Source organism: Tympanuchus pallidicinctus, unplaced genomic scaffold (genome assembly GCF_026119805.1).
Source record: "Tympanuchus pallidicinctus isolate F22 unplaced genomic scaffold, pur_lepc_1.0 scaffold5, whole genome shotgun sequence".
Classification (NCBI taxonomy): domain Eukaryota; kingdom Metazoa; phylum Chordata; class Aves; order Galliformes; family Phasianidae; genus Tympanuchus; species Tympanuchus pallidicinctus.
The window spans coordinates 51,093,049-51,381,406 of NW_026294769.1; the positions used below are offsets into that span (position 1 = coordinate 51,093,049).

At 36.1% G+C, this 288,358-nt stretch overlaps 1 protein-coding gene across 1 annotated transcript; it reads right to left on the reverse strand.

Annotated features, from left to right (window-relative positions):
• Window positions 1-15,987: 15,987 nt before the first annotated feature.
• MMP16 (matrix metallopeptidase 16) lies at window positions 15,988-195,164 on the reverse strand. Its single transcript, XM_052703354.1, has 10 exons — window positions 194,721-195,164; window positions 105,119-105,267; window positions 97,676-97,798; window positions 86,891-87,195; window positions 66,776-66,937; window positions 63,703-63,920; window positions 41,531-41,669; window positions 32,939-33,089; window positions 29,386-29,501; window positions 15,988-27,633 (listed from the first exon to the last, which is right to left on the reverse strand). The coding sequence occupies exons 1-10, from the start codon at window positions 194,850-194,852 to the stop codon at window positions 27,299-27,301; spliced, it is 1,830 nt and encodes a 609-aa protein (XP_052559314.1). The 5' UTR covers window positions 194,853-195,164; the 3' UTR covers window positions 15,988-27,298.
• Window positions 195,165-288,358: the final 93,194 nt, after the last annotated feature.

A 288,358-nucleotide genomic window follows, 5' to 3' on the forward strand; every position in this document is an offset into this window, starting at 1 on the left:
GGGGCTACTCAGCCTGGGGAAGAGAAGGCTGCAAGGTGACCTGATAGCAGCATTTCTGTATCTTAATGGGAACTACTGGAAAGAAGTGGACAGACTCTTTAGCAGGGTCTGTGGTGATAGAACAAGGGAAATGACTTCAAGGTCAAAGAAGGTAGATTTAGGTTAGATATAAAGAAAAAATCTTTTACAGTGAGAATGGTGAGGCACTGGAACAGGTTGCTTAGTGTTATGGTTGATGCCATTTGCAGGGGAGTTTTGGGGGAGTTGCACTAGATGGCTTTCAGATGTCCCTTCCAACTCTAAAGACTCCGAAAATGACAAATGACATAAAAACATAGTTTTAATACTTTTAACTTTCATTCTCTTACAGAAAAGTCAGTTAATAAATGAGGCTCTGAAATACAGACTGAGAAACTTCATTTTTAGGACAAAATTATGCATGTTAGTGCAAGAACAGTAAGATATTCACATGCACATCTGACATTTCATGTAATGATCCACTGAAAAAAAATCTGAAAAAAAAAAAAAAAAGAAAAGAAAATAAAGAGAATGTTTACTGATAATGGATCTGTTAGGATCTCTATCCTACTGCCAGGAGTCACAGGAAACAATTCTCTGGCTACTTATGTTGGCTACCGTTAGTGTTGATGGAAGAGCTGGAATGTCTTTCAATAGCACCCCAATGAAAGGAGATCTTTGTTCTGTGTTCTAGGACAGAAAGACATTCATTTTGAAACTCAAAGATGTATGCTCTAGGAAGACTTAGAAGATGTTTGTTAACTGAGGAGGCTCCAAGAGGGGAAGTTAGACTAAATGTGTCACTGTTAAATTTATGATGAGTTTCAGAGGCCCAGACACCTTCAGCTTCCAAGAAATTTCAAAGTAATGTAGAATAAGAAGGAAAATTAGTTTTGCATATTCTTCACAAAAGCAGATTCATTAGCTGCCTAATTATATTTGAATAAAATGTTTAAATTTGAAGTTTAAACTTTACTTTACAGGAACACAAAATATTTCCAAAGTATAACTTGCAAGAGATCAAAAATATATACATATGGAAAGTATTCATTATTCTATAAATCTTTAATTCATGTACTGTATAACTTGCATATTATTATTCTATACATTAATATGTACAAAACTTTCTCCTGTCTTTATTGTTTTATGCTTCATTTAAAAAATCTTAACAGAGGGAGTGGTTGAGGAAAAAAAAAAATTTGGTTTATAATCTGTTTTCATATGAGTTGTAAGCTATTGGGGTGCTCACGCTGGTGTGCACATTGCCTAAAAAGTGCAGGCAACAAGACAAAAATATAGGTATAACTGTGCACATGTCTGAGAGCATTTCACCCCAGACTGGTCATCGTAAAAAGGATGATGACAAAAAGCCAGGTTAAACAGTAACCAGGGAATTATCTTTTAAACATAAGATGAATCATCTCAAAAAGAAGTATGAGAGAAATATGAAAATTTTATGATGAGATTTTGGAGGGAAAAAATCAGCATCAGAGCTGGTGTGACATTGCCAGATCTGGCCAGTGGAACCCATGGCTCTGCCTGTACCTGACAGCACACCTTCCATAGGCCTGCACAAGAAAAATAAAAAGATGAAAAATCTGAAAACCAGACTGGTGCTTTTCAACATTTCCATCAGTGACATCAGTAATGGACTCGAGTGTATCCTCAGCAAGTTTGCTGATGATATCAAGCTGAGTGGTGCAGTTGACACATTAGAAGGAAGAGATGCCATCCAGAGGAACCTCGACAAACTTGAAAGGTGGGCCCATGTGAGCTTAATAAGGTTCAACATAGCAAAGTGAAAAGTTTTGCACTTGAATCGGAGTAATCCCAGATACGTATACAGACTGGGAGAAGAACTTCTTGAGAGTAGCCTTGTGGAATAGGACCTGAGGGTCCTGATGGATGAAAAATTGAACATGAGCCAGCAGTGTGCACTTGCAGCTCAGAAGGCCAATGGCTCCATCAGAAGAGGGATGGCCAGCAGTGACAGATAGGTGATTGTTTCTACTCTGCCCTCCTGAGGCCCCATTTGGAGTACTGCATCCGGGTCTGAGCCCCCAATACAGGAAAGATGTGGAGCTATTGAAAATAGTCCAGAGGACCGCCAAGAAGATGATCATAGGTCTGGATCACCTCCCCTACAAAGACAGACTGGGGAAGATGGGCTTGCTCAGCCTGGAGAAAAGAAGGCTGTGAGGAGACTCATCACAGCCTTGCAGTATTTAAAAGGGAAGTACAAAAAGGAGGGAAATGATTTCAAGCTCAAGGAGAGAAGGTTTATATCAGATTTCTTCTTTATGGAAGATTGGTGAGATGCTGAAACAGGCTGTCCAGAGAGGTTGTGGATGCCCCTTCCTTGTAGATGTCCAAGACCAAGGCAGCCTGGTCTAGCATAAGATCTGGAGGTTGGTGGCCTTGCCTGTGGCAGGAGGGTTGGATCTTGATGATCTTTGGTCCCTTTCATTCCAAGCCATTTTATGATTCTATAATTCTATGATAGTTTTGTATCTCAGAATAGGCAGGCCCTTCTGTGCAGAAAGCAAGAAAGCAAGAAAGCAAGAAGGATTTTTTCTACATCAATCCTTTCAGCCATAGCAGTAAAAAAAAAAAAAAAAAAAAAAAAAAAGTATCTGTCTACTCTGCTTCTAGTGAGCAATTTCCTTGTTCATCTAATGTAATATGAAGCACACCACTGAGATGAAGAGAGAAGTTGCCAGAGTAGCACAGGAATCCTTCTCTTAATTGTTCTGCTTTGCATATCTCCCAAATCAGACAAATTGCAAAGCTAGTGAAGCTAGCTTTTAGTGATGTTTACAATACATTTAACAATTTAATGTTAGGAATTTATGTATAGAGTGAGGAAAAAAGAAAACATTCTGAAAGAATTAAAGTTGCTAACATAATTATCTCAAAGGAACACCACGATAATTACTTGTGTTTGGTACAAAATATTCTCAGAAGAGGAATTTGCCTTACTTTACTTTTATGAATTTTAATTCATAAGAAATATTCTAGTAATAGATTCTGGGTGATTATGAGATTATCATTATTTTCAGTACATTGTGTATCATGGCTGTTAGTGTTGTTTTATAGTTGATCAGTCCCCTCCAATATAACTTCAGGCAAGCAGGCCAAAACTCAGCAACCTATCTCCCTCTAGGAAAGTATTTATGTATATACACAGGCATATAAGCATGATTTCCCTGCTGAACAGGACTTCAGGACTTAGTCCTTCTATTTATATGTCTTACACATTTGGAGCTAAAAGAGATTAGTGTAAGTGTGTATATTAGAAATGTATCTCCCTTCATAAGCAGATATACAGGTCTTCTTGCATAGTTATTAAAGTACATTGAACCATAAACATATTCAGTTTGAGTATATTTTAACTGATTATGGCATTTGTGATGTTCAGATGTAATCAGTGTTCTATGAATCTTTGCTGGTACTTGTGTTCACCAGCAGAACTGAAAAAGGGGAAGTTTTGCAACGGTAGTTTTTTGACACAATTTCTTTGCTAAGTTCTCCTGGAGATGTATAAACTTAATTAATATCCTCTAAATAAACTGAGCAATAAAATAAATGTGTGTAGATGTTACTGAATATATGGGATGTAAGGTTATGTGTTTTCTGAGGATATCTAACAAGTATACAAGGACACACTAACAAGCGTATACTTAGCACAAGAGACTAGGGAAAGAATCAGGAGAAGTAATAAATTAAACACCCAGAAGTACATGCCCTAATGAGCCACAGATGATAAGAGCAGTATCAAAGACCAGACCTCTGGGTGCCTGATTAATGTGCCATTGGTAGAACCTCTCAAGGCCTGGAGGAGGTTCATCCAGACATCCAGACATCCAGACATTTTATAAGTGATAAGAAGAGGGAAATAGGATTATCTCATGTCTCATGAGAAAGATCAAGCTTATTATGGGATATGTGATAGGGCTTGTGAGATTGTGAAGTTTATTATGAGATGTTCAAGGGAAGGGTCAAAGAAAATAGCTTGTAAACAAGTAAGTGTGGCCCCTTAATGAATCTTCCTGGAGAGGACTTTGTTCTGGGGCCAGACTCAGTGGAGATTGGGGGTCTGTTGGGGAACTGTTGGAGGGTTTCTGGTTCAGAAACCTACCAGAAAGTCCTACCTGTGTGTGCATGAGGATGAGCTCCGTTAGCAACCTTTGAAGCCAATTAGCCTTCAAGTGAGAACAGGATCAGGCCATTGGTATGACGCTCATTTCTGGGAATGCTGTTTCTGAGCACTGCTCTCCTGCCTATCTGTTGCTGACTGATTGTAAGAGTGCATGCATGCATGTCTGTGTCCATGCATGTCAGAGGTTTTTTGTTCAGCCTCACTACTGCCCAGACCTGGGGTCAGGAACCTCAGCAACCTGACTCTTGGAGACTGGGCCAGGACTTCTCTGGATCTTCTGCTATGGTAGGCTGGGAATTATGCTTGGGTCCTGAACTTTACCAAATTTGACACCCTCAAGGGATGCTCAAGGAAGTTCACAGTCCCATCTGAATTGCACCTAAGTGTTCAAAGCATGAAGAAGGAGGGAGCATTAATGAAGGTGCCAGATTTTGGAAACAGTCTTTTCTGTCCTCTTCCTCCCAGAAGCTTCCATGATCATAAATCCAAACCCCAAACTTATGTGGAGAACACCAACAACAGAGGATAGGTACCAGAATCAAGGTATCAAGGTCCCATTCTTGCATTAATTGGATGATACCCAGGTGAAAACTTCTTCAAAATAGTCTAGAGCGATATGTGCTACAGATAAATCTTCCAGTTGCTGGGAATTTGATCTGAAAGCAAATGCAAATCTTTCTTGATCTCCAGTTTGACAGCTGATTTGATCCGGAGCACATGTTAAAAATGCATTAAACAAACAATGAACAGACTCACTTGCACTACTAAAAGCACAAATGAATCTTTTCCCATGTCTCATACCTAGCATGAATTTTTCTGAATCTCTAAAATAAGGTGAAATATAATTCTTATATACAATTGTCCAAGTACGAAGGGAAAAATATTTCATGTCCATGAAAGTGCCCAGAGGAAACTCTAAGCATGGAATCAATATAATACTGTGAAAATGCAGTGCAATATGTTGCCTGTGATGTTTCAAAAATTCATGGCCAAATGTTATCAATAAAGAATTTATATTTCTTTCTACCTTCCAGGGTACTGAAATGGCAGAAAAGGGGGTGGAAGGAAGACAATATTAGTGCTATTTCTCTTGTCAGCTTTTTTTCCTCATTTTTATTTTTATCTTTATTTTATTGTTATTTTATTTTGTAACTGTAGAGTTAATGCATAGTCTGCTTACAAAATTGCTTTTTGTTGGCCTCATTCAAAACATTAGGAAATATATGAAACATCAGAATAAACTCTTAAGTTTTCATGAAAGGATATAATTTGCATTTGATTGACAAAATTAACTCTTTTTGGATTAAAAAGGGCCTTCACACCCAAGATCCATAATGATACTCCCTTGTCTGTTTATGAAAAATTATAAAAAAACCTGAACAGCTCTTTACTATAGAAAGCAAGTACTGTAGAAAACCTGGTGACAAAATTATGAGTCAGGATTTGCCTATGTTACCTAGCTTGTTCCCAGACAAGATAGGTCACGGTTGCTCATATGCTGGTCACTGTTTATCATAATCCATAAAGAAGTATTAAATCCATTGAAAGCAAGGGAGTCTTGCTTTTAAACTTACATATAATACGATATCTGAGAAAGTCCTCTGAGAATGTTCTCCTGAATCAGACATTTTTTCACATCTCATATCTTGAATTATTTTCTTATATCTTGGAGGAAAAAAAATTCCATTTAGAAAGTAAGAGGAATCACTCACTCATTGCAAACTGTGCATCATAGGCTTAACTTTATTGTTTGCATATGCACACCTGCATTCACACACCCATACTGAATTTCTTTCAGAGTAGGTAATTGGTTGAATGCGAAGAATTATACTGATTAATTTACTATGCTCAGGATAGGCAAGATATGTGAAAACTATTCCAAATATCAATATTTCTTTTTTAACATAAAAACATCAGCTGGCTTCACTGTGCCAAGTCAGACTTCTCATGAGTCATGCTTAGTAATAACACACACAAGGCATGTCCAATGGGAATTTTGATGATGTAAAGATCTATGTCAGGGAGACTGTCAGAATATGATATACAATAATCCTTGTCTCAGATTACACCCTTATTTACCGTTTACCACCATCCTGGCTGCTGGGCTCAGCTGTGCCCTGTAGTGAGGAAACTGGAGCCAGCTAGAACATTTGGAACGGCTGTGAATGGCACAAAGCAACCCAAGCAACCCCAGCCTCTCATCACAGAGGTGCCTTGCAGCCCCCAGTGACAACACCTTGCACTGACACCATGATGCCCACACAAAACGAGTAACCATTGGCCTGTAAGCCACCAGTGGGTCCTTGGGAAGATTTGTTCTGATAAATCAAACCTTAAAATCCTCACAGAATTTACCAGAAAGACCTGCCCTAAGTAAAGGAGACCCACGGCAAAGAGTCTTTGCACATAAATATATCCCAGCTAGTGCTTAAGCGCTTTCTGCATTTACTGGAGAGGCACTTCAGAATCAGATCCTTAGCAATTCCCATAATATTTTCTAAATTAATGCTGAGGCAAATACAATACTGAGAAATACTGAGGAAACAAAGTATTTAAAATTGTTCTTCTTTTTCAGGGTTAAGTATGTGAATGACAAATGCACTCAGAAATTAAATACATAAATTACTTCTTTGTAGACACAGAAAAGAAAGAAGGCTAAGGTGAATGAAAGCCATCTAATTCCCGAGAGGAGCCAAATCCCCCTGAGCCAAACAAGACTTTGAGTCCAGAATCCTCCACATCCCAGGGATGATACTTGAATGAGTCACTCATCTCCAAATGTGTAATTTACCCATTTTAGGAAATGAAATATTTAGCCCCAGAGTGCTAGATGTACCTAGCTCTAGGATGGTGGCTAAGGCACAAGCATTGTGGCTTCTCCCTGCACCCTAAATGTCACCTTGACTGCTATGAATTGTATTTTTAGTGCTCAGGGTATGGACATTTCACTAAATTGGCATTTCTATTCATTTAAATACAGAGTACTTCAGCAGCTAGACGATGGTGATTGTGTGATTTACCAAGACTCAAAGAATTAATCTCCGGCTGCTCTGGGAAGTTAAATCCTATTTCAGTAGGAGTAATATTGCCATCACTTGGGTTATGCTCTAGTCACAAGACTACATGAGCAGGTCCAAAAATACGTTACAGGCCATGCAGAATCAGCCTTAGAGGAACCCCAGAGATGAGTGGACTGCAGACTGGGATTTACTGCTCTAATAATCCATGAAAAGAGTATGAAACGAAAGACGTAGGGGAATAAGATTACCAATTATAAAATAATTACTTCTATGTATAAAGAGGGACTGTAAAGCTTCTGAGATAAACAGGCATGTCTGATTGTGTCAGTTTAATTTGGACAAAGGTGGGAGAGGTAAGAATAGAGCTTTTGTCCCTCAAGGAGCTGTTCCAGCAGCCCACATCAACAGAGGTTTTATGTACTACACAACCCCATGTTGTTTGGTTCATCAAAGGAATAATTTAATCTTCAGAACTTTAAATTTCTTGTCTCTCTGAACCACTTAAGTTCAATTCTTGTAATTAACATTTAAATTAGATTACTATTCCCTGTTTGCATTTTCAAAGGTCATTAGGACATTATGGAATTAGGAAATGTTCCTTTCATATCAAAGGATTTGAAAAATCATCTCACATCCTGTACTTTCCTCATAGAGTTTATCTGGATTTATTTTACTGTTTTCTCTTTACCTACTTAATGTATCAGAATTTAATAGGTAACCAAACCAGGAAAATGTACAGATTTCCCCAAAAGGTAAACAGAATTTCTAAACTAATCTGTCTAAACTAATTTCTATATCTTATAAAGCAAAACCCAAAACTATATTCCCTAAACACTCTTTTCTTTACTGCTTTTCTTGCTTCTCACAGATTCTTTATCTGTCCCCCATTTCCATTGTTGTACAACATTGGTAATATGTTCTGTATCCTCAATTTCCTGTTCCCTCTTCCTCTTGTAGACCTGAGTGAACACAGTATATCTAAATTATACCTAATATCTAAAGGTATTATAATACATATCCTATCCTATCCTATCCTATCCTATCCTATCCTATCCTATCCTATCCTATCCTATCCTATCCTATCCTATCCTATCCTATCCTATTCTATTCTATTCTATTCTATTCTATTCTATTCTATTCTATTCTATTATTATATATCTAAATATCTGAATATATTTATAGACATCTAAAGTGAGGTGGAAGGCAAATGAATGAGACCAAGCTCTTCTTGGTGGTGCACAGTGTAGTAGTAAAACTAGAACATCGGATCTTCCATAAAACCATGCAGAAGAACATCTTTATGGTAAGGGTGACAGAGCACTGGAACAGGTTGCCCAGAGAGGTTCTAGAGTCTCTTTCTGTGGAGATATTCAAAACCCATCTGGATGCCTTACCTGCGCAACTTATTGTAAGACACTTATTTTAGCAGGGGGTTTGAACTGGATGATCTGTTGAGATCCCTTCCAACCCCTGCAATTCAGTGATTTTCTGTGATTCTGTAATACTTCTCAGCAAGGTAAGGTTTGCTCTGTATGATATGATCCAGCATATGATTGCAGTTTATCATAGCATCATAACTGGTATTCTCCATCTGATTCCACCTCAAATCCCACCTTGCCATTTTAGCATAACAGTTTTCAGCATAATTTGCTACAGGGAAACACCATCAAAACCCAGGCTTAACACTGTGATGTTCACTGTGATGTTCATGTAATTTGAAGAGCTTTGATATACCTGCCTTCATATACATACATACACAAGAGCTTTTCAGGATCTTGATGGACCTTCATTTTATGTCAAAAGAAGTCAAGTTAAATTAGTTGTTGGGGAAAGAACATTTTTCCTATTGTCTCGCTCATCAAATTATCCATTTAAAATTTAATCATCTGTAGAGGAGGCCTATAGTGCAAAGAAATCAGCTAACTGACCCACTACCCCCATTCTAGAGACTTGGAAAGATAGAAGTTTATTAAACCTCCCAAAAGTCTTACTCAGAAACTCCTCTTTTTGAAAGATATTTATGTATGATCCTTGAGATCAGGGCTGAAATTCATTCTGAATTCACAGGGAAATGTAGCATGAAGAATTGGCAAGTTTCAACCGTGTTTCGTTCTCAAACATTCAAGCATCCTCCCACATCTTTTTACCTCCTGTAATCAAAAGGGTTGTTCCTCAAGCTGCAAAATGCAATGTTTATGCTAATATGATATAATTATTTCACAATAACTGAAAAACCTATATGCAAACAGTTACAAAAGCAACATGAATAAATACAGAAGTGTATTATATGCTTCACCAAGAAAATCAGCAAATTAGAAGGATAAAATATTATATTACCTCATTAGCCACCATCCTGTAAGAGTGTTTTCATGAATGGGAATCCAAATGGGTGAAAACTGTCTTGAAGCACTTGTTTGGAAAATGCATAGCAAGAAAAACTTCCTTAGATTACTTAGATTACTGCTCATTTCATATAACTTTCCTGGTAGTTGAAGCAGGTAGAGATGTGGTAAAAAAATAATAATGCATAACTTCAAGAAAAAGGATTCTTTATGCCTTATTGTAAAAATAAATAAAAGGATTCATGCATAAAAACACACAGTTTTGGGGACTTTATGTTATATGTCAGATACGTGGACAAACATCTCCTGATAATATTGTCTATGATGTCAAGAATGCCAGCAATCATGCTTGATTGAAACAGAGATTAACATGTAGAATCAGAGAGCAGTTTGGTTGGAAGGGAACTTTTAGATTATGTAGTTCCAACTCCCTGCTATAGGCAGGGACACCTCCCTCTAGACTAGGTTGCTCAAAGCCACATCCAGCCCATCCTTGAATGCTTCCAGAAAGAGGGATCCACAGCCTCACTGGGCAACCTGTTCCAGTGTCTCTCCATCCTCACAGTAAATAATTTCTTTCTAATATCTAGTGTAAATCCACCCTCTTCCAGTTTAAAACCATTTTCCCTCATTCGATTTCTACCTGCCCTTATAAAAAGTCCCTCCCCAGCTTTCCTGTAGGCCTCCCTCAGGTACTGGAAGGTCGCTATGAGGTCTCCTTGGAGCCTTCTCTTCTCCAGGCTGAAGAGCCCCAGCTCTCTCAGCCTGTCCCTCTAGTGGAGATGCTCCAGCCTTCTGAGCATCTTTGTGGCCCTCTTCTGGACCACCTTCTCTAACATCTCCACGTCCTTGTGTTGGGGCCTTAGCTCTGGACACAGTACTGTAGGCGGAGTCTCACAAGAGCAGAGCAGAGGTGCAGAATAATTTTCCTTGACTTGCTGATCAAACTTCTCTTGATGCAGTCCCGCATACGGTTGGCCTTCTGGGCTGCAAGTGCATGTTGCCAGCTCATGGGAATCTTTAATCAATCAACACTCCCAAATCCTTCTCCTCAGGTCTGCTCTCAAGTAATTCTCCACACAACCTGTATCTGTGCTTGGCATTGCCCCAACCCAGGTGAAGAATCTTCCATTTGGCTTTGTTGAACTTCATGAGGTTGGCATGGACCCACTTCTCAAATCTGTTCAGGTCCCTCTGGATGGCATCCATTCCCCCTAGCATGTCAACTGCATCACTCAACTTGGTGCCATCTGGAAACTTGCTGAGGGTGCACTTGAACCCACTGTCCATGTGACCTACAAAGTTGTTAAATAACACCTATCCCAACATCTATCCCTGAGGAATGCCACTCATCACTGGTTTCCACTTGGGTATTAAGTCATTGACCACAACTCTCTGAGTTTGACCACCCAGCAAATTCCTTATTCAGTGTGTGGTCCACCCATCAAATTTTTCTTCAATTTGATGACTAGGATGTCACTGGGAGAGTGTCAAACACTTTGCACAAGTCCAGGAAGAGGATGTCAGTTGCTTTTCCTTTATCCACTGATGCTGTAACTCAATCAGAAAAAGTCACCATGCCTATCAGGCATAACATGCTCATAGTGAAGCCATGTTGGTTGCCACCAATCACTTCATCTTTATTTTCCATGTGCCTTAGTAATACCTTTGGGAGGATCTGCTCCACGATCTAGGAAGTGCAGAGATGAGGCTGACTGGTCTGTAGTTCCCTGGATCTTCTTTATCTCCCTTCTTGAGAATAAGTTCAATTTTTTCAAGAAGAAAAAAAAAAAAAAAAAGACCCAGGGAACTGCTACCTTCAATCTAAAATAATGTGGTTTGTAGCATTCTTTTTACTACTTGCTTACTGTAAGAAATTAAACAGTTTACTGTAAAACAGGCTTCTGACTGTACTGTACTGATTTCATGAGATGGTGGAAGTAGAATCCAGTGGAAAAAAACTACATAACAATTTTTTTCAAAAATCTGATGTATGCAGGAATGTTTACAAATTCAAATATTTCTTCAAACAGAGGAGAAATGAAATTGAGCCATGATCCAAAGCTCCTAGAGAATAACAACTCTCGCAAGGACATGATAGGGCACCTGCAAGGAGTGAATCTCCTCCCTGGGGAATTTTTGTGTTGTCCTGTGTACAGCTGGGAGAGGGATTCAATGATTCTTATGGGTCTCTTCCAACTAGGAAAATTCTGTTTCCACGATAAGCAAAGCATCATACACAAAGCTGGATGTAGAAAAGAAATAGGTGGCTTTCAGCATTATAGTCAGAAGGCATAACCAACACTGCTGCCCTTAGAAGGCCTCTTTCTGCTCTCATCATATATCCTGTTCTGTTAATCAGTGACCATAAAGGATAGCTGGATAGCTCAATGAATGTTTTCTTTTCTGTGCAGTTTGTAGTATTCTCAAGGTCTGCTATCCACATAAATTTCAGCAGTGAGTCGGTGGAGGAACCTTCTCTGTGGGTAATAAAAGTTTATATCCAAATTATAGTTAATTAAAAAATAATAATGAGAAAAAGATACACCTGGAAAGAACATGACACTTGCAAATGAGAGACTCTGGTTCTGTTGTTGTCTGATTGTTGCCCACTGTATTAGTATAGTCAAGTATGCAAGTATGTCAGACATTTAAGCATGAAAAACCTTGTGTTGAGCTACTTTTCTGTAATATTTTTTTCTTTTTTTTTCTTTTTTTTCTGTACAGTAATTCCTGTCAGTCCTGATGCACCTTATTTCATTATGTGGTACCTCTGAATGTTAATTTTCAGGTTCTTCTGGCTGAGAGATGAAGGGGATACAATTTATTTATCTTGCATGCTTTATTGAAAGAAGCAATCTTAACTTCCAAATTTGGCTATCTATTCAGGAGAAAGGAACCAACTTGAGAAAGCCACCATCTAGAGCACAAATCCGTTATAATCAGCTATTGCCTCAGTGTGCTTAATTTAGGCTTAAAGACTATTATGTCTTGTAGACTCATGAGGCACATTTAGGTTCTTGTATCCTAAACTGATCTTTTGGCTTTGGTGAAAAATCTAAATTGTCTTTATCTCTCAGTTTGGTATGGTTCTAAGTTTAAACAGTGCATGACTGGATGTCAGTTGTATTCCAAAAAGGTTTGCAAACTCAATGTTTTTGTAAATAAACTGAACACAGAGTGTACTAATTCTGTTTCTTTTTTAATTTAGGTGTTTTCAGAACATACATTATTCCAGCAAATGTTATACTTTTGGGGTTCATATAGAAGAAATTGTCCATTAGGTCAAAGTGGTTCCTGGGATTACTATCTCCAAAAGAAAACAGGTTTTTGTTTTTTGTTTGTTTCTGAAAGATCTAATTGGTGAAGTTCGAAAGAAAAGGTACAATGCACATACAGAGTGAACAGTCAAGGAAGTTGAACCAGAAGACATTTGGGAACTAAATTATTTGATGCTGTAACAGAATTCAGATACCCTATGTCTTCTTTCACAATAATAAGCAAACAAACAAACAAATAAAAAAACAACCGCAGATGGAAACACTCCTTAGTGTTTGCAAGCTGAATGTATTACTTTAATGAAAATATGAGCAAAGATATGCAGGTAACAAGTTCTCAGTGTAGGGAACTAAAGGGAACTACAGCCATATGCCATGGTGAGATTGTCAGATGATGGGGAAAAAAAAAAGAAAAAAAAAAAAAAAAGCCTGTGAACCATATAACAAAAACACTGCACAGTAAATCTTTCACTTAGCAATTAGCAAAAAAGCAAGTCATGGATAACAGGGATGCCTTTACATGTCACTTCAGGGGAATATTTAAAAATAGAAGAATCCTGGAAAAGAGAAAAGAATCAATACAGTGATTAATGACAGTAATTTCACAGAAACATCTGGGCAATTAAGCATGCTCTTTAGGAGTTGTTTCTTGCAGTGACTTGTGAAGGATTAAATGAGTTACAAACCAAATTTCACATCAATATACTGAATGTTGTTAGTGTGGTAGCAATACCTATTTCAGCTTGGAAGCTTTCCAGAAATTAAATACTAATACAAAAACATATGCTTAAGATGCTTTGTTTTTGCAGCTTATTCATTCTAGTTTTCCTCAGTTATAACTTGAAAATTTCAGATCAGGACTAAAAAACATCTTTGGTGAATGAGGTACTTATGAGAAAATGACTATTTAATGCATTTAATGTGACAAACATTGAATCATAGAGTCACAGAATCATAGAAAATTTGTGTAGATGAAAGGGATCTGCGAGGCCATTTGGTCAAAACACTGGTCAAGCAGGGACATGAAGAGTCTGTCTACGACCATGAGTAGATAGATTTTGAGTATGTCCAAGATGAAAGACGCCACAAACTATCTGCAGAACATGTGCCATTGCTCAGTCACCTACACATTAAAGCCTCTTGCTTTCTGGTTTGTGCCCTTTGCCTCTTGTCCTGGCATTAGGACATCACATTGCTCAGGGCCCCATCCAACTTGGCCTTAAATATATCCAGGGACAGGGCATTCACAACCTCGCTGGACAATCTATTCCACCACCTCACCAGTCTCTCATTAAAGAACTTGCCCCTGACATCTAATTTAGAACTCCTTTCCTTTAGCTTAAAACCTTCCCCCTTGTCCTGTCACTATCTACCAATGTAAAAAATATATTTCCCTCATCTTTATAAGCTCTTTTTAAATATTGGAAGGCTGCAATGAGGTCTCCCTGTAGCCTTTTCTTTTCGAGGCTGAACAAGTTCAATTCCTTTAGGCTATCTCCATTGCAGAGGTGCTCCAGTCCTCTGATCATCATCTTGGCACTCTTCTGGACTCTTTTCAACAACTCCACATCCTTCCTGTATTGGAGACCCCAAACTTGGATGCAGTACTCCAGCTGGGGCCTCCCAAGGGCAGAAGAGAGGGGGGAAAATGATATCTTTCACCCTACTGGCCACCTCTCTTCTGATGGAACCCAACCCAGGTTACTATTGACTTTTTGGGCTGCCAGCTCACACTGCTGTCTTGTTTTTCATATATCAGAACCCCTACATTCTTCTCAGCAGGGCTACTCTCAAGGATTCCTTCTCCAAGCTTGTATACAAGGGCCCAATTTACAACTTTATCCTGGTTTCTCTGGATGGTGTCTCTTCCTTCTGCTGAATCAGCTGCAATGCTCAGCTTAGTGTCCTAAGCAAACTTGCTGAGGGTGCACTCAATCTTATCATTTATCTCACTGATAAGGATGCTAAAGAGTACCTGGCCCAAGACAGATCTCTGGGGGGATGCCACTTGTTACTGGCCTTACCTGGACATAGAACCATTGACCACAACCCTCTGGCTGCAATGTTTCAACCAGTACCTTATCGACTAAATAGTCCACTCTTCAAATCCATACCTCTCCAATTTAGAGTTAAGAATATGGTGGGGAACTATGTCAAATACCTTGCAGAAGTCCAGGTAGATGATATACCTTACAATTGCCCACCAATGTGATGACTCTGCCACAGAAGGCCACCAGATTGGTCAGGCATGACCTTCCCATGCGAAGCCATGCTTTAATCGTCTTGGTGGCCCCACATTGGGGTGTTGCCAGTCTCTCTCAGGTCTCTCTTGTACTGAGGACCCAAGAAATTGATCCAGCACTCCAAGTGTGACCTCAACATTAATGAGTGGAAGGATCATTTACCTTGAACTTCTGGAGATACTTTTCCTAATGCAGCCAGGAATTTTGTTAGATATTTTGATGCCACATTGCTGACTCCTGTTCAACTTGCTGTTGAGCAGGACCACCAGGTCTTTTTCTGCAGAACTACTTTCTATAGCTGCTTTTATCCCTGGTACCTGGGGTTGTTCCTTTCCAGGACTTCACAATACTTGTTAAACTTCATGAGGTACCTGTTGGTCCATCTAGAGGTCCAGATTCCTCTATATGGTAGCATAATTCTCTGGCATGTCAGCCACTCCTCTCACTTTTGTGTCATGTGCAAACTTGCTGTGAGTCAAGATAAATAAGAAAACTGTTGAACAGGATTGGATCCAATATTAACTCCTGGGATACTGTGCTCATTTCTGGACTGCACTAGAATTTATACCACTGACAACTGCTATCTGAGCCTCACCATTCAGCCAATTTGTGATCTTCGTCACTGCCTGTCTATTCACCTCATATATTGATGTGTTTCTTATGGGGGACAGTATCAAAGGCCTTAATGAAGACCACGTCAGCAAAACCTACTATACTCCCTGTGAGTATCTATCTACCTAGTTCATTAAAGTTCAGTCTTCAGGAGTGGTGAGCATTCAGAATTTTCCCATTTGGCTTAATAGATGATCTGTAAAATACTAATTTCCTTTATCTTTAGTTTATTTTGATTGGGAAGTCCAGATGTTTAGCTGATGTTAACTAAATTTTCTAATTTCTGCTGCATCTTCATCTATGAAGTGATTGATATAAAGTAGAAATGGATTGATTTGGATTTTTTTTTTTTTTTTAATTCTGGTGTTTCAGAAATAACACACTTTCTTGAACTTAAGACACTAAGATATTTAAGACTCTCTAAATCTTCACATTCAGAACTGCTGTTTTGTGTCAATTACCTGCAGACAAAGATAAATGGGAAATGCTTTCTAGGCTGAATGAGTAGACTCATGTTTTATTTACACTATAGTTTTCATGGTTTTCTTCACATAAGAAGTGAAGAAATACAGACTCCTGTTCATCTTTTGTTTGTAGTGACAGTGACAACAAACCCTAACGAGTGGCATTCAGACATTACAGAATTAGGTCCACTACCATTCTACCTCTTTTTCGCACAAATTAATTTTCACCATTCTATTTTTATTTGAAAAATTATCTATTATTATTATTATTATTATTATTATTATTATTATTACTTTGCTAGTATCTAGATAGTAACATTTCTCTATATTGTCAGCATCAGTTATGAATTCCTTTTCTGAAGCTAAGGTTGTCTGTAATGTTCTACTGTATCTAAAGAGCAGCAGCTATAATTCTTACAATAATTTATACAAGTAAACCACAGTGCCTTTATGAAACTTTTTTTTCTGTTCTCTTATTTATTGACAGATTTTTTTTTTTAATTACAACACAATGAAACCATGGTAAGTACATAAGATGCAATAGTATAAAAAGCCATTTTAACCCTTCCCTTGGTTAAGACACTTACAGCAGACAAGAACTGCCCCACCCCAATTCCCCCCTTCTCAAATGAAAACAAAATAAATATAAATTAATAAATATAAAACAAATCACTGCACAGCCCTTAACTCTTTGAGTGCCATGGCAAGAACCATAATGATGATTCCAGCATGTGACTTTTCTGTGGTTAAAGGTTGCCGCAGCAGTCAAAGGGTTATAGCATTGTAAACATAAGTACTTTGTTGAAAATGTTCAGTCTTGTTAATGGTCTTCAGCAATGAGATTATTCGTGACCCCTTGACCTTTAATGGTACAACGTTATAAGGAGTTAAAGAGATAATAGCTTGGTGAGATGTTATATAGACTAATTAACCCATTTTTTTCTAACAATGCAATATGAGGTCTTGATTTACTAATAAAAGACAACTTGTGTATAATAAAACACTGTTCAATGCATTGATCAATAAAAACAATGAAAAAAATCAGTCTAAGCACCACAAAATTTTGCCTGATAATATCTGACAGTCATAATACACTTTAGCACCATTTAGTCAGCCTTGCATTTGCACACAAACAAGCTTTGTGTTTGTCAGTAGAAGCTACCTGAAGGAATAACATATGTCAGTTATAAAAACGTTACTGTATAGAATGTTGTGTGAGCCAATAAAATAAAATAAAATAAAATAAAATAAAATAACAATAACAACATGAAATTTAGTTGCAGAAAAAATAAATGCTCCAGTTACTTTGTTAATAACGTACATTCTAATGAGCAAACATGGACACGAAATGTATGTGGCAATGCAGAGAAAAGGAAAACAGTTGAGGAATTTAGATCACACAGGGAAGTCACATCTCATACAATTTTTAAATTAAGTGAGCAATTGTTGGGTTGTTCAGGAAGTAGAGCTTGAAAAGAGTTGCTGTTTAACGGTGTGTGGGTTTTACCGTCATAGTATGAATAAAACCACTTTCAAAGATATCTTAGCAACTGTTCCTTGTCTTTACATGAAATTTTTGTTTCTTGTTTCTTCTTACTCAGAGGTGGAGGACAAACAAGTGTATCGTGGTGTGAGGAGTGAGAAGTGTGTCAGAGTCTCATAAATGTATTAATTACTAGCTAACATACTGGAATCAGATCAGTTACTTCTGGAATTATAGGGAATTAGGTGGAGGAAAGAATGGCAACTAGATGGAAATTTGAATCAGCTGCTACAATCACAAATAACACCCAGCAGACAAAAAGAAACAATCATGCTCTGGTAGATATAAAGTTATAGCACTTGGATGGAAAGTGAAGTGCATGTTTGGAAAGTAATGGAAACAAGAATGCGTATGTAGTATGCAAAAAATGCACTCTTTTGTACATAACCATATCAAACTCTGACTACATACAGATAAAAGCAGGCATACATGTTTGCTAACTATACTAACCACTGGACTGGCAGGGAGAACTCACTTTCTTCAAATATATTCTGCACATATAGGAGCATTAATCATGTGCATTAAACTTTTAGAAGTCAAACATTTGTACCTTTCTACGGAGCCTGCTTTATGAGAGGGGTTGGACTAGATGACCTCCAGAAGTCCCTTTCAACCCCTACAGATCTTTGATGCTATGATTCTCTGCAAATTGTGACTGAACTGTGTAATGAATCCAACTCCCAGCCAACAATACCAGATGAAAGAGAGAGTTCTTCATGAATGTGTTATTTTTTATGCCTAAAATTTAGGATGCTAATACAAGTAGGAAAACTTTCTGTCATTCATCAGTCTGTTGTGCAACAGCAATAATTTATTGATGGTTGAAGCTTGTGTATGAATTGACTTGTGGTAGAGAAAGGAGTCCAACACTACAGTTATTGTTGGAATATCCACACATAGATCATAGACTTTGGAATGAAAAGAAATAAAAAAGAGAAAAAGTTAAGTTTGAACCACTGCAAATAATACCAAAACATTAAAAAAACACAGATTTCTAGACTGCTCATCTCACACAGAAAGCATGAATGTAAATTATTGTTATATTATTGTATCAATTACCAGTGGAACAGCCATGAGATGCAAATATGGATCCTACGATGATCAGTGCTGGCTCTGTCACATCATTTTAAAAGAGTTATAGGATGGCTGTGTCAATGAATGTCAGAGAATTCAGAAATCTGAAGTAAATAACATGGAATTCAGCTATTAAGGGACTGGATAATGAACAAGATTTAGTGAAAGATACATACCAAGTTCCTCAAATGTGAAAATGACATGATTTTGAGAAGGTGCTACCATTTCACCATAGACAAAAAAGCTGCATTTCCTAATGATAGACTGTAAAAATTCACATGATTAATGAGATGTACAACTTCTTTTTTCTTTTGTCTGTAGAGTAAATAGACCATTTCTCACCTGCCTACTAAGATCAAAATACATTACAAATTGGATCAGCCAGGAAACATGTCAAGGCACAGTGGAAAAAGTAAAATAAGAAAAGAACGGGGGGAGGGATCAGAAAATTGAAGTTATTTATCAATTTAAATAAACAAACAATATATGAAAAGTCCAGAGGTTATAGATTTGTTTCTATTATATCAAATGCTTCAGGACTGAGAGATTATGGAGATACATGGCTGAATTTGGATTAATGTAAGGAAAGGCTTCTTTTTGCTTATGTCTCATCTGGCAGAGTTCTTCAAATGACAGTTAGCTAGTTGCTTCTAATTTTTGAAAAAAAAAAAAAAAAAGCTAGGAACATTTAATTGTGATAACTTTTTAATATCAATTCAGAATGCTCCTGCTTTGAGTAATCCTTTCTCAAATTATTTACAATTGCCGCAGATAAGTAGAGTGTCTTTCTGTTGTCTTTGATCAAAAGGCCTGGTTGGCTCTCCTGTGGATTTTAAAATTGGTGGTAAGACAGTTCTTCACTAATCTAAGTTTCCTCTGAGAAAGATTTCAATGGTGCGGCCCTAAAATCTGCATTTGTCATCGCTGTAAGACAAGGACAACCCTGTCCAAAGCAATGCATATTGATAGCAGAGGACGGCCTGTGCAACCTGTTCAATAAGAAGGGAGATTCATAGTCCTTAGTCTATCCTATAAAAAGGTTTTCATTCAGACACAGAAAAATAGTAATAGTGAATGACACTAAGTACAAACTCATAAGCATGAATTGGCAAGAAATGTCAATTCATTTCAGAAACATACAAAGGATGGATGTTAGTAATATACTTAGTTCACAATATTTCACCAAATGTATTACACTGCAAGAACCGAGAATAGATTATTCATCATCACACATTCCTTCAGTACTGGATTTCTGATCAAGTTTAAATTGTACTGGGTATAGGAACCTCAGGTATACCTGCAAGTTGAGTATTAACAATTAATGTCCTGATAGTTTTTTTTTAATTTTCAACTAACTCATTTTTCATGGCTTCAGTTCATAGCATGTCATTATATAAGGTAAAACACAACTATGCAAATATAAAAATGCCTTGTGGGTATGAACTGTATTTTGTAGTGATCATCTAAAACAGTTCTGTATGTTGCTGATGATGCCTTCTAAATACATTTAATCACATTTACCAATTTCCTCTGCTTATATGCGAGCAAACTACTCAGACCTGACTTGAACATAGTGATTCCATAAAATATGAAGATGATCAGTATGTGTGCACTGTCAGTTTTATGGCAATAGCCAAGCAATGCATATATAATATATGCATCTCTGTTTAGACTCAGTGCATGCCTAAATAAATATGGGGCATTTCAACTGAAATATATCAGCTGTACAGAAGAGCTTTTTTGAGCTATATATAATATAATGTAATTGTTAACACTGGCAAATAAAGAATGTTTAAAACCACCAATTTACACTACTGACCAACCTCCTTTTTTCTATTTTTGAGGCTGTGCAATTATAGTAAGGGAACCAAAGATTTTTTGCACCTTATACATGAGTCAGTACTTACTGCACGCTGACCCTAAGCACTGTCAGCTTCCACAAAACTTATAATTTTATTTACAGCCATGTAAGTCATAAAAACATACGGAGTCTGAGTTTAAAACTATCCCAGCATGCGAGAATGGAAATATAATTTAGAAACATCATTTTCTGATTTAACACACTAGTCTCTGCAAGGGGTGAACCTGTCTCAACAGGCACTGATTGGCATAGTTATGGTGTGCCATTACCACTGCGTAAGTAATATAATACTTTTCTAAAAACTCCTCAAACTCTGCTGTCATATTGTTAAGGTCTGAGCAGTTACTGCAGGAAGCTATTTTATACCAGCCTTCTGTTGTTAATCCCACTTCCCTGAAACCCAGTTCCCAGAATGATGGATGGGTAAATGGATGATCCAGAACATGTGCATGGCACAAAGTAAAAGTGATTATTTAATGTGTCAGTGCCAGATGGCAAAATGAAGAGAATGCTCAGTATATATTTTTATTGCAAAAGCAAAAAAAAATTTTTTTTCTTCTGGGGCATGGAAGACTATGAATTAAGATATGCTGAGTGCTTGCCAAGAAGATAAAGTGTGTAGCTGTAAAAAGAATGTGATGCAATTTCATAGGGTAGAGATTGCTGTTAGCTAAATGGAAAACTTTGCTTTATGTAGTGGCTATTATAACTATCAGCTGTGGACAATGTGATTTTACAGAAGCAGAGGAAACCATGCTGTGTGACTGGAAAGCTTTGTGCCATAATGAATGGCTGCACAAGTAGTGGTTAGTGTTTATGTAGTTTATGTAACAGCAAGCAGCACCATGCTGCATGCACATCCAAATGTAGAAAATTCTCTTTAATATTCTAGTTTGAATCAACATTTCTTCATTTATATCTTATCTGTCTTTAAAATTTATTTCAACTACACTGTGAGCAAACCAAAGTAATACTTAAAGCTCCATCCACAGAGCCACCATACTCTCACATCCTCCAGAATGTCATATCTCAACAACATAACAGGCAGCTACAATTACAAACTGAATATAATTTATAGATGATATGCTAAAGCTTATGAATACTGAGTAACAAAACCTGCTATATGTTCAACTCAATCTATGTACTTTGTAATTTTGAGAACAAATGCTTGCTGTGGTCACATACTGATGATCCTTCCAAAAATGAACTCATGATTGTCATTGTGTTTTCCTAGTTATATACATATATAAAATGTCATATCATACAGAACCTATGCTGTCTAACACTAGAGTCTACCTTAGATCAAATGTCAGATGGAGCCAGACTACACCAAGGGATGGTCTGCTATCAGACCATTTCAGCATTCGTGGCACTGATGACAATATTGTTCTGTACCAGTTTCTAACATCTTTGATTACAAGTCACAAGAGTGGATTAGATAGATTGAACTCACACATTATTTTTTTCATGACATCATTGGCAGACAATTCAATAATTTACACGTCAGAAATGTCAGAAACATTGATTTTATATGTTGTATGGTTCATTTACACCTGGTTGTGTAACTGACATATGTTTAAACACTTGTCTTATTTGAACCACACTATCTGCAGTCTGTGGTCTGTGAGCTAAGGAAGTATGCTTAATGTTACAGCGCTGGTTTCTCTGTGCTATAGCATTGTGTTCAGTAACAGGTTATCTGCTCCTTGACTCACACACAATATTATTTATTTATAACATAGCTGAACACTGAGCTGGCCAGTGACTTCTGATCCTTTCAGTGATAATAATGATTTTTCTTCTGGCTCATAAGGCTGCAGTCATTTATTTACACTTCCGGAAATAGAGCTTTCCAAAGACAGTCCTGGCAACAACAAATGGCGACAAGGAGCTACTTTTCTGTAATGGCTGCACCAAAGATCTTACTGCTGTAGCACATGGCTTCCTCCACCTCTGCAATTGGTAATAAAACCCTGGCCTCATTCTGAGAAGGTATGTGAGCCAGGACAGAGCAAGCCCCTGCAATCATATTGTTATTCATCTCCTTGTGCTACCTCCAGTTTAGGCTGCCAATGGTATGATAGCTTGCATTTCTACTTTCTTGAAAATGCAGTGACTGGAACATTCACCATTCAAATTGCTCTGTGTCTTTTTTAAGTGTTGCACTAGCAATGACTCAAATGAAAAACAAACAAACAAACAAACAATCAAAGAAACAAACAAAAATAGGAAATTTAGTGCTTCCACTGCTACGCACCCTACACACTTTTCTAACCAATTAGCTAGAATTCAATTATACAATCTGGTGCCAAAAACTAAATTTAACTGATGATGAGATTGTGAAATAAAACAGAAAAAAAGCTGAAAATTAAAAATTAAGTCTTATATACCGTTTTTTATCAACAGCGCTTATGAGCAAAGGAGTCTTGAGCGGTGAGGTACACTGCCAATGGAAAGCATAAGTGTACCCCTCATGTTTGAGTATATTACTTTCTGTAACTTTCATTCATAAAGTCAGCCTTTACCTATTTTTTCAGTTATTCCCTCCCTTTGCCCATATTTGAAAACAGAAAAAGAATAAAAGTTCATACAAAGATTTCAAATTTGTATTACATTTATTCAGGAGACTTGAAATGGCTCCTCTGGAGCCATTTGAGTGTCTCTCCATCTCAGCCTACCCAGTAAATACTCACTCAGTTTTTAAAATATATTTCCTGATAAAAATTAGTTTGTGTGTACAGTCAATAACCTTTTCATAGTTTTATACATCAAAAGGCCAGAGGAAATGCTGCTATCATCTACTCTGGCCTCCTTCATCACACAGACCATAGAACTCTGAAGATACACAACCCTGTATAGCCAGCTCAATAGACTGTAATGGATTAACACAATGCATATTCACTTTTGAATTGTTCCACAGTACAGACTGTTACAGTAATAATATGGAAAATTTTATTAAAAAGTTTATGAAAAAGGTAATGGCACATGAGCAGGAACCCAGATTGCAGAACTCAAGGTATTTTCACTTTGTTAGTGCACATAATTATAGGCCTTGGTAGAAAAACAACTGTTTAAAAAATAACATTGTCTTAGAACTTTTACTTGAGTTCAAAACTAAATCAGGTAACATCACTAATTTACTCTGAACTTCTATAACATAAAGTCAGCCAGTAAGTATTTTGGAAATTACACTGAACATAATTGCTCCTACATGTTTTACTTACAGCAAACCTTTATGACTAAAAATAGGAGTATACAAGAGAATTGCTGACACAGTCTTGCTCTGTATGACATGAATATACCAATATAATATTACTTCTGCCTTTCTCTGTATATAATATTTATTCATTTTAGAGCAAAACAAACCAATCAATTTATGTATTCATGTATCTATGATGTACCATATACCAAGCACTAGATTTATCACACTTACCTTCCTGCATAATTAAAATTAAGTTCTCCAAGTGCAAACATTTTTGGTTACCTTATCAAAAAACAACAGTCAACATGCTCAGCACTTCTTTACTCTCAGGGAAATAGTTGCACAAAAAGTTAAATTTGACATGAAAGATATTTCAAAGCTTAAGTGAAAGTTTCAAGTGAATAAAAAAAACAGATGTGATGCTGCTCTACTTAAAGATAATATAAAATCAGTTCCCCTGTTTAAAGGAAAACCGAATGAGGAGTAAGTAGTAGTGTTTGTATTTTTCCACCAACTATCCAAGGGACTAAATTGGAACAGGTAAGGAATCAATTTGTTCTGTCTGTAACAGAAAATAAGTATAGCAGTTTGCTGACAATAAAAAATGGGTTAATATATGCATGTACGTTTGTGTGTGCATGCATTTATAAATACACAAATGCATGCACACATATGCAGTCATATAAAATGAACAAACGGGCACAGAATCCCAAATTGACCAAATGAGCTGATGTGCAGTAAATATCCTATGTTATTTAAGTGTGAATTAATATATATTTTCACCAACAACTGAACTGGATTTACTAAATAATGCTATGGGTTGATACTGGTGCAGTTCTAACCTACAGTATGCAGTTTCTCTACAAAACATCTCCAAAATGCCATCTGCATTGCATATTTGCTGTAAAACTATATCTTTTTTTCTAATCTTCATTTTTGTTAGCCGTTACATATGTATATCTGTTTATGCTCTAAGAAATAACAATTTGCAATGCTTCATAGCATGCCACATGTTCATAAAATAAGTTCTCAAATCAATATAAAATCATGTAATTGAACAAAAAGGCATACTACTTTTCATGCTATGCTCAATATAAATATAAATTCAAGGCAGTCAAGCTATCCATTACCAAAATAATAATAACCATAATATATATGTATATATACCTACACTCTCTAAAAAATGATCCAGTTATGTGAATTAAGAAATCAGTAAGAAATTGGCTGAATGTAGTACAAAAGTCTCATTTTATGTAAAAGCCAATACTGGCCATTTCAAGTATTTTAATACTTTCCTATAACCTTTTCATTAATAGCTAGCTATTTGTAGAAATGATAATTTTATATGGAAAATTGTATTCAAGTTAAATTAAAAAATCACTTATACTGTATTTCTTTTTTAGAGTGTGCACGTATACATAGCAAAATACCCTTCTACAGATCTATTATAAATATTTTAGTTTCTGTCTTTTCTTTCCTAAGAAAACATTTCAGCATTTCTTCTCTAATTTTGGATAACGTACATCAAGCCTTTTAAGAAATTAAACCATCTTAGTTCATTAACACCAGATTCCATTCCATTTGTGCCAGTTTGCAAGTTAAAGGTCAAAGAGCAAAGACATGGGACAGTACACTTTAAGGAAATTCAGACAGTGAAGCTGTTCACAGAAGACAATGTTTAACTTGGTAATGACAGTCAACAGGTCAATAATCAAGTTCAAGGCAAGCTGTTCATTGTTGCAAAAGCTACTCCCCTCAAATTCTGGCTTTCATAAAAAACCAGATGTCTGACTTTTAGGGTGCATCATTCTGGCCATCTTTAATAAGTTCACAGCCCAGTGACTGTAAAGCCTATCACTGCAAGAAGCAGCTCCTAAAAATCAATAAAGAGGTCTGTCAGTTGCTGACTTTTCTCTAGGAAAAAAATATTGATACAAACCTGCTCTGCAGGTCACATGAAAATGACAATACTGCTGTTAGCACAAATTACACAAAATGACAAAATGCTTTGGTGGTCCCTTGGCTCTATTAATGATATCGTGTTTGGCTAAAGGCCAGAGATTTGTCTAACCCTTTGAGAACTATAGAGAACATGCAGGGGAACACCAGAAGGTACTCATGCAATATCAGAGTCATCATTTTAGTTTTCCTTTGAAACTGTAACTCTATCTCTGCAGAGGTAAACTGAATTATCATGCAACATAGTTTAAAAGAGAAATTCAAGATGCTTAGGATAAAAGGTTAGGCTATGAAACTGTAAGCAGTTCAGAAAAATCCTCCGTTTGATTCCTTTAATCAGAAAGTAGCTGATAAATATAACTTTCTCTTTATGTTACAAATGCTTTTCTATCAATAATGCAAGTAATTAAACACTCGCAGTCACAGGAAATCTGTTAAAGGAAAAAAAAAAAACATTAAAAAAAAAAAAACAACCACTGTTTTTTCCTTTTAAAATTTCTATTTCCCAAATACAATCCTGTAATTTAATGACAATCAAGATTAACATCCAACAGACTCTGAAAACTGATGCAATAGTTCTCAAAGGGTTACACCAAAGTAATACCAGTGTCAAGTTTCTCTATAGCATCACTGTTACTTTAGTTCACTGAAATCCACTTCAGAGACGCACTGCTTTTTCACCATCCATTGGTATGAGTACTCCTGACAGACCTGTGAAAGGCCTGGGGCAGTTGGCTTGGTATAGCTTGGGAAAGATTATGCAAGAAAACCAACCCAAAAATCAAACAAGCCAATAAAAAGATTCCACTTGAATATAGTGATGAATATAAATGAGTTTAAAACATTGAGGACGTAGCCCAGAGCAGCTGTATAAAACACAAAATGAATGTAATATTAAGGCTGTTACTATATTGCAGATATTTTGGCCCCTTGTTTGTTGGAAAATGGCTGTCCGAACAGTCTGAAGTCCTGCATGTTATCCGGGTCTCCCACCTGGCAAGACTGGAAGTAGGAGTATAGGACTTTATCCATTGCAGACAGAAAGCAATCCTCTTTGGAGACAAAGCTGTTTTGGGTCTTCTCACTTTCCTGAATGTTCCACTTTGAGTTGTTGTGGTTTTTTTTCTAAAAAAATTGACTTTCAGCAGAAAATTTTTCAAAGGGGAACAGGCCTTATGGGAAAAATGTAGAAACATCGGAGATTTTGTTTTTTCCTCTTCCTTACTTAATCCTGATAGTTTATCTGGCGTTTAGTGTGCAGAGGAAAGGCCTAAATTGAATGACAAAGAAAGACAAAGGACTGAAGAAACAGCAGATACTGTGTATCATGGAAGCTTCCCAGCTGAGCGAATCACCACTCATGCGCGGGACAGGCAACCTCCTGGGTTTTAAGGATCAGCTTTGTTTCAGACTGACAGATGCCCGCTCCTAGCTAGGAGACTGCAGAACAGCTCTTGTGTTGAATCTCAAGTTACCACAAACTCCTGGGAGGGAAAGAAAAAAAAAAAAACCAAAACCCTACATCACACCCACTCTTGCATAGAGCGTTTGCAGTACAGTATGTGACGGGGTGTTCCTTTCCTTTTGAACTGGAACACAGTGTAAACCAAGACAAGGAGGCACAAGGCCAGGATGCAGGGAATGACAATAGCTATGGCTTTCACAGTGCTGGCTGTGTTGTCCAATTTGATAACAATGTCAACATCATCTTGAGGGCTGTGTTGGTCTTTGTCTCTATCTGTTGGTCCATCACAACCCATAAAATCCTTGAGGATGGATCTGGGATAGCCAGGTTCCACTCTGAGCATCTGGTTGTTGAATTTCCAGTACTCTTTTCCTTTGTAGAAATATGTGAAGCCTGAAGAAGAAATTTGAAATTATTAATGGTCAAATCATGTATTCTATACTTAATGACTGGAACTGTCGTTACCAAATTATTTTATCACCAAAAGATAAAATACATGAGAAGCACACCTAACTCACAGACCTTTCAAATCTTTCCAAGTTTCATTTCTTTTCCATTTCTAGAAAATCTGTCATCCTATATCTTTTTATTGAATAAATGGGCATTTTATTTTCCCCCTATTTCTACAAACAATAACAGAATTCCAGAGAATACAGTCTTTGACAGATTAGGGTCAGTTAGTTTGTTTATTCATTGAAAACCCAGCTGGAGCTGAAATAATCATGGCCAGGTCTATTCACTTTGAAGCATCCCAAACAGTTCTGGATGAGAAATATACTGAAATAAGTTTCAAGCCAGAAATAAGATCTGTCTCTCTTCAATTCCACTTAGCTTACGGCTGTACTTCAGAAGGTGAAGAAAAGCAGCTTTGCCAAGAGAAAATGGTGTATGCAGATTTAAAATATCTGCACGGAGCTGTTATTAGATCATTCAGGTGTAAAACAATGTTATTACCAAACATACCTAACTGAAAAAAATTAAAATAATAATAATAAAAATAAAAAGCATAAAAATCTGACTCCCTGCCAAAAATCTCCATTACTTCAGTTTTTGGCATTAATATATCAAGAAACAAACCTTCAGGACTCATGAATTTCCTCCTACTATTTATAGATGAAATGCAAATCGATGGATAAGCTATATCTAGACAAATTAGAGCTGAATAATCACCAACCACATGAAGTTAACAAGAGTGAGTGCCAGATTCTGCACTTGGAACCCTGGCATACAGACTGGGGGTGAGATGGTGAAGAATATTCAACTAAAAGGGCTTTGGAAATCTTGGTTGACAGCAAGTTGAACATGAGTCAACAGTGTGCCCAGGAAGACAGGATGGCCAACCATATCCTGAGGTCCATCAAGCATGGTACTGTTAGCTGATCAAACTGATTGTCCCACTGTATGCTGCACTGGTGTGGCTTCACCTTCAGTACTGTCTGCAATTTTGGGCACCACGGTACAGAAAACATAAAACTATTACAGAATGTCCAAAGGAGGGCTATAAAGATGGTAGATAGTTTAGAGGGGAAGAAGGTGTTTGAGGAGCAGCTGAAGTTGCTTGGTTTGTTCAGCTCAGAGAAGAGGAGGCTGAGGGGAGACCTCATTGTGGCCTACAGCTTCCTCATGAAGGAGAGCAGAGGGGCAGGCACTGATCTCTCTCTAGTGACCAGTGACAGAGCCTGAGGAAATGGCATGAAGATGCGACAGGGGAGGTTTGGGCTGGATTTCAGAAAAAGGTTCTTCACCAAAAAAGTGGTCAGGCACTTGAACAGTCTTCCCAGGGTGATGGTCATGGTACCAAGCTTGCTGGAGCTGAATCAGCATCTGATCACCACTCTCAGACATATGGTCTAATTTGCAAGCCATTCTGTGAACAGTCAGGAGTTGGACTCAATTATCATTATGGGTCCCTTTCAACTCAGGATATTCTATAATTCTATGACTCCATAATTTTCATTCATGTTAAATGGTACATGCAAACATAGCTTTTTTCACAAGAGTAAGTTCTATAGAAAGATATATTTCCTTTGTTCATAATTCAAAAATACCTCCAATGCTTAATATAAATAATCAATCACTCTTTTACTACAGTATCTTACATAAACATTGTTAGCAAATTATTAAATCAAAAATGTGTTTGCATACCATTCTCTTTGTGGACAAAGGCTCCCTGAGGCGATTCTGGGATACCTTTCCAAATTGTGATTGGTTTGGGATAGCCAGGGTCCATGGATCTCATTTCTTCACTGTACCTCCAGTACCTGCAAATTTTTTAAAAAATTATTATTATTATTAACAATGGGGAAAAAAAGGTATTTATAACATAACAGATAATTAACACAGTTTACTCAGTGCATAGTTTTTTACTTCTAACACACACTATATCCAGTAGTCACAAATGGGAATACTTGAGTTCTTTTCTTTGAAAATGCTACCAGATAACAGAGAAAGTAAAATTATTTGTCAACAAGATAACTTCATGTTAGTTGAAAAAAAAGATTACTGCACTTTGACAACTGCATTAATGTGCTTCACTTAATAGTCAAGCAATTCTGATGTCTAGCACTTCTGCACAGTGAAACAGTGAGATGCAACATATATGAAAAAGGTCCAGAATATTTGAACTAACATTTTAATCACAAAACTGCCAGCATGATAAACTTGACTCCCTATGAAAACACATTCATATTTTGTTATCATATAATCATTAAATACATAGAAAATAAATTAACAAGTTTTTCTGCATCTTTGTCTGCCAGCCTTTCCCCAGTTTAAAAAGCCTCAGTATGCAAATTGTGGGTATTCTGATCTTTGGAGAAGTATTTCCAGTTGTTATTTTCCTTACAGATGATGTTGATACTTTATTTGTCCTTATGCAGCTGGCTGAATTGCTGTGCACATCTACTGGCTTGGTTCTAAGAAATATCATACTCACACGCATCTCTGTGTATTTTGATATATTTTGGTTGGCTTCAGTAACCTAGAGCATTCTAAATTTTATTGGAGATTTATGTTTCCAAATTCAGCTTTATTCAAGTGAAAAATCATCTAGAAAGGCAGCTACACTGTTTCAGGACATCCAAAAAACCAGAGTATAACTCCAGCATTGACAATTTGATCATTGCTAAAATCTAGAACCTTCTAATTTGAATAATCTCACTTCAGCTTTTAGAAATAGTTATGATATTTTCTGATATATTTAAGAGTTTTTAACTGGCTGATATTTTGTCCCTGTGAAAGTACTTAGACAATTCATCTCTTGATCTCCTTTTTGAAAAAAGCAACACGGACGAAATTCCTCTGTGTCTTTCCCTGTAGGGCATTTTTTTGGATTTAAACTTCCAATGAAATTAAAGTCTCATACATATGGCAAGTTATACAAAGAACTATTTGCATTAATTTTTCGTCTCTAATGCATACATTATTTTACAGCCTGATCTCTTAATACAGTTGCATGTGCACGAATAACCAGTCAAGAAAGCAATGCTCTGTAATTTGAATGGAACATCTTTCACAATGTACGTGGAGAAAGAGGCAATGTATCTTGCTAAGCAGCAAACAAAACAGAAAGAGAGGGAAAATAAATGAAAATGAACTGTGTGACTTTGGAAAAAAAAATTAAAACTTAGAAAATATTTACTAAAACATGTTTTTACCTGTATTTACTTTCCTCTGTCTACTTTCAACTACAAGAATACTAAAATTTAAAAGTGAAAAAATATTCAGTTAATAGTGCAAAAAATAGGCATAAACAAAGCCATGTGTCAAGAAGTGCATCAAGGCTGTTATTATGTTGTACTACACTACTCAATTTTAAAGACAGGAATAAGAGAGGGTAAAATGTTTTTCTGTAGTTTTTTGTCCCTTTTTTGCTTTCATAAAATTATTTGGAAGGATTATCTAAAGCGTTTGAATGGATCATTTCAAATCATAATAATGATCGATACATAAGTTAACTTAGCCATATGAATATAATGATATCATTTACCATTTGAACTAACTTATTTGAATCTTCTTTATATTTTATAGAAAATATTTGATGCCTGATACTTCATCGTCTAACTGTTTCTTTCGCTAACCTTAGTTTAGGTTCTTCTCTGGAGCTCTTTGAGTGAAGTTTACTGTCAAAACAAATGCACATATCCCCGAGTTGTATAAGAAAGATGATTATTTTGATTATGGCATAATATTTTGGTTCCCTTTCATTCCTACCTCCTGCCACTACTCAGCTACATTTATGCTACACTTTTTTTCAGGATCAGACCAGCCCAATTGTAGATGTATACATACTACTAAAACCAGTGAAATTAAACTCCTTATTAAGAAAAAAAAAATGCTATTTAAATTATGCAGCTTAATGTAAGCTTAATGTAACATGAGTTTTTTTCCCACTGGTCATCAATACCCTGCAATAGATCAACTGTCTTTGCAAGTTTCATGTTCTTTAACCTTCTTACATATTGTAAAGCATTTTTATCCTGTTGAGTATTATTGTGCTTGTTAGCTCTAAGAAGAGATCTTCATCAACAGATGTTTTTTTTCTAAAAGTTCATTTAGTCTTCTATTACTACCAGCAGTATTCTAAGAAAGTGTTTGTGTATGAAAGTACAAAAGGATGCTGATGAATGAAGGAAATAGAGGTCACATAAGATTCCTACTGCATATACTTTACCAAGAGCATGGAGGTGGAAAACCGTTATCTGAAAATGAACTTGCATTAAAAATATTACAAATATTCTCAACAAGAGGAAGAACATTATACAGATGTCTTCCTTCACTTTGAAAACGCCTGTTTCAAATGATACCTATTTTTCAAACACCACAAAATTTTACTTTGTTGTCTACTTTCTTTACCATGAGTGTCAGAAAACATTTTATTTCATTATTTTGTTTTTGTTTTTAAATAGCTTAACAATACAATTGGTCATGGAACTCTGTATTGCCATGACCATTGCCAATATTATAATACTGGTAAAAGATGATTAACTGTATTGTGATAAACTTATCCTATGATGTACATTAAATACATTTCTTGAGAGATTCAGTAATACTATCAATGTCTCAGAATCCTAAGCACTACACAACAATAACAGCAGCAACTGCACTATTACAAATAGTAATATAAATATTAAAGAAACTCATAAAGTTATTATGCAAATTATTTATGAGTATTCTGAACACATTAACCAATAAATATTGTAGCACTCTAAATACAGGTAAAATCCATCTTTCAAATAGCATGTAGAACTTCAAAAACTAGTGAGTTCTCTTGATATTTCTATACAGCAGAAAAAAATTCTTTCCCTCATTTTTACAGACAGGGAAATGAAGACAGAGACTAAGTGATTGTTGAAAGTCTGTCAGGACTCAGATTTTACCAAGATTTTATCTTGTACTTTGAGTGCAAGATAATTGCATTATCTGGAGTATTTAGGTTTAAATTTGCCACAACTCTGACTTGCCTGTTGACTTCTAAATTATAATTTTCTACTAGAAACAAACAACACATTCCAACATGCTAACATTAATATAGGATATAAGAAATTTGAAAATAGTATGGTCCTCAGTGCAAGAGGTACTAACTCCATCCGCAGAAAACAGTAAACTACTGAGGGGACTTTTTTTGAGAAACAGTACAAAAGATTAATGCTTAGTTGACATCCACCAAACTGCTTCCTTGAAGAATTCCTATACCAACCTATCTCCTTTGAAGAAGTAGGTTTTCCCAACGTCTTCCCACCAAATTGCAGAATCAATACCATGGGAAGGAATTCCGCTTCCAAGTGTTATCAAATCATGAGGATACCCTGGCTGGAGAGTAGTGTCCTTGAAAACCCAGAACTTGTTACCTGTACAAAAACATACATATACACATATGTATATGGGCGTTAGTCCTCAGAACTCACAGTACTGAAATGTACACATTCCAAAGAAAGACTCCCATGGGGCTACAGAGATTTTGCTAAATACACTGAAATGAAAAATGTTATATTGCTGCAGATAATACAAAATAAAATACATCTTACAGATACTCCGCATTTACTGAACATCTGTTATCTAATAGACACACATAGTATTTTAATACCACCTAAACGGGAATCAAACTCAAAGTGCTCTGTGAAAAGTGATGTAGTATATTTACAGTAATACTATGAGATAGATTTATGCTTCATGAAGAAAGTTACTTTTAAGACAAAATGAGATAAGAAAGCATACAAATAAATAAGAAATAGAAATCATTATTTTATATAGACCATATTCTACTGTTACTCCATACTCTCTTTCTCTTAAAAAAAGTTAAATTACTTATGCATAATGTACAGGGCTATTTCTGAAATAACTATAGATGTAACAGTATTTTTTCATATCATGTGTTCACAGTAATAACCTTAGTGTGGCTTAAACACTGCAGAGTGATGTTCTGATGTAAAAATCATTTCTGAAATGAATGAAGGGTTGCCTTTAGTACAGCAATGCTCACATGAATCCCTACTGTTGCCTTTACTAGTTCAATATATTGTTTACATATGGGCATGTATGTCTATAAAAGCAAAATTGGTACCAATATTTTCCAGTATAGGCTCCAGCGTACCTGCATTTGGAGAGTTTTTTTCCTGTACTCTCATCTGACTAGATAGCTTGACTCACCAGTCCACAACTCCAGTTTGTTCTGGCTTCCTAGACAAGCTTATCTTTCTCAGTGTACACTTCCATGACTCATACCACTCACTTCACAGTCTCAGATCATAAGCCTTTAACCTAATGATATTTAATAATTCTGTCATCTTCCAGATCTTTCCTAGGGTCTTTTCAACATACTTAGCCTCATGATCTATTTCTGCAATCACCCTTTCACTTTCACATTTTGCTACCTTGTAATTCTTTTTCAAAATCCACTTCTCACCTGTATCTTTAAGTAAATACTTTTCTTTCAAACATAGATATTTGGGGATGAAAAAAGGTAATATTGTTATGTTCAGACTGGATGGGTCTTTGAGCAGCAGGACCTAGAGGAAGGTGTCCCTGCCCATGGCAAGGGGATTGGATCTATGTAATCTCTTCAAACCTACATGATCCTTTCAAAGACAAACTATTCCACAATTCTCTCATTCTATGACAAAATATATTTTCCTCAGATACATTTAGAAAGAGATCCAAAGAGATAAAATCAATGTAGTTCAATGTAGTCATATTTACCTATTAGACTAGGCAGGCTGTTACACAAACTTAATATGTTAAGGCACTGTTCTGCATAAATATTTTAGAAGAAAGTGTAATATCAACCCAAGGATCTAGGATTAGATATATGCCAGTCACCAAGAGGAAAAATCCAAAAAGCTATTTTGCAGTTGGTTTTATATTTTAACTATTCCTCAGTAGTATTAAATATGAGTTTAAAGGGATCTTATTTTTCTTTAATCTCCCTGCTTGTACTGTAGGGATTTAAAGTACACTTTCATTTTATCACAGTTTTAATTAGGAGAGGGGATATAGTTTAAGGCCCTCCCATGCTGGGTTTCCAGAGTCAATTCTTTATCAACTTGTTTACAGCTGCTTGTCACCCACTTCCAAGTGCAGACACTACAGTTTGCTCAACAGATTCATCTTCTCCCCCTTGCCAGCTGAGGGAAGAAAGGGTTCAAAAAATGAATATGTGCAGAGCCATTTGAAGTACGAAAAAATGAAAGTGACACAGAGATCTAAGAACATATTTAACTGGAATTAAAGCCTGTGCTAACAAGACATTTATCTTAACTGAGATTCCCTAAAAAATTCACTTAAAAGTGATGATGATGATGGTGATCTTCAGTATTTCACTGTCCTTACTCCTATGAGGTTTAACTTTCTCCCAGTTCAGATAACTGGACACAGAAGGCTTTAGATGCTAATGGCAGTTGCAAATGCGACAATAAGAGAAGTCACGTGTCTTGGATCTTACTAGTTGGTACTTACAGCATGAACAACAGATGGCATCCAGTGAATGATACTGAGCCAGCTCATTTCTGTTTCAGAAGATCATTCGAAATGACAGCTGTTGCACATACAGGGAGGCATATGCTGTGATGTATGTAATGCCATTACCTTTCCCCGTGTTTCATAAGTAAAGCCAATTGTTAGGAACTGATCATTATCAGCCATACCCAACAAGTCAAATTCAGCTGTTAACAAGATCAGATCATAGCAAAATAAACATCAGTCGAGTACACGCCATTATAAGAGACAGCACTACTGAGTGAGGTATTTGTTTCATTCAGGTATAACAAAGTAGTATAAAGCAAATAAAGAAAGTACAGATATGAGTACACAAGACTCAAGTGAGAAATTAAATCCTTCACAATTTGTTATTAGGAAGCAAATGCTTTTTGGATAAGTAGAAAAAAATATAAATTTAAATATATAAAGTACTGTATAAAAACTGAGACAGTAGGGCACTGAGAGCTTTAATATTAGTGGGCAAGGCTTGTATTGATTCAAACTATAGGAAATTGTATTTAACATTTACATAGGAAGATATGTTTAGTCTGCTACAACTGTGTTGATTGTTAATGGGAAGGTCTGTGTATAAGAAATTGAAATGTTCCATCTGGCTGCCAGTTTTTACTTTCTTTTTGTTTGTGTAGAGGGTTTTCTTTTCTTTTCTTTTCTTTTCTTTTCTTTTCTTTTCTTTTCTTTTCTTTTCTTTTCTTTTCTTTTCTTTTCTTTTCTTTTCTTTTCTTTTCTTTTCTTTTCTTTTCTTTTCTTTTCTTTTCTTTTCTTTTCTTTTCTTTTCTTTTCTCTTTTCTTTTCTTTTCTTTTCTTTTTTTTCTTTTCTTTTCTTTTTTTCTTTCTTTTTTTTTTTTTTTTTTTTGTCTTTTTTCTCTTCTTAGCTTCTGTCCCTCTGCTGGTGGAAAGGTGGCTCTTGATCAGATAAAAATTACAGAAAAGTTTCAATAAGAATGAGAAGCATTCAAACTCTGAACCACATATTATAATGAGCTGAAATGAATTGCAAATGGTGCTTGACTACAATGAATATTAGCTTCTTTTATTTCTAAATTATATTTACATATTTTAAAATGTACTAAAAATAAATATTTAAATTAGCATGCTTTCATTTAGGTCGCATGTCACTTTCGACAAGTGAATAGTCAATGCACTTCATTAACTGTGATTATAATGGAAGTAAAGAATATATGACAAAACTAAAATAATCATAGTTTCACCTTTCTTATACATAGCTAATGCCTGGTTAGTGTCCTACATAATATCCTAGGCAGAAATTAGCACTATATTTATTCAACAAAGTTGTGGGGGTTTTTTTAGGTCTAGTTGGTAGGTTTGTTATCTTCACAGAGCTTAATAAAGCACCACATGTTTCATGAATTCTTGCCAATCTTTAGAATGTTTTATCTCTATGCAGTTATTCCCTATTGTAAGATCTAATTTAGCAACAAGCAGAATGGTAAGGTCACAGGCTGAGAATGAAGAATGGGATAAAAAAAGACAAAATGTCTTACTTTTTCAATAATGCTTTGTTAAATATCATAACTATAGGGGAACAACTGAGAAAGATGAACTGTGATTACAGTTATTTGAAGTTTCTCAGCATCTATCTTTGACATTCTCAAAAAATAATAGAAATAAAGGCTATCTGCATTGCAATGCATCTCTTAAAATATCAAATTTTAACTCCAAGTAGTCTTCAGACTATTTAGCTACCTGCTGCCAACTACAAATAATTGTGCAGATTTTAGAAACCGTATTCATTCATTTTTAGAATTCAAACGCTAAATGCTTGTGCTCCAGGGTTATCAGCATCAAGTCTCTTGTTCTTGGTATATGCAATTATGATATACGTGTAACACAAGGATACAGTGCACAACCACTACAGGTGCCATGATGAGCCAAATTCTCAAAGATTTTATGGCTTCTATTTGTCTGAAACCAGGCAGAATTTGAATATCTAATTCTGGAAAGCTTTTATCCAGTCACCCTTGCTTTTAACTTTGGTCTTTCAGGATCAAGAGTCTTCTTACTAATGTCCTCAAACTACTACTTGTTTCCTTTTTTCTTATTCTCTTTTTCCAAATTTTTCCTGTTACCACTCTGCTTCATGATCTGACAATATAGTAAGTAAACATAAAATTGCCAAGCAGTGAGATAAGTGCAGTTGAAAGTTATGATGGCAGCATTTGTACAATGAGTTTTACAGCAGCATTTCTATTGCTCCATTTGGTTTACCATAACATTCAACAGTGCAGATGGCTTGACAATTTCATTCTAAGCACCACATAAATTCCCACAGGTACACCAAATAAATTTTACTATTCACATTTCCTCTATTAAAAAAGGAAAAAAAAGAGTATCATTCTGGTGCCATCTTCTTATTAGCTTTCAGCATGAACACTAGCAATGAATAGTAACAAAAATGTAAACAGATGCTTTTTATAAGCAGCCGTCCACCAGATTGCTGTGCACTTTATGAGTATTATGAGTCATAAGGAGGCAGATCAAGTATCTTAAGCCTCCAAAAATGAGCGAGTATCACTTTATAGCTTTGCACTACAAGCATCCTACTGAAATTTTACAGTATTTTCCCTTGTATAAACAAAAATTAATTTAAAAAAAGAAAAAAAAAAAAAAGAGGATATGGAATTAGTTTAAATAGTAATGTGTGAAAAAGTATTCAAAACCAGGAAAAGAAGACATTTGATCCAATAGTCTTGAACTTGATGCAACTATATTTTCTATAGACATCTAACACATTATACATGGTCTCAGAGGCTCCTCAAGTATTCTCAGAAGAGTAATACTAACCAGATTTAAGCATACTTAAAAGAAAGAAAAAAAGGAAAGGAAAGGAAAGGAAAGGAAAGGAAAGGAAAGGAAAGGAAAGGAAAGGAAAGGAAAGGAAAGGAAAGGAAAGGAAAGGAAAGGAAAGGAAAGGAAAGGAAAGGAAAGGAAAGGAAAGGAAAGGAAAGGAAAGGAAAGGAAAGGAAAGGAAAGGAAAGGAAAGGAAAGGAAAGGAAAGGAAAGGAAAGGAAAGGAAAGGAAAGGAAAGGAAAGGAAAGGAAAGGAAAGGAAAGGAGTAATGAAGATTTAAACCTGTTTTATCATTTAAATCAACTATTTCAAATTTGATTTCTGTCATAAAAGGCAAGTATTTAAACAAATCAAATTAGAATAGAATAGCTGAGTTGAATCGAGTTGAGGCGAGTTGAGTTGGAAGAGGCCATCAAAAATTATCTAGCCCAACTGCCTGACTACTTCAGGGCTAAAAAAAGATGAAGAATATTAATGAGGATTGAGGATATTGTCTTCTTCTCTGGCTTGACTTTGGAAGTTTGAGCCTTCAGCTTAGTCTGAAGCATGATGTAGCAATCAGAGCTGATGGTTTATCCGGGTTCCAGGACTTCCAGAAGGATCACTACTTTCCTATTCCAAAAAAGAATGCACATCATTTTATCTGCTGAAAGCAGTATATTCTTTGATGGGGAATTCACAGATTGTCACACCATGGGCTGCCATTTTGACTCTGGCTTATAGAGGTGACAGCACAACTTGTAATCACTGATGATGTGATCCAGACAGCTGTTTCCTTCAGCCTGATATTGGTTCAATAGGTACTGAAAAACTTGCAAATGGTCTTTTCGTTCCTCTGTGAGCATTTGTGGGACCCACCTGGTATAAACTTTGTGGTATTCCAGTTTTCCACCTTTCCACCACTCTTTCCAACTCACTGAAGCAGATATTCAGCTCCATGTACAGTTCACTGGTTATCTGTCAGTCTGCATGGATGGAACTGATTGAAAAGCTCTTCATTTCATGGTGTTGCAGCTGTGCATGGCCACCTGAAACATGGCTTGTCTTTCACGTCACTGTTACTACTGCTGAAATGTACCACCGACCACCTCACTGTGCTACATCCTCTGTTTGGTCTCCATAAACATTCAGCAAGTCGATGAATGTCAATGAGTGTCATTTTTTCCCAATGGAAGAATTCAGTTCCACAACTTTTCTTCATATACACTTCCATCCCAGATGCCATTTTGTCAGACTGCCCCTCTTCTGCCATCTGCTACACGGCAACAAAATGTAACAAAATATTGGTGGGAGGGTTTGACCTCTACTGAAATGTGACCAACATCTGCCTCCGATTTTGTTGGCCAACATAATAAAATAGGAGGTATTACTTTCAGAGCAGCCCTTGTACATAGACTTTTGCAGGCTTGTTTCACAAATCAGTTGAGATCTTTCTTTAACAGGAATTGTCAAGAATATGCATATAAAAGTTTCAGTTGAACCTATTAACTCTGTGGTATTAGGAAAATACAAATTCCACTGATAGACAAATATCATCAGGTAGATATTGAAAATCAAAAAGATTTAGTGACAGAGAAGCAAAACTCCAGAAAAAAAAAAATTCCTACAAGGAAATGTAAGCACTTTTGACTTTTGCGAACAAAGAACAAGTACAAACATCACTGCACAAACAAAGGAACTCTGATCAAAAGCAAGTTAAAATCCAGCTATATGATATCAAAGCACAAAACTGGCTAATCTGAACACAAAGAACATAAGATGAGAATAAGCAAGAGAAAAAAGAACATAATTTTACAACTTGTAAGAAATGTTGTTTCTGCTTCCTTTAGTTAATCTTGATTATTTAATTTCCCATGTTAAAAAAAATTCCTCTTAGCCTCTCCTGTTGTCTTGTAAACTTACTATATTACATTTAATACAATCAGTCTATTTCTCTAAGGCCTAAAATGAGTCAGCCAACACTGGGTGAAGATTTAAATAATGACAGAACAAATTTTGATCTCTGGGAAAGAAATGAAAGGAAAGCAGGTATGACACTGAGCTGGATAATTTCTGTCTGAAGTTCAGGCAGTGGATCCCAGAATTATTGAGGAAGAGTTCTGGCACACACAGGATGGTTCTTTGCTCTATGTAACTTGATAAGCCAAAAAATACCTACAGAATAATCCCTCTATCCTTACATGACCCACAGACACAAAAATCAGGCAGTGGGATAGGAATTTTGAGGTACTTTCATAATGATTCCTGAACTTCCCAATTTCTCTAATTTTATGACATTAAATTTATTTTATGGTAACACAAGTTAAAGCATACATTGTTTTGATGTAATGTAAATAGAAGTGTACCGCATGGAATGTAATTTATCTTCCAATTCACAACAAAATACCTACAAGTTCCTACAATCATAGAATGGCTTTTGTTGAAAGCGACCTTAAGGATCATCAAGTTCCAAATCCCTTGCCACAGATGGAGTAACAAACTGCTAGATCAAGCACTAGATCAGATTGCCCGGGGTCCTATCCAACCTGGCATTGAACACCTCCAGCTCCTCATTAACAGAATATATGATTAATCTCTATTGCACTATGTGCTATTTCTTCATATTATTAAGTATTTTTCATTTAGTATTCAAAAGGTGATAACCTTTTCATAGTGAATGAAATATTTCTTATATTTCCTGTTCATTATTCTGCTCATAAAAAACGATTCATCTCTGACATTACAATTTAGAAACAAAGATATTTTCTACCTTTTTGTAGTGGATTAAGTGAATCACACACAACACAAATTGCAGTTTCTTATTTCTTCTCTTAAAGTATTATCTCATCAAACATATTTCATATGGCTTTCACTCTTCTATTGCTAAATGAGTATTCATTTAACATGCAGGACAATTTCTCACAAAATCGGAATTAGAATAATTTTAATGATCCACTGATGTCTAGATTGAAACTTTTATAAAAATACCAAAGATACATCTATGGAAAAGATGAAACTCTGAGCATCATAGTACTCATATTAAATAAATACAGCACAGCAGACAGTAAGATATACGTAGATGAGGTAACATTTAAAAATGCAAAGATCATTTGTAATAATAAAGGAGAACAAAGAGAAGTATATGAAAATACATTGAATGTATGCATTCTTGCATCTGATCCACATTTTCCAAAGAAAGATTGCATAGGATACAAATTCATATGATTCATAGGATCCAAAATGATCCAAAAAAGGATCACTGCATTGTAATATGTTGAATTTATACTGCCAAATTTCTATGGCATATATCAGAGTAAAAAATCTGATAATTTGAAGATAATCATAAATTAAAGCTGAGTTGACAGAATGAAAAAACAGAACTCATGTACTCTTCAGTTAGCTATGAATTTACAACATAATTTATAAACCGTTAGTAAAAATAGATAAATATATTATAAAAAAAAAAATCATCAGTCATAAGTATTACACAAATTCTGACTTTTCTTACCTTTAAAGAAGACGAAATTGCCCTCGCTGTTTTCATAAACTGCATCAATGCTGGGAGGCAGCCCTCTCCAGAAGTAGGTAATCTGCATGGGGTATCCATCCATCACCCTGTTGTTTCTGACACGCCAAAACCACTGATCCTGGAAACCAAATACACATCTCTTACTATGTTTTGAGGCACTGATACATGAGTTGATATCCTGGAAATAATGAACAACCTATCCTAGCATTTTTAGTGCAGATTCTTTTGGTGTTCACATAATTGTATTTGTGCATTCATGCTACTTCCTCTCATTCCAAATGTGTCAAAACTGCTTGTTCCCTCAGGTTAGAATAAGCTGCCCACTTGAACTGTGTGTGTGGAGCAAATAATCTTCAGCAGAATGCACTGTATAAGATGATGTAATCTTCTTAAAATCATTCCAGGAAGAGGCTCAACATTAGAAGACTACAAGTGCTTTTGAACTGAGTTGTATGTATATGTGTGATCAATTAATTCTGCAAGCCATTTCTCTGCAGTGGCTGCTAACAGTGCAGTGTCCATAAATATAACTAGAATGCTAGTACAATAGCCCCAACTTTACTGTAGTGAAGATTTGCAGTCTTTGCCGCAAAAAGTTTAATAGCCATGAAAGGGGTAGCAAATACAAAATTGTCAAAAAAATAACCAAAGTCCTTTCTTTCTAGTATCAGTTACTACCATGGCTCACTAGGCCTGCATCTTCTGTCTTGAGGCATCAGCAAATTGACAAACAAGGAAACAAAAGCAGAAAACATGCAATAACAGCTCTCTGATACACTCTCCCAGTCACCTACCACTTGTGGTTGAGAAGAACCCTAAACCAAAGGTGATAATTTAGGAATTAATGGCACTTTTCTTTTACAGATTCCTTTCTAAACATATGCAGACTCATGGCATACAGAGGCATCTGCAGAAATGTGTATGACAACATAATAGCCGCCGGTGTGAAAAGTTGTAAGCAACTAACAGAAATCGCTGCTGCTCGCTGGTGTTCAGCCTTCATTTACCTTCTTTCATTTCCTGTATCACTAACAACAGCAGCCCTTTGCAAGATCTAATCCAGGATCTTTGTTCTTCTACTTGTTTTCAGGAGGTTTTTCTATAATTTGATATGTCTGGCAAATATTATGAAGAAAGAATCTATTGCTTGAAATATGATCTTCATATGCCACTACTCCTAATGTCTAAATACTCCATTCTGAAACACAATTTGAACATAGAAAACCAAGTTCTGGCTTCAAATGTGCATTAGTATAAATTCCTTGACTTCAATAAATTCAATGGAGCAGCACTAGCATTACTAAAGAATCTTTCCCACTGACCTTCCTAAATTGTTTTAGTATTTTTCCCATCCTTAAATTGTACTAACACAGCTTTACAGTTGTCCAAGAACAGACTGGTGAAAGATTTTCACAGAAATAAAACTTTGGAAGGGTATAATTTTAGTATTTTTATATTCTTACATGAATACATAGAAACAATCACATTATTTGCCAAGAGATGTATTTTCAGAGATAGGCAGACGGATAAGATGGATAAGTATCTGGCAATGTCTGAAAACTGGACTGGAATTTTGGACCATTTAAAAGAACGGGAAAGGTAGATGCTGGTGAACACTGACAGGACAATTTGTTACAATTTGTTTATGTAAATTGAATTTTCCTGGCTGAATTTTATATGAACTTAACAGACCTAACAATTTTAGATTGCCAGAGTTCAAACTCTGGAACCCAGTTTGAGAAATTGTGGCAGTGAAACATGCCAAGGATCTTTCAGAGGTATCAAATAGAAAGGCTCTGTTTATAGAAAGAACGAATCATTTCAGCACATATGACAAAATTTACTAAATTTTTCCTTAAGAAATTTCTATTTACTAGCATTTTTATCATCTGCATTTTGATAAACAGATACAAGTACTGGAAAATGCATTTACAATGAAATTTGGCTATTACTGAAATTGGAAAGAGGCACAGTCATAAAGAAAGCTTATTCACTCCAAGAATTCACTCATTCACACTCAAAGTAAATAGTCTGAAAATGTTTCTCTGACAAAACACAACTCAGCATACTTGCCTATACTAAATAAACACATTTTTGTCTCTTTTGAGAAATACTGTGCATTGAAAAGCTGTTTCTTTCCACTATATTGGTTTAATATACTTCTAATTACTCTATTTCCCCAAAACACATTAACTCCTGCAGACAGGTTGAACTTATGACTTGTCACATGCATTGCAAACCTAAGTCTAAAAACCACACAGCTTTTAGTGCCTTTCCTTGCTGGCTAGCAAATGTTTTTTTGTAAGCATCTGCAGCCATTAACAAAATACCTGGATCATCCTGGTGCAGCTGGGATAATGTATAATAATAGATCATTAAATATTATAATCACAAGTATACTAAGTCAATTAAACTTGGACAATTATTCCCAGTTCAAAAAACAGGAACTGTAACAAACAAACAAAAAATCGAAACTGAATTCAAAAGAGAACAATATATTTAAGAATCAGAAAATGGGCATTGAGGAAGGACAGACTGTGAGCTACTTCAGAAATACTATTATGGACAAAGGAAAAAAAAAACTGAAATTTTTTTTTGTGATAGCTTTCACATCTACTTGGAAACTAAAATTATTTTGCCTTTAAGAAGAAATTAGGTCTCGTGCTAGTTTTAAAGAGAATATGAAAACATGCTGTGGGTATAGAAGGAAAGAAAAGTTGTGATGTTAAAGTATATATATAGTGCTGTTAAGGGTATTTCACCATCAAAACATGGAATGAGATGCAAAAATGAAAAACAGAGCATCTACAGCCGCTAGAGTTTTCCTATGGCTTTTCCTCAGAGATCACTGCTAGGCCAATTTAATTTTCTACAGAAAGGCAAATAGATGTAATACTTCTGCCCTAAATCAATGTTAATTAAATGCTGAATTCCAATTAATACTGTAGGTTAATAGTATTGACAAAATACATGCAGGTTTCAGCCTGGGTCATGCCTTTTCCCATAAGCCACCTTTCATCACATGCAAAAGCAAGCCTTTGTCAATAGAAGATCAAACATTCCCAGAAGCTATGCAAAGCTGGAGAGGTAAACTGAAAAAATCAGACAAATGTGCACCGTAAGCTTTTCCCATCTGAGCACTGTGAAAACAGCACATGGTAAATAATGACTATGATCTTTAGTGATTTCAAATTGTTCTCTTACAGAGAAAGAAGAGTTGTGTATAAAGAAATATCACAGAATAAAACCTCCAGAGACTATATTCCTAAAGAACATGCTACAGGGGATGATGAAGGTCCACTACTATACACCTTTATGAGAATATTTCAAAGTTCCATGAATTTTGGTTAATATTATTTATATGTATTGTATCAAAGTAGTTATAAATCAGGAATATCTTGATAATATATAATATCTTGATATAATTTCAAAAGCCACTTTTCCACACCTACTTCATCAGTTCATCTGAATTTTACCAGGAGATTCCAATGATTGCAGGATAACAGGGTTTGCTACTGGGCCTGCAACACATGGATTTAAGGTCTTTGTTCCTACTTACTTTGGGGAATTTCACTATTTCTATCATAGCATCCATTCTCAACATTCCAAATTTGAAATTTATAGCATTTAACTTAAAAGAGAAATGCACATGATAGTAAAAAAGAATAAAATGCTTTTGAGAATTTCTTTAAAACTGTTTTAATGGAGCTGAAGAAAGAGTTACAGTCCAAAAAATTTAAAAGTAGAAAAATGTATTAGTTTTGAGAATGAGTGCTGACATTATTGTTATTACTATTTTAATACATGCAGGATGTGCAAGGAAATGTATAGATTAGCCGTACTTCAGTTCCTACTTAATTACACAGAAGAAAACAATTGGTTCTAATGACACTGGAATCAGACATTAAATGGATGCTACCAATTTAGCCAATTTGCTAATGCTAATAATGCTACCAATTTTAGGAAACAGCTAAATGGGTTATTTTATATACATACTGAATACTTTAGGTCATCTTATTATTAAGCTGATTTACTTTAAGAACAAACTAGGCTCCTTTAAAACTACTGTTATCTGCCATAACTACTGTTATGGACTGTTATCTAGTTTCTAACAGATGAACGCATAATGAGTTGAAGATTTGAACTAGTAAAACCAATTCATCTCTCTTAATGAATATGTGACAACAGTATGACCATATAATGGGGTGAAAATATACCCTAAAAAACCACTGTGAGAACCCAGAAACCTTTTAACTTTGCCCAGAAAAACCTTAGCACCTCCTGTGGTGAGATCCTGGAGTGGACATAAGACCAACTCAGGAGACACAAAATCAGCATCAAATACATTTCACATTCTGATGCTTCCCTACATTTGCAAGTAAGGAATATAATTCCTTGGTACAATTTGTTAACTACTGCTAATTCCCATTATTAATCAGCTAATGAGACACTGAAGCACTCCTCCACAGAAATTATAGCCCTTGTTTGTAATGAACATACCCCTTTTCTTAACAATATGTTTATCTACCCAACACCAGGATCAGAAGAACTGCCTATGACTCAGAATAGAAGGTACGGGTACAGTCATGAATTTGTTGTTCAGGGGAAGTGATACATTTCACCTGAAATGAAGTGTTCAATTTCAGCCAAACCACTGACATGAAATCTCTGCTGGTCTAAATGCATTTTCAAGCATGAAATGTATGGAATGATTTTACCTAGGATATCTTTGCTAGAAGTAGCATGCATATTTTTCTAGTATTTCTTCTCTTATGTAAATGATGATGTAAATTAATGGCAAACAATTTATTCAGGCTGTCTTAGTTTCAGTAGGATTGAATTGTTTTCTTAAGAGTGTGTGGTACAACTCTATGTTTTTGGTTCTTTGGGAAAAACAATGTTGATAACACACCGATGTTAATAGTTACTTAAAAGCTGTATTGTACAGAGCCAATGCCATCCTCAGTGAGAGGCCGAAGGTGCTGGGAGGGATGAGAATGAGGACAGCTGACTTAAACTGGCCAGTTGACATCTAGTGGGAGGAGCTTTAAATGGGATAGGAGTTCATCTCACTCTCTTCTGATGCCTGGGGTTTACCTGGGAAAGAGTCCAGGGGGTAGTGAGCAATCACTTGTGCATCACTTGTAATATACTTAAACATATATATATATATTTATCATCTCTATTATCCTTTTCCTTTTCTCTATCTTAGTAAATAGCTTTATCTCAACCCTGAGTTTTAATTTTTTCTTTTGCTTGATTCTTTTTCTCATCCCTCTGGAAAGGGTAGGGTGAGCAAATGACTTTCTGGTGTCAGGTTAAACCAAAACACAGGGTCAAAAATGGGCTCTGTTTATGTTGAAATCTGCTCTCTTGGCTTCATTTTCTGAGGAACCTTTAGATCGAATAGCCTCTTTTCTCATTTGAGACATATGCAAAACCATTTCTCATAACTCATGCTGAAGTCTCTTGCTGTACTTTTAAAAAGAGGATCAATAATCCAATGGTTAGAGTTCAAAGATTAGAAACTAAAATATGCTAATTCTCTTTCCAAAGGAGTCAAAAGACTATGTCACTCAGTAGATAGTCTGAAAGACTGTTAGTCAAAAAAGAAAGGTTTTTTTCCCTTCAATTTTTAATACGTCGAATATATCTCCTTCATGGATGCTAAATGAAATTGCAAACTGCACTCTTGTTCATCCAACATCTACTACTGGTTTATTTACTGCTACTGCACCAGAAAGTTAGGATGTAATAAAAGAAACTACAACTGAAGATGAAGCAAAAATATTTAAAAAAAATTAAAATAGGGTCAATTAGCAAAAATGTTGGCAAATCCTCTGATACCCTTCCTAACTTTATGTTTTAATTTCGATAAAATATCACATCCCAGTTTTCCCATTTCTAGTGCTGCATGATGCTAGATCCAAGACATGTATTTTGTTCCCTATTTTACAAACTATTTTTTTAGGTGCTGGCATTAGGGGATACAAGGATCCTATGTGAGAAGAGAACAAGCTACACCATTCTATTCACAGCCTGTTCCAGTCAGTTCCAGTCAGCTGCAATAGCACCAGTGAAGGGCACAGCTGAGCTTGACAGTCAAGGTGGTGGCCTCTCAGAAAACATGTTTAAGAGAGGGTAAAAACTCCATGTCAGCCAAGGACTGAGGAAAAAAAGAACACAACAGCCTTGTGAAAAGCAAGGAGTTGAAGACAAACCAAAAGCCAGACCAGACCAGAGCAAATCAAAACAAAACAAAACCACGAAACAAAGCTAAAGGAAAACTTTAGGTCAAAAGGTCAAAAAGTAAAAACTAATGAAACTGACATTCTGTTGTGACTATTTAAATGTATAAAAAAAAATCAAGGACACATCTGTTGTGCAGCCAAGTCATCCCTTGATGTGTCTGGTCAATTTCATCCATGCTATGTGATTAAAGACATTTTCTAATTTGCTTTTTTTTTTTCTTTTGATTTTTCCTTAGAATAATAAGAAATAGTTATTTCTACACGTGGGCCTCTGTATTAATCTCTCAGAAGGATCAGATGGAAGATTAGGTGGAAGAATCATTTGTTCATCTACTATTCACATCCTTCACATCCTTTGTGACAATGTTTCATGGGATTTACATTTCATTAAATATAATAGTGGTAGGACAAGAAGTTCATCTGTTTTAGAGTGAATTGGACACAATTGAAGTATTCTTTATGTCAGTGTTTTACATTAGAAAAGGTGTAATTCTATTTTCTACAGTATGACAGCTCTGAAATGCTCAGTATGAATCCAAGTACTCTGTGCATTTCCCTCAATATTCCAAAATATGCATACATATATTAAAAAAAAAAAAAAGAAAATAAACCCTTAAAACACTGGATCTTGTGCTTTAAAAGTGCCCAAAGAGGCATTAAATTATTTGTTTGTTTCTTGTTTGCTTATTTATGTAACAGTTTTGGTGTAATTTATGTCGAAATTATGGAGAAATAACTTTGTCAAATGAATATAGTGAACATAACTTATTTTCAGAGGCATCCATAACCTTGGTTATAAATCTTTCAAAACAAATGCCTTCATGAGAGCCTTGACCCTTCCCTGTCTGTGCTCAGGTGACTGCATTATCTAACTGCAGTAACTAACTAACACAATTTTTAAGTTATATTCTCTAACTTAATGACTGCTGTTGCCGTTGGCAGTGCAGATGAAAGCAGCAGTTTTATTATTAGTTTTAATATTTTCAATATCTTCTCTACATTCACACTAACAAATTTACACTATTACATATCAACAATTTCACTCTAAATAAGACATCTCTTAAAACTGCTATTAGTATTTGGTATTCACTTAAGAACACTTTGATCACATTCACAGAACTGCATAATAGCAGTGGTTGGAAGGAACATCTGGAGATTGTCAAGTCCAATTTCTCTTCTAGTGCAGATTGCCTATAGTAGGTTGCACAGGAAATCCAGGTTTTGAATATTTCCAGAGAAAATGACCGTACAATCTCTCTGGACCGCTTGTCCCAGAGCTCTATCAACCTTACAGTAATGCATTTCTTTCTCACATTCAGATAGAACATTGCCTCTTGTTCTATCACTAGGCCCCATCAAAAATAGCTTAGCCCTGTCCCCTTGACATCCACCCTTCAGATATTTATAAGCACCGATAAGATCACTTCTAAGTCTTCTCCAGGATGACCCAGGGCTCAGTCATTCCTCATAGGGGAGATGCCTGTGGCTCTTAATCATCTCTTGTTCTGATTTCAGCTGGGACAGAGTTGATTTTCTTCATATGTAGTATGATGCTGTGTTTTGGCTTTGAAAGAAAAACCCCAGCTCTCCATTGGACTCTCTCAAGAAGTTTCCTGCCTTTATTGAACTGAAGAGCCCAGAACTGGAAACAGTACTTCAGGTATGACCTTACCAGGGCACAGTAGATGGGAAGGATAAATTCTCTTGACCTGCTGGCCATGCTCTTTCTAATGCACACCAGGATACTATTGGTCTTCTTAGCAACAAGTACACACTATTGGGTTTATGGTCATTGCTAGCTAAAATATTTGCTTAATATTAAATTTTGAAATGTGTCCTCATTTGGTTTCTGATCTACTCTCATTAGTAAATAGTGATTTCAATATATTCATTATTTTAATTCTTTCTGCCTTATTCAAATTTATATTTTATATTTTCTTCATTATCAATTTTTTCAGCTTTTTATAAAATGTTTTGATGCATATCCACCTGTCCTATTTTTCCTATGTAGACAGTAGCAATTATATTTATGCATTTCTTTGTATTTATTAACCTTCCGAGACACCCTGAAACAATCTAAAAAAATCTGTGAATATATGCAGAATTCTTTCAGTTCTAGGAAAAACTATTACGTAGAATACTTTTAAATTATGTCACTGAGTCTTTGATTATCACCAGCAGATGGATGACACTAAACATGAAATTCAGCATTCTCAGATATGTAACAACACAATGGTTTGATCTGTGCTTGTTGTGAGAGAACACCACAAACAATATCATTGTCATATACTCAGAGAGCACTTAACTCTTCCTGGAAAGTCTTCCATACCAGAACTTTTCCAGTTAACCTATTCCAACTACAAGTCTAAAAGTGCCAGATCTTGCAATATAGTGCAACTGGAGATGATAGGTTCAATGGCTTTTCTGATGTGTTCTAGAACATAGTAATGGTAACAAATCAATACAAGTCATGTCACTAATCTTGTATTATTGTCAACTTGATTATTCAGTCAAAGGAAAAAAAAAAAAAAAAGAAGAAGCAACAACAAAAACAGCCATATTTCCTTTTGGTTTCTTTGTTCCAAACTGGATTCACCATTTCAGTTCATTTTGATTTTGTCCAAAGTAAAAAAGACTTTGACTCCATGAAATGTTCCTCTGCCATATGATGATGATTCAATATGAACAAACAAACAGCCAGTCATAAAAGAAGCACAATAAAATCCTCTGAAGACATTATATCTAGGCTTGCAGCCAGGAATCCTTGGAAAGCTCCCATTCGCTCTAATGCACTGCAAGTTACAGCACATGTACATGAAGTTCTGAACAAAACTCTTCATCCAACGAACATTAGGCATTAACAGAGCTGCTATTTCCCAGTAGTGACTGCACTTGGGAGTCTAGAAAAGTCTGTAAATAGTCTTGCACCCAATTCTTTTGCTTGTACCTTTGGAGAGTTCTCATATGTCAATGAGTCTCAGGAGTTCATGGAATATTCTACACTACAGAAAGATAAGGAACTGTACATTTTTAAGTAATAAAAATAAAATTGTCATTAAAAATGCAAAAAATATCCTGGTCTTGGGGGAAAAAAAGTGTTCTGATAAAGTATATGTTATATTTAAACTGCAAATATTTTTACAGTGTTGACTCAAATGGAAATAAGTATCATGTTTACATTAAAACACATGCCTCTCCAAATAATATAATTCAAAAAATTGATAGATTCACTATTCAAAGCATGTCAGTATATATTAGTGGCTAAAGAATGAAACGGTTTAATTAATTGTTGCATATGAGGTGAGGATGTCTACTCCGTAGCTGTTGTTTCTTTACAAATCATAGTATAAAACTGAGCTGGAATGGAAATTATGTTTCTGTGAGCCCTGCATTTATATAGGCTGTGTCAACACACTACCATTTTTCTTGGAAATATAGAATACATGCTGAATATCTTGTTTAAATGAGTCACAGATTTTCTAGTTACAAACATGTACTTTTTGGTACTTCTCTTACACTGATATTTTCTCCTCATAGTGCTATGGGAAACTAAATAGCCAGCACTTACAATAACAGATTGCTAGATTAAATCCGGCAAATACTTGAGCCTCTCTTCTGTTTTAAATGTCATTGATAGTAATCTTGCAACTTCCTTCATCACCGAAGTCTGATATTGCTCATTGATTTAATCAGTCTGGAGAAGAGGAGGCTCAGGGAAGACGTTACTGTTCTCTGTAACTACCTGAAGGGAGGTTGTAGTGAGCTGGGGTTTGGCCTCTTCTCTTGTGTAACTGGTGATAGGACTAAAGGGAACGGCTTCAAGCTGTGCCAGGGGAGATTCAGGCTGGATGTTAGGAAATACTACTTCTCTGAAAGAGTGGTCAGGCACTGGAACGGGCTGCCCAGGAAGATGGTGGAGTCATCAACCCTGGAGGTGTTCAGGGAACCCTTGGACGTTGCGTTGAGGGATATGGTTAAGTGAGAACTATTGCTGATAGGTGGACAGTTGGACTGGAGGATCTTGTAGGTCTTATCCAACCTTCGAGATTCTGTGATTATGTGATTGTATGTATACTCTTCACTTTTATTCAAACTATCAAACTTCACTATTTCTTTAAGAAAAAGAATGCCAGTAGTTGTGGACTACCTCTTCCCTTTAAATAAAGTTGTAATCAGGTTTTGAAAATCTATGAATAGATAGGATATTAGCATTAAAATATTTTCAAGCTTATGTTCCCAACTGCACAATATTCCTTAGCAGTATGCTATATTGTCTTAACAACAATAGCATAGATCTAACAAAAAAATATCTGCCAGAGAAGATCAAGCATATTGTCTGTAAGCTCAGGTAGAAAATTTAAGGTTATTTTTCCACATTTATTTTCAATTTGTTTTTGCTGTTTATCTTGGGCCATAAGAAGAAAATAAGAAGTATTTGGTTTTTCTGTCCTTACATTTTTCAATGTAACTTTTATTTCTTTTTCAAAACCATATTTTACCATAGGAAATTGTTAGCTCCATATTTGCAAGGAATAGCATAAAAATAATGTAAAATGGTCCAGGACAGACTTATCTTTGCCTGGTCAAAAGAGATCAACCATTCTAATGAAATCAGGATAACTGGATTTTCTCTACCTGTCTGTCTTTATCACTTTATCATATGTAATATGATGCTTCACCATCTGCCTGAGGAGTGAGTGGATTACAGATATTTCTGAGTCATTGGGCTTTCCTCGAATATCAGAAATTCTTTAAGAGAATAAATCTTTTTTTTTTTCCCTCCAAATGCAGGGATTGATTCTTTGCGGAATTAAGGCTATGGGCCTAAATAACCAAAAGTTCACTGAGAATGCAAGAGACAACATAATCTGCTTCGTCAAAGTTTCTAGATGCTGAAAGGGAAAACACTAAAAGAAGTCAAACAGGGAAATGATCTAGCCAAACCCATGAATTACTCACTTCTATCACTCTAACTCAGCTATCTATCACTGCCAATCCAAGGAGATTGGAAAAGTCCAAACAGAACACAGAAGGATTCACTTAGTGAAAAATAATTTTCACCCACATGAGTAAGACTGTGACCAGGACATGTCTGGAGATCATCTAGCATAATTTCCAGGTGCAGTACATTGCTAGTACATTGTTCACTTTTATTTATTTTTATTGTTCCACATTTTTTCAACTACTCATGAAGACAAGGGAGCACAAAATTATATCCAACTGTTAAACAACTGTTAACCAAAGCCACCTGTCACAAACTTATTCTTGGTAGCATATGAACACAGAAATTAGCACTCCAAATATTTTTATAGATGTATTAAAAGAATATTCATTGCTTTTATGCAGTGATCTTTGTACTCTAGAATACATTTTGATACAAGATACTTGTAAACAAAGTAAGAATGCATTTTATTTTATACCTCAATCTTTCTAAATGTAAATAAGTTCTTTCTAAGCATATTTCTTTGTTCTTGTATTATTCACATTGGCCAAGGAAATCCTCTAACGAAATGCTCTAAAAGCAAAAAAAATCCCAACCTCAAAGACTAGTTATTGTAATTGAACAACTGGGGAGACAAGACTCTGAGACAGATTGAAACAAACTAGCTAATTGAATACATGGACTGAAATAACAAGTTGTTTGTAAATCATGAAATAGTTTTCAAAAGTAAGAAGTAACATCAAAACTATATGCAGGTCAAGGGACATGATTCTCCCTCTCTGCTCTGCTTTCATGAGATCCTATCTGAAGTACTGCATTCAGCTCCAGGGCCCTCAGCATAAGGACACAGTCCTGCTGGAGTGAATGTAGAGAAGGGCCACAAAGATGATGAGAGGGCCGGGGCACCACCTATGAAGAAATGCTGGAGAAGCTATGTTTAGCCTGGAGAAGGGAAGGCTTTGGGGAGACCTTGTACTAACCTTCTGCTACTTAAAGGAAACTTGCAGAAAAGATCAGGAGGGACTTTTTTTTATCAGCGAGTGTAATTATAGTATAAGGGGTACTGGCTTTAATATAAAAGAGGACAAATTAGATACTAAGAAGAAAGTATTCAACGTGAAGGTGGTAAGGCAATGGAACAGGTTGCCCAGAGGAGTTGTGGACACCCCGTCCACAGACAGTTGGTTGGGGCTTTGGGCAACCATTGTAAGACTGAGCAAAAGATTTCCCTGCCCATGGCAGGGAAGTTGGAACCAGATGAACTTTGAAGGTCTATTCCAACAGGATGCATTCTGTGAAGCTATGATTCTATGAGCTGAGACAGAGATGTCCACACAAATCACTAAAAAGGAGCAAGACACACACACCAGGCCATAACCAAATTCAGCTTTTAAAATTATATGTGGATTTAATACAGGCTTCTTTTAAGTCAGTATTTCATATTGCTTAGTAAGTGAATGAAGCACTAAGCTCTGATAAGCTGATAACTTATGAAAATAGGGGAAGACATGATTTAAGGAACTGTTTAGAGGAGTTATTTTGGATTCAAAGCACTAAACAGCTAAGACACTAATATATGCTGTTTGATCTCAGTTTAATGCTTGTGTTCTGTGAAACTGTGCTAACAACAAGAACAAAAAATATATCTTGGTACCAGAACTGGCTTTGAGTGCCATGCTGCAAGGCTAAGCAAGTCTTTTTGTCTATAGAGGTGGCAGGATTAGAAAAAGACTGCAGGGGTTTACACTGTATTCTCTGGGTGAACACATCTATTCTTGAAATGATCCAGTATTGATATTGACAGAAATGACCAAAGGGTAAAACAGACCATGGAGAGTCTCACATCCAGTGAAGATCAGCCAACAACAACATCAGCTGAGATAAAAAACAGACATAAAAATGATAGATATTTGATTGTCTTTGCATTCTCACTCAGATAGTGGAATTTGATCATAAAGAGTTGAAGGACTTTCTAACAGTGAATACGCGATGATGTAAATTAAATATGATTACAGATAAACTAGGAGTTTACAACTTAAAGCACTAAATGTCTGCAAAGGCTCTATCATGGTAAGATTGAGAAAAAACACTGCTACGGAGAAGGGGAAAGCACTGACCTCTTTTGTCAAATGCACTGTTTGATCTAATAATACAGTGTTTTCTTCAGGATGTGTTTCAAATCATTACTTTAAACTGTTCCTACCCTATTTCAATTTACAGACTGGGATGAGCAGTATGATCAAGTTTGATATTATATACCAAACCAGTTCTTGATTTCATATACTTAATATTACAAGCTAATGTGGTGCTTCTTGTGTTATTTTTCCTAATCCCCATTATTCAGTGCTCAATTTAAGTGGTGAAATCCTGATTCTATAATGATCAATAGAATTTTTTCTTGTTACTTTTAATTGGGCCAAGACTTTACTCCAAGGCAAAGAAGACCATACTTCATTGATGGCTTATAAAAAGGAAGAAAATACAGAATTTTATCTACTATAATTTTCTTATATTTCAGTAGATTTTCAAACTGTGAATAGTGCTTCACTGAATTACTGAAAAAAACAAGTATGTGGATATCACTCAATTATTTAAGACTTCAACTTCTTTATATTGCAGCACTTTGTACAAGAAACAACTAAGAACAAATCAGATTATTTTATTTTAATCTGTACTATGTGTTGTTGATCCTTAACCTCTCGAATAGGCAATAAATAGAAAAGTAAATGAATAACTAAAATATAAATACTTCTTTTAATATAAAGCCTTAGCTGTAAATCAAAATTAAGCCAATTTTTCCAAGACTGGTCAATATCTTGCTTGGAAAAGCTTACATTGCAATTTATTACAATGGTTTCCTAGAATCTTTACCTAAATTAGTTGAAAGATTACCATTTTATTCACCAAGAAATTGTAATTAATCTTTGTGCTTAGTGTTTCTGCATTTATTCCCTTTGGTTCCATTAGAGGTAACCCCAATTAAAATGTAATATTAGTATTCCAACACTTGCTGGTGGTACAAAATTGAAGATATGCCTCCATGTAATTTTAGATTTGTCCTTGCTGTGCTTGCTTTTGCAAATATTTTTTTGTCAGTGATGCTTTTTTTGCAATTCTCTTGTCAATGAAATATTTTTCATTGGTTCACTTGAACATCGAATCTCCCAAAATAGACAAATTTAAAAATTGAATACATTTTGTACTCTATTATTATTCCTTAGTGCTTTTTGTTAAGTGATTTCTGCTGTAGTAAAATAATAAGTGAAAAAGTAGTTGGGTCCCAGAATTCTCTTACTGTAATATGTAAATGCTGTGAAGAAAGTGTGGATGTTAATGGTTCATCATGAGAACAGAAGGAAACAGTTAGTCCTTTAGTAAAGTGTTCTAGACCAGAGTATGACCGTTGAGAAGGATGGCAATTTCTCCTGAAAGCTGATACAGGGAAAGGAGAAAGGAGAGGATATGCCTTGCACAATTAGAGAAGGTAGATTTTCCCCTTCCTGTAGTCCTCTCATGAGCCCCTCATGAACAGCAGCCACATATCTCTGTCTGCTGTCCCTGGCCTCTTCTCCTCACCCAAAGATATCAGTAAAAAATCAGACTCCTGACCAAATCTCACTACTTACTCCCTGTAAGGGCTGTAGCCTAAAAGAAATGATGGATCAAATGCTTCTGGAACATGGATTGTTGAAACAATCACATTTCAGTGGATTCACAGCATCACAGAATGGCTGAGGTTGGAAGGTACCTACAGAAGTTTTGGGAGGTTTTCTGAAAAAATGCTCAGTCCCTGTTTTCGAGGAGAGTGGGGAAAGTAAGTGATGAAAAGGCATTTTGTAATTCTATTCCTTAGTAATCTTCATATTTCAGTTCTACATAAAATCACAGAAGGGCTGACACTGACAGCACTTCTGGAGACCCCCTCCCTTGCTCAAAAAAGAATCAGATAAAACTGGTTGCCCAAAGTTCGGTCCAGTCAGGTTTTGAGCAGCCCCAGAGGCTCCACAGATTCTCTGTAAGGCTTTAAAACAGGAAGGAATTTTTCTATGTTTAGATTGAATTTAACTTGAGTTTAAACAAGGCATTCTGTCTTATTTTTATCTCAGGGAAAATAAAAGTTCAAGCTGATGTCTCAGGACATCTGTTAAATCTACCCCTTTGCCCTGGGCTCTACTGTGATGTACATCATCTAAACATGCAGTGAAGAGATGGTCAAACAACAGGTACCATTGTGTCACTCAAAAAATAGCTTGAGGTGAAATAATAATACATGTGTTGCAGAGCAGGGTTTATTTAAGGCAAGATGGCATGGACACTGACGTGTTAACAACATGCTAATATCATTTGCATTGAATGAAAGCATTGTGTGGTACACCATCAAGGGGCCTACAGTCAAAGACACCAGTGTCTAAGGGATGGCTGCCCTTCAGAAAAAAATCTGAACTACATTTGTAATGGAACTGTTTGGCCTGAGAGGACAGACTGCATCTAATTAAAAGCAAAGCACTTATGACAGACATGAGAGGAGCTCTCTACCATCTGCTTTGATGCAGATCAAATCCTTTCACACCATATCATTTGCCAATGAAAACAAAGCCTTCTTGGAAAAAATCATACTCTTCCATCTGGCAAATCTAAAGCCCTGCTGAAGATACTGAGTCATGCATCCTTCTAAGGTTATACTTTGCAATAGGCCAGTACATGAATAATATGAGTATTATTAGCCAGATAGTACAGACTGTTACTGTAACTGATCAAGTTGTTTATGAGTTTGAATAACATATAAATACATTACACTGTCACTTTTGTAAATAAATCCCTAATAATATATGGTTGTAATTCTTTATATCTTTCTATAGATTATATTTATATGTGTAACAATATGCATATAGGTTAGTAAGTTCTGGATAATAAGTGTTGCTATGACTGGGTTCCCATCTTTTAGAGGAACTGTGAACAAGACAATTATTGTTAAAGGAGAGAGGGAAGAGTGGGGTTTAATGGAACTATTCTAGGCTGTGAAGATTATCAAAGGGCTGGAGCACCTTTCTATGAAGAAAGGTTAAGGGAGTTGGGCTTTTCTAGCTTGGAGAAGGCTTGTTGAGACCATTCAGTACTTGAAGGGAGCTTGTATGAAAGGGGAGGACACTGAAAGGTTTAAATAATGTTTGGAAAATATTTTACCATTAGACAGTTAAAGTACCCATATATTAAAGTACATAAATTATGACTATTCAGTAGTCATTTCATAGCTGAAAGCATTCCTGTGTTTTTGTCCTTCTTGATATTCTACAATTTGCATTGTGCCATAGAGTATCCATCCTGTACATTTACAATGGGCTTCATCTACTGTAATTCATTAAAGTCCCTATTGAATATTTGCTGCTTTTCTCTCTTCTTTTCAACATGGAGTCTGACATCTGAATAAAGCTGTCCTCCTCCCATCAGATTGTTCTTTCTAACATAATGATTTAAAAAGCATGGAGAAAAGAGTCTACTCTCTGCAGTCTTAACTTCTTCTCTGCAGTCTTAACTTCTTCTGACTTCCCACTCCTAATCTTTTGCAGCTGAGATGTCAAGTATTTTATCCTCTTAGATCCTCAAGTCTTTACTTCCATAGCTTCCTCTGCTAAACTTTCCCAGGCTGCAGCTGACAGACCAGACATCCACAGCATCACATGATGAAAAACAGCTACACAAACAGTCTAGGACAGCTTTGAAAAAATATCTTTTCAAATGTGGAGTCAGGTCTCATATCACATTTACTTCTGTGTCTCTACATTCCTTCTGTCTCTTAGAAATTTTTATTAGATTATCAGTTATGATTAAGTAGTCAATGCTAAAATGCTTTAAAAAATCCTCTTGTGTTTACCACATAACAAGAAACAGGATTAGTAGTTGTTGTGGATTTTCCTTTTGTGTTTAACAGCATATTCTGTATAAATACAAATTCTGAAAGAGTTATTGAATGGCATCTATACTGTTATACGTGAAAGAAACTGTTGCCTAAACTGATGTCAAGAGGTAATGACAGCCTATTTGCCTTTGCTTGTTTGGCACATCAGAAACCTTTTGACAGTGGTTCTTAGCAAATGAAGAATTGGAAAACAATTTTCTGTAAGTTGTGGAAAAATTACTGTAAAATAGTAAAACACAGCGTGTTGAGGCCTTCCTAAAAATCGTTTTGTTATTCTACCATCTGCAACACTAACATTTGAGAAGATATTTCTCTGAGCTGTAAATGTTCCTCCTCTGATGGACAAGCTTCTTTCTTGTACACTTTACATTTCAACAAACACTCTAGCATATGGCAGTGGTTAAAGGTGCTATTCTTGAAGGAATGAGTTAACTTTTCCAACATGAATACTAAAAACATTATAGGTTATATTGGAATCGTTAATTTGTTTCTTAAAGAGTTAGCACTGAAGTAGAAAGTATCACTGCAATGTCTTCCGGGAAGCAAAATTATTTGTCAAGGAGACATATCTTGTCTTTCTAGTTTGCTTGTTTGACACATCTGGTGCTTGGACTTGTGAATAGAGGATTTTGTTACATTTAAAGATTTTGTTAAAATCAACTTAAAGGAAGCATAAAGAAGAAGTTAACAGCAGTTACACAAATGGTTGAAGCAGGATCAGAAGTAAATTTGTTGCCAAGGAACTATCAGCACGTACAGCCAAACACAAACTATACACATCTCAAAAACAACAGAATAAAGAAGCAGTGTGGCTCTGCCCTCCTGTTTTGAGAGACAAAACTTCCTGTGCAACCACTGGACCTTCAGAAACTTTTTAAAAACTGTATAAAATGTTCAGAAGTTGTTAACATAAGTACCTTTACTGATAGGATATTCATCAAAATTCTTTTTTTTCTTCTTTCTACAGAAGGCTGGAAAAACAGAACACAGGGAGAAATTGGAAATATATGTTGTAAACATCTGCATGAATGGATCTTTTCTGGTGTCCTTAAACAATGGGGTTTCTTTCATAAAGCGGTAACCCTAATGGTACTTTCAGGAGACTTCAAGCAGAAGACAGGATTGTCAGATACCACTTATTTGCTACGTACAATGGCTGAGAAGTTTTTTTCCACTAAACGCAGGCATACAGGCAGCGTCACACCACTTTGCACAACTTTCCCTACTTGTTTTTCTCCATTTTTCAGGCATTTTCTATGACCCAGGAGAGTTCTAACCAAAAAGGGGGGAGAAAATTGCTGGAGGAGGAAACGCTGGAAATGAGAGTGTCAGCTAATACTAATTGCATTCAACATAATTACAGAAGCTAAATGGAATCCCAAGATAAAAACTTAGCACTGGTGAATTTTGGCATAGAAATTCTTGTTCTGATAGCAGCTTTCACCAGTTCAAGCACATTTTAAACAGTAACATTAATTGAAAGAACATACAAACTTCATACATTTTAAAATACCACTTAAGTAATTCTTGAAGCCAATACTTAAAATACATGGACTTAAATTAATAGTTTTGGGTTTTAGCATTCTGTGTCCCTACGCTTTACTGCTAGCACAGACACTTTTAGGGCGTGTAATTTAAAGAATTCAGGAAAATAAGTAATTTTGGAACAAAATATATGGCAGTATTCTATATATATTTGATGAAAACATATTTTTTTCCTCAAGATCCAATCATTTCTTACTATCTATATCAAGATAATTGATCTGCAAAATTCTAATGTTATTTGCTGAACTTCAGGGGAATCTTTGACAGGTTGATTGCTTTTACTTTTGTATTTACCAGTAATGTTACATGAAGAAAAATTTCTATTTACTTCATTTCTCTAAAAACACACAAATTTTATCAAGTGTTACTATGATTGCCTTTTTGTCAAAGCAAAGGCAAAAAAGAAGGATGACTGTAAATTTCATTTTTCCTTCTAGAAATCCTTCTAGTCTTATAGAAATTAATATTGTTTGTCATCTACTACAAAAATCCACAGTGTATCTCTAAGTGTTATCTTCTGTGCTTCAATTTTATGTTCAAATTAGAATTTAATTATTCAGACGACTTGCATTCTTCAACTCTATGGCTAAGCTCCCAAGCAATTTCAAGGCTTATTTAAACAAATTGAGCATCTGATCTTGAGACTGGTTCATGAGATATTCACTATTTTAATTTCAAAATTCATACAGAGCACACATACCACTCAGAAAGCAGTAAAATTTGCAACTACACAGTCATTGCAAACCTGTGGATAAAGAGGAAGAAAGCAAAGGATATAATTTGATTAGCCTTCAACTTTATTAATTTTAACTCATTTGGGAACTATCCTGCAATAATTCTTCCACTGGAGGTCATAACTGTTCTTTAATTGTTTCCACCTGGTACAGTACTGCCATCAATCTCCTTTTCTTCTCCACCTCTCCTCTACCTGGCTTTTAGCTCATCTCCCGTGTCTTCCTCGACTTTCTTCATACTAGCATTAAGGGGCAAGACCAAGGAGGTTGATCTTTTCTGTTGTGTTAGAGCACAGAAATCCCAGCTTCACTTTCTCCATTGCTGGATACTTTCTCTTAATTCATTCCTTATTTCAGTTTATACCTTTTGAAAATGAATTCCTGTTATTCTACTACAGCCTGATGTGCTCAGCTTTTACTTGTAACCTGCTCTCCCTCTCCCTGACATCTGCAAAGAAAAGTAGTAAAATAAGAACCATCTCTGACTTATCCACTTTCTTCCCTTACCTGCACCCTTGATGCTCCTTGTCATGCAAAGTAAACAAACAGATAAAAAAAAAAAAAAATAAAAAAAATAAAAACAAACCAAATAAACAAACAAGAGAGCAACAGCAACAAAAAATTCCAGCAACCTACCAGATAAACCAAAACACCAGAATACACATACACAAACACACACAAAAAAAGAAAAATAAAAAAAAAAGAAAAATAAATCCACAGTTAGCTGCTTTAGTAGACCAAAATCTTCCTTAGAAAATTATTTTCTGAACCAGAAAGTTAAAGCCTACTAATGCAAGTATTCAAAGACACTCAGACTACAAAGTAAGGATTTTTATACTTAACTAAATTCTACTGCTTAGCATGAGAACCCAAGTTAAGCCTTGCCATACTACCAGATACTCTGATGTTATTTTAAGGGACTGCTGGACTCTTAAAAAAATTAACCTGGAGAAATTTTATCTTTTTCTTCTCTTCTTAACACTTTGCTTTTAAGAAAATAGCAACCTAATTTTGGAGTCAGTCTCTAAACATAAAGCTTGTACACACTCTGATTCTGGTTGTTTCTTTCTAATATTTGTCCATGTTTCCTCATTCCAGTGTGGATTATGAATGAAGTTTTAGCTGTTAGAACAAATAGGCAGTCTGCACACTAGCAAGCATATATGTGATAAAGTAAACATACAATGTTAGGTCAATAAGCAGCTAATGCTTTTTGAAGAAAGTACAGTCTTTTCAATCGGAATAGCAAAGAGTGATAAGTAATGATGGTCAATGTTATTTTTCCAGGTACACAGACTTGGCTAGACAGGAAATTTTGTGTTAGTGGGATAGCATTTCACTATTTATTGATTTATGTCTAAAATAAATGACAGTATTTTCTATTGCTCTTGAGGAGGATGATATGAGATTGAAGTAGGTAGTTTAATATCCTGCTTAACGTCAAGTTAGAAAATTAGATTCTTTCTTAACCTTTGAGTTTTAGTCATAAAAGACTGATGATTCAGGACCTCCTGGAGTTTGAAGATGAAGCAAATGAAAAGGTCTGACATTCCCAGGGATGGAAAAATCCTTAGATCTTCATGGGAAAAATAAAATTAAAAAAAAATCCTGCTCACTGAGTTGTGAAGGTAACTCAATAAGTTTGAATGAATTCATGTGAGGCTATTAGTAAATATCTTCTTGAGGTATCCTAAAGACAGTAAGAATCCAGATAGTGCTGCTAAAGAGATTAATCTGGAGCAATAACGCACATAAGAAGAAAACGTATTATGAGGGAAATGGATCCCCTCAGAAAGACCAACAACAAACGTTGAACTTGGAGCTTCCTGTTTTAGGACAAATTCATATACACTTGCAGAAGAAAAAATTGCAATCCACTCATGTTGAATCATGTCAAGATTTACAAAACAAAGGTCCTACACTTCCTATTGCTGAAGCACATCTGGCACACAAAAAGTTCAAAATAAGAGATTATACTGTTGCACGTTTCCAAAATGTTTGCACTGCAAAATCTGTCAGCAAGTTGTTTTAAGACACTGAATAATAAGGATTCTGTAATTACTCTTCAACATTGATTGCCTTCTGGATACAATATCCTAGATCATTCTCCTAAGATGGCTTTGATGTTCATGAACCCAAGCAAAGACCTTTTATCAAAAGGCTGCTCTTCATTTCTCTTCATTTCAGTTTGTTTAGTTCAGTTTGTTGCATATACTGCACATATCAGCTTAGAGATAGAATATGAATAGAAATAGACAATAACACATCTGCAGTAAATTTTTGTGTATTTTTGTGACAAAGACTTTATTTAGGTACTTCCTTTTTAAATGACTGACCTAATTGTAAATCTGATATTTTATTTCCAGTCAAAATAAAAACAAAACAGAATTAAAGACATACAGTATCTACTATATGTCTGGACGTGGCTGTTTTCCCAACAGAGTCATTCTTACCACCGCCTACTTATGAGTTATGCTTTTTTATCTCTTCATAACATGCAGAATTTATTTACCTTTACATTTTGAAGCATTACAGTTTCTGCTGACATGTGCATTTTCCCAATTTAGAACATTACAGCAGCCGTCTGCTAGATGTTTAAACCATGTGTATATTTACTTTTTAATTTCTTTCTCAAACTTTCTAACTGTGAGAAGGCTGGGAAAATGCAGTCATGGTGAATGAGATCTTGCTTTTTTTTTTTTAAAAAAAAAAGAATAAATGCAGACAGTTGAAGTAACACTGAAAAATTCACAGCCTCCTACCTTGAAAACAAACATTTCCCGGCGAAGAATAGCCAAAGTGTTGAAGTTCCCATCACAGATGTTAGGTTTGGCCCCAGGATAGGAAGGTTTGTCACCAGTGGGTGGCCGGGGAGGCTTAGGTTGTCTGTCATTTTTCCGTGGGTCTACTGGAGGGATCGAACGATGAGGTGGCACTGTTGGCAGAGGTCTTGTTGGTGGTGGGATCCTGTCAGGTGGACCTTTAAAAATGGCAGCAAGATGTAATTTATTTGCCAATCAGTGACATTTCAAGAAGGAATAGAAAAAGGAATGAAAGAAACAAACAAAAAAACTAAGCAGTGTGAAACCTCCAGTGGAAGGGAAATCAAAAAAGTGATCTGCCACTCCCATGTTGTTAAAGGGTATAATGAAGGTGTGCTACAGAACTAAGGCATTAATGAAGCAAATAATTATTTTTCACTATTCAGTATCATCTTTCCAAAAATCTGCAAAGGATGCACATTCCACTATCATTTCAGATGAGAAGTAATTCATTGCATACCAACTGAATAAGAAATTTTAAGACCAAATCATTGCCTATTTTATGAAATAATGAACCCTTTCCTAATCAAAACATCGTCAACCAATGTTTTCAAGTCATCTTTTTTCTTCTACCTATCAATTCACATATGCCTGTATATACCTATATAATTACTGCTGACCCAATTTGTAGGCATATTAGTATCTTTTTCAGGATACATTCCTAGATTTCCACAATACTCCTTGCTATGTCTAAATTTTCTTGAAACTGGAATTCAAATCACAGGCATCCACATAAACAAAGACTCTAATTCACAAATTTTCTTCAAAGTTAAATTAATTATGTCTAATTTTAAATTTCCATTTGTCAGAGATTTTAACAAAGCTAGACACCTAGTGATTAAAAGAATTTCTGAAGATAAATTGAAATGGAATAACTAAAACAAAAATTAAAAACTAAAACTAAAACTAATTGTATAATATTTTAAAACCCTTTTTCTTCTAGCAAGCACATTTTTGTTCATAATATACAAGGAATTGATGGCAAATAAGTGTCCCACTCATAATTTCTCTGTTCAAAAGTCAAAGGGCCTTCTCAGGCAAATGCTTTTTATAATTCTAATGGCATAATGCTTTACTTTCATTTCAGTTTATCTTTCCCTTTCAACGTGTATTACTACATTTACTCATGTTTTCTATGTATAAAGAGATAGGAAGCTCCCACTGGAACAGTGATATTTCTGGAAACAAGATGAATGTGCTAATTTAGCTCATTCTATTTTGCCCTGCCTTCAAATCATTTAAATACACAATCAATTTTGATTTCAAAATATAAACATAATTTGCATGACTAGGTTCAGAAAGACATTTGAACAATAAGTAAACCCTAAAACTGCATAAATGTCCTTTGAATTTCTGGTATTTATTCAAAATAAGCATAGTTTTCTGAGAAAAAATATTGACTATATAAGGAAATGGTAAACTCCGTGAATGGTTGTCATCCAATTTAATAGCATTTATTTCATTCACAGTATTAAAATTTGTGGCATTTATAATTTACAGTGAATAATGGTGTTTGGAGGAAAATTGCAGATCAAAGTAATTATTTTAATAGGTATGACATTTTTATTGTCATACGATTCCCAATCATCTTTTCATTTTAAAGGGAGCAAAGGAATCAGTGTGCAGTAGCAAATGTTGGAAAGATTGTAACCTCAAACCAAAGTTTTTGTATGCTATTTGCTAGGGATGTCAGATATTACTTCCCAGGGGTAACACACTTCTCCAAATGTATAGCCCACAGCTGTTAGAGCTTAGTGGTTAGTTTTTGGCAAAGTATTGGTGTCTAGCCTTTAAGTCTAGACTACCAACTGAGCTCATGTGAAACAACCTTCCCTTTAGCTAATCACGGAGGAAAAAACAACAAAAAACTTGCTAAGCCAATCATTTTTAAACTACTATTTAAGCTTTATGAAAACATATATCAGTGCTTGCTAATATGATATTTAAAAAGCTTGTTAATATAAAACATAAAACAGTGGTAGGAAAGTTCTAATTAGCAGTACTGTTTTTCTCTACCAACGTAGGTGGCCTTCGTAGCAGTACAGATGAGTAAGGAATGGACCTAATAATATTCAGTTTAGCTTCTAAACTGAAAGAAACCTTGAGCACAAAACTAAATCTGATACAAAATGAATTGGAGAATATTAAACAAGGTAGGTCCAAATTATACATACTGGATGCGTGGCATAAATAGACTATACAGATATCTCAATATAGATAGAGGCAGAACAGTTCTTTCATTGTAGGGAAATGTATATTAAAATAAACAAATCAAACAGCAACAACAAAAACTTCCAACTGCTTCATAAATATCTACAGAATCAGTTTTTAAAAATCAGGAATAAAATTATAGCTTTGGAAATGCCAGAAACAATAATACAGGTATTAATTTTAGATTCAGCCCATAGACAGAATAAAGGTATTGCTTTGGTTTGGTTTCATTTACAATTTTCAGTTACTTTGCCTTCTCAAGTTCATGCAGAATTCATTTCTATACTTGTTACAACGAAGGGTTTTTTTAGACCTCAAAATCGATCTATTCAGGGAACTATTTAATTATTGATTATATTTATATTATCAATTATAATTAATGATTATTCCCAATCATTTGATAACTGAGAAGTAGTCAATTCATACTACTATATGTGTTTTTAGTACTTCAGAAATAAGCTCACTATGGTTGAAACTTGCATGCCTTAATATTTTAAAAGATCAGAATCCTTTCGCAGATATTTTCCTTACGGTCTTTTAGAACTTTTAAGATTACCATTCCAGCTGAGTGCAAATTTGAATGCAAATTATGAACAGTTAGAAACCAAGTAAAACCAAGTAAAAGTAACCAAGCAAAAGAGCTACACCATAATCTTTGGCCATCACAGAAAGAAGATTTTGGGACAGCAAGTGGCAGAGGATGCCCCAACAGTTTTTTTTTTTTTAGAGATAGTGTGAACAGGAGATTCTCAACCATTCTTAAGTGAAAATGTTCAAGTTTCCTAATTAAAACGAGACATACCATATATCTTCTGGATGCCCTGTAAATCATCATTAGGTAGTTTGAAGTTGTCAGTTTCCATATACTGATAAAAAGGAGCCATAATTGCTGTGGGATCATTAGAGTGCTCCAAGCCCAGAGCATGTCCCAGTTCATGCACAGCAACTAGAAACAGATCATTTCCTATGGAGAGAAGAAAGGGAAACAGTCTTTGAATCTGTGGGTATAGTAAAATAAATAACACAAGTGGAGCACTCTTCACTTGAAAGACATTTTCATTGAATTTGATTTTACTCATTGATACTTAGCAAATCATGAAGGTAATTGTTAAAAATTGTTAATTTTTATTGTTGTTACATGTTATATATGATATGCTTATAGATACCATAAGTGTGCTTATTTATTTAGCTAATGCACATAATTAGGACAACATTCAAGTGCCATGGCTGGCATCTAATCTTGTGTATAACTTTAGATATAGGTTTATGGTGTAATTAGCCTAAGCGAAAATGACTGCATCAAGATATAGTTCCAAAAGGTAAATATCCCTGCTGTGTGTAGTTAACTTTATAAACTGAGACCTATATGGCACGGACCCTACAGGGAACTTAGTCATTCAAATGCTTGCAGTCAGGCCCCTGCTGATTATTTGCACATGTTGTCCACTTCTGAATCACCGTAATTGAAATACCAATGTGGAAAATATGGATGTCTTGCTGTCCTTCCCAAAACAGAATATATATAGATCTAAACAATCAAATGTCAGACTCATGCTATAGACTCATCTCACACTTTAGTTTTTCCCTTCCAAAAATCTACATTTAATTTTTGTTACAGACTATTGGAAAAATTAGAAATGTTAGAAGTTTTACCGTAAACTCTGAAAAAACAAATTAAAGTCAATGCAACTGTTTCTATAAAAGTTTCAGAGTTAGACCTCTATAGTATTCATTTTATTCATTATGTCTTCAGCATATCATTTCATGAGTCTTTTGTACAGATTCTGACTATAGTCAATTTGTAACAGACTTTGGAAAAAAAGTTTTTCACATCCTGGGTATTGCTCATTTTCATCACTTAGGAATAGGAGGAATCATTCCTCAGAAGTGTGTTCCTGTCTGACCGAGAATTTTTCTAGATAACCATCTTATGCTGAACTTTTAGAAGACTGGACATAGGTGAAAGGGGTAAAGGGGTCCTAACCACAGTAGGTAGTTGCTTGTTGAAATGCCATTATAAGTGTGGTGAAAAATGAAGTAGCATATTCTGTGGCCTAGTACAGAACTGTATATTAGGATGAGAAAATAAATACTCAACATTTACTCATATTCTACATTCTGTACAATCTTTGCAGGTAGATAGTTAATTCCACTGCTAGCACTGGAATTCTAAGAATTATTATAATACACTAATAATGGTAAACACTGGATTTAGGAAATATATATATATATATATGTATCAATTTATAGAACCTTGAAGTTATAGTTGACAGCATTTCAATTTTTCAAGTGTCTTCTCTTGCTGACATGAAGAAATAAACTTTCTCCCAGGTACACACGAACAGAGAAACACTTGGCAGTAGATATCTTAATGATATACGGAGACATGCTGATGTTTGAAAAATAAATGTTTGATTGAAAGCTTGGAAATAGTCATAGCTGAAACTCTGTTCTTAGTTGACAGTTTTTTCATGCCTTTCTGATTCTTAATCCAGAAATATGAAAACTAAATGCTTATGCTTTTTTATCAGTATAACTGTGAAGAAAAAAATCACATCTTTCAAAAATTAATCTGACATAATATGCATTCAGAAATGAGAAGAGTTTATCCTATCATTTATAATTATGGGTTTTCAGATTAAATACTTTCTCAATTATCTATATATATTTGATGCAGTTCTTTATATAGCAAAGAAGATTTTTAGTGCACTGTTGTAATAGGCTTGAGGAGCTTGACTGTCCCTGTCAGGAGTGTTTTTGATACCTGAATTTGCCTTTCTATATCCAGTCAAAACTGATCTTGACATCATCTCATATGAATAATCCACAGCTTCTGTAGTTAACCTTAGCATTATTAGTGACACACAGGAGCAAATCTGTAAAGGCATTAATTCACTCACAATGAAATAATTAAAATCCCTTAATAACAATAAATTGATGAAAAGACATGAAGGAAGATGTTAGTGGCCATAACCATTATATTATGACAAGGCTCACAATTCTTTTCTGAATTTTATGAAAGTTAGAGTTTCAGCATAAGTTTATTAGAATAAATAATTTATGTGGCATTAAATTGCATAAGATTGAACTTCCTTTTCCTCATCATATGTGGCAAAAAGCTAATTCCTCTTTGACCTTGGTTTCTCTCATCATAGTTAAGAATATTAACTGGTCTAAGTCTTTGTATCAATAATTAAACTAACGAGTTGTACACAGCACTTATTGAACTATTTTCACATGGTTTCAAATTGATATTTGATTCTACCACAAGGTTACACTGGTCAATATCAATAAATTAAAGAACGTTTTACACGTGGTATTCAACTCTACTATTCAACATGAGGAACTGGGAGGTGAAATTGTAACAATTTCTAAAATTTCACAAAACCACACTTAATAAAATAGCCTTGGAAGCATCTACTTCTTCACTCTAATTGTGCCACTTTTATGCAATGCATGAACGATCAATAGATTTTTAGGTTCTTAGTCAACAATGTGTCCTTATAGAGACCTCCAGAAATTCCTGTATCTTGTTTAATGCTGATCTTGAGGCCCCATGAATTACACAGCGAAAAGGAAACAAATAAACACACCGTGATCTAGTGGCATATTTTCTTTCCAGGATGATATGTAATGTTTGTACAGCAAGGTACCTCCAAATTACTTCTAAGTGATAATGGGACTATGTCAGAAAACAGGTGTTACACAAAGGGTGGCCATTTATCTTTCTTCCTACATCTTTTGGGGGGGGAGTGGTTATTAAGCAAGAATAAAATAATAAATATTCAACACCTGCTTGGCCCTCCTCTCCTCCCCAAGGAGGCCCTCCTTAGTTATATAGCCTAAACCCGAAACAGAAAAAGGGACTGTGATAATTTCCAACTTCTGTAATGCAACATGTAGACATCAGGGGAGCCATAAAACGAGGTAAACCAGAGGCAGAGCAGCCCTTGGAGGAAGCACATAAGGAGAAAAGGAAGAAGGTCACAGGAAAAAGCTGGGAGAATAATATTCTTGCCTGGGGTGACAGAGTAATTTAACAGGGAACATATTTTCTACTTATAGTCAAATAGACCCATTATTCATAATAATTTCCATCAAGAGTCATGATTGTCTCCAGGGCATCCTGAATTTAAACTGACCCAAATAACACAGTGCAGTTGAAACTGAAGTTTAAACCAGTTCAAGATGTGCTGCATGAGACCACTGCAGGTAAGACTCACTACTGCCATAGTTTCTATCCTTTGTCTCTTGTATATAATCAGATTTCTACAGTTCAGCAATAATTACTCAGACCCCCTTTGATTTTGAAAGCAGACTTGCCTTGAGCATCACAGTGTTACTATTACCGCTGAGAGCACTCTAGTACTAGTATTAGTGACTTCAAGGTAGATAAAATATATAGTTCCTTGGTCAGTGTTCAGAGAAAGATGAAGTGCACAGGCAAGTGAATATTCATATCAACTCTGTCTACCATATTGGCATTGGGTATCTTTTTTAAACACTTGCAGTCCCTGCCATTGAATGAGAGAATCACGATTCTATATATCATTATCCAAGTAAAAAACACATATTTCAGTCTACTTGTTAAAATGAAGCACTATCTCAAAAATTTAAAAAAGTCATGAGTAGCAGTTAAACTACATGCAGCCATGATGGCTTTTAAACTAAAAGCTGACACTTCAGAATTTACAGCGGTGAATATTCATTGTGATAGTCTCAGTTATATCTTGTTATATTTATCGACAAAGCAGAAGAAAAATATTTCAAAATATATTTCGTAAGTATGAAATATCTGCATCTCTGTTCTTATGTTATTAGTATAGGGATTTAGAATAGACAGGGTATAGGTTAAAACAGATTGTGATTGTTTTTCTTATTCTACTCAGGTTTGATTTCAGAAAGAAAAAAATACTGTGTGTAAGGAACTAAGGCAAAATGATTATTTTTATACTGACACTTTTCTCTGAGGCTATAAACTATTTTAGGCACTAAATCTGCCTGACTTTACAATCACTGCCCAAACTCGAGAATATAAATATGTATTAATATATCAAATATTCAACAGCCAACACTGTGGAGCATGGTGTACAGAGAAACTAATAGCTAATACACCATTTTTTCATGTCTGCAGAGAAAATAAAGCCAATAAGTTTGTCCACAGCAAGCTATAAATAAATGCAAGTTCTGGAGACATTGTTTCCTGTTTTAATTGGTATATGAGCTTAATTTAGATAAGTAATGCCTTAATGGCTTAGCAACCCTTAGATTCATGTCTTGGCCATCTTTTTGGTGTAACACTAAATGACACCCTAGGGTTTGTCACTTGGTTTTTCTTGGCATGTGACAGTACATGCTACATACTGTTACAACATATTGCGAGCTCAAAGGTTCTCAGAGGCTTAAATGTCATATAACCTAAATTCTGACAACTTCTATATCCAGAGAAATACATAAAGAATCTAGAGGCTGAATTTCAAATGAGAAACAAACTGGAAAACTACCAAAATATTTTATACACTATTTTGGTTATTTTTGCAAAGATTATTCTACTTCATTTTTCACACAATACAGATAGAAGATTTCAGATTAAATACATGTGAATATGAAACATTCATCTGTACTTCTGTTGCAATTCTATTAAGAACAAGGCAGTACCCCAAAATCAACTTTATTGTTCATCAGAAAATATTATGTTGCCCATGAACTTGTCTGAAGTTTGTACACTTCGCATTTCCAATAATCTCTTCATTCATACCACTGACTCACTAAACAAAAGTTACTAATCCAAACTTGCTGAAAATCTGCAAAATTTTGAAAATATCCTTCCTGTGCATAGCACACAGAAAAAAAATTGAAGTGGTATATCTTTGTTATTATTTCCAGAGAGTACAGAATTTTGAATGTGATATTTCAACAGTGATAAAAGAAGATTCTTTTTCTCTGTGACCTTAGCACAATACAGCACATACATTATGTATGTACTCACATAAATGCAGGATATGCATGCTATATAGAGAGTATACATGATCCTAAATATAAATCATAGGCATACTCTTACCCAAATAAAGGTGCTACATTTCCCAGCCTAAAAAATCATATGTCATTGCTTGATGTTATCTCAGACTTTTATCAGACATTGAAATTCAGTAGTTTTATGGTTGTCTGGGGAAGAATTTTTTGCGAAATGGAAGAGCTGAGATGATGTAGTATCTTTGAGAAAATAAAACTTTTTTTAAAATGCATATTATACAGTGTATTTAATTTCTATGTGGATTTAATGTACTTATTTTGTGCACACAGTGTATTTTCAACAACTCTTTGTAGCCATTTTTCCACTGTGATAAAAATGATTGATATACAAATGTATTACTTTTACTTTGTTATTATGTTACATAATATATATCACAAAGTATTTGAAAATTGATTTACTGACGTAATTTAGAAACAAGCAGTTCATTATACACAAAGAATACTTAGGGTATAATTTAGTATACTTACACCCATGTGTACATTTCTTTTAAAAATATTCTATTTTAAACAGATCAATAGATTATATTATTGTGAAATTTAAACATGCTTGTTTGTAGTTTGGCAAGGGGATATCTCCATAGGCAGGACTGTCTTAGTGACTCAATGATCATTGCTGAGATTTGCTAAGGACATGTGAGCTGTGTATGCCCGTTCAGCCAGTATTGTACTGGTTCTGCATATCGTGGGTATAATATAGTCTGGATGCTGATCAATAACATCTTTGAATGGAGCCCACATATAGGTCAGCCTCTGCTTTAGAAGGCAGAACATGCAGAAACTAAGAATTTCTGCTTTATTACTTTACTGCTTTATTACTTTATTACTAGTCTCTCGGTTGCTCTGAAAGTAATGTCCTTTATTTATTTTCATTTTGACAGATACAAAAAGCAAAAATATACTACTTGATAGAACAAATTCTCAGCTGCAAAACAGTTTTTCAACAGTCACCACCTTTAACTATGTATTTTCACCATCCACAAACAAGAGGCTGCAAACTGTGCTTGTAAAAATCTACACCAGCACAGGTGACCAACTGTTGCTGTTGCCACTGCTGAAACACAGCACCCATGACCTTACTGTGTTAACAACCACTGTTTGTTTTTTATAAATCTTCAGAAAGCATTAATAAAAGTCAATGATTGCCATTTTTTTCCACATGGAGGAATTCAATGACACACCTTTACTTTATATGCACTTTCATGTCAGATGCCATTTGGTCAGACTGACCCCCTGCTGTCATCGGTCATAGGGCAACAAAATATCATGGAATATTGGTGGGAAGGCTCAACCGCTACTGCCATACTATCAACATCCATCTCTGACATCACGGGCCTATATAAAATAGGAGGCACTACTTTCAGAGCATTCCCCATACATATTTGCATTTTGCAATTGTCTAGTAAATAGCTTGACATGAGTAGAATTACTTCACAACTTCACAAAATATTCTGAATCATGAATCAATACCAGCTTCTCCAAAAATGGAAAAATCAAGCAGCTGGAAATTATCCTGGGGGAGGTAAGAATGGCACAGGAGTATAGCATTCCCCAGAAAGGTGTCATATATGTGTGTTTTTTTCTGCAAATATGAAATTTAGGGCTTTATTTCATGCTTTGAGGAAACTGCTGTGACAGCAAGCCTAAAATACTAATAACATCTACACTTATGCTGAATCTGTATCTCCTGGGATTAATTTCCATCTGTCTCCTGCAGCTAGTTTCTTTAGCATGCAGGTACACTACTGCATTTTTATACTTTTGTCAGATGACATTTGCATTCAGATAGTAATGAAGTAATACTAGCTAGCAGACTGAAGCTCTGTTTTGCGTGTGCTCATTAGTACCTTTAGATACTAATTTTTAAAAATAATCACATTTTAATTATATTGGAATTTTGCAATTTGCAAGTAAAAAATATTTGTAAACCAATTTCATTCAAGTCCACACCAGTGAAAGTGTTTTAAAAGACAATGGTTATTTTTATGAGTACAAAAATGATGAGGTTGCTAACTAACTTTTACTCTATTTTCCCAGTAGTATCAATGCTGCTAATATTATAGAAATCTTATTTATTAATGATCTTTCCTGTCTTCTCTTTGTTGTTGTTGTTGTTGTTGTTGTTGCTGTGGGAACAGAAAACTAACTCCTTTCTGAAGGCTGTGAGACCTTATGCTAGGACCAAAGGTTTGGGTAGGCAAGAGATGTACAAGAGCATGTATCACATTTTTCAGCTTCTTCAACTGTTCTGTCCTTGAGGGTCATTCATGTGAAGGAAATGAACAATTTTCTATAGCTGGTTGGTACCACACACTGACCGGGTGAAGATAAAAATAAAGGGATTTAATTGTGGTTGAGTCCCTGTTAAAATGAAATCCTTGCCTTTAACAACAACAAATGTAGATTTTGACTTTAAGCCTCTCAGCTAAAATGATGCCATTCTAACACACTGTCTGCTTTTGTATTGAAGAGATACTCTTTTTTTCTCCATTTCCCCTAATGTCCTGTGTATTCTACTATAAAGAAAAATACATGTAATTACTAGGAGGAAGGTCAAAGTCATGCTGTCAATATTCACAATAGATGTAACTTGCCACGGGGCAGAAATCTGCAAGGGTCCTACAGATCATTGAAATCACCAGAATAGGAGGATGTAGAATGTAATTTATACATAAAGGTTGTGTTGACTCTCTGCAGAGATAATTTTTTACCCAGTTTCAGTTAAACTACTGAGAGCAATTATATTATCCTCTAATTTAATTCACACTAAAGCAATCAAAAACAGGTTATTATCCTACTCAGCTTAACACATCTATATGACCTTTAGATTTATTTTTAAGATGAAGTGACATAGCACTGCGTATTTATTTAGGAATTTTATGTGAATAGTTCATTGTTATTTTATTGTTTAAGCATATGCATTAAAAAAAAATCATGATAGGATTGTCTATATTCTTTTTCTTGGTCAGATGATGACAGAACTGGGATTTTTGAATCTTAATTGGCAAAGTGATTAGAAGAAGGAAAAAATCATTAAAATTTCTCTGATCTGAGAAGCAGATATGTTTTCTGAGAAACCCGAAGACTTCAAAGGGAAGCTTGATCCAAGTATATATATTACATTTTAAATTGAGACAACGCTAATCTGAGATCATAAAAATGGGAAAAGTGACAGAAAGACAAATCTTCTACTTTGTTAAAATTTACTTATATGAAGTGCTATGATCTACTGGATAAATCTGCTGTTATTCATGAATATATCTATATATTAGTTTGGTTTACTTTAGATAGAGGAGTAAGTGAGGCACTTGGAGAATGACGTCACTTTGGCACCAGGGAGTCTTGTCATCAACATGGAGATGCCTGAGAACCAGCTGTGCAGGGCATTCTCCAGGATTAAAGCTCACAGATGTGCTGGAGAGAGACTTGAACACAGGCGTGATAGACTGGCCAGAGCCTGACCATGGCCATCCATCCTAGCTCACTTTCCTTTCTGTTTGTAAGGAGCCCTGGTAGGCTCAAAACACTGGTCCCACAGCTAGTCTCCCACATTCTGTGCTCAGGCAAGCCTGGAACCACTACTTTCCCCCTGTGCAGCCACCATGGCCAGCCCTGTTAGTAACACAAGCGGTCATTAAGAACACAAACCAGCTAAGGACTGTCTGTTGGTACATACTGCAGCTGTTAGATCTTTCTGAAGCTTAGGCCCTAATGTTTTTATTGCTTCTAGAACTGCTAGCTGAAGTGAAAGCAGCAACATTAATCCTATGCAACATTACTTCCATAAATTCAGTTTTTTGAGTATACAGTTATTGTCTCAATTAACCTACTTTGCATCAGTTCACAAGCTGTATCAGTAGAAAGGAGCTATGTATTAATCTTACAGTAAGGGAAAGTAAATATATATACGCCTTTACATATTAAAATATTACCAGCAACACATTCAAAATGTAAGCAGGGCAATTCTTTTGTGTGTTACCAAATTTAGACTAACAGGAGAATGTTTGCTGTCCCACCACAGGAGAAAGTGCACTGGTAACCATCTTGTCTGAGTGTAATACTGAACCATTCCCAAATCAGACATCTCTCCTGAAGAGAAAGATTATGTGTACCACAACAAGTGCTATTATTTGAAATTAGTTATCACTTCAGTTCTTCTCATCTGAAATTGCATGGTTTCAGCACTGCAGGCAATATATCTCTACTCTCACTACAAAGGGATTCCATGAGATTAGCTCAGACATAAACATCAACTTCAGGTCAGATTGATTCCTCTCCACTGAAGTCTGCTGGTTTCTGACTTAGGTTTTTTCATTTAAGCCCATGGCAAAACATTAATTATAAAAGTACAATTTACAGATTTAATTATTCTGTGAACAAAATCAGGAAACATTCATCATTTACTTGAGCCAGTGACTTAAATTTGTCTGCTACAACAAAATATTTTGCACAAATCAATCTTGTTTTTTTAATTTAACTCATTCTTTTTGATCTTCCTGTTTTCACCTTTTTCCCAACCAGATATTTTAGTTGTTTTAGATGTTTATTTAGATGTTGCCAGGTACCAGTGTTAGCTGCTCAGCATTTTTTTGAAACCCAAGCCCCTCGTGAAGTCTAAATATAGATTAAGAAGGAAAAAAAAGACCTCAAGAACATACGATTTTGTGTAATTTGACATGAAGAATTGCCAAGGTAAAGCATAAGTTTTACCTAGTTTCTGGATTGGAGAACACAGACATGAGAGTCTTTCATTAGAAAATTATACACTAATTTTTATAAATGTATAATATGACATTTTTTTATATTTTAAGATTAACTTACATTCTACTTTTGCAACAGCAATCAGTTAATATTTTGCCTAATAGATAAATAAATATATGTTTATTATAAGGTTCTTGTCTTATTCTCTCAGTAAAATGTGATATTTTCCAGGGTAATCAGGAATGTGATTTTTCAAATTCCCTTTATTCCCTGAAAACATACAGAAGAGAAGGAGTCAACGCAATAATGATATCCTATAGCATACCTGTGGGGAAAAAAATCAAATTTTGTAAAGCTGCTGTCTTGGAGAAAAGGTTTCTTTAGATCACTTGAGAATTGGGGTGCCAAGACAAATGCCTCATTCAAATAACAGAACTTTCTGTTTGGTCAGAGAGTTTGAAGAGCACAGATAATTCTCCTACCTAAATTATTTCTACTACTATCTCAGAGTGATAAAAATATGATTTCAAACTTTCTTTTTATTTATTTATTTTCTATGTATGGCAATTTATTTATGATTATAAAGGTGATCTAGCACATTTAAGAATATAGATTTTTACATGCTTCACTTAGCAAGAAAGCGTTTCTTTTTTTCCCTTTTTTTTTTTTTTTTTTTCCACAGTAGTTCCAACTCAAAACCCATGTGTGAGGAGTTATGTGGCTGTGAAAACAATAATGAAGAGGCTGACCCATATTTTATATATGCACTCATTCAAAATACATTACTCTGCCTGAAAAAAACCATCCTTGACAGTGACCTTTGGTAACATACTGAAGAAAAAAATCATGATCATCATTTTGGAACTATCAGTAGCTTCAATGTATTTTTAATTTCAAAAGCTTGTTCAACTAAATTTCCCTACAATAGCTCATTATTCTTAACATAATAATACTGCTGTCTGGTCCACTGAATCCAGCTTGGGAAGACATTAGTAATGTCTAATTTTCATTATTATGTGGTCATGTATTAGAGACAAAGACCTCTTTGAAAAAAATTAAAAGCAAAAAAACAACTTGTAATAGTAATGACATGCTCAGTCCCTTTTCTTTAAATGTAGCTGCAATAGTTACAGAATTGGCTGCTAGAATTCATTCTCCCTGTCAGCTAAACATTTCCTTGGCAATGAATTTGACATAACAGACAATGTGAACTTTCATCATTTATTTCTATGCAAAGTCTGCCAACTTAATTTTAACACTTTTCATTAGTGGTTTCAGGCTGGCTGATAGCAAACAAGGCAGATGACAAATCCAAGCACTTTGTTCTACTGGCCCTGGTATGTGGGAAACAACCTCCAGTTGAAGTTTAGATGGATAACTGAATTTGCAGTTTCCCTACCTAGTCCACATAGGCTTTCAATGGTTTCTTTTTGCCTACAGCATGATGGGAGCAATATGCAAATTAGTGGATTTGGTTACACTGCCATTTTGGGTTACTGTCTGCATCATAACTCTTTTTGTCTGGCCACAGTGCAAAGACCACCTTGCATCTGTAGATAATCAAAGCATAATGTAAGATGTGCTTAACAATTCACATTTCCATTGCTTTAACTAACAATATTGCAAAGATCATCTCCTTTACACTCTCCTCAGCCTCTCTTTTATTTGACATAATTGTGCACTTGACAATTTTAGGCCAAAAAGAAAGCTGAGAGCATAATACTACAGTCTCAAAGCCCCCGGGCTATATTACAAGTAGCCAACTAAAAACATCCAGAACACTAGTCTGGATTTGTACACAAGATGCCATTCACCCACCAAGTTTTCCTTTTAATTATGTATAAATCATAGAATCATAGAAAGACCTGAATTGGAAAGGACCACAATGATCATCTAGTTTCAACCCCCCTGCTATGTGCAGGGTCTCCAAACACTAGACCAGGCTGCCAAGAGCCACATCCAGCCTGGCCTTGAATGCCTCCAGGGATGCGGCATCCACAATCGCCCAGGGAGTTTGTGGAAAGCTCTTTTCTCAAAGATGGGTGTTCTATGGAAACAAAAACAAACAAAAGAACTACCAGCAACAATAAATACATAAATTAATAACAATTTTTTAAAAAATGAGCTCATTACCTTTGCAATGATTAGTATTCTACAACATCTGGCCTCCATCAGGTACAGGGGGTCTACCAGACAGACCTGCTTAACTTGTCTGTACAGTCCTATGTCCAATGACTGGGTCCTCACATAGTACCCATGGCCACTTACAGTTGTTTTTGAAAACATTCTCCACCTCTTCAAGAACAGAAGGGGTCTTTCTGTTCCTGAGTGCAGCTCTACATTCACAGCTCTGCATACCACAGTGATACTTTTAAGTACACACAGAATGTTTCAAAGATACCATTTTATGTGAGATCTCGGACTGACATGGAATAACAGGTGAGTGTAGCACACTGAGCGCACCCAGGTAAGGCATGGGAAGCTTCAGAACAGATCAGTCCTAACAGTACAACATGACTTACAGCTGGGGAACAACTGGTTTGCTATCTCAAGCAATGGAAGCCTTTAGGGTTAGCAATAGAAAGCATTACCTGCATATGAGTTGATTCCTGGATATCAAGGGGAATGGTTGAAAAGAAAAGAACCAGCAGATATTCCACTTGCAACTTTTAAATATTATCCTGGCACTTCCACTATTGTGAAATAGTATAAATTTAATAGTTTCTTTTTTGCTTGCTAATTTATAATGCTGCTAATTCTCTCATTTTGCACTCAATTGGGCTGCTTTAACCTTACAAAAACATATAAACAAATAAATTGAGTCCTCTTTATCTTGAAAACAAGATATGACAGCGGACCAGAAAAATATTAATGACATATATAAAATGATTAGGAAACTGCTTCTTCACAGTAGATAAGTATCAGTGTACCTAAACTGAATTTGTTAATGGTAGGTTCAAAATTCAGGAAAAGATAGTTTTCCATATCTGCTTAAGCTACAGAACACTTTGCCACAGGATGTTGTGGATACTAAATGCTTACACAGGTTCAAAAACAGATTACACCAGTTCATGAAAGGAAATCCCTCAAAGCTGTTAAACACAAAAATACGGCCTCTGGCTCAGAAATTCAATGAGCCACAGATTGCTGGAAGCTAAGCATGAATATGGTAGTGTTTTGCTGCCATATGCTTACTCTGCTCTTATCCACTTCCCTAGGTATCAGCTAATAGCCACATTAACAAGTAGGATATTTTCTGCGAATCTGTGTTGTCAGTTCTGTGTTTAAAAATATACACACAAGTATGACGCAAAAAAATCAAAGAGGACAGGCAACTTTCACATATTAAACCTAGTACAGAAATGAAAAATCAGCATGCAATGACTCTGGGTCACATTGTCTGCAGATCAAATCCAATATCAATAAAAGCTTATTAAAACATATATAATCAATTAAGCAAGTGAGTTATGAAAACAGTACCAAGGTTTTAATAGAGTTTCCTTTAACCTGAAATACTCAGCTTGCTTCGTATCTAACCATTTCACATAACATGCATTGTTTGAGACATGGAGCTCTGTTAGGAGATGTGGTTTTCACAGCTCCACTGGTTCACATTTCCAGCAGCATATATCTGTTGCGCTGTGACAACCACACTGGCAGCCAAAAAAAATTTACTATGAGTTGATCTATGCAGTTTAGAGATCAGGATTTTCATAATTTTTTTTTTCTTGGCTGCAAACACAAAGCTTACAGCAACATACAGCAGAACCTGCACGCTAACAAGAGACCAAGTATCTTACACAAGATACTGTATTTGCATGACATCCCAAAAAGTCTTTTACTGGCAAAAATGAAAGAAATATCAATTGCATGGTACAAAGGGGTAGGCTTTTCTGTTTGTTTGTTTTCAAGTCTGCAAAACTTGCTACATTTGGAATACTAAAGAGTTAGCAAAAAATTACAAGATCCTTGAAAAGTGTTTTATATTTACTTCTTCTTAAAACAGATTAATGCATATAAAGTTCCCAGTATCTCACAAGGGTGTTAGCATTCAGCAAACATATTATCCTCAATATTTTAAAGGAAATGCACACCAATATCACCTATTACTTCTGTAAAAGTATTTGACTTACTGTAATGGAACTTCAACCTTTTTTTTTTTCTTGTTGTTATTTCCTTGTTTTGCTTTTTCTTTTGTTTCAATAGAAGACTGATTTCTTCAGAACTGCAAGACTGTGTAGTAGTTGCAATAGTAAATTTACCACAAAAAATCACGCATGTAACCATTTCTATTTCTCTTGTAGTTATAGAATCATTGAATCATGAGTTGGAAGGGACTTTAAAGGTCATTTAGTCCAACTCCCCTGCAATGAACAGGGACATGCGCAGCTAAATCAGGTTACCCAAGGCCTGGTCTAGTCTCACCTTGCAAGACTCTATTGACAAAGCATCCACCATATCTCTGGGCAACCTGTTTCAGTGCCTCACCACTCTCACTGTAAAAGACTTTTTCCTTATATCTAACCTAAATCTACCCTCTTTAAGCTTTAAACCACTTCCGTGGTTCTATCACCACAGGCCCTGCTGAAGAGCCTGTCTCTTTTTTTCCTGTAGCTCCCATTAAGATATCAAAATGCTGCTATCAGGTAAAGTCAGAGCCTTCTCTTCTCCAGACTTACAGCCCCAGTTCTCTCAGCCTGTCCTCACTGAAGAGGTATTCCATCTCTTGGACCATTATTGCCGCCCTCCTCTGGACATGCTCCAACAGGTCCACATCTCTCCTATACTGAGGACTCCACATTTGGCTGCAGTTTACCAGGTGAGACTCACCAGCACAAAATAGAGGAGGAGCAGGATCATCTCCCTTGCTCTGCTGGCCACGCTTCTTTTGATGCAGTCCAGGGTATAGTTGGCTTTCTGGGCCGCAAAGGCACATTGCTGGCTAATGTCCAGCTTCCCATCCACCAGTAATTCCAGGTCTTTTTCAGCAGGGAAATATCCTCATTAATGTGAGGATAAGAATATCAAACTAACTCTACTGATATACAGAGAGCTTATGCCTAGATTTTGCCAAGCATTTTCTGCCTCTGAAAGCCACATTTCTACAGTCAGCAAATGGTACATTAAGCATCACTTCTAATCTGCTTGAAGCTTAAGCTCTCAAGAACATCCTTGTTTTCCCCAAGAGCTACTTCTAAATCTTACTCTGTTTTAAAAAGCTACACATGTGTAAGTAGGTCAATCTTAAATTAATCTAGTTAGAAGTACTGTGTTCTCTATTCAAACTGGTTTAGCACTCCTTTTAAATAGGTTTAGATTCATTCAGTACTTCCCAGAAAAAAAAATAACTTCTTTAAAAAAGAGCTTAAGTGCATTTAGCAAGACAAATCTAAAATCAATTTTCATACACCAATGCAATTTTTGAAGTAGAAGCAGGAGTGTATGCCTTAAGTTAGAGCCTTTTACCTTCTGACAGATAGCAAAAATGTTTTCAAATACTCTCAGGTGAAGAAATGAAATTTCCTGTCACTACCAGCCAAATGAAAATTCTGAGCAGTTTTTAATTAGAAACCTTCCTTTGATGGGTTGGGGCTGCAAGGATTATGAGGAACTCTTATATCATACGTTGACTCATCTTTTTCTCAACAGTTTTATCATGGGATCATAAGAAACCTTCACTCATTGGAATAAGGCAATCCAATCAAATCTAGTTAGTACTATAAAATGTGCATATTTATTTTCTTTTTAATTTGCATTTTTGAAATAAATACGAGAGAACTTGCCTACAAAATTTTATCCTATTTCTATGTATTACTAACAAGGCAGAGCTGCAAGATGAGTCCTATTCATAATTGTATTGTTGAAATATGTTCTCTTTTTTTTCCCCAGTAGCAAACGGCTAAGTTCTTCAGACATTATTTAAAATTTGCTCAGATTTATAAAGAATGCTGCTTAAAATATAGCAAAATTCAAAGAATAGAAGTAGAAAAATATAGTTACTTTTTTGGGGATAGGGGAAAGCATCTTATTTATGAGACCTTAAAAATGTATATGGTCTATCATGCTGCAGTACTTTGGAGAGTAGGAGCAGAAGATGTTACTGGTTCTGAGGCTTCACAACTACACAGTGATCGTCCATAAATCTAACTAGAATCCAACACTTCAACTCCTAATTATATTGAGGTGAATAAAAAAATTTACATTCTCAATATTTAATATTGGCAATATGAAGATAACTTGGAGGACAGCGCTGTTAAAGCCAACAGGATCTACCATCAGCTTCAGGGAAACAGAGCATAGAAGAGGAACTTCTCACTAGCAGTAGAGACAGTACCATCCTCCTCCTGTCTCTATTTGTGACTTTCAATTTACATCAGTGATTTGAAACTTTTACAATTAAAAATACACTTATATGCTGTTAATGATTTTGAATATACCTTATCTCCCATATTGCAGTAAGAGGTCATTGTTCTTTTCTACATTTGGATACATTTTTCATTGAAAATAATTTTTTTTTTGTTTCAGAAATAAGGTGATGTATGTATAACTCTTAAAAGGACTGAAGTCATGAGGGCAATGTAAAGTCTCGCTTGTCTTTAAATTCATATATTAAGACGTCTTATTTTCCCTTTTGTTCCCTTTCTTTTTCTTTCCAGTGTTTCTATTCAAAATAAAAGAAAGTTTAAATTTTTTCTTAATAAATACTTCTTTCCTATCAAAAGAGATTCTGTCCTTGTTTACACTGCTTCCCTGTGGTTGCAAATTTCTCATTCTCCTTTCTGACCAGTTATTTCTGCCGTCACCAGAAGTACTATGGAAAGAAGTTCAGGAAAGAGATACTGCAGCTCAGTTGGAATTAAGGTACTGCTGTATTCAACTTATCCTGAAAGCAAAGCATTAATTTCTGTAATAGGAGTGTTTTTTCTGACCAATAACCCTATTAGACTACTCTTACAGTCTACATTTCTACACTCTTCAGAATGAGGGAGGAGTCAAAGTACAGATTCCTTTCCCACTTCCTTAGAACTTTTGATTAGAAATCTGCAAACCATACAAAAAATGACCCTAAAGAAGCAAACGAAAGTAGCACTGAGCTGCAGAGATGAAGTGTAACAGCTGAAAATGATCTCTCAGTCTGGAAAATTATTTAAGCCAAGTAATAACCAATGAAATCAAGAAAATATGATGAGGAAAACAAACAACAGCAATGATAACAGAAACAACAACAAAATACCTAGAGCATGAGCTCACTGTAATTAACTAGTCAATGTGAAGTAACTTAGGAATACTGAATTTCTGAATAGTAACTCAGAATACTGAATTTCTATATCATTCCTTATTTTATTCTTGGTTTAGTGCTCATTCAATAGAAAAAAATGCTATAAAAACTTCTGTAAAAGTTAAAACAGGTTATGGAAGCATTTCGAGGAGTTGGCTGTATTTTCTAAAGTAGACAATAGGTATTTTCATTAACAGAACAGTAAAAGGTGAAAAGTCAGGAAAGTACTTTTCAATAGGATCTACAATTTACATTTTTCTTCTAAATAACTGGGCTGATTTGAGTTTTCAAATCACTCCAGTTTAATTAGAATAGAAATTAAAAAGATAATCCAATTAAATAGAAATCTGAGAAAATCATTGCTTTTGGGTGATATTTAATTTGAAAAATAAATACAAAAATTTATTGCTAAAACTTTTTACTCTTCTGTTCAATATTTAACAACACCACATGAAGATGACTATTGGTGGACTATTGCAGCAATGAATCTTAAAAAAAAAGACACTCACCTGAGAAAAATAACTCATGGCTAAGATCAGAAATAGATTTTTCAACCTTCTGCTTATCAGTGCTCTTAGACTGAGCTCAAGATGGTAGAGAGCCTAAGAGACTTGTAAGTCTTTTCTTCCTGTCAATCCCCAATGGAATGCTTATCTTCTTTTTCCACTTGGAAATTGTTTCCAGTCACCAAGAAAAATAAAACAGTGGACGTTCCTTCAGGATTCCTAGACCTAAGCTAATGCAGTAAAATTGTCATTGGCCTACCTGATAACTGGAAGCCATGGAGAAAAAGGAACTCTGAACATACAAATCAACTACACAAATGTTGTTATTTCTAGGGTGTCAATCACACGGTGCTTTTGTTTTGACAATAGCTGTGACAAAAGATTTGTAATTCATACGATAGCAACAATGAAACCAGGATTTGCCAAATTTTTTTGGAAAACTCACATTGGTAAGATATTTACTTTAATTTTCATTTATTTTGCAGAATTTCTGCAGTCATAAACTACCTTGGGTTCTCTATTTTGACTACTGGATTCCAATAGGAATAGCTCTCCCTCATAAAAGTACATAAGAACACATCAAGGTAGAAGTTATTAAAACTGAGAAATAATTTTTTTTCTGATAACTCTTCATGACATAGACAATAAAAATTTTTCCTTATAAAAGGCCAATATCCTAAGATATCCAAAAAAACATTTTTAGTAATAGCACCATTTTGTTGTCATTTAAAGTTTTCATTCTAGATGTCTTACAGTAAATAAAATACAAGAAATAGCTTTTGACAACTGCTGTACAAAAGACAACCACAAAATATAAAATAAAAAATATGTGTCCTATGGCACTCTGAAGATTATTTAAGAAACATAAGAAGATAGCTAGAAGATCACACATTTTAGTACACTCTAAAATTATCCACATGTGGAAACGCTGCAAAAGTGTTATCACATTTTACACTGACACCTTGTCATCAAAATACAAATGCCTGTAGATTTTCCTAAGTGCTTTAAGAAATAGTTCCAGAAACAAAGAACGTTATCCGCAGCATTTGTTTCCCACTAAGCCCATAAAAACACCTTGATTTAACCTCACAATGCGAAGACCGATGATGTAATTGAACTGCACAAACAGCGGAGTCTCACTGTTGTTTCTCTGAGCTAAACATGTGGAGAGCAAATATGAGCAGTTCACTAAATTTTGCACCAAAAGAATCTAGGGTTCAGTTCACAGGAGATAAGTTTCTTGACCCATTCTTCTACCAAAGACCTTAATAGTAAAGTAAGCTGCTCTTTCCTCACTGTCCCTTGCGCTTTGGAAGTATTGCACCATCAGAACAGTCAAAACATCCCTGAAATATTCATTTCACACTTTGCTGCAAGCACCAGGCTACAAAAGCTAGTACACAGAAAACTGAATTTGACTTGGAAGATCTTAGGTGACAAACTTGTTAGATAAAAGCTCTGACTGTTCACTGGATAGGTTTAACACTCAAATACAACATTTTTGCATTTCACTGTTATCTTTATAATCTTTTGTGCATCAGTAACATCCTGATTATGTATCAGTGCATTCCATTCTGTGCAACACTGTTTGCTGAAAAGACTCTACAGCTGTGTAACTGACATGGAGAGATCTACTAGAACATATGGAGCCAAAACAGTGAACACAGAATTTCTACACAAAAATACTTTCTAGATACTCTTCTGCAGATATGCAAAAGTCAATTTTAAATTAGGCTTCTTAGATAATGGAAGTAATTTAGTCACATGAACTTGGAACTCAGCAAAAGCCAGATTGTTTGTCTAGTATATTGTGTAGTCACTTATATGACTATAAGGAATGTACAACTTATATAAGGAATCATAAGTTCCAAGTAAGATTCAAAATTCAGAAATGTTAGTTCTGTTCTTGGAATAGCACTCTTAAGAGCTAACTTAAAAATTCTGCCATTTCATCACCATTAAGAAAAGCAGATTAGGTTTCTTATACATAGGTATCCACTGTATTGGTGAGTAGTGTCAGCTCTTTTTAACCACTCTTATATTACTTCTAATGAACATTCAATTTTCCCTGAACCTAAATAAAACACTTACGGCAAAGAAGTTAGAAATGAAAGGAGTAATGTAAATATTCAACAGTACAATTGTTGAATGAACATAAATGTTTCCAATGGGAGTTTAATGTGCTTCAGGAGAAACACTTTTTCATGCTCTAAGTTACTTTTAGACAGAAACTTTTTGTTGAAGATTCCTAACAGACCAATTAACTGAAGAGAATACAAAACAACTGTGAACTTAGGAAACTAAGTAACTTTAAGAATAGGGAAGTGTGGAAATAGCTGTAAATTCATGACACATTTTAATTAATTTTATTTACTTTGTTTAAACTGAAATCTTCTCTTACCATCATGATTAGGATTTCCCAAAGTCCATGGCTCATCTGAGTCAAAATGAGTGTCTCCCCCAATTCCTGGCCCAGGGAAATATGCATGGGCCAAAAATCCTCCCTCCCCATCAAAGGGAGAACTGTCTCCATGAAAACCTGATGCAAAAATGATTGTAATATCCACGTCTCTCTTGCCATTTTCTAATTCAATATACGGAACTTCTTCAAATGTTAGAGGAGTTACATTCTGCCACACATCAAAGGCACGGCGAATGGCTTTACGGGTTTCAGCATCACCTACTTTTGGAGTGACGTTCTTAATGCTGAAAGAAACAGAAAGATTGAACAGATTAAATTTGACTGCTTGCATCCATTTTTCCTTAATTATTAAAAAAAAAAAAAAAAAAAGTGCTTTTATAGGCCAGTGTGGCATTATTTCCCTTAAGGAAATTGTTTTTAATCAAGCAGGTGAGAAATTGCATTAATCTGTGCAGTTCTTTTTGCTAAAATTTATTACATGTTACCTGGGTTATTCTCAGCAGCACAAAAATCTTATTTTTAGAACATGAATAATATTTCTTAATGAAAAAAAATTCCTAGCAGTGGGATAACCAGATTAATCAACCACTGACTGTTTACCTCCTGGATCACAATTCAAATCCATCACATCTACAGAATGGCATTCTAATCAGAAACTTAAAATGTTTCCAGTTAAATGCAATTTTTAACTTCTTAGCAGGTCCATTAACAATTTGCAGAGCTCCATGCTGTGACCACCAGCCACTATTTGCAGAGCATTGAAAATGGTGCTTGATGCATTTCCAACTGGATGGATAATTCCTTATCACAATAAAGAGCTTGATACTAATATGGCTTTTATAATCTGATTGCTTTTATTAATAATGCAGAAGACTGTAGAGTTCATCAGAAAGCTCATTTTATAGAACATAATTTTGTGTTAATTCTTAAAATATTATTGCTAAGTACAAATTACAGTCTCCACCACTTCTTCAATTACACACAAGTGAAAGGCAAAGAAAACAATGTCAGAGTTACAATTAAGGAACTAAATTTACAGTAGAAATATCTTTAAAAACGGCTTTATTTGCTTTCATTTCGCAATTCAAGAAAAGAATGCCAATAATCAGTGTTAGGCTTGTGCGTCTGTACTGAAATTGCTGCAGCTAATTCATTTGACATGTGCTTGACTAACTGGACAGCATAAGTTTAATATGTAATATTCTAGAGTGTATGTAAATTTCTATGCATCTGAGCAGCAAAATGTGTTAATGGAGAACAAAGAGAATGTCATGAATAGAATAGACCTAAGAAGAGACTATTTTTCAACATAGTCATCACCATTAGCTTTGTATTTTTGCCCACTATGAAAAATAGCCTGGAGGTTGCACTTGTAAAAATCTACACCAGTGGAGGTGACCCACGTTGAAACATACCACCCACTGTCTCACAGTGCTCACATCCACTGTTTGGTTTCCATAAACATTCAGGAAGCATCAATGGATGTCAGCAGGTGCCATTTTTTTCCCCATGGAGGAGTTTAATGACACTTCTTTGTTTCATACTCACTTCCACATCAAACACCATTTGGTCAGACTGCCTCTCTTCTGCCATCTGTTACACAGTAAAATTCGATGTAATGGAATATTAGTATGAAAGTTCAATCTCTATTGTAATACCACCAACATCCCCCTCTGATGCTGTAGGCCAGCATTATAAAATAGGACAGATCACATTCAAAGAATCCCCATACACAATGTGCATTCTGCATCTATCTAGTAATTAGCTTGAAGTGTGTAATTAAGTATTTCAGAAATTCCTAACTTTCTTTCTAAAAGAGCACGGACTTAAGGATCATTCCTCTTTGTTTCTTACAATCTCAGTCAAAAGAGATAAAAAATTTCACAAACTATTCTAACTCATGAATCAGTACCAACTTCTCCAAAAAGGGAAAAGCTAAGCAGTTGGGAATTATCCTAGGGGAGGTAAGGAAGGCACCATAAACATAGTGCTTCTCCAAAGGGTGTAAGCTATGTTTTTTTCTGCAAAAGTGAAGTTTATGGCTTTGTTTTTACTTGCATGTGTAGCTTTTCCTTTAACTTTTTTCTTTTCTTTTTCTTGTCAGCCTGTTACTTTTCTGATTCTCCAGCACATTTAGGAAAGTGAGTGAGTGGCTGGTAGAGCCAAGCTGCTCGCAAGGGTTAAAGGTCAACATTATAGTTATTTCCAGAATTTCCAGAAGATGATTGTCCTTTTAATGGGTTTAGTACAAGCCATGTTCAATCCTAAAATTCCAAATTCTAACACTTCTTTTAACAACAATGTTGAAGTTGTCTAGCTGGAAATATTGCTTAGAATATTTCGCCAGTACAAACATATAAATTCCAAAGAATTTCACATTTCTTTCATGGTCTCAGTCTCCAAAGTGCAGTAACAAAATCAGTAGCTACAATGTATCTGCTTTCAGAAATTCTACAACTCTTCTAAGAATTTTGTTTAGACATATCACTGCAGTAGCAGATAAAGTCTTAAATGATTCCTTTTCTTATTACATGGATCTCTACATCTTAAAACTATCAGTCACCTAAGATAGTGGTAACTGTCACTTGTAACATAAAAAAAGCAGCTAGGTATCTTATATTCAACATGTTCAGATAACGTGTCTCAAATAAAAGTAAGTGGGGAACATGCTGACTCAAAATCTCTCCTGCTGCATGGTGGTAGTACTGCAAGACAAAGCCCATCATAATAAGAAGATGGTATTTCCTGAGTATTGTTTTCCTGTCTTGTAATCACTTCAAGAAAAAAAGCCTGTAAAGAGAAATCTTCAGTGCTGACATTGAGCAGACCAGCAACGGAAGCTTAAAGAGTCTTTTAATAAACAAAATGTGAAGAAGATTAAATATTTACTCATGTTCTATATTTTAAAAAACAAGTACACTGACATTTTCTACAGATTTTGAAAGCTGTTATTCGTAGGCAATCACAGACATATACCCACTGCATTATTTTTAAATGCATCTCTTGTAGAAGAAAAAAAAATTTCATCCATGATATGAACTTTTCGCACTGAAGCACTACTTCTACAGATGCTTGAACAGCCTTGTATTGGAGACTATGTTTCTGAATTCTGCCTCACTTTCAGTTTAAAAAAGCTTTGGGTTTTCCTTCTCATCCTCCCCCACTTCCTTCAAAATAGCTTCCCAAAACATTCTTCATCTTTCAGTGATACATTTTGGCTGCAACAGCTTCAGGAGCCTTGTAAGGCTGTCAGGATATACCTTGCTTGGCTCTGTAGAATCACTCATCTGAAGTTTAAACAGGGAATTACATCTCGACATTATTAATTTCATTATAATATAATAAGTTCATTATTTCCTTTTTTTTACCTTTCTATCAGTGGAAGAGCTCATTGTTTATTTATTTATGTATTCTTTTCTTAAATTGGTTTACATCCTCTATATAAAATTAACACCACTTATCCAAACTAGACCCAATGCTTGATTCAGGAAATGCTAGATAAAGCTCTGAATACTTTTGCATAAAGCTTAGCATTACTGCTTATCTAGCAGTAATAGTCTCCACAAGAGTTGTAATAACTCAATGATAGAATCCTCCGTGGGCTGCAGAATTTGATACTTCTTCAATGCATATAATAAATAATATTTTAAATTGGTTTTGACAGTTTATCCAGCATACAGGATTACTACCCTGTTGTGATGATTAGAGTGGATATTAATGGGTGCTTTCAAAATTATTAGGTAATTATAATGATGAACCTTTTCTGTAACAAGAATATATCAATTAAGTATAAATTTGGAGAATAATTGAATTTCTGTAAAAAATTACTAGGCTCTCTTGATCAAAAGTTGTAAATGGGAAACCGTAAAATAAGAAGAGACACAGAAGAAAATAGAAAGAAATCCAACTGAATAGGTAAAAAGATGCAGTCACTAATCTATATGAAATAATCAACAAATTCTATATCTTTACTTGATATGAAACAGTTGAAATATAGCTTAAATTTAAATAACTGTTTGAAACATCACTGTTGTTGTCAATCAAACCTAAACTGAACCTAAGCTTTTCTTTTTCTTTTTCTTTTATGGTCCTGATCTTACTTTTATTGAAATGAATATATTACCTCTGGCCAAAGATATTTTTTATTTTGTGTCATAATTTCTCTAGAGACATTTTCTGTCAAGTTACTTCATTAATCTCTCACTTCTTTCTTCTCACTTTGCTACCTCTTGATAGCTATAACCTAAAAACCTTTTTTATATAAAATGTGATCATGATTTGTATAGCTCCTGCTCCAGCTGATTAAACTCAAGTCAGAGATATTCATTTTGATTTTCTTGTTCTGTGGTCACATTGAGAATCAACTTACTGTTGCCACAGTGGACAGAATCTATAACTCTCTTGACTCTTGTTTTATGGACAATACTATGCCTGTAAAGTTTGTTCAAAGGAGGCTGAAAAGTGACAAGAGTAAGGTTCCTAAGATACAAAACCAAGATTAGTAAATATTTTGCTTTTACAGGAATGTGATCCCATGCTGTAATTTATTAAAAATTAATTTGAATAGAATGCAAGACAAATGTACTGATGTTTAAGTATTTTATTACTTCAGGATTGTTGAAGTAAGCAATTATTAAAGAAATGAGAATTTATATTCTACTAGCGAGATAAATCTTATTTCACAGAATCACAGAATCACACAATTGTAGGGGATGGAAGGGACCTGCAGAGATCATCGAGTCCAACCCCCCTGCCAAAGCAGGTTCCCTACACCAGATCGCGCAGGTTGGCATCCAGGCAGGTCTTGAACATCTCCAGAGAAGGAGACTCCACCACCTCCCTGGGCAGCCTGTTCCAGTGCTCCGTCACCTCACTGTAAAGAAGTTCTTGTGCACTTTTGTGCAGAACTTCCTATGCTGCAGTTTCCAGCCGTTTCCCCTTGTCCTGTCTGCACTCACCACTGAAAAGAGTCCGGCCTCACCATTCTGCCCCCCACACCTTAGATATTTATAGACCTGGATCAGGTCCCCTCTCAGTCTTGTTTTCTCAAGGCTGAACAGACCCAGTTCACTCAGCCTTTCTTCATAGGAGAGATGCTCCAGGCCCTTCACCATCTTTTGAAGAAGGCTAATACTAAAACTTCATATAATAAAGAGCATTTTTACTTTAATTACATTTAATAAATTTAATAGGCTTTTAAGTTGGAATCCACTCTCAGAAATATAGATATTGGATTTTTTTATTTTATTTTTTAATCACAGAGATTTTAGAATCAATAAAGTGTAATTTAAATACTTTTTATTACATATATTTTACATTTCCTTTGCCTTCAGTTCAGAGGTTAGAAAGGCTGAGAACAGAATACTAACACTGTTATTTACGAAAAGAACAAGCAATGCCTTTATGAAAATAGATTTTCTGATAGCACTAAGGTTTGGGAGAGAAGGAGGTATACATGCTTAAATCAGCATGTAGGAACAGAAGTTCTCAATTTTCTTCCCATTCATAAACTTTGCCTATAATGTATACCTAGCAGAGCTACGTAGACACCAGAGACTTTCCCCTGTATCACAAAGTTGATTAGAAGTGAAAACGTTATAGTATTTTTGCTTGAAAGCTTGCAGGAGATGCAAGTATTATGGCTTAAGAATATTTGATATGTCATTTAAGGTCTATTTCTGCATCCATCGGTACTATAGAAAGCTAATGCATAGTGTCAGGAATTAAAGCATCCTTGTCCCAGGGATCGAGCCCTATCATAATCTAAGAGTTAACAAGAATTACATTGTAGGAAACAACTAGTCTTCCTAGTTTAAATCCCCATTTTGCTAGAGTTTGCAGCTGCAAGTCCTCAGTATTCCAGCAAAGCACATCAGTAGGAATGATAAGAACTCACAGGTGGGTAATTTTAAAAGCACTGTTTTTTCAGAGATCCCTAAGAATTTCTTCACCATGTCACTCAGCATGCTTTCTACATCTGCAAGTATCGCCTCTCAGTATAAATCTGCATGTATATTTCTGTGCTACTGTGAACTCTGTGATAAGGAGAGGAGCTACTTTAAAACTGGCTACTGACTTGAAGGTACAAGAGCACATCATCAGGGATTCCCACTGAGTTAGTCTTGTCCTCACATGTAAGCGGGGAAAAAAGGATAATGAGGTACAGCCCAGTCCTATACATTCTTCTAGCATGTTTCAAAACATATTACTTAAGTGTAAGTAAGTAGTAAATAACTGAACTAAAGCACAGAAGATTGCCTTCATATTGAAGACTGACTACCAGATATTTCAGTTGCTCACAAATTAATTAAACTTAAAACCTTCTCTGCATTTCTGAATAAATAAATAAATAAATAAATAAATAATCAGGAAGTGCTTATTTCTCCTTATTTCTGTTTTTTACTTTTAATGGAAAGGGAACTTGCATATTGATGGATGGCCACATTGTAGATCGCTGTAGGCCATCTGCAGATATATCAATTAAATTAATGTTACTCATTCCTGAACAACCAAATTGTATTTTTCTCTTCATCAAGAAGGCAGAATAAAGCTGCAGAACAGCGTTTAAAGTACTTTTTAATTGATCTTTTAAAATGCTGAGTTCCAAATGATGGTCATAACTCAAAGCAAATCTTAGATTTTTTGGATAGCATTCTTTAATTTTATTTGAAAAATGTTCTGCAGAATGAACCATCTGAACATCAGACCAGTTACTGACTCTCTTAGTGCTAGAGTTAAAATTAAGTATTGTCTACCAAGACTTCTTGTGAGGAAGACTTTGTAAGAAATAATTCTCTGTCTAATTATATGTCTACAAAAGAAATATAAACATTCATGTTCTATTTTATGAAACTGATTTCTTTATTGATTCACAATCTTGCCCTTTCTTTAAAGTACCAGTTGATTTACTTTGCTATCGAAAGAGGTGATTGCTTTCAAGAACGATTTGTGTCTTGGTAAATTTCACCTTAAAAAAAAAAAAAAAACATTAAAAAATTCCTTTATAGGTTTCATAGATTTCTACTCTGAATCTATATTATGTTCTGTCAGAGACTGTTTTGTAACTTGATGCAGTGTAAAACATAAGGAAGAGTTAAGACTCTCATTCATTTTTTCTGAATTGTTCTGTAATTGAACTGTAGGTTTCAGCACTTGCATATACGAGTTGGCAAAATGGTTCAAAGAATCACTTTATTTTACTCTTTTAGTAAAAATAATATTGAAATACAACAGCAGTGTAAATAATACATAAGTAAAAATAGCATTTAAAAGGTATACAAGCATGAACTGTACCAACCAGAAAAGATGCAGAAATTAATATTACTGTGTAGCTCCATTATAAAGAGAAGTTCTAACAACCTATTCACCGGTTCAAGTAAATGGAAAGCTGCATTCCCTGAGGGAAATACATTATAACTAAAGCAGCACAATTCCCATATTATTTCAAATAACAGAATTCTGCACAGCAACACTGCAGACATACAGTTTTTTGAAACTAATGATAATTATATGTGGCCAAAAAGTTCCATCTTGAAATTTTGAGGAGCTGCTCAATATGAAAAATTACAAATTGAAAATAGGGAAAGGTAGGAAGAAAAATGTAATAAAATTTGAATATTTGTCTGTTTTGATCCTCCTACTTATGATTATAGAGACAATCTAAAAGGGAAAACACTCTGAACAACTGCTCTTTTAACAAGTGCCAGCAGCAATACTTGGGGTAAAAATAGTAAGATAGACAGAAAATGCCAAACTAAAAAGTCAAGTAGACACAGATTAAAATGCATTTATATATGATCCCAATTCTATTTTACCATTAACAATGCTTTGATATTTTTTATAAAGTGATAGTTACATATGTAAAGCATCTGAGGATATATGGCATCTAAGATATACTCTTGCCAGACAGATTTGAAATGGTTAATGTGTAGCTGTTAAACACTTTCAAAGGGCTTTACTCAGCACTGAATTTGCACCTCTCGAGTGACAGAAGAGTCAGGAAATGGCTCCACATCTGTGAATTTCACAGAGCTCAACAAGTCTTATACATTTTACAAGTTAACATTAAATATTTTCTTGAAATAAAAGTTTGTCTTGCTGTATTCTAAAGTCTTTGGCAAAAACAAACAAACATAACAACAACAACAACAAAAATCCACGAAATACTATCAGAAAGCCTGCTATGAACTGCTGCTGCTAATATTCATCCTTTTTTTTTTTTTTTTTTTTTAAATTTAAATACAACATACTCTTTTCTTTGCAATTACTCCTCTTGTTTAGAAAAGTCAGTCAATGCAGGTCTATGTTAAGATAACCTCAGTAGACAGCATCTTTTCTTCATTGTTTATTCTGTGTTTCTATCCTGTTCTTTTCAGAGAGGTGGAAATAAGAGATAAATTTATCCTTTTTTGGAGGTTTTATTAAGTCTACTTAACAGGCACAGATCAAACTACAAGGTTTGACTAGATAGGAAGGCAGAATGCAGCTGGAAACCTGCAGGTTACAAAGAGATTGAGAAGTGGCACTGAATATAATAAAGCAGGCACAAAGCTAGAGATATGATCAAAAGTTTAGGAAACAAAGCAACTTAAAATGTCAGCCAGTTAACTGGAATTAAGCCTGTAAGAATGAAGTCATAGGGCAGGGGAAGGGAAGAAAGTATTTCTTTTTTTGATTGCTCTTAGTTGTTTCAAATTTTCTATATCCAGAAAGATTAGTATTGTATTATTTGTTCTATTTCTTTTTTTTTTTTTTTAACACTAAGCCTTATTCGAGGCTTTACTACTCTAAGTGTATTTTGGTCTGTAATTCACCAAAAATTACTATAGGTTGTAAAAAAAATCTGTAATGAAATAGAAAATCAGACTGTTTACAAAGGAGAAGGAAAAACACATACTTTTTGCTGATCCTGAATGCTTTTCATATATATGTATCACAGAATCACAGAGTGGCAGGGTTAGAAGGGACCTCATTCATGATCCTCAAGGATCATGAATCTCCAACCCAGCTCCCACATGCAGGGCTAACAACCTCCCATTTAATGCTAGATCAGGCTGCCCAGGGCCCCATCCAATCTGGCCTTGAACACCTCCAGGGACGGGGCATCCACAACCTCTCTGGGCAGCCTGTTCCAGCACCTCACCACTCTCTCTGCAAAGAATTTCCCCCTGACATCCAACCTAAATCTTCTCTCCTTCAACTTAAAACCATTTCCCTTTGTCTTGCTGTTATCTATCCTTTCAAAGAATTGATTCCCCTCCTGTTTGTAGGCTCCCTTTAGGTAATGAAAGGCTGCAATGAGGTCACCCTGCAGCCTTCTTTTCTCCAGGCCGAACAAGCCCAGCTCCCTCAGCCTGTCTTCATAGGGGAGATGCTCCTGTCCCCTAATCATCTTTGTGGCTCCTCTGGACCCTCTCCAACAGCTCCCTGTCTTCCTTGTACTGGGGGCTCCAGACCTGGACACAGTACTCCAGATATTTTTGGTCCAGGTGGGGCCTCACAAGAGCAGAGTAGAGGGGGACAATCACCTCCCTGTCCCTGCTGGCCACCTCTCTTCTGATGGAGCCCAGGATACCATTTGCTTTTCAAGCTGCAAGAGCACACTGCTAGCTCATGTTAAGTTTTTCATCCAACAGGACTGCCAGGTCCTTCTCCACAGGGCTGCTTTCAAGGACCACTCCTCCTGTTCTGTGTAAATGCCTGTATGCACACTATGTTTAAATTTTAGAATTCAGATAAAAGTGCTTTCTTATTCTGGTCAGCTATGTATTCCATCCACATTAAATTTAAAGACCATCAGCCAGCACAACGTGCTAATCACAAAGTAGTCAGTTCTCTGTCACTTGAAGTTATACCAGTGTTTAATGTCTTAAAATAAAATTCTCCAATTAAAACATAAGCCATAGCATTGATATATAATTACTAATAAAACTTTCTTCACTGTGGTATGAAGAACAGTCTATATGGCCATTAGAACTTACGGACTTAAAATTTAATATGTAAATAGGGTTATGAATAATGTTAGCAGTCAGGGAATTTAAAAGCAGTTTTGTCCCCTTGATCTCATTCTTCTTAGAACAGAAATCCCAGCTAGGCTGAGCAAATTTTCAATCAGGTCTTGTTGGAATCATTGACCTGTTGAAAAACTGTGTATCCTATGTTGCATACTTTATCCTGGAAAGATCAGTCTGACAGAATAGGCAACGTGCTGTGTAACCTATGTGCCAGACTCAGAAACTGCACAGATGTATATCTCCACATCCCAATGCCCATTACCATGTAAGCAGGAAAAAGTTAGGTTAGTGACTCACAGTAATGTAATCCAATTCATGGTTACTTCAGAACATACCTGACAGTATACCTGTAGGCCCCAGCATTTTACTGAGACTGGCTTTCTTCAATAACATATTTTACATACTTGAATTAGAGATCTCAATTTCATTAGAGTGCTCCCACTTTCAGAGAAATGCTCCCTGAGAAGCTGTTAGAGGGTTGTAAGGCAAGGTTAAGGACATATTGGGTGTTAATTTGATGCTGAAAGCTTTAGAGAATTCACTGCTTACTATATGCACCGATTTTGGTGAATTTTGATTAAAAAATTACTTAATTCTTCTGTAATTAACCAAGTGTTCAAAGCACCATTTTTATAACATATATTATCAATAAACTTTTTGAAATATTGAAATATAGTTCAAAAACTTACATTTACTTTTAAAATTCAGTGTGACTAGTGACATTTATAAGTCTGTGTTAGTATTTTGGTACCTGTAAGTGATATGTTTGTGTTGCCACTTCTGTCCTGTTAATGCATATCGTTTCCGACGGATGTTAAATTTAGAGTTGCCTCTTGTTTGGTCAGGCACACCACATCGAGGCTTCTTCATCCAGCTGCAAGAAATACCACGTAGTTGAAGCAACATGGTAGAAAAATCATAACCACTACACCCAACTAACAAAAACACTTAACTTTTTCCAAAGTGATAGTACTATCAAATTTTTGTCTACATGAAACTGGCTAAGAAGAGGAAGTTATCTTGTTACCAGACATGTATTTTCTGGAGATTCATTACTCGCATGACATTCAGAATCAAATGTATTTGCTGTTGTTTTTCCTAGTTTTCTTTTGCTATAACCACTGAACAAAAACTTCACACCTACAAGTAGTGCATAAGTAGTAATTTACTCTCATTCATCCAAGGTAATTATGACCTGCATTATTGCTTACTGGGGGTGATGTTAAAGTAAATACACACAGGTATACTCAAATCACTAGTTACTAGATCAATTTTTTGTTATATGATCCTTCTATTTTGCCTCACTGACATTTTATTTTAAAAAGCCTCAAGTTCTTCTAATCAAAGAGCCCAGACAACCGTCAGAACATTGAAACCTCTAACATCGTAATACTATTAATATTATATATACTATTGTACAATACTATTTATTAGTTATTACTGTCTTGTTACTATCTCACTGTCTTTCTACACAAGGAAGAGAATCAGCTCTGGAAATATCTAACTCAAGAATTCTGCCTGGGGAAAATTTGATGTTCTGCATAGAATGGATTTGAAAAGGTCTAATTCACAAACAAAAACAACCATTGTGGCAGCACAAGATTCCCCATAGAAATGCTTAATTCTTGCAGTGGTCTTCATACTTCAAAGTATTCCAGCATTTCAAATATCCCCAGTTTGCCAATGTTACAACGTTACAAATTATCAAAAGTAAGATGAAACATGATTTCAGCAGCAATATCACTGACAGCACTGTTTCTCCTTTGTGGTGTAAGAGCTTACTTAGCTTGATAAAAAGTAACAAAACTCAGCTGAAGCAATGTTTTTACACAAACTGAACAGCTACAGCACAATTTTCCATCAGAATAACAGTCAGATTTCAGACATTACTTGTGTAAATAAAGCACACACTCCTCTGTTACTTTTCTAGGTCACTGACTTTATTTCTATCATACAAAATAATTACTGATGTAAAAAATATAGCTCTCCTATGGTACATACCTATTCTATATTCAGGCTTGCATGAAGGACTTCCTGACCTGGCATTTAAGCAATGTTTCATAAATACATATACACAATAGCTTTACGAATGGAAGACATAGAAGTCACTTGAAATGTCATCTAATTAGAATGTAGACTCCTTTTAAAAATACATGCAGATAATAAAACCTCAAACAAACAAACAAACAACAACAACAACAAAAAGGAATCAAGTTACTTAATCTTCTCCTGTACATATTTGAAAATTATATATATACTACACAATCCAATGAAATCTTTGATTTTTCCATTCTGTACTCAAGGAATAAAATGTACATTGTAAGTTTTATAACTGCAACTAATACAGGAAAAACTATATTGCATACTGAATGAATTTTTCTAGACAGGCTAATGGAATACGGACTTCCAGTCAAATCAGCCACTCTAATTTTTATAAATGAGCCAAGCTTGTAATGTTTCATTTATAACTACGGATTGAAAAATATTGTTTAAATGTCTAAACAAAATCAGACTGTAGGAAAATATAAATTTTAGTGACTGCATGAAGTTGACTCTTAACCCCATTTGCATTGATACACATATCAATACACATACACTATAGCAGAATGTCAGTGGCAGCAAAAACTTTGATGGGTGATGCCTCCATAAAGTAGTGCAATAGGAGAAACCAAAATTTATATGCAGTAACCAACAGTTACCTAAAATTTTGATCTGTTATCAAATATGAAACAATGATTTGTTTTAATTTCTTGTCAGAATAATTATGGAGTATGTCTCCATAATCATAAAACTGTTGACTGTATGATATGTGTTTGTAAGGACTATAATGATCTTTTTCCACTGTCTGCAAAGACAACAGTGCAAAGTATATAAAATTTATCCTACCAACATTTGCTGAAATACCCTGCAATTTTATTTCAGGTTCTTCTCATTTCTTATAGAAAGTATCAATTCAGCAAAGTAGATATAAACAGTTTCTGGGATGCATTATTTAGGTTTGCTCAAATAATAAAAGAAAACTATAGAGGCCTGTATTAACTACAAACCAAAGCTGGCTCTATTCTTAGTGAAATATATTATCAAATGAGATTAAATTTTTGCTCAGACATCACAAAGCTTTTAAATGTTGCCAGTAATACATTTTCTCACTGAATCATGCATGTTAGGTCATCATGCAGTTACCATGGGTTCTTATGGCATTTATATTACACTTCTGAAACTGGACACTCAAATTGCAGAAAAAGACGCATGACAAAAAGCAAGTTGTATCACCTTAACATAACAGCAAAACAAAGTTGGAAGTAATGAGGAAAAATAAACAAATAACAAATAACAACAACAAAAAAAGCCCATTGTACTTTGTTAGTTACAAAAACATCTGTGTTTTATATAAATACATAATATACCACTTACAGTTTTATTGTTTCATGGACAATAATTTCAAATCAATGGAATTAGTTCTTCCTCTCCCACTCCTTCCTCCAAAAAAAAATTAACTTAGCTAATGGAGCCCCAAATGAATTTGTTCTTCCATTGATTCTGAAGAGCCATGTACCTATCCAGAATATTATGCTTGCTTCCTTGCCAGTTGGCATCGGCAGGGGATTTTCCATGTTGTCATGCTGTCTATCTCACTTTATGTCCTTATGGTTACATGAGAACTGGAACTGTGGCTCATACATAGCATAAATCTCAATGTAAATCAAGTGGAGGCTTTTGAATAAGTGGTTCACTAGCTTTCAGCAACTCATCTTCGAGTGACATTTCAGGAAAGATGCAGTTTTCTCTGTTTAATGCAGTGGAAGAGTTGGACTGTTAACTGATCTATTACCCAGACCCTAATTGAACTATATTTGGCAATTGGACTTTATAACAAATTATTAGTAGTAAATTTGTGTGACAGTCAAGTCCAGAAATGAGACAAAATGTTAACAATTTCCAGAAGACAATTTACATTTTCACATTTTTTAATGTTAAAAGTTCTTTGACCACTGTCAAGAACATTGACAGGCCTTATTTTCACTAGGGGGAAGGCTTCTGTTGTCAATCATTAATGCTCATGAAATTTGTGGATACTTAGTTTATAAAGTGTTCTTCCATCTGGGTTGTAATTGACATAGAAAACATTATTTTCTATTTTCTTCTCAATATAGCTTCTTGTAGCATAATAGGACTGATGTATTCCCTGTTCTTGAGTGCTTAGACTTTAATTATAAAAATAATAAAAATCTTTTTATTATTATTTTTTTTTTTTAAAGTTGCATACTAGTAATGGTTGCCTCTCTTTCATCACTGTTTCTGAACCTGTGAAACTATGTTATGCAGCAGCCCCTCAATATTAATATTTTATCAGTACTCAATAAAGAGGCTTAACTGTGACAAATGTACTCTATCTGTAGACTATGTCACGTCAAATTCTTCTTAGGTCCATTAGTTTAAGGCTTGAAGAGCTATTTATGTCAAGAGAATTAAAATAGTTTAGACTCACGGAAAAGCTGAGAAGATTAAAATAAAAATATGCAGCAAAATTATAATGTTCCTCCAGTGGGGAAAAAAAAAAAAGGCTGAAGCTAAACTTCCCATGACTCAGCCCAGATGTCTAACCATATTTTGTTCTTTGGGGAGTAAAGGAAGGATTAATTTTTCCCTCCTCACCTTAAACCTTCAGAATAAATTGTAAATACTTAAAACGTCTTTCCAGTTTAACCATAATCAAAATTGTACAATATTTATTAAAATAAATAAATATTTGTTCAGTTGGAGATTTACTGAGTGTCTGGAGGAGCATTTTAAGAAGAAAAAAGCACTAACTACCACAGAAGGAAAATAAAGGAGAGAGTGTAAAAAATTCAGCTTGACTTTATGGCTGGAAAAACTGTAGAATTTTATTTCAGTACGGTTTACCACTGAATTGCCCTGAATCTTCTTGTGAGGAGAGAGAGACATGTTTTCTAAATGTCTTTATCCTTCTCTACTGCATTCTTACTGTTATTACAGGACCTTACTGGCACTCCTCTATGTAATAGAAAGCAGTCAAAGAGTGATATATGATACTTTCAACCCTGTTACTGAAGATGCCATTTCTGCAAGGCTTCTCACTGAACATCTGCTGAGGAAACAAGACTTTATCTATATCTTTTGCACAAACCCTAACATTTACAAATAACAAAGACTGCTAAAACAATTTCTGCAGCTCAAAGTTTACCACCATTTCTTATTTTGTGACTGGTAATTAATGTAGATGCAGGAGAGATCATGGAGAAATACAATTATATTTTAATTATAACGTATGAATTAAACTTGATTAGAAGCTCTTGAGAGCACTGAAGTGACCACATTTGCCATTTATTTCTAAAGGATGATATTAAAATCAAATCAATCATTTATTAACACTGAACAGATTTCTTCAGCATCCTATATGATACCAACCAATCTGTATACCAAGAAGTTCCTAATGTACCCCTTAAAATGCAAAACACATTGTAAAAATAAAAATGTACACCAGTTTTATGAGAAGACAGCAACTGACTACCCTTTCTCTACTTAGGGGCTTTTTTACAAGGATGTGAAAGACCAGGAAGCCGACTGTGGGTTCACTTCCAGAAGTTTTGCATTGAGTCATTGACTGGGTTTGTTAATATATAAGTGAATCACATACAATAATGTTGCACTCCATGCAAATTTGAGAGAGTATTTTCAAGGGACTTGGCATTGTAATACTACTTCCATTCAGAATGTCCCTCATTTTTTACAGTATTATGATAAGATCTACTTCTACTATTCATTGTTCCACATCCCCAGCAATAAGCATATAACAGGTTTTTCAAGCCACCTGGGAAACAAATTAAAAAACATAGCAAAATTAAGTGAATTTGGGAAGGGGGAAGATTAACACTATTCACAATTATACATGTCAAAGTTGTCCATGAGGGATTAACAGTCTCTAAGAACAACAAGCTTCCTCCAGGAGACATTTGATAATGATGCTGCAGGACATTATTTCTCTGTTAATATTCTCAAACTTGATTCCTATCAAGTTACTACAATAACTTCTTTTAATTGTTCATTCTTCTGCAGACTAAGAGGCACTTTGTAATCACCTTTCAAGACATGCTAGAGAAGCAAGTATGCACAAGACGAGAACATGTTTCTGTGAGGTTCCTGCTGCAGTCTTTATTTTGAAATCCCAGTATTTTTTGTGATTGTATTAATCAGAAAGAAAGAAATGTTAAATTGTCACATGTTTCAGGCCAAAAAACGGTATGTATTCTCTCTATATATACAAAATGGAAAATGATTGCAAATATTTACAAATCACTGCCATAAATGAACAATTAGAAATATATATATCCTTTGTTACATAGCCACTTCATGTAAGAATATTCAGTTCTGTAAAATGATAGTAACTTGAGGCAAACTTGAATTTAATGAGTTGTTTTTTCTCAATGAAAATGAGACAAGTCTTTAAGAATCAGGTCTGTTTCCAGCTTGACTCAAGTTAATACAGCGCCAAATGTGAACATGTGATTCATTTGGCATAAGTTTGGCATTTGGCATACCAAAGAATTGCTGTGTGCTAGTCTATCTTCGTATGTGGAAGAAACTCGTGATTGGAAAATTCAGTTTTCAATAGCTTGTAAAATGAATGCTTTGGACTGCTGCATGGTTGTATTCCTCTTCCTCTTACATGACTGAAGAAATGAGAACAATCTTGCAAACATAAAGTACTTCCCTTTGCAATTAAATGTGTTTTTTTTGTGGTTTTTTTTTTAATTGTTTTAGCTTTTGTTTTGTTTTATCTTGCTGTCCAATGCTCTAAAGCAAGAGATGGTCTCTGCTTTACTTTTCCTTTCCTACTCTCTAGTCTCTCTTTCCTTCTACCTGTGAACAGATTATTTTCCTTTTAGTGAAACATATTGCCTCTTACAAAGCTGCCACTAATGTGTCTTTATAAGGCTACAAGCAGTGGGTGTAGTAGCATTCTCTCCTCAAGGATCAATCAGTGAAGCTGTATAAAGAGCCCAGTCTTTCCACCCTGCAGGCTTGATCATAAACATACCTCTGAGCACAGCTCCCTCGCAAGGCATTTCCTGAGCCTACTGCTATTGCACTGCCTTTTTCAAGGCCCTTTAAATTCCAAAACTGAGGGATGTTTAATTGACTCACCTCCCCTTAGGGCAGCCCTAAAATCTGCTGTGCTTTATTGCTTTTCAATGCAATAATGCATGTGCCAGTGGAATAAAATTATTTTTCCAATTCTGCCAGCATTTTAGGCAGTCTCTTTCCTAAACCGTAAATGACTGAAAAATCATTCATGTCAACTACTTTACTAGAAAAGAATTTACAAAAGATGACACATCAGATTGGGGCTGGTAAGGAATTTTTTCTCCTCCCAAAAAACACTTAAGAGAAACAGGAGGAACATACTTCAGTAAGGTAAAAGTTGGATGTATTATTTCGGTACGGTTTGCTTTTCAAGCAAAGTAACTTCTTCTAAAATCATCGATAATTCTTACTGCGTTTTAAATGGAATCACCACAACTTCAAGTCTCAGGACCTGATAAGTTTCTCTCAATACTTCTGTTACATTTCTAAAATTTGTCATAGTATAGAGTTGTTTGGAAGAGACTTTTAATCTTTCAACACAATTTGTGCACAAGATTATATGCTACCTGCCTTACATATTTCATAATTGCAAACGGCATGCAAAATTAATCTAATTTTTTCTGCATGTGAAAATGCCCACACTTGGTCTTTTGTTACTGGAAACCATGAAATGAATGGGCCATTGAAGTGTGCTGTTTTGTTTCGCAATGAGGATAAGGGAGTTTGGGGTAAAGATTTTCCACTATGAAACATTTTGTGAATTCTTGTCAGTTTGGATTAGGCTTCTCCAGTTTCACACTGGACTCTTGGCCTTTACTTTAGTTAACCCTGAAACATTTTCTTTAGAATCCCATGCTCAAATGTATTCAGCAGTGGCAGCTGACTACCTGCTATCATAAAATACAGCAGAACAAGATGAAAATAAAAAAGTCAAGGAGAAGCAGAAAGATTTTTGCTCCCTATCTGAAGATGGAATGCTATTTGGGTATTCTGGTCACCCTACTTTGCGTGTCATAAAGTTTTTCCATTTCTATTTTATTCTTCCTGAAACAGAAAAGTCAAGAGCAGTTCAGTACCAGTTACTTACTCAATCGTGTTCCTGTCCACTTTTCCTGTCATATTAATGCCATAGAACTGCTGCATGGCAGCTATAGCTGATTGCATGGTTTCTGCAGAGCGCAACACCGACATTCTGGGGTCAGTTGGTGGAAGGTAGCCATACTTTTGTAACCATACCTGCAATGACAAGTTCAGTGGCTATTAAATAGAAATTAGAGGTAAGTAAAATGCTCCCCAGTAATTAGTTATGTATGCTATATAATGAAATTTCTAATTCATCAAGCATAAAACCTGTTAGTTTGTTGGAGGCATTTTTGCAGAGAAGAAATTATTTATAGCTTTTATTTCTTCTCCTTTAGTAAAGATTCTGTTCTTTCAAGACTTATAGTGTTTTGTACCCAGGAGTCAACTCTCTTTATTATCTGAAACTACCTGCTTCAAATATTTTTAATGTATTTATTTATTTGAAGTTACAGCTTAAGCACCTATTCCCAGCTGTATGCACTTCAAAGAATTTTAAAGTAGGGGAAATATAAAATCTACAATATATGTCACAAAGGGTACATAATAATATTCATCAACTATGATAAATTCACAATAGCTCTCACACACACTGCTTCTCTATTTTCTCTCAAAGAACACAAAAAGAGAGCGAGGAGAGATTCAGTTTTCCAGGAACGTAAAAATTGCATTCTCATAAGCAAAGCAAGTGGTTGGGAGACAGGGAAGCAGCAGTCTGTGCACTTACAGGAATCTCCCTGGTAAGAGGATGCTCCTCTTCAGATCAAGACAGATTTAGTGCCAACTGTTTATGCTCTTAATTGTGTAGAAGTGAGAGGAAGAGGACATGGTCCAAATAACTGAAAGCATTATGGATTAAAGCCAATATCTTAAGTACACCTGGAAAACTCTCAGAAACATGCTGTCCTCTTGAGGCAATGTTTCACAAACAAGTAGCTGCAGTTAGCCTAATGTTTCTAAGTATTCTAAAAATCTAGCCTATACAAAAGACAGCATAAGACTTCTGAGATGATAAGAGTAATGATATATCTTTGAAAATGTCTTAGCTTTCCATCCAAGGATTGGAACACCTCCCTGTAGTGAAAAGCACACATATATTGCCACTGTATGAGCTACAGTTAGATTGCACTCCTTTCTTTTCATTGCCCACAGTAACAAATCACCTGCAATCCCGTAAGTCTGATTTTCTATTCTTAAAAATAATAATAATAATAAATAGAAAGAAAATTATATTCAGTCACCTCTCTCAAATGTGTCATACCCCAGTTCACAGATCCAGAATCATTAAAAAACTGCATCTATCTAAACTCTCCCTTTACGGTGCACTGTGAGCTATGTGAGCCTCATACACACAGTTGACACACAGTCTGACACACCAAATATTGCATTTTACAGTTTTCAACCTTATGTTTAGCTGGAAGAGTCCAGTCCAGATAGCCATATTTGTTTGGCACTCCCATTTTACACAGCTAAAAAGAATAAGCTTCCCACAGAAGTACCTCTAGTAGGTCAAGTGGATCAATTTATTGTTATAGTTAACTTTATCGTGCAGTGAAAACATATTAGAGGTAAACACTGTGAAGGATCAGACTAGCACTAGATATAGGGAAAATCTTCAGGTTACGAGCTCAGCACACAGTACATACAAAAATCTCAAAAATGTCATGTGGTTCAGACAACAGAAGAATGAAATACAGACAGGATTAAGATTTAGTCTAACCACTCTCACCCTCACCTTATCTCTAAATACAAGAGCCATTCAGAAATGAGAAAAAAAGCATATTCAACAGACAGGATGATGCTCTTATTTCCAATTAAACTGAATTGCTACAATCTCCACTACATTCAACTTTGCATACACTTGACTTGCGCTTTTCCACTTTGAGGATGAACTTGTGAACTTTAAGTTTGTATTATTTTGTGACATCACTCAGATCATTTAGCTTATCTCTCATTTCCTGTAGGAAGTCTGTTTTTCCTTCCATTATTGGAGGATGCTCTGAAAGGACAGTTAGAGGTGGAAGGCTGGCAAGAACAATTTCATATGTAGAAACAAAACATTGGAAGCAACAGATCAGTTTGACTTAGAGAGCGTGCTTTCAGGGTAACGTAGAATTCTTTTGAATTAATATTTACAAAGAGTACATTTAAAACTGGGGTTATCTTGAGACTCATCAAGTCAGTGCAGAAAAGTCAAGAGGAAGAATGTCAGCGTGATATTAAAACAAATCATGAGTTACGGAAGAAAAGTAATTCTGAACAGCGTATTACTGCTGTCTAAAACAATGCCACCTTCTCAGCATGAATTTGGTGTATAGACACTCAGCAACACTCCATGACGTTCTTTTTAAATGCTAAGGGCACAGAAAACTGCTTGGTAAGCTTGAGAGGCCCTTCACAACTCAGAAACATCCCCAGGGAAGGAGACAGGGATATAGGGTTATAAATTAGCAAGTTTACTGGTAGCTAAAGTTTTGGATATCTAAATTATAAAAGTTGTAAGGAGAGTGAGCGACAAAAGAGCTTGAGGGAGTATTGCTCATGGCAGAAAAGGAAAAGACTGGATGAAGTACAATTTAGCACGGTGCTGCTGCAGACACAGGGAAAAATTAAAAAAGAAACACAAGAATGGACACTATAGCCTATTTCCTCCTTATAATACAAGATCACTGATAATCTCTCCTTAACACTGAATAAAAGGAGCAAACTGCCTCTGTGTTCAAAATAGCAAATAGAAGTCTACATATTCAAACATTTGAGGACAGTCTGAAAGCAAGTTCATTTTTTCTGAAAATTCAGAGAAATTGGACTAAAAAGGCTAGTAACTGGTAAATACTTGGAGATCAAGTCCTGATACTATTAAAAGCTACTAGTGTTCTGTATTATTGTGCATCATGAAATGAAACAAAAGACAACAAATGTGATTCCTGTGTTATTCCTCAGACTCTCCAGACTTCTACTACCAGATTTTGAAGGTCCTTGGCTCAGTCTGCCAAATAAATGAAAAATGCTTCTAAGAGCTGTGCACAGTGCAAATGATGGGAACTATGAATGAGAAACTTAACTCCAAAATATAGAGGAGGAGAAAATGACAAAGAAGAGAAGAACAAGAATGAGGCAGCCACAGTAGGAGAATAAGTTAAAATAATTTTCTCACATCCTTGTAATTTTGAGGCAACCTATTTAAGAAACTATGGCCACAAGAATTTCCCATTCCCTCACTAATGTAATTAAATGTCTCTCTGCATTAACACACTTCAGTAATGATAGCACAGTGCCAGCTATTCATCTGTCACTCTGAGAAACTAAATTGTCTTGGTAAAAGGAAGTAGTGAAGTAGATCCATCTAAAATAGATGCTAGAAGGAAATTTTTTACTCAAATGATGATGAGGCACTGAAAAAACTTGCCCAGAGAAGCTGTGGATAACTTATCAGGCCAGTGTGAAGGGGACCCTCAACACCTGTGCCAGAGTGTGGCAACAATGCCAACAGCAAGGATTTGAAACTGGATGATCTTTAAGATCCCTTCCAACCCAAACCATCCTACAATTATGTTAACATAAAATCCAGGATGTCAACAGACACTTCACACAGACTCCAGAATCAGTGTTAACTCCCATTCTTTTATGTCGTTTAGGAAGATTAAATACTACTACTTCGAGTAGAGTTTTGGAAAAGACTTTTCTGCCCTGCAACAATCTGATAGTCAAGTAACCTCCCTCTTATGGTAAGCACAGAAAAACATAGCTGCAAGACAACAAGCTCTATCACTTCCCTCTCCATTATAGTGCTTCCCCATCCTACTGCTGTGAGGTTTGCCTCAGAGTTGAACCTCTATTGTTGCAGAACTGCTGAGAAGCCCATAGCTTCTCGTTTTACCTGCTACAGGTGAAGGGAACTGATTATTCTTTTCCACTCTGCAGCAGCCTTTTATGTATTTGAACTCTCTTATGTGAGTCACTCCAATCTTTTTAAAATAAAGATAACCCATCTGTTTAATCTCAGAGACTTTTCATTATTCACACTAACCTGTAGCAAATTAGAAACTAAAACTTCTCTTTACTAAACATCTGCTTGCCCTAGATTTGTATGTTAGTTTCCACTGCTGGCCTGTTCACAAACACTGGAATTTAAATGAACAGTGTTAGGTTCAGAAGAAACTGAATACTCAAACATATTGTTTTGGATGAATTAATGGAAACAAAATTAGCTTAAAACTACACATTTTGTTCTCATTTCTTGAAACTCATGTTTATGTCTTTTTTTTTTTTTTTTCTCAGACATTTTAAAATGATAAAACCATGCTTTTCACCATGATCTTCTTCATTAGAAAAATTCCCTCACACAATTTCAGCTTCTTATTTCAGAACTGTAGGGAAAAAAACATTAAGCAAAAATCAGAGGTGAGGAAACCTAGAGAGATGCTAGGAGTTTGTAAGAGATACACACATTCTGAAGCAGTCTACAGAACCCATGTGTTCAGCATGTGTTGTATCACCTTCCAGATTTTGGATGTCATTGCCAATATGCTTAGGCTACTTCATTTGTTTGTTTGTTGGTGTGTGCATTTCCAGCCATGACAGAAAGATCTTTTTTATATTCACTTGAATCTGATACGAATGTTGGGTTATACCCACCGTCTGGCTACAGAATAGATACAATTTCGCCACTTGTATGTATGCTTGTTTCCTCTAAAAGATAAAGTATGGGTTAACTTAAAGTGTATGGAATACATCAATGAATTTCAGGCATTCAAGTCTTTACTAGTTAAGGAAAGAAGAGTGCTCTTTAAAGCAGTATGTTGACACTAAAGTGTTACTGAGAACAAAGAAATCTCATATGTAATAATTAAAGACGAAGCAAGATTATTATGATGATAATCAGAGTATCTGAAAACTCAGTAATTTCTATGATAGAAGAGAATTTATCAATGTATCATTAGTGTTACTAAATGACAGTGCATAGCATAAACTCCAGTGTATTTATGTTCTAAAAACCTGAAAGCTTAATAAATCAAACAAGCTAAGAAAGCATGGATCAAAACAATTCCACAAACATCTTCAGTAGTGCAGTTGCATATCCTTATTATTCATGTGTTCCTGTTCCTTTCTCAGATTTTATCATAAAAACCAAATTATTATAGATATTGGGTAAAAGTGTGAGGTTTCATAATTTCAAAAAGGTTTTGACTTCTGTTTTTTAAGGTGTTTCTACCAAAGACACTATAAGTGAAATTATTTAAAGTCTGTGTAATTCAGTATATATGTTTCCAAAAATACGCATTTAGGAATCTAACTTTTATTGCATACCATGGAATTTAACAGTTTAAGTGCTGATGACACCTTGAAAAGAGCTTGAAGGCTGTGATATGGGCAAATAAGCTAACTCTAGAATTTGCATTTGTATAATCAAATTACTTCTCCACATCGGCCAATTAATTATATACTCTGCTAACCTGCAATTTCTGAAGTTAATATCTGCATCAGATTTTGCATCCCATCTTGTTACTGCTACAGTGATACCACTTGAAAAACCATTATGATATTCATAAACAGCTGCTGAAGTTGATGCAATATATTAGAATCTGAAGAATAATTCATCAATGTCATTTTTTCATTTCCACAATGCTTACCTTCTAGTGATGTAGTATTGCTGCAAGTTTTTAACAGCTAATGGTATGTCTTAGTTACAGACCTAATTTCTGCATCTAATACTGACTCTTCTGTGTCTACTTGATAAGTAAAGAGCCAGACATAGCCAGATGTACATAAGTACTTGCACAGAAGAGTATAGGAATTTTCTGCTGTTTTTTTCTACCTCTTAATTCTGTATCCACCAGTTCTTTATTGATGACGTTTCCTTTCTGTAACAGCAGACATCAATGTGTTTTACAGAATATAGAACATTGTGTACACAGTGTACATTGTATATGATACCTATCTGGTGAGAAAAAATCCATTCCTACGTAATTCTCCCTTCAAGCAAAAATAAACATGCAGACCAGCAGCATTTTGTGAGAATCTAACTTAGTCTACAAAAAAGACTGACAAATTATAGAACAGAACTGTAGAATCATTAAGATTGGAGATCTCTGAGATCATCTAGTCCAACCATCAACTCACCATTATGTCCCCTAAACCATGTCTCTCAGTGTCACATCTACATGTCTCCTGAACACCTTCAGGGACAGTGACTCCACGACCTCCCTGGGCAGCCTGTTCCAATGTATTACCTCTCTTTTAGAGAAGCAGTTTTTCCTGATATCCAACCTGAACTTACCCTGTTAAAACTTGAGGCCATTCTGTCTTGTCCTGTCACTGTTACCTAGGAGAAGAGGATGACCCTCCTTTCAGGCTGTTGTAAGGGGAGGCAAAAATTTGTCCCCTGAGCCTCCTTCAGACATAACAATCCCAAAACAAAACACAGTACTTGAGTTGCTGCCTCACCAGAGCTGAGTACGGAGGGATGATCACCTCCCTGGTCCTGATATTTCTGATATAAGCCAGGATGCCATTGGCCTTGGTCACCTGGGCACACTGCTGGCTCATGTTCAGCCAGCTGCCAACAAGCACCCCTGATCCTTTTTTACCACAAAGCCTTCCAGTCTTTCTGCTTCAAGTCTGATGTTCAGCAGGCAGTGCAACTGCTCCAACTCCCAGGACAGATCTTGTAGCAACTCCAAGTCCCACAGCAGGCCCTGTTGTTGTTCCAACCCTCACTATGATCCCTGTGTCTGCTCCAATCCTTCTGATGGATCCTGTGGTTGCTGTAACCTCCTGATGAGCCCCCTGTGGTTGCCCTGACCCTCATGACAAGCCATGTGGTCACTCCAATCCTGTGATAAGCCCTGTGGTACAACCAGAGAGCAAAACAGTGACTGTATCAGCTGTGGCAACAACTGTCTTCTTGCCAAAGAAAAGACAATGCACAAGCATATAACATTTAGTTTTCATATGACCTAGCTCTTCCTCATGTAGAAATGTGCCTACTTCTTTTCTTCTATGACAAAAAACTCAAAAAAGCAATTCACATATTATTTTGGCATGATCTCAGATACATTACTATCTACAATTTCAACATGGATTCAAAAATTCATAATAAGGTCTTAAATAGAAGAAGGCTGCAGGATATGTATATGTTGCAGACTGCACTACAGTAAATACTGAGATGTAGTCCTAAAACCTGCAGAGCTGAGCTCACAGTGAGCCAGAGGACAAATTATGCTTCACTGACTTCACTGTTGCTGCAGCTATATTAAATCTACATTACACTTTAGTTAAGGAATTTCCACTCTTTTAGTATGTATATTTTTACATTTTTTCCCGCGTTCTTTCTACAAAACAAACAGGAAACTGAATATCCATATTATATAAGTCTTAATAAGAAACCAGATTTGCCAGTATATGTTCATGTATATCTCATCCCATATGAAAACATGAGAGAGATTAGAGTGTGGAATTTCCTCATGAAGTATCTGGTGAATTGTAATTCCACTGCAAGACTGCAAAAGGTTAGTCCTACTAACCAGGTCTTCCTGGTTAGTAACCTAAAACAAAGAAGTGGTGCAAGCAGGACGGCAAAATATATTAAAAAGTGATGCTTTTCCCCAATATTTATGAATATTATTATTTTAGTTTAGATGTGTTAAATCTTTTGCTTTACTGTCATGGTTGTGCATGGGAAAAAAAAAAAAAAAAAAAAAAAAAAAAAGTAACTTGAGAGAATTGGAATGAAAGAAATAACCAGTAAATAGAAGAAGTAGGATCTGCATGTAATGCTGTGCTTGAGAGACTCTGAATTACACTTGGAACAGGGGTCTGATATTGCTCAGTTCCAAAAGCAGAAGTTACATTCTTTATTCACTACTGAGTGTCTGTACAGGGAGGCGTTAGTGTTACAACAGACTATGACACAAATTTTTGCCCTGGAAAAAAACTCTCTGTACCTTGACCATTACTCATAATAGTATATATACATTTTTATTGCTGACTGCAGAAAATAAACTTACTCAATAGTTTCTCAGGGAAATTTTCTCAAGTCACTAATAGAAATCTCTGGAGAAGTCTGGCATGGACCCAAACCAGTGGAAACACTTCCATAAGTAAAACTAACAGTTCTGGTAGATGTAAACACTCCCTCATACAGTGTATGTCTGGAAACACTGTCCATACATCTTACTAGAATTTCTATAGCCTCTTTGAAAACATGAAATGCTCTGGATGCTGTGTTGAATAATCTGGCTGGGTAAGTCATGATTGCTTCAGAGAAAAATCTGAAGCTTCAGGGGCATGAAAAAGATGAAGGCGCTAAAGCACATCTCTTAGAGGAAAGACTGAGATAGCTGGGATATCTGGAATAGAGGAGGTTTAGAGAGGATCTCAATAAAAAAATGAAGGGAGGGTGCAAAGTGGATGGAGCCAGGCTCTATTCAGTGTTGCCCAGTGAAAAGAGGCAATAGGCATGAAATGGAACACTGGAAGTTCCAGGAATCACTTTTTTACTATGTAGGTGAGACTGAGGAGACTCCCACCTTGGAAATGTTAAAAACAATCTGGACATAGTACTGGACATACTTCTCTAGGTGGCCCTACTTGAGCAGGGGTTGGGCCAGATGGCTCCAGAGGTCCCTGCCAACCTCATCCATTCTGCAATTCTGCAGTTCTGTGATTTTTAACTGAAGAATCCTGAAGACTTGCAGAATCCTGTTTATACTGGTTGAAATGATGGAAAAATCTCCGAGGGATCAGAAATCCATATAAGTAATTACTAATATTTTTACTGCTTTTTGTTTGTTTATTTCTTTTGTTTCCTCCCTCTCCCTCTGAAATCTGTTGTAGTAACTAAAATAATTCCAGACTCTTTCTCATATGATCAAAGAAAAAGATGATACATTCTTTTACAGTATATAGTACTCCTCATTTGAAACAAATGTATTGTTTAGGTCACAGAAAGAAGAGCATATAGATGCAAGCACAAATGTCCCCTAAGTCTGATTCAAAACAGCAATTCTTACAGACACTGATCACGTGACTTCACAGCAAAACTTTGTTTTTCTATGCCCTCTATGTCCATAAGGCACACACACTACTCCTAACATGAGGACAAAAAAAAGGATCAACACTAATCATTAGTGTTCATGCAGTAGCAAGTAGATAGTTTGCTATAAGAAGCTAGAGATTCCTATGATGCTACTCTGGACAAACTAAGAATGAGAGTAAATTCCTTCATCAGAAACAGATTCTCTCTAGATTAATGCAAAATGAAGAAATAACTTAGAGGAAGGAGAGAATGCAAGGTCACATGAAAAGGATAATACCTAGTGTAGAAGAAACACAGGCAAATGTTATAGGAGGACTGCTTGAAAAGTAATGCCTCCGATTTTATTACCATGGCCCATGATGCTGGAGGTAAATGGTGGTATGGCAATAGAGGTTGAACTTTTCTACCAATATTCCATTACATGTTGTTGCTGTATGACAGACAGAAGCAGAGACAGTCTGACAAAATGGCATCTGACATAAAGCAAAGGTGTGGAACTGAATTTCTACACTGGGAAAAAATGGCGCTCACTGACATACACTAATGTTCCCTGAACATTTATGGAGATTGAACAGTGGATTTATAGTACAGTGAGGTGGAGGATGATGTATTTCAGCAGTGGTAGTGCAGATCTTTGTGTGTGGAGCTGTACGGAGGGTTTTTTTTCATCACTGGTGAAAATGCATAGCTAATGGCAGTGACTATGTTGAAAAATAATGTCTTGTAGCTGAGAATTTTCTCTATCAAATAGTGTTGTTGTGCTCTTTATATCTGTTGTAGTTTCCATGGAAATAAATAGGGAGCATTAATTTTGAAGCAACCCAAATATGTACAATGGATGCTGAGTCATTAAATCTATTATGGTTTAACCTGGCAGGTAGCTGGCAACCTCACAGTTGTTTGCTCAGTCCCTCCTTCCCAGTGGGATGGAGCTGAGATCTGGGGATAAAAACAACAAAGTTGAACTTGTCAGTTGAGACAAGACTATTTACTAAGATAAAGAAAAGGATAATAGTTATGACTATATATATATGTTCATATGAATGAGGAATTGTTCACTAACCCCCAAATGATGTCCAGCTCATCTCCTCAGCAGAAAAGACAGAGATGAAATCTCACCCCCTTCAAAACTCCTTCAACATGATGTCACGAGATATGGAATATTCCTTTGACCAGTTTAAATCAGATGTCCTAATTCTGTTCCGCCCCCCCTTCCCTTCCCAATTCTCCATAAAGCTTTCTTTCTACATTATCTGTTCTATAGCAAATTTTATTTATGAATCTGAAACAAAAGAAGCACTTGGTTGCAACTTTGCTACGTTTTTGCCTAACAGCTAAGCAATCTGTTTTCTAGAATACATTTTGCAAGAATTGTAGTCTACTCTTAAAACCATCAGACGGTTTTTGTGGCATGGAGAATGCCCACAGGATCCCATAAACTCCAGTCCATAAACTCCAGTTCTTTTATTTGTCCCTCCCAACCTTTTCTCTCTCTTCTTTTTTGCCTCCTTCTCTTTTCTCTGGGAGGTTCACACCTGGAACATTCTTGATCTTTTCTCAATTGATTTTTTTCTTTTTTACTGATTTCTAAGGCTTGTCATTTGTAACTGCTTGGTTCATTGAGATAGCTGGGTTCCAGAACGCCAAGGGACAGGCTAAGGTGACTAGCATATATCAAATGATGAGTGGTGTCAGAACAGTTCTGGTTGAGCCACAGGCCTGTTACGTGTTCCTGGGAAAATCAGTTGAATTTCTTGGCAGCAAAAATAAGTACAGGTAATTCTTTCAAACTTTTCTCATCACGGCACTGCAAGAATCCAGACAGGTCTTGGAATGCATAAAATGCTATCTAAATTCAACTGTCAATTTGTGGTATCTCAAGGACAGCAAGAGTTCAAAGTGATTCTCTCATCACGCTCCTGAAGATTACGCAAAGTTGAAGAATAAACCCCACCTTGTCATTTATTTGGTATTAGCATCTTTGATCCCTGTACTTTGCAATTACTCACCTGCAAGCTGATTATTTTAGGCTAATCCATCTATGCATTGCCAGCATTATTTTGAGTTGTTTTGACAATATTTTAATGTAGTTATTTCTTCCATTTTGCTATTTTTAAAAGTTAGCAGGGAACTAAACACCAATCAAAGAAACAATGAGCTACATATCTCCTACAGCTTTGTAACTGCCTGTACTTTTGCTTTTCCTGTTTTAGAAACCATGAGATTATAGAAAAGCCCTCACAGATATGTAGTAACCAACAAAGGAAATGCATTTCACGATTTCTTTACAAGCAACAAACACTCAAATTGTTGGAAATGATCAGAGATCATTTTACGCCCTGTGAATATCATTACATTCAGTCACACACTTCCAAAGAGTCATTTGTATCAGTAAGATTCAACAGTAATAGGGAGTTTTTTCCTTACAGTCTTTAAATCATTATCACCATCAGCAACATCAGACAAATAGAAAATGTATACTATTATAAAAGAAAGGTGAAAAATCATCATTATTTGGAATATCTTCAAGGTTACAACTTTAGGTTATATAATTTTATATAGATACATATAAACATACACACATGAGAAAATTAGGTAAAAATGCTTGGAAGCCTACATGGATGAAGAAGGAGCTCCTGGACAAACTACAAACTCAAGCACAAAAAGGAAGCTTACCAAGGGTGGAAGCAAATACAAGTAGTCTGTAGGGAATATAGAGACATTATCTCAGTCTCCAGGGTTTAGATTAAGAGCTAAAGCCCTGATAGAGTTTATCCTGTCCAGGTAATGTAAAGAGCAACAAGAAAAGTTTCAATAGATATTTTGGTGATAAAAGGAATACTAGGGAAAACATGAACCCATTCCAGAAGGAAGCGGGAGATTTGGTTACCTAATTATATGATGAAGGCAGAGGTACTCAATGAATTTTTTGTTCTGGTATTCACTTACAATTTCTCTATCCACACCACTGAAGTTGCAGAAGCCAAAGGCAAAGACAGGGAGAATGGAGGGCCACACACTATAGGAGAAGAGTAGCTTTGAGACCTTCTAAGGAACGTGGAGGTGCACAAGTCCATGGGACCTGATAAGATACACCCGTGGGTCCTGAGTGAACTAGTAGATGAAGTTGTTAAGTCACAATCCATAATATTTAAGAAGTTGTAGCAATCTGGTGAAGTTGCCAGTAACTGGGAAAGGGAAAACATAGCCCTCATTTTCAAAAATCGTAAGAAGGAAAGCAGGACAATTAGTCTCATCTCTGTGCTTAATATGATCACATAGCAGTTCCTTCTGGAAATTATGCTAAAGAATATGGAAAATAAATAAATGATTGGTGGCAACAAACATGACTTCATTAAGGACAAACCATACCTGACAAACTTGGTGGCCTTCTACAAAGTATTAAAGTGTGGATAAGGGAAGAGCAACTGATGTCATCTACTTGAACTTGTACAAAGCATGTGACATTGTCTCAAATGACACCCTCGTCTCTAAATTGCAGAGGCATTAATTTGATGGATGGACCATTTAGTGGGTAAGGAATTGGCTGGATAGTCACATTCGAATTGTCACCAAGGGCTTAATATGCACTTGCAGACCAGTGATGAGTCATGTCCCTCAGACATCTGAGATGCCTGTGTTGCATTGAAAGAAGTGTGACCAGCAGGTCAAGGGAGATGACAAACCCCAACAGGTCTCATGAGACCACTTATGGAATCCTGTGTTCAGCACTGATGCCCATTGTACAAGACAGATGTGGAGCTGTTAGAGTGAGTCCAGAAGAAGGTAATAAGGATGATCAGAGAGTTGGAGCAACTCTGCTACCAGGAAAGGCTGAGAGAGGTGGGGTTGTTCAGCTTGGAGAAGAAAAGGCTCTAGGGAAACCTTATATCAGCCTTTCAGTACTTAAAGGGAGTCTGCTGGAAAGCTGAGGGGGAACATTTACAAAGAAATGTAATGATAGGACAAGGGGTAATGACTTTAAACTGAAAGAGGTTTGATTTAGATTAGATATAAAGATGTAACTATTTACAATGATGGCGGTGAGGCATGGGAACAGGTTAACCAAAGAAGCTGTGGATGTCCCATCCCTGGAAGTGCTCGAGGCCATGTTAGATGGTGCTTAAGGCAACCATATCTAGAGGAAGGTGCCTCTGCGCATGGCAGGAATGTTAGAACAAGATGATCTTTGGGATTTCAAATTATCTGAATAAAAGTATTAAAACTTTATTCTAAGACATTTGCATAGGAAATAAATAAATACATAATATACCAACAGATGGTGTTGTGCTACTTTATAAAGGCTCATGGGAAGGTAGTCCATTGTAATAAAATCAAAAGGTCAAGTTGCAAAGTTCCTTCGAGGAAATTATTATTCAAACCATATCTGACACTTGGTATCTGAATCCATTAGATAAAACTGTATTATTATAGTTTATGAAGTTTTAAGTTTACATTAGTGAAACAGGAGTAATAGAAGTTAAACATTTATAGGAAATGCGACTTGGCAAAACCTTTTTTCTCAATATTACATATTTAATTTTCTTCATTACCAAATTTACTTTTACATATTACACACATAGGAAAAACAGTATTTTAATCATTTAAGTATACATGAAATGTCTATTCAAATCTTTCCCATATATATACTTATGTTCTTAATAATATGAGAATATTGTGGATTCAACTCAAACTGCATGGATGCAAAAGAGAAGAAATATAATAACATACTGCTTATACTTCATAGGCTTTTTTTTGGCAGGTAAGACTGCATGTAAATCACAGAGTATTGTAGCCATTTTTGAATGCTTGTGTCTTTAAAAAAATTGGTTTCACTAAAGACAAAAGTAAAGCTGCCTTTAGTGGAAATTTATTCAATTGATTCAGCACATTCTTTATTTTATTGAATGTTACTCTTCCTTCCTTCCCTTCTATGCCTTTTCAGCAACTACTGATGTCACTACTTGCACCATGAGCTTTTATGAAACAGTGTCTGTTTCCTATATTTAAAAGACTTTTTAAATATAAGCCGATAATAAAACTACTAAATTCAAAATATTTGTCTTCTGTTTTCCAAAGTCAGCTGTTCAAGATGTAGATTTTAAAGAATTTGTGCTAAATATTGTTCCTTTTAAAAAACTGATTCATGTTTTCCTACAGAAATTCTAAATAGAAGTTGAATATGGATTTTATAAGGCACATCGCTATTTATAGATAACATCAGGCTGTCCCCTTCCAGAAGAAAACAGGAAGAAAATGCAGTGAACAGAAAAGGTAATGCTGTGGTTTCCCAAATGACTTAATTCAATCCACATGGCATAATAAATAATAGTGAAAAGTAAGTACTACAACATGTCATTCAAAAGAAAAATATCTTGTTCCTTCTACCAGGGAGCAGAAAGGAAATATATTCCCTGAAATCTAAAATTTCTTAGGAACAGCTGGGAGGAAGGAGGACAACTTTTAACTTCTGCCACTCTCTTCCTGTTTTGCAATGAAGACAATCCGCTTAACTGATAGTAACTCTGCCTGATCTGAATCTGTACGAATGAAAAGGAAAGGCCAGTACATAAATAGGCTAGTTCTCTGTCCCAGCTTCTTTCTGCTTTTTTTTTAAACACTAGTTTTGAAGATGTCATTTCAGTAAAGGAATTTTCATGGGATGTGAATCTGTAATGAATGTTCCGCACTTTCATTTCCAGATCTCCAGAAAACACCCATGGGAGAAGCTGACTCTGTTACAGGGATGCTAGGGAAAAATCAAAGTCCAGCACATTTTTGCATGCTTGCTTCTACTAATTCTCTTTGATAATTTATTTAAATAACACCTGTCACATTTTCCTCTTGTACATGTAGTTTGAGTGGCACCACACAGTGCGCTACAGCTGCAGAGGTAACAAGAATTCTGGTTAAATAGTTTTACACTTAAAAAAAAAAATCACTTTCAGCAACGATCACATATCTTTTATAAATTCTTATCTAGCATGGATCAACACGGTAGTTTTTCTATCTAGAGTTCAAATCTTAAATAGCAGGAAGGTGAATTAAGTGTGAGTGAGACATTACCTTTCCTTCAAAATCACTGCAGAATCTCACGATTGACTCCTGCTGTAGATGTTAAGGTAGGGAAAAAGACAGAAAGTAGAGAAAGCTACCTGCTACAGCAAAGACCATATCAAATCTGAAGTTAAACATTCCCTTTCCCTGAAAACAGTGTAGATTAATGACAGAATATGACCAATTCAGACTAGCCTTCTACTTCATAAAAAAGTTCTCATACTTCATTTGACAAGTAAGTCTATTTTGCTTGCAGTACACTAACTTACCAGCTGTCTCTGACGCTTCAGCAAGTAGCAGAAAGACTGCATATATTTCAGTACATCTGCAATTCTGCTTTTTATGTCATCCTCTAAACTCTATTTTTGTTAAAGGGCAAGATAACAAAAATAGAATGGGGGAAGGGGAAGTGGTAGATTGATGCAAGTGAGGGATGTGACAAGGTGATTCCTGCAGGCAGAAAGGGACACACAGTAATTGCTTCAAAGCAAACCACGGTATTATCTTTTATTAGCTCCCCTATGGGCTATGGTCATGTGCATTGCAATTTAAAAATGTAATAGAACAATTTTAGCTTTGCTTAATTAGGATGTGATGCTGTGAATTCCTGAGTACCCTCAATAGCCAGAGTTTCCAGTGGATACTTAGAGTGGTCAGTACGTGGCAGAAATGTCTCTATCAACCAACAGCAAGATTAGGATTTATTTATACTTTTATATATTAAAAAAAGTTTTTACAAGAAAACAATTTCCTTACACTTATCACAAATACCATTTATAAGATTGCAGGTATATATATATGCTTTTTGTATAAGTACATTATTTTTCTTGCTCAAATGGAATCATAACAGCATAAAAAGACACAGTAAACTATATTTGCATGGTGGTTTGTTTTTTCTTTTCCTGCATGACTTCTATTCAGTGAAGAAGACATGCTAAACAAGTAACTCACTACATTTCAGATATTTAATTTCTAATTAATGAGCATAATAGGTCCTGTATTCTCATATGTCATTAGCAAATGTGTGGTGCAAACATACCCTATTTAATATTCATATACTTTCAGTTTATTATAAATTATCTAGACTTAATCTACACCAAAATATTGGCAAAATCTGAGCTGGGATAACCCAATTGAGTAATAAAGCCTGAATTTCCCCCAGAAAAGTGTACATATTTGAACAGATTCAGGCAGCAAATAACAGTGACAACAAAAAATACAGTGACTGAGTTAGCAATCATTAATGCACAAATGGAATATTTCATTTCTCAGGTTCTACTAATGAAAAGGAACAGAGTAATTTCTGCTTTGGGGAAAAAAAAAAAAAAAAAAAAAAAAAAGGATAAAAAAGTCCTCAGGCTTGACATTCATATATAATCATAGAATGGCTTGGGTTGGAAGGGACCTTAAAGACAATCCAAATTCAATTCCTGGCCATGGGCAGGGCTGACGTGCACTATGGATGGGCATCCACAGATTCTCTGGGCAGCTGTGCCAGGACCTCATCACCCCCGGAGTTAAAATAGGGAACAAACAAACACAAATTATGACTGAGACCTTATGAACCTGTTAGGATTCACTGTTCAAGTCCATCCAACGCCAAAACACAACAGACTTGCAAACTATATCTATCTGAGACCTTGAAATGTGGTGGACATTACAGATGCAGTACATTCATTTTTTTCCTATATGACAGATAAACTATAGCATATTTTAGATCCTGGGTAATATGCTGATATCTTTTCTAATTCCAGTGTATAAAAACTAACATTAGGCTTCTGTATTCAGTTTGAAGATTCAAATCTGCATAAAAAATGTCATCACAAAATTTCATTGTTATCAAGCACCTTCTGCTTCATTCATCTTAAAATTCTGTAACAAACATTCACTGTACCTATTGTAAGGTTCAATTTTTTAATAAATATTTGACTTTTTTTTTTTTAAGAATTTTTTCACCCACAAAAGTAGTAATCTTACTTCCTTCTCCCAAGCAAAGAAGTATCCAATTTCAGAAAAGCGATAAAGTTACAGTCTTCTTTAAATGAGAATTTCATGTTACTAACAAAAAGAAATTCCTGGCCTTTTCTTCCAGTTTTTAAGTACTGTATGAGATCAGCTTTTAAAATAATAATAGCATTTTAAATGTATGATTAGGACTCAAGACTTTTTTTACTTTAATAATGGATTTAATAATGCAGCCATTATGTGAACAGAAACTGGTGCAAAGGCGACTTCCTGATTCTGCAGAATGTACTCAGAGTGCTCATGCTGGTCTTTAATTGCATTATAAGGAGGAGCACGGCTATGAATAAAACTTTAAAGAAGTTCCTACATAGTAAAAGCTGTGCAATCATATTGCTGAAAAAGTAACCTGTAGCAGTCAAACACTGGGATGTGAATGAAGGCTCAGAAAGTGGCAGGGACCTTTATTTGCTTTCTCTTCATGTCAGAAAGTCTGAAGAAGTAGGTCGAGACCAAGTTTGCAACTAGATGGAAAATTCTAACTTACAACAACTGAAGGATAGAACTTCAAAGTCATTAAGCAGAGTATGAGGTTTAGTTTTGAAGACCCTAGGCCCCCTTTAGAAAACGATTTCCCTTTCTCAGATCTTTCCTCCTCCTTTTCTAAAACACTGTCTTGACCAACCATTTCCTGAGATGGAGTCATCAGAACCTAATAAACATGTAAGAAAACAGTAAAAGATTAGCTTAATGACACTATTTCAGAATTTTAAGACTTCTGCTTTTTAAATATCCTAGCATTTCCTTTTTCCTGCACAGTGTTTTTGCTGAACTGTCCAAAACATTGCCCAAGTCACTTACCTCAGTGTTTAAAATTAACACGGAAATCTGAAACATGAGTGGTAAATTCAAATTATCCCCTCTAGTGTGCATTACCTTATCAACAGTGAATTTTACTTGCCACCTTCAATAAATCAATAACCATTTACTCCAATGCACACATTCTGAGAACTGTAATATGGCACTCAGCAAATAATATCTCTCTGAAAATAAATTCATAATCTTAGCATAAACTCACTTCTCAAATAAAACTGGTGTGGAAAAAAATGTATTTCAAGGATAAGTAGCTACTGGAGTAATTTTCACAGTTTTATGAGATATCTTTCTCACCGGCGATTTGGATATCAGTATGATTTTTATTTTTATTTTTTACCTTAATGAATGTTCTTTATTTCAAAATCCAATTGCTTCTGGGAATTATGACCTTTGCTGCAGCAGCAAAATTATCAACAGCCTTCTATGATAACAGGCCTTGTTTTATTTTCCTCCTTGAGGTAACAATCTTCTCAGAGGCTATGATTCCTTATAAAGCGGAGGATGTGATGGGATATTTGAACCATCACCATAACAGTAACTATCAGACTTGAAACTTTTCCATGTCATGATCTCAAAACGCTAGTCAGAGAAAACATTTTCATGCCTGCCCACTTCATCTCAGCCCCACAAAACACATGGTTGTGACAGCAAAGATGTAATGCTTATTGTAACAGAAAGTTGTATGTATAAGAGATATACATCACAAGAGTTCAAGAGGTCTGGTATTTGATGCCTCTAGGGAACAGAGCACAAATCCTAATTAAAAAAAAAAAGCAAAGCAGCAGAGACTGACAAATAGCAGGAGTTGGACCTGCAGTGGCTCTAATATGGACCAGTCATGGCTGGAAGGGACTGGAAAATATTTATTTGGTTTTAATGAGTGCTGAACTGAAAGAAAAAAGAAATCTGAGAGACATGTATCAAAAGTCTGCTACTGAAGTCTGGGAGAGTGAATTGGCTCAAGGGTTGTTTATATAAACACTTCATTTGCACACATAAGGTCCAGACAGGTGGAAGACACATATGCATCCCTTCAAACTTTACCTCAGCCAGTATTCTGTCATGCAATTAAAAAAAATCTGCTTGCAATGTCAGAATGAGCTATTTATTCTGTTTGTTTCAGTAGGGTACATAGGGCATCTGACACACCAAGTTCTGTATGTGTCTCTTTCCATAATGGAACACTTGAACACTTGAATTAAATGTAAAATCCTTACAAATAATTACCTTCATTTCTCTTCCTGTAAAATTCTGCCCTCATTAGGAAATAACAGGAAACCTTATCTTTTAAAGCTATTTTTAACAAATATCCAGGTAATCTTGATATTAAAAAATAATTAAAAAATCCCAGATTGCGGGATGGGGCAATCTGGTCTAGCTGTGGGTGTCCCTGTTCACTGTAAGGGACTTGGATGATGTTTAATGGTACAGAAGAACAGAATAGCCAGGGTTGGAAGGGACCTCAAAGATCACGAATCTCCAACTCCCCTGCCACATGCAGGGCCATCAAGCCCCACATTTAATACTAGACCAGGTTGCCCACGGTCCCATCCAACCTGACTTAGAACTGACTTAGAAGTCCTCCAGGGATGGGTCATCCACAATCTCTCTGGGTAGCCTGTTCCAACACCTCACCACTCTCTCTGTAAAAAACTTCCCTCTGACATCCAATCTAAATCAACTTCAAACCATTTCCCCACGTCCAGCAGTTATCAACCCTTTCAAAGAGATGATTCCCCTCCTGTTTGTAGGCTCCCTTTAGGTAATGAAAGGCTGCAATGAGGTCACTCTGCAGCCTTCTTTTCTCCAGGCCAAACAAGCCCAGCTCCCTTAGCCTGTCTTTGTAGGGGAGGCGCTCCAATCCCCTGATCATCTCTGTGGCTCTCCTCTGGACCCTCTCCAACAGCTCTGTCTTTCTTGTACTGGGGGTGAAACCTGGACACAGTACTCCAGTTGGGGCCTCACAAGAGCAGAGTAGAGGGGGACAATCACCTCCCTGTCCCTGCTGGTCACCTCTCTTCTGATGGAGCCCAGGATACCATTTGCTTTGCAAGAGCACACTGCTGGCTCATGTTAAGCTTTTCATCCCCCAGGTTCTTCTCGACAGGGCTGCTCTCAAGGACTGCTCCTTCCAGTCTGTATGGATGCCCGAGATTCCTCTGGCCCAAGTGCATAACCTTGCACTTTGCTGTGTTGAACCTCATTAGGTTCACCCAGGCCCACCTTTCAAGCCTGCTAAGGCCCCTCTGAATGGCATCCCTTCCTTCCACTGTGTCAACCACACCACTCAGCTTGGTGTCCCAAGCTGTACCTTCCAACACAAATGATTTGAATTATTTTGAATTATATGAATTATTTTTCCAGCATGTTGGCATAGTTATTTTAAAACAAAAATTCATGCAGCCTTAATTGGTCAGTGGTATCCCTGATCGTGGCTGTGGAGCTGGAACTGGATGGTCCTTAAAGTTCCTTCCAAGTCAAAACATTCTATGATTCTATGATACTTGTCCATGGAAGCTGAAGGAATGTGATCTGTTACCAGCTTTTGCCCTTGTAACAGTCTGCTTTGTCACATTACATCTCCCAATTTCTTCAGAAGTGATTGTATACAATACATACCACAGTGAATGTGAATAAGAATAGCTTAAAAGGCATAGACTCAGACAAATTAAGGAAAAGAACACAAGGAAAATAAGATGAAATCCTAAACAGAATAGCAGGCAAGCAAAGGAAGCATTCACCCCTGAGATACAAATCAGCAAATCTTTAAATCACTGTGACCTCCTTTGAACAGAACACTTTGCTTTTCAAAGTGGTAGACTTGTAGATGTCACAGAGAGAAGAATAACACAGAAAGCACACAGAACAACAGATCTTGAGATGTCCTCAAACAGTAGCTTAAGCTATTTAAGGCCAGAGAAGTATATCAAATACTTCTGATATATACATACATTTCTCAAATAGATATATTTTGCGAAATCAAATAGTGGACTTGAACATATATTCAGTATCAAGCAAAAAATTATAATCTGGAAATCAGCTAAAATCAAAGGCCTGAAAAATCACATCAAGGCCTCTTCAGGAGGATAGCTCAGTAGGTCAGGTGGAACTGTATACGAGCAAAGTACTGTGAGCATTTCTTCATTAAATATTTTTAACTCAAGAGGATAGTTATGTCATGAAGGATTGTTTTCTATGTTTTGTTTTGCTGAGGGTTTTTTTTGAGAGTGATTTTTTTTTTAAATGATGATCATATTTTCATAGTGCACATAATTCATGACTTCTTTGAAGTATAAAATATGTATGAAGGTCTATAAAATATATATATTCACAGACAGTTGCACATGACCAAACATTACAGCGACGCAAATATGAACTGCTTATTTTTTTTTTTCTCCAATTATGTTAATCAGTTGATAAAAGGAAAAAGCGTGAATTTTCCAACTGGAATTGCAGATGGACTCTACAGGTACTTGTCTGATTAAGTTAAAATATTACATGTCTTCACTGTGTTTGCAGCCAAATAGAAATGAGCTATTAATGTCACAGTGCAATTACAATTCATTTTAACTAAAGCTACATTAATTTCCTCATTATTTCAAAATGTTTCAAAATGACTATCTCTTGGCTTTGCTTGCTGTCCTTTACAGGTACTTGTCCCCCTTTCTATTGTTTAAAATAATTTTAATTTGATAAAACATACTTGCGCTTCAGTTTACTCTGGCATCAAGTTTTATTATGGTATATCCTTGGTAGGTTTTTCACTACATTAAAAAATGTCACAAATCGGCAGCTAGGTAGGAGCTTTAAATTTAGCTAGGGAGTCTCACACAGCACAGTTTTTAACAGATATTTTTTATGCCTTATTATCAGTGACAGAGCCTATAGATCCATATGATGCCTTAAATACTATCACTCTACTGTAACTCATTCCAGCAATAATAGCTTGACTTTCATTTCAGCATTTTCCATCTTTACAACAAAATCTGTAAAGACTAAGCTTGTTTTACAGGACTTTAATGCAGCTAAGTAATGCTTTTAATGTTGCTTGTAACACCCAAGGTCTCGTAGACACCAATGATTCAATTAATAACATGAACTGTAAACACACTGGTTTTCACAGAGTATTGAGTGTATGTTTTTTCAACACTTGGTTGTGGAAATTTAGAATTAAATCCAGACCCAGATGTCCTCTTTTGCGTGTGACAAACGCAGGCAGACTTGCATATGAGGAAAGGCTGAGCTTGAAGCACAGGAAAGTCAGAAGTTTATTATCTAAATGGGATATTATTAAAATTGGGATTAAAGTGGCCTCACCAGATGTTTGCTCTTGCAAAATGCTTAAGAGTAACACTGAGAAACTGTGTCAACTGCTTGCTGCCATTTTGATGAAAAATTGATAAACTCTGCTTTTTGAAATATTTTCAGTATTTAAATAAACTATGAACTGTTGGATTTGGAAAAACAGTTCTCATTTTACTTTATTTTTCTGGCAAAACTTTTATAAACTTTCTAATACGTAATAGTATGATAGATGATTCTGAGAGTTACATTTTCAGTTAATGCACAGATTAAGATAAGACTGATAAGAACTCATGTTCTTATCAGTCTCAATTGTACTGACACAAAATTCAAACGCAGTCTCAGTGACAGGGGATCTGACAAAGAACCTCTAAGCAATGCCATCTTTGATGAAAATCTGACATGTTCAGCTTTAGAAAGGTCAATGCAGAAGGACAATCTTACTTGCAGCCTCCATCACAATGGTATTTAACAGTCTGGATGAAGAAAATGCTTTTGTTTAGTCTGATCAATCACAATATCGGACTGGTTTCTCAAAATACAACAAACAAGCACTAACATGTTTGTAAATCTTAATTTTTCTTTGATGTCATCACTCTAGCATTTATGTAATACCCCATCCTAGGTGACTATGACAAACCATTTGACAGAGAAGAAAAAAATGAATTAGAAAAGCTGTCAGAAAAGAATACTTCAGAAATAGTGTTTTTCTTAAATCATAATTTTTGTAATGCCTTGGAGTGTTTGTAAAAGATGTCTAAATTCTGATTACCTAGTTACAATTTTGTTCAATTCAACAACCTCCAGGCCATGAAACTACTACTTTAATTGGTTTATTCCCTCATGGATTACTCAATCCTGTCTATGCAGGCAATGTCCTTCATCAACCCTTCAGTGCTTCTGGTATGCAGGAACACTGACCTTTTGTATGCCTCTTCAAAATGTGACAGCAAGGTAGAATTACATTCTGCTTTTCTAAGAGTTCACCTTTCTCAATGGACATCTGAAAAATAGTAACCATGAAATGCTGGACTCTCCAAGGAAGTTTGGTGCTACTTTTTGGTGGTGCCAGCTTTGTAGCTATGTTGATAACTACAAAAAATGCATCCAAAGAAAACAGCAAAGCATTGATGGATGCAGTGATCTTTGTTCAGAATTAAAGAAAATAATGTAGAAACAAAAATAGGACTAACCTTAGTGAAAGCTGCGGAATAACAGTCTGCAACTTGCTGCCACTGAAATGACTGTCAAACACTGTTTGGTCTCCATGATACTACAGAGTAACTGCAGTCTGCTTTCCAACCAGATAACACTAACTGTATCTGATCAGTCAGAAGTCTAGAAAAGACACATAGCCCCACTCGGTTTTTACTTTCCATGGTTGAGATAATAAAAAATAACAAATTACTTATGATGATACGGAACACTCAGTAGTACTGAATTCAGGACATATTTATTTCTTTACATAGTTCATGATATCTCTTTTTATTACCATTTGCAATTTATCTTAAACAGTTTCTATCTGAAAGCATCACTTGGATTACTTCTTACATAAATGGTAGTTGTTCCTCCTCTTATTAACACTAAAACAACAGCCCAGCCCAACTGAAAATTCGTTAACAGCCATATTTAGTATCCTGGCCAGGAACTCCCTGGAAAGTACATTAGTGTAGCAGTCTTCAGTTAGAAGTAGAAAGAAAACAAACAAACAAACAAACAAAACCAAAACACTCGGATTGTGAAGAAGATCCTCAGACCTATTACAGTCATAGAAATACATATGCTGGTGTTAGTTAATATAATAACGAAGAATTATTTAAAGGTTATCACATCTCTTAGATGCTCTAGTGCCAATTAACAAGCATAACCTGCAAAAGTCACTCCAGATTCCACTATTTGTTGTAATTTCATTTCAAGGAATGCTTCCAAATGAGTCTTCCACACAAAATGTGGAGATGTGGACACAAATGTGGACAGAGCAATGCCACTCTATCATGCATGTTGGTTTAATACCCGCAGGTCCTAGTGGATGGTAGGCAGAAGGATGTCACCTAAGGCTGTGCTTTACTTCATTGCTTGTGACGTGAGCTTCTTTAACCGAAACTAAGCATGTGAAAACAAGTCAGTTGCTGATAAAATACACAGAAATGCCTCATAGCCCTCTGCCTACTACATCTTGATTATTATGTTTTCTAATTTGCCATTATTTTCACACAGGTTCCCCTGTATAATGAGCAGCAACTCCTGCAGAGTCAGTGCTGGGCCACAGACACGTTTAGTAAGTCTTCTGTCTCATCTCTTCTTCTTATCTGATGATGGTGGTGGCAGCTGGCACATCCCTGTGCCGTTTACTGGCTACCCAACAGCTACCATTCATTCTCTCTGTGAATACAGCAGTAGAATATCTAATGGTTTTATTATTATTATTTCACCTGCTGCTTTGAAATAGATACTGTATGAGTTGTGAAAAATGTATACCACTGTTTGGAGGAGAACAACAGCTAGCAAAATATTAAGTGACACTGAAGGTAAATTCAGACTTGACAGCAGCCCATTGAAGGGTGGGGTGCAGCTCTACACCATTAACAAAAAAGTCCATCTATGACATTTGTACTATTTTGCCTCTATATCTATTAAGTAATGATAATACTGCAAACAACTCACACTTCCGTTTAGGCTCAGTGCTTTCCAGGCAGTTAGGATCAACAGTAATTTTCATCCAATTTTAGATCATGAAATGTATTCAACCTTCCAATTCTGACAGCTTGCACCAAGCTCTTCGCAGCTCCAGCTAGCAAACATATATCAAGCAGAAATGCCAGGCAAAAGAAAGCAAAACTGCTGTTGTCCTAAAAGCCCCTGGCACCTTAAGCAACTAGTACAAGTCAGAGCACGGACCTTACAGTCTTTCACCTATGCTGAGAGACTGGCTCTGTGAGAAACCAACCTGCCTTGAAGTCATTTTTGCACCATCCACCACTTAATATGTGCCAAGTACCGCTTGGTCACAGCTGCAGATCCAAATCAAAATATCTCTTATTTGAAAACACAAACACATCTTTCACTTTCAAAAGGTAAGAGCTTCCAGATGGTACAACTGTCAAGGCAGATCAGTTTCTGATCCAGTTCCAGCCACCTTGACAGTGCTGTCCTTAGTACAGATGCATACAAAAAAGTCAAGAAATGCAATAGGACAGATGAGATTTGAATTTAAATTGCAATGCATACTCTTCTAATTCCATGATGACAGTACTTAAAATAAAGTAACATTTTGCTATTGCTTCTGAGACAAAATATGCAGTTGTACATTGCAGATGCAATTCAAAAGCCCACCACTGAAAACAACATGATGTCAAAACAATTGTATTTTACAATACAGCCCAGGCAATACTATTCAATATCATTTCAAAAGCAAAGCAGAAATGATAAAACTGAAGTGCCTAGGAAAACTGACAACTCTGAGATGTAAGAATATGTAAATCAGAGAAAGTGCACACTATGCAGAGAAAATTGGTGTTGATATTTGTGGAGGAATGTGACTGAGATAACATAGGTTTAAAATGACACACAATTCTAACAAAGGAAGTTATCAAGTCCCAGGTGGTAGATTTAACTCTTGGAGGCTTCTGCTGTACAACATAAAATACTGAATGTCAGGAAAAAACACTAAAGAAACAGATCATAGAGAAGAAAGGAGGGAGAGGGGCAGAGAGGGACAAAGAGAAGTGGGATATGAGTATGATATTAGACACAAAAATAATGAATAGCAAAATATCACGTGCTTAAATTTATGCAAGATCTACATAAGCAAAGGTATTTCTAAGCCAAAAATTTAATTTTTCTCTAAATATGATCCAAGCCTGCAGTACATGTTACAGTTCACATTATTTGTGTGAAGTATTTTATTTCTTAACCTGCGTCAAGCAAGACATGAGGGGTGCCTGCCTCATTCCTAGTTATTTTTCTATACATTATTCTAACATTTATAAATAATTCTCAAATCATTGTCAAACATTTTTCTAAATTTGAGGAAGGAGAAAGAAAAGTTTTTTTCTTGTGTGTTGTTTGTTTTGTTTTTTAAAGAAAAGAGGGGTCTTTTTTGGTTTGTTTTATTTTGTTTTGTTTTTTCTAAAAGCAGCTGGTGGATTGGCATTAGGAGGCTGATCATAACTTTGTGGAGTATAAGGAACATATATGCACTTCGCTGTTTGCACTACAAAACAAATATGAAATTGAGCTACCTATTGCTTAGCCTAGAGCATCATGAAAGTCTGAACTGTATTTTATGGGCAGATCTGTCTCAGATCAGAAAAGGACATTTGTGTCATTGGTTATCATAAATACATCATGTGTTATCATGAACTTGGTATATTTACTCAATCACATCAAAAAATTATGTGAATCACAACATCCGCGTCCCCATCACCTCTTGAGCTTGTAAAGGGCTCTACATTTTCATTATGAAAGACCAAAAGTCTCACAAATGATAATGCTGAAGTATAGCATCTGTTCTTCAGAGGTATTATGAGGACATATTTGAAAATTAGGGGTTGCATCTTGCAGAAAAGAAGCTTGCAGTCAGAGTGAAAACTTGAGGTTATAATATGATTAGTTTCTTCTATTGAGTTCTCATGTCTGCACCTGGTGGTGCCATTTATAGCTGCTTGCCATCATAAACATGCTAACCTTAGATGAAAATAGGAACTATTACTGAATGACATGCATAAGCTCTTTAAAAAAAAAAGCACGGGCAACCGTCAGAACTAAATTGATATGATCAACCTGAAGTATGTTCTAAAGCAGCTGTGTGGTGATTACACTGTAAAAGGAGAAACTGCAGCTGGAAAAATCTTCAGCAACTAGATATATTTGCCCTTTGATTGCATAGAATTAGGAATATACAAATAGCTGATACCAACTGCACCTTGCCTCACCACAGCTTGTTTGTGAATTAAATAAATTGCAGTAAATCGCAATACATTCTGAGTTTAGAAGAATCAGACATTCTTATATGAACCAGCTATTTAAACAGTCATCCTTCTTAAAAAATATGTATTTTATAGTCTTTCATGTGATCGTATAGTTTACTTCCATTTATGTGCCCACTTGTCTCTGAAATCCTGATTGATATTCTTCCTGAGGCTTTCCCTTCAGTCATCCACCTGCCTTCACTCCTTTTTCACAAGTCTATTGTACTCATAAACTTTCACATGTGAGTCAAGATTACTCCTACTTAGACCCCTTCTGGCCTCTCTAAAAGCTGTAAGAAAATCTTGCCTCTTCTCTTTCACTACCTTTCCTGGGAATTCAAAGCGCTAAAACTGAGTGCAGCACTTCTTCACTTCAGCTTTGCCCTAGCCTCCTTCCTTGTCTTTACCATGTCGAGAGTTTCCATGCCACATTACAGTCCTCCTGGCAACAACCCACGTGAGTCTGCCCAGTGCAGGAAATGAGGAATTTATCTGTACAAGCCAAACAAAATGTACATGTTTTACATGGAGCTACACCTAAATTAACAAGGTCCACTAGAGATAAAAAGTACACCTGTTCAAACTCAGCAGCACGTCGGTATGGGCACACATCTTTTGGACTCAATCCAACTCATAATGCACTTTCTCTGAGTGCCTGAGACATCCTAAGTACACCTACAGAACATCTAGGAGATATTTGCTCACTCTCCAAAACTGCACATGCATTCACATGAATGTGTGCAAAGCATTCCTGGTCAGAGAAAAAAAGACAAGTCCTAAGGAGAACTGTTTTGTTTATTCTTGCTATTCCCTTTTTAAATTTGTTTGCTTCCCATGAAGCCATCCAAGCCAGCTCTCCTTAGGCCCATCATACAAAGTCTTACTAGTCCAGGCCTCATCTAAATTCTGGACAGTTGTCCTGCTTCTGATGCTGCCTTTTTTATGGGATTCCTTTTTCCACTTCTGTAGTATATTTCCTATCATCTTATCAGTACGGTCCAGAGACCATGCTGTTTCCAGTTCCGGACTCCCCAAGGCAAGAAGAGATGCCTTTCAATCATCAGCCACTCTGTGATTTCTACTCTAACAACTTTGTGCCTTTCATTCATTTTCCTGTTTTTGACAAAATTTTCTCTTCTTTCTTCTCCTTGACACTTTGTGTTTCCCTTTTTCAAAGGCTCATTAATGCCATCAAGCTGCAGAGTCAGCAGAAATCAAGAGACACCACCTCCACAGGGCTGCTGGAGTCTGAGTCTTACCACAGCTGCAAAGGCCAGAGCAGAGTTAACAGTGCTGACTGAAATTATACCTTGGCCTACATAATCTTCTTGTTGATAACAGAAAGTTGATTTTGTTCCTGTTTTCTCAGTTCCTCCTCATCCTTGCCACCTTTATTTACATTTGTAGCTTTTTTTTTTTTCTTTTTTTTTTAACCAGGTAAGAGTGTAGTTTATTTGTTCAGAATACAAGTGCCCTATCCCCCTTCTGCTGTTTTAAACATTGAATTTAGTTACTGTTGTAAGACTGGCTCATAATAAGCTTCAAACAGGGTTAAACATTAGCTGTCATTTTCTGCTATTGTTGTTTCCACATATGCAAGCTGACATAAAGAAAAATTACAAAGAGCACTCTTTGTCCAACTGAGATGTTCTAAATTAAATTGAAGAAAACAAAAAGGCAAAACAGTAAATTACTTAATCAGTGGCATGTCTGCTTTACTTGAGGCTGCAGTATAATAAAACTTCCTCTAATAAGAACTTGCTATAACTTAAAAGCATGCAAATAAATTAAAACCTCATCTTTTTTCATGAAAAAAAAAAGAAAAAAAAAGAAAGCAAACTGTTGATGCTATTAAAAAATATTATTTTCCTCATTCTGTTACATACACTGGTACTGCTAGAAGTTACACAGTGCTTAAAATAGGTAATTGTACTGAATAACAGGGCCAAAGCCCTGAGGAGTATTAAAGTCATGCATGAAACCAGCATAATAGAAACAGCTCTCCAGATGGGAGGCTGTGTGACAGTAGAGCTGTGTGACATTCACCACGAAAAGGAGATCAACAAATCCAGTTCTAGATATAGCAGATAAAGATGCAAGTTGAAATGATAGAAGTGTTTATCTGGAACAGAAAGGAAGGAGAGCCTGCTGGATAATGTGGTCCTACTTTAGTTCACTACTTATAGGGCCTGAAGATGCTCTGACAGTGACCTCTCATACTCCTTCAAAAACAAAACCACCACAGCAGTAATGTCAGGACAAGGAACCAAGCTCAAGTGGATATTCCCATAAATGGGTACTTCTAGAATCCCTCTACTACAACCCCATCTAAGGTTTTCTGCCCAAGGTCTACTGAGGAAAGGAAGGAAAAACATATAAAGCTAGGAAATGCTTATCAGAACATCTAACTATGTACTGTTAAGTAAACTGAATATAAGATTGATTTGGGAATTCCCCCATACCTCCAAATAAGTGAAATATCTGGAAATATTTCAAACAGAAGTGAAACACAAAACTAATCAATGAAGATAAATAAATAATGAAAACTATATTTGTTGTTCTTTGGACCAGAAACAAAAACATTGCAATGGATGAGGAAACATGGTTACTGTTGTCGTTTAAATTGTCAGAATTTTTGCTGAGATTTCTTTCATTATCCACAAAACTACTTATAATACTATAAGTTGTATAAATACATATATTAAATACTTAAATGTTTTCAAGGAACTCTACAGCTTTAGTAAAAACAGACTGGAAAACAAAGATCTACTATTTATTTTTCAGAAAAAAATAAACTATTACAAAGAGAGTATAATGGACTAAAGTTAAAATATGGCTGTTTTACCAGAAGTAAGAGCAAATAAACATGCTTTTCACATAACCATTTCAACTTCAAAAAAAAATAGAAAAAAAAAAAAAATTAAAAATTGCAGGCCTGTTAGTACTGTCTATCAGTTGTACAGAGCAAATTAAACAAAATATTACATTACTGCAGCTCCTCATTGTCTTTTCTATTCTTTTTTTTTCCCCCTTTTTCCCTTTATTGAAGCAACTCAGATTAGCATGGCTATAGAAATGCATTTAGTCATCAATCAAAACAAAACATCAACCTGTGTTTCATATAAACCTTTCAGCTTTTAAAGGAAAATAGAAAATATTTTTGCTAAAGAAATATTAACAGTTATGATATAAAGCTCTGTTTTCCCACTGAATCACACAGCTTGATGCTTATAGTTCTTTTGCTAACACAGACACAAATCAAGAATAATCTCAGAACTTATATACTTATTCCAAAACGAAAGTCATGCAAGTAAATAGAATATCCAGTGCTATTTGCTGTCAGTCAGTCGTGAAATACCTGTTATATCTTTGATAAAGAACTGCTGTCTAACCTAAATGAAACCAATGTGACAGAGGGATCCGATCTAGTGAGGAAGACAGATAGAAAACAAATGTCACAGTACTGGAATTGCCTGTGGGACAAAATCTGTGATTTCAGCTAGCTCTGATGTGATATGTTCAGATACAGCAGCTGCCATTTCCATCAAATAGTCCCAAAATAACCAAATAGAAGCCTGGAGAGGTGATTTTCTCAGTCCACAACAGAGAGACTCTTTTGCTCCATATGCACATCTGGAGCATCTGCAAGACAGAAGTGTTCATGCAGAACTGCTGAGAGAGTATCTGTAGTAGAATAAATAGCAGCAGTCTGGAAAGTGACTCTTCCTGAGCCAATTCAGGAGCTCCCTGTCTCTCTGTGTTTAAACCTATTTGGAAAAATAGATTAATTTGGAAAACAACACATTGAAGGTAACTTGTCCGATTCCCAAATATAAAGATCAAATTGAAGAACACTGAAATAATGGAAATTAGTATTTTGCAAAGGATTATAGAAAAGGAAGGTTGGTTGAGAGTTTAGTCCACAGTTTACTGATTACAGCTTTCCTGCATTTCATTCACAATTTTTTTTTTCTAGTAACAAATCTGAATTACTGGGCTTTGGTTGGCTGGTTGGTTGCATTGGTTTTGTTGTTGTTGTTTTTTGTTTGTTTGCTTGTTCTCTTACAAGTAGCTAATAATTTGCTCTTTACCCACATGATATCTTTCTTTTTTTCTATAGTAATATTTTACAAAATGGAAGCCTTTTTTACATAATGGAAGTTATCATGTGTTCCACCATTCAGACAAAATCAAATAACGTCTTCCACTCAAAAGTGAATTTACATGGAATCATAGAATCGTTAAGGTTACAAAGGACCCTTAAAATCAAATCTAATCATCATCTAAGACTAAACAAGTCCAGCAATTAAGCACGTCCATGATTTCTGCATCAAGACATATCTTAAATTCCACCAGAGATGTAGACTCTACCATTTTCCTGGCAGCTGCTACAATACCTAATCATCCTTTCCATTATTCTTCCTGATATGTAATCTAACCTTCCCCTGGAACAATGGTAACCCATTCTTATCCTTCTTGTAAATTTGAAGCTCTCCTCTGATCATAGTGTAATTTTACATAATCACAGAATCACAGAATAGCCAGGGTCGGAAGGAACCTCAAGGATCATGAATCTCCAACCCTCCTTCTACAAGCAGGGCATCAACCTCCACATTTAATACTAGACCAGGTTGCCCAAGGCCCCATCCAACCTGGCTTTGAACACCTCCAGGGATGGGGCATCCACAACCTCTCTGGGCAGCCTGTTCCAGCACCTCACCACTCTCTGGGTAAAGAACTTCCCCCTGACATCCAACCTAAATCTTCCCTCCCTCACCTTCAAACCGTTTCCCCTTGTCCTGCTGTTATCTACCCTTTCAAAGAGTTGATTCCCCTACTGTTTGTAGGCTCTGTATTTTTTTTAATTTTAAGGTCTTTTAAAGTGTTCAGGGAAACAGTAGACACATTACTTCATAGCCAAGCCCTCACCAACTCCATATAAATTAAAACTATTAACTTATCAACACCGCTTATGGCATTCTAGTTAAAACAGCTGAAATAATATCTGATATTTCTTTTTTAAAGCCATTGTATTTTAGCTTTCAAAAAGTCTGTGGTCCTCTGCGACATTCAGACATTGTTCTTCTAAATAAACACCTAGTTTATTTCCTACACTTTTTATTCATGAATTTCAGCTTTCTGTCCACATTTTGTACTCTTTTATCAATGAATTTCTGCACAGTGATACAAACAATCTCAAATCTCCAATTTCTGCACAGGTCATGCGGGAATGGCACAGTACAAGGGGGAGATACAGAATAGAAATTAGGAAAAGTTAAGGCAGTGAAACATTGGAACAGGTTTTGTGGCAAGCTGGTTGATACCTCATGCCTGTCACAGTCCAAGAAGCATTTGGACAACACTCTCATTAATATGCTTTGATTTTTGGTTAGTGCTGAAGTGGTCAGGAAGTTGGGCTATATGATCTTCACAGATCCCTTCCAAATGCTCTGCTCTGCTCTACTGCGCTCTATTCTGTTCTACTCCATTCTATTCCATTCCATTCAATATAATAATCTACTTCACAATGATCTTTCTTTATCATTGTTCAAAATGTTTCCAAAATCTCAGCTTTCATATGTAATTTTATAAATTATAATTTTTACTCTGTTTCTCATTTGTGAAAATGTTGAACAAAACCAGGACTAGCAGCCACTGATAACTCAGCTTCCAATAAGTTTCTCAGTACAGTTTTCAACTAGTTATGTACCCTGTTTAAATTTCATCCAGATCATGTTTTGCTTAGAGGAAAGTGTAAAAAACCTTACTTGAAGCCAAAATTAATCCTATCTTTTCCCATATCTAACTAACCCTTTTTCTAAAACAGCAATTAGAATATCTTGATGGGACTGCTATTGACAAAAACATATCTGTTGGTTTTATTATTTATCTTCTAGGTACCAACATATCGAACACCTAATAATTTGTTCCAATAATTTTCCAGATGTAGATGTTATACAGATTCATCCATAATTCCACAAGTTATTCTTCCATTTAATTATGCTTGTTTATTTATTTAAGTTACATTCTATGTTTGTTAGTGGGTCAGGGATCAACTTTGCTAGATTTTCTAAATCTTTCAGGGAAATTGAACTAGAACCTGTCAAAATGAATACATCATGTTACAGTAATATTATTGTAAATTCTTCCTTCCAAATTCTGTTTCTGTTCCTCTAGGTAATGTTATTTTGTTAAATATTTGCCTGCAGAACTGAAGAGAATTTTTTAACCTGTTTTTTTCTTATTCTTTCCTGCTAAGCAATGGATTAACACACAACTCTATTATCCTATCATTCTAGTATAATTTTCTAATACCCTCAGATTTTTTTTCCCCAATGATTTCATGTGCCCTATTTCTGAAGCCTGACTCATCCATTTCTGTCTCTGAGTGTATTTCCTGCTATACCTTCCCAAAGTAATTGTTTGTCAATCTGCTGTTAACGTATTCTCTTTCAGTAACTGCGAACTACCCTTCATTCATTTATTTTTTAGATTATCTTCCCAGGAGACCTTTTCTACCAGGCCCAGAAGTGCATAAAATTATGCTTTTTTGAAAATTATTGTCTATCTGTTGGTACTACTGTTGCTTCTTCCTAAAACCACAAACTTTGCCATTTTACAGTCACTTACATGAACTCGGCTTCCAAGTATAGATAGATCATCATCCATTTTTAGAAATCACTTAATCATATCTAGGAAATACTATCAGTAATATCTTCCTCTATATTTTAAAGTTGTTCATATGTCAAACCTGCTCTATTCTTCCATGCTATTTTTGGCACTGATTCACTGATGCTTTTGTTGTCTCTGTTTACTGATCAAACTAGCTTCAGTAGATTCTAGGAATCAGACTCTTTTCTTTTCACCTCTCCTCTTTATGCAAGCTGGTAAAGGTGTGTTTTCAAGATATCTGCTTCTCAATTCCTGCCTGGATGTCAGAGTGCTAAAAAGATATTTTTTTATTAAGGTATAACTGTTTTGTTTTTGTTTTGCCTTGACTTATCTCTTCTAAACAAAACATACTTTTCTATCCAGAAGTCAGTCTCTGACTTAAATCATGACATCTCTATGATCCACACAAAGTAATTGTTATAACAAGTGCTCAAATTAAGATCTTCTAGATTATCCTTCAGACATTTCTGTAAAGAATTCTCAATATCTGGCACTGCTTGCTGCTGTCCTGCAGTTTCCAGGTTCTCACCTCAGCTTTCAGCTGTGGAAAGACTTCAACTTCTCAATGATAATTTTAGTCACAAATTATAAGTAAATTGTCATTCAAACTTAGGTTAAAAAAATTCTTCAAACCTCTGTGATTCAGCAAGCTAACAGTGCAGCATATTCCCTTCCTATAAATCACATCAGAAGATTTTTATTAATTGCATGTATCTATCTACATTTATGTGCATATTAATAAAAGCAAAAATGAAGGAAAAATAATTGTTTATGAAACATAAAACACCATAATAAATGCTACTGAACAACCAGTTCTCTCAATATTAATGCTTAAAATAAAACAAACCCATTCTATTTCTTACAGCTGCATTTTTTTAGGATTTGAACTTGTTTTTGTTGTTGTTTGTATGCTTTAGGCAGGACTAACAGAATCCTATCTGCTTTCATACTTTCTGAAGAATCAGGTATGATGTGGAAACCTATCAGTCATGTCCCTTGATCTAATTATGACTGGAACTTTCATTAAATTATATTCACAACTGGGAGGAAATTCTGTATTGTAGACATTATGGAAAAAAGTGTGAACTTAAAAATAAGTTAATAAGATTACAATAAAATGATCACTGGATGTAGGTACTGAACATCTGGTGTAAGTAGCTACGGTTACATTCAGTAAAATCACAGCATGGAGATAACTGTAGAACAAGGTTATATCTGCAATAGAAAGTTCTACCAGTGATGTTACAACACCTGAGTTCTAATGCAACTTCTACAAATCCTTCATTATGCAAGAGAATTTGTCACAGAATCATAGAATTTCTCAGGTTGGAAAAGATCTTAAAGATCATCAGGTCCAACCACAACCTAACCATATTATCCTAACAACCTTCCGCTAAATCATGTCCCTGAGCACCACATCCAAACAGTTTTTAAACATCCAGGGATGATGACTCAACCACCTCCCTAGGGAGCCTATTCCAGTGCTTAACACCCGTTCTATAAAGAAGTTTATCCTTATATCCAACTGAAACCTCCCCTGACAGAACTTCAAGCCATTTCTCCTCATCCTGTTACCTGTCACCATTGAGAAGTGACCAGCCCCGCTCTCACTGTAAGTATCTTTCAGGTGTTTGAAATAAGGTCTCTGCACAGCCTCCTCTTCCCCAGACTAAACAGTCCCAGTTCCTTCAGTCTGTCCTCAAAGGACATATTCTGCAAGCCCTTCACAAGCCTTGTTGCCTTTCTTCGGACCTACTCCAGCACCTCAATGTTCTTTCTGTACTGAGGTGCCCAAAACTGAACACAGTTCTCAAGGTGAAACCTCACCAATGCTGAGTACAGGGGCAGGATTAGTTCCCTAGTACTGCTCACCACACCACTCCTGATACAAGCCAGGATGAGAACACTGGTCTTGTTTTTCATAAAAGCAGACTAATTAAGAATGATTAATTCCTCCATGAGTTTCCTTTGGAGATAACAGGGAAACTGTGATCAATTTGCTAATCATCACTGTAAAAAAATATCCAAAAATGACACTGCGGTAGTGTGACTCCTACTATCACAAGCTTTTCTTTGAAAGGTGAGCAATTGGTAACATACAGAATCATAAAACCATCAAGGTTGGAAAAGAGCACTAAGGTCATCTGATCCAACTGTCAGCGCATCACCACCAAGCCTCCGCTAAACCACGGCCTCAAGTGTAACACCTACCTACTTCTTGAAAACCTCCAGGGATGGAGATTCACCAGTTCCTTGGACAGTCTGACCCCCACCTCACTACAACTACCTTTCAGGCAGCTGTAGAGAGTGATAAGGTCTCATCTGGGTCTCCTCCAAATTGTAAAATCCCAGTTCTTAGCTTTTTTTTTTATTTTTTTTTTTCCAGATATACATATTTATCAAAACACTGAATCTTTAAATACTTTCCACACAAAAAATAAATACAATAATCATATGCATCATTTTATAATTATATATACTGACAAACATATATCCACACCTGCAAACATTTAAACAGTAATATAAACTGGAAAATAATGACATCATTTGCATTATTGAAATGGATATAATTAAATTTATAAAATCACTGAATGTTTTGTATTATGTATGTATTATAAAAATGCAATGAACATTTAAAAGAATCTATTTAGAAATTAAAACCATTGCTCATATAAAACTGATTTATTTAATCAGATAAAAAATATGTTAAAAGACTGAGCATTTGAGTCAGAAATGTAGCACTCCATTGTCCTAAAATAAAAATGATTAAAGAATTCCAATAAAAAGCAAATTCCAATAAAATGAAATATTTTCATAATATTTTCCTTATGCTATGTGTACATCGCTGTAAAACAGACAGACAGAAACACTGACTTTGTAACTATCAACTAGTACAATGACATTATTTACATTGGATTAATCGTTCAATTTACAGTTAATTAAATTATTGATGCATTCTGGTGAGGTTATCTCAGTGTATAATTGATTTTATATACAATTCTGATGAGTTAAAACATTTTAACCTTTCTGCAGTATAACTTAAGGTTTAAGAGAGAGCTTTTTTGTCACTAAAAGATGCAAGGCAATTTAACAATCTCTTTACAGTATAAACATTTATAAAAATGCCAATCATTATGGCTTCCATGTGCTTAAAGATATTTAAATTTCCCCAGAGGGTGGTAATCTCAGTTCCCTGCACTGTTCTTCATTCAATTATAGGCCGTTATCAAAAGTCCACCCATGCTTTCTGTGGTTTACGATTGGACCTAAATAGGGCAAGATTAAGGCATTCTCTAATGTCTTTTGAAAAGCTTCTTGAAAATGATCTAATCTCCAGCTCCTTTGAGTTTATTCTTACATTCTTGTAAGATGTAGGAGATGGTTTCTGTTTGTTTTTTTTTTTATTATTTGTTTTTGTTTGTTTTTTAAGGTTATGAAAGCCTAATTAAAACCACTTCAGATACAAAAGTATTTACCAGAACAAGATAACAAAAACAGTTATCAGATATAGCAAAAAAGAATATAAAGTATTCTGTGATTTACGAATTTGCCTCAGTCAGGTTCTACTTCACAAGTTCTGTACACCATGTTGAACAGAGTATAAGAAAAAATTTACAGTTTAGCTCATTGCAATACTTTCATGATGATTTGAATTATGGCAGATAAATTTGAGTATTGTGCTCTGGTGCACAGAATAAACAAAAATTTCAGAGGAAGAGAAACTGCAAAGATCCATAGACAATGAGAGAACATCTCTTCACTAGAAAACCACTGAATCTACAACAAAATAATCTTAAGAATTACAAAACGTGCCTGGCAAAGCCCTAAAGCCAAGGACAAACATTATAGCTTTCTAAAAGTTAGGAGAACAAAAATCAACAGAAGTTCTCCTAGCATCAACATGATCCAGATTTCTCATCACTCCACTGCCCCTATTTGCAAAGAAAATTTCAAGCAGAAATGAAATTGCAGTGGAAGAATAATGATAAGAAACTCTGATATAGTCTTTGAAGTGGCTGGAAATGTACATCTAATAGGAATTTCAAGGGAAATTCAAGAATTCAAGAATATCAAGATTAAAAAAAAGGGTCAAATGTTAGGTTGAATGTTAGATAGACGGCGTTACAAAGAAATCTATTAATCCTTGATGTTAAAATACTAATTTAACTCTGATCTTTTCTGCAGTAGTGTGAACCAAGTGTGAGTAAAACTGTTCTCTTATTAGCAAAAATTCGATAACACCTTCCCAAAGTTCACTCTCCAAGCTGATGAAATTCTTGTACACAGAATTACACTGAGCTGCAAAGAAAAATGTAAAATAAAACCACTAAAATAATGGCCAAGTCTGTTCCAACTTATATGAGCATTGTCAGAAATGGTAAACATTTTAGCTGAGAATCAGGCCTGTGAGTATCAAAGAGATCAGCTGGCTAGAGGGATGTGTAATTCTTACTGTGATGACTTGTAGACATTCAAACAAGTAATATGCTTTAAATTAAATGTATTGGAATCAGATCCTTGCTACCATACTGTGTATACAACTACAGATCTATCACTGAGCTAAATGTCACAATGCAATGTGTAAAATTTTACCAAAGCAGTTGGGTACAAGAATCAGAGCTACGATAAGAGTTAAAAAGTTGGACTGTATTGGAAACTCCAGACCAAAGTAGAATTCTATCAACTTTCTCTACAATTTTGAACTTTATAATAAAGCTGAATGAATTATCCGTTGCAGGAATTTAGGAAAAAAGACTGCTTTCCAAATGAACATGAATCATGTCACAATTCTTTTGTCTATAGCAAGGAATCCAAACTTTTAGATGAGCTATTTTCAAGTAGATCTTACCTTTCTCACACACAAGCTTTTTAGAAGTTTTAACTTAAAAAATAAAAATAAAAATCTACCATTTATTGTTTCTTAAGGTCCTGAAAATTTTTAGAGTCACTTCCAGAATACATGCAAGAATCTGTAGCCTGCAGAGTAGAAACAGCACAGAAAGGGAGGCAACCACCTCACAGCTGCAATTTATTCCTGGCGACTTTTTGTTGCACTGGAGACTAAACACTCACATGAGAAGTCTGTGATTATAAATTCTAAAATACTTTTTCCCCGAGAACTAAATCCTGAAAAGTGAATTTGAAATTGGCAGTGTAAAATTTTATTTTATTATTTATTAACACAACAAAACAACACTGAAACCATATTTAACAGATCATGGCAGTGACCAAAGATTAGATTTCCAGTTGTATGAACAGCTACGATGTATTCAACTTTCTATGGCATTATGTTAGGAACTTGTAGTAGTTTGCAGGATTAAATCCCAGGAAATTTAAATACGCATAATAAGTTCATGGTACAAATTGGCTTATAGAACTTTATTTCCTTGAAGTGACTGGGCTTGAGGCATGAGTTTAATGAAGGAAACATATGTGGCTACCAATTCCAGCTTTTAGTCATTTCTTTGCTTTCAGAATTCATAAACTTTATATTTGTTTAATTATCAGACTAATTTACACCTTTCTATTCCTGTCATGGCAAAGATTTTATATTTACTAATTCTAAATAGCCTTTCTCATACTGTCAAATAAATGAGTAGGAAGATGCCTTCAGAACTCTAAGGAGAAAAGATCTGCCCCTAATCCAGAATTTGTCACTTTTCAATAGAGAACATTACAGAAGACTGAACAGGTAATATTTATAGATACATTTTAAACCCTGATTTATTTTAATTTTAGAAGAATTAGAGTAAAATAAGATATCATTATGTGTAAAGACAAAAACACTAAACCTTTGATGACAAACAGGTGTCAAAGTCAAGCGATATCCATATCTCTTTGCAAAGATCTAGCAGTTAGTTATACTAATTTCACACACAAATGGCTATGCACTGAACCTTAAAAAAGCCTAAAGCCACTTTATGAAAGAAAAAGAGAAAAATGTTTAAAACTTCTGTTTGTAGCTCTTGCTACTGCTAAGTTTTATTTAAATCCTTACTCATTACATGTGCTACTGGCAGTTTTCTGCCTTAGCTTTAGGTCTTGGTTTTAGATCAAATAAATGAGTTCCATATAGCTATGTAGACACAAGCAGTTCTCATTCTCTGAATGGAAAACACCCACTGTGAGCATAATTTTAGATCCATCTGCAACTTATCAGAACCACAGTAATAAAACTTGTATCTCTATCCTAATCTATATTCTACCTCTAAACTGATTTTTTTTTCCTGATATACTATGATATCGATTTGTATCATTTGTTGTTACAACTGTGCTAATTAACTTTCAGATAAAAACATGCTATCATCCAAACGCTTCTCCATCACAGATGTTTCCTCTGCTGTCTTTGAAGGTAGTTTGCCTCCAACTTTGAGACTGCCGTGTTATTATAACATTTAAAAGCACATTTTACCGTTCCAATTCATATTGCTGTAGTAAAGTACAGACCTGCCAACCATCTTCTCTTTATCTGCGATGAATTATATAGGGCACAGACAGCTAATTTTGAATAAATGTTAAATTTCGGTTCAGGATATGCAATAATCATTAAGCAGGTGCTAAATTCTCCCAATTTTTTTGTATGTAGGGTTCAGACAACGCTTCACCAATGTTTATTGGATTGCCATGATAACTGTCACATTAATTTCCAGTCTCCCAGGCTTTTGCTAGCTCCCTCTAGGTGATTCTCAGCAACTCTGAGACAATATAGGGATATGTGATCAACAGACCAAGATGTGGGATTGATGGGCAGTAACTGATGGAAATGTTCATCCACCTCTATCTCTGGACATCTATGAAATATGATCTCATGATTCTCCTGAAATTGCTGAGCTATGTAGTCTGGATTCCTGTTTATCCTGCAGATGTCCACAGTGCTCTTATGAGAAAGAATAATTTCAATACCATTACATGAGACAAGGTTTTCAGTTTTCAGTTTATTATTTTAAAGATGACCAAGACCTGAGAATCTAACATTAAACTATCCATTTTTATGTAACTCATTTTTATGTAACTGTATAAGATAAAGTTTTAGAAAGCTATCATTTCCGTAAGCTATGCATACGTTCATGATGTTGCAATCAGTATTCTGAAAACTCACAATGGGATTTGTGGTGGGTCCTTTAATTATACACCATGAGCGTAATAGTGAAAGAAAAGTAGAAGCCAAAAGAGATGAGAAAGTACCTATACATATGTATCTCCCTTAAATATTATGGCTGGTATATCTCCTTTTCCTTTTGCCTAACAAACCTAAAGGTTTTGTAATTATTTGTTTTGGTTATTCATCATTTTGATCTTTGCAGACAAATTAAAAATGTTATAATTAGTATTTTGCATGTAAAATGAGCATCACACAATTCACTTTCTAAAGAATGATCATCGAATCATAGTTCTTAGAGCTGGAAAAAACCTCTGAGGGCCATCTAGTCCAACTTCCCTGCAATGAACAAGGACACCATAGTTAGATCAGGTTGCCCAGAGCCTTATCCAGCCTCACCTTGCAAGTCTTCAGGGACATGGCATCGACCACAGTTAAGCAACCCTGACCTTTTCTACAGCTATTTACCCTGCTTAAAGTGAATTTGTATAACATACCTATAAGAGATTTGCACAACAGCCATGTCCAATTGATTTATAGCAATATATACATATTTATTTACAATCATTTCACATAATAAGCCTCTCTGACTTTTTAATAATGGATAGTTCAAAGTCAAGAAAGTCAAGGTTCTTCTTACAGTACTGTGTCTTCTGCTGTGCCAACTTGGCACTCAATTTCTTTTCCTTGTCTCTAAGCTGTTTGTGAAACTGTGCCTAGCCAACTCACTATATTAAAGGTGTAACTTAACCAAAAGAGAATTTTATCTTTTTAACTGAAAAACACACTAGCAAGAGCCTGTCTTGCAACTGTCATGAATTAAATCTACTACAGCATCATCCTGTTTTAAATTCTGACCTTGTTCAACTATAACTGTGGGTAAATTTCCTTTGCCTGTGGTTAGCATAAAATATATATATATATGACCGACCAAAATACGAAGTCTTGTAACAAAATCTATTCTCACTTTATTTAAAAGTACTCCTGTACACACTGCCCTAAGTACTTGCAAGATTAGAAATTGCCTTTTCCTGTTGTGAAAGGAAAAAAAAAAGTACTCATATTAACTTGCACAGCACTGATTTGTGCTTAGGAAATTGAGTTTGAAATAATGTTAGTTTCCAGATACAGTGTTAAAAGCAGTTCCATGCACATTACAGGGCCAAAATCCCCATACCAATTTGTACCTCTACAATCACATTTTCTCAGTGCTAACAATGTATTTCTCTCCTCTTTTGTAGTGTAAAACACCTACACTAAGAGCGAGAATTGATTTACTAGCACTCTTTTAAAGTAGATCTAATAGACAAAGATGCATCTGGAGCATCTCTCTACTGTGAAAGAGCAAAGTAACTCTGCAACCCATTTATCTTTTTCCAAACTTAAATAAACTCATTTATGTGAGCAGTGATGTTATAGATACTGCCCCTGTCTGGGACAGGTGCTAGACTGAAGAAACAGATACTGAACACTGAAAACATCTCCTAGAAGGAGACAAACATCTCTACTTTGCTTCAACGATTACTGATGCACGACATGATAGGAAGCACTAATTCACTCATGCAGCTTCCTTACATGAAAGTATGTAAGAATACTTGACAGTAGTAGGCATCTAATTGCAGGAACCAAAAAATGATCTTCTTCTGTGACAGGGGGAGAGTAAAAAGGCACAAAAGGAAACAAGAAAATGACATGTCTGGCTGAAGTCCACACCTCTGTATTTCCCATTAATACAATATTTCTTTCCATTATGTATTTGCTATTGCAAATCAATGAAGGATGAAATTCTACAGGGATAAAATAATATTTTTTCTCATTTGCTTGTTGTGAGAGTTCTGAATTTACTTCCAAACTCAGCAATTACTTGATTCATATTTAATTGAAGGACACGATGCTCTGAGAGGAAGACATTGCCACAGTACCCATGATATATATAAGAAACAGATCCCTTTCTCCATGCCATCCAGTTTTCATTACAAGAATTCTATATTTCTCTTCAATCTCTCTTTATGTGTTAAAGAAATACGATCATCTATTGCCACATAACAAATCCCTAGAAATAATATCAGTAACCAAATATTATTCCTTTTTGAAGTGCCCTCAAAAATGTTAGGCTGCCTGTGAACTCAATGGACTAACTAAGTAGTAATTACTGTCTCTTTCACGTTAGATTTAGAAACACTCCTTTCAGTCCACTTTCTCCTAAGCAAATGGTAAAATGAAAAGCTTATTATAATTGGTTCCCTCTTTAATTTACTGAAAATCTACAATATAGTCTTTCTCTTCCAGTGTTTGTCCAATAAGCACATATCTCAAATCAGTTTATCCTTGATGAAAATGTGAAAATTAGCCTTCTGTGATAGAAGTACATATCTAACTTGCTATAAAACTCCGTTTGGAGCAGTGGTGATTACCTCATTTAGTTCAGCTATCTCAAGTGCACCTTCTAATGCGACACAATTCCATATGAGCAGGATGCTCAAATTCAGCCACCTCAACTCTGGAATTAGCTCTTCAAGCCTTTTAAATGTCACAGTTAATTAGGTACTCTAGAAAACACACTAATATAACAAAGATTTTGGATTACTATCCAGGTAACAATATGCTGAATGTAACTTTACTTGTGAAACTTCTAATGAAAGTTGTGCTTGTTTAGAAGTAACATTCACTCTCCCTTCTCATATTCCACTGGATGTAAACAGTCCTTGTCAAGACCTCTCTTCTCTTAAAACCGTCCTACCTCTGCTCTTTCAAAGTAAGTTCTCCTTGCTCTAATGCTCCTGTCGTTTGCTACTGGATTTCTTGCCAGAGAGCTGTTCAGAGTAAATGGTCCTGCCTGGAGAACATCCACACTATTCCCAAAGAGAATCAATGCTGATTGCACTTCATTTCTCTCACACATCTTCCCACACTGAGTAACAGTTTCCCTGTAGAAAAAAAATGAAAAACACCCTTCTTGAACAAATGAATGCCAGTCAAATGCAAAGGGCAGTCCAACTCCAAAATGCGTTCCAGCACCTCAGAGCTCAGTGTTTACTGTTTTAGAATGGATTTTATGTGTTTACAGTAAAAAGACCAAGGAATTCTCAGCCCTCTGTTTTCCAGCTGTCAGCATGGGATCCAGAAATCTATTTTTCTCTCTAACATCCTCCCCAGTAATCTTGACCCAACTTATATATAACAAAGGGACAACAAGGCAAGGACCTCTTTTCTGGACTACTATCCTCACTGGTAAATAAGGGTATTACTAATTGTCTTCATTAAAAATTATGACCTGGTAATATTTATAAATCCTACATATATATGAAATGCATCTTCCACATACATATCAAATGTAACTGTAATCTACCCCAAATTCTCCAAATTCTGTGCAGATATCAGATGTCTTGCTTGAAAAAAAAAAAAAGAAAAAAAAAGAAAAATCTGTTGGCACATTGTTTGAAGGTTAACAACAGCAGATGTGCTCCAAGGCTGCTGCAGAAAGTGATAGGGAATATCTCACAATTCTCCTCCCCGTAATCACTGTGAAGAAATAAGTTCTGGAGAGACTGGCCATTCTGAATTTCTAGAAACTCACCATAGATAAAGGGTAGATGTATTGTATTTGAAGGTTATGTAGCCCTAGCAATATTAAAACCTGGAAGTTTATTTCTACCTATAAAATTCATTAACTATTTGACATCCACTCTCCCTACAGATAAGGGCTGGGATTGCATTGCCATTCAGTTGATAATAAGGGATTCAGGACAGTGTTGTAAATACAGTCTGCCAGAAGCATGGAGAGGCAGTACAGTCAAGCTCCAAACTTCATTGGATTGTGTGCCCCAACTAAAGATGAAGGCTATTCAATGACCTTCATATAATGGGTAAATGCAGGCTACATGAGAATACAAATGCTATTTTTAATTTCTGATTGTCTTAGTGGTTCTATTACGGTTCCATATTTTTAAAAAGTATACAAGTGCAAAACACTACCTTATCTCTTCACCATAAATCAATGCCTTATTTGAAATATTTTAAGATAAAGCATCAGCCGTGTTAAAAAAGCGCTTAGTTTTGGCAGATAATCATTTAGAACACACAAAAAGAACCTGTACTTTTCATAGTATCTTAGGTAGTCAGAGGTTAAATTTTTGATTACCTAATCAAATATCTGTATTTTGCAGTGCTTGGCTGTGTAATTAAAGATGCAGTAGTGTCCAAGGTCAGCAACTAGAAAATCAATCATTTAAGTAATAAGCCCTGGCTGACTTTCCTAAAGCCATCCTTCACTTGCAAGCTGTCTTTAAACAGATCAACAATATGGCCAGGTTATGAAAAAAGTTGTACATCTCACTACTGGAGCATTTCAGAAGTTTAAATTAGAGGATTATCTTCAGAAACTTCAGCATAGCGTTCCTATTAAGACTCATGTAGGTATAATCAAGAGGACTGCTCAGTTAGAAGTGTGTTGTAAAATAATTGCTCAAAACTTATCTCCATTAAATGCATATTAATAATGCCCATTACTATGTATTGTATGTAAGTTACTCCAAAAGTAATGCCTTCCATTTATCTCCATAGAAACTACAACAGATACAAAGAGCGCAATAACACTATTTAATAGAGCAAATTCTCAGCTACAAAAAATACTTTTTAACACAATCACCACCATTAGCTATGCATTTTCACCACTGCTGAACAATAATTTGCCTACTGCACTTATTAAAATCTGACCCAGCAGAAGTGGACAACTGTCATCACTGCTGAAACACAACACCCCCACTACGCTGCGCTCACATCCACAGTTCAGTCTCCATAAATGTTCATCAAGCATTGTTGAATATCAATAGATGGCATTTTGTTTCCACATGGAGAAATTTAATGGCACACCTTTGCTTTACAAGCATTTGCAAGTCAGAATCCATTTTGCCAAAATGCCCCTCTACTGCCATCTATCACATGGCAACAAAATGTAAAGGAATATTGTCAGGAAGTTTCTGTCTGTACTGCCCCACCACCATCATCCATCTCTGATGTTGTGGGCCACCATAACAAAATAGGAGGCATTATTTGCAGGGCTGCCCTCATAAACACAGTTTATCATAGAATCATAGAATTACTTGACTTGAAAGGGACCTTTAAAGATCATTTTTAGATATGGAAAGGCCACTCTCAGGTCTCCCCGGTCTTCTCCAGGCTGAACAGCCCTAGCTCTCTCAGTCCATCCTCATAGAAGAGTTGTTGCACCCCTTGCATCATTTCTGTGGTTCTCCTCTGGTTGTGCTCCAAGAGGTCCATGTCTCTGCAGTACACCACATCTAGATGCAGTACTCCAGGTGAGGCCTCACCAGAGCAGAGTAGAGGGGCAGGATTACCTCCCTTGCTTGCTGGCCACCACACTTTTGATATGGTTAGCTTTCTGGGCTGCAAGGGCACATTGCTGGCTCATGTCCAGCTTCCCTTCCACCAAGTCCTTAATGGCAGGGCTGTATTTAATTCTTTCATCCCCCAGCTTGAATTAATAGTGGGGATTCTCAGGACCCAGGTGCAAGACTTCACATTCAGCTTTGCTGCACCTCATGAGGTTCTCCTGAGCCCATGACTCGAACCTGTCTATGTCTCTCTGGATGGCATCCTGTCCCTCCAGTGTGCTGACTGCGCCATACAGCTTGGTGTTACCCACAAACTTGCTGAAGGTGCTCTTGATCCCACATTGATGTCATTGAAGGAGACAAAACATTGGTTCCAATACTCACCCTTGAGAGACACCACTCATCACTGAACCCCATCTAGACATTGATCCATCGACCTCTACTTTCTGGGTACAATCTTGCAACAAGCTCCTTGTCCATCAAACGGTTCACTGATCAAATCCATTTCTCTCAAATGTAGAGAGAAGGATGTAGTGGAGGACCATGTCCTCCAAAGAAATCCAAATAGATGACACATGCCTTTTTCAGAGACACTGGGGATTCATCTGACTATCATGCCTTTTCAAATATCATGTTTTATAAGGTTACAATTTAGACAGATATTTAAATAATGATAATAGTAGAGTTTACGTTATCTGAGTCAAAGGATCTATTTAAGCAGCAGAATGCTGAGAATTGTTATGGAAATTTTGAAGGTCAGCAACAGCACATACAACACACAAGCAGTTGTGTTCCAAGGCTGGCACAGGTCCTAAGAAGGTTCAAAATTTGCTTGTGGTAGGCTCTTGTGGAGTCTGATAAAGAAGGAAATAGTTACACTCTTGTACCTTGCCAAGAGTCAGACTGCAGTACTCTCTCTAATGCAAGACTTCAGCTCAATGTAGCAGACTTTGTATCCAAGTAACCAAGCAAGAATGAAGTGTTTGTTTCAAACTACCATTCAGAATTTTGCGATTCAACATAATATAGAAAAGCAAACATTGTATATAGCCTCAGAGGAGTAAAATATGTTTCAATTTAACTGTTTACAAAGTGGAAGAACATCAACTATGAATACTGTTGATAGGATAATTGGAAGTGTAAATATCTTTCCTAACTCTCAAGAACTAAGGTACATAAAAAACTGGAAGTAGCAAACTTGCATAATAGCTCAATGGAAATATGTTCACAGTATTTCACAAAGCTCTTTTACAAAAGGAAAAAATAACTCATTTAGATTTTCCAGAACATTCTAAATTTTGTGAATTACTTTATTAAGGGGCTTTTAAATAATTTAATTTTTTTTTTCTCAGATTCCAGCATTCCAAGAAGTAAATGCCTCTGCCCTTTTAATTCCACTTCTAAAAGCTTGTCTTTTTATTTGCCTCTCCAAAATGTAAAAAGAATAAAGAGCATAATAAAAGCAAGCATGGCTGAAAAGCTATTGCTGTGGTTCACTGTGTTTCACGAAGTGCTGAGTGGAAAGTAAATGGTAGAAAGAGGGCAAGAAGAATGCCTAAAGTGTTCAAAACAGAGACAAATGAATGCTTTGTAGTATATGTGAATCCATTCTGCAGTTACTTGCTCTGCAGAAGAAAACCTCAAGAATATTTCTTCAGGTCTAAGAAGAAATCTTATAGATTCAGCACAAATATCAGCCTCTCAAAGAAGCTATATAATATATATATAATACACTATATTATGTATGCTAGCTAATATTAATTATACACTATATATGCATAGTATTATAGTACTATAGTATATTATATGTATATAATATTAATAATATAGTATATTATATGTATATAATACTTGCTATATATTATATTTATATATTATATAAATATCACATATTTAATATTAAATGCATTATACGAAAATACACTACACTACATATATATGTATCATAATAAATGCATATGTACATGGGCTGTGTTGCAAGCGATATATACCTTTCTAAAGATCTTAACATTATCTTAAGATCTTAACACTATATATCATTCTTTTTTTCTGGAGTAAAGCATTCAAGTCTTGGGCCCTCAACACAAGAAAGATGTGGAGCTTTTGGAGAGGAGGGCTTGAGCACCACTCCTGTGAATAAAAGTTGTGTCATTTGGCCTTGTTCAGTCAGGAAAAGAGAAGTCTGTAGGGAGACCTCATTACGGCCTTACAATATTTAAAGGAAGATTATATGCAGGAGAGAAATCAACTCTTTACGCGGGTAGACAGTGATGAGACAAGTCAGGATAGTTTTAAACTAAAGGAGGGAAGATACAGATTAGATGTCAGGGGAAATTTTTCACCAAGAGGGTGGTGAGGTGCTGGAACAGGTTGCCCAAAGAGGTGGTGGATGCCCCTTCCCTGGAGGTTTTTAAAACCAGGTTGGATGGGGCCGTGGACAACCTGATCTAGCACTTGACCTAGCAGTTGGCAGCCCTACCTGAGGCAGGGAGTTAGAACCTGATGACCCCTTCCAGCTCAAGCCATTCTGTGATTCTGTGATTCTAAGAACTTCAACTCATACAGTCCTGACATTCTCACATATCTATACCACCATCATTTGAGTAATACCTGCATAGCTCTAGAAATAGTGACTGCTTTTACCCATGTCAGAATAACAGTGGAAGAAACAAAAATAATTGTTGTTTATCACAGAGAAACAGTTACTTAGAAAAGTCATAAATTGTAATACGATAAAGGAAAATGGGTTTAGATGAGGGGAGTCTGAGGACTATAACCCAGAAGAAGATAATACTCAAGAAACCTGATTTGTTGTCTGACATTTCATATTACATAATAAACACATCATTCCAGACTAATATCTGGTTGAGTTCTGGCTATACCACAGTCTAAGCATTCTGATCACATTACCTTTGAGAACCTGAATAAAAGTCTGGGTTTTGTTTTCCACACCTCTTATGCAGGAAATAACACTACTCTGCTATACAAAGGCTCAGTTAATATCTTGAAGAGTCTGATTTCTAATGAGAAAGATAAACAAAATGTAAGGAATAACTAGCAAATAAGAATTAATCGTGTCTCAATGATAAAATTAATCAGACAACAATACTGCATCCAGAAAATGTTGTAAATTGCTATTCTATGGAGCAAATTACAAGTTTCTCTACAAATACATAGTTCTAGTTACTTATGAATATGGATCTTTAAAGGGATTTGGAAAGTCAAGAATGACTGAACCGTAAGAAAGTGCCTCCAATTCTGCTGATATAGCCACCAAATGAGAAAAAAAATGCCTTTCAGGAGGCATTATTTCCAAACTCATTATCTAATTATCTCATTTACTCAATCGTGCATGGCAATATTCATTAAAAAAAAAAAAAAAAAAAAAAAAAAAAAAAAAGTTTGTCTAAAGCATCTAATGTTTTTAAGAGACGTAATAAAATCCTTCACGTAATTCAGTTGTTTCACTAGAAAACTGGATGTGATCCAGGGTATATCACTTTGATGCAGGGGAGCAGTTACTTGCACTTATGGAATTTCAGTCCATTTTTTAATTACATGTATTTGACTCAGCACTTACACATAGAAAAGTATAGTTTTTCAAATGGTAAATCTTAGAGCAACAGCTTTAGCTAGTAGGCACTGTGGGATTAAACTTCTTCAGTAGCTCATTAGCCACAGTTTAACCCAGTCAATCCAAATTAAGGTCAGAGGTTCAGGTACAGCTGCCTTTATATGACGAGTTCTGGGATAAGAAATGCAGGTTCTCTACTGCTGTAACAGACCAAGAAAAAGCATGGAGCAGCATGTTTCTTTCTGTCTATGGGTAAGCTGAGGACAATAGTTTTCTCTTCATCCCTTCTGCACAAATTGATCTCTCAGCAGAAGCTAGCCTATTCTAAATTTTTAAGCAAGTATAGGTATTCAGAATCTGTTATTGCAATAGCTTTTGCAAGACCTACCTGTGTAGGGCTTACTTTTCTTAACCATTTCTCTGCTGTGCTTTAATACTTGCTTCACCTGTTTAATACCGGTTGGGTCTGCAGATAAGCAGGGAACACTCTACAGATGCTTCATTCCATACACTCATTTGAGACATTACCAAATATCATCAAGAATAACATGCTTTTGAGAATGGAGAACAGAATAAGCTATCTAAGGGGACAGTTCAGGAAGGACAAGGAAATGGGGATACAATGAAAGGAGTGATAAATATGAGGGTAAACAAGGAATTAAAAAAAAATAAAAGGAAAAAAAACAAAGGAGGTGGAAGATTTAGCGACGCAAGACAATTATAAAACCACTGGGTATAAAAATTATGGTAAAATTCTGCAGAAAAGAGAGTAAAGAAAACAGAGATGGTGGAGGGTGGAGGAAAATGTAGAACAGAAAAGTGAAAGAGGAAGACAAAAACAATACAGGAAGCTATATTGAGATATTTAGAATTATAGAACAAGTTTACCTTAGTCAACAGTTTCTAGGTATAAGTGTAAAAATAGCTATATTTATTTTTAGAAGTTTCTTAAAATCTCTGAATATTTTTGGCATCTTTGATCTTTTAGCACTGACTTCAGCTTTTGACCCCATTCAATACATTCTGTTTCAGAGGAAGGCAGGAAAGCAGAGGAAGGAAGCATTCTTCCCTCAAACCACTTTATTTTCTTAGATGCAAAAATTTGCTCCATTCTAGGAAAAGGACCCAGGAAGCATCTCAGAACTTAGATACCACATAAAACTATGTAATACCAACTGTAAATTCAAACAACAGATGAATACAAAACTTGTTGATGAAAACCATAATGGGATTTTGCCACAGTTTTCTCCCTCTTTGAAATTTCAACATGTTTCTGTTGAAAAGAATAAAACTAAAAAAAAAAAAAAAAAAAAAAAAAAGTTTCTAGTATCAGATTTCATTAGGTAGATATTTCTTCCATTTTCAACCCCATAGCAAGCAGATATGTTTGTTAACACTGTGTAAACTATTAGAACTAAAAAACTGATCAGCAGGTAACACTGCAATGTCTTCCTGGTAAGGTATTCAAGCTGGTACAAAAGAAAAAAAAGAGAGATAAAAAGAAGAATACATATATAGCAAAACCAAAAATATGGTAAAGCAACCCATTTTGGCTCCCCAGTTATAGAAAAAAACCTGACTAGCAATCATATTCTGAGCAATCTAAAATAAACACAGATAGTTATGGAAGACTGAGACAGGGAAGTGCTATCTGACAGGATTAAATAAAATTCTGCAGCTGCAGTCTCTTACACTGAGCTAATACAAGCATTACAAGATAGAGAAACTGAAATGGAATCTACAATAACTGGTTGAACAAAAAAGCTTAATACACAAACAGCTTGTGGGATGAAAACACACAATTTGCAGAAAGACAATGCTATTTTCTTCTAGAAGATTTGATACGCATTTTAAGTTTCAGTGGACATGCAAGAACAGAAAAAGAACTGAATATCTCAGTAAGAGAGTTCAGCAAAATCAACATTCAATCCAGTCATGTGGAAGACTATAAACTTTAAATAAACTCTTACTCAGGTTTTACAAATCAGCATTTACATTCACTCACAGAAAAATGCAAAACATAGTGGGCATCAGCGTCAGCCAATTAGCTTACCACGAACCATATGGGAGGATGTCCCCATAGACTGTGCATCTTGTGCTAGCATGGCATCTGCAGTACATAGTAACACTTTATCTGATGTAATAATGCCTTCTGCTCTCAGTCATTCTAAGTTATAAAACAAGTGATTAAGTGATTTTGCCATAAAGCAGCCTCGTGAAACACTGACAAGGCATCTTGTGTGGAGGCTTTCTGGAGTTCTTTGGTTTCTTTCAGAAGACATGTCTGTGGATCAATGCATTCAATGAAAATTTAAAGAAAAGAAAAAAAAAAAAGATGAAAACCGCATATTAACAAACAGCTATCAGGTTCTGAAATTGTTCTGTTAGCTGGAATGAAATAATGTAATCAGTGTCATCCACAACAAATACAGGATACATTCATGGCTGTACATCTGCAAAAAATACTGAGAGCACAGATCTTAACAGCTTGTCAATTGCACTCACAGCAGTACACCTTCAAAAACATTAATAGAGCACAAAAATACATCAGGAACTTTTGTTATGAGAAGCTTAGAAGACCTGCAGTACTTAAAGGACTTCACATGGGGACAGGTACTCCCTATAGACAAAGATTCCCATTATGTCATTGGAATAGTTAATAAAAATGCTTCCTATGCTCCCTTATGCCATCTGCATTCAATATGACAGTTCCACTGACAGCTACTGATAAAAATTAGCCCAAGACAGGGCCATATTAGAAATTTGGTTTAGAGATTTTGGCAATGATGTTACATTCTCCAATACTAGGGATTAACTGTTGGCATTCATCTCTTGTTTTATGACAACTTCAATTTTGGCACACTGTGTCCACTTTTAAACATTATTCACTGACATGTGAAGATCACTTGAACAAACTATGTTCAGCAAGTAGTGCAAGAAAGTATTTTTCAGAATTTTAAAAGAATTATTACATAGAACACCAGGAAGCCAAATTTCACATTGCTTTTCCTTAAATATTTTATTCCCAAAAGGCCTTGACTCTCTAATCATATAACTTAACACATAACTTGCATCTCTTGCTATAGGAATCTAATCCTGTTTAGGCTAGCAAAATTCTTTTACGATGAGTCAAATTTTGGCTTCAAATAAAGATAACCCTAGGACATGATAACTTTTTTTACCCCAGGATAGTCTTTGATTGACATACTGCATAGATACCAGGATTATTTTCTCTGTAATACATAACCTAATAGACAATTTCCTATTGTCCATTTTAGAGCAAATCCTGTGTAACTGCACTGGTTGTAATTGAGTTCCCATAATTTTATACTAGTCCAAATGACAGTTGCAACAATTTGCTTACATTGTGTTGGCTGAGTGTGGCTGATGAAGAGATTTTTAAGTTTAAGGATTCCTTGTTTGTGAAGTTCCAAAATCTTCAAGTGGCTTATAGATCCTGAGCACTAGGTGCAAAAAACTGTAGGTAAGGGATTAGCCTTTCACAGCGTTTTTTCAGTTCTAGTGCTAACATTTCACTTACTTTTCCATCTGAATGCTAGAATGTATTAGAATGGAATCAAAAGGAAGATGTTTTCATGTCTGAAAGCATTGTATGTTAAGTATGTACTGCAGATTTTCTAATATGGGTAAAATATACAGTGGAGTTGTACTTGCTTCCTTCTGGAAAATAGCTATTCATGTCCTAGTTCTTCTCATACAACACCACCATTCCTTAGCTAATCATCATTAATGAAAAAGTAATAGGTCTTCTGTCAGTAGACAAACCCAATGGATATCTAAAGGAATCAAATGCAATCTTTTAATAATACGCCTTGGATTAATTTTCTCACAATCCAAGCCAAATGAAACACATCCAGGTCACAAACATGATTATCATGATATCAGCCCCTCTTTTCCCATTCCAGTCACTGACAGAGATGTCTCATCATCATGTTCAGCATGAACATAGGTCTTTCTGTTTTTTGTTTTAATCCCATTAGTAATTACACTTGATAATTCAATTCCAGGCTTGTAATTTTGGGGATTGTCTTTCGTTTTGAACAGATTTCTCCAAGTCTTTTCTCTTACTTGGACTGCTTTGATGAAATCTGTTACCTATAAATCCTATTTCCACGCATGACTGATTGATTCAAATTTTTGCTTTCAGAGAAGGATAGAAATAATTAGTGATGAGTGCTGAGAGGTAGAACACTAAGGTTTCCATACTTGCTAATCTTTTTACCATATCACTGTCACTGTTGCACGTGAGATCACAGAACCAACAGCACTTGTCTCTAGATCAAGGCAGAACAGAAATTCTTGCCTAAGAAGTAGGAAAACCAGATAAAGACAGAATGAATAAAGAAATGCTGGAGTGACGCAGAAGTAAGAAATGAATTATTCAGATTTTTCCAACAAGCAGGAACAGATAACAAGCTCCTTGTTATCTTTCCCATGTGCGTGACATTTGTTTGGATGGTTCTGCGCAAGAAGAAAGAGTCAAGAGATTCTCCTCCTATTTAATCTGCTTGCCCAAGTGAAGATGGAATACAAAGGTTCTGGGAAGGAAGCTTTGTATGAGGTAATTAATGCTGACCACAATCAATGTTCTGATTCTGCTCACAGTGGCTACTTTGGAATACTTATGTTCAAACCTCCACAGCTGGGAAGGGGGAGATTTCTACACACTACACAGGTATTGACTACATAACCTTCAAATAGCTTTCCATAATAATTCTAGACTGTATTAGAAAATGAAAGACAACACAAGCAGTGCAAGAATTACCACACTTCCTTCGAGGCTGAGGTTAAGAGTTGAGGTTGAGATTGACCAAGACCAAGGACTCAGCTATCCTGCTATGGAAAGACAGGGAGGTAAAGCATAGTGTATAAAGGAGTGGATTTCAGCAGAAAGCATGACATGCATCAATACAGGAAAGAAAATGATAACACGTTCCTATTCTTTTGGTTTAGGTATTTCTACCTAGTTACCTGAATTTGTATGCAGGGAGGCGTTAAGCAGGAATTCTCATATTCTACACAAGAAGCAAGCTGAGTTCCAAACTATGTCAGCAATATACAGTGCTGCATTTAGAGCTGCACAGGTTATCTCAACGAGTACAGGCAGCATAGTTGCATTATAGAAGTGTTCTGTCACACCTAGTTAGGCCAAGCACTATAACATGTTGTGGGAACATATCCTAGCAGAGTTACTGAAACCTGACATTAGACTTCTCCCACATTTTAATTTCCAAGGTGGTCTATCTTCTGTTGAACCCAGACTGGTTCATGACTTTTGAAATACTTTGGAATTTAAGTTTTCCCATCTGAACTCACTCAAAATCCCCAAGCCAATCCATTCATTTGCCAAGGCTCTGGCTATCACAGTCTCCTGACTTCTTACCAGATAAATTTCAGACTATTCTGTGATGCACTTCATAGCTATCAACAATTGCAACTGTCACCTCCTGTTCCAAGTTTATTTTACCCACAGTGATTTCCCACATCATCCTACTCTGTGTTTTAACATGAAATCTCTTAGCTGTTTAAAATACCCAGTAGTCCAACAGTTTCAGTTTTACAGAGTACTTGCTTTTTCTGACTCAGAACAACCAGTTGTTACTCATATCCAGGAAGCTTCCTAGGCATCCTGCACCAAATATTTCACCTTCAAAGGCTATGTTTCATCCTTTGATTTAGAAGCAGTACTCTGGGTATTCTGAGGAATACATTGCAGGGTTAACATTCTGCTAATATCTATTTTCACATTAGGCACTTCCTGGGAAATTTTTCAATAGGTCCAAAACCAGTGTTTACAAATCTGAATCTTCAACCTAGGACTGGGGTGTACTGGCAAGCTGAACATGAGCCAGCAAAGTACCCTCCCAGCCCAGAAAGCCAACCATATCCGGGGTTGCAACAGAATAAATGTGGTCAGCGGTTTGAGGGAGGTGATCTTGTCCCTCTACTCTGCACTGGTCAGATCTCACATGGAGTACTACATCCAGATGTGCAGCCCTCATCTATGGATGAGGATGTCACCTATGGAGACATAGACCTGCTGGAGAGTGTCCAGAGAAGAGATACAGAAATTATGCAAGGGATGGAACACCTCTCCTATGAGGTCAGACTCAGAGAGCTGGGGCTGTTCTGCCTGGAAAAGAGAAGGATCCAAGAACACCTAATAGCAATTTTCAGTATCTAAAGGGGGACTGTAAGAAAGAAGGGGAAAGACTCTTTCAGAGTTGATTGTGATAGAAGGGGAAATGGTTTCAAAGTTAAAGAAGGGAGATTTATCTTGTATATAAGGATTTTTTATTATTATTATTATTATTTTTTTTTTACAATAAGAGTAGTGAGGCACTATTACAGGTTGCCCAGAGAGGTGGTGGATGCCTCATCCCTCAAGACACCCAATGTCAGGCTGGATGGGCCTCTGAGCAACCTGATCAAGCTGCAGGTGTCCCTGTTCATTACAGGGAAATTGTATCTAGATGACTTTTAAGGGTCCCTTCCAAATCAGACAATTCTATGACCTACTGAATTATAGAATGAGATAAGCCTCTCTTTCATGCATGCTTTTCTCAGGTAAATTCAATTTTGTTCTTCATTTAGAAGCTTTCCTAATGTGTCAAATGTTTGGTTAGGGCATCAGCACTACAGTGTTTATGTCCATGCCTGCCTTAACTATAGTCAATCATGGATTTTCAGTTTATTTTCTGACAACTTAGTTGGCTTCTCCTCAAGATTCCCAAGCCATGGAATCTACTGCAGCAATACACAATCTCTCTTGATTGGAAATTATAAAAAATAAGGTTAAAATTTTCTAATAATCACAAGTGCAAGGTTGTGTACTTATTTCTCTTAAGAAAATCTGGACTTTTGTTACCATGTCATACCACCTTCTCAAAACATTGGTATGTTTACGTGTTGTTCTCTAGCCCTAGGAACTGCCATGCACATTCAACTTCAAAAACCTTGACGTTCAAGCAGCCTAAAACCAGGGAGATGACAACAGTTGTCAGTGCCTGAGAAGGAAGGATCACAATGCACTGACTCTTGGAAATTTGTCTTTCTCACTTAACTTGTGCTGTGTCTAACATTGGTTTAACAATACAACTGAGAGAAACAGGAGGGAAACCCTGGAAATCTTCCCTTAGCCTAAGAGGAATGGAAGACTATCCATTGCTATATAACTCCAGTTCTTTGAAGAGAAATGCTGACCTCAGTAACTTACAATCCATTCTTTCAATAGTTCACTTTTCTTTGCACTCTGTTTCTGACCAATAGCCTTCAATTTATCAGAACACTTTTTATATACTTCTTCAAACACTCCAACATTCACTATTAGCAGGATGGCAAACAGACCTGGAGAAACCTCCTTTACTACTAGTATTGATCAAGTTATGCTGAAAATTCCATATCTCTCACCATTTCTGTCTCTTTTCTGTCAGCCATACACAGCATTTCTGCTTCTACGTAGCTTTGCATTTCAGACAGATACCAGTGTTACCTGTCACACAAAACTCTAAGGAATGAAAATCTGATATTAAACTTACCATTTCCATATTTTGAACTGTAAAGGTGAACAATAATACTAATGATGCACAGTTTCAATTTAGCATACAGTAGCTGATATAATAATTCTTCTAAAAAATTTAGAGAAATAATGCATATACTAGTATTACCAGAATATTAAAATAGCCTTCCAGAAATGTTAGATAGCAAGAAAGATTGAAACTTCAGCACATGGATCACACAGATTCACATTTGTGCTAAACCTCTTTTGATAGTACTCTTTTGATAGCCTTGATTCAATTTTTTTGAACATGCCTTGTACTCATTTCTTTGGAATCTTAAAGTTTGCTTTCATTTGGAGATGCAAACCAAGCAAATCTTGCAAAACTTATAAAACCTATTTCAGAAAGAAAAGTACTCAATCTGAAAGTCAGTTATCATACCACACCAGAAGTACTTTCCTATGTTCAAGCTACACTTCTGACCAATTGTACTCTGTGAATGAATGGAATACAGATAATTTGCAGCATTTTACTGGACTCTAAATAGCTTGCCCCCAGAGGGGAGACTGACCCTTGAAAACTCTTATCATCCAAGCATACAATCACCAACTCCATAGGCTATCTGCACACATACATGCACAACCACAGTCAGACCAACATAATTGTGAACGTTCCAGTCATTGACATGTTCTCAGATACTGGGATCACTGACCTTCAGACTCTTTCCTCAGAAAAAAGTAACTCAGCCTAATATTAACAAAAATTATACATCACTCCCATTACGCATTATTTGGAGAAACATTTCTTCCTGAATATGTTCTGAAGGAACATTTAGAACAGATCTCTGCTGAAATAACTTTCTCTCTTCCTTGAAGTGCAATAGGATTGTTTTCTGAAGAAATCACAAAATTGTCTGGATACACAAGGAAATGGAAACAATTTTAAAAGCATGCAAGGGCAAAAAGAGATAAAAAGAAAGACTCTAAACAGAAGTCTGAAATTGTATGCTGCATATTCTTCATTGCAATTGCCAGTTTGCACACATGTACCTGACACTATTTTATACACAGACTATAGCATAATAAACATTTTGGTTCATGGGTGGTTTTAGCATAATAGATATATCCATACAGTGACAGCTTGTAATTTAGATATAGTTATGCCTTCTGTGCATTATATTATTCATACTGCAATATCTTTATAATTTCCTGCTTTCACATCTAGAAATAGGCAAACCAGCAAAGAACAACTGTACACACATGTCAATTCTACCAACCCATTTTGGAGAGCAGTTTGCTATTTTGCCTACCTCACCTACTGCAAGGAAATAAAATTGTACTGTGAACAAGCTGTGATGGGCAGTTCCGGTTTTTCATTCTTAAATGCAGTTATGAACACTGTTGGGATGGAACCTGCTAAAAAGGTGTGATTGCTCCTTCCATGGGATATAATCCTGAAACAAGTAAAGCAAAGGAACCTGCAGAACTGGGAGCCTGAAATTGCTTTGAAAAAGTGAAGAAACAGCTGCAAACTACCAAGTCGCACAGCTTATTTGACCCTTTTTTTCCAGGGGCCCCACAGGATGATGCTGAATCAAGAGGTCAGGGAGTAGACTAGAAGCAAGATTCAACTCTGAGAAGGTATTTGTTTATTAATCCTTCTTATTTCATTTTCCTTTCCTAAGTGACTTGAATTTTCTTAGTAAGTTAACTAATCTACTAATCTAGTTTTATGCTAAGAAAGCCAAGAGGTAATTTATTTATTTGCTTGTTTATTTTCAAAACTTCTGGTTTTCTCTGAAGTGTTCTTTGTAAAGGAAAAGTCTGCACATCTGCATCACAGCTGTGGCTGACTTGGGTTCCCCTCACACTAACAAGTAAGCTCTCAAATCAGGAAAAATTCACACACATCTGGAAAAAAAAATCACCAAGAAAAACAACCAATAACAGAATCCTGCTGTTATCTAGCACATTTATCTCACAATTTTTATGGGTTTGTTCATCTATTCAAGTATTGAAAACCTCTAACTTTTACCTCTGACTGTTGCCAGAAAATCACCTACCAGAAAAAAAAAAAAAAAAAAAAAAAAAAGAGTGCCTCATGAATAGTGAAGTTAGATTAAATCCAGCTATTTGAAATAAGGAAAGCCAGAACCGCAGCACCAATCACCTCTTTGCAGGCCCTTTAGTTTACACTGTTAATGGATTCTCAAACAGTGATACTGCTGTATAATACTCTTCAAGTATTTTTTCCCTTTTTACTGTACCTTAACTTAAATTGACTTCAACCAAAGTTCTATGAATTTATTTTTGAAATGCATGATCTTCAAGTCAGTCTGAAGTTATTCATCTTTGATTTTAATGACAGTGTCATGTACACTGATTTCAAGGTGCTGCTTGTGCTCAGTCTACTGATTAAAGTACTGCCATGCTGACAGCTGCTTTTGGACCACAACGTTGAGGGATGTGGGAGGGATCTGTCCATGAGCACAAGCTGTGCACTATGTTTTGCTTCCTTCATTTTTCCACTTCTTTTACAGCTGTGACAGCCAGACTACCCATTCCAGACATGGACTTTTGTCCAAATGCTCACCTCCTTCTTCAGTCTCTACAGAAGTTCAGATGTGTCTAGAGATTCATCCTGTGCTTTATTTATTCAAATATTCAACTCAATCTGATGAAAAATATAGAAAATTCTAGGAGAGAATTACAGTATTCAGTCTCCACAGGAGATTCAGTCCATTTCACTAATAAACAAGAGTTAAGGTGTCATTTTTAGAGTCATAATTAACAGTAGAACTTTTCCTTCCATATCCTATTCATACAGTGTTTCAAAAGCCAGATTTAGCTAATCTGCAATGCACTTCTTAAATAATGTTGGTTTTAACTGCCTAAAGACAGTGCGTTTCACACTGTTAAATTATGGATTACTACAGTCTTATACTTCAGTAGAGCTATGAGATCATACCATTCATTAAATATTAATTAGGATATTTTCTTGCAGTTTGTCTCTAAATTTAGGGACCTGGAAATGAATTCTGCAGAAAAGTGGCAAAGCTTCCTTCCCTCTTCTCTGGAGTGTGACAGATGTAGTGGTGTAGCTTTCCCCTTTGAATTTAGTAGAAGTTTTCTTTGAGACTTGAATTAAAGTTCGAGCTGACTTAGAAAAGTTTTTAGATTCAGAAAACATGTCAGGTGAAAATATACTGAGCTGGACAATGGACTTTTAACTGAGAATTTTGCTTGTGTTTATTAAATTATTTCAAAAAAGTATATATTATTTTTTCCAAAAATGCAAAATGAATTTAGTAATAAACTCCTCACAGAAAGAGAAGAACTTTGACTATGATTTGAAAATATTTAACAGACCAGCAAAGATACAAAGACTGAAATCCTTTCTGCACTCAGTGACTAACAGGCATTTCATCATGACAAAGTGACTTTTAGAGATGATACTAAGACAGTCAGCTTTACAAAAAGTAAAGCTGAATCATCTCAGCCAGGAACACACACTACACTGGTGGCAGAATGCATTTTTATATGACTTTTTTTTCTTTTCTTTTTTTTTTTTTTTTGGAAAGTCAGGGCTGGAAAAATTACGACATCACATAAATTGCTCTAATTATCAATCTACACTCAAAACTGGTGAAGGGTCCTGAATCTATTCCACGGCACTAGCAAAGCAGCCATCAACTTGGATGATCAGTGCAAAGCATCAAGATTTAGTAAAAAATACTATTCATGCTATTACTTTAAAAGAAAAAGGAATAAGAAAGTCTGTTCCCATCTTTTAGTACCTCTTTTACAAGTACAAGATCTTTGCTTAATGTTAATGAAATCAGACTAATGAGATCTTGTAATCGATTCCATCTGAAGTGTTGCAATAGTATTTAAGGGAATTTATTTAACATACAATTGTTTTCATGGATTCTACAAAGATGCTTTAAATTCTGAAGTCAGTCTTTTTGTAACTTTTTAAAGTGATACTACAGATCAGCTTACATGTTTCATTTTTCAGGAGTAAATATAATCCATGTAATAACAATACCCAGATGTTCTACCTGTCAAAAGTAATATAACTTAAAATAAAGAAATATGTAAACTCCAGATCTTAGCTATGTTACCTGTTAATAGCCCTATGTAGAGCACCACTTTCAGAATTCAGAAAAAGATCTCCCAAGAACAACAAATATTCCTATAAATGAAGAAAAACAAAGCTGATAAAAGAAACATTAATGGAAAAAAAAAAAAAAAAAAAAAAAAAGAGAGAATAGTACTTGTTGATTATTCATAGAGAATGAGGACTTTGTAATTCCTCGTAGTTTGAAATGTGCTTCCTCCCAACTGAACTATTAATGCTTCTTTACTGCAATGTTCTGTTAGCATGTCCAGCTTATTTGATTAAAAAATGATAATTCCTTTTCTAAGATCATTATCTGCCTGCCTCTGAAACATATTGTGCAGCTTTACAGTGACACTCTTAGGTCTTCAAATTCTTGTATTCTCTAGATTACAATTGAACTCTGTATTTACTAATTCATCTTTATTTGCAGCTGGCAGATGTAAAGATGTTAGCTGTACTCAAGAGACCTCAACATGTGACTTCTTGAAATGTAGAGGAGCTACAATTTTCCCTTTAGCAAATTGTTCCATGTTTTATTTCAAGAAATGTGAGTCCCAAGGCAAAATGAGGTTTTAGACTGACTTACTCTCTTTCAAAATGAGGATTTAATGACTAACATACAGCTTTTTACTTCTAATAACCTTACTAGCTAAGATTTTGATTTAGTTAATGTTATATCTGGTTAAAACAAAAGCAGGGTGTGAAGGGACAGAGGATTCTCAGCCACATGATTCTGCATCCTGCCATGGACTTGCATGCTAACAGCTATGGAGAAGGACCTCCTGACGCAGGCTGAATGGATGGAGGGAACATCCAACTTTGTGAGCAAATGGCACCATCTCAACAAGTTAGCTGTAGTCTCACCAGGCCTAACTATACACTGCAGCAGACATGGAACACAATTTCTACAGGTGTAGATTCCATTAAGAACAGATTAACTGCCATGTTGCCATGTCAAAATCAAAAGGAGCTGAGTTGAGCAACAGAATAGACCTGAATTTCAACCCACTGACCCAGACATATGTCAAATATCCTACTTACAATTCTCACTTAATGCTGTCATACAAGGAGAAGGCCTAAACTGAGTTACTCTATGGCTCAAAAATATGCAAAATATTTATTTCCAGGGGCAGGAAATAAAAATTGAAATATTTCATTTTTTCAAGAGGAATAGAAATTTGGCTATGGTAACATGAAATAACCTTCTTGCCTTAGAAAACCCCTGTGAAATCATTTGAGCATTATAAACAAATGTAATGATTTCCTGCCCTCATGCACATGCACTTCTGTAATATTCTATAGAGTAAGCACTTTAAAATCACACACACTTTTCAAATTTGTCCCAAAAGTCCAGTGTGCCGAACCAGTGTCCACTTGATATGCTATGTTTTCCTTTGCTATCAAACATTTTCTTGCAGTAAATAAACTCGCAGGAAATACTGCTAGAATTAACAATAATTTCCCTCTATTTTAATTAAACTCCTGATCTGCAAGGATGCCTCAAATTCAAAACTGTGTATATGCTTTTTGGATAGGATACATATAATCTAAGCACAGTAAAAAGGTGAAAATAGAATATAGGTCAGTTAACTTTGTCAGAAACAGTTCACAACTACCAAATGTTCTTTAACCAATAAAATCAATTACATATACAGAAACACACATCAATCTCAGGCATAAGTATTTATGAGCCTCACCATTTGGTGTATGATCTGGTCAAATTCTGGACATTTTTTCCTATGAAAATACCTTGTTAAAAATGGAAGAACAAAATTGTTCCAAGGTGTTTAAAGATTACTAAAATAAACAAACAAACAAAAAAAGCCTATCAACTTAAAGAATTATTATTCTGTTGTTTTCTATTAATACCTTTGCTAAAATGTGAGTGCCCAACATGGACAGAGATCAATAGCAAAGCCTTAAGAAAAGCAAGAGCAAACTGGCCACTCTGCTGGCAGGTGAGAGCCTTCAAGCATAACCATGTAAGCAGACTGACGGCACTTTACTCCTCTATGCTATTCACTAGGAGCCTGTTGCTGTATTTTTTTTCGTCAGCAGAACTAAATAATTCAGGGCCTGGTGTTCTGTGAGCAGGCCAGATTGCAGGCATTAGGCCAAGACTGAGGTCGCCATGGAGACCTGCATGCAGCATTATTCCTGTTCTCTTCCTCACTGGGAGAGCATCTCAAAAGCGGCATCAGCTGAGCAGCCGTCTTCATTTTAGCAATGAACAATAGGTATAACCAAAACAACAACAAAAAAAGAAGCAAAATAAGGTTATAAAAGCACCTACAGTAACTGCATTGAAAGATTTAAATGACAAATGGTTCATTAACCAGTTCCTATTTGCACTGATATAACTAATATTATACATGGGAGAAATAGCAGCTCCTCATTATTAATGAGAGCTACTGCTGCTCTTCAAACAAGCAGATTACCCTATACATTACAGATGGCAAATTATTAAAAATATATGTTCTTTAGACTTATTTTTTGTTACTAAAGCAGAGTTGTAGGGGTAAAACAAAATCGTTATACAGAAACAAGATTTATTACTCTGATTTCCTTTACCTCCTTAAATATTATTGCTGTAAAATACTGATTTATTAGAGCTCTCTCATCACACTTTAAAACCCAGTCGTATTTATTAAGTAAACGAAAAATACTACACAGAAATGCCCCAAATCACCTGAAAAAAGACAAATACTTTTACTGAAGTAATGTTTTATTTCTCAGTGAATTAATACTGTATAACATGAAAACACAACATTTTTGCATATCTTAACAATAACAAAATTGAGATCTATTCTTTAATATTTAAAGGAAATTAACTTACCAAACTGCTTTCCTGCTATATACTGTTGTTCTTTGCTCTCCAGGCATCTGTTATTAAATGACGATCAACTTTACTACCCCAAAGGCAAGAGACTGGTCACGTTTTTTTATACGTACAAAGTAAGAATCTTAATCCTATATTCTGCAACCACGTATAATAAAATTCTTGATTTTTTCTCACTTCTAAACCTGTTTATTGCAGAAAACTTTTCAAACCACTCCCTCTAACACATTCTCACATCTTCAACATTATACATTTATTGGAAAATGTGATTCTGAGGAATGCTGACATCACACTATATATACTGTATATATAACCTTTGCAAGCCACAGTGTACCCTGCATAGGTGATAATGGGAAAACCTACAATCTGAGACCATAAGCACATAGATCAGAGAATGACATGACTTCTGTGCAGTAACTCTGAAACAGGAAAGGAGCATCTCTTACTACTTGTCCTTGAAGATCTTTGTAGAGTCTCTCATTCCCTCCATTAAACACACCTGTTAGGGCTCCAAAACCTTGAATCTACTATGCATAAATATTTTGAAAGCCAATGGCTATGATTGCTAATCTCAGTCTCCACTTAAGCTCAACTCTCTCTGTCAATATTCTTCTCTATCCTTTCCAGATATATCTATTTAGTAAAAATTGTACTTGAATTATATCGGGGCTGAGTAAACACAGCATACCTCTTCTGATTGCAGGTGCTCCCACAGAGGTTCTCTATTTTTTAATAAAATGTCATAAATAGAAACGCTATACCATTTTGCAGCAGTGTCCCCAATGGCTATGACATGCATATGAACAAATATTTATTTGACACTATTTCTTGCTGAATAAGGCTGATAGATGAGAACTGGAGATTAGTGCATTTCTGGATAAATCTAAGCAGATACTAAGTTCTGAACTTAGTAGTTCTGAGATAAATTGTTTTCTGACTGATCCCAATCCAACCACCAAAATTCACAACAATTATTTATTTATTTTCACTATGACTGTGAAGTAGGTAAATAAGCTCAAAAGCATACTTTTTTTTTTTTTTTTTTTTTTTTCCAGAACAATTTTTTGGCATGTAAAGAACTCAAAATCTAGGTAGGAACAGATGACTGACTCTCCCCATAACATATTTTTTGGCCAGAAGACCATGTGGGATATATTTTCACTATTTCATCACCCAGAGATTTAAAGTTCTCTTGCCTAGATAGACACCACTAAATCACACACACATGAAAAAAATCCAACCAACCAACCAACCAAACAAACAAACAAAAAAACCCACAAAAACAAACAAAAAAAACCAACTGCTGATGATCTGAAGCATTCTAAACAGAAAAATAGAGCAAGTCCCTTTGCTCATTTATGAAATGGTAAAAAAATAAAGGTAAAAATCTTGACACTCAGGTAGGGATATTGTGGTCTATTGCTGGAAGCCCAAATTCCATTACAGGAGGAGGGCAGACCTCCAGGTGGAGTTTTCATTCAAGATGATCTAACTGCAGCCTTCTCAGCCAACTGGCTGTTACATTTATTTTCCATTGGATTTGACAGGTTTGGTCTGTCTCCAGGGCTGCACACAGAACAGCCTGAGTATCATGGAGCTGACAACCTCATTACAAACGTTAAAAAATCCAGATACTGCACAAGTGTGGGACAGCTGAGGAAATGTGGTGAATGATTCTGATGCTCCTGCTGATTTTATGCAGACTAGAAGGGAACTATTTCTGAATCAGCCTTCAATCAGCAATGTCAGTCAGGTCTCTTATTCTCTCCTGAACATACATAGCATGAAAAAGTTGTTATTCCTCTGTTTATCGATCTGTTGTCTCATGAATATCGCACTTAACACTTCTGTAAATACATGTAGATATTGATGTTAATAAATCTCTTTGACTTTTACAAACTATTACTTATAAAAGAGAAATAAAATAATAATAATAAAAAAGATAAATATATAGCTTAAATTCCTTTATTTCTAAAACACAAAGAAAAGACCTAAGTAAGAGTTTGTTGACTTTTCACTTAGAACACACCATATGTGGACACGGGGAAAAGTATAAAAAGAGTAGTTGCCATGAAAAGTCAACAGAAGAACTGTTGAGCTGGACTCATATGCTCCTGTGGATACAAGGAAATAAAGATAATTAACAAAAATCACATTTCCTGATATATAATAGCTTGTCAAAATTATACAGAAGATAGAATATATCAGAAACAGGTTCGTTTGGACTTGGCTTTCAGAAACTGGCATGGTTTTTCGATCTTCTATGTACAGCAATCATATAGGGGACATTAGTGCCACTTACAGGTTTAGAGCCTTTTAACACAGAAAAGAACAAAGAAGTAGTTGTTCATATAAGTTGCACTAGATTTCACATTGTCCAAAAGCAATTTCCATTTTCTTCTATGTACTCTTAGTAGGAGGAAAAAATGGGATGGAACTGCCTTGTCATCTCCCAAAGGAAGGCAGATCTTTGAACAGAAGGAAGCAGTTTTCTCTTTTGTTTCTAGTTTCTTAGATCTCTTTCTATCTCCTGTTTCCTTTAGCACATGTATTGCTGTTAGTTATTTGATCCATCCTCTGTAACCCCATTTGGACATGGTGAGCAAAGGATTTTTAAGTTTATTATTACGAGGACACATGATATTGTGGCCTGACACTGCTTTTCCAAAGCTATGCATCTTGACAACTTATCTTTGCTCTCACAGTGAAGATACAGCACATTAATGGATGTCAGCTTCCTCATCTATATGTGTATGCCAGACTAAGAAAAACACCCTAGAAAAATCCCATTTGACAAAGTAAGAATTTATAATTTGGTCTTAAAAAGATGAAAAGTCTGTTGAAGTTTTACAAGGCTACCATTCTCCGTACTAGTACCAATTGAGACTTGCCTTTGATCACACTGATCAAATAACCAGACATTCCACCTGGGCAGATACATACGCAGAAATTTGGATCAATTCCACGACATGTTAAATGACTTTGCCACCAAAATGCAGATAACTCCTATGGCATGTGCCAAGTTCCATAGGAATCACCAGGGATGGCAAAATTTCACTGAATGGGAGGTTTAAGCAAAGAGTGAACGTGTCTAGACAGTGGAAGCAGTACAGACTGGAGACTCAAAAGAACAATAAGACTGTGGAAGAGTGACTGAAAAGTCTGTCTGGAGTGATGACTAATGTTTTCCAGTATATATGTTAAAAGGTTTCAATAAATGTCCTATAAAGTGCTACAGAAAGTGCACAGATCGTGTTTTTACATAGCATTAATATCATCATGAAAATATGTTTGCCAGTGTTTGTCAAGCATTTTTGAAAGCACTGAACAAGGACATATTTAAATGCAGAAATAATAAAATGCAGTCATATTTAGCTGCTAGGCGACTATGAAAGAATGTAAGGCTCTTCCTCCAGACTGCCATCACAACTTCATTTCATCCTGACACCCCATATTTCCTCCCGTGCACACAGTAATCTTGGACTCTCATGTTTTTGCTCTACTATTTTAAATGTTTAACAAAATGTTACTTTGACCAGAAAAGTGAAATGCAGTAAGATGTATTTCCAAGTTTAGTAAAGGACTTCCTCTACATCTCTAAACCTAGAGGAGCAAAGTCTTGATCTATACAATTTTTTTTTTTTTGGTCTTTAGATATACGGATTTCTTGGTTCAGTGTAGGACAACGGGGAATGGTTTTAAACTAAGACGGAGGAGGTTTCAGTTAGATATTAGGAGGAAGTTTTTCACTCAGAGGGCGATGATGCATGGGAACAGATTGCCTAAGGAGGTTGTGGATGCCCATCCCCGGAGGCATGCAAGGCCAGGCTGGATGTGGTTCTGGGCAGCCTGGTCTGGTGGTTGGTGACACTGCCCGTGGCAGGGAGGTTGAAACTGGATGATCATTGTAGTCTTTTTCAACCCAGGTCATTCTGATTCTTTGTTTCTATGAAGTCTCATGTATGTAGCAGTATGACTGCTATTGGGAAATTGACTCCACTACCTAGTAAGCATAGCAGATAGAATCAATGGTTTTTCGGGATATCTGTTTCGCTATGCATTGTAGGAGAGATATGTCTTGCATATCACAAAGACAATTATAGTGACATATGAGCATCTCACATATTTTAATATAAACACTTGGTCCTCAGCCAAAGACAGGAGGAGTAGCACTGCTAATGCTAATGGAGCAGCAGTGGTGTAGTATGTATCATGCTTTCCTTCTCCACTTGCAGCAAAATGCAAATAATTTGTCTCAGCATGCAGATCAAACAAAGTAGATAGGTCAAAGTAGCAACATTTACAGCTTGTACTGCTAGTGAACACTCCAGAATAATTTTGAGAGAAAATTATTTCAACTTGAGGCAGAAATGATGTACTCATTTAATACCATGATGAAAAGTAAGAAAAATGTTTCTACTGACCTTCTATACGTCCACCTGGTATATACAGGTAAGTTAAATATAATTAACAGTTCTATTTTTCTGTAAGTGGATTAAACTCAGGTGTTACCTTGAAAATTAGTTGTCCAGCATCTCACTCAAACAAGACCTAGCTAAGTCTCTTCACAGATATCTTTACAATTATCTGCACTGCCCCATTTTTTTCTATCTTATCACTTTCTAAATAAAATAAAATAAAATGCAGTAAGTCTTAATGACTTAAAGTTATTTTTTCAATCACACAAGAAACATTTCTGGAAAATTATCAGTCATTTCTATCAGCCACAAACTTATCATGAAAGCAATACTCCCCATATATTGCAGCATTCAACCACTAATGCTACCAAGAGCTAATCTCATGAATGAAGAATAGAGAGTACAAGCAACCAGAAACATGCTAGCTGGTGGCAGAGGATTCCCAAACTGCAGCCATATTCCTCTCACACTTTAAGCAATAGCTTTGTAAGAGAAGTAATCCAGGTGACCACAGACACAGAAATGTCAAATAAAAATCCCCATTCATTTCAATCAGGACACAATTTCACTGTAGGAATTTGGCTATTACTAAGATTACTAGTCTTACCCTATTTTCAGTAATTTCTCTTCTACTTTAAAGTAAAACAATAAAGTTGAAGCGGGGAGAAAGAGTCCCATACATTATGTTCTAATAACCACATTCACATAAAGAACAAGGGTGTATCTGAAGAACCACGATCCAGTAGCTCTGATTTCACTTTAGGACAGAAATTGAAAATGCTTGTTATGGTCTTACCTACAAACTTTTAAAACTGCATGTAGCATAGATAAAATAAATCAATCTCATACAACAAAGACAACCTATATACACAGCAAATTTATTGTACACGTTGCTGATATGATAGACAAGTGTGACATGATGAACATTTTGTTCACCTTGATTTGAAGCTCATTCATGATGAACCACACAGCAGTTTCAGCTACAAGGTCAGACACTAAAAAAAAAACGCTCACTCAGATTTAGAATTTGCTTATGAAAAGAGAATGGAGGGTGTCAGCTCAGGAGAAAACATTTGACTTGTACAGGAGTTATCACAACAGTTATCAATAGCTTGAAATTTACACAGTTTATGCTGAAGACAGTATTTCACAGAATATCAGAGAAGGATAATAATATCAATGATTAAAAAAAACAACTGCACTGAGCTTTCTCCTTTCAGGACACTGAACACTCTGGATTACTCTAAACACCATTCTTAAAAGCATGCTTTCCCAGACTTTTTCCAGTCTTATTCTATACACCAGGACAAACTATAAAAAAAAAGTGTAAGGGGAAAAAATGGAGGAAGACTCATTTTTTCCCAACTGAATACTACTTTCAATGTAATCTTAAGGGCATTAGCAATACTGGATGCCTGCTAATACAGGAGTTCAGAGGGCTGCTGCTAGATAACACAAGCTGATCATCCTAGCTCAGCTCCAAAAAATATGGTTCAAATAATTTCTCACTGGCTTTTTTTAGAGTTTCAAGAAGCACCAACAAAGAATGATCTTTTCGAAGTTCCTTTGACTTATGCCCATCAGCACAGGAGAATTCAACCACAGGCTACTCCCAAATCACATCCCAAATAAGTGCAACGTAATTCTCCACATCCAACTAAGGGGCTAAAGCCTTTTATTTGCCCTTAGGAAACAGGTTTTCCACCAAGATTTCATTAATTCTGGGACTTTTCCAGGAGGTACAGACCTGAATGTGAGGCAAGATCATAGCATTTACACTATCCACAACATGCAACCTTAATAGAAAGCTTGTAATCTGGTATGGCAGGCATATAAATTGCAGGGAATTATTTCATAGAATCACAGAATCATTTCAGTTGGAATGAACCTTCAAAGTTCATCTAGTCTAACTCCCTTGCAGTGAGCAGGAACATCTTTAGCTTGGTCAGGTTGCTCAGAACCCCATCCAGCCTGACCTTGAATGACTCCAGGGATGGGACATCCACCACATCTCTGGGCATCCTGTTCCTGTGCTTCATTGCCGTTAGTGTGAAAAAAAACTTTTTTTCTTTCTTATAGTTCCTCTTCAGATACTGAAAGGCTGCTATTAGGTGTTCCCAGAGCCTCCTCTTTTCCAGGCTGAACAGCCCCAGCTCTCAGTTTCTCCTCATAAGAGAGGTGTTCCATCCCTTGAATCATTATTGTGGCCCTCCTCTGTACGTGCTCCAACTGGTCCATATCTCTCCTGTACCAAGGACTCCATATCCAGACACAGTACTCCAGATGAGGTCTCACCAGGGCAAAGTAGAGGGGCAGGATCACCTCCCTTGACCTGCTGACCACATTTCTTCAGATGCAGTTCAGGATATGACTGGCTTCCTGGGCTGTGAGGGCATGTTGCTGGCTCATACCCAGCTTCCCATCCACCAGTACCTACAAGTTCTTTTCAGCAGTCTGTGCTCAAATACTTTCGCCCCCTAGCTTGTATTGACAATGGGGATTACTGTGACCCAGGTAAAAGACTAAAAGAACTTGCAATTGGCTTTGTTGAATCTCATGAGGTTCTCCTGGGCATACTGCTCAAGCCTGTCTAGGTTTCTTCAGATGGCAAGGTTTCTCTAGATCTCTCTAGATTTCATGAGAGCTGATGCAGAGGTGATATTCAGAGTTAACAATTAATGTTTCCACCTCTGTTGATTCCATTCTCACATTCTATTTCTGGTTTGATCAGCTTTGGTGCAGTGTCGGGTAACTTGCACTGTCACTAACTTTTCTACAGACAATGACAGGAAAAAGCATGTCCATCTCCCTTGTAATCAGCACCTTCTCTTTCAAACCTAAACTTGCATCCAAGGAAAACATGCTCATTAGAAAGCAGAAATTCTAAGGAAATATAATGCAGGGCAGACAACAATGTGCAGACTCTCGACCTAATTTATGCAATGATTTCAGACATTTGATGGCATAGTTTCAAAATCACATGTAAAATATGACTAAGCCCTTTCCCAATAGATCACTATGACTCTACTGCAGACTAATACTAAAGTCTTGTTTCTCAAGTCTTCAAATCTGGTTAAGCTCCCCATCTACCACAAAGGTGTCTGAAGCTAACTCTTCACTGTGATGCCTGGATAATGTGAGTCCTAAGAAAATACTGTTATGCAAAACAAATAAACAGTGAAAGAATCTGTTTTCCAACACAGCCTCAGACATTAGTATTTTCTGACAGAAGCTACAGCGAGCATAGACGTTCTGGACTCTTCCCCTTCACATATCATCTGAGAAGAGTGAATCACCAAACGGAACAACTCAAAAATCAGTTCATGTAAGAACACTCATAGAAAAGACCAGACATGCTTAAATTAAATGTGCCCGTGACCATTTTTGAGCACACACACAAATAACTAGCACAATAACTCACCTCTATCCTGTTAAACACAAAGCATGCCTGAACTCAAATCCCTCAGAGGGTTGTCCTGAAGACTTCTGTAGCATTCATTAGCTTACCAGTAGAGTTATTCTGTCTGATAGTGAATTTTATACTTTTTGAAACATGACCTGTTATTTTGAAACTTAACTCCTGCAAGTTAATTTGCCATGAGCGCTGTATCTTGAGTCAAGAAAACTGATTGAAAGAAATGTTCTATGATACAAAAGTTTATCCAAAGCTTTTCAGTTTATTATCCACTCTTGAAATCTTTAAACTCATTTAATATACTACAGAATTATATTAATCAGTTAGGTCTACTGTAATTTAAACTAGATCAGCATTTTTACAAAGAACTCTCCAGAAAACCCTCAAAAATAGTTGTATTATTAAATATATTATATATAAACAGATCTCTTTCAAAAATCTTCCAATAACATGTTCTTTCAGAATAAATCCACAGAGTATAAATTGAAGCTCATAGTGAACACAGAAATAATATCTTGTAAGGGATCTGCTTCACATTATGTAAGACTGGTTTTACAGCCATCTGGGACTGCATTTCCAATGCTTTTTTGTCTTCAACATTTGTGATCAGGGCTTTACATCTAAGCTGAACATAATGAGTTAAATTCATTCCACTAGTCTAGAGATTCTTTGAGTGAATATAACCAAATCTGAGTCTATTGGTACAAGCAAAGAGCAATGTTCCTGCTCTCTTCTTTCAAAACAGACAGCCACACCATCCACTGCATTTATCTGACAGGTAACAGTGTATTTCTGTTAAGCTCTTACTTTAAAATTAAAGACTTGCTGCTTCCTTTCTACCCAAGTAACATTTTCTGAATCTTAGGAAAGAGATGCAGTAGCTGATTTAAAATTATAGGTAGACATAGTTAAAATAATGCTGAACTTCCCATTTCTTGAACAAGCAGAATCCCTATTGCAAGGTCTTCCAAAGGTCATCCCTTGATTTTCAACTTCTGACTCATGCATGAATCACTGAGGGAATTCTGAAGTTTAAATTTGTATTTTAAAGCAGTCAAATGTTTGTTCCCTGCTTCTCCCTCCCTCAAAATCAATATCCATTGAATGTGCATCACTGGCATTTTTCTCATGAAAATATTTTCTAAACAGTCAGCTACTTTTTCTGTCTCCTTAAGTTTCACATTTTTCAATTAAGGTAAACCAAAATAAAGCAGCAAAATAAAATAATTTTAAAAGATTCCAATTATATATGAAGAAGGAGGAATTTTATTATCTAAATACTGGTATCTAAATTAACCTACCCATTTACAAGTGATTTTTGGTATGTTACTAAAAGTACATGTCATTACTGACACTGGTACTGTAATGTACTGCCTTTGGATGTCTGCTCTCTAGAATGCCACTTTGCAATTCCATTTGTCTCCCATAGATGCTACAAAATACTGAGTTAGAGAATAAAATCACAATCTTAGTTTAGAAGCTGTAGAACCTGTGCTTTCCTCCTCCAATGTAATAAATTATAGATTCTGTACAAAAAAAAAGTTCAGTCTCTGCTGCTGCAAACAGTTAGCATTCAAGACAAAAGTTAGGCTAATCATAGTTAGGCTTCTTCCATGGTCAAGCATACACTGCTGTACCAGGCCTGTCAGCCAACCACTTTTAGACAGTTTAACAGTATTAGGTAAAATGTAAAATGTTGATGCCCTTCACAACAACTCTTTGAAAAAAGTCTTTGGCAGCAGCTAGAAGCACTTTGACCTTTTGAAGTGGCAAGTTTTAACAGTAGAAAAAAAAATAACAAGCAAATGGTGTTTTGAAAGACAATCCAAACTGAAAAGTACTGTGAGGTGAGTATTGTGACTGGAATTTTAGATAAGTGATACCTTAACCATTTGGTATCTTTCTCGAAGGTTTAGTTTATTGGCTATAATGAAAATATTTTGTTCCTTCTTTAACTGAAGTTCCTGTCATTAATTCAGGAAAATAAAAAATTATCTTGAAAATGCTCACAAAAAAGCTCAAAAATCAGAAGGCAAACAAAAATATTTCAAAAGCTATTTTATGACTTTCAAACCACACAGGGTCACAATTGGCAGCACTGAATTAAATATTATTGGAAAAAGACACTTTCATATATGGTGGTTGAATAGTATTAAGTGACAAAAGCAATGAAGCGGAGAAGTCAATTGATGCAATACAATACAAAATTTTGTTCTAATGAGATAGTTATTGAGTTCTTAAAGTAGACAGACTAATATGAAAGAATAAACATTATAGTTAATAGCTGTCAGTAGAGACATCAGCTTCACTGAAGAAGGAAAATTACAGTTAGACTGAGAGTATAGGGCAAGGAAAGAATCCAGTCCACTATGGCTGATGACATAAGTTAGACTATATAAGCTCTTTCATTAAATGCTTAGAATTAATTTTCCTTTCCCCCCTAGTATTCTTTCTGGGATTCTTACATAGTGGTCTCTCTCTAAGTGGTATCACACTTTCTTCTAATGACAAGATTCAGTTCACACACACAGATATTTTATCTCCACTTCTTTTTGTACCAATTTTAACCTGTATGTATTGGCTGAGATTATGGGATTAAGTAACAACGTTCATCTTAGGCATTCAGTGTAAACCATTCACTGACACCATTAAAATGTTGGGTGATTCAAGGCTTTTCAAACAGCTTGGAGTAAATACTGGATCCAATAAAATTAATGGCAAAATCTGATGGATTCTGTTAAGTTTGAATCTCATCAATGCTTTCCAGTTGAGACCATTTGACATAGTATCCATATCCATATCCAATTAGGATAATAAGTAAATAAGCAAAAAAGTAGCACAAGTAAAAGTAGTACAAGTAAAAGAAAATAGAGAAAATATGAGTAGATTCCCTTCTTTCTGTTTTTCAACTGTTTCTCTTTATCATTGAAACACGGATAATATATGAGCTCTATAAAAGGAAACCATGTAGCAAAAGCATATTAAGCATATTCATACTCTTCTACATAAATTTGAAGGCTGTTCACTTCTTTCAATGGCTCTATTAATTCTTTGTTACAAAGGAAAAAAATCATTTTTAATTATTTTATTTGTATTTCACTAAACACCATCAAACAATTTTCAGCCACACATGTAGCTATTTGATGTCTAAAAACAAGATTAAATCTACAAAGTATATTCTTTGTAGGACATTTTAAAGTTAAAAGTCTCGATCTCTCCTTTTCTGGCTATCCCATTAAGACTAATGTGCATGACAAATTCTTTCATTTGAACACTAGAGAAGCTACAGTTACTTAAGACTCTCCTGCCCTCAGCCACTCATAACTTTTATTAAATATCACCAAACACAGTGCTTTAACATTGTTAAAGCTTGCTTTCACCTTAAGGATCATTTCCTGGGCTGCTGAAAATTCATAGAGGGAAGGGAATATTCATAAAATACAAACTCAAAAACAAACAATAACAACAACAACAACAACAAAATCAAACTCTTACATGAAACACAGGTTTTGCTTTGTTTTAATCAAAACTAAAGAAAGAATATATGTCCACAGAATCTAAATTCTTTTGGTCCAATTTAAACTGACATCAGCTCCTTAGAAAGATCATGCATGCAGAGAAAAATTCTCTAATATCTCAATGGAAAATACATCTAAGCAATTAATCCATGAAGAACAATGACTCTATCTTTATCTGACAGCTGGGACAAAAAGTGAATTCTCCTAGCAGCCAGGAAAAATGATGGATTATTCACAAAGGAATGAAAATACTGTTTTTTCTCTAAATGAGCCTGTCAGCGCAAAACAATAGAGTAGAACTAAATATTACAGTGGAAGATCTTCAGGAATAGAAGATTGCAGATATAATCACTCTTCCTTCCCAAATGCAAACCTAAGAATCAACAGTGGAACTACTATCTCTATAATTACATTTTAGCAGAAAATTCAGTGAAATTGTACATCAGGTAGCACACTCGGGTATTAGGAGTTTTGAATGTACAAAGAAGTAAACAAGCAAACGTATAAACTGGCCAACAACTCTCTTATTATGACCCAGTTACTTTCACAGTTCTGGACGCCTACAGCAAATAGCATAAACAAATCAACGAATTAATGTATCCAACTATGATGAGATGCAAAGTCTAACATTAACACAAAAATGCAAATTTCCATTAAATCAGTCCATTAAATTAACAGAAGTACTTGTAATCAGCTAATTATTCTTTAGGACTCAAGACTCTTACACAGATAAATTAATAAAATGTCATTTTCATTTTTTAATTTTTGGAAGATTGTCTATCAGGCTATAGACATTGAGGAAGTTTATTCTTCTAAAATATATTTTCTAATTACTCTGTAAAAAACCATTCTGTTCTCTTCCTTTAACGGCAAAAAATAGCTGTTTACAGGTTTGTGTATTTCAGAAGGAAAGACAGCCTTTAAAATCACTTAGGGAAAGGCATCAAAAAACTGTCATGAGCACTGTTTGTAAAATGTGCCTCTGTAGATTAGCATGTTGCACACTGATTTAAACAGGCTCAGGACTGGCCTCATTAAGGTTGAAGGCAAAACTGCCTTGATGTCATTAGAGCAATGCTTTGTTCTTCACATCTGTAAATATTTAAAATACATGAAATCTGAAGAGGTAAGTGTTATCCTCTGGCATTATGTGATAAATGTATTTAATGATGTGTGGGGCATGAGCGAGAGAGAGTACTCTCCAGCAGTGCAGTTCTGTTCTTAGCTTTGTCTTGACATACAGTTTCCAGTGTGACTTGAGAGGATCTGATTTACCAGAGAACAGCAAATACATCCCTAGCTGTGCTATTCTGGAACATTATCTAAAGGTCAAGCAAGACAGACAACACAATGTGAACAGCACCAGGTACTTAGACACTTAATGAAAAGCACCCATGAAGAGAGAAGGAGTTAACTCCAAATCAAGACATTAAAATTACAGCATCTACCTTAGAGAGCCCCATACCTACAAGTGCCTTGACAATCTCCACCTTCATTAAAATCTGGAATAGAATTAAGTTACCGAAACAGAAGAGCCTAGTGCTATCTGAAATGACTTAGGACACATAGCCTGGCTTCTAGTTGTTAACCTAAAAAGACGAAGCTTCTATAGGTTCTGTGGTATTCCTAACTGGAGTCAACTTTGAACTATTGTTGCCAGTAGCCCAAAGAGAAGTCTACAGAAAGGAACACTTCCAGTTTAGCTTTCCCTAATGTACATTTACCAGAGTCTTTTCAAGTTCAATTTTGAAAGTTCCATCGCTGTAGATTTTAAAACTTGAATTTACAAAATGCCAGCAAATATACAATAGTAAGTGATCCAGCACTGGCAGAGAAATAGGCTCTTTAAAAGTCATTCTCCATCTCTAATATCAATGATTTTATGGTTTAGTAAAGACAGATGTTTTTCCTTGGCAGCAGGCTGTACAAAGGCAAGCTGAAGAAAACAAATGAAAAACAAGCAAGCAAACAAACAAAAATGAGATAAGAAAGAAAGAAGCAAGGAAAAGTTATGAGAAAAGTGGCAGAAAATAAGTTCATAACTTGAGGTGCAGGTGGCTTAAAGATTCAGCTTCCAATTCTAAACTTAACACTTCAATATAGCAAATTTTTTATTCCCTCAGTGCCTCATGTTGCACAATTAGCTATTTAATAACAGAAGTATGTGAGCAGCAAGTCTGCCTATTTGGTGTGTGGATGGGAACTGCTAAATCACAGCCCGAACCTCTGACTGATCACCTGAGACAAGCATTGAGTCAGCCACGGGAACACAGGTGAAGGCAATTCACCTGTGCTAGCAGAAGGGGCAGAGCCTGGCTCCACTTCTCCTAGACCCATTTAAGAGGTAACTACCAGCTGACTACTACTGCTCTGCTCTGCTGGAGTTTCATAAGTGAGCCCAGGATATGGGTAAGCTCCTATCTTTTCTGCTTTGGTGTAATAACTATGTAGCCAAGCTCTCTGGTATACCTCATAACTATAATGTGTACATCCATTGATTGTAAAGTGGTGTCTAATAAAAACATTAATACACAGCAAGTCTAATCTTTTATTACATTTCATGAGAGCCTATGTGTATTAAACAAAAAAGGTTAGATACTGTGGTAACAAAATAACGTGAATGTTTGTTTAAAAAAAAAAGTAATTATTTAATATCTCATTTGCTTAAAAAATAGAACTCTTTAACTTTGCATTGTGGAACGTTCACAGTTTGATCTGAAATCCATTTCATTATTCAAATACACTTTGAACCAGACTAACTGATTTCATATTTGGGTACCAAGAGTTTTCTTATTCAAACTTTCCTTCTGAAATACAGTATGATACACTGTATTCTTTAGCTGTCTGATTGCATCTTCCGTGTAATCCTGCTAACTGTCAAGTTGTAGTACTTACATTAAGAAAAAAAAAAACAGGGAAACTAAAACGGAAGCAAAAAAAGATTTCACATGTTACTATGGACACATTTGTTTTACCTTTTCTGCTCTTTTTTTCTTGAACATCCTCATTACTTCATTATTACACTGATAACCAAACTGAAATACTGTATGTATTTTTTAGGTTATTTCATTACTGTTTCTTTGTTGCTTGTTTGTTTATTTATTTCATTAAAAAAAAAAAAAATAAAATACTGCTCTAAGACAAATGAATGATGAAGAAGCATTTATGTCTCTTTAGCATCACTTAGCTCGTGGAAGTCACGCAATCACCAGCACTTATTCTCACAGGGGACTTCAATTTCCCTGATGTATGTTGGAAATATAATACAGCACAGAGGAAGATGTCCAGGAGGTTTCTAGACTGTGTGGAAGGTAGCTTCCTTATGCAACTGGTAGGAGAGCCTACTGGGTTGGTGCCCTGCTAGACCTGGTCTTTGCTAACAGAGAAGGACTGGTGGGAGAAGTGAAGCTTGGGGACTGTCTTGGGCAGAGTGACCATGGAATTGTAGAATTCTCCATTCTTGAAGATGTCAAAAGAGTGACCAGCAAAACTACTTTCTTGAACTTCCAGAGAGCAGATTTTGATCTGTTCAGGGCACTTGTACCACGGGTCACTTGGGAGTACTTCTCAAAGGTAAAGGGGCCCAGGAAGCCTGGATGCTCCTCAAGATGGAAATCTTAAAGGCACAAGAACAGGCTGTCCCTGAGTGCTGTAAGGCAAGCTGTAGAGGAAGATGACTGGTGTGGATCAGCCAGGAATTACTGTTGAGACTCAGGGAGAAAAAGAGAGTCTACATCTCTGGAAGAAGGGACAGGCTACTTGGGGAGATCACAGGAAGTAGCTAAGATATGCAGGGAGGAAGTTAGGAAGGCAAAAGCCCAACCTGAAGTCAGATTGGCCACTGCAGTAGAAGACAATAAAAAAATCCTTTTATAAATATATCAATGGCAAAAGAAGAACCAAGGATAATTCTCATCCTATACTTGCCGCAGCAGGGAATGTGGCCACTGAGGACAAGGAGAAGGCTGGGGTCCTCAATGCCTTCTTTACATCTGCCTTTAATAGCTGGATCAGTTATCCTCTAGGCATTTTATGCCCTGATCTGGAAGTCTGGGATGCTACTCAGAATATACCCCCAGTGATTCAGGTGGAGACAGTCAGAGAGCTCCTCCTCCATCTAGACTGTCACAAGGCCATGGGACTGGATAGGCTACACCCTTGGGTGCTGAGGGAGCTTGTGGGGGTAATTGCCAAGCCACTCTCGGCCATCTATCAGCACTCCTGATTAACTGGAGAGGTCCCAGAAGATTGGAGGCTTGCTGATGTGACTCCTATCTTCAAGAAGGACTGTAATGAGGATCTGGGGAACTATAGGCCTGTTAGCCTGACCTCGATACCAGGGAAAGTAATGGAGCAAATCATCTTGGGTGAGATCGCATGGCATGTGTGTGGTGTCCAGAGAATCAGGCCTAGCCAGCATGGGTTTGTGAAAGGCAGGTCGTGCTTGACCAACCATATCCCCTTCTATGACTGGGTGACCAGTCTGATAGATGAGGAAAGGGCTGTTGATGTAGTCTACCTAGACTTCAGCAAAGCCTTTGACACAGTCTCTCACAGGTTTCCTCTGGGGAAACTTTTTGCCTGTGGTCTGGACAGGTCTACCCTTCTTTGGGTAAGGAACTGGCTAGAGGGCCATGCCCAACAGGTAGTGGTTAATGGAGTTAAGTCCAGCCTGTGATCCATTTCAAGTGGTGTCCCCCAGGGGTCAGTACTGGGGCCAATCTTGTTTAATATCTTTATTGATGGCCTAGATGAGGGGATTGAGTGCACCCTCAGCAAGTTTGCAGATGACACCAAGTTGGGAGGTGGTGTCAATCTGCCTGAGGGTAGGGCGGCCCTTCAGAGGGATCTAGATAAGCTGGATCACTGGGCTGAGGTGAATGGGATGAGGTTCAACAAGGCCAAGTGTCGGGTTCTGCACTTTGGGCACAACAACCCCATGCAGCATTACAGGCTTGGGAATGAGTGGCTGGATGAGTGTGAAGAATAAAGGGACCTCAGGGTGTTGGTTGATGCTCGGCTGAACATGAGCCGACAGTGTGCTCATGTGGCCAAGAGGGCCAACAGCATCCTGGCGTGCACTAGAAATAGTGTGGCCAGCAGGAGCAGGGAGGTGATCATCCCCCTCTACTCAGCACTGGTGAGGCCACACCTTGAGTATTGTGTTCAGTTTTGGTCTCCTCACTACAGGAAAGACATTGAGGCCCTGGAGTGTGTCCAGAGAAGGGCAATGAAAGTGGTGAAGGGTCTGGAGCACAAGTCTTATGGGGAGCGGCTGAAGGAGCTGGGATTCTTTAGCCTGGAGAAAAGGAGGCTCAGGGGAGACCTCATTGCACTCTACAACTTCCTGAAGGGAGGTTGTGATGAAGACGGGTTTGGTCTCTTCTCCCAGGCAACGAGCAGGACCCAGGGAAATGGCTGCAAGTTGTACCAGAGGGGGTTTAGGTTAGACATGAGGAAAATCTTTTTCTCTCAGACAGTGGTCAGGCACTGGAATGGCTGCCCAGAGATGTGGTGGAGTCGCTGTCCCTGGCAGTGTTCAAGAGGCGCCTGGATGAGGTGCGAGATATGATTTAGTGCTTGTGGTAGCAATGGTAATGAGAAGATGGTTGGACTAGATGATCTCATAGGTCGTTTCCAACCTTGTGTTTCTATGATTCTATGACTTCTATTCTATTGTTTTTGCTATGTATTGGAAACGACAGGAATTACTCTTCAATTACTTTAATGCAAATTTGTAGAAGCTAAGTTAAAAAGATGATAGCTCTTGCTATCAATATTGACAATCTTGTTATCAATATGCGAAGTCATAATTGAACTGGACACACAACTCAGATCTCCAGCCTCCCAATACAGTGCCTTAATCACTAACATCATATTTTTCCTACATATTAGAAATTACAACACAGATAGAGATAATGAAAACATTTTCAAGGATGACATACTGTACAAGTAGGGAAGGATAGAAGTGTCAGAAGCCAGCACTTCATGATTAAGTAATTTTTTTAAAAATGTAGTACAGTTCTGGTTTTTTTATTTTTATTTTTATATGTAGAATATCTAAGCATATATATGATTATTTATATGTAGAACAAATAAGAAAAAAAGTCTCATTTGCCAAGATCAAAATCATGCTGTAAATTAAGCTATATAAATCTATTATTGCTAGCAATAATAATTAACTTTATTATGTGGAAGACAGATCATCTATTTCATTTGTAATTAAATACATTGCTACTATTCTGCACAGCGTGTAAAACACAGTACATAGACAAACAGAATATGTCAGTTGCTCTGTCAAGACAGTGGGTCAAAGCAATTTCCTAGAAGGACATCACACAACCAAAGTCTGAGGTAAGAACAAAAAACTCTGACAGGATCATCACCTCCACATCCAGATACAACACAAGAAGGAAGCAATTTCCTCTTTGGTATTTCATTTCATAAAAATCTATTGTCACATTTAAAGGAAGCATGCTCCTTCCCATTGAAAAGGATGTTTGTTCTTATGTTTTGCTATCTATTTTTCCTCTGCCTTTGAGCTGATAACTTTCTGAATAAGGAAGTCTCCCTCCTTGCTAGCCTATATTTCACACACGTAAGTGGAGACTTGTCAGCAAAAACAAATGGATCAATGAAATAGAAGAACTGTGTCTCTACAAGATCATGTGGAAAAATACAATAAAAAAGATTCTGAGCTTAGCATTTCTTTCCAAGTGATCGACACAACTACACAAACAGTTCAATTGTTTCTCAAATGTAAAAATGCTGAACATCAGTTTCATGTAATACAGATGTTACGTGAGCAGGAAAAGCTGATGAAAATCCATACCGATTTGTCTTACAGCAGTTACTTTGTCCCCCATAAGCACAGTCTGGTATGAACAGTACTGGTGAGTCAATACAATTAGATACTCAAAGTGGAATGCACCAGTCCCAGAGGGAGAAGCAAAGCCACTTCCAGACCAAGCAGTAGCAACAGAGAGACTAATCACCTTCTATCCTAGCCCTAGAACGACACACATTCTCTCAAGATGCAGCCATAGGGAAATTGTCCCAGTATTGCTTTCAAAGAGACATCTTCTTTGAATAAACTACAGCATGGCTGCTCCTTTCTGCAAAGCTATTCCGCACAAGGGTCAGTCAAAATATGATCAATCAAGAACTAACAAAAAAGGCAAAATATTTGTCATCTAGAGTCACAAAACAATTGTCAAATCATATGCTTTATGAATGTGTTTCCACACAGTGTAATAAAAACTGTTGTTTTCTATAGAGAGAAAGCAGGAAGTGACTTTAATGTTCTATAGAATTGTTGGGGCTTATTGCTTCAGCATGCCCCCCTCGTATATTTTAATCTCTGATTTTTCAACCCCTTTTCAACTGCTGGGTTCAAGCCTCAACGCTTTGGTTTAGACTGCCTGTGCAGTAGAATTAAGAGGAGATAAATTTCCTCATAGCCTGAAGTCCTGATCCTGAAATTAATAGATTTTAAGCATGACAAAAACACATGTCCAAGCCCCTAAGTCAATTATGTGCTGTAATACCTCAGAAGGTATGCTAGGAGTATTATAATCACAGCTGAAGTGCAGATAACTCTTCAACTGGTATAAAACAGTTGTTAATATATAAACATTATAACAGCAGTTGCAGTTAATAATTAAGACAACAGAAATATTATTTTTCTTTTTCTGTAATTTCTGTCAGTTTTAATTCATCACAGAAATAAGTTGTTACCACTTAATTGCTCTTACTGTACAACAAAGATGCTTATAATGAATGATGATAAGCAGGAACATGAATGAACAGTTGCCAGGTAACCAACAAATAAAGGTTCCAAATAGCGTGACCTCTCTTTAAAAGATAAAGCTCTAATCATAATTATTTTTCAAATCCCTTTCTGTGCCAAGTAAAATCATGCTTGCAGCACTAATCCTGGTCCTCCTCACACAGAATGAAGCTAAATCTGTCATTTGACATATCACAGTTAACAAATTAAACAGATTCAACCTGCTCCTTCGGATTATGGTCAGTAGTGTGGTTTGAGGACAGCAAACAGGTTAGACAATAAACAGAAATCTGGAACAGGAAGGTGAGAAGCCTCAAACAATTTAGTGAGTGTAATTTAAAACTTTCATTGTTTTTTTAAGGATCTTCAGAAAGTATCAACATCAGCCCTTTAGGTTTTAGTTCCACAGTCATGCAGGAAAGCAGAAGGATGAGACAGACTTTAAAATACTGAGACCAAATGCAGTTTGAAATTTTTTTTTTAATCCATATGATACCACATTCTCTCTTTACAAATTGTTACAATTCAGTCTTGCTGAGTGCAGAAGGAGAGGTGCCTATAGCATGCACTGACCTTTTAGATGAATTCAAATAAAACTGACAAAGAACAATGTAAATCTTAAATCAGTTAAAGAAGATGGTGTATCCACTCTGAAGAAACAATGAATGGGAAGGCAAATTTACACTGTTCTACTGTAAGACGTCTTCTAAGTAATGAAAGAGCAAAATGGATTTTTCAGGGCTTTCTGGTGGGCTAATGAAGTCCGTCTTTATTTTAGTATGATCTCATGTCAGGAACCATTAGGAATACATGTTTTGGTAGGTTTACTTTGCACTGCATAAGGCAATTACATAAATCTGTTTATCTGTGTTATTTCTTTAGTAAAATTGAGAATCACTAATAGCTGTGATGCTCAAACACTAAGAAGTCAGAAATCTGCAATAGGAATATAAGAGGAACAAGAGTTATAAAAAAAAAATCTACCTTGCATCTAAGGTATAACATACAAGGTCATTGGTGAACTCTTTGGAATGGGGACCATTTTTTCAAACTGTATTTGAAGAAAACACAGGCTAAAGAATTTGTAATGTTCCCTGTAACCTTCTGAACATAAAATACCTCATATTTCATAGCAGAACATTGACCTACTGCAATTTTTGTGACAATAAATTGTTTAAATTATAGTAGAGAATGTATTCTGCTAATTAATAGTCTCCACATATATTTCTGAATTAAATGAGAGTCTACTTTTCATACAGTAGCTATTGACTTTTGTAGTAGAAAAGCACTCAATGGCAAGACTCAGAACTTAACTGAAAATCACGCATATTGTTTGCATGTAAAAAGAATGCAGAAGATGTTTTTTAGGACAGATGGCACTATTTAAATCAAACTACCTTAATTTCTTCTCCATATTAATTCTTGAGCTTGCATTTTAACAGATTTTGTAACCTGTGTTGTGTTTGCAAACCTGTTAACCAAGGCCACTAGCTGACAAGTGTGTCAAGGTGATATTTGAAGTTTATTCCTTTTCAATTTCCAGCTGAAGAACTGTACTGTTTTCAAGCTTAAAAGACCAGAGCTTATGGAAGAAAAGGTCATGCTTTACCACTCAAGAGGAGCTGGATGCTAAATGTGAAGTTTATTAATAATGAAAACAATGAGGTTCTCAGCTACTTACTTACGGCAATGGAGGAAATTAGCAGTATTTTCCTGAAGTTTTGATTCTACTGTACTTTGTTTCACAATATGTAATTTATTTGTCACAACTCTGAAAATGGGAGGAAGTAAAAGAGTTCATAGCTTTAAATAACTTCATAACTAAATAAGATTCACTTTAAATCTCCCCTATGGATTCAGCTCTATATATTCTGCATTAGAAGAAAAAACATAGTTTAACTGTCTACTTAAGAAGAGAGATGATGAAACATGCTTTGTAGTGTTTATCAAATCACAGACACGGTGAATGAAATTTGTTCTGATTCTAAAAACACTTCTTTACACAACAGGCTTTGTGAACACACCCATCTGATACAGTTGCTCTCAGGAATAAGAACACCCAGTATTATAATCCAATATGAATCTTATTCTAGATTCATAATAACTTATGACCAAGACATTATTGTTTCAGTAACCATTTTTCCCTTTATTTATGGTAACACTGCTTTCTAACTTTTGTATTAGATATTTAATAGTCAGAAGATGAACTCTTAGGTTAATACCAGCTCAAACAGTACAACAATGTTGGCTTTAGGAAAACATAAAAATATCTATACAGTGAAAGATCATATGTTGACACTCCCACTATCACACAAAGGCATTATCTCTCAACAGCACGACTTATTAATACTACAGAGAGAAACTCAGAGAAAAAAAAAATCCTCTGCTGGCTCAGAATATCACCATCTATCAGATGACAGCAATAAACTATCTTGTGTTCACTTGTTTCAACTTTATGATTTAAATGTTTGTTTTAATAACTATTATTCCATTCACTATTTCATTGATGGATATTTTCTCCTGTTAGTGTATGGAAATAGTTTAACGAAGCAGACAAAAGAAACGACTTTACATCCACAGACATATTCTTCCATTACTGTGATTACTCACTGTTGTTATGGTTTTGGAGTAATAGTTCAGCACTGAGGATAGGGAGCTAACAATATACTCATTTTTTATCATGACATCAAATGACAGGTTTCATCAACTTGCTAATGGCAAACAGTGAACTCTGAAAAATAATCCCAAAATCCTTCAACAAATAAGAGTATGCAAATCTTAAGCTTCATCATGATCACTTGAGCTATCCATTCACAATCACCTCTCATTCAGCTTTACCACAGTCTCTCATTGTAGGTGTTCCCCTCCCAAGTTCTGTACTCCATGGCCCGATTCCTACTCAGCCATGTCTATCACATTTATTAATACTACATACATGAATGCATTTCAGAATTGATAATGCAGCTATCAGTGAAAGCTTGAGGACTTCATCCATGTAGGTGTTTGGTTAAAAGAAATTGTACAGAGACAATAAAATTACAAAGAAAAATTAGCAATGTTCACACAAATGTGTAAACTTGAGCTTTGTGCTTTTCTTTTAAAAGACATTTTTATGCAATATCTTTGAGCAGCAGTAAAATCTCTTAAGAATTGTTCTGGCTCATAGCCCAACAAGTCTGCACTGAAATAAAAACTCAAAAGTGCTCCACAAATGTTACTTTTCAATCAGGAATACGGATTAACTGAGACAGAAAAGAAAGAGGAAATAAAGGATTCTGCATTTTATAATGTTCAACAGGTATTGTTTGTACTGTATTTAGAAACAGGAAATAATAATAATATCTCCTTTCCAACGATTGTAAGTATTTGTTCAGCAACATTTAATTCATCTAAATATACATCACTTCTGTCATGAGCTCTACTTTGTGTGTTTATTCTTGTTGCCATAAGAAACATTTGTCATACATTTACACAGTGTACTATCAAATAATATTGCACTTGTGCTGACAGAGAGCATTGTACAATACACACATCACCACTGCCAACACTTTTGCCTCAAATTTCCCATGTATTTTAGTAGATTTTCTGTTCTCAACAAAAGGAAGTTGCATTTTCACTGCTATCCAAATAGTTTAAACATGAGAATGGTTGTTCCGGGGCAAATCTCACGACTGTCTAGACAGGATTATGTCACAGAGAGTGGTCAAAAACAGTGGCCTAGGGAAGAGTCCCACATTAGGATGACTCTTGAATACTAGAGAGATTCCCCAGAACCAGAACACTTTTCTGGCTACCAACAATCTGTGGATCAAAGACTGTAATATGAAGAAAAAAAAAAAAAAAAAAAAAACAGGAAAACTGGCATATGAAGCAAGAGGCATACTTTAAACAGAAGAAATATATGCTCTCATTACACAGAATACTTCATTCTACTCAACAATGTTTCTTAGTCTTGGTATTGTCTTTCACCCTCAAAATGTGCTGTTTTCCATATGGAAGAGGTGGCAAAAATGAAACCGTTTCCCTTCTCTCCTCACAAAACCTCCCTCCGACTGGAGTTGGCCTCCTGTTCCTATTCCACTTGACTAAACCAATCTTTTTCTCCTCCCACACTAGCTCCATCTGCTGCCCGTCTCTCCAGCAGAGCCAGATGCCAGCAAAGCAGACTACTGTGGGAGGAGAAAGTTCTGTTGCTGGAATTTCTTCCCAACACCCTGCAGGGGGCCAGCCTGTGAAGCCTGGGGAAGCTACAGGGAGCAACTTCCTCTCTTCCACGCGGCTTCCCTCTGCCCATCAGTAAAGAAGGCAGCTGAGGACAGGAGCAATAGGATAAAACCTTACCGTGCACTATGAAATTTGCAACTTCCATATTTATATCGTAACAGTCTTGCAACTGGACTTCAGACCCAACCCAGCACACTACATATTTCATAAACATACAAGAAGTCCTTCCCTGAAGAGCTTACAATGAAACAGAAGCAGAGATGTGCATTTATTTGTGATAAGGAATGAGAAAGAGTGACTAGAGTGTAGATGACAGGCTAAAAAAGGGCAGGATTTATGATCAGGAGAGATCTTAATGATGGAGTAAGTGACTATAGTTTCCAGAGACAAGCTGAGGTTGTGTGTTATTAAGCAGGAGGGTTGTACGTGGCACAGGAAAGTATCTGCATAGAGGGAAAGTCTGGAACGAAAGAAGAGAGGGAAAGTCTGGAACGAAAGAAGAGAAGGAAAGAAAAAGCAATTTTTGTTATGTTTGAGGTGATTGTATATGAGGCAGTGAGAGAAGTAAGGACTTCAGACTGAAAGGGATAGAGAAGCATCTGCAGATGCAGTCTTGCCACAGTAGCAAGAATGAGTGTCACTGAGTGAGAAAAGAGCTCAACATAAAGCAAACCAGTGTGCATACGTGTGAGACATTAAAAAAAGGCACAGGCTTCATTCTGGGAGAGAAAGCATTGTGAAAACATCAGACAAGAGAGATGAGAAACAGGAATGGGTGAGGGTGATGTATGGACACAGCAGAAAGTTTGGAGTGGGGTTAGCAGAACAGAAAAAAGAGAAGGAAAACAGATCTACCAGAAAAGTGATAAAACACAAGTGAAGTTGAAAGAGCACATGTAGAAACACATAACAAAAAAGATGAAACAGAATAGCTGGAGAAAGAGAGAAACACATCACATTGAGAAAGATGAGGGAGAAGGGCTCACAACAGAATGAGTGACAGAAAGGAAATAAAAAGGGAAAGAAGATGTGCTGGTAAGATAAAGACAGCAAAAGATCATTACTTAATGGGTCCAATTATGTAAAAAAAATACCAAATTGGAAAACTGGGACTGTACAGAAGAGTGACTGGAAACGGATGTTCACTGAACTCAAACTGTGTCTGTAAACTCTCATGGTCTGCCCCATCTAGGTTCCCTATGTTCTCATCTGCTTTTTTGCTTAGAAAGCAATGTATTTCCTGGTCCTCCATACCCTCAAACTTTTGTGTTATAGTTGCACCTTTATGCCATTTGTTTCACCGTTTCTAGTGGCAACTCTTTGTGTTAGATTTAAACGGGAAATACTCTTATTTTGCCGAATACTTGACCACAAAGAAACATGCCCACAATTTCAAGTTTCTTTACTCCTGTCCCCATAACGCTCTTTTTCATTCATTCTTCTGAAAGAGAGAGAGAAAGAGAGAAAGAGAGAAAGAGAGAAAGAGAGAAAGAGAGAAAGAGAGAAAGAGAGAAAGAGAGAAAGACGTGGGGAAAACTGCACTACAACGGTATCCTGCGTCCCTGAGACTTCCCCGAGCTGCTCCCAGTTCCTCCCAGTGCCCAGGCTGAGGCTTCCCGTCTCCCACGGGAGAGAGCAGGGAGGCAGGGCAGGGAGGGATCTCCCTCCGAAACGCATCCCTCGGGCGGGGAGGGAGCGCGCTGTCGGCTGCAGGAAGGGAAGCCAAGCACGGCCGTGTGCCCTGGATGCTGACTGACATGGCTGGCTGCTTTATTTCATTTAGGGGATACGGAAAAGGGATGAGGGAAAGGGAGAGGAGGAAGCGCACGCTCGCACACACGCACACGGCTTCTCTTACCTCCACATTGAAATACTGCTCCGCTTTGCACACTGTAGCACATAAAATCCAAAGGCAGGTTTGCAAGAATAACACCCTGGATTGAGATACGAAATCCAACCGGCTTCCAGTGCTGAGTGCGAGTACGACCATAGTGAACTGTGCTTCAATGGATGGAAGGTCTCTCTCTCTCTCTTTTCCTTAAACAGACACGCAAACAAACCAGCCCCCTCCCGTGTCCGTGAGGAGCCTGTAGCGCAGGTTCACCCACAACAGGCGAGGAGGAGGAGGAGGACCAGACACTTCCCAGATCGGGCGGCGACAGCGGGCTCAGCTCTCGCTCATCCTCACCGCCAGTCCCGTCAGGAGGGAATGTGGCGTCCGAGTGCAGCCGCAGCTCCTACACGGCTCCTCTGCCCAGCAGCAGCAACCGCCTCCCGTGCCCTCCCTCCTCCTCCTCCTCCTCCTTCTGCTCCTCCTCCTCCTCCTCCTCCTCCTCCTCTTCAGCCTCCTCCCACTGTGCTTCCTCACGGGGAAGGCCGGGCTGGCAGGCTGGCTGGCTGGCCAGTCGCCGGCTCGGCGCGGTGCGGTGCGGTGCGGTGCGGCGCGGCGCGGCGCTGCGCGGCTCTCCCCTCGGCTCTCCCCTCGCCTCTCCCCTCCTCTCCAGAACGTTCAGCCGCCATCTCCGTGGTTCCTCCCTGCCGGCCTCCTGGCAGGCACCTTAAAGTCAGTGGGTCCGCCAGGCGGCCCTGCCGGGCTGCCTGTACGCGGCTTCGCTCGCTCGGTCGTTCCTCGTCGCTGCCGGCGTCCCAGGAGGAGCGCTCGATTCTTCCTCGCGGAGCGCACCGAAGCAGGAGCTCGAACGGCTTCCAGGTGCCCCTGAGCCCGCCTCAAGGAGCGGGGCAGCGCTGGGCCCGGTGTGATTTGTGCTCTCCGTGGCTTGGAGAAACGTACAGAATCTCTACTTGCAAAGTTTGGGGAAGGTGGAATAATGATGGTGCGCTTAAAGTGGTACAAGCGAGACAGTCAAAGCAATCTGTGCATTGAGTTAACTGGAAATCTATTTTAATGTGCACAGATAGAGAATCTTGTATGTAAGGGGAAACAAAAATGCTTTGTGCTCCAAGTAGATAAATATCTCTTGTGATTTTTATGGTTAACGGCACATTTTGTAGAGCCCTTAGTTCAATAACGGGGCTTTCCTGTCAAAAAAGGTGGAATAGTGTTCAGTATTAGCGAGACAAACTATTTCAGTAACACATCTTGTTCACATATATGTTGACAGATTTAAAAAAAAAAAAAAAAGAAAGAAAAAAAAAAGTTTAAAAGATTCCAAGATTTGAAAATCTACAATAATTATCAAAACAGTTACAAAAATACTTACTAAGTCATGATATGAAACAACTCAGAGATAGAAGATATCACGACAGACAAATGTTTCTTTTACAGATAGTTGAGGTTAATGGCAGAATTCAACCACATGCAAGTTAAATGTATAGAATGTTGATAACACCCAGTAGCAGGATGTGGGGACATAGTAGTTTCTCCATATTTTAGTATCTTGAAATGCCAGTTATCTTTGAAGAAGTCATGTTCTGCCTAGCCAAAAGTAGTGAGATTTAAGTTAAATTCCTTAAGGGGTATACTTTTTTCATGTTAATTACTTGATCACAGATACATAAAATGGCTTAGTTTGGAAGGGACCTTAAAGACTATCCAGCTCCAACCCTATATCATGAGTTACTATTATACAACCCTATATCAGAGTTACTATTCACCAGATCAGGCTGCTCAGGACTTCATCACCCTCTGGGGATGAGGCATCTGTAACATCTCTGAGCAGCCTCTGCTCATGCCTTACCACCCTCTAAGTAAATAATTTCTTCAAACATCCAACCTAGATTTCCTCCCTTTTAGTTTACTTTACTTTTATTTAAAAGCCATTTCCCCTTGTCCTGTCACTATTAGACCATGTCAAAAATTGGTCCTCCTCCTGCTCATAAGTTCTTTTCTAGTACTGGAAAACTGCAAGGTCTCCCTGGAGCCTTCTCCAGACTGAACAAGCTCAACTCCCTCAACCTTTCTTTATACAAGAGAAGTCATCTTTGAGAAGTTATCTAGTCATCTCTGTGGCCCTCCTCTGGACCCTCTCCAACAACTTTGTGCCGTTCTTGTATGGGAGGGTGTAGACCTGCCAACAGCACTCCAGATGGGGCCTCATAAGGAGAGTAAATCACCACCCGCTCCGTGCTGGCCACCTCTCTTTTGATGCAGCTCAGGATACAGTTGGCCTTCCAGGCTGCAAACGCACACTGCTGGCTCATGTCCAGCTTTTCATCCACCAGAACCTGATCTGAAAGATGTTGTCTGTTCTTCAGATTATCAGTGAAGTGGGTGATGAAATCATGAAACAGAAAACTGGAAATGAGCTGGAAGGACCTCTTGGCACTTAGTGGCCAGTATCGGAAATCGAAATGATCCTGACAAATTAATGTCTTGAACTCATCAGGAAGAAACTTCATACTGACAAATGCAAATTAAGTTTGGGAAGAAAAATCAAAGAGTATGATACTGGTAAAACTGAATCACATCAGAAAAGAATCTGAAGGATGTAATGGACCATAAATATGAGTCAGCAGCATGCTACAATTGGGGAAAAAAAAAAAAAAAAAAAAAAAAAAAAAAAAAAAAAGACAATACAGCTGCCTCATTGTGGAGCATATTATTAAGTGCCCTGACCAGGGGATTTTTCTGCTAGGGATTGTTGAAACCAGTTGTGGTTGATGTCAAACAAGAGAGAGGCCAAGGAAAGTAACATTTGGAAAGTACGATGTGGAATATTTGAAATAACACCATTTTTTTAGTCTGAGAAAACCTAGCATAAAGAGTCTATCTGTATGGAAAGTCTTGCTGTGAGAAGGACAAAAATTTTAATTATTTTTATATTTAGGATGAAGGGAAAAAAAATGAAGCAACTAAATTATCCTGGAAGTTAATTCAGTGTTAGACAAAACTTTCTAAAATACGTAGGTAGTAGAATTTGGAACTAGAAACCCAGTGGTACGAATGTGAAATATTTGTAATTCAGAGGTCTGACAAGCAAGAATATTATATCTGTATCTTCTATTCTCAGTGCAGTGGATTTGTAATATATTGAATTATGTGATGTAGTGATTTTTTCTTTTGTTCTAGTATACAAGTAATTTCTTTTCTTTTCTTACTCTGTGAATTAATAATTGTTTATTCCTCAGGTATTACTGTATGAATCAATAACTGATAATTATTTACTCTATGAATTAGTAACTAGTTAAAAAGAGATGCTTATACTGTCTGTTTTGTTTTCCCTCTTCTCCTAAGGGACCTTCTCACTTGCACTTTCAGCAAGCACTAGCTCTGTATTTGTTGCTATATTTTCAAGGGTTTGTTGTTAGCATAATATGAAGAATTGGAAATTGAAATAGAAATAGATATGTTCTTTTCACTGGTATTTCATTCATCTTCCCTGTCAGTACTGCTGTGATTGTTTGTTGTGAAAAGCATGGGGCCTTGAATATGACTACCTCCTTCCTTTACGCTGTATCCATTTGAAGAGGAAAGAAACAATGTTATGAATAGAACAACAGAGAGCAAAACCACACAAGTGTTTGCGTGTGTGTGCGTGTGAGAAAGACAAAGGAGCCACAGAGGTAAAGAAAGACATTGACCAGGAACAAGAGCAGTAAGGTGTGGATTTGAGTGCCACAGAAAGAGGTGTATGAAGGACAAAGAATATCTTCGAAGTGAAAAATATCACTCAGGAAGGAGGAAACAGCAGCAGTGACAGGAAAGAACTCTGAATATTTATAAGAAAGCTGTGGGCAAGAATATACAGGAGTAGTGTCAGCCTCTTGGTCATTCAAGAAGGTTGAGAGAGATAACAATATTTTAAAAAAACATATGGAGATCTTGTTTATAGATCTCTGTATATAGGAGAATGAGAAATTGAAGAAAAGGCAGAAAAGAGCAACAAAGATGAAAGAAAAAAAAAAAAAAAAAAAGAAAGGATGGAGAAAAATGCAACTGTAAGGAAATTTGAGCTATTTGTTGAAATATTCAGCAGAACTAAAAAAAATTGAAAACAGTTCTAACTGATAGTTCATTTAGTTATATAAATTTTAGCCATTTTGAAAGACAAGATCTTTTTCCTCTGCTCCCAGCCAGCTCATTTACTAGCTCAGTTTCTTTGACTCTGTAGATTTTGTCTTTTATGGATAACTATAGTCACAGCTTCACAATGGACAGAGTGATTACTAGAAGCAGGCATAGGCATCATTAGACACTCTCATATCCAACCCTGAACACAGGGCAAAAATCTTTTGCTTTATTGTATCTGCAATTCTGAATAGCAATTCATATGATAACTTAACAAAAAAATCAAGTAATACATGTCAACCTTTCTGCATTTTGTGGTGCTTAGCTACTGGTAGTACAAACTGGAATTTTTTTAAATAGTAGATTCATTGCAACATATAATGAACTGCAACAACTGAGGTAGACATCACATATCTTGCATATCTATAGACTGTTATATCTAGCGCTAGATTATCATAGAATGGTCATAGAATCATAGAATGGCCTGGGTTGAAAAGGACCTCGAAGATCATCTTTTTTCAGCCCCCCTGCAATGTGTAGGGTTGCCAACTGCCAGACCAGGCTGCCCAGGGTTGCATCCAGCCTGGCTTTGAATGCCTGCAGGACAACTTGTTCCAGTGTGTCACCACCCTCTGAGTGAAAAACTTCCTCCTAATATCTAACCTAAACATCCCCATTTTGGTTTAGAACTGTTCCCCCTTCTCCTATGACTATCCACCCTCATGTATAAGATTGGAAAAGATTTTCTAAACCCCTGGCCTTTTTTGTATGGAATAAGCTATTCATAGATCTTGACTATTCGCAAGATCCCACAGCACATGAAGGCAACAATCTTACTGCATTTAATATGTATTGCTGCATGGACCATGCTTGCATTGCCTTGTGTTCAGATTGCTATGGTTCTTCATATGCACAAGTTTCATTGTAGGCATAAGCTTGCATAATCAGAAAGTAGAACTGTCTTTCATTGCCAGTTCACTTTGCTGTGTTGTCTTACAGATTCGCTCATGGCTTTTATGAAGAAGTTGAGTAAAAACAGGAGAAAACAAAATTGTGAAATTTCATGCATAATTGCTATATAATCAAAAGGAAAATTCCTAAAATCGTAAAATTCAGTAGTAATTCAGGATATTTTGGCTGCAAGTTTCCACCAAGAGCAGTGAAGTCAGAGAGGAAAGAAGTCTGCAAGTAGAAAAATAGTATAACCATAAGTTGGAATTCTAATTTTAATAGGATCATAATGTAATAGAATAATTTAGGTTTAAATTAGGTAATTTAGGCCTCTGTAAGCAATCAGGTCCAACTGTCTGCGCAAAGCAGTCAACTCAGTTCAGGGAGTTACAAAGCAAGTTAATCTCAGCTAAGCATCGTAACCTAGTCTGCAACGTGGTTTCACTGTGTCAGGGAGCTATTTTAAGTGTAAAGTCTCTTTTGTGAGGCATTTGTCAGGCCTTCAGTTATTTTGCTCTGTGTGGTGACATCAATTTCAGCAACTAAAGCAGCATCTCCTAATCTCTTGAAAGTAGAAGAGATCTCCAGAGAAATAGGTATAGAACATATAATTCTGCAGCTGAAGACTGAAAGGAAGACATTTTAAAGACAAAGAAGGCAGTGTTAAAGAAAAATGACTCTTCTAAGAAAAGCATCATGAACTATACAATAGCAATAAAAGTAACCTTTTTTTTTTCAATAATAAAATCTTCATAAAAGCATTTTTAGTAATGTGAGTTACTGTGGGGTTTGTGAACAATGTATCTGAAAAATGCACCAAAGCAGCCAGCTCCTCACTTATTTGCTTTATGTAAGTTTTCGTGTCAAACTTTATTTTCTGTACTTTATAACAGCTTTCATGCTGCTGTTTTCCATCACACTCCTAATGCATTTTCTCCATGCTTTCTGATTTTTGGCTCTGTCTCCAGGGCAAGGAAGGCCTGTTTAAGCATCAAGTCAGTCAGCAATTTCCCAATATATTTCATCCTAAAAGGCATATGAGTGGCCCAGCTATCTTTTGGTCTGTTCTGCTGATTACTCAGCAAGTTTACAGTAATGTCAGAGTGGCAGTCTGGTGATTGTTCCTAGATCCGAACAATTTATATTGAGTATTATCTATTTCATTTCTTACCTGTGTAGAATACTGATACTTATAAAAGCTAAGGAAGGAACATGACAAACACAACAGAAATAAATAATGCAGAGTAGCTATAGGTGAGTCAGACAAACTGGAGATGAAAGGTGCAAGGAGTTCTTATAGATTACCCTGCTTTAGCCAATGGCTTGTGGAGACTTCTGGACTTACTGAAGAATTAGGTCAAGAAAGAAACCAATGTTTCAGGTGTATCTAAAGGTCTAGTTACCAGGTGGCTTCTATAACTTAAACACAAGGGCATAGGTACATATTAAATTGGATCTTAAAAGGAAAATTTTCCCTTTTTTTTTTTTTTTTTATTTTTTACTGCTTTAGCTGGCTGGAAATTCAACATCAACCTGGGTTAAAATAGACACACATGACCCCTTAAAGGTTATTTTAGTCTATAGTATTACTATATGACATTTTGGATCAGAAAGAGCTGTTTGTGGAAAAGAAGATTGCACTCTGCTTGTCAAGAGAAAACAGTATTTACAATAGAAAATGTATTTTTAAAGAGCTCACTTGAAAACATAGGAGACCAGCCTGCAAGAAACAAGAGGTTTCACACAAGGTTAAACTTATTTATTACACCATTCTGCAATATCTGTCATCTGAAGTGGCAGGTGTCTGTCAGATACAGACGGAGCTAGGAAAAGTCATACAGATGATTCAGTTTCCGTGTGTGTGTGTATTTTCCCAGTTACATGATTTGCACCCCTTTGTGTTACCAACCATGTTAGGTTTATATTAGCATCTTTTTTCTATAACTGGTTAATTTTTCCTCACTTGGTCGGATCAACAGAGTCTATAAAATAATGCGTATTCTCTTGAGACTAGTATTAAAGTCCTGTGTGCAAATTAAACTTTGCAGTTTGAATGCTCATGGGCTAATCAGCAACATCTAAGAATCAGCATCTAACATCTAACAATTATATAAATGCTGCTTTTAAGAGTGGAAATGATGAGTCGTAGGTGTTGTTTTACAAGCCCACTAAACACAAAGTGAAAAAGTGGGAAAGGCAAAGGGAAGGTAAGAATCAGAAAATGAATTCTTCAGAATGGAAGGACAGACATAGTATAAGAAAATGCTTTTACGGAATAATCTAGTTGCTCTATACCATATGGTTTTACCTATCTATTGGGGAATATAAGTTTGAACATTTTCTTTTGCCCCAAATCCTCTGATTAAACAATGTTCAATTCCTCTGTTTTTAACACAGTGCACTTCTCAATGCTAACAGTTTCTTTTTATGCTTCCTGTTGGTTTATAATTTATATTTGTCTTGGAAGGAGGATAGGGAATTATTTTAAAGCAATTAAACATAAATTGAATTTTACCTGTTAACGTTTTTCATCTTTTACCTGTTAACATTTTTCATCAGCCTGGTTTCATGGCTTTTCCTGTTCTTTGCTATTCACATCAGTCATGTCCTTAGATTCCTCTCAGAAAGAGAAATTTTCAATTTGAAAAATTGCATAAAATGTGATATTGTAAGGGTGAAGATGCTGTTAGAGATTTGGCTACCAGGGAGAAGAGTAGGAAGTTCCTTCAAATCTGATGTCCTCCTGCTGCAATGTTATTGTAGTGTTTTCAAAGGGGAGGTACAGTTCAAACATGCCTGAATATATGATTGAATTATACATTTGTGCAGAATAGAGCTAGAAAAATAGATTTAATTTCATTGTCTTTCTAGTGCTATATCAAGGCAAAATTATGATAAAGGAAAAAGATGGAGAGATAAAGTGGGGGAACACACTTGAAGGTTACTAGCCTTGAAACGTCTGCTTATACATGGCTGCTGGTAAAGGTGAAGTTGGCAGTGGTTGCATGTATTGTGGTCTTTTGTAGAATCTCATTGATTCAATTTGATGTGGCCTGTGTAACTTCTAAATCAGGTACAGAAAAGTCACAAGAAAATTACTGAAGATTTCTATAACACCACTTCTCTCCAGTTTTGCTCTGTATCATATGTGATCCCAAACACAATCCTAGAACTTGTAGTTCCTTATACTGTCTTAAAGAAATCTACTAGATTTACATATTTTAATTTATATATATTTTTAGTCTTACTTAGTCTAAGACGTAAAGTTATTTATATCTTTCCATTGTCTTCCTTTTGGGATTTTTCTGATCTTCTCAATTTTATTTTCTGCTAACTTCTGTATAGCAAGACACTTCATAAAAGCACAAATGCTGTCACAATGCCATTTCGTTGAGGGGAGTCCCCGTAGAGATCCCAAGCATATGTTCTTACTCATGCATAACTGAAGAAAAGGCAGAATTATACTTAGATCTTTAGCTTAAGAGAGTCTTCCAAATAGTGGTCATACATTCAGGTTGAAATTTCAAGGTCATCTAACAGATTTGAACACCTGAATCTCATAACATTTTATGGGAACTAGACAAGTCTGTATGCTGATAGGCATATATGAAAATGCCAGGCTTACACTTCATCTGTTTCATTGCTCTGTAGTGAAAAGTGAAGTAAAAGTGAAAGGAAAGCAAAACAAACAAACAAAAAATTACTGAGGTTTACTAATATGGGTAGTTATTTTTTTAAAAGTGCATTTGTTGCTATTTATTTAGTTACTCAGTCATCACCTGAGGTTTCCTGTGCTTACCTGAAATTGACTGATGTTACAGTTGCCCAGCATATTAACTGCTCTAAAAGCCTGCTACTATCCTGTTCCTACTATTTAGTATTATTACCACTGTTATTGTATTCAGACACTTATAGTGAAAAGCCACCTTCTTCATGAAGTGAGTGTATTTTTATGAGGTGTGGGGCCTTTAGCAGTCTTTTTATCCATCAGCTTTCAGTGACCCAAAGGCAACTGGAAACATATCATTTAGAAAGTTTATCACATTTTGTTCGGACATTTCCTTGTCTGTTAGAATGGATAACATTTCTGGAGGATAGAGGATGACAACAGCATCATTAGGAATGTGTTGGGGTTTTTTTCCTAGTGACATTCACACTGAGGGTATTCTGTGAGAATGTGTATGTGTGTAAGAGACAAAGTGAGCAAGGCAGAATTCCAAATTCTTTATTGTAGAGGATATTATCTCTAATTTTTCATTGTTGCCATCAAGAAAGCTGCCAGAAATCAGAGTGAAGAAGCAGCCCTTAGAGATACTTGTATTCACGCACATGATGTTTATACATATTTAGAATGTTTAAAAAAATGAGTATAAATAGATGTGCACTGTGCTTATGAAAGCATGTATATGCATATGGACTAATATTTTATGGATGTTAGATCACATAAAAGAAATTTTCTTGCTAATCATTTGAACAAGTTCCAGTGTACCAAAACTATTCCATCTGGAGCAACAAATCTGTAAATTTACCATTTTTTTATTAAACAAAGAAGTGAGCTAGTTTGTTCTTTATTTGTTTCTACAACTTGGAGACTAGAGTTCATAAAACTATTCAGTTGGTATTTTCTGAATTCATCTTTAGCCTACTCATGCTTAATATTTTCTTCACTGATTTTCAGATACATCCACTTGTTTTTCTTTTCAGTGTTTTAAATTTAAGCTTCATAGTATAAGTTAGATACAATTCTGAGTAAAGGTTGTCATAGGAACATTTCAAAAGTAAAACGTGTTACATTATAAATATATACAGAGATTTATATTCATATCACATAAGTGATCAATAGTCAAATGAACATAGCTAATTTTGCATTAAGATGAGAAATTCAAATACATCTGTAAGTATATGTTCATAGTGAATATAAATGATTATCAGACAACTTATGAAGCTAGGATCACACAAAACTTTTCAGTTTTCTGCAAATAAATGTGAATTAAGAAAGATATCCTTCAGAATTTAGCTCTGAAAATGTGTAGATAGAAGCAATTCCCACATTCAGGTGGGCATTTATGCTGTGCACTGATACTTTCAATATTTTCAAAGGAACTGACAAATTTTATCACTGACGCATCAGTCTCAGGAAATCTATATTTGACCTAAATATTTTTTTGTATGACCAAAATCTTTACTAGCATATAACAGATTAATGTATGTGTGATGAATGAAACACTAATAACTTTGAAAATTACATGTTGCTTTGGCTTTTATTTATATGTATTTATTTATATGTATTTTATTTATGTGTAGGTAAATGTAAAATCTATGGAACTTAGATCTTCAGTCCAATATGATTCTTCTGTATCCAAAATTGTTCTGGTATGAATTAAAGACACTTTTTATTATAGAATTTTACATATACATAATAAAGTTTAAGTCTTTTTCCTAATCACACTATATAGTTCCTTTTCCCCTTTTAAATTGTAATGGTCACATGGTTTGCCATGTAACGCATTCTACATATTCTTAACTTTTCTACATATTCTTGACATATTCTTAACTTTTTTTCCTTTTCCAAGCTTCAGGAATTTTCTCCAGTTAGTGCAATGAAATTCTGTGTTAGAGACTAGAGCTTCTTCTTCCTCTTTTTTTTTCCTTTTTTTTTTTCCCCTTGGAAAAATCCTCACTTTATGGGAAGTTTTGTGAGCTGTTGTGGAACATATTAGTGTGCTGACTAATGGGACTTCTCTTTGAAACACTACTGTTCTCTCCTCTTTTTTTTGCTGATGATAAATTTTTCTTTTGCTCTCAGAACTAAAAGCATTTTTTTCTAACGATTAAAATTCTACTTGCTTCTACATGCTTTGTTATGAGCTTGCAATTCTGAGAAGATGATGACAATAATATGATTGTGAAGTAATTGCAACATATACAGGTTTGGGAAGTGATCTCATTTGCTGAAACCATAGCTTACCATAATAGTTACCAGTACACTCTCAAGACTTTCCTCTACAGATGGGAAAAGGATGATGTTTCTAGACCCTATGCAGATGATAGTAATCAGACTGTAGTAATTTTTAAGTCATCTTAGTACCTTTCTGAAGATAGAAATTGAAGAAGTTGAATTGTTAAAAAACACTGACTCTAAAAGCTAGATTAAAAACATTTTCTAGATCGTTTTCCCTGCACTGCAAGATGAATAACATAAGTAGTTAAAATAAAGTGTTTCTCATACAAGAAAAGGCTAGCCCCCTTCTAGCCTTTATTTTCTTCTTTTTTTTTTCTTTTCTTTTTTCCCTCAATAATAGTTGTCTCGTCTGAGCTGGAAGAGGAAAAGGATAGACTTTCAAGCTTTGATTCACATTACTGAAGACCACCCTGCTATTACTGCAGCTACAAATGGCTCGTTTCAAAATGAGTGGTGACACTGCTCACCATGTTACTATTCTACTTGCCCTTTGTTTTAAGAAGTTATTTCTTATTGAGTGTAAAGGTCCACAGCCAAGACAACCATTTAGTTTCAGTAATGAAGACAGGGAAGAGGAATTAACACCTCTGTGCATGTAGTGCCTTGTGAAGAAACCTGTAGCTTGAGTAGAGCAATAGTCAGTAAGGTGTAGAAAAACAAAGAATGAGACCAGTACTGTTTAGAACAACAAACAAAGTGAGGTATGCAAGGACGTGACCTTGTGTTGAGTAACCTGCTCTTTATGCAAGCAATTTTCATTAAGATAAGCTAATGAATGCAGGGAATTATTTCTGTAAATATTCATTTAATTTTTTTAATGAATTCACTTCAGCATTGTATTTCTTGATTTTGTTTGTCTATGAATATTCTAACAATCTAGAATTAGTGTGCAGGATCATATTTATTTGTTTAGTTAGATATTTAAAAAAAAAAAAATAGTTTGTTCAGAGTAAATGCTGGATAATGTTTCAGGAAGATGAGTCTTGCACCTGTAAACAAAAACTACTTTAGACTATTCTAGTACGTTGCAACTGTAAACTTCATCAGCTTCAGGTAAATAGAAAATGAGAAAAAATATCCGAGGCTGTTTTTTCCCTTTTAAAATGTCTGAGGATACTAATACCATTCTTTAGTATTGCCTCTCCTCCTTTGAGCTGCATTAAGCTGAAGCAGCTTCAGAAACTTTATTCCTGGGGTCCCAAAATCCCTACAATTGTGTTGAAGAGAGAGGGAATATAGTATTCTTTCTCATGTCTCTGTTCTCTTCCTATTGTATTCCTCAATTTTGTTTGAAGAATCTGCAATTGTTCCCTTTTCCAGTTGAGGAACAACCCTCTGATGAGTGCATGTGTAGGAGAAGAATCTTTGGATCTTCTTTCCATTTGCATAGTCCTATTCTAAAAGCACATATAACATTTTGCCTGACAATGGAAAGGAATTTGCTCTCTGATTTTTAAGACATGAAGAATAAGTTAAACTTGCTGTGGTATTCTTTCATCTCTCATATCTGGCTACCAACAGTAAGTTTTGCAAGCTGTGCACAGAGCAGCAGTCTTAGCTCATGAATAAAATTAAGTCTACTTACCCTTTGTAAAATAAGAGGCAAAAGAGGAGCAGATTAGATTAAAATTTGGTACATCCTATAAGAATTTTCATCTTTTTAGACATAATTTCTTTCATCATTTCCTGTTAATGATTCTGCCTGATCCCTTGTTGTTTTTTGTTGTTGTTGTTGATGATGGTTTTTAAGGAATTTCTACCTTTTGTGTCAATAGAAGAAGCAGTCTCTTCTCTTCATTGTGGCAGGTTGTGCTTGTGACATCCACTTGAAGATCACTTTCATATCACTCCATAACAAAGAAAAAACAGAGCAGAGAAATAAAAAAAAAAAAAAAAAAAAGAGAAAAGAGAAAATTAGTGATAAAAAAATTATGAGCTAAGCTAAATCAGGGAATATTCTTTTCAGTTGTTGACAAGAGATTGATTGTATGCACTAGGGATGAGATATTGTTGCATCTTAGAGAAAGGGGGAAAAATGATATTGTGTTGAGAGCATCATGATTGTCACAGTTGGAGCAAGAAGCAATGAAGTAATAGGATGAGATAAAGAAATGTAACTCTGTGGCTTCGTTACTACTTGACTGAATCTGGAGAACAGATTTTTAATTTGCAGATTGACAGGAGTATGTTGAAGCAATGAAAAAAAAATGCCTAGTAAACTGTTAAATAAAACAAAGGGAAGGGATATCTTTGGATCAAGTTGTATCCCTTTCCTCCTCAAAATGAACTGTTGTTTCTTTCCAAGCCCAACATGCAGATGAGGAAAATAGTGTCGTTATTTGGCCTGGAATATAGTTAATTTTCCTTTCAGAGTCTCATAAGATGTTGTGTTTTGGATTTTTTGTAAGATCACACCAAGGTTTTGATGGCTCCAGAGTAGTGCCCACACAGAGCAAACAAATTCTTTGCTTCTTGTGCTACCCTACCGGTGAGAAGCCTGGGAATGCACAAGAAGCTAGGAGAGGACACAGCCAGGGCAGTGACCCAGACTGGCCCAAGGGAGATCCCATATGGCATCATGCTCAGCCATGAGAGCTGCAGCATAGAAGGAGGGAGTATAGAAGGAGGAAGGGGAAAATGCTCAGGGTGACTGCATTTATCTTTCCAAGTCACTGTTAAGTGTTATGGGCACTGCTTTCCTGGAAGTGGCTGAACAGCTGCCTTCCAATGAGAGTAGCAAATTAATTCCCTGTTTTGCTTAGCCAGCACAGACTGCTTTTGCTTTCTTAAGCAGTCTTTATCTCAACCCATGAGTTTATACCTTTTCAATTCTTTCCTCCATCCCACCTGGGGAGAGGGAGCAAGTGGTCATACAGTGCTGAGCTGCATTTGGGGGTTAAACCATAACAGGCAGAAAACGTTTTTTTGTCTCCTGAGAAAAAGTCAAATCCTGGGTCTAATGAATTTCAAAGGGATGTCTGTAATTTAATTATAGCCCAGAAGTATGAGTTCACTCAGTATATTGAATATTTACCTTTATACTTCACTGTATTTCCAAGTTTATCTTCTGTACCTCTTCTATTAGGAGAGATTTCTTGGACAATTTCTTGAGCAGCACGTCTTTTTATTCTTCATGGTATCTATTATGTAGCAGCTTTGAGCTAATAATGAGGATACTTTGAAAGACAGGGCAAAGAGCAGGATTGTAAGAGTAACAAGGTGTAGAAAAGGTAGCAGTGTGCAGAGAAACATCACAGAATCATGTTACTTTTGTAACATTAAGTAATCATGTTACTTTGTAACATTAAGCATGTTACTTTTGTATTAGAAGAATATATATAGTTTTATGTAACATGGCAAACTTCATATACATTTTTGGGGGATGTCAGCTAGGGAAAAATGTTTTTCTTTTGCATTAGTATACCAATGATACTGAGAAAAAAGCTGTGTTAATGTAGCCCACTGAAATGAAGCATGTCCTACAGCAGTATTACTTGACACCAAATACATCGATTTTGCTTCTTGTGCTGGAAATATTTAAAATGCTTGATTACAAAAAAAAAGTGGAATATTGTTATGAAATAGATGAATATATTTCTTCTTAGTTAAACATCAGGTTAATTAGTATAAAACCTTGCAATTGCATTAGCACTGGACTGATTTTTTCATCTCTCTAAATGTGTAGAGAACTTGCTTGCAAGATGAGTTGGAGTAATACATGCATTAATACATACGTTTATGGAGTCTGACTCCTTGGAGATACTCTGAAAACATCTGTATATGATCCTGTTTAACCTCTTCTGGGTTCCCCTGCTCGACCTGAGTTTGGACAAGAGGAGCACGAGAGAAGTCTCTTCTAACCTCAGCTTGTCTGTGATTCTGTGAAAGTCGTAGATCTAACAGGAAGAGCCTGCAATATATTTATAGTTAAAATGAGTTATCTCAAGATCTCTTAAAACAGGAACTGCATTCCTATTCAAAGATACTCGTGTAAATTTGAATTGTTAAGAGTTAATCCTAAAATTTCATAGAATTATATGAAACTCTCAAGCACAATTCAGAGTTAGTGAGAATGACAAATTGATACCCGAATATAAGGAGTCCACCTTAGTGGCATTTTTGGACATGATGTTCTAGATCACAATTAAATATGACCAATTCAATGCTCACTTGCTTTCAGTAGCTGCATGTGAAGTGTTTTATTGTCTGCCCCAGAAATAGTATAGGGATGGACCTGCATGTATGGCTAACAGATCTCACAATTCACTTTGCTCACCTTCCCCAGTGTAAGAAAATATGTACAGGATGTTTAATCTCTAGTATGGTGATACCTGCATGGTCAGTCTTTTATTATGGCACATTATGCTGCTGTGATGCAAGGTCTGTTCTTGAACCCCATAAAGTAGGACAGCAGGAGATACATCTAAACTCACGGTCAGCTACAGCATAACTCAGGGCAGGTCTAGATGTCTAGGAATGAGCTTAAATGAAACTGCCATGCACATAGACAGAGAAGGTATGTGAAGCTCCATATGAGGCTGCTTAGGGTAGTTAGAACTGTTAGTATAGAATCATAGAATCATAGAATCACCAAGGTTGGAAAAGACCTAAAAGATCACCCAGTCCAACTGTTCACCTATTCCCAATAGCTCCCACTAAACCATGTCCCTCAACACAACATCCAGTCTTTCCTTGAACACCCCCAGGGTCGGTGACTCCACCACCTCCCTGGGCAGTCCATTCCAGTGCCTGACCACCCTTTCTGAAAAGTAATACTTCCTCATGTCCAGCCTGCATCTCCCCTGCTGTAGCTTGAAGCCATTCCCCCTGGTCCTATCACTAATGACACGAGAGAAGAGGCCGACTCCCAGCTCACTACAACCTCCCTTCACGAAGTTATAGAGAGCAATGAGGTCTCCCCTGAGCCTCCTCTTCTCCAGGCTGAACATTCCCTTAGTACACTAAGGGACCAGCAGTGTAAATCCAAAGTAATCCCATTCACTTTACAATATAAGCAGTGGAATTTACAGTAATCAGTCTCTCTCAGTCAAGCTTTCAGCCCCACTATGTGTTAAGAAATGGTTTAGACAAATAATGAGCCATTTAATAAATATTTATGTTAGCCCTTATTGTACGAAATAAGTCTTCCTCGTGGAGTCTGAATATGAAAACAACACCGACTAGATGTTTAAAACAGATTAAACAAGCACATTTTGTTAATATTATAAGTGGTACTTGTATTTTGTATTTGTGATATTTGTTTAACCATATCTTACTCACATTAGTCTGTATTTCATTAAAAAATCAGACACATCACAAAAAGCCATTCACTGATTCCTGTTCCAAATTAAAAGATATAAAATATTATTCACTTTGGGTATAAAGGCCTCATTTATACCCATTCAAGAGGGCCTCAGTGGAATTCATACGGACAAGTGAGGTTTATTAAGTGATGCTCTTAGAAGTCCATGAGTTAAGTATTTAATCTAGTGGGTTCTTTTTAAAGTCTATCTACTTTTAATTTTCCTTCACTATCGTTTGTAGATCAGTCCTTTAAATGTTAGTCTTTATACTGTGATTCAAAAAACTGTTGTGTTTTTTGCATGCTTCCTGATGATTCTGTAATCTCCTTCTGACAATATTTTCTTTTTGCTTACTCTTAGTTTGGATTCTGTGTGCCCCCAACAATTTTGACATGCTACCAATTTTCAGAAATTTAACAAATTGTTGATGCTACAATGAAACATGAATAAAGACTGGGAATTATTAAGATTGATTAGTACACATACTGCATGATTATATGGTCTAGGCCTTCTGAAATAACATTGCTTGCTTGACTAATGCCACTGTTAGGCATATTTTGAACCTTTGTTGCAATAGGTAATATTCATTTAATGCAACAGAAAAAATTTTGCCTTAAAAATATGCTTTATACTTTATAATCATCTACACATAACTACCAAAAACTAATTCAAGGGATATTTTTCAATCAAATGGTATTTTCTAGTTCCATTACTGAGCCAACTCTTCAAATTATATTCAGGATTTTTTTGTACAACTGCAAATAAATATATCCACTAGAGGGCAATAACATTGCTAACCTAACTGAAAAGACAATATTCCGGTTGATTAAAATATTTACGTGAGTAAGGAAGGATATAGGCAATAAGTGGCTGGGTATTTTTATTTGCTCTAGGCTGGAATAACACTCATCAAGAGTTAGGGAACTCCAGGGAGCTTTTTTTGTTGCCCATATGACTATGTTTTCTTCTCTACAGAAAGCAAATTGTTAAAAAAGAAATCTTAACTCGTTTCATCTTAATCTCTTCATGAGTACTTCGAAGACCCTCCTGATTTAGAAACTCCGTTTGACAACTCTCTTGTAGATTTAATCCAAACAGGGCATTTTGTTATGGATAACGAAAAACTGCTCGCTCCTATGAAAACAATTCAAACATGTTTAACAGAGGCAAACAAAACTAAATCTGGATAATAAATAGAGATTATGCATCATTTTGTCAAATTGCTGCTCTGCTCAGTATTATTACAAAATTACTTCCATGATGTGCTTAGCTACAAAGGAAAAATTTCCCACTATGTTTGTATTCTGGGAACAGTGGCTGAGAAAAGTTAAGGAATATTACTCAGCAAAATTTTGTCATCAGGTAGGTCTCTCAGAGGTCCTGGCCTTTCACTCAAAGGAATTTTGTATAGGAAGTAAGTACGAAGAAAATAAGACAACATTAATAAAATGCACATGTTGTAATACTCTTCTGAAAAAAATTGTGCGTAATTATTAGGAAACACAATAAATTTGGTTACTCAACAGTTAGCTAAAGCTAAATTTATGTAGTTATTTTAAGTTAGAATAGAAATAAAGATCTCTCTTTAAGTTTAGTCTCAATATTAATGAAGTTTTTAATGGTATCTCTAGTTACTATATGCACACATACTTACGTGCTAAGTTTGAAATGGAATAAGGAAATAATAAGCATACATATGAAATTATAGGTAAATCAGTTTAAATGGAAATATGTTCCAGATCCCAAAGAAGATGGTAAAATGCCTGGGATGTGACGTCAAAGATGATGAGTAAATAAGGTTTAGTAGTAGCATTGAATTAATCCTCAAGATAAAGTAGCATTGATGTATGCTCCAGGAGGAATTCACACAGGAAACTGAAAACTAGAAAATTGTAGCTGTTGCTTTAGATGAATAGAAGGGACATGTTCTGCTTGAGCCTCCTCTCTGGCACAACACAGGTGCCCTGTCATGCCATGGCTGCTGAATATACAGCACATTCTGATATATATCTGATATATACCTGGAAGCAAGAGAAATGGAATTTGAAATAATCTTTTCCTTTACTCAGGGTGAATGTTTAGATAAGTCCGTAGCCTCTCTCTTTGTTTTCACAGAATGTACTCTCCTGGTCCTGCAAGAACACAGTTTCCACATTAATTCTGATTTATGCTGATGTCCTCAGGTGGTAGGTATGCAAAAAAAAAAAAAAAAAAAAAAAAAAAAAAAAAAGCCCTCTAAACATTAATTCTTAGGCTAGAAACCAAGAAGGTTTTTATCTCCAGAGCTTTAAGTGAAGTTCTAATGCAGAATCCTGCAGTAAGATCATCTGTTCTACCAAGTGTATGGAATATTGCTGCCACAGTACTGAGGGCACCACCCTGTAGCCTGTCCACCTCTGGGGCTCCCCCAAACTTGCCATAGCCTGAGACCTCATGACAGGCCTAAGGACCATCATTGCTCCAGCAGTGCCACAGCTGGGATGGTTACCAATAGGCAAGGCAAGTCTACCCATCCTTAGGCAATACCAGGCCTCAAGGATATGCCTCAGACTGAGAGGAGGCCTTGTGATTGCCTACAACTTACATAACAGTGGAGCTGAGGGGCAGGTACTTATATCTTTTCTCTAGTAAGAGCAACAGGACCTGAGAGAACAGAATGGAGCTGTGATGGGAAGGCAAAGTAGGGGTTAGGAAAAGTCCTTCACCAGAGGGCAGTGAGCATGAGACTGGCTCCCCAGGGCACAGCCCCAAGCTGCCAGAGTTCGAGAAGTTTTTGGACAAACAGATATAGTTTGAATTTTGGGTGGTGCTGCGGGGTGCCAGGAGTTGGACTCTGTCATCACTGTGTGTTCTTTTCCACTCGGGATCTTGTATGAATCTATAAAGACAAGAATCTCACCTTAGTGTTTTACTGACAGTAATACTATGAATTACTCCAGTATACTTTTTCTGTAAAATTGTCATGCTAACAACAGAAATTGATGTTCACTCACATGAAAGCATAGGACTCTTTAATGTAAACCTCAATTATTGTGAACTTTAATATCCGTCAATTCTTTAAATAAGGAAATTTCTCGAATTAATCTTTTCACATCTCAGAAGAAATGGGTTTTTGCTCCATGTTTTGAAAGGAACTGTTAATACTCATTTAGCTAATTCACCAGGATTAGAATCCAAGTGACAGAAATTATGTTTGATCTGCATTTTTTTTTTTTTTGGTAAGAAAACAGATGTCCATTATAAGTCTATTTCAAATTGGTTCATGAGGTTTCTTCTTTGGAGTTACTTACACTTGGCAGGAAGTGAAGTAGAAAAAGAATTATCTCCATAACTTTCTTAGTCACTGAAAGACACAGCGTCCTTCTAAACAAAACTGTCTTTAACTTAGCATGCATTTAACTTAGCATTCCTCCATCCTCTGGAGGAATCTTTCTATACGTATTATTCAAGAAGCCAAGCACAGATACACAGATACAATGACATAGTAAGATATATTTAGAATAATTGTTTATTTCTGCAAATAAGTCTGAGTTTGAACGCTCACTCTACCAAGTACATGACACTTTGGTTTCTTGAGATTGTGTCATTATGATGCTAGTGGTGGCTAGATCACTGTGTGACATATATAAAAAAATCTAGAACTGAGAACCTGTGAATCTGAGGCAGGATGTTCGTGATACAGTTTTGTGCTTAAATCATATTTTCTACTTATTATCTATGCCTGAAAATTCGTAAATAAGTTTTTCCCAAGAGTCTAAGCTAACCACTGTCAATGGTTTTCTGGGCTGGATTGGCCCAGTTTCTTGACTAACTGGGAGCGGAGGGATGCATGAACCCACACCCCAGGAGAGAGGGAAGAAGGGAAGGGAAGATGTAGGGTGATGAGCCTAAAAACAAAGCAGCTGCAGTGAGCTAAGGGAGAAAACTAATTTACTAAATATGTTATCAGAATGCAAGATAACACAATATAATACAAAATAATTGGAATTGAAGCTAATATATAAAATGAGAGATAGAGTGTCCAAAACTGAAGGCCTCACTCTAATGCTGAGGGCAAGATGGCTAAGGAGCACACACCACAGAGATGAGCAGTAAAAGAAGTGACTTTTATCTTTCCCTCTAAACAGAAAACAGAAATGGGACAGTGAAAGTCTTCTGGGTTACGTAGTTGCTCTTCTCTTCTGAGAAGTAGATATTCAGAAATATTGACGATCCTCGGAACTGGAGCATTAACTCTTTAACTCACAGTGCACTACATGAGGTTATGATGTGGAATACTGAAAACAAAAATCATAAAACCACGACACCCATTGAAATGAATTCTAGTGAAAAGGTATTAGGAAAGTTATTATTCTATAATCTAAAACAATCCCTTTAAGAACATTTGGTTTTGTTTCAATGTTTTCTACCTGTGCATAAGAGTTGCCAATTAGCTCATCTCAGCAAATTAAGGCAAGAAATGCCATTGGGAAAGTTAGGTAATTCCTCCCTTAGATTTAAACATCACGAAACAGACTCCATGGTGAGATGACTCAGGAATACAAAAAAAGAGGAGATTGTGTCAAGAATTCTCAATGCGTAATAGTTAATGCTCCTCAAAGATGATATGATTTCTTGGTCTCATAAATATGAGAGGTTACTGATGCCATTATTATTTCCAGCCTCTTTTGTCTAAGGCACAAGTTGGTAGATAACTGAAGGAAGAAACACAGAAGAAAATTCTTTAATTCAGACAAACTACAGAATGTTAGTTTCTCTGCCCAGCTCTCACATAGCTCTGCTTTTACTTTGCAACTCTGCTTTTAATTTGTTTTTAATGTATTCCACTTTTATTCTGCAGCCCTCTAAATCTCTAGTCAGTTACATAGAAAACCTAGATCCATCAGTGTGATTTGGCTTTCTGCTCTGAAAGCCATAAAAACTATCAGTGCAGCTTTACTGGGGTCTGAATTGATTTGGGATGGTAAGAAATCTAATCTCAAGGGTTAAAATAATTTTGGTATTTAAAGTTGATATTTCATATTTTCATGTCAATAAATGTTATTGATAGAATATTTTGTGGCAGCTTCTTATTTCAGAGTTCTAGTAGGAATGGGCTGGTAATTCTTCAAGTGTAAAAATATGTAGAAAGGTATTCTGTAAAGCTAAAACAATGTAAGTTTGCTAGCAGCGACATGCTATTTACTCTTCCTTTACCAACAAACACTATTAATACTATTCTATATTAAGATATTTTTGTTCTATGGATTATATGCTACATATCCAAGTGCACATTCAGTGGTGACAATGAGTTATTGACAGACACCTTCATGAACAAGCAGTTTTTTGTATGAGTGATCTAATCAGAAATTTGGGCAAAGTTCATGGTGATTTAAATGACATTTCACTGCATCCTATATCATGGAAGATGCTCTATATTGTGATACCTTATGGAGGAAAGGAAAAATATGAAATACTTATGCAAAACAAAAATACACAAGAGCTCTTTCCTCAGCTTTAATAATGAGAAGTTTTAAATGCAAAAGAATTTTTTAAAGTTTTTCTGTCTGCTGACAGGGCCCACTCCGTAATAACATTCAGGTATGTAATTCCTGAAGCCATATAAAGCAAAGAAGTGAGTAAAAGAACTAAAATAATCACTACATTTCTTTCTTGATGTGTCTTTACTGTTACTTCCTGAAAGAATGACACAAATGGTTTTGATATATCTAAAGTATATTCTCATTCAGATATTGAATTATGCAGCAAATATACTTGGGCCATTATACTGAAAAGTGCCCTGGATACACTATAAAGAACCATTATTAGTCTAAACTGCTTGCAGAGCAATGTCAAAATGATATCAAAAACAGTATTTCTGAGCAAGCTTTCCCGAGTTAGAGCTACTGGCTCTATCTCTTTTTAAATCAAGTGACTTTGACGATTCTCCTTGAAAAGAATTTTGTGTCTTTATGTTAAAAGAAACGCTAATTTCACTTTAAAATACAGATTCATTTATAAAGTTGAAAGCAGCTGTGTAACACTAGTGAAATTAAACTGATTTTAATATTTCATTTATATTTTCATAAATATACTCTGTTATAAGTGAATTATCACAGAATCACATAATCATAGAAACATAGAATGGCTTGGGTTGGAAGAGACCTTTAAGATCATGTAGTTCCACCCCCCTGCTATAGGCAGGGACACTTCCCTCTAGACCAGATTGCTCAAACCCCCATCCAGCCTGGCCTTGAGCACCTCCAGGGTGGGGGCAAGCACAATCTCGCTGAGTAACCTGTTCCAGTGTCTCACCACCCTCACTGTAAAAAATTTGTTCCTATTATCTAGTCTAAATCTACCTTCTTCAGTTTAAAGTCATTTCCCCTGGTGTTACATGTCCTTATAAAAAATCCTTCTCCAGCTTTGCTGTGGACCCCCTTCAGGCACTGGAAGGCTGCTACAAGGTTCCCTTGGCACCTTCTCTTCTCTAGGCTGAATAGCCCCAGCTCTCTCAGCCTATCTTCATAGGGTGCTGCTCCAGACCTCGGATCTTCTTCATGGCCCTCCTCTGCACCCACTCCAAAAGCTCCACTTCCTTCTTGTGTTTGGTGCCCCAGAACTGGACTCAGTACCCCGCATGGGGTATCATGAGAGCATAGCGGAGGGGCAAATCACTTCCCTTGATCGGCTGGTTCATGCTTCTCTTGATGCAGCCCAGCACACGGTTGGCCTTCTGGACTGCGAGTGTGCATTGCCAACTTATGTTGAGTTTTTATCAGTCTGTACACCCAACCTCTCCTCAGGGCTGCTCTCAAGACATGTTCTATCCAGCCTGTATCTGCTTGAGATTGCCCCAACCCAGGTGCAGACCTTGTGTTTGGCCCTGAAGTTCATGAGATTGGCATGGGCTTGCTTGTTCAGGTTTCTTTCTTTCTTCCTTTTTCTTCTTTTTATTCTCTGAACTGTGCTGTTCAGCAAAAAGGATAAAACATTTGACGGAAATAATATTAGAACAGTAGAGTATGTGTATACACTCGAAGTAAGACTGAAAAAAATACTCTTTTTACTCAAAATCAAGATAATTTATGGATACAAATAAACACATTCTTCCATCTTGTTATTATTCGAGGATACAACTGAAAAAAAAAAAGTCACACAAAACAGTGTTTAAGAGAAACTGCAAAATTCACAAGAATTTCAGAAAATATCTCCAGAATCATTTCTAGAGTACACTGTAGCATGAATACATGTCTCCAAAAGCAGCTTGTGAGATAGAATAGTAGCAGAGAATAGAATGACTACAAATTCATCATTATCTTTTATAAAGAAAACAACAAAGTCTTTAAAAAGTTTGAAGTCTAGCATTATCCAAAACCATTTTGGATAGCATTGAAAATAAGTAAGTAATATTAGCAACAGTTTCACCAGAAAAATAATGCACACTTTCTGTGATTTGAAAAATTAATTCCATCATGAGCCAGATGAAAAATTGAGCCACTGACTATATATTTTGTCAGACCAAATATGCCCATGGGCACAATATTACCAGAAAACAGGGACACACAGATCTACCAACTTTACAGCCAATACAATCGTTCATTGGGTGGGCAAAAATGACATCAAGAAAATAGAATTTCACATGCAGATTCAAAGAAAAAATAGCAGACAGAATGTAGATAAATTGAATATTGAAATGGAATTGCTCCATTGCTCCTTTCTTCCTATCTTGACAGATGGTTTTCTGCAGATCTGACAGCAACTTTGAGAACAAGCAAAGGAATGCAAAATACTGAATGAGAAATGACCCCAGCAAGTTATAGAGGTGGTTAATTATCTTAAGTTCTTTAGCTTCCAAATACTATACACACTTGAGAAACTTCTGTATATATAGCAACATAAAAAATGAAATCAAATGACTACATTTGAGAAAAATAATATGAGGGTTACTAGTCCTACAGAATCTTACCTCTTCAGAAACTAGACCAGCAAGGCACAATTTTTAAATGATGCTTCAGGCAACACTGACATAAAGCAGTGCCTACTAGCAAAAGGGGCTATATTTTAAGACATGATTCATAAAGGAACTTTCTGTTGTGAATATATTTCAAGAAGTCATTTTAAAGACAAATAGAACATATGTAGTCACATTATCAGTGTTAAGAAAATTACATAAAGATGGTACAATGGAGATAATATGCAATGAATGCTATTAAATACTTGTGTTCTGGAAAGTGCAATACCATATTTGCCATAAATGGTTCTATTGTTATACTGGTCACAGTGATTGACTGATTTTGGAAGAAGCCACAAACGGCCCTGAGCCTGTCACAGTCAGTTAAAGCTGGCTCTGACACCAGTGTGAGCACCTTGATCAAAATCACAGCCAGCCAGAGGAGCCCAGGTTCTGATGTGCTTGAGAGAGAGCAGCAGCTACTGTGGAGGGAACAAGAAGAGGTAGATGTTGTTGGGGACATGAATGAAATAGTTTCAGAAGAAAATGCTCTGCGTCAATCTATGTTCCTGAGTCATTTCGGCCTATGGATAGCTATGGTAAGGGTTAGGACACAGACCTCTCTGAGGAAATGTAGCCATGACTGAACCCCGCACTGAGATATGAACAGCCTAAGGAATCATGGCCATAGACAATGCATACTTGGCCAGGGACACCCTTGAGGGGCTGCAGAGCTGGGTGGCTGACGCTGACAGAGGAAAACAAATAAGATGCAGGAAGTGATGAAAAAATCATAAGTGCTAGTTTCTGGTCCTGCTTGTCATGCCAAAAGAGGAATTGGGGTAGACTGAGCATTACCCATGAGCTAAGACTAGGAAGGGAGTACAAAAAGTGTTTAACTGAAACTGAGATTGGCGAAAGGGGATGAAAGTTGTTGCCTGTTGAATTGTTCATGTGTTGTTGTTTTTCTCTTTTCTCTTTCCCTGAATCAGTAATCAAAATTCTGCGTTAGTTGGCAACAAGTTAAAATGTATCCTCCAAGCTGAGATTGTTTCCACCAAAACAGATTTTGGTTACAATAACTTGGAAACAGAGAGCAATAGGAAATCCTACAGAGAGTCCAGCAAAGAGTCACAGATTTTGGTTATAACAACTTGGAAACAGAGAGAGATAGGAAATCCTGTAGAGAGTCCAGCAAAGAGTCACAGCAATGATTAAAGGACTGGAGAAAAAGTTGAGAAGGCTAGAATCCCAGATTGGAGAGAAGAAGGCTCAGGAGAGATCTCATCAGTGCATACAAATACCGAAAGGGAGGGTAAAATAAGAACAGACCCAGGCCCTGTTCAGTGTTGCCCAATGCCAGGACAGGAGGCAATGGGCACAAATTGTAGTACAGGAGGTTCCCCCTAAACACCAGGCAGCACTGATGTGCTGTTCAGTGCTAGAGCACTGGCACAGGTTGCCCAGAGGCTGTGGGGTCTCCTCCTTGGAGATTAATTGATTTGCTGGAAAAAAAACAAAGACTCATTCACCTTAAAACTGTCCCATTTGTCAGGCACAGAAACCTGCTGAAGCATGATGGTTACCAACAGGTTTTAGCTTTGAAGGAAATCACAGATTTTGGGCAAGATCAAGCAGGAGGTAGCCTGTGCAATGGCATTATTTCTTATCCAGAAATATAGCAACCCAGAAATTTTTTTATATACCAGTGCAGTAAAGTATGTCAGTTTCTGATAACAAGAGCAGTGTTTTGTGTCAATTAGCTCCTCAGGAGATTAGAGGGAAGCTGTTGGGATTGTGGAGCTGGGGCTAGAATGGAGCAGAAAACGATTACACTCCTGTGGTGGAAGAGGCTTAAGCTGTAGATGAAGGCGTTCTGAATGTCACTGAAGTGTAAGGCACAGAGCGGCCAGTGTGGTTACACATTACACTACCTGTCCTGATTTTTTTGTTCAAGAATTCAAAACCTGTTGATGAATGAGCAACGAGAATTATGTGGCAAAAATGGGCTCTTACCCATAGTCAGTAGGCAAGAACCATTTCAAGATCCAGCTGGGGTTTTAGCTGAATTTATTAGTCAGTAATCCTGCAAATCAATACTGTGAGGAAAGCAAATTTCTCAGCCTGTAGAAGCTCCAGCATATGATGAAATAAGCGCTGAAAACAAACAGTAGAATTTGTTTACAGGTGGATCTTTTTAAATTACAACAGGGATCAGGAGGTGGTGAGCTGCTGGTTTGGAATCCCTCTACAGGAGAAACTGCCACCTACAAAGGGACTGGAGATTCTAGTCATTTTACAAAAGTAATGGTCTTGAAAATAGCTTTGGAACATGTTCAGAACCATCAGTGGCCCCAGTATATGCATATACAGACATGTACATACACACTCTCTGGGAGGAGGGTGGCAAATGCAATGTGGAAATAGCTTGAAGAGTGGAATCATGTTAACTGTTGAAAGTGAACAACTGAGGCTAGGAATGTGGGAAGAAAGTGAGAGGGATACATTTAATGGTTTATAGGTTTTTTTGTTTGTTTATTTCTGTTTCTTTTTCTAATAGTACTTGAATTGTTAATTGGCAATAAAAGTTACGTAAAATTCTTCAAATTGGAAATGTTTTACCTCTGAGAACTGTTGGCAAGAGGGCACAAGGAAGAGAATTTCTCATGGGTAGTTTTAAAAAATAAAAAGGTTGATTACTTCTGCTTGCAACCATGCCCTTTCTTCATGAAAGTAAGGAAAACTACAGATGGGAAGATTATAAGGAGCAAGCATGCTCTGTTGCTGAGGAGACTGTGCAGTAAAACCCTACAGATGTAGGAGACATAAGAAAAATCTGTATTTCACACCGGAGATAAATACTGGCTGAGAAAAGAGCAAATACAAAAGAGGATATAAGGATACAAAACTAACCCAGAAAAAAATGGATTAGGATTTAGAAAATACGTGGATGACAGAAGGTTAATTTTCAGATTTCTGAAAGTCTGTCTTAAGGGCAAAAAATGTGATGAGAAAACTTAAGATAGATTTTACAATTTCTGACGTATCTGACTTTGACTCAGGAAATGAGCAGCACATCATAGGAGAATTCAAGTGATTCAGTGGCATCTGGGAATCTGAAAACATAATGGATAACAGTAGGTATGTCTAATGCCCTGAAAAGATATCCAAGAAACTGATGGCAAGGGCAAAGAAATAGAACAGAATCGTTACCTTCTGGTGTTGGATCCAGAACAACATCTTCACAGGGAACAAAGCACATTCTGATGAATTAGAAAAACACTTTTATCTCTTGAAGTCATCTGGACATCACTAGAAAAAGGACAGATCATACCACAGTTATGATAGTGCCAAGAGCAGTTGGCAGCCTTCTGTAGGAAAGCAGTCAGTGGCCTGGGTTGAAGACGTACAGCCCAACATGCTTGGGTCGAGCCATTTAATCAATCATACAGAACAGTGGCAAAAGGCAATAATCCATTTTGCCTTGGGAAACAGTGCATGTAAGGTAAACACAGACTGGGAAAACAATGGAGAGAGGACCATGGGCAATTGCATGGAGCTGGTATTCATTCAGCATAGACATTCTAAGACCGGTAAGGTTTTAGCATATGTTATTGATAGGAATTTTGGATAGATTGTTTCCTACTATGATACAGAAAAATATTCAGAATTTACATAAAAGGGTGTACTTAGTGAACTGCACAACAAATCTGTTTTAAACTGATAGCAAGATCTTTCATTATTCCACATCTCATATATGACTCTTTTTTTAATGTCTTAACCATTATAATATATAAATTTTCTGAAAAGAAACAAAATAAGCTTCTAAAATCCAAAATATGAGTAGTTAAATATAATTTAGTGTAGCTTCTTTAAGCAGTTAATGCATACACAAAGGGATGATATACTGTTTTGTTAAATATAGAGTAAGTTCATTACTGCAATTTCAGATTTTCCTCTGATTTGATTTTTAGGTGAGAAATATTGCATTTAGCCTGTGTTATCCCATTTAAGAATGCATATGAAATGTTCTTCAGTATATAAACAGCACAGTTTGTTCTAAATAGATTATCTTTTTTGGGGATTCTAATTTTAATCTAGGTTATATTTTATCAAACATATAAGTCATGTAGAAACTTCTATCTTTGAAATTTTAAAAAGTTTATCTTCACAATATCAGGGAAGAATTTACTAGCTAGCAATGCCTTTAGATTTCATTTTATACTAAATTTATGTGGAACTGAAAGCAGATTCTTAGTGTTATCTCCACAGCCCTAGCAACAACAGAACTTCAACAATATAAATGGAAATTATAATGGGAATGTGAAGACAACGAGAGTGCATTTAGAAGGGCAGTATCTTCTCTAAATTTCTCTTAGCAAAGTTGGAGGACATCTGACAATGTGGCAGTGCTTATTTCACAATTTATCCTTACTTTTCAGGAAGACTTACTGAATAGAATACTGTCACTTAAATGAAAAGCATAATTGATTCATTGTAATCTCGCATGATGGATGAAAATTGAGGTGCCAAGTACTATAGAAATAGACCAAATACATATTTTAGTGTTAAGCATGGGATGTGCTAAATGTGAAATATAAAACAATTTTGCAGTATTTTCAAGTGCAATCCCAGAGAATAATAGTACTTAGGCTTCAGACCAAATATTGACATAACTAGCTGTAAAGTATCTGTAGTAAAATGGAGATCACCCTTTTTGGCATACTTGGGCATGAAATATCTTGAGATTTGTTTTATTTTGTGTTAAAGTAGGCAGTGCTCCTGGAGATAAATGGTACATATATTGATTATTTTATCTTCTACATAAACATTAAATAAAAAATTAAATATTTTCAAAGCTTACTTTATTTCTGGATATTCATTCAAAAGTTAAATCCACTAAGAGAAATATGCAGTTTTATTCTATTTGTAGAAAGATATGAGACCAAAATTTAATCCCAAACACCATTAGAAGTAATATTTTTTAAAAATAGTTCACAGATTATCATTTAATATAATTTCCACACTTCATATGAAACATCAAAACTGAAGGTAGGAAGGTAAAGAGATAGTTCAGAGCACCCAGAAACGTAATTTTTGCTTACACCATAATTCAAAATAAGACAGTTGATGAAGATGGCTAGTAACTGATTCTGACAAGAACTGTGGTAGACATTCAACTAAAAAATGAATTTCTCCCTAAAAGACATACTTTAATTAATAAACGAATTCAAGGTCATCACATTATGATTTCCTATTCCTGTGATGTACAGAAGAAGTAATTATGATGATACTTCTCACCTTTTTAGAGTACCTTAAGTACTGTAAAAAGAAGTCTTGACTAACAGCATGCCTGTGACATCTTATCACAGTGGGAATTAACATACCTCCATCCTAAAGGAAAAATTAAACATCTGTTGGTTCTCATTGCTTTCTGCAGTGTGAGAACATTTATGTGATACCTATTGCTTCCATTCTTATTTTTCCAAGTACAACATTTGGATCATAAAATTTGAAGTTCAGGGAAAAGTGTCCCCAGATTTAACATACCAAATGTTAAATTCCAGAAAACAGTTTTGGACGTTATAACAAATTGCAGTTTCATCTTAAATGTATGTAGAGTAAACTTAGATGAGTATGCTCATACATTGACAGATGTAATATGATAGGAAGTAAGGAAGGATAAGGAAGGAAGAGTTACTAACTTTGCAATCTGACTCTACCACCATGTTTTTATTGCATTGAGCTAGCCATATCACTGTTTCATTTCAGTGATGATTTAAAGCCTTAAAAAGTAATACATTACTATTTTCCAAGGGGGAAAAAAAAAGTGAGAGTTATCTGCAAGGGTGGAAGAAGATTAGAAAGAAGAAAGAAGTTATGTATGGTAATATTTTCTTTAAATTTCTTTTTAAATAATTAAAAATTTTTTTTAATAAATAAATTCTTTAAAATTCTGCAAATTTTAAAATGTTAGAAATAACTTTAATTGCTCTGATGTAGCATAGGTATTGGATTAATCATTAATTCAAGCTGGCAGCATGTTTATTCCAGGTTTGCAATGTGGATAAACAGATCATTTTAATGAATTTTAGAGCCTCAAGACCCATCTAATACTGGCAAGCTTCAGTGTAAAACTTGCAGAACTTCACTGACTTCATAATTTTATTCAAAACTGTCTGAATGGGATTCATATGTCATTTAGAGACCCTGTTGTAGGTGAATGCGGGAACCCCCATGGGATGTTACGCGACAGGCCCTCCCAGCTCTATGATTGATGTGTGGCACATGCTCTAGGGGCGTAGATGAAGCACACAGTATATAAACTAGAGTTCACATGTAATAAAGGCCATTTTGCTGTTCATCGTATTGGTGTATACGTGCAATTATTTGGTCCTGGCCTGGTTAAGGTCAGTAGCATAAGAGGCAATGCAACAAGACCCCTCACAAAAAACAGGTCTAGTTTACAGAATGGCAGCAATGAAAAGTTTAGTCACATTTGTGCTTTGTCTTCCCTGCTTTCTTTATGTCTAGCTTTAAGGTTGGAGTCTGAGAGTGGCACATGTAGAAATTTTTTAGATTTTCACCTTTCCATGTAGATTCCCCAGCTACCTCAAAAAGAGCTGATACATTGGTAGAGCTATGTCAGATTGCTCACCCAGGTTCTGGGAAGGTAGAAGTTTTTTAGCCACAAGCCAAGAGATCAAAATACCTGGGAAAGTGCAGCACCACACATGAATGCACAACTGTATCCTGGCTTATCGAAGCGCGCAGAAAATCCTTACCTGCTGCAAGCATCCTGAACACTTTTGCACTGCACAGATTTTTTTTTTACAGATTTTTTGACTAATAAATCCATGAACACCTCAGTATTTATTTATTTTTTTTTTTAAAAAAGCAATCAAATCAACATTGTTTTTAATTATTCTGGGCAGTTCTTACTGGAGTTCCATCCTAACAAAAATTAAAGCACTACCAAAGTCCTTTTACAACGTTTCAACATTAATAACCATCAATAAACCTTTCAAACTTACAGGAAAAATATAACAAACAATTAAAGGACATGAAACACATAACCAGTGAGAATAAGTAAACAAAACGTTTCTAAAATTTCATGTTATTGACTTTTTATTTTTTTTTATTTAATTGCACTGATTCTTACAGAGGAAAAGCTGCTCTTCACAGCATTTGAGAAACATTAGTGAACGCATTACACAGGCTTTTTGTGGCAAAAGAGATACTTGCTTGGGTGGTTTATATTGGTAGTTATTGTTACAGCGGAAATTCAGACATTTTTCTTTCACTACTCACAAAGGCAGGAAAAAGATAAAAAGTTGGAGAGATTGAGTATCAATAGCGACTCTAAGATAAGGAAATGACAAGTATAGTGTGCAGTCTTATCTGTCGTTTTCAGACTTGATAAACTTCTACCAAATCCCATGTGTAAAGGAAGAGTCAGATGTAAGAAAATTTAAATTTCCTGGCTTATACAAGTTTTTAGAAGCAAGCTGTATGTTTAAAACAATCAATAGCAGGTCTTTCAGGCTACCTTAAAATGTTCTGTGTTTATTCTTTATCTGAGCCTATCCTGGCCCAAGTGTGATTAGCTGGACAAATGTCACTCTTCACCAATCTTCATGGACAGTTTTTAGGACCAGTATTATTTAACATTTTAGTGGGCAAAATGGATGGTGGGACCAAGTACAGCTTCAGCAAGTTTGCAGATGACACCAAGCTGAGTGTTACAGCTAGAGGGAAGGTGGTGCTATCCAGAGGGACTGGGATAGGCTTGAGAGATGGGCCCATGCCAATCTCATGAACTTCAGGGCCAAACACAAGGTCTGCACCTGGGTTGGGGCAATCTCAAGCAGATACAGGCTGGATAGAAAATGTCTTGAGAGCAGCCCTGAGGAAAGGTTGGGTGTGCAGACTGATAAAAACTCAACATAAGTTGGCAATGCACACTCACAGTCCAGAAGGCCAACCGTGTGCTGGGCTGCATCAAGAAAAGCATGAACCAGCCGATCAAGGGAAGTGATTTGCCCCTCCGCTATGCTCTCATGATACCCCATGCGGGGTACTGAGTCCAGTTCTGGGGCACCAAACACAAGAAGGAAGTGGAGCTTTTGGAGTGGGTGCAGAGGAGGGCCATGAAGAAGATCCGAGGTCTGGAGCAGCACCCTATGAAGATAGGCTGAGAGAGGTGGGGCTATTCAGCCTAGAGAAGAGAAGGTGCCAAGGGAACCTTGTAGCAGCCTTCCAGTGCCTGAAGGGGGTCCACAGCAAAGCTGGAGAAGGATTTTTTATAAGGACATGTAACATCAGGGGAAATGACTTTAAACTGAAGAAGGTAGATTTAGACTAGATAATAGGAACAAATTTTTTACAGTGAGGGTGGTGAGACACTGGAACAGGTTACTCAGCGAGATTGTGCTTGCCCCCACCCTGGAGGTGCTCAAGGCCAAGCTGGATGGGGGTTTGAGCAATCTGGTCTAGAGGGAAGTGTCCCTGCCTATAGCAGGGGGGTGGAACTACATGATCTAAAATTTCCCTTCCAGCCAAAATCATTCTATGATTCTGTGATTCTATGGTTCTCACTCAACAACGTCATCTCAGGATTGTCTGTTATATCATGCATGCTGTGAAGAATCAAAGTTCTTAATTCCGTGGCTTTGGTTCTAGTCTAGCAGGTTTCATGTATCTACCCCTTTGCCCCTAGGGACTAATCCAGTCCATTTAATTTAGGTAACTGACTTAGAAATTCATATTAGGTTTTAATGAACTAGAAAGATTTACCTCCAAGGAAAAAAAGATGCATTTGTCCAAGGTTTAGCACCTAAATTAGGCAGATATTATCTAATTCATGAAGACTTCAAAGTCACTTTCTTCTCTTCATTGACAGATAGGAGACGTAAGTCTTACCTTTAGAAGACTGTCTGTTTTCATACAACTAAATGGAAGGTAAACAGATTATGCACTACCCTAATAATCATTTTGGATCTAGCCTGCATGGTCTGGTCTTTCATTCTGAATTTTGAATTTTGTACCATTTATTTTATTGCAGTCCTAAGAATCATTCAATCATACCCACATGGTACTCTGTATTTGAAAGATGTTTTCTGTATCATCAGTAAATTTCCTTGTCACATTGACACTTGTGCTAAGTCCCTAATGAAATATTTAAATAACCTAAATCCCAAAACTAACCTTTTAGAATTGCACCACCATTACCATTTCCTCAATGAAGACAAATTTAATTCTGTTCTTTTCCACATTTCATTGGTCATTTTCCTACCTATCACACAGTTTCTCTATTTGTTCCCGTTTTCTACAGTTTAATGAATATCCCATGTGACACTGCATCAATTTCCTTTAGTGAAGAGCAGATTAAATCTGCTGCATTTCTCTAAATGGCTTAGGAACAAAAGAAACACGATCCATTATGTCAGAACAGCGCAGAAATTACATCTCAGCAAAGTTTAGTATATAGAGAGAATAATTTTAAGATATTAATCAAAAAAGAGAAGTAATATTCTCTGAATTTACCCAAAACCCAAACTGAAAATCTCTTTATTAAAATAGGTGAAGACAAATTAAAAAATAAATAAGTAAATAAATAAATAAGCACCATCTAGAAAAATTGCACTAAAAGTAATCTTTTTAAATAACAGTTACTAACTGAACTATTATAAATTATCTGATGTTTAAGCATCAATCAGCTGGGGATATTCTGTTCCCTTAGAAGCAGCAAATACTAGTTCTACAATATAACACGAAGTTTCATTTCCCTCCACCCTTGTTCTTTCTTTCTGACAATGTGATGAATGATATTGGTGTTGCAAGTTATTGGGTCACTAAAGTTAGAGCACAAACTCATTTCTGCGGCAGCACTAAGATATTACTCTGCCCTGTTCCTTGAAAATGAAAAGAGTCTTTTTGAAGTTGCAATTTTTTTCTACATGCCCCAAGAATGATTTTTGTGGTCTCTTTAAAGAGAAATTACTTTGCAATACACATTACATCTATGTGTCACATCTGACAACAATAAACCATGATATGTTTCTTGCTAGGTGTTAATGCTAATGCCTGAAATACAGCAGTACTCTGGAGAAAAGGAATAACCTGGAAAATAGAGATGCGCTGAGGTCTCTTGATGCTCACTAGCATCAAAATGTCTTATTGGATAAAGTTATGAATATATTATATATACTTCTTCCCTGCCAAGACAGACTATATTTTTCTTCTTCTTTAAGCAAAAAAGCTGGAAAGACTATTTCAGTGACTTTTGATTATAGTATCAGGCAGTAAAACCAAAAGTGGACAAGATAAAGGCTAAATTCACAAAATACAGGATTGTAATTTAGAGTTGACTTATGAGAAGGATTATTTTAGAAATAGCAGATGAAATCTCAGCAGTACCAAAATCAGTGAAATTTTACTCTGAATGTTGAACAGAGGTGAAATTCCAGCTTCTTGTTTTAATCCTGTTCACATGTATCAATTTTTTGTTCTCTGAATACTTAATATTTAATATGCATTGCAATTTGTTTCATCTTTCAGCTTGGGCCAGGGAAAAAATTGCATATCTGTATGTCCAAAGCATTACTCATCTAGCTTTTTTGATGGATTGCTTGTATATGCAAATTTACTCTTGAATATATGTATTGAATTATATTCATAGGAAGGATTGCCATGTCTATGGCAAAGGTGAACAGCTGACTTGCAATTACATAGATTTCACACAAGTTCATTGAAAAGCAAATATGGCTCTATTTTGTCTCTATTTCTAAAGAAAATTGATATTCTTAACAGAATGATGGATATTTACCAGGATGCTGAGGGATCTTCTTTGTACAGTCAGAGAGAACATTAAGGGACAGTAACATATTTGAAGTGTAATTACAAACAGTGGAGCAGAAATTTTCTCAGCATGTGATAAAATAAGAAGTAAAAGGATAATTCAGGTTGAGAGGGACCTCAAGAGGTCTCTAAGCCTAACCACTACTCAAAGCAAAGTCATCTGTGCGCTTGGACAAGTGCATTAATGGTTTAGAATTGTAGAATAGTTTGACATGGAAGGGACTTTAAACACCATCAAGTTCCAATGAACAGGTTCACATTCCACTTGGCCAGACCTGGACTTGAACTGTTCCAAGGATCCATAGCTTCTCTGGGCAACGTGTTCCAGTGCCTCACCACTCTCAGTGGTGAATAATTTCTTCCTGATATCTAATCGACCATTTTTTAAATTTAAAATTGTTAGCCCTTGTCCCTTCGCTACGTTCTCTGATAATATGTCCCTGATAAAAAGTCTGATAAGAGAAGACTCCAGAGAGACCTGATAGCAGCCTCCTTTCCATTATCTAAATGGAGACTATAAGAAAGAAGGGGACTTTCTAGCAGAATCTGTTATGATAAGACAAAAGGAAAAGACTTCAAACTAAAAAGGGAGATTTAGATTGTATATAAGGAAAGGCTTTTTACAAGAAGAATGGTGAGGAACTGGAACAGGTTGCCCAGAGATGTTGTAGATGCCCCATCCTTGGAGGCATTCAAGGTCAGGCTGGGATGGGCAGTCCAGCAACCTGATCTAGCTGTAGATGTCCCTGTTCATTTCAGGGGAGTGGGATTAGATGACCTAAGAGGATGTCTTCGAACTCAAATTATCCTTTGATTTCTATGACTTCTATGATCTTTGGTGTAAGTCTTGTTTAAATATTGGAAGGCTGTTATAAGGTCTCTCTGGAGCCCTCTCTTCTCAAGGCTAAGTAATTCCAACTTTCTTAGACTTTTTATTCATAGGAGAAGTGTTTCAGCCCTCTGATCATTTCTGTAAACCCTTTGGAACTCCTCTACCAGGTCTATGACCTTCTTATGCTGGAGATCCCAGAGCTGAACACATTACGACAGCTGGAGTCTCAAGAGAACAGAATAGAGGGGAAATTACACAATCACAGAATTGTAGGGGCTGCAAGGGACCTCAAGAGTTCACTGAGTCCAACACCCTGCAGAACAGGCTACCTATAGCAGGTTTCACAGATAGGTGTCCAGGTGGGTCCTGGACATCTCCAGAGAAGGAGACTCCACAACCTCCCTGAGCAGCCTGTTCCAGTTCTCTGTCACCCTTATTGTGAAGAAGTTCCTTTGCATATTGGTCCAGAACTTCCTATGCTCAAGTTTATGGCCATCTCCCATTGTCCTGTCCCCAAAGACAACTGAAAGGAGCTTGACCATGTCTCTAACTCCCACACTTAAGACACTTATAAACATTAATAAGATCCCCTGTGAGTCTTCTTTTCATAAGGCTGAACAGACCCAGTTCGATCAGCCTTTCCTCATAAAAGAGATGCTCTAGGCTCTTTATCATCTTTGTGGCCATCCACTGGACTCTCTACAGTAGATCCCGGTCTTTTTTCTATCAGGGGACCCAGAACCAGATACAGTACTCCACGTGAAGCCTGACCAGCGCAGAGTAGAGGGGGAAGATCACCTCCCTTGACTTTCTGGCCACATTTGTCAGTGGTTTACGGGCTGGTTCAGCCGTGGTTTCGTGACCAGCGGGGCAGAGAAAAGGGAAACAGGGGACCCCAAAATAATTAAAAACAGCGGCACTGATCTGAGGAGAAACAAACTAATTTACTAAATACATTATCAGAATGCAAGATAACACACTATAATACAATATAATCAGAATTGAAGCTAATAAATCAAATACAATGAGAGAGAGAATGTCCGAAAGGTGGATAGGCCTCACCACAATGCTGAGGTGAGATGCGCAGTCCAGTTGTGCAGCAGGGAGACTGGAGCAGGACCCACGATGAAGAGCAAGCGAAAAAGAGCACATCAGGTGACCTTGCCAAGAGTTAAACCTCCTCTCCCTGACCGCAAAATCCCCTGGGGAATGTAGTTCTCCTTATAATGCACCCCAGGATCCCATTGGCCTTTATAGCCACCAGGATGCACTACTGGCTCATGGCCAACATGTATCCACCAGGACCCCCAGGCACCTTCCCTGCAGAGCTCCTCTCCAGCAGGTCATCCCCCAGCTGTACTGATACTTGCAGTTATTCCTTCCCAGGTGTAAGACACTTCACTTGCTTTTATTAAATCTCATCTGGTTTATTGTTGCCCAGCTCTTCAGTCTGTCTAGGTCTTGCTGAATGGCAGCACAGCCTTCCAGTGGGTCAGCCACTCCTCACAGTTTTGTATCAGCGGTGTACTTACTGAGGATGGACACTATCCCCCAAATTGTAATCACCTCCTTCAATCTGCTCACTACATTTCTTTCCATGGAGTCCAGTGTATGTTTGGCTCTCCTGGCTTGTGTCAAGCTTTTCATACACCGAGTTCTTCTTTGCAGAGATGCTCTCAATCAACTCACTGCCCAGACTCTTTTCATGTTTGGGATTATCCAGATCCAAATGCAGAAACTTGCACTTGTCCTTGTTGGACCACATGTTGACACATGGCTCAGTTCTTAAGCCTGTCAAGGTTACTCTGGATAGCATCTCTTCCCTCCAGCACATCATCTGCATCACATAACTTGCTGATGCATCCACAAACTTGCTGATTCAATCCCACTGTCCATGTTAATAGCAAAGACGTTAAATAGTACCCACTACTGACTTCTAAGGAACATTACAGAATCAAAGAATTCAGATTCATAGGGATTGGTAGGGACCTCTAGAGATAATCAAGACCACCCCCCCTGCAAAACAGGCTACCTACTGCAGGTTGCTCAGGCATGCTCCCAGGCAGGTCTTATTGCTACAACACACTGCTGACTCATGCTCAGCCTGTTGTTTATGAAGCCTGATCACCCAAAAATCTTTTTACACATCCACTATGCACCTATCCAGTTTATAATGTCATAATTTGGATTGAAGAATACTTTAGAAGACAGTATTAATAGTCTTGCAAAGGTCAAAGTAAATGATTTCCACTGCTCTCATTGAATCCACAAAACAAATAGTTCTTATCATAGAAAACAATCAAGTTGGTCAGGCAGGATTTGCATTTGGTAACTGTTTCCAGATATTTGATTCACCTTTTTGTGCCCAGAAATGTGTGACGAAAGTGTTTCTGCCATTTTTCCCCAGGGAGTAAATAGGCAGAAGAAGATAAAGGTGTTATCAATCAACACTTGAAGTGCTGTTGAGAGAGCTTTAGAAAACATTATGGAGAAAACACAGACATTTAAAGACTACAATAGTTTGAACTTTACAACTATTCTTATTATTAGGAACAGAAGAGTTGTCCCCCCTCAGCTACTCTATGCCTCACACAAGAACTGATGGACCTTTTTAGGATCTACTGAGCAATCTGAAAAATTTATTTTCAAACTTCTTTATATCCAAAGAAGATCTATGTGCCTTAGAAAAAGTGCTGTTCAATCATACCGGCTGTAGCATATAAATTAAGCAATTAAGGAAATTCAAGTCTTTATCTTTCAAGTCCCACAACGGAGGGACTTGCGGAGAAGCTGGCTGCCCATGGTTTGGATGGGCGTACGCTCCAATGGGTGAAACACTGGCTGGATGGCTGGGTCCAAAGAGTTGTGGTCAATGGAATTAAATCCAGTTGGCAGTTGGTCACGAGTGGTGTCCCCCAGGGCTCGGTCCTGGAGCCACTTCTATTTAACATCTTTATTAATGATCTCGATGAGGGGACTGAGTGCACCCTCAGTAAGTTTGCAGATGACACAAAGTTGGGAGGGAGTGTAGATCTGCCTGAGGGGAGAAGGTCGCAATGGAGGGACCTGGATAGACTGGACTGATGGGCCAAGGTTAACGGTATGAGTTTCAATAGAACCAAGTATCAGGTCTTGCATTTCAGTCACAACAACCCCAGGCAACTCTATGGGCTTGGGGAGGAGTGGCTGGAAAGCTGCCTGATGGAAAGGGATCTTGGTGTACTGATAGACAGTCAGCTAGCTGAATATGAGCTAGCAGCATGTCCAGGTGGCCAAGAAGGCCAATGGCATCCTGGCTTGTATCAGGAATTGTGTGGTGAGCAGGACTAGGGAAGTAATTCTGCCCCTGTACTGGGCATTGGTGAGGCCTCATCTTGAGTACTGTGTTCAGTTTTGGGCACTTCAGAACAGAAAGGACATCAAGGTGTTGGAGCAGGTTCAAAGAAGGGCAATAAAGCTTGTGAATGGCTTGCAGAATATGCCCTACAAGGAGAGACTGAAGGAACTGGGACTGCTTAGTCTGCGGAAAAGGAGGCTGAGGGGAGACCTCATTGCTCACTTTCAATATCTGAGAAGTGCTTACAGCGAGAGCAGGGCTGGTCTCTTCTCACTGGTGACGGGTGACAGGATGAGAGGAAACAGCCTCAAGTTGTGCCTGGGTAAGTTTAGGTTATCAGGAAACTCTTCTTTACAGAAAGGGTTGTTAAGCACTGGAACATGTTCCCCAGAGAGGTGGTTGAGGTACCATTCCTGGATGTGTTTAGAAGCTGTTTGGATGTGTTGCTCAGGAACATGATTTAGCAGTGGGTTGTTAGAGTTAGGGTAGTGTGGTTAGGTTGTGGTTGGACCTGATGATCTTTAAGGTCTTTTCCAACCTGAGTGATTCTATGACTCAATTTCCAGGGGAGCATTTAATTTTACTGGTGTTATGAGCACTCAGCATTTTGCAGAATTGTGCTTAAGAAGTTCCATTGAAGAAAACTCTGTTGAACTATGTGAGGGTGGTAACAAGCAGGATGCTGCTCCAACAAAACTCAATTCTCCATCTTCTTGAGTTATCATAGTGTTCAGTAAGGCCAGGGTGCTAGTGACTTTTCTTTTTTAAATGTCAGTAAAGGATTTTATATTTAGACACTGTATTTTTTTAGCAGCAGGTATTTGCAAAGCTTTTAGATCCATTCAGATCTGATATTAATGAAGGATTGCATTGTTTTTCCCTGAAGAAGTGCTCAGTGAGAGCTTTGTTTACCACTTTTTAAACCCACTCATTACCCCAGGTTTTTTGTTATTATCTAGAGACAGGCTGTAAACTGAATGATGAGCAACACCCCTGCATTAAGAAACACTGGTAGAAGTTGACACTTCTTTTTGTTAACATCCATGCCTTTACAGGCGGGTCAGAAAGGAACTGCAAGGAAGCTGCTCTTCTGGCTCATACCCAAAGTATTTTCCCTGGCTAAGTCAGAACTGTTGCTCACCTGCTGTTGGGTGCCAGACAATGGCAGGTGCTGATCCTGCCATCCCTCATGAGATGCCAAAGGGAGGCAGATGTAGATGGTTGCCAGTCTCAGCAGGGCTGTGCTGAAAGCTGACTCATATCTCTCTCCAGATTACAGTCCTATTGAGTGGGTTATCGAGTCAATCCTCACTGCTGTAATAGTTATCTCTAAGCAAAGGATTTCCACAAAATTGACTTAAAACAGCTTTTGAAAGATCTAAGCTTTCCATATCATCTGCTTACCTGCTATGAGATGAGATATATAAACATCCTGCAGTCCCACGGGAAAGGCAGATAAGTGGCCCTTGAAATAATGGAATATTATTCAGCAGCAAACAAACATTTTCTCATGTGAAAGCTGCTCTGTGAAAGCAGCCTATACCTCGTTGTACAAAAATAAACACATTAGTGGCCATGCAACTGATGCTTTGTACAGTCTGGGCATTGACATGGCAAGCTTATAAAGTTGGGGCCAGGCCAGTTTTGATTCCAGGAACACAGCATGAGATTGATTAAAGTGAGCTTTATACCATCTGTGGTCAGGTTACGTTTGGGATAGTTCATATATCTGCAGGAGCAGCAATAAATATGCCAGCAGAAACAACAGCTTTTCATGAACTGAGAAAAGAAGTAGGAGACAATCAGGGAGATTATTTCTGCTTATCAGTAAGGATTCAAGGAGAATGAGTGGTTTCCTGTCACCTGTGAGAAAAGATCACCTGCAATGAAAGCTGATACAGGAAGATGCAACCTCAGAGGAATTTATGATTCAAACTCAAATTCATTCCAATATTTATTCAATTAAATTTAGTATAGGCATTTTGGCAGAAATTCAAAGTCTACATTAGCAAGACAGTAACAAAATATATATCTGTTAAGAATAACTGGCTGTCAACTGCTTTACTCTATTAATGATATTGAAAGTAAAAGCCAAATTATAGCCAGGGCATAAACAGGCACAATTTAATTCACTTCAATGGTATGGTACACATTTATGCCAGATACATGTTTTGCCATAAGATGGTCAGGGAGAGCAAAGTAGACCTTTCTCCTCCACTCCTTCAGCTAACACTAAGTAGCTGTCATCCCCACCAAAAGAATTACTGACACCATATATATGCCATTTCTGATCCATCCACAGCTTAGGCCTTCTGCCAGCTCCTGTGGGTGGCTCGGCAAGGAGCTCCATTAAGATCTGAATTACCAGCATACATAATCACCAATGTCAGTCATTAAACATGAGGCAGTTGTGTTAAAGGAGAAAGCAGACAATATATTTTGCGATTAATCTCTTACTTAATGTTTTGTTATCTTGAGCATCTAGTTGGACTCAGGAGCAATTTGCCAGTACCTATAAGCATTGTAGCACTGATCTCAGAAAAAGTGGAAAACTACAGGAAACGCTTTCCATGTTTATGGAAAGGCAAGGTGTAGGTAGCTGAAAACTATAAAGAACACGATTTGAACAGGAAAAGTGATACTTTGTTCTCAGATTTATTTGTATTGTAGTAATTCCGTTTTTTTTTTAATTATTATTATTATGTTTTAAATCTTTATGTTTCCACATTGGGTTATGACTTAAAGTAGTAAAAACATAAGGCATATTTCTGATAGTAGTATATTTTCTTGTGTTTGCCAAACATGCAACAATGACTGATGAATCTATTCTGGATTATCATTTTATTTTTAAAGAGTATCAAATTGTTTTGATGCCATAAATTAATGCTTTCATTTCAAACTTTCATTAGTGCTTGCATCCAATGCTGGAGTTTGGTTGGGCAGACCCTCCTGCTTCTCTCTGAATTAAAATGTTCTCATTAAATCCTGTAACAGTTTGGGATTAGGCAGTAATGTTGACAGATGAAGCACCAGTCTTGCAGTGCTAATATCATTTTCCGTCATTGTCATTTCGAAACTATTAGATTATAAACTAAGTCTAATAATAATCTCACTTTTCCTAGGAACACTTCTTTTCTTACTTAGACTTCTGGTGGAATATTTTTCAAAGTGTATAATACTAGAGGCAATCCTTCAACTCCTCAGAAAAATTCTTAGCCTGGTATGTATAGATATTCAATTATTTTTTACTTAATAATTTTAATCTTTTTAAAAAACTTTTTAATGTAATTTTTGACAGCTTGAATATCTCTAGAAATATCAACTATTCATCTGTTATTTAGGCACTAATATTCACAGTCACAGGTTCCCATTAGCTTTGCTGATATTGACCAATTCCTTCCTTTTCTCTGGATTTTGTGACTGAACTTTGCTCCTCTTTTTAGGTATAAACAAAGCCATAAACCTGATCAAGGATTATGTATTGTTTTTGATGGCTTAATATCATAAAATCTTCCTGAGACCTCTAGGCTGAAAAGAGGTCTTTGTATCAATATATGATTTTCTACTAATTTATTCATTTAGAAATGTATAAAACTTGCATTTATAAGCATTCAATTTTCCTTTGCCACGTCTTAATATCTTTGCTTTACGTCTTCTGGTTTAGATGCCAAAATTACGGTGTCCCCATAAACCCATATTTTGAACTCTGTGTAAAGCGGCAGCTCTCCAAGACAAGATCGAAACCTCTATGTCTGCTTGATTTGGCTTTAATAATGAAGTCCTTTTGAATTTTTTCAGCTCTATAGATGAAATTAAAAAAAAAAAAAAAAAAAAAAAACAAGAAAAACAACAGATTAGGGATTCACAATAAAGAGTCATTTGTGGCTTAACGTAAAAGACTGATTCTGTTCTTACCAAATGCAGGCTTTGTTACTCATTTGCCAGTATCTTTATCCAAGGTTAGCAGGACTGAAGTGTATTCTGTGTGCCTTGGACATGTGCCCCCAGTGCACAACCAACAGTGTCACTCAATGCACCAAACGTCTTGAAAATATTCATGGGAAGAGTAATGTACCAGTGGGTTTTAGAGTACTTAACAGAGTCAGTGGGAAACTGCTAAAGCCGTAAAGAAGCTAAAGTGACTGAAGAGGCAAAGTGATTGCAACTCCTACTTTTTGAGTTTCAAGTAATTATATTTTTCTTTAAGGGAATGGAACTTAGAATTTTTTCTTTTTTTTAAACATAATGGAAGTTGAAAGCACAGCAAATTTTAAATAGACATTTAGTAGTTACAAACTATCCTATGGAAGTGGGAGTCATTCTTTTCTGTTCTTTTCTACCTGGGGAGCAGAAATCACATCTTCATAGAAGTGACTATTAGAAGTATTCCGCCATATGGAGTCTTAGGTAAGAGAACTTGGACAGCCTCACACAGAAGTGTGCATAATATATGCATAGCTTTTCAGCAAATCTCTAACTAACTGCCTGAAAATGTGTGACCTATGAGCTTCCAAAGGGCTTGTATTCCTGCCAAGTGTGGATTTATTTGCACAGGGGAGATAAAGGAAAGTGCTTCACATAAAAACAAACAAACAAAAAACAACCAGCAAAATGTTATTTCTTGCTCGAACGTTTGGTGCACTCCTGAGGCTGTGAGAAATAGTCACCAGATCATTTCCAAACAGAGATAAAACATTTTTTTTTCCCACACTTCAGTTTTAGGTAGGGCTGAACTACTTCATTGCAATTTTCTCAAGTTTAGATCAAGGCACAAAGCTGGTAAGAAAAACCTTAGCTCAGTCAATGAAATTTAGGAAAATGAATTTTAAATGGAGATTGAAATATATGAAAGAATAGCATCGTCTTATTACTAAAAGAGTCTTCTGGGACTTGCATTTTAATTGTAAATAGCTCTTGAAAATTCAGTAACATAAACACAGTTGCTTAGAAGTATCTAATTAGATTATCATGATGCATTTCTTACTGAGATTATATGCTGCAATAAATGCAGTAAAAATAATCATATCTTTTATTATTTTCTAATAAATAATATCAGAAAAGGATTTGCTGAAGAAATTCAAAATCATTTTTGTTAAAATAATTACATTGGGATGAGTTTCAAAATTAGGAGAAGAGCCATTCCCTTTACCATATAAAAAGGATTAAACTGTGGTGGTAGTAGATTTAGATAGTCTTTGGCTCATCCTCAGCATGGATGAGAGTGTGTGAGTACTCACAAAATTCTTAGCTCAGCACGAATTTTCTACAGTAAGTTTTGATGTTGTTCCTTTTAATTCTTTCCTTGAGTAACATCTACTGGGGGACATTTTTCAAGTCAGACAGTTGATAGATTTTCATTCTTTATTTTTACATGACCAACTGCTGCTAAAATTGAGGAATGAAAGCCTGAGACTTAACGAAATGGGAAAAAAAGGGAACGTAGGCTGTCTATATGAAAGAATATGTAGGGAGACAAAAATCTCTTTGGCATCAGACCTGACATGAAATCTCCCTTCACTGGAGTACCTCATGACATTTAAAGCCATGGGATTGTGTATGGTATTTGTCCATCTTATTGACAACAAATCCAAACCTAAAGGATCTCATTTTACTCTTATGTAGGAGGCATTACCTTTTGTAAATGGAACTGGTCATTTTTATTCCTGAAGGAGAAGAAAAATAGGGCCAAGAAATTTTCCTTTTTTAATTTCTACCTTTCTGGAATTCGCATGTGAGGAGGCATCTTTAAGGCTGTATGGTGCAGGAAGCTAATAAAAATCCTTTATCTATAGACTATTATAATCTTCCAAGGAAAAAACAAAGCTTGTTCTTCACGGCAACTTTTTAGGTCCCACATTAAGAGAGGAAGCCCTCTAGTATCCTATTTATTCATGCCACAGGCAGAGGCACACACACCAGTGCACTGTAGTACATATGGAAGAAGTCCTAAAAGATGAATTGTGAAGCTGTAATTCCCTGCAGAATACCATATGTGAATTAGGAATGAAACTGGATTAAAATGCTCAGAAAACTGTACTTATACTGCTCTCCTGGGGAATAACTAAGATGCTGAATTTATCAGGCTTGAATTTGGAAAGAAATTCTCACAGCTAAAAGAATTATTTTGGGATAAGAGATATGGCTTCACTTATGATATTCTTGTGGTAAACTTACAGAAATCAGATAAGATAAGCTGTGCATTTATGCTGGACTGCATCCCATCTGCAGCTAACTGTTCACTTTAATTTGGAAAATCTGCTTCTGTTCTATCTCCACTTAATGAAACACATTTTATTTCTGTTTTCTAAATGTGCAATCTCAGAATATTCTAGTAACTTTGGCTAAAAAATGTCTGAAACTATTGGAAAGGCGACACGGTGAAAATCTTCCATTCTTGTATTAACTTAGTTGAAAAGCTAGATTTAAACTGTGAAGTTCTTATGTATTTCAATCCGTAAGATTTCTTATTACTATTCTGTTTTTTTAATGGTGCCTGATTCCAGCTTTAGGCTTTGTTAACTGTGAAAGTTGGTTAAACAACAACAAAGTTGCTTAACAAAGATATTTCCAAAAGTGAAATATATTTCAAATGCGGAAATACTTTCCACATAAATATCACCATGGAGATAATGAAGTGAAATACTAAGGTAAAATCACTGTACGTGATATAATATCTCTTCTGAACGTAAACGTTCTTCATATACTGCCTTCCTGAAACTCAAATACTTTAGAGATAATCAGTTTAATCAGTTCTATTACTGTAAATGGAAATAGAAAAAGCATTTCTTATCCATGTGAAGGATCACTGTTTTTTTGAAAACATACAGTAGGTGTTGACTGAACTGAAGAATGCAGACTGTAAACAAAATAAAGGTAAAATTATATCCTTTTATGCTTCTTTTGACAAAAGGAATGTATAAAATATAGATGAGAAGAAAAACTATAAAGCCCATCCACGCTTTTTGTCTAATATTTTTTCTGAAGAATATATTAAACATAACAAAAGCAGTTTTTCTTAAGAGATTCATTAATTAGAATGAAAAAGTGGATTAATTTCATTACTCTTTTTTTAGGGAAAGAAGTTGTCAGCAAAATTTGCAAGCTATGAGCCTTACGAACATCTGTAACTACTTCAGAAGAGATTTTGAAATATCCAAAAAAGTATTATGTTGCACAACTGATGATTTAGTAAGGTGAAAAACACAAAGGTCAGACAGTTTAAAAGGATAAAGGCTCTTGGGGAAAATTATGTGGTGCTCTAAAGATCAGTTAAACTTTCAATGTAAAGATTGAGCAACTGAATTAAACTGATGCATCCATTACTTTGCTGGCCATATTGAAAAATTAGTTAATTTGACAAATACACTGGAGTTTCAAAAGTTATGCTGCCTACATACTACTTCTACCTTTTCCAAAAAAATATAACCAAAGGTGTTTGTGTAATACTAATCCTAGTTCACTAATCCTAGTTGACAGCTGTCGATCAGGCAGTAAAACATAGACTAAAAAGACTCACATGGAGTCAGAAATTTAGATAGCTTGGGTAAATATAGACAACAGTTTACAGCTCTCATATTATTTCACCATAAAGACTGTTGCAAAACTATAAAAAAGTGTATCAGACAAATGACTGCCTTAGCCTCTTTCCAAGTTTCTGCTTTTCCTATAAAACTTAAACATTACATTAAAATACCATCACCTCACCCATCTGAAAGTATAAAATCTTCATGTGCTAGAGGATGGCAGATGGTCTGGCTAGTTTCACTAAAAAAGGCCAAAGAACTTTGAATTGGGTGTCCAATCGCTGAGTTCAGCGTAAGCCAAAAGAGCAATAAAAAGTTCTTTTAGTCAAGTGATGCTCCTTTAAGGGTCTCTGAAACTGTTGTGAAATATAAGCAACTGGAGTTTGGCAAGTTTTTGGAGATCCTTTGGTGGAAAATGTTATTTAAATTAAAAGTATTATATCTATGGATTTATTCATAAGACAAGCTGAAGTGGGGTTGGCTTTCTGTCAAAAACTGTCAAACAAAAATAGGGTACCTTCTGGATAGCTGTCTTGAGGATTCCTCCTGCTGTCTCAGAGATTTATGTGGAAAGATTTACAATGATATTACAGTCCTGTGTGGAGTAGAGGACTAGAAACAGGAAGTATTATAATCTACTAACACCTCTGACCTTAATTATTTTGTGATCTTTGACATGTTTTTCTATCCTACATTCTCTTTATTCCCTATCCATAGTCAAACTGGTCTTACTGGCAAATTTGCAAGCACAAAGAAAGCAAAAGGAGATTTAGGTGATCTAATACCCCACTAGCACATTTTCATACCTTCATAATCTCCTTCCACTTGCATATATCCTATTGTCAGTTATCTCCTAGTGTGATTAATTAAAAAATAAAATCTGATGATTCTGTAGTTGATACTGTAATATTACTACTGGTTTCACCATTTATAATATTAAAAATTATAGTAATGTTGTATATAAACACTTCCTAGCTGTGCATTAGTAGTTTCAGTCGTAAGTTCACTTGTGTGTATGTGGTATAGATGTATCAAAAACAGCTGACTTATTTTAGTTGAAGAAAGAAAGGCTACACAAGGCATGGAGTGTATTCTCAGAGATCTCCGGTCTGAACAATGGGATGACCAAAAAACCCAGCAATTATATGTGGGTAGTAGGTTAATTCTGTCCTGTGCGTACACTAGGCATAAATCATTTTTGTTCTCGAGAAGCACACAAAGAAATGGAGATACAGGAAAACTGTGCAGGTTCTCTTTCAGTAAACTACAAGTGCCTGTAAAATAGTCATATTTAAAACAACCAGATTATCGATTGACTTGTCCATGAAAAATTAATGCTTTGACTTTTCTTTTAAACATTATACTTTATTGATTTTTAAATGTCACGAAAAGGACATATTATTATTTAGTATAGAAAAAAATAGAAGAACCATTTTAAGAAATGGTGGTCAGTATTATTTCCTAAGTAATGAAAAAGGAAAAGGAAAGAAAATAAAAATAACTTAGTGATATATATCAGATCAAAGAAGATAATGCAAAATATTTCTTATACACATTTTTTCTTTTTCAAGATTTCCATCAGTCATATTTTTTATTTTGTTTACTTTTATTAAAGCCAGTGCAAAATAACTTGCCAAAATATTTTCAGAGGAAACACAAAAGTTACATTTGTGCAGACAACCTGCAATCTAAATGTATATTTGCATGTATGATGATTTGCACAAGAGTTGCTTAGATGTTTATCCAATTAGCAAATAGGAGCACTACCATGTGCCTTTGCTAATCAAGGCATCAAACATATGAACGGTAAGAACAACTCATATTCAGTCCATATAAATAACAAGCAACTTTTTAAAGAAGCTATTTTAATTCTGAATGTTGATTAAATCTGAAAGAACTGCAATCTGCTTGCAGATATGCCATAAGAAAAGGATTTAGACAAATTATTCATAACAAGTTATTCACTCATCTGTGTTCTAAACAATATCCATCAGTGTTCCTGGATAAGTTTATATAACAGCAAAAAGTGTAAATATAGATAAGAGAGTGGACAGCTATATATATTATGCCTGAGAAAAAGGAATGAGAACTTGTTTCTTTAACATATAATTCCCACAAAAAAAAAAAAAAAAAAAAAAAAAAAAAAACCGAAGAAAAAGAAAGAGAGAGAAATGTAAGAAATATTTAGGAAAGCAGCTTTTACAGTAAAGTTTCCAGATTTTATTGGCATCATATTATGCCACAGACTAGTTGCATAGGTAGCAATTTGGCAACTGTGCCCCAGCTTGACAGTAGTACCATTACTCTTAATACAGTTAAAATAGACAAACCAAAAAGTCAAGATGAATGAATGTTTGCTCAAAGGTACTGAAGCTACTCTGATCTACTGATGCTGCTGTAATATTACTGTACAGGAAATAAGCTGTCCTAATAGACTTTTGCACAAGAACAGACTAATATTTTCTTTAAATATCCAAAAATTAGCTACATGACAGAAGATATTATAAGACAATCATATATTTACAATTCTGTAAAAAAATGTAGAAAACTAAGCCAAATTGTAAGCAGATGGGAAACAGGGTGGGAAAAAGTATAAGACTTATACTGCAGGTGTATGACTAGATCTTGAAATCATAATTGACTGTAGGAGTGGAGAGGAATGTGGGGATCCCCATTGGAAACAATTCAGTGATCAATGTCTAGAACAACAATTTTTGTGTTTTGTTTTGTTTTTAAGTAACAAACCAAAACTTAAGCCCTAAAATGGTAAAACAGTACATGACTACATGCTCAGACACATCTAGTTCTTTTCTCCCCCACACACCAACCTGTGCCTATGACTGAATAGATGCAGCGACACAGAAAAATTCTGTGACATCTGCTGCTTTCTGTGCAATTAGGTCTGCTTTTTAGCCCTCATTTTTGGAAAAGTGGAGAACCAATGGTCCAGTATTCTACATGGAAAAGCCGTACTGTACCTATGGAAGAAAAGCAAAATACAGAAACAGTTTTATGCTGCTATGTTTGTCAAATTATATATATTTTTAGAAAACTTCCGAATTATTTCCAGGAAGTTTTTGTCAAAAAGAAGTTGTCTTTTGTCAATCCTATGTCAGGGACTATGCTATCAGTTCAACAATATATGTTGGTTGCTCCAAAAGTAATGCCTTCTATTTATTTCCATGGAAACTACATCAAAGAGCACAATAGCGCTCACTAGTTGATAGAGGAAACACTTGGCTACAAAACATTGTTTTTCAACATAGTAACCACTATTAGTTATGCATTTTCACCAGTGATAAAAAAGCCTGCATGTTGTTCTTGTAGAAATCTGTATTGCAGCCCAGAACATGGCTTGTCTTTCTCTTCACTGTCACTACTGCTGAAACACACCATCCACCGCCTCACTGTGTTCACATCCACTGTTTGTTCTCCATAAACAGTGAGCAAACTTTGATGAATGTCAGTGGACACAGTTTCTTCTGCGTGGAGGAATTCATTTACACACCTTTGTTTCAAATGCCATTGTGTCACACTTCCCCTCTGCTGCCATCTGTCACATGGCAACAAAATGTAACAGTATTGTCTGGAAGTTTCAACCTTTACTACTCTGCCACCAACACCTACCTCTAATGTCATGGGCCAACATAACATAAATAGGAGGTATTACTTGTGCAGCAGACATCAAAATTATTGCATTTCAGTGCTTGAAAATGCTGGACAGAAACAAACCTGAAGTTTAGCTCATAAATGTAGATAGAAATTCTTACCGTTTCAAGATTATTTTTTGTCTGAAATTATGTTACTGTTCTGGTGATTAATAACAGGCATGTCATCAGCAGGGCATCTGTCTTTAAATTGTGCAAAACCTCAAAGAATTTTATGAAATATTTGATCATCAGGGTTTTGTATACTGTGAAAGTACATTCACAATTTTTCAGGATAACCAGCTTTCTCTCAAGAATCTTGCCTGATATATATATATATAACTTGTTAAAGTTATGCAGTTTCTTTTTTCATTTACAATTCAAAAACCCCAATATACTTCATAGTCTCTCATGTTTTCAGGCTGTAATTAGTTACTACATCCAAAACAAAGCTTTACTGAGCACTGGAGATTGTCCAGAAAAGGGCAATGAAGCTGTGAGGGGTCTGGAGCATGAAGCAGCTGAGCAAACTGGAAAAAGTGGAGGCTCTGGGAAGACCTTATTGCTCTCCACAACTACGTGTGGGGAGGCTGTGGTGAGGCGAGGGTCTAAAATGTAGAGTGTTGGTTTGCTTAAAATTTAGTTTCATGGCACCAACAGTTTCATTTTATTAATTTATTTATTTTCTGGGAATTGCTTGCTCAGATTTTTTGTTTGAATTACTGATGCTTATTTCATTTGTTTTGTCAACACTGCATTGCATCTCTAACTTGAGGAGTAAGTTTTTACACCTCTTTTACAATCTCACCAATGCCAATATCCTGTGAGCTTTATAAATACCATCTTTAGAAGGAAGATCAGATGTTTTCCTTGAAGAATTCAATAATGTGGTACTGTTAGAAAAAAAACTTTTGCAAAGTATAAATAAAAAACTGTTTGCATTATTTTTATTTCTAAATGCTAATACCATGGCAGCAGCTCATAAATCCTTAATGATTAGCTTCTAATTATGTCAGGCATCACAGAGGAATCCGATCCAATACCAGAATTTACATATTCATGAATACACCCATACTCATGTATAACAGAAGGCACAGTAGAACAGAAATTGTGTAATAGCCCTTATATTATTCCAACTGTTCTTTGGGTGAATTTCTTCCTTTCCTAATATCCCTTTTCTAGGTATGTGCCTATGGCATATACTTTAATTGCAAACCATTTTCTTTGGACTTAGATCTTAGACTGGAGATACCTTTAGCTTGTTCAGGGGAATGTGTATAGTCTGCAGTGTTAGAAGTAATGAATATCTCTTATAATTAGTGTCCTCTCCGTTTCAACTTGCTGACATGAATTTTGAATTTAAAATATAGCTGGCATATGTTTAGTCTGAAATTAATGGGTTTTACCTATTTTTTCTCTGATGCAACTTGGCATCAACATTTTAAAAAATCTGGGTTTTTTCCCACTATATATTTAAAATTTTGTGGAACTTGGAAAGTATGTTTTGGACAGTGTAAGCAGTTCAGTAGATCAGCCAAATGCAAGTGGTAAGGATTGGTAGGAAAAGGATGGGATTTATTTGTTAAGTTTGTACACAACATGCTTTCTAGGCCCTTGTTTTGCAGGACCTAGAAAGTATCAGTTTACTGATGTGAACAACTAGCCCTTTTTCTCAGCCATGAAAGAATCTAGTACAAGTTGCTTTTGAGAAAAAATTTCATTCTTCATAATAAAACTTGAGTTAGACATCAAAACATGTTCATGTCTTCTGCAGAGCTCCATCCCTGAAGACTTGGAAGGTTTTCTCCCTTATGTTTCCCTGAGTCTGACATCCTGCTCTGTTTCTGGATCCAATGTGTCAGCTCACCTGCAGATCTCTTTCAAACTTTCTACCTCTGTTATCATTTCCACTTTTCTCACTGGATCCAAAAATTGAAAAATGTACGCTGTCTCCTGGCACCCAGTCTCATAAAAGAAGCAGCTTCTCAGACTATCTCACTGGAAGATGTAGTTTCTGCTTGGTGCTCATTGGTGCTGCTATACTTGAGAAATCATTGATTGTTGTTTTAATTGAATGTATCTCTGGCTAACTACGAGTATTTTCAGAAACTATTATTAAAGGATCACTAATAATTTTTGAAAATAAGATTTTTTGAGATTCATATCAAATCTGCACAGTATATAACAACAATAAGAAAATCACCGCTCTAGTACTGACCAATCATTTTGTTCTAGAATGCAAAACCTGTTTAAAAATAACTCACAGTTCTTATTCTCTTCCTTACTCTCCACCCCTCCATTAGCATAGACCTGTAACCCACATATGTGCAGCACAGCGACATGGACACCTTCCTGCTCCACTATCCGGATGCTGTTTGTCAGAGAACAGAGAAGTTCCTCCTCATGGAACACTGCTTCCTATCATTTTATCTGTCACACAACAAGCAGATCTCCTAACACAACACTCAGCATCACTCCAGGTGATGGATCTGCTGAGAAATGAAGTGTCTGAAGGAAACTGCACAATGATTTTTTGGAGTCATACAGAATATTGCCGTGGGAGAATTGTCAAGTTGATCCGCAGAGGTGGTTTGTTTTGTTCTATTTTCTGTCTCTGATAGTGAACAGTGTTGGATGCTTTCAAGCAATATTCTGTAAAGAAAGTAAATATAGGCTAAGGAGTAATAAAACTTACCAAAGAATTCTTTTCAGCCAACAAATGTTGAATTGTTCTTCTTTGTTCTCGCTCTCCTTAGACTATCACACAGTCTCCACCCTGGCAGAGCCTTCTCCTTTTCTCTTGGCTTGAATTTGTAGGCAGAGCCTTGTACTGTTCTCATCTACAATAAGGGTAAATGTAGACTCCTACACCTGACAAGGAATAACCATGTGCATCACTATAGGTTAGGGGCTGATCTGCTGTAAAGGAACTCTGAGAAGAAAGATCTGGGTGTTGTGGTAGAAAACAAGTTGGCCACGAGCCAGCAGTGTGTCCTTGTGGGCAAGAAGGCTAATGGTATCCTGGGGTGCATTTAAAAAGAGCATGGCCACCAGGTTGAGGGAGGTGATCCTCCCACTCTATTCAGCCGTGATGAAGCGACACCTGGAGCACTATGTCCAGTTCTGGACTCCCCTATTCAGGAAAGACAGGAAACTTCTAGAGATGTTCCAGTGCGGGGCCATAAAGATGATTAAGGGCCTGGAGCATCTCCCTCATAAGGAAAGGCTGAGCACTCGAGTACTGTGTCCAGTTTGGGGCCTCTCTGTACAAGAAAGACACTGAGGCCCTGGAGCGTGCTGAAAGAAGGCGACAAAGCTGGTGAGGGGTCTGGAGAACAGGTCTTATGAGGAGCAGCTGAAGGAGCTGGGATTGTTCAGTCTGGAGAAGAGGAGGCTCAGGAGAGACCTTATTGCTCTCTGTAACTACCTGAAGGGAGGTTGTAGTGAGCTGGGGGTCAGCCTCTTCTCTTGTGTAACTGGTGATAGGACTAGAGGAGGACTAGAGGGGTTGAAGCTGCACCAGGGGAGATTTAGGCTGGATGTTAGGAAATACTACTTTTCAGAAAGAGTGGTCAGGCACTGGAATGGGCTGCCCTGCAGGTGTTCAAGGAACATTTGGATGTTGTGTTGAGGGATATGGTTTAGTGAGAACTATTGGTGATCAGTGGATGTTTGGAGTGGATGATCTGGAAAGTCTTCTCCAACCTTGGTGTTTCTGTGATCCTGTGATTCTGTATGGGATCTTATCAATGGTTATAAATATCTAAAAGGTGGGAGTCAGGTAGATGTGGCCAGGCTCATTTTAATGTTGTGCTATGGCAGGAAAAGGGGCAACTGGCATAAACTTCAAGTTTTGCAGAATAATCTTTTTTTCTTTTCTTTTTTTCCTTTGGTTCAAAAATACTAAGAAACTTGTCTTATATCAAAATGAGATTATTATTATTAATATTATTATTTTACATAACCAGGAAGGCTAGAAGTCAAAGAGAGCTCACAAAGTTCAAGACACTCTAAACTAGGTTGATATATGAGATTACTAAAAATCTGTAAATCCATTGTATTAGACACCTCTCCCTGATACACTGTTGATTCTCTCATTATTTTCTCATCCAGTTCTGGACTGGGCCTTTTATTATTTCAAGTAGAGATCAAACTTTAAATAGGCAAACTGCACCTCGTCCACTAGAGCTCTACCAGTTGACAAATCTATTCAGTGTAAATTTCATGAGCTTCCTTATTTTTAAAACTTATTCAAATTTTTAGTTATATTTTCTATAAATAAGGGCCAGGAACAACCCCTTACTTTCTTAGGTCACATCTACATTTTTCTCTTGCATTATTCTCTGCCTGCCAGAATGTGATACTGCTTTGGCCACACACCACAAACAGTATTTGTGGAGACGATTAATATCAGAAAAGATCTCAAAATGAGTAAATCCTGCCCCCTCAAAAATGAGAGAAGCATTGAATACTTCCATTGCATTGTCTTGATTTGATTTGATGCTCCTGATCACAAAGCCATGCTATGTAGTTTAATTTAAAAATAGTAAGAAAAGTGGCTAAACTTTTGAAATTATGAAAGACAATTCCTATTTTATTAAATATGGACATTACTTGCACTGGAATCTGAACAGTAAATAAAACAGTAATTCAAAATAAAGAAAATGGTGTTCTATTGAAAACAAGGATTTGTTCAGTTAGAATCTCTACCCTTGGACTAAATCAAAACCCATCTGGAAAATGTCATAATCAGCCTAGTCTAAGTTGTCTCTCAGTTGTTACTTTCCCATATAAGAGTATAAAGCATCTGTAGGAGTCCTAGAGATTCACAATGATTGCACTGTGTATTTTGCATGTAGTTTTAGAAGTATATCTAATATACTAGTATATTATTATACTAGTATATTATTATACTAGTATATATATTAGATATACTAGTATATCTAATATATATATAATCCAATTAATCCTCCTGACATCTAGATCTATGAATTTTCTATTCTTCATATTTTAAGATGTCCCTAAAAATCAATTATGTATGCACTGTTTTCTGCTAAGATAGACAATAGATACTCATAAAAATCTTGCTCCCCAAGAAGCTAATGACAAAGGTCCCATAAGTTACAGTGCATTCTAATGAAGATATGCATGAAACACTGCCTCTTTTTGGTTGCTATAAATTTGCAAATACCTTGGGCAATATATAAACTTTAAAAAAGAAGAAGAAAAAAAAAAAAAACAACACCTTGATGTTTTCCATGCTATAGTGTTTATTGCAATATTTGTACCATTTCCGACACTTTGTGGAGGAAATTCCTCAAACACTCCATAAATTTAATAAATGGTTCTGGTGAATGTCCAGTCCTTATTGGCTCTCAATGTAAGATGAAGGGCATATAATACCTCACAGGGCTGTCCTAAAATATAAATTTATCTACTCCTTGGACATTTTTGCTTCTGAAAACTTTTTTAAGTCAAGGTATCACAGCTAGGGTATAATTTCAGGCAATGTTTTCTATGTCAGTGGCAAAGCACTCTTGAGTTTTAAGGAGATTCTTAGTAAATTTTCTAAAGCTTGCACTTAGTTAAGATTTATATGAAACACATTAAGAACTTGAAGAGCATGGAATAGAAGTGAAGGGAGTGACTGATCAACATCACACATGAAAAAGAACGTTCTGTATGGAAAGAGGAGAGAGATAGGAAAATTAGAAGAAATCCAGAAAAAAAAAAATGTGATACACTTTATACCCATTTTTAACCACTCACTTTATCTACACTTAAAACTGATAATATAGTTTTGAAATATTTGTGTTGTTTTTTTTTTTTTTTTGCTCAGGCCAGGCAGTATGCTTACAAAAAATTTATCACAGTGCTTCAGAAGTAAGAGTAGGGCAGGACTTGTAGATGTTTCACGTGTTAGTGTCCTGTTTGAGGGACTAATATTCTGTACAGTGGTTGTTAGGGTGTGTATGGGAGTTGGAATATATTTAGGATATGCCTTCTTTCACATCATATTTTCATCTTTATATCATCTCATGACTTGGGGGCAGAATACAGTTTCTGAATATCTTTCAGCTTAATCAGTACTTGAACTTACTTTATATCTATACAAAGACTTCCAAGACATTTTCATATCATTTTCTTTCTCTCTGCATCATTAGGGTCCCTATCTCTTGGTTTTTTAATGTAGTCAGAGGAAGCTACGCCAAAAAAGGCACTTTATTCGTAAACTGACTGAGAGACATTTGCTTGATCCAATAACATAGTAGCAAATGGTCTTGAACAAGATAAATTCTGGATATTTCTGTAATAGAATAGTTGCTTTAAACTAGAAAGAAGGGCAGAGAGAATTTCTCCAGTGAATGCCTACTTTTTATGAATATCTACTGCAACTAAAAAATGTTAATGGATGTGTGAAATTCACAAACTGTTGTTTGATGGATGGAGACACAGAAATTACATTCGTATTTCTCCATTTTCTAGTTTGCAAATCTAAAAATATTATAATGACATATATTTATTTAATACATATTAAATATGTTGGGATACAGAATTTAACATGGATTAGATTATGGTAGCTAGCATTTTTAATAGTGCATTGGTCATTCTGTAGTGGTTCATTGAAGTACCAGTTACTCTTAGTTGAAATGCTCATTCTCAGTAACTTTGTAATTGCTCAGATCACATGTATTTGCCTCCTCTTATTACAAGTAATTCTGGGACTTACAAGTAATACTGTGACATTTGGGAGGACTGTGTCATCAGAGCAAATAAGATTCCATTAGTAATTGGCTATTTCTATTCCAACACATTCCTCGGAGGAGGAGCATTCTCCTAGAAAGAGTGTTGTTTCCATCAGTGGCCCACTTTTGGCTACTCTAGAGGAAAACAAAAACAAAAATAATACCTATCAACCATCACCAATCATGAAATAATGGTCTGCAGAGATTCAAATAATTTGTGCTCTATAACCATAGTATCCAGGACACAGCTCGATGTATTTTGCCAGAGCAGTATAGAGAAACTCTCACTGCCTAGACATGTATATTTTCCAAGTGATTTTCAGTGTCCCCAATGTGGCAGTTGATATTGTACAGCAATTTAACCTTCAGAAGGAAGAGAAATAAGTATTCTTCTATAACCTTTCTCAGTCATTAGAATCTCTGCATGTCCTTTACATTTTTCATTATTTTGAGATACTTCTTTTCTAATCAGTCAAATCTAATCTTCCTGTGGTATCTGACATCCTGTTAGACATGCGGAAAGCCAAAAATCTTCTGAATATGCAAAAGACTGTGACAGAGCTCTGAGCACTGGAGCTACAGAAAAAATCAAGTTGTCTTACTTTAAGTAATGCAGATACTGGGCATTATGAGAGCTATTCTTAATTTGTCCTGATATATATGTCCTGATATAAATAAAATAAAATTCTGTCTTTGTAAGAAAAACAAATGTTGGAAATGTTACTATGTTTTTACTGGTGGTTTCTTAATCTCCAGGAAAGTGGAATTGTGGTATATATGGATTCATTGTTTGATTTGCACTTCCTCACTCTGCCTTGGATAGCAAAAATTCAAAAACACAAGGCAACAGCTTAGTCCCTTATGATACTGCCTTTTGAAATGACTTCCAAAAATGTGCACCCCTGCAGACTGGCTTTTAACTTGTGTATTTTCTTAAGCACATAATAGTATAGACATCTCAGTGTAAGACTGGCACCATTCATAAACTGAGGGAATGAAAATTCAGTTTGTTTTCATTAATTCTTGTAGAAGCAGCCTATGTCTGGTATGCACAACCTACATTCATGAGTTTGTATTTAAACATTGAAAAAGAAACACATTCCCTGTTTATTGCTACAGTTGCTTTAAATTAAAACTGTGAAGATATACAATGTTAGGTAACACAAAACTTCTTTTATTTCTGTAAAAAAAAAAAAAAAACAAACAAACAAAAACAAAAACAAAAAACTTTATGAACATGCTGATGTATTTTGTAAACATAATAAATTTTATTTAGTGAATCAGTGGGAATCATAGTCCCAAGGCTCAACTCTGTGGTGTCTCTCTGAAATGATACTAGTAAAGTGATGCTAAAGCTATCAAAAAGTAAGGAAAAAAGCCCGTCCTTGAGTGTTCGCTACATTTTAATACCAATGGAACCTTATTTGCTCCAATGAAAACATTTTGTTAAAAGCTTACAGAGCAAACAGCACTGCATTGTCTTTATACAAGTTAAAGATGGAGCATTAAAGGTCAGATATAAAACTTTGCCAAAAGTTTTCTCTCCATTAATTTTATTGTGTGTTAAGAAGAAAGGATGTAGCTTGCTTATGACGTGAAGAAAGAATGCTGGTTTCGCTGTCAAGAAATTCCAAAGGACTAAAGAAGCAAACTGTTGTGTGTGAAGAGGTAAATCCCACAAGATCTGGACAAATCTTTGAGGACCAAGTGACAAAGAAACAATATCCCAGGAAGTTCACTGAAGGAAATGTCAGATTCCTGCCTTCACTGAATTTCCATCCAGAGATTTTCCAGGTGTAAGTACAGTGTCAGACAAATGCTGAGGCCTTGTAAGAACAATGGACTGTGGTGCAGGCTGCTCCCAAGGCTGCTGGTCTCACTGGGAAGTTTATTTGAAAAGCTGGTGGAGGAGGCAGCAAAGGCAGTGGGAAAATATTTTTCTAATTTCTCTTATTAGTGAACAGCAATATTCTTGGTCACCTGTGATAGTGAAGATTTTTTTAGTGCTTGAATGACTCATAGTTCATGAAGATGAGAGTCAGACGTGAAATGTGTAGTGCCTTAGAAACAGGCACATGATTATTTGCAGGGGAAAGATGAAGTCAATAATCTTGAACCTTTTCCAGCTGGTTTCTGTCAACATATCTTCTGTATTACTTGGTATGAAATTCAAAAGCTAGTTACTAAAAGTGTTAGAAATCTTATTACAATCAAGACTAGAAATACAGGTATGTTCATTTCAATTTTGTCAGAAAAGAAAGATTTCTTCATGTGAGTGCTTGATGAGAAATACAACATTTTCTGCATCATATTTAGAACTATAAAAGAATATTAAAAAAAATCCTTTTCCAGGTTGCTTAGGGGAAGTTGCTTTTGTTTTTGTTGTCTTTAAAACTCAGTTTTCTGCAAAGAATTTCTTCTGCCAACCACAGAGAAACCTTAAAGGGAGGTTTTGAATGGTGGCAGCTGAAGGTATTCTGAAATGTACATTAAATAAATCAGGGCTGAATAACAGCCCTACTGTTTGTGTCACTAAAGTTAGGTTATATTTACCTTCCATTAAAAACTCTTAGCTATTAAGCAACACTCTGAGTTCACTCTTGCCAGATGAAGTTCAAGCACAATAAAGTTGCTCTTTTTTTTTTTTTTTTTATTTGAAAGAGAACCATTCTGTTGATTTTGCTTTTCTTCAAAGTAATTGTAAAATACATTGCAAGATACATTTTGTCCTGTTTCAAAAACAACAGATAGTACCAACCTGTTTTATTCCTATGAGTAGTCTAGTTCAGTAAGATTGCATTTTATACAGAATCTCATAGCATGACAATGTTTTCTTCAGCTAGGTCAATGCTGTTGCGTACTTTTGCTCCCTAAAGCCTTTTAGTCAGTTTGCATTTTATCCCCAACTCACTTTTAACTAGTGTTTGATATCTGAATTAACCAACCATAGCATTTTGGGTATGGTTCCAGAGCAATAACAGTAGGAAAACTTCAATATATAATGGTGCATATTTGTACCATTAAAATTATGCAAAAATAAAAATGGGGTGGGATAGGGAATGTGCATAAATAGTCAAAACAAAAAGTCACCAGACATCAGAAGAACTATTCATTCTGAAGGAAGTAAGTTTAAAGAGAGGAAAAAATGCAAAAGGGAATTTAAAAGTGACTATGGAAGGGAAAATATCCAGACAAGCACCACTATTAGGTTAAGCGATAGTTTTTAAAGAGAAACAGTTGAAGTCTTCTCATTTGAGACAGAAAAATTCAAGTGACAGAAAAAAATTTGAATGTAGGAAACAGTAATGTATTGGTGGAGAGATGGACAAAATTATTGTGGCTTGGAAAGAAAAAAGTTCATTTTCAATTTTCTATGATATTATGAAAATATTCCTTTAATATTAGAGCATCTTTCTATGCAAAAGTATAATAGCAAAAAAAGCTGTCCCCTTTTCCCTGTGAAAAGTATAGGAGTTGGCAGAGCCGTAGGGAAATGGAAAATATAAAATGGAGAAAAGGATAGAGTATTTACAGATACAAAAATAGTAGTCAGATTTGAATCTGCATATATTATAGTGACAGGCACCACTCGCAAAAGAGGCATATTGCAGTGCTACATCAGGAAGCAATCCTACTCTTACCACTGAAGAATAATAATCTCAGAACTGCTCTTATATTTCTTAGCCAAACTCCCTCCTGCTAAGAGCACAAGCAGAGAGAAAATGAGACAAAGTTATGAACAAAATACATGATAAATAAACAAGAGAAAATAGGCTTAGTAGAATAAGAAGAGTATTTTGCATTCTTCCAATTCAAATTACTCCCAAAATATGGTGCAGAAAATTACTGGTTGTATGTGTTTCCAGAAGGGTGAAATCTTCAAGAAATTTGAATGGGAAAACTAGATATAGGAGATCTTGTGTTATTGTAACTGAAACAATTCTCACTCTGGTCTGTGTAGGAGCCATTTGCATGTCATTCACTATCTTGTCTGTCAAACCTTTTTAAATGTTTTCATAAAGTCCCTGTTGCATTGCCTCCTACAGTACTGACCTAAAACCAGTCCAGGACCAAATGACTGCACACACACACCAATATGATGAACAGCAAAATGGCGTTTATTACACGTGAACTCTAGCTTATATAACCTATGTGCTTCATCTACGCCCCTAAGGGCACGTGCCACACATCAATCATAGAGCAGGGAGAGGGCCTATCGCGTCGCATCCCATGTGGGGGTCTCGCAGTCGCCTACAACAAGCCCCAAAGGAGTAGAGCGTCTGCCTTCTTACTTGTATTACTGTAGTCTTCTCTTATTCTAAAGAACGCGGAAGTGTCTGAGTACAACAGCATGAGGAGTCAAAGTCATCAATAGATTTATGACTATCTGAGGTGATGTTAGAGTAGTGGGAATCTGAAGGCTTCAGTCCCTGATGTAAGCAGGAGGTAAGAAATCCATTCCAGAATTTATGTTAATAGTTTCCTTCACACATTGCTCCAATGGAAAGCTCCAACCTACTACATTTCTAATGCATATCTATCCAATGTCATGTACAGCAATAAATTATCCGAATTAGCTGCATGCTGCTTGCTACTCTTTTACATTTCATTTGAATAGAGAGATGATAATTTAAAAAGTATTGTGTTGGCAAAGCCTAATTGTTCTGATATATCAAAATATCTTAACCTAAGTGTGTAAGTGTGTAAGTGAGAAGATTTTTGTGTTACAGATAAAGAGATGAAGGAAAAATGGAGTAATTGAAAAAATATCCATACATCTGAAATGCTGATATGTGTATGGCTTCAAAAGCATTTAAGTGTCACATTTCACTGAGTACTTAATTGAATTAAAAATCTGAGTCTAAAAATAAACGAATAAATAAATATGTATTTTGCATCCTGTCACTCCACCATATATTTTGAGTCACTGATAGAAATGAGAAAAGCACTCATCAAATTCATTATAATCTCACAACAAGACACTGACTTCTCTGAAATCCAGTATAAAATGCCCATTGGTTTCTGCTTTATCCATAAGGAGCTTTAACATTTTATTCAGCTGAGCTAAGTCAGTTAATTCAGATTTTAAATGTTAAGCAAGCATCTTTCGAAGAAAATAGGTGGCAGTGCTTGCTAAACAACTTGCACAAAGGAACAGAAAGACTCTAAGGTTTGAAATGCAGTCAGACTGATGTTAAAAAGCTTGGGGAATAGCTGGTTTCACCTGCTCAGTTTCAGAAAGAGATTTCAGATCACTGAAAATCAGGTAAGAAGCCAATGGGACAAAATAAAAGAGAGGTCAAGAATGGCAGTTGTGATTGCTGTGCAACTGTAAAGAGGAAAGATGGAGGCTTGTATTGGAACCACTGCCTTTGAAATTGCATTTAATAAAAAGTATATGGCTTGGTTATTTAAATTCACATTTGCCTTCAACTTGAAACACAGGCTGTTAGCCCAATTGCAAATATTTCATATCAAAAATGGCAGATCCTAAGTTAATCTTAAAACCTAGAATAGTCATTTCTGTATTTAGAGAAAAAAGATCAACTGGAAAGTAAAGAAAAATATCACATTAAAATGAAAAACAGATTGTAGATATTTCTGTTAACATGTGTTCTTTATTTGTTGCTGTCACTGACAGCATTTGCATTGTAGTTCAGCAGTTTGCCTTTTGAAAAACATCTACTGCATCTGCATGTTGGTCACTGCCACAGACAATATCAAAACCTCTCCACTTGAAGGTGGAGACCCACTGTAGCCACTGATACAATGTCAGACTGTCTTCTTGCATGAGAGAAATACACACTTTTATATTGTTGCAATTGCAGCAATAAATGAGTTGTTGTAATGCTAAGTCTGGAGTTTTATGCACTCGATGAAGAAAAAAAGAAGGCTTAAAAATACATGAAATAAAAGGTAATAAGGCATTCTGTTGTTATTTTTACCTTCAGGGATGAAAAGTAGAATGAACATAAATTCCAAATACATTCATCCTACAAAGAAGTGTAAAGATAGAGTGGGTTGTGTTGCCAATCTTTTAGTGTTTGAACAAGGGGAACTGGAGTTAACTCTTAAAGTATGTGTGGACAGAACACCCAGATGTTATACATAACATGTAGCAGTCCTACTATCTTACAGACATTAGGGGAATAATTTTATTCCATATGTAGTATTTTTCCTTTTCAATAGGGCTATGGTCTGTAATTGTTATAAATTGTGTATCTTAAAACTGTGGTTTCTCCAAAAAGAACTTAACTCAGTCCTGCCAGTACACCTGTATGCTATTGATGGCTACCTTTGTTTCCATTGTATCATGAAGCTGACTATAGAGAGAACACATTAATGTCAAAATTCAGAGCCACACAAAGTCACACTCTTCATGTTGACATGGTAAATGCCAACAGTCAGGAAATCCTAATAATTTATATGATGGAAAACTAATCTCAGAATCACAGAATGTCAGGGTCTGGAAGGGACCTCGAAAGGTCATCTGGTCCAATCCCCCTTCCAGAGCAGGAAATATCCATACTGAATTGTGTTTAAGACTGACAGGTTTTGGGTTTAATCTCATGACAGAGAAACACATTCGGAATTACACATAAGGGTTAGAAGAGGTCATTAATCAGACCAATGAATTTATTTAATTTAATGTGAACACAAACTTTAAAGAATAATAGAGGAAGATGATGCAGCATCCTAGCTGCTGTAATTTTGAAAATAGATTTCTCCTCGCCTTCTTGATAGTGCCAATGTAGATACTGTGAAATGAGATTAGCATAAGAGCTTTCTGCTGATTTCTGTATGTCATGGCATCGAGGTCTTAACTTAAAAAATGTATGTATGTTTAATGGGCCCAGTCATTTGTTCAAACTCCAAAAAAAAAGTTACAATTACTTCACAGAATATTGTAATAATTGTAACGCCACTTCATACGGGGAAAAAAAAAAAAAAAGAAAAATACCTCCTGAGAAGTAGAAGGACTCAGAGGGATTCAATGAATAATTTAAAGATCAATTAGCTCTTATCTGTTAGGAACTTTTGCTAATTCATCACTGACAGCATGTTTTTTCTTTTCTGCAAACAGCAATAATTTCTGTATTATTTATGAAAGAAAACAAGTGATCTACCTTTTAAGACATGATCTGTTATCATTAATCATTTGTGGCTGCACAATGTTAAAGACTTGGCTATTCAGCTTGTTTTATGCAGATTAATTTACCTGGAAGAATAAATGAAAAAATTCTGCACGTGAGTGTATGTATACACATGAAATGCAAGGATGATATCTTGCCCAGTAATACATTTCTGCATCAGAGACAGAAGGGTGCAAGGCTGTATTCTCCCCCCAGGAAGTCAACAAGTAAATATCCCTCTAAAAATGCTATTAAGAACAGGTATATGTGATATGACAGACTGAAACTGAACTATCATTGGATGGCTGAATAACTCTTTTGACAGATGTGTGAACAAAATTTCTGTTTACATGTTCAGGTTTCCTCCTTTCACACTGTGAAAAGAGGAATTTTTCTTGCTCAGATTAGCATGAACTAACTTGCTCTACTCTAAGAGTTTTAAAAAAATGCATGTTGTCAGAATAATCAAATTATATTGTCAGGTAATTCATTTTCATGAAGGATAAGATTTTAATGGTGAAGGAGTCCATAGATAAGTACAATTTAGTATTAGGGAATCCAACTAGCCACAGGGGGTTAGTTCTTTTAAGTCCTACTTATTCCATCGAGAAACATCCATATCCAAAGGCATGTGAAAATCAGAGGATGGGTTAAATACAAGCACATTACATAGATTATATATATACATCTTTCAAGAAAAGTCTTTAGTCCCCAGAGATGTTTACCTGAGAGTTCACAGACTGCCTGCAGACTGACTGTGAACACTCTGCACAGTTCCTTGTTGGCTGTGCTCTCATTGAATGATCCCAGGTACTCTTTGCATTCTGGCCATGTGAAGCTTGCAGGCTTATTCACTCCATGTAAGTCTTGAGTATGGTCCCAGGGCTTCCTTCAGTGAACTGTACACAGTTATTCAGGAGCCTGGACAATTATATTTTGAACATTTGTCTGATATTTGAGTCCTACAATTGATTTTTCAACTCTTATGGATAGAAATTATTGTGTAGGTGGGATTCACATTTCTTTTATATTCTATGGCTGCTATGTTATAAAATCCATTTGGAGGCTGAACATTGCTATACACACTAAAGCCTTTGAAAGGTGAAGAAGCTCTTACTCAGCAATAAGTTTCAGACTTAGATCAGCCAAACTACCTCTAAATGCTTACAGTGGGACAGAACTAAGAGCAGAGTTTTAAGGAATTGACATAACATTTTATTTACAGAAATAGACATATGGCTCCATAAATGGAATTCCTAGTAGAAATATAAAAAAGATGGCATGGCAAATTGTAGCACTGCAATTATAATTTAAGTAGAATTTCTTCTGAAGTCCTGAAAAGTATAATTATCATAGATTGTCTTTGGTCGGAAGGGATTCCAAGGATCATTGAGTTCCAACATCCCTGCCACAGGCAGGGCCACCAACCTGCCTATATTGCACTAGACCAGGCTCCCAGGGCTCTATCCAACCTGGCCTTGAACACCTCCAGGGACAGAGCATCCACAGCCTCTCTGGGCAGCCTGTTCCAGCACCTCACCACTCTCTCTGTGAAGAACTTCCCCCTGACATGTAGTTTAATCCTTCTCTCCTTGAGCTTAAAACCACTCCTCCTTATCCACTATCTACCTGAGTAAAAATTTTATTCCCCTCCTTTATATAATCCCAAGGATTATAAATAAATTTTTCCTAGGTCATTTTTCTCTTTCAACAAGATATTGGTGTGTATCTTCATGGTGAGATGGTCCTTTTTGCTCTGAATCTAGGACATCCAAGTCCATTTATGATTCAGATGTGTTTTCAAGGGCCAGGCACTGATAGGTGAGTTCTCCTTAGGCTTTGACTTTGAGTTAGACTGTTTCCCTGGGAGGAAAGCTGCATAGCCAGAGAGCCCCTACACCAGTTGGATGAGTTCAACTCTTTTTTTGAGTATATATATATAAATGTATTGGCCTACCTGCAAATATTTTACCTCGTATCACCAAGAGAATATCAGAAGCAGTTGTGCTTCTTCATGAGCAGAATGTGTCCACTAGCTGTTTTTCTAATGATGTTTCAGAAAATGAGCTTTTACCTCGTGGTCAAATCAGAAGTATTTAATTTAAAAGTCTTGGTGTTCATTAGCTCTAATATCCATTAACATTTGTCACATTCTTTTATTGAAGGACATCAGTAGTTCTTTATTTTTTTTTTCAAGGGCATAAGCTCAAAAATGTGACATCCCAAACACTATTTTGTTTCTGAAGCATGTGCACCATAAAGATTTTAAGTAATTTCTTATATGTAAAAAATGTGTAGAATTTATCTGTGAATACAAAAAGCATCTGCTATTTTATCCAGTAGTCTGGAATTTTATGAGTACTGATCAGTATAGAATATTCAATTGCATTCATGGAATTTAAGCATAAGCAAAACACTAAAAAGTACTGCCATTTCAATCCCTTTTTTATCCCTTAATTCAAGGGAAAAATTCAGGTAAAGGTATTTGGAGGATTCATAAGCCTTGTGTTTCTCTGAATATTTTCTCTTTTGAAAGAAATATGAATTGTATCTTCAGATATAAGGCTAGTTTGTCCCCAAAGATCACACCAAAAGTGACATTTAAATTGTATTACAAGTGAAGGTCATGGTTCCTTTGCTTGTGAAGATGAAAAGTTTATACAAAGCATAAAAAGGAAGTGCAGCTAGATGTATCTTTCCTTGAATGTTTCCTAGTTAAAATTGCTCACATTTTACTGGAAATAATAATTTTTTATATCGTTTGTACATGAAAAATAGTTGTTTTGTTTCCTAGCTATATGCTTAATAGTTTCATCCAGTTTTTAAATAATACCTTTACTTTTAAGATTAGCTGTATCCAAATCTGTAGTGTCCTTTATGTATGCAAATGATGAACCTTGTATTTCTGAAGCTGAAAAGTTGATTTTTGCTGTGAGGACATCTTCCTTAAGAACATAATGGTTAAAAATGGCAAAAAAATCAAATTAGATGCTAACTACATATCTCCAACTAATAATCTAGAATTCAGTTACATCAATTATTGTATAAACAAAGATCAGTAAAACAATACAAGCAGCTGGTGGAAGCTGTGTGATCACCAGCCCTTGTCCTCATGAGGGACTTCAATTTTCCCAACATATGCTGGGAATACAACACAGCATAGATAAAGCAATCTAGGAGGTTTCTGAAGTGTATGGAGGATAACTTTCTGATGCAGCTGGTGAGAGAGCCAACGAGAGGAGCTGTCCTGCTTGACCTGCTGTTTGTGGGAGATGTGGAGGTCAGGGGCTGTCTTGGACAGAGTGACCATGAAATGGTAGAGTTCTCTATTCTTGGTGAAGCCAGGAGGGAGAACAGCAATACTGCTACCTTGGATTCCAGAGGGAGGACTTTGAATTATTCAAAAGGCTAGCAGGGGGAATCCCCTGGGTTTCAGACTTGGAGAGTAAAGGGGTCCAAGATGGCTGGTCGCTCTTCAAAAAGGAAGTCTTAAAAGTGCAGGACCTGGCTGTCACCTTGAGCTGCAAAATGAGCTAGCAGGGAAGAAGACCAACATGGAGGAATAGGGAGCTATTCTTGAGGCTCTGGGAGAAAAAGAGAATCTACTTCCTGTGGAAGAAGGGAAGAAAGAGTACACAGAAGTTGTTGAGATGTGTAGAGAGAAAATCAGAAAGGCAAAAGTCCACCTTGAACTCAACCTGGCCACTGGGGGAAAAAGGAACAAGAAACCCTTTTACAAATACATCAGCGGTAAGAGGTGGACTGAGAATCTTCATTCTTTACTGGATGAGGCTGCGAATGTGATCACTGAGGATAAGGAAAGGGCAGAGGTTCTGAATGCCTTCTTTATGTCTGTCTTTAAAGGTCACATCAGTTATTCTCAGGGTACTCTACTCTCTGACCTGGTAGTCTTGGCTGGAGTGTGGACAGAACTGCCCCGTGATTTGGGAGGACCTATTACTCCAGCTGGACTGCCACAAGTGCATGGGGCTGGATGGGGTTCACCCAAGAGTGCTGAGGGAACTGGTGGAGGTGATAGTTGAGCCACTTGCCATTGTCTATCAGCGCTCTTTGTTGACTGGTGAGGTCCCAGAAGACTGGAGGCTTGCCAGTGTGACTCCCATCTACAAGAAGGGTTGTAAGGAGGATCCGGGGAACTACAGGCCTGTTAGCCTGAGCTCGGTGCCAGGGAAGGTTATGGAGCGGATTATCTTGAGGGAGATCATGCAGCATGTGCAGGACAACCAGGTGAACAGGCCTAGTCAGCATGGGTTCACGAAGGGCAGCTCCTGCTTGACCAAAATGATCTCCTTCTATGATCTACTGACCCGTCTGGTACACAAGGGAAAGGCTTTTGATGTAGTCTACCTAGACTTCAGCAAAGCCTTTGACACTGTCTCCCACAGTATTCTCCTGCAGAAGCTGGCAGCCCGTGGCTTGGACAGGTACACTCTTGGCTGGATAAGGAATTGGCTGGAGGGCCTGGCCCAGAGAGTGGTAGTGAATGGAGCTAAATGCAGCTGGTGACTGGTCTTGAGTGGTGTTCCCCAGGGTTTGGTGCTGGGGCCTGTCCTCTTCACTATCTTTATTGATGACCTGGATGAGGGCATCGAGTGCACCCTCAGTAAGTTTACAGGTGACACTAGCTTGGCTGGAAGTGTCGGTCTGCTGAAGGGTAGCAAGGCCCTGCAAAGGGATCTGGACAGGCTGAATAGCTGAGCTGAAGCCAACAGGATGAGGTTCACCAAGACCAAATTACTGGGTCCTGCACTTTGGCCACAACAACCCCAGGCAATGCTGCAGTCTTGCAACAGAGTGGCTGGAAGACTGCGTAAAGGAAATGGACCTAAGGGTATTGATTGATGCTCAGCTGAACATGAGCCAGCAGTGTGCCCAGGTGGCCAAGAAGGCCAATGGCATCCTGGCTTGCATCAGAAACAGGGTTGCCAGTAAGAACAGGGAAATAACTATCCCCCTGTACTCGGCTCTGGTGAGGCAGCACCTTGAGTACTGCATCCAGTTTTGGGCCCCTCACTGCAAGAAAGACACTGAGGCCCTGGAGTGTGCTCAAAGAAGGGCAACAAAGCTGGCGAGGGGTCTGGAACACAGGTCTTATGAGGAGCAGCTGAAGGAGCTGGGATTGTTCAATCTGGAGAAGGGGAGGCTCAGGGGAGACCTCATTGCTCTCTGTAACTACCTGAAGGGAGGTTGTAGTGAGCTGGGGGTCAGCCTCTTCTCTTGTGTAACTGGTGATAGGACTAGAGGGCATGGCTTGAAGCTGCACCAGGGGAGATTTAGGCTGGATGTTAGGAAATACTACTTTTCAGAAAGAGTGGTCAGGCACTGGAATGGGCTGCCCAGGGAAGTGTGGAGTCACTGACCCTGCAGATGTTCAAGGAACATTTGGATGTTGTGTTGAGGGACATGGTCTAGTGAGTACCATTGCTGATAGGTGGACAGTTGGACTGGATGATCTTGTAGGTCTTTTCGAATCACGGTGATTCTGTGATTCTGTGATACTGAAATGTTTCATTTCTCACAAATATAGGAAAAGTTGCTTTCCCTACAAAAAAATCATGATGTCATGTAGTTGATACAACAGAAGGAAGGGATGTCATCCAGCCATACCTGCACATGTTTGAAAAGTAGTCATATGTGAATGAATCTGATGAAGTTTAGCAAGGCCAAATACAAGGACCAGCACTTGTATTGGGACTATCTCAGATTTGTGTACAGACTGAAAGAAGAACTCATTGGGAGCAGTCCTGTGGAGGACTTGGGGGTTTTAGTGGATGAAAAGATGGGCATAAGCCAGCAATGTGCTCTTGCAGCCTGGAAGGCCAACAGAATCTAGACTGTATCAACAGAGGGGTGGCCAGCAAGGAGAAGGAGGTGAATGTCCCCCTCTGTTCTGTTTTTTGAGGCCTGACCTGGAGTGCTATGTCCAGGCCAGCACTGGATAAATGCAGAGCTATTGGAGTGAGTCCAGAGGAGGTCATGAAGCTAATCAGAGGGCTGGAGCATCTCTCCTGTGAAGAAAAGCTGAGGGGGCTGTGCTCATTCAGTCTGGAAACGAGTATTTGAAAGTATTGAAAAGGAGCTTGTAAACAGGTGGGAGGCAAACTTTTTTACATAGTCTGATAGTGGTAAGTAAAAAGGGAATGGCTTTAAAGGAGAGGAGGTTTAGGTTTGATATTAGGAGGAAATGTTTTCACAAAGAGTGGTGAGGCACCGATACAGACTGCTCTGAGAAGTTGTGGAGGTGTTCAAGAGCAGATTGGATGGGACCCTTCATAGCCTGATCAAGTGAATGGTGAACATGCCCAAGGTTTGGACTTGGAACTAGATGATTTTTAAGGTCCTTCTGACCCAAGAATTTTATGATTCTATGATTGAAGTATTCATTGGCTATATCTAACAAATTTGAGACCTATTAAAACATTTAGCAACGCAGAAGCAAGAATGATATAATAAGCTTGTTTGTAGTTCATCAAATAATCACATGCTATTCACAAATATTTCACTTTCCCTCTGTAAAGTATTCCCATTTACATTTGATATGAGAAAATTGGTACCCTGTAACTTCACTGACTGCTATTGAAATAAATATTGAGTTCCAATTGTGTATTAAAATCACTTTAAATGAAAAACAATATACAATAAAGCCAAAATTATTATTATGAAGCAGCATTTGCAGAGGTTTGGCCATGAAATAAATGGAAGGGAAACCACATCCTGTGAATTCTCATTCAAATACAATATTTGGAAAGAGAACCTTTTGACTTCTCTATTTTAATGCTCAAAAATTTATGTTGTGCTACCTTTCTTCAGATTACTTTAGTTTGAACCATTAAACTGAAAAACTTTTTAGGTAAGAAAAGATATGAAAAGAAATGAAGTCTTTCTATGAAACTGTTCTTGGTCACTATGACTTTTTTTTTTTTAATGACAAATGTCTTCCGTGTTATTACTTATAGAACTTAAATTTTATTGCACATTAATACCTAGCACTGTAACTTGATCTGAATTTGTTAAAATCTGACTTTATTTATAGAGTGAGCCATAAATTGAAAAGCCTAAATCTTTTTTTGCTGTGGAACATTACTGGAATAGTTCAGAGGCTTCGACAGCATCCTGAACATTTTTGTATAATACTGAATTCTCTCACCCTGAGCAAGCTCTGACTGGAATTACAAGGATCAACAACAAAAGAAAGATCAATGCCTTTTAAAATAAATGTTAACCCTAAGTATTCAAATCACTGACCTGGACATTGATAATTCAAGTAAAATCATTCACTTTTGTGAAGGCATAATTTTGTATCAAACTGTGTGTGTCCGGTCTTGCATCTTCCACAGGCTGCCCTTGAGTGAATATGCTTATTAGTTTTACTGTTCAAAATTGCATTATATTTCACTTATTTTTGCTTCCTGAAGCAGTTTATTATACCCTTGGTCAGCATTTCCGAGCAGGAAGAACAGTATGAGTAAACTAAGTACAATGGCATCCAAGGGATGTTGTATTTCTACAAGAGAAAATGTTATTTTTATATCAGCTTAACTGTCTCAGAAAAGCTGTTTTACTAATTGTTAAATTTATTTAGATTAGTAGTATTGTGTCATGAAAACAAATAAGGTACATGATATTAATAGTTTGCTTGTTTCCTTTAAGTTTTTTTGTTGCAGTTTACATTGGGAGAAAATCTACATTTTTTTTTGCTTAAGCTTTTGTCAAAACAGAGTTATTGAGATTTTCTATAGCAATTTTGCAAGAAACCCCTAGTTAGAACTTGGGAGATTTTAAGACTACAACTTTGACAGATTTGCAACAAGATAGAAAGATGACAGAGACAATTGTTACCTTCTCCCCAAAAATAAGTGTATATAACATTATTTAATACTACACCTGATAACCTGCAAGGCAGTAGTTCAAATTTCTGGAAAGAACCGTAATAAAACAGTGAGATGTGGTCTAAAAAGAGCAGTCTTCCCAGCTTTTCTTAGAAGACCCATATGTGGCTTCAAGTTCTTGTCCCTTCACTTCCCACCATGGGACAGACTTGAATAGCTCCATACTTTGCAGTGCTAATACTGTCCTAAGTGAAAGCAGCATAACTTTTCAAACGGACTATGACAGAAGCACCATTAAGTTTTTAGAGTGTGATGAGCAAGTGTGCCTTGAATTTAATTAGTTCTGGAAAACTTAGCAGCCACCTCATGGCTGGTTAAGGAACAGCATCGTTCATTTATTTGCTGAAAGATACAGGCGCTGACAAAAATCCTTGAGGTTGGTTTAAATCAGGCATTTCAGGCTTCCATTAAGTATATATACTATTTCCTGAAAAGAAAATAAGACCACTGAGCTAGTAAACATGAAATATTGAGAGACTGCCTTTGACAGAAGAGCTCAAGGACAGCAAGTCAGAAAGAACAGCAATCTATTCCATCTGAAACACCGTTTCACTGAACAGAGTAATGGAATTATCAAAACTTTTTCTCTGGCTAAGGATCACACTGTGCTGAGAAGAAATGCCAGGGGAACAGAAGTGTGGACTATAAATTATGATAATGTAGTTTTGAGTAGGATGAAAGAGCAAAATAACCTCCAAGTGAGACTGTCAGGGACAAAATCGTGAACTAGACGGACCTTCAATCTGACAACAAACAGTGGCTTCAGTGTTCTTGCGAAAGAGAAGAAATTTAAAAAAGGAATGCTGGAGAAGGAAAATACAGACAAGGTGCATATGGACCTGGTTTATTCAGCTGGTGCTGGATTGGGCCCACTCTTGGAAGTCAGCTTCTCCACATTTGTGTGTGACCTTTCTCATTCCCTTCCACACTGCATGGAGCTGCTGAATTTTGCAACAAGGATTCCTTATCACTTTTATACTCATCATAATGGGACTGCGTGCTGCTTTTCTTCCCACAGAGTAGGAAACTCTCAGGACAATAAAAAGCTCAGGGAGAAAAAAACATGTTTAAAAGTTGTTTTCATTCCTGAGATGAAACAACTTCATTTCTTTTCTTGTTAAACATCTCCAATTTTAAAAGACACTTTTCCTCACCAAAAATAATTATTTCCACTCAAAATATATGCTTTCCAGAGCACAGACCTAAGGTTAATGGAAAATCTCATGAACAACAACTTATTTTTTAAAGTCAATCAATTGTCCACTAAATGCTCCATTTTTGATAGAAAAATAATTGTTTGATGTTTCTCTGTGCTGTTTATGAGAATATACTTCTATCGGATTTTCACCTTCACAGTGGAGGAAAATGTCTTCTAGTAACATGGTAGTGATGGAGCCCTCTGTTTTTAATTCACTTTATGAGCAGGAAACATCTGAGATTCCCTTTATCATAAAATTTTCCTTAGTGTATATGAGGCCTAAACATCTCTTCCTGAAAGAGATAAAAATGTAATTAAAGTCTGATATGATCCACTGTTGGAGATGGAGCATTAAACTAAACAGCTATTAGATTTAAGTCTGATGTTGCCAAGTCTTGTGTAAATCTCATTATTTAACAACCTAAAACTATCTTTCTTTTCATTTTATTTTATTCAAAGAGCTAAACATTAATCTTCTTATTTATCTCTGGTATTCATGCCTTTATTGGTCTCTAGATTCACATTTTTAATATTTGACTATGAGAAGAAGGGTTATTTTCAAAAGATAACTGAGTTTCTCTTAATGTAGTATGACTCCGTAAACTCTGAATTTAGGAATATTATAAATTACAATATTATTGATCTGACAATAACTGCTATAACAATTGCCATTTACTCGTCCTGATTTATCAAAATCCACCAATTATAAAACTTATGCCACAGCTCTAATAAAATATCTTACAAGTCTATTGATTTCCAGAACAGTACTTTGTAACACTAGCAAAGATAATGGTTGTTTGTGTGATTACAGTCCCTTATGACTTCCCTTGTGGATGATAATACAAGAGATGAATCCTAGAGGAAGGAACAATAGTTCGGATAAAACAAATTTCACCTGAAAATGTGAATAATAATGGAAATAATGGAGAAAAATGAGCTATTTTGATTTTTTTTCCTCACTTTGGGGAAAAATATTTGTGATAAAACATCTTTTACCAGTCAAAAAAAAAAAAAAAAAAAAAAAAAAAAAAAAAATTATTCCATTAACACAGACTCTAACAGGTTTTATATCAGTACTCAAATATAGTTGCTTAAATAAAAATTTTTGCATGTGAACTTGATATGAACTTACTCCTGCTAGTGGAGATATAGGGTTTGGTTTTATTGCTGACTGAATGTCATTTGAGATTTCTATGCAAGTCTTGCCTGGCTCCATCTTTTGCTGTTGGGCATAGTTCCTGTATCTTCTCTTGACAGCCTCATGAACATAGCTGACATACCAAAAGACATTTCAAATGACATCAGATCCATATGCTTGTGCACTGCTTTTCTGTAGAACACAACTGAGAGGACAAAAGTGAGAAACTTTAAAACCAGGATGTTTAAATAATCTTTTTCCTTGTTTTCTCTGCTATTTTTTTTTTCCTTGTCTTTCCAGCTACATCATTTTTATTTTTCTGTTTCCATATGCAGTTGAAAAATCTAGTGGCTCACAGTGGCACAGAATACACACCCAGTAAAGAGTTGTCATCAAACAATAGCCCTGTGGAACATCACTACATATTTCAAAAACTGATGTATTACTGCATACAAATCTTCCTGTCACCTCAGAAATTTTGAATTAGAAAAACAATCAAGGAGAAGACGGGGGAAATGCATTGGTTTTCCTTTGCCATAAATACTTTTTTTTTTCCCCCTCAATTTCTTTGCAAAGATCTTGCCAGTAAGTGATTTCCTATATCAAGTTTCCCTTCCTGGAAGTGTGCACTCAACAATACTCTCAATCTACTGTCGAAGGCATTTGTCAGTGCCTTTCCCATATCAGTTACATGGATATTTCTTTTTCTTTTCACTAATCATCTTCCTTGTTTTTATAGAATGCTGTGATATTTAAAATTATTAATGACTAGTTTTGACTCTTTTTCTTCCTGCAGACAAGAGAAAAGGAATCATTTCCACTTTCAGCATTTCAGCTGGTGTTTCTGCGTCCTGCTGATAACTCTCTGCTTCCTTCCCATGCTATAAGGTGATTACATCTTCAGGGTTACACGTAGACAGTTTTGTAGGGGGATTTGTAATGGATAAACCCTGCATTTTTTATTAAGTGCTGTTCAAGAAACAGTGTATCAACATGAATATCAGTCATGATAGTGAATACTCAGCAGTGGATCTGTTATCTTTTAACAGAGATTATGTCTTGTTTTAGAGAGTAATATTTAAAGTCTTACAGAGTAAAAGTTCTTTCTGCTATATAGTCATCCTAAAACTCCATTCTGAAAGGTTGTTTGTTAGTTTTACTTTGCAAAGATCAAGACAATTTATAACTCCTTCAAGTGAGCTCGTTTGATTTTCGATGAATACGTCACGTTTCAGTAATGTCAATCTGAACTTTTTACTCTGATTATATTGTTATATATATTTAATATTATATGTCTTCTGTTTCTTGCAATGAAGGACATTTGATGCTGAGCATAACAACATAAAAACAACTGGTATTGAATAATAAAAAATTCATATATAGTAAAACAAGTTCATATAATCAAAGTAAAATAATGTTCTAAATTCAGTAGTATAATATTTTAGCTTATGCATAATGTTCTAATGTATTATGACATACCAGTAGTGGTAGTTCCTAAAATGAAATGGCGTGATGTCTAATACAGAAGAAAAACAAATTTTGAAATGCTGGAATTTCCTATGCACCAGAAAACGTGACTGTCTGGCTAAAGATAGAAGAATGGTGAGGGTAAGAAGAAAAACATGAAAAATAGAGGCACGGGAAAGTTTGAAAGAGAAGTCAATGCTTTCAGATGTAGGGTTTGATTTTCAGATGGTCCTGTGTGGAGTCAAGAGTTGGACTTCATGGTCCTTATGAGTCCCTTCCAACCCACAATATTGTATGCGTTTATGGTTTCTCTGGAAATAAAATGTCTAAGGTCTAGACAGCAAATAATCCAAGCTAGACAAAAAAAGAATTCACATTTACTCTCTCAACTTTCAGATATATTTTGTTCTATACTGTTTCTATTCACTTGCATTAAATTGAGTTTGCCTGCCAATTCTGCAATATGTAACTCAAGATAAAAAAGGAAAATTAAAATTGATCCCTCAGTTTTAGGATTGAATAAATATTTCTTCCAGCATCTTTAATTATTATCTCTATAATACTGTTCAGATCACTGAAGATACGAAAGTGGGGCCCTTTGCCATGGCAGATCAAGAATATTTTGAACCATATTACATTGTCCCACAAGAATAGACATGCTGACATTAGGGAATTTTATATGTTGGACTAAATTTTAGAGATCAGTGAAATCAGAAAGATGTTGTGTTGTGTCTCAAAAGAAATGGATAAGAAATTTATCCCGTATGACCATTAAGTGTGTATTCATATGTTCTTTTTGTTTCATGCATAAAGATACCTCAAAAGGGATACCTCAAAAACTGAGCTACTTTTTTTTGCTTTCTTCAGGAAACAACATCTGTTTGCCAGTCATGTCAACAATGTCAATGTGATTTTTAAACACAAATACAGATTTGGTGTAAGCAACTGATATTCAGGTGAAAGTACGGAGATTAGGTAAAGGCTGGATGCCACCCTCCAATACCTCCTTTAAAAGTTGTATTTCTTTTCTTCTTCTCTTCTCTTCTCTTCTCTTCTCTTCTCTTCTCTTTTTTTTTTTTTTTTTTAAACTTACTTAGAAACCATCTGATCAGAGTCTTAATTATGGCTGTCATACTTAAAGCTATGAAATAAGAGCATTATTATGCATATTGCTTTTTAAATAAGGGTGCATAAATTCTTGAAAAAAAAAAGAGAGAGAAAGAGTACTAGGGTTAAAATAACAGTATCATGGAATTAAAAATTGTGAATAAGATCACGGTAGAAAGAATTTAACAATATTTTTATATTGGTATTATAATCCATTAAGCCTTTTATTTGTAAAGCAGTGCTTGTTTACAGATAATCAGTCTCTGCAGATTTTTAAAATATCATCGGAATATAAATGATTAATAATAATAGTAATAATAACACTGATAGTAATAACAGCAATAACATAAGAAATAATATAAGGTAATTTTTGAAGGTACACATTTGTCATGCAGCAAAGCTCGCTTAGGTAGTGACCTATTAAATAATTCTAATTTACTAGTGTTCATTGTAACTAGTTTGGCACAAAGAGGCAGGAAATCTCCAACTCAGGGAATAGGAATGCATATATATGGTTGACATTATTTAATACCCTATTTTCTGCACAGGGTTTCAATTACTGGAAGATATGGGCAGTATTACAAGTTATGATGCCCACAGAGTATAATTCAGAGAAAGATAATTCTCTGCTTTTGCATTTTGTCCAATTGATCCTCTACTTTCTTTTCTTCCCAAGCAGGTGAAGATTTGTAACACATTCAGGCTTCAGGATAATTATTACCTGTCTCTGCACAACATTTGATTAAGGAAGTCTTTCCAGGCTTATCATTAAATAGAATTCTTGCTTTAATTAATTCTAGTTTTTCTGATTTGGTTACACTTAGAGATTCTAGATGCATGCTAATTTTCTTTGGCTTTCTGAAGAATCCATTGTAATCTAAATTTGTTTTTTAAAAAGTATTCATTTACTGGCACTCTCTAGTCAAAAATACTTCAAAAAAAGAGAATTAGGGCTTTTGCTTGCTGTTCTTTTTACTTCCTAGCCTTCAAGTGGGGGTAAATAAAAAATTGAACTGTCTAAAGTGATTCTTTCTTTAAAAAAAAGAAAAGAAAAAATAGAAACCTTTTGGTTAGAGGAAGTATAGGTTATATGTTATTTAATAGCACATACATTCTAAGCAATGTAGAACACTGTTTATTTCGGTTCATATTTCCTCACCTTATTTCAACTGTTATTCTTATCTAAGTAGGAAATTATTCTGTCTCTTTGAATCCTTCACACCTGCCATGCATACTTTTTAAGCATTATCTAATTCTACAATCAATGATTATCAGTTTTATGGCCTGAATATGCAGACTTTCAAAACTTATATTGGCAGAATATTAGTAAACCATAAAAATTCCACTGGCTATATCTATCCATGTCACTGAAATTTTCTTTCCTGATTTTTGTATTTAAAATAGCATTCGTTTTGGAATCACATCTGAAATTTTGATAATGATGTACTACTGTAAGCCACAACCTTTGAAAAAACTGAACTTTACATTTTTATGGGGTTTACTTCCAGTAGTAGTGACAAAAATTAAGCAAGAGTGTAGTGCCATATCTGTTGATTACAATTTTTTTTTTTAATAGCTTCTAGAGCTGAGTCACTCTTCTGACATGACTTTATATTTTTTCAACTTTCCATTGAGATCTTTTAATTTTTTTTCAGTCTGTACTGAGTAACTAAATTCTCTTTTGGTAGATGTCTGGCATATGAAAAATCTCTGTTTATTCTGGAGATGACAGAGAACATTTAAAAAAAAAAAACTAAGGAAAGTGATGTATAAAGACTTACAGTTTAAGTAGTCAGAATATGTCAAAAAAAGAAAAGAAAAGAAAAGAAAAGAAAAGAAAAGAAGAGAAGAGAAGAGAAGAGAAGAGAAGAGAAGAGAAGAGAAGAGAAGAGAAGAGAAGAGAAGAGAAGAGAAGAGAAGAGAAGAGAAGAAAAGAAAAGAAAAGAAAAGAAAAGAAAAGAAAAGAAAAGAAAAGAAAAGAAAAGAAAAGAAAAGAAAAGAAAAGAAAAGAAAAGAAAAGAAAAGAAAAGAAAAGAAAAGAAAAGAAAAGAAAAGGAGAAGAAAAAAGAAAAGGAGAAGAAAAAAGAAAAGAGAAGAAAAAAGAAAAGAGAAGAAAAAAGAAAAGAGAAGAAAAAAGAAAAGGAGAAGGGAAGTGACTGATCTGCTAAAAATAATGGCTAAAAAATATTTAATTTCATTCCAGTGCTCATCTGCCAGCACTACATGCTTCATTGCATGTTGTTCTGAAACTCGTTTCCTCTTACCAAAATGCTTTGATATTAACTGGTTTTAGTTATTAAAATGAACATGTATAGGGAGATACTACTTTCACAGATCAGAAGCAGACTATATTACAATAAAAATATATGGTTTGGAATGTAAATATGAATCATTTAATATGCAGAGAGCTAGTACTATTATTTCTCTCAACCATATAAAATATAGTCACATAAGGCTCTAAACCCTCAGACTGCTGCATCATTTATACAATTTCTTCAGGAAACAAAGCTATTTGCTTATGCTATGTTCAAGGGCAGACCAGGTCTCCATGCTTTTTTCTGTCTACCAGTATTTTTAGAATATTTATAGACTGATAAATATTAGAGAGAAATTTACCCTCTGTTTTCCATGAATATTTTTGTTTTCTGTGCAATACTGTCTAAAACTTGCAAGTTAACTGCAGAAAGATTTTCCTACAGAACTTCTTTTTAGTGCTATAGTAATTTCAATCTATCATTCTGTTTTCATCTCATTGCTTTGTGAATTTAATACTTCTGTTGTGTGCTGTTCTGTTGTTTTCTTTTTGTTTGCTTTGTTTGTTTGTTTTTAATTACTCATAATATTTATTTTGATCTAAATAACGGCTCTGGGACCCTGTGATCAGTTCAGCTAATTCCAAAACTTGATTGCATATGTAACACTTGAACAATATTTCTTTGTACACTTTTGGAGGTTCAGTCATATATTTCCTAGGTATTTACATCTTTTACTGTTGTATACAAAAAAAAAAAAGAGACTGAGAGAAGAGAGAAAATAATAATCTGTAAAATTAAACTTTGTTTCTATAGCATGTTTTGTAACTTGCATTTTACAACATTAAAATTGAAGAAGAATAATATCCGCCATAATTGCTTTGGATGATAGAAAATCTGTATTCTGATAGTTTGCAATTGGTAATTATTAGCAATCATTTTCATTATAGCAAGATGTATGTAGAAGTTATTTGCAGATGAAATGCACCAGCAAATACTGGCATGAAAAAAAAAAAAAAAAAAAAAAAAGTGTAAAAATGCATTGACTGTGCCTGTGAAAATGAGTTTGGGAGGAAACAGCAGGGAAAGTGAGGGAGAGGGTAATTTAGTAGATGAAGGAAGGCATGAAATAGAATACTCAGAGGCAATGATGTGAGAGCGTCCACCAGGATAGGAAAGAAAAGTTGAAATATAATAACAAAACAAAATAATAAAGAAGAAATTTGAAAACTGTAGTCTGAAATGGATTTAGACATGAAGAACAGGAAAGATAAAAGAGTTTATCTTAAATTTTCCATCTAGGTGATAGTCAGCGCCATAAGTCACAATGCACTCTGCTCATGCTTCCATGGATAATACAAGCCTAGTGCTCTTTGCCTCATTCATAGCATCTTCATTCAGAACTCTCAACCAAAAAGTCACATACAGTTCCTCCCATCTGTGTTTGTTTTTTAATGCGTCCTGCTTCCTTGTCTACCCTGCATATTCTCAGAAATGAAGAGATCCCTTGAGAATCTCTGCAGTCTGTGGGATCTGTGGGAGACAAATAAATGTTGGTTTGACTCAAAGCAGTCTTTGTCACCATTACAAGCACAATACGCTTCTTGATATTTTAGTTTCAAATGGTGCAAATGATCATCAGTCATTGCTAGTTCGAAGGTGGAGGTCTTTGGACTGAAAATCTGTCGAAAATATGTCTGGGTGATATGGCTCAAATTCATCTTCAGAAATGGCTTTTGTTCTTCTGTTCTGTGTTCTTCATTTGTTTCCTTCTTCCTTACAAGGTACTTTCTTTTTGACAGCTGTTACAGAGAAAAGAAATGCCAAAGAAATTTTTTTCCCTGTTTCCACTGTAATGTTTGCATTTTAAAGATCACTAGTTGTGTTGAGAATGGGATGTTTCTCTTTCCATATCAACTTCCCACAGCAGATTGTGTATAGACTTACATAGTCTTCTCAGAACTTTCATGCCCATGTCTTACATAAAGGTGTACGTTTAGGAGTTAGCTGCCAAAGCAACAAAGCTGATGAAGTCTGGAACACAAGTCTTATGAAGAGTGGCTGAGGGAATTGGGATTTTTAGTCTGGAGAAGAGGAGGCACCTTTGAGACCTTATCACTCTCTTACAAATACCTGAAAGGAGATTGTAGCAGAATGGAGGTTAGCCTCTTTTCCCAGGTAAGTAGTGACAGGAGTTCAGAGAGAGCTCAGAGAGAAAGTGAGCTCAAGTTGTGCCAGGGGAGGTTCAAGTTGAAAGTTAGGAAAAGTTTCTTATCTGAAAGAGTAAAGCATTGGAACAGGCTGCCTTGGATAGGTGTTGGAGTCACCATCCTTGGAATCTCTCAAGAAAGGTGGCATTCTGGGACATGATTTAGTGGATGTGGTGGTGATAAGTTGATAGTTGGACTGGACAGTTTTAGTAGTGTTTTGCAGCAGTAATGATTCTATGGTTGTATGATAGCTAGAGTCTCTTAACTAAGAGTTCTTTGTCCCTAGCATCTTGCCTGGGTTCCTGTTGTTCCAAAATATAGGATAAAATTTACCAGTCTGCAAGATCTGAAATGAAACAATTCCCTTGCTATCCACCATGAGATTTAAGAATTTTTATGATTTAAGAATTGATTATCTCTTCTTTTTCAAACACCAATATGAAGACATAGCATTTCTCTCTTTGTAATCTTTAGTCCTAAATAACACAGTTCTTTCTTCTTTGTCATGGTTTCTAGGTTTTTCTTTATTTCTTTATTATTCTTTACACAATTTTCCCTTGGACTGCTATTTCATACTTGTCAGGGCTATTTTTATTTAATAAAATATTAGAGTGTTTCTCTTGTAGGGAGAAAAGAAGGATGCAAGAAATATGGAAGACAGTATTCCCTTTATATGTCTGTGTTTTTACCATTTGTCAAATCATAATGATGTGTTGCTATCTACCTACTTACGTATCTATGTTCAGACTTTCTTACAGATTGCTGCCAAAGCTTTTGATTCTCAATTATTTTTTCCTGAAATTATTAATTTCTGGGTAAATTCATAACCTTTACACTTGCCAATGCTGAACTGAAAGCTCTCGGTTTTGATTTTAAGATCTTTTCTCCACTCTGTGAAGACTTTGTTGAATTCTGAACTAGATCTGTCTTGATACCTTCAGCTTTATAAAAATGGAAGCAGAAGAAATTCAGATCAGAAAAATTTGTTTGATACAAACAAAAATGTTAAAAGAATTGTATGCTGAAACTACCAATTTCCTGGGGAGAGTTTATCAGTGATTCACTCTTTCAAATTAGTTAGAAGGGAAAAATAAGTTATATTACTTTAGCTTTTAGCTGATTGTACTGATTGCCAGAATTGTTTTCAGGTAACAAGAAGGAAAAAGTCATAATTATTATGTAAGTGTGGTGATAAAAATGTAATGCAGAGCAGTTTACACATCCGCATAACATTCTAGTCTTAGATACATTAATACATATTAAATATTAACAGCTTTGGGGAAAGAAAAAAAAAACTGAAAATGTAAAGATACATAACTATTTGCTCTTTGGAGCTTGTGCCAGGTCAATCCTTACATCCAACAACAATAAAAAAGACAATGGTCATCAGAAACATAACATCAGCCATTTCTTTACAGCTGATCTGAGATACTTAACAATCCTTTTTGTAATATATATCACATTCTACCAGAACAGAAGGCATTCTACCTTCTAATAGTGACTACTGAGTTAAGAGCAGTTACTAGTATAAACAATAGCAGGGGTTCAATTGGGCATTATGTATTTAAATTTAATCCAACTATAGATTCCTTTGTTTAGTCAACTGAAAATAAGTAAACCTACTCTGCATGTTTTTAATAAATATATCTAAACATATAGAATGTAGCAGATATGTCTTCATCTTGAAGCACATTTTAAGTATGAGAATGATATGTTGGTAATATATTGAATATATTTTACAGGTAGTATTGCATTTACCTTAGTAAATGCATCTCATCTCTTTAGATGAGATCTAGACCATGTCCTTAGCACATCGGTGAGAATATAATGTTTTATATTTTCAAAAGCATTGCTGAAGTCAGGATGTATGTACATCTACTCCCTCCCTTTCACCTTCAAGACCCCTCATGCTGTCACTGGACAAAATTACATTGGCATGACATGACTTGTTCTTGACAAGCAAAGTGTCTGTTCCTCACTTATTCTTTACTTTTAGTGTTTATAAATAATTTGACTTTTTATATTTTTGATTTTTTATTATTTTTTATTTATTTGTTTGTTCTGAGTTTGTTTTTTCATTTGAAGAATTCAAGTTAAATTTGAATTCTGATGCCGTGTTTCTTCCCAGTCTTTCTTCCTTGAAAGGCCGGCTATATGGGAGAGGTTCAAACTGCATTACACATAATTGCAGACATCTTGTTTTGATTCCAGAATTAGCTTCATATACAATCAATGGAGGAAAAAAAAAAAGGCAAAAAAAAAAAAAAAAAATGCTTAGCAGAGTATTACTAAAGGAAGTCTAAAATTATTCTCCAAATCTGGCTGTGAAATTACGTTTCTCTCTTGTGGCTAAACCTGGCACCTGAGAAATAAATTACCTGAATATAGATATCTGAATTAAGAGCCTAATATGTATTCATATGCTTTTATATTTGCTGTTTGCCAGTCTTCCAAGACTAAAGCTATCCTCTCTGACTTTTCAAAGGCAATTCTGATTTTTTTGTGAGATCTCTTTGCAATCTCTTTAAGGATATTAAGCAAGATAAAGATCTTGTTCTCATCTTTGCTATATTATTCCTCTTTGGTAACTTATTTTCTGTGTTAATTTTTTTTAATATATATTTGCAGATCATCTTTTCAGTGAAATGGTACGTAACACTGATTTTCTTCCCCAATTCTGATTCTAATGTTTTCTTTATTTTTTGTATGTAACTTGAATCAGTTTTCATTTTTTTCCATAAGGTCATTCAATATAATGTTAAATCAAAATCTATAGTTTTGCAATGATGGTATTTTACTATTTGCCCTATTCTTTACCCTCCACAATTAAGTAATCACATTTTTTTCTGCTCTTTGAGAGATCCAAATGCCTAAATGCCTCAGGCTAAAAAAAGCAAATATCAGTGGACGTATGTATACTTATGTATATAATTTGTATGTACTGTGATGAGACATATTGACTTTTAATTCCTCTGACAAGCAAGAATATTAGATAACGTAAAAAACTATTATTAGAATCACATTCTTTATTGTGTGGTACATTTTCTACACACACATTCAAATGTTTCATTGTTGCCTATCTTGTATATCTTTATGCTAAGTAAAGGGGCAGTTGAAGCAGCTCAATCTCTTTTGAAAAGTATTGCGTGGGCTTGAAAATTACTTCCTCCAACTATCAATTACTTTGTAGCCACGAGTGTTTTTAGTTCTGTACATTTCTAATCTCATAGAGGGGAATTGCTTTATTTATTATCTTAAATGAAGTTTTCTCAAAAAGTTAAGTAAATAGTACTGGCAAAATTTATAACACTTGTATAAAAAACAATCTATATAACTCATGAAGTTATATGGAGAAAATTACTTTTGATAAGTAATTTTATAACCAGTTTATAATCCTTCTTCCAAATACTCCTGATAACCATGAAGCACTGCAGTATTGCAGTCCTTATCAGCTCCTATTATTCACACAGTATCTATTTCATGAATAAACAGAAATCTGTTCCACAATCACTCATTTTAGTAGGATAAAAATTATTATTATAACATTTAGTACAATAACAGTACAAATGTAAAAATCCAACAAAGTCATCAAAGTTGTGAAATCACAGAAAAAAAAATAATGACATGCTTTTATTGTGGGTTCGTTTTGTTTGTTTGTTTCTTGGAATCAGCTCTGAAAACTCTCTCTGTGTTGATAAATGTGATTGATAAAATTTCAATTTTCTGTTAGGGGACAAAATATTGAGGGTTATTAATATTATGTCATTTATTAGAATGCAAGGTATATGAATCAATATGTAAGTACTTAACTAAGGACATTATATGTGATAAGCAAAACAACTTCATAAAGAACAGATCATCTTAAAACAATGACAAAATTCTGATGAAACAACTAGTTTGGTGAAGAAATCTAATACAATCATAGAATCACTCAGATTGGAAAAGACCTTGAAGATCATCGAGTCCAACCATGACCTGACCATATTGCCCTAACAACCCTCCACTAGATCATGTCCCTGAGCAATAATAATAAAGTTAATGTAATTTGTCTAACCTTTGCTGAAGGCTTTGTAATAAACTCCAGTTCAGAATCATAAAATCAGAATGATTCTGTAGAACAACAACAGAAGTTAATCTGATTCATAAAGTGACAACAGAGTACAATCCAGTTGGAAGGAGGTTAGAAAGAGGTTAATACAGCATCTTAACACTGATAACTATAAAGATATCTAACACACACTTAATCGATTATCCTATTAAACAGACAGAAATCAAGATGTATTCAAATAAAAACATTAAAGTAACACTAGCATGAAGTTTTAGTTTCCTGCTCTTTTATGGTGCAAGTTGGTGATTAGGACAACTAAAAAAGAGCTTGTTAAAGAGCAATGAACAAGCCAGTACAGATGATAATGACTAGAACACTGAGAAAACAAAAGAAAACGAACAAAAACCTCACAGGAATTTTACTTTGGTGATTTCAGCATAATTGAACTATAAAAATAATTCATGTAATGCAGCATCAACTAAATAGTCTCACAAGCATAAAGCAGCTAAATGTTTGTTAATATGAAGAAAGGTACATATAAGTGAAATGATTCTAGAATTACTCCATATTGTTGAAGTTAGCATTCAAACACTTGAAATACTTGGGTTGTTTCTTTCTTTTTCATTTTGCATGGTGCAAACTCTTCTTTTCTGCCATTAGTTTACCAGCCATACAATTCACTGGATTCACTTACTTTGTCTTATAGATGAATTAGAGTCTGACACAACTTTGAATTCAAACTTCTATGATTGGGAAAGAGCACTTATCACTAGTAATAGCACTGGAACAGGTTGCCAAGGGGAATTATGGACTCTTCTGCTCTGCTGCTACTCAAGAGGTGCCTGTGCAGCATGCTGTAGAGACTCTACTTTGCTGGGGATTGGACTCAATCTCTGGAAGTCCATGTAAACCCTACAATTCTGTGATTCTGTATAACACAGAATTCCTCCAATATGTGTATGGTAGCATCCTTAGGAGACAGTGTATTTCTAGAGAAATAGAGACATATATTTCATTCTAGATAGTTTGTTAAATTATTCAAGGTAAAGACAAAGGAGAAATCCTGGTGAGTCTTCTTAGCAAATTTGTCTATGTACTTTTTATGAAAATTCTTTACATAACTAATCTCAACCCCAGTTTGATTCCACTTTGCAATTGCCCGTGCTTTGCTTCAATGTCCTATTGCGGAATGAAGCACAGGATTAACTCAGTTCTCGTCTGCATGTCTGATAGCAAAAGGCATTAATGTTAGAGGACTTAAGGACTCTCTTTCTTTCAGCTTTTCCAGAATGCAGACAAAGCAAAATCTCTCATAACCCAAAAATAATACATCAAGCACAAATATAGATATTAACTATAATACTGCACTGTTATTTGATTAAAATAACCCCTAATAAAAATTACAGTCCTATATCTTACAATCAATTAAAGTAAAACTGACTTTAAGAGAATTAATATTGGTGTTTTCACTGTAATGATTTCTCTAAATCTATTCACGTAAGGTCAATGCATTTCTCGTGACATAGATTTTAAGAAAGGGAGTAGTAGGGTCTAACAGAACACATAATGGCTCAGAGGCTTTTTTTTTCTGAATTCATAGACCAAAATGAATTTCAATTACACAGCAGGTTTATTATTTAGAAATAAAGACTGTAAGCCAGGCAAACCAGACTCATGGTTTCTGATTTATTTTCAGTTCAGAACTTAATTGTTAGAAACTGAAAAAAAGTAAAGTGTACGCTTGTCTACTCTCATAATTATGGCTGGTAGCTGCAACACTGTCTACAACAAGATGCACCTTGCATTTTCCATTTATTAAAAAAAAAAGTCCCCTAGAACATCTGGCCTGAGTTTGAGCCTTGCTACTTACTGTGAAATATCTACCACAAGCTATATTTCCTCTTAAATATCAATAAAGTTCAATTTTAGAATGGTAGCAGGGAAAATAAATTTTAAATAACTATACTATTTCAGACTATTCTTGAGAGTGAAAATTTAAATCTAGCTGACAGAATACGAATGGTACTATACAAAAAGGTACTTATATATGGCTGAGTTTCAGGCCTCTGAAAATCTCATAATGCTCAAATTCGAACATGCTGAGTACAGAATTCATTCATCTATTTCTTTGGTCTACTGACTGGATACCCCTGTACTCCCTCAAAAAAAAAATTATTCCAACTCTTTAGAATCAGTAGGAAAGCACAAAGCCTAAAAAGTCCAATACAAAACAATGATACCAGGATTTTCAGAAGACTTTTCAGAATTTTTATGAGCTTTTTAAGCCCATCTGCAAACAAATTCCCCCTCTCTGTCTCTTCCATATATTTCCTAATATTTAAATACTTTGTAAAATTTGTACAGCTTTACTACTGCAGACTTAGCACCTGTAAACCTGTTTAAATCTGTAAAAAATGACCTGTAACAAGTCTTTAAGATAAGTTTCATATGTACAAAATATTCAAGATACGTTTAGTGTTATGTATTTATTATATAGTCTATGTATAGCATGTATTACATGTTAAGTATTTAGGTTGCTCCAAAAATAATTATCCTTATTTAATTCCATGGAAACTACAGCACATACAAGGAGCACAATAGTACTGTTTGATAGAGCAAATGCTCAGCCACAGAATGCTGTTTTTCAAAATACACTTCATGACACCTCCTCTGGACCCACACCAATAGCTCTGAATCTTTCTTGTGTTGGAGGCCCTGTACCTTGACACAGTACTCCAGGTGGGCTTCAAGAGAGTAGAATAAAGGGGAAAATCACTTCCCTGCTTTGCTGGCCACCCCTCTTTTGATGCAGCCCAGAATTCTGTTGTTCTTGTGGACTGCAAGAGCACACTGCTGGGTCACTGTCCACCAGAATCTCCAAGAACTTTCTTCACAGGGCTGCTCTCAGTGAGTTCTTCTCCCAGTCTGTACTAATATATGAGATTGCCCAGACTCAAGTGCAACAGCCAGCACTCAGTTTTGTTGAATACCATTAGGTACACGTGAACCCATTTCTCAAGCTTGTTCATGTCCCTTTGATTGGCAGTTGTGTCAAGTTGATGCACCAGTCATCTTAGTGATATGGTCTTTGGCATCCTGCCTGAGCAGGGATCCGACCAAAGGTCCCTGCCAACCTCAACCATTCTGACTTAGGTATTCTGCTCTATTCTGCTCTATTTGGAAAAATTAAAAAAAAAAAAGAAATTTTTTATCAAAGTAAAATATTTGGAAGAGCATCAATTTAAGAGAGAAACTAATTTTACTTTGAAAATATTTTATGACAAGACTGATGTTGATCATATTACAAAACAACAAAGAGAAGCTTATTCTGCTGGTGTCTGAGTTACGTTTGCTACAGAGAATCAACCCAGAGAATACTGTTCTCCAGAACTGTAAGCTTCAAAATTCCTGCACATTCTAATAACCTAAGAAGAAAACAAGGCCATAGGCACTAGCTTTCTACATTCTTGATTAGATTATGTTATTACACACTTGCTTCATCAATTATGTCTTGGCTTCAAGCCACTTTCAGCCTCCACTTGATTCTTTGATGTCAAAATTGCCAGAGGACCTGATATACAAGAGGATTCAGCAAGTTTCATTTTGTTATTATTGCAACAGCTAATGTCTGGCATAGCAACATGGCATTTGATAGGTAGATTGCAACATAATAAATTAATTTAATAGATCATGGAATTTAATTGCTTGAATCTCTCTGTAGCATCAGATAGCCTGATGAGTAGCTTACGTTTTTGCTGACACAGTCAGCATTTGCAATGACTTTTACATCAGTAATCCCACTTTTGTGCCAATACAGGAGAGCACCTTTGAGGGTTCACATCTATTTTTTGCCCATCTGCCTATATAGACTCCACAGCTCAGATCACATTTCCTGCACGTTTATTAATTACTGGAAGAAACTGCAACTAATTACTTACCAATAGCAGAGAGAGAAACTATGCTTGGATGTCTATTATCTGGAAGCTCAGTAGCACTCCTGCTCTTCCAAGACCATGGAAAAATATTATGGGCTTAAAGGTTACCTCTTTTTACAAAACTCGTAAGAGATCATCCAGTAGCATTACACTTTGATATGTCAGATACTGTTATACATGGATATAGCCGTATTTAACTTGCATTACGCTTTTATTAGCTTAGGTGAAAAAATTAATCTTTTTCATGTGATAGCAAGTCAAGTCATTTATGTGTTCTGCAATGAGGCCTACACATGCAGATTGAATGGTTTTCCCTTGTTGCAGGACTTGAACCTAGAGGGGAGAAACAGATAAGTACTGTAATGTACTATATAAGTATTGTGTAGATGATACAAGAAAACTGTGGTGAACATGTATAAATAAATAAATATAAAGAAGATATCTTTGAATTAAATGTTAAGTTCTGCATATCACAGTTGGAACTAGTTTGTGATAAAGCAATATAGTAATAACCCAGCTTCAAAGAAGTGCTGGAAATAGTAGAAGAGAAACATTCTAGCGGGTTTGCATGATATTGGTGTGTGGCAATAGCCGGAATTATTTATGGATTCTATTTTTACAATATTCTGAAACAAAAGAAAGGAAACGTAAAATGCTACAAGAATATATGTAGGAGTATTATAGTCACATCAAGTCTTATGTGGAAAGCATAACTTTATCTATAAGAACTAATAATAAAAAGAAGACTCCGAGATTTCCTTTCCAATATTTCCTTTTTTGTTTAATTTTAATTGTAATTTTATTTTAATAACAGATAGTATTTAGTACTGAAAATATTCACATCTTGAGTACTTGACATATTTCTAACTTTTAGTCTGGAAACAAAAGGATGAAAACACTTCTGTATTTATGAATTACTACATTTGATCTATCATGGCAGAAGTACAATTTGAAGTAATCGTAACAATTAAGCATGAGAAGCCTTAAAATGAACTACTGATTACTGTACGAATGTATAAAATGTCAGTCTTGCTCAGTTTCATCTTCTTTAATTTTAACACCTCAAATTCAGTGGAGCAAACCCAATTTTATCTTGAAGACAAAATATGTGTGATCTACTAAGACTTAAATTTGGCAGTGGTATAGGTTATTATTTAGAAGGACTATATAGATTTCTACAGTGAAAAAGTGATGCCATCCAGTCAACTGATTGTTGAAGGACCAGACAGCTTATCATATTTATCAAAGAAAATACTTGAGGCTAAAATGAAACCTTTTACTGGATTGGAAAACACAACCCTTCTGGAGTTCAGAAGAAGCTACCTGAAATACTCTCTGAAAAACGATGCCCAAATCCTTGTTCAGATGTAAGATACACTTTTTCCTTCTGTTACATGAGGACTTTCTTAAAGAACGTTATGCTTCAGTGCTCCTTTGAAATGAAAAACTAGGAGAAACATCATGATGAATATCAGAAGTAACAGAGATTATTTCCCTTCTATGCACAATGGGCACAGTTTGTCCACTAGAATATTGTGCACAATTCTAGCAAAGCCTCTGAATATCTGCAGTTCTTACTTTGGTCTTTGTGTGAAGCACACCATATGCAAAAGTAGGTGCAGTTTTGATCCAAGAGGAATTTTTAAAGTCACCATGAGGAGGAAAATATCCATTCTTTCCCTAATTTCTATTTTAAAAGGAATCAGAACATCTCAATCAAATAATTGATTTGAATATACCACATAAAACAAAATAGGTTGCGTCCAAACAAGAACCCACAATATTCTCTTCATTGCAATTCTGTTTTTTGTTTGTTTTTTTTTTTTTTGTCTGAAGTCTGTCTCACAGTCATCTAATCTTACAGCTATTGCTCCAATAGGTCATACGTGAACCACCGTTTCCAGCATGACTTACCAGAATGTCTGACACAGTTAATTAAATGTACTTTTTTTTATTATTATAAGGAAAAGTAAACCAAAATTGTGGTAACAATCACAATGTTTTTCCAGGAAGATGATATTTATTATAGCCTTTTTGCAATTTTTTAATAGTCTATGCTTCAAAATCACTGTTGAGCTCTCTGATTATTCTTTGTTAACTTCTACAGTTATGTTATGCCTAATAATATAAACGCCTAATAATATAAAAAGTTGCTCTGTTTCTTTCATAAGGTCTAGATACGCAGATTCAGCCTCAACATATGTCAAAACAGGGAAGGCTTATGAAACTAGGATAAAGTCTATCTCAGAGCTTTTGATATGAGAATCAGGTGAACAGAACTCTTGAACTTACGCTGTGGTTTCCAAATCCAGCACCCTTACTCATCCTGAAACAGAAGAGACATGACTAATTTAATGGAGCTTGTATATCTGTGCTATCTAACGAAGAGTAGCAATAGCAGGTGAATGAAACAAGCAAGTAAATCTAGCTGAGTACTTAGATACAGAGAAAACTAGAAAGAAATGTGATACTTTAATGTTGACTTGGGAGTGGATTTTATTATTCCAGGGTTCAAATACACATCCTAATTCTGCTGGTATAAGATCTTATGAGTACATTGCCCTTTGCTCACAATACCCTGTTCAATTGCTATGATTTAGCTTTCAAGAGTAGAATTTCTCAGGCCAACAGCAGATGGGAGCTATGACATATTCCAGCCAGTCTGGTTGGCTATGGAGGTCAGGACTGGAAAAGCCACTGTAACATGTCTTCAAAGAATTAAAGCAGCCATGATGTTATCTATAAGTCTTCCTGACTTACACCTATAAGCTAAGTCTCCACTGCTTTTAACAGTTATAAATAATGACTAGAACAGCAGTTTATAATTTGGTACTAGGATAACATTTTGATTTATCACGGCTTTCTTTGTAGTTTATCAAAAAGTAGCCAGTTGAAGGTACTAATCCACAGCGTATGGTTAGAACATACTTACAACCTGAACTCTCAAGTGCAGGAATGGAAACTGATCCACTATTTTTTCTGTCACATATTATATCTTCAACACTTTCCCTGAAGTCAGCTCCCTCAGTGAACAAGCTCCATAAACTCTTCTTTCCCTTGTTGGAGTGTAACTGTGTAACCCTCAAAAAGGCAGCTATAGGAAGGACTTGTTTGAGGAGTAATTATGAGAAGTCCCTTTAGGGGCTTACTGTTGACCCAGATCAAAAGCAGTATCTTTACCTTCCCTTCCCTTGTAGAGCAGCTTGGTCTTGCTGCTTTTTGACACTGTATAAAAATAAATATAGAAATGTAGTTTTAGTTTCTATACTAGAATGTGACTGGCAAAATTATGGAGTATACAATTAGGGGAATTATTGAAAAACACCTAAAAGACATCATAGTAATGGGTCACAGCCAACACAAGTTCGTGATGGGAAAGACCAACTTAATCTCATTTTTACTACAGTTATCCACTCAGTTGACCACATGAAGCCAGCTGATGTAAGATATTTGTATTCCATAGAGTTTTCAATATTGTTTCTCATAGTATCCTTGTGGACAAAATGTCTAGCATAAAGTTAGACAAAAACCTAATTTGATGGTTGAACAATTAATGGGTTGGGCTCAAAGGGTTAGAATAGATGGAGGATGGTAAGTAGTGGAGTTCTGCAAGGCTCCATTTTAGAACCAGGCATCTTTAGTGTTTCCATAAATGACTTAGATAAAAGACTTAAAAATATACTTACTAAGACTGAGGGTGAATGTTAAATTGGGAGGGGCTGTTGACTCCCATAAGAGAAGAGAGGTCTTGCTGAGAGGTCTTAAAATATTGGAGGGCAGGACAATCACCAACCACATGAAGTTTAACAATAGCAAGTGACAGATACTGCATGTGGGATGCAACAATCATAGATATACATACATACTGGAGGATGAGAGGCTGGAGAGCAGTCCCATGGAAAGGAGTCTGGAGGATCTCAAGAAAAGATGAAAAGTTAAAGAATAGTCAACAGTGTGTACTGGCAGTCAAAGGACATATAACTATTAGAGAACATCCAAAAGAAGACTATGAGGATAACAAAGGGTCTACAAATCA

Excerpts from the sequence above, each read along its gene's own strand:
- MMP16 (XM_052703354.1), bottom strand. The coding sequence starts at position 194,852 with ATGGTCGTACTCGCACTCAGCACTGGAAGCCGGTTGGATTTCGTATCT. Across the intron at positions 97,799-105,118 it reads GTGGACAGGAACACGATTGA|CTGGATGAAGAAGCCTCGAT; the intron begins GTAAGTAACTGG and ends TATTTCTTGCAG. Across the intron at positions 33,090-41,530 it reads CAATTTCGTCTTCTTTAAAG|GTAACAAGTTCTGGGTTTTC; the intron begins GTAAGAAAAGTC and ends GTTTTTGTACAG.